Here is a 283,361-nt window from a genome sequence, read left to right on the forward strand (position 1 = left end):
CGTAGCTGTATTTGGAGAGATAGAAAGCTCTCAGATTTTATCAAAAATATCTTCATTTGTATTCCGAAGATGAACAAAAGTCTTACGGGGTTCGAACAACATGAGGGTGAATAATGACCGAATTTTTGGGTGAACTATCCCTTTAAGACGTGTGCCTTGGATTTTTAAGCACAAATAAATATGTTTGTGAATCTTAATAGTTCATTAAATCAGCTTGGATTTTTTATTTTATAATGTTCTCTGAGGTCCACTTATAATGTATTTTAAATACGAATTTAGAAGTAATAAGCCATTTTCTATCCTGTTTTTGACACTCTCTTTCAAACATTCCATTTTGATAGGCGTGCTGCGTTCAAAACTTGGAAGTAAATTTTCAACGTCCCCGCCATTAAACGTGTGGAATTAATTTGAAAACTTCTGATGTAAAAAAAATATCTTGTTACAGTGTTGAAACATTTGCCAACAATGTGAAACATTTATGCGTATCACATATGCTTTATAAGTACTTGGAGTTCCCACAGTTACCGTTAACAGGATAACTTGTGGTGTTTTGTTTAAACAGAATTATAATTGAATGTACCATTGTTTGTTGCAATGACTTTCTTATAGGCTATTCATTGTTTATCTTTTCGTTTTTAAAGTGAAAAACGTACAGTATAGGCCTACATTGTTATTTGCAGTGCTGTGTTTTAAATCAAATGAAACGTAATTTTGTTGTCGTACTGATAACAAAAATGTCGCTCACTGAATCTTTTGTTCAGGATTACAGTGATGGCTTCCATCAAAACAATAACAAAAGCAGCATTCTCCACGTGCTTTTCCTCCATATCCGGGAACCCTCTGCATTAACCATAAATTCCAAAGCAAAGGAAAGAACAGTAAATCACAACTATTCACAGTTGTGACAGTTTTCTACAGCAGGCTATAAATACTCAAAAGATCAGCAGGCTATAAATACTCAAAAGACCTGTAACACAAAAAGCTAAAGTGACACATGGTAAAAACATTGTTACTCACACTTGTGTGCTGCAACATTACTGTCTGATCCAATATAGTCATCACTGCAATATAGTCGTCCTCTTTTACTTTCAGTCTCTCTAAAAAGCCTGCAAACTGTGTATGGTTTTGAAATGAATCCACAGTAAAATCGTTCGTTCGTCGTGTCTAACTGACACAATCCGACTGGAAAATGAAGTCCATTCACACTTTCTTAATGTTAGGATCACAAGGATTGCAATGCAAAGACTGTGTTTTTCCACAAGTTGGCACTTAACAGAGGGATCTATCGTTTTGTTGCTGGTGTGTTTGCGTCTGCCTCAAACCGTATTTACTACTACATGACATGAGCAAATCGGTGGGCGGGGCTAAAGAGGCAACTGTAAAAGTAGGTGCTGATCTGCAGAGTGAGTCACACTATTACGTCATAATGAGACAAAATCCAAAACAAGTCATTTTGGCAGATTTGTTTCAATAAAAAACAGTTTTTGGACTAACGAGAACATTTTGAGTTCTGAAACTTACAGGACATATTTATAGTTCAATTACCTCTTATATGTCAAAAGATCAAGGAAAATGTATTGTATTTGTATTTCTTAATTCATGACCCCTTTAATCAAGATAAACACTAAAAAAATATTACAGTTATATTAATAGTCCTCTGAATTACAATCGATTACTGAGACGCAAGATGACGACCATTGCATTTGCATGAAACAGACAAAATCCAAGTGATTGCTTGAAGGAAGTGTTTAAAGCGGTCTACCTCATTGCCAGCAAAACATCTGACTGGATGGCTCTATCAACCAATAAGAACCAGGCATTCAAGAATGCACTGTATAGCTGGCATTTAGATATTTTTACTGGAAAACAAAAGCATTGAATGATTAGGTAAAAGATGTTTCGCAATGCAATCTGGTGAAAAGCTTATTGGTGATGGACACTTGACATTGTTCATAGTACCCAACAGGGTATTAAGCTGATGTGTATATTTGTGTTCTTTCATTTCATCTAGCAGTCTGGTAATGCTCTGTTCATGTACATGTACCCATGTATATTCATAAAGTCTGATATGCACCATAAGGTTATTATCCATAAATGTCAGCAGATAATTAATTAGTTCTGTCTTCTGGCTGCTCCCAGTGTCTCATTAGCAAAGCACGGACGACTAACTCCATTCATATTCATACCAAAAATATACAGACCTACTCTTTCTCTGTCAGAGTACAACCAGATTTCTGTGTTGACATTGATGCAAGGTCTAACCTTTCTAGCGCTTTTTTTCCCCTTCTTTTTTTTTTTTTTTTTAATTTCTACTTTAGTAACCTCCAAAGTGTAACTATTTGTGGGTCAAATGGTCTCAAAAATTCAACATTTACTCAGCGTTTCAGTAATCTATAGTTCTAAAAAGAATCATTGGCGAATTCTCAGTGTTCAAGTGTACAACTAAAATACTCATTGCAGATGCTTTTCAAGCACAAACGCACAAACCTGCTGAAATCTCACAGACCAATTAAATGTAAATATCTTTTCCCCATTTTGTGCAAATCAGGGCAAAAACAAACCTCTGTATAGTGGTTTGGTAAAATGTTGTAAAACATAATCTCTCCCCAACCATCGCTTTAAGCAAGTTTCCGAATGTATTCCAGGATTTTTCGCTGGAGGACGAGAAATATCTTGTAATTGACACAGTTTGTGATTACTTCTGCAATACGCATCAACACGACAGAAAACAAGAAACTGTGAGTCTTTAAATGCATGCAGGGCATCAACCTTCAGTCGAGAATACTGTGAGCTTGGCTTCAATTGATTGATCCATTAGCCTATATTAGGCCCTCTCTTCTGTCTTCATTTCCTTAAACGTCATTAATAAAAATCCATTCATTATTTGCATTGACCTTCTGATTCGCATTCACCCAAAGCAGTCTTGGCGCAAGTAAATTTAGCTGCGAAATAGATACATGTAATTACATAAATAAACAGGTAGACATGTGTTGACATAAATCTGATTGCTTGCTCTGATTAAGAGACAGAGGCTTCATTATTGCTTCATTATTTTCTGCCCTTCATGTTGATGACATCACACTGAGCTTCTGAATGCATTAGCTCCTGACGGACAGCTTACACTCCATTACTGAGAACCCCAGGGCTTTTGATTAACAGACACTTACTGACATTTAGAGGGCACCTACCAGGTCTCAATAAAAAGATAACAGTGATTTCGATTATTTTACATGAAACACATTCTCTTTGATGTTTAACCTTTAGCATAAAGAGAATGTAACTGTGCTGCAAATTGGGTGACCAGATGAGATTGGCTGAAATTCGGGACGGGACGGTACGGGGAGGATCGGGAGGGGGGGTTGCTTTGGTGGGGTAGGCCTACTATGATATTAGACTACATAGCCTATAAAGATAATGAATTTCAAACCTGAACCAAACATATTTTTATTCAAAGATCAACAGTCTGTCATTAGTCTTTAGTCTGCCACAAAAAAACAACATTAAAATCATGAACTCAAATGTCATTATTGTGAAAAACAAAACAAAAAACAATGACTGTTGTAACAGTGCGTAAATCAGACCTTTCAGGCTAGCCTAACGCTAATAAGCCTTATGCCAAAATTATTATTACGACTAAATTGTCGGTCATTAAATAAGAAAACTAAATAATTGTGTAGATGATTTGCTTTGTGTAACCCGATATCAGACATTAGGCCGAAGTATTTTTTTGCACACAGTGCCCAGTCACTATTTTATGACTGGCTGCCTGCACATTCCCTGTCCTCATGACTGCGGCAACTTGCGCTCGCTTATCAATGCATATAAATTCGCGCCTACGGTATCTTTGTAGAACTTCAAAAAAAGAAAAGAAAAAAAAGATGCTGCAGCCAATGAGCAGCCGGTGGGGGCTGGCTGCAGGACGACTCAATATCCACAGACAGTTTTTAATGTTTTATCAAACAATAACTACTCAATATTTTGCTTTAGTACAATTCTCGGGACAATTAGGCCCGGATTCGGGATTCAGTACAACAGCTTAAACCCTATTCGCACGGGATTAGTATTATCTGGGGACCTCGATAACATAAACAGAAGAATGTTCCTCACCGCTCATTCATATCATTCATCTCCATCTAATCATGGTTCTCAGCTTTCTCTTTCTGCAAATTGTATAGTTGTATGGTGTATAGCGATATGACCCAGCACCCAAAATACTATCAAAACACTCAAACGCAGCCTCCATTCTACGCAAAAGATGGATAAAATAGCGCACAGGAAACAAAAACCTTGAAAAAATTATAAACGACCCCGCCACATCACAGAGATGCCGATTCGCACGGGACTAATATTATCACAGGACCTCAGTGTTCGGCGAAATATGGTAGGTTATTTGCGGGGGAATATTTACTTTACAAATTACAGACATGGCCGATTCGCACGGGATTAAGATCACAGACAACCTCCGCAATGATTACAAATGACTAGAGGTCACCAGGTAATACTTATCCTGTGCAAATAGGGCTTTAGATTTCGGGACTGTCCCGAATTTTCCAGGACGTCTGGTCGCCCTACTTTTTATAGTCAGTAGAATGTCTGTTGAAGGACCATCACAATAAAGAGTTAGCTGATATTAAGCAGTCTACTAATACTCTAATGAGAGTTAGTTGATATGTAGTTGCAAAGTTAACCTACTTATTAGTCAACAAAATGTTCAAAATGGAATGAAAAATAAAATGTCAAAATAATAAGTATTAGTCAAAATAAAATGTTCCCTACATAATTTTACAAAAATTTCAATTTCACCTTTTATTGAATTTTCTGTTCATCAAAAGATAGGCTACTGAAAAAAACACAACTGGTTTCAACATTGATGATAATCATACAGTTTAGAGTTCAGAGCACCAAATCAGCAGAATGATTTCTGAAGGATCATGTGACACTGAAGACTGTAATGAGTAATGATGAAAATTCACCACAGGAATACATTTAATCTTAAAATATATTAAAATAGAAAACAGTTATTTTAAATAGTAATACTATTTCACAACAATACTGTTTTACTGCATTTTTGATCAAATAAATGCAGCTTTGGTCAGCATAAGAGACTTCTTTACATGAAACATTCTTACTGACCCCAAACCCTAAATGGTAGTGTATGTTCAATGTGTTTTGAGCACTTTTAATTTGTTAATACAATAAATCAGATTTGTTTTAATGATGGTCAGATGGTGAGAGTGAGAGCTACAAAGACAGAGAGATGGATGAAGAGAATGAGAGGAGCCTGTCCCATCTGTTTGAGAGAGCCGTGTTCTGGCTGTGGCTATAAGACTCTCATCCTCACAGCCTGTAAGGCATTAACCGCACAGAGCCCTTGACACGCCTCTCCATCTCTTTAATTATTAAGCATTTATCTCAGCATGTCCCTCAGGCGCGCCTTATCGCAGGTGAGGAGGTGCACCAAGCAACCCATGGCATCATGGGAGATTCTGAGAGCAGGCAGATTAGGAAGGAGGAGCACCTGCCAAAAGGATTAGTGCAGAATTTGCTCACTGAAGTTTGCAGAGATTCCGGCAACGCTTCACATATTCGCTGCTTTAAGAATAAATTCAGGTGTGTGAGAGCTTGTAAGTTTTCTAGATTGCAGACACACATGCATGCATTTATAGGAAAGTGTTGCTATAAAGACTGCCTCGCGATCTTTCAGGAACTTACACGCCTGCTTTTTAATCATAAGTGGGATGCCCCAAAATGGTGGCTGACTTCACTGGATGATTCTGGTTGTGTGCAGATTACAGAAGACTTTCTGCACCCCTCTGGCTTAGCCAGGGATTTGTTCGCCGAGCATGGCGCTTCAGTCTAGCATTCTACGTCAAAAGTTTCTATTAATATGATCATGGCAGCTTGTGTTTGTGCGTGTTTCTCAAAAAAGACTGCTAGAAAATAAATCATGGAAAATAAATCGTGTACTTTTTTTTGTTTTGTTTGTTTTTTAGATAAGTTACTCTTTCAATTCCGAGTGACAAATTAAGTTGAATATCCCCATAAATCTTTTCAAGCGGATCAATTTCAAACCGAACAAACACTGCAACCATAAACGGATAAAAGCTGGCCGTATAAACATGATTTATGTAGTCAGTAGGCAAGGAATGCATTAAGTAAATGCTGGGTCAAGAAAGGTTATTGTTAAATCATATCATTCATATATTTGAATCACTTCTAATACATAATAAAAATACCAATATAGGTGATGTAGTAGCTTCCCCCCAGTAAGCCCTCTGAGGTTTTATCATTATTGCTATCATCTGTCATTATGTTTAGTCATTCACACTGGGTCGCACTGATAGTACTAAGTCCTTTTGTCATACTGCTGTGAAAACAGGACAAAAAAACTGGCTTGTTTCTTACATTGTGCTTTCATTTTATGGCCTGCTTTGTCATTTAAATGCTAAAATGTTGCTTAAAATAACCGTTTTTTTTTTTTGTTAAATGACAATTTTCTTAAATGGCTGTAAAATCAATTATAAATGCAATTAGGCACAGGTATCCGTTTGTTTCTTTAAGCTAATTACATCAGGCAAGAATGTAATTAGGGCAAAAGCAAAGCCATTTAAAACAGCAGTAAAAGCAGAGCGAATGCTTGTAGCCGTATGGTATTTACTCAGCGCTATGTCCAGGCTGTTATCGAGAACTCCCTTAAGGCATGTCTTTGGTTGAAATACATTAACAACAGAAGCAATAACAGTTTCAGGTAAAGAGAAACACAATACAAATAAACATTGTAATCTAGCTCTAATTCCCTCGCTGCCAGAGAGATATCTTGACAGCTGTCTTGAAATGAACCCAAACAATTGTAGCGAATAGTTCCTAATTCACTCTTTAAAAGATACAGGATCATTTTGTAACCACATAGGCTTTTTAGAAGTGCTCCAAATTATGCCATTTTGAGTCTGTTGACCGCTGTATGAAACTTTGAAGGATATTATATTGGGAAAAAAGCAAAGACCAGACTATTCACAATAAATGATTGTCTGTTTTCTATAAGAAAGCTTAAATGGATAGGCTTGAGAAAAAAGTGAGAGAGAACACACACAATCTGTTATCCTTTTAATAATCTTAAATCCTTATAAGCTTTTTAACACTAATATATACAGTGTTGTGAAAAGAAAACTGCCCTTGAATTTCTGATTTCATGTGATCAGTTTTGGGTTGTGTTAATTTATAACTACATAGTCTGGATGTAAAATGGGCACAAATGTTTGGTGCATCTTTCATTTCTTTGGTATTCAAGGAAAAGTATGGAATCTATATCTTAGCAGATTATTATTATTTTTTTAAATGCAGAATAAACAAATACTTTTTCACAGCACTGGACATACTATATGGAAACTGCAACAGTTCTCTCTCATTGAACATTTGCCCAAAAACAGCCTTTCAAACTCCACACGGCATCCACAAGGGCCTCCTTCATAGGCTTTGACTCCTGTATTACATGGGTAGCAGATTTCTTAAAGGTACACTGTGTAGTTTTTTAAGTATTTTATTAGCTAAAATCAATGTCTTTATTCATATGTCCTCTTTGGTGTAAAATTACCTCTGCCAATTATCTGACTTATCCTCGTAAGCGAAGAATTTCTTATCTTTATTTTGGACGGGTAAGTCCAAAGAGGGTTCCATGTCATTCCGCCATTTTGAAAAACTATAATAGCAGAGAGGGACAAAAAGCACTAGACTACCTCAAAGAATTCCACAACGCTTTTCCGTTTAGAGCTAGCGTCACGTGACTAAACCCAGCTGTAACGGACAAGGAGATCAGTGAGAGGCGCTTGTCACTGCCCCGGCAAATTTGAAAGGCTGAACTGCACGGTACTTCATAATGCAGGATCATACTTATGCCGAGCCACAAGAGAAAGAATCCTCGTCGCCAAAAAAGCAAAAAATCAAATTTAAAAGGAAACGTGACCGGCGAATTCAAAAAACGAGGGTAAATATCGGGATAGCTTTTCCCAGGTGGAAAGAGCTAATGAAGAAGAAAGACTTTGAAATGGACGCTGAAGTTGCCTGCTTTCTTCCCGACAGGTAAGTCAATGTTACGGTCTAAATTTCAAGCTTTTTTTTCATTGCTTGTTTGTGTAATTCATTATATAGGCAGCATAACAGTAGAACATGTATAGTTAAACTCGTGAAGTGCTATTGGAAGACATGTTGTCATAGCTTCTTGGTACATAACAGCTACCGTAGCTGCAACACACATTTGAAAAAGCGAGGCGCTAGAGAGCACTCGTTTGAATGCAAAATACAATTTCACCGCAAGATGGGAGAAATTCCTACACAGTGTACCTTTAAGGGGTGGTCACATTAGCAAATTTTCATTGTCGATTTTAAATGGTGTAGCGATACACAAAGCACACGTCACACACATAATTCACTATCAAACCAAACAGCTTTCCTTTGGTCAGTGTGGCAAATCTGTGAGACCAACTTGAACCTGTTGCGAAATCTGAATGGGAAAATCTTTCGCCTTTACACAAAATTCCCGATCACAGGGATTCCTATTGAAATTACTTTATTTTGCCCATGAAAATCGACTGAACAACAGAAAATGTGCATCACACCTTAAAACATGATTTGTATATTAGTATAAAATGCAAGCCCTCATCAGCACAGATAAATGCATGTTCATAGCATCTTTCCAATGGCCACACACAGTTCATGCCTGCAGGGAACATGTAACCCACCAGGTCTCCCAGTTAGGCGTTAGTTAGTAAAAAGAGAGGAAAAAAGGTAAGCAACTGTCCCATGTTAACCATAAAATGTCCCATGTGCTTGCATACGGTAGGTTTGGCTGGATTTAACACCATTTAATTTGCTCATTCATAATATCAGACCCATTTAGAAAAGCCTGAGAGGGTTGAGTGAATTATTATGGAAAGATCAGTTTGCATCCTCAAAACTGTTCTCGGTTGGGCAGTCATTATCTACTGTGTTCACCCTGATTATAGACCATGTGTGTTTAGTGGATAGCCAAGGCAGAGGACACCAATGCCCGGGTGAGTCTGCATTAGCTCTCCAGTACTTACACTTCAAAGTGCAGCAGACAACGGGACCCCCGAAGGAAACGTAGAGGGTTTCTTTCAAACGTGGTCAGGCATGGATGTTCCAGTCTCGTTCTTCATTTCCACAGGTCACCGACTCCAGGACAAGGACAGGAACCTTTAAGGACCATTGAATCTCAACTACATTCATTTCCCACACCACATATTCAATGGCTGTGCTTCAAAAAGCAGTGAGCTTTCTCTTTTTAGGTAGCTCACTAGGTTTTGGTACACAACCATGTCTTGTATAATTATCAAAGACTATGAAAGTGTTCTTTAACACAAATGCGTGCTATATGCTTTAAAAAGCAGAGTCCAAATGGTTTAAACTTTAATATTGGGACACTTTTATTTACAGAAGAAAAATTACACTGGATTACAAGAATTCCACAAGTACAGTTGGGCGTATGGAGTGCTCCCTTTAGACTGCTGAAAAGAAATAGGCAACATTCCACAATGTTCTATTGCGCTGAATGTGAAGAGCCTGGTGTTTATGAAAAATATATGCAAAAGTTTTAGTTTTTTGGAGAAATTAGCTGGCCCAAACCAAAGTGAATATGCTGAACATTCAGATGGATATCAAGACTTCTTTCTCAAACTCTGATTGGTAAAATGAGCATGCGTCTAGCAGAATGCCATTTCCATCCTTATTACTGCAACACTAAGATCCTGATCACCTGCAGACCCCTGATCTCTCATAAAACCAAAGCTTCCTTGCTCAAATTATCCAAAAATGGCATGGATTTGATTACCAAAACAAATTGTATAGCTAAAACCTCTGTGATTCATCTGAACCCACCTTCTTGGCCACCTGCCCTTCTTTAGCTCTCGATAACATCACTTACAAAGAAAACCTTTAAACTGATTGCCAATTTTGATGCACATAATTTGTCATCATGTATGTGTGACGCTAAGACAGAACCTGGAATGAATCATATTTTTTTTCTGTTGTGAAATATTCCAAAGAAATAACAAGTATTTACATCAGCACACTTGAATAGATATTTTTCATATTTTCCTAATCCTTTAAGACTTGGCAACCTCTACTTTCTTTACGTCATTCTTCATCTTTCTACACTCCATGCTCGCTATCACACACATCCAAACACATCCCCACAACAACACGGCCATGCTCAGATGCACACACGTACACACTTTCACACGGTTCTAAAGGAAATGCACTGTCTTTTTTGTTTCCAAGATATCTCCACAAGAAAGTATGACATACAATGCTTCTCTGATTCTGATGAAACAACAGTGTTGGAAACAAGGACATATTTTCATCCACAAATACACTTGTAATCTATGAGTAATTCATCGTCCAGGCCAAGTTGGGCCTGTGTCAGCGCCACCCATGTACCCATGTACCATGTACTCAGTCAAGTGTGGTTGATCCTTGCTTTGCTACTGAGCATTCTGTAATTTATTTGCATTTGGATGAGACATTTAGTGGCAAAAAGGGTAGAAAGTAAACATTACCCAAACAGTTACTCAAAACTACAACACAGACCGCAAAAAAGTGGGGGATTTCCACACGCTTAATTTTGAGTGACGCATTAAGACGCGATTTTTTTTTGAGTAACCACACTGAAAAAGTGCAACGGCCGGATTCCAAAGAAAGATGGAATGAGAGCAAGAGAAAACATGAAGCTTACGGCGTAGACCCAACCTCCAAGTAACAAAGAATCAGACTCAAAGCAACAGCAAAGCCTTGAAAAAAAAAGAAGCCCAAAAATAAGCGAGAACAAGCACAAATAAACGGGAGCCTGTCTGTTGAGCGGCAACCTCCGAAAAATGTTTCACAAAGCAGTTATCGCGTGGCCTCTTCTGATACCCCGGACGAGGAGTCTCTAACAAACGATCTTACAATTGGTTGGCGTGTTCTTGCTTGTATTCTCATTAGTTTGCTTGCTATTGGTCTCTGGGTGGCTCACTTTGCATGTTTTTTTAGAGGATAGCAGGGCCTCCATTACGCTTTACTGTCCTCCTGTGTCATGTGTCGGCTGTTGTCACCGTGAACTTTGATCTCGATCGTGTCCGGTTTCAGAGTCTCCTTGCCGTTTTCCTCTTTCAGTGGCAATTTCCTGTCGGAAGAGAAGAAAGGTGCACAGTGGTCAGTTTGAAAGAGTGGTCAAAAACACATTTTCAATTGACAACTAGCCATTGTGGTTCCCCAGAGGCTGAAATTCAGACTTAGGGGGCTTTTTGCAGACCACAGTTTGGTTTGTTTTAGGAACTTATGAGACCGATGAGATGCTTGAAAAGGTGGCTTCGGATCAGGTTTGAGCCATGCACCCAAATTACGGCTACTGTTCAAAAGCTTGAGGTCGGCAGGATTTCTAAAAGGCTGCATTTCTTTGATTAGAAATACAGAAATATTGTCAAATATTACAATACATTTATTTTCTATTTTAATATATTTAATATATTTATTTGATATATTTTTCCCAGGATTTTCGGAATATAAAGTTCAGAAGAACAGCATTTATGTGAAATAGATTTTTTTTGTAACAATGTTTAAGTCTTTACTGTCACTATTAATTAATTTAATGCATATTTGCTTTAATTTCTTTCAAAGAATAAAAAAATCTAACAGACCCTAACATTTTTAATGGTACTGTCAGTGTGAAAACAGTCTTACAGTATGTCATCATTTACTCACCCTCATGTTCATCCAAACCTCAATGAACGTTTTTTAACTGTTTTTGTCCATACAATTGAAGTCAGTGGGGTCAAAAACGATATTGGAACTCCATAAACTTTCATAGTTTTTTTCTTCTTCAAGAAATCTTATTTTGTGATCCACAGAAAAAAAAAAAAAAAAAAAAAATTCATACAGGTTTGGAATGCCATGAAGGTTAGCAAATGTTAAAATCTTTTTTTTAGGGTGAACTAACACTTTAACTAGGAACAAATTATCATAATGAAATATTATTTTCAAAGACAAATAATGTCTGTCTTTGCAATCTTTAATTAAAAAGTAACACATTTTCCGCTTTCCTGCTCAGCTCATTAACTTTTTCAACCCTTACCTATCAAAGACTGGTAAAAAATTCCCAACAATATCCCAATGGATGAAATCAAGCTATCTGGCTTCACTCAAGAATACTTGACATCACATTACTGTTGACTTTAATGTCAACCTATAGGTTTATAAATGTATGTTTTCTGGGGGTTATTTGTGTAACACTCTTGGGCCACAAAGTAAGCATCAGGCCCTGTGATGGATTGGTCGCATATGTGCATTATTTCTAAGGCCCCATGTGTGACTCTTCATCACATGGGATAACATTGGAAAGGAACCTTCCTCTGTAATAATGTTACTTAAGTCCAGGCCAGGGCCTTTGGGATGGTATGGGGCTCATATCTGCTTGTTATCGAAGCTGAAGACAATCACGGTCCTTAATCTCTCTGAACTTTTAGCCAAGTAAACCTGGCAGGACTTGAGTTTTTACAGCAGGCAATGCACAGCTACAGATCAGTTACCCTGCAAACCAAAGGACAAAGTCTACACAGGATGTCAGGAACCATAAAGGCACCAATCGGAAGCAAAACATTCAATTCAACTAACAATAAAACGCAGATCGCATTATTCAAATGAGTGATTCACAGTAAACAAACTGATAAGCCTGTAGACTAAGTATTTATTTGACGTACATGCTCCATATAAATCAAAACTCTTTGTCTGTCACACCTTTCTTTTTCTGGATAACTTGAGGACTTTGTATTGCAGCATGTTTTACTGTCAACTGAAGACAAATTGTTTGTTGTAGTTATAAGGTAACATTACTTTTAAAGTAACTCATTACAATGTAGTGTAACTCATTATAAAAACAAACTAATGATGTTACATTATTACTTTTTATGCAAAGTAAGCTGCAAGTTATTTTTTCTAACCGATATCTGACTGAGACTCTCTCTTGAGTGGAAGTGATAGGCATTGCGCTTGCAACCTTTTTTGAACTTTAAAATATTTATTATATGCAATGGCATATGACATTTTCAGACTTTAATTAAAGTTAAGGAATTAAATTAAGGAATTAAAGTTACAGGAAACAATGCATCTTGTACTCGGGACTTAAAAAAATAAATAAAATTGGTTCACTTCGAGTAGAATCAGTATTTTAACATTTCTGTTCATGAGTTCCTTCTGTAATATTACCGTTCCAAACATTTTACTAAGAGCTTGTGACTAAACCTCGTATGTACATTGGATTCACAATGGTCCTACACTATAGGCTATTACCTGCCATTCATTTTCACTTAAATGTAATGCTTGTAATGAGAAAAACTCCTGAGATCCAAAAGCTAATACCAGCGGATTGCCATTGCAAATTACCCATGTCTTGACAACTGAGCACGGGCACTTCACTCACGTTGAATAGGCCGTACTATTTGAATTCATGACTGGGAAATTAAAATCTTACACAGAACGGTGAAATAACGTTATTAACTGGTTAATGTTAATTTCAAATAAGCGTTTCTGTTCAGAACGATTACACTTGATTTCCTTTTTCGCTTTTATGTTCCTGTTAAAATTTTGTTCCTCGAACCAATTCAGAGCCCTCCATGTACCAGAACATTACATTAAAAAAAGGATTCTGCTTTAAATTTGAAATCTCTTGGGATAAAAGCATTTGCTAAATGAATAAATGTCAATACAAATGCAAATAACTGATGCAAAAGGGATACTCACAGGTAGGCAGCTTTGCCCTCCTCTAGCTCTTTGCTCTTGCCGCTTGTGGCTGTCTTTTTGCTGCAGAGCTTGCGGGTGATGCACATGAGCAGGCCACACTGACGCAGGAAGAAGCAGCTGACGTCCACTAGCACGAGCAGCAGCAGCAGGCCAGATAACCCCAGCCCAACCACTGCGCCCAGGCCTAGGCCGCTGAACAGCGAATCTGCTGAGACAGGATACACACACAACCATCAATGATGGGCCTCGACAACACATACACTCCTTTACGAGAACCTTTGTTCATGACAAGTAAATACGGAATATGCTGCTCTTAGAATGTGCTGAAAATGGGGTTACCAGCATTATTGTTTGCTTTACATTTGATTAAAAGGGCATGAAAAGGCACAATGATTCATAAAGGATCATATGAAAATTCTTCTATGGTTATTTTTGACCAAACAACAGGAAGAAAAGATCTAATGCTGCGTTTATGCCATGTCATAATTAATCTATTCGGAGCTGTTCACGTCCTCAGACTGGGAATTATGCATTTCTATGGCAATACTAACGGCCAAAAGAATCTGTAGGAGTAGGAGCTTTCAGGAAAAAAAGCTGTAATTACGAGCTCTACGAGGACGTGAACGCTTTTTACAAGTTGAAAACTCCAAGTTCAGAGATAAATAGAATAAAAATTTGATTAAATAAAAAATTGTCAGTGCTGAAAGTAAGATAAAAAATAAAGAAAAGTCAATTAAAGCATTCACTAAACAGTGCAATAAAACAACAATCTTCTAGCAAAAACACAATAAATATAGCTATCTCATGTTTTTGCTTTAAGAACTTCAAGGTGATGCAACTCAATTGGTGAAAGCCTTTGCGTGAGGAAATGAGGCTGTCTGAGCTGTTCGGATGGAAACATCCATGGCAATGTTTTTGCTCTAAACACATCAATCTTGCATGCTATTGAACGTAACATTGCCATTATAGCAAAAGCATCCCAGAAGTCTGTTGTGTGATCTGGACACAGTGACAGGGCATCAGAGTGAGAAAAGCGACACATGATAGATGAGGGAAGGACAGGCATACTAAAAAGACCTTTGAACAATTTAGTAGCTGTCTGATTTTTTTATTCACATCCACCTCAACCGAGTGTTCTACCATTTGGTGCGACATTTAAATTTAACCTTAAAAAACAATGATAAAACTTTACAAGGTTCCATTTGTTAACATAAGCTAACATGAACTAACAATGAACAATACATTTACAGCATTTATTAATTTCAATATTTAGTAATACAAAAAATATATGTCTCATTTGTGTCTATGTTAACTAAAGTATTAGCTAATGTTAACAAATGAGACCTTACTGTAAAGTGGTTCCAAAAAACAAAAACATTACAGAAGGAACATCCGGCAATGTTTATAACCATCCTTAATTAAATCTACGATCGTGACCTCAAAACTTCAGATTAGGAAGATCATTTGACCATCATGATCTATTGACCATTTTCAGATGTCACCATGCGACTGCATATCAGCTTATCCATGAACGAGTAGCACTCAAAGACCTCAGATTCATTGATTCTGGTATGGTTTTACTTTTGATGCATGAACCACATGACTCCACTGTGAATTATCGGCCAACACATCTGTTTTTCACCATCTTGTGCCGTGCTCTCCCTGAGAAATGTGTCCGCGCTCCTATAGCTGATTTGTTGTTGATTTATAACATCATTAGAAGCTCAATTTAGCATCTCGTTAATATCACTTATCCTGAAGTTCCACAAATGGGCGTGATCCATCCGCATCTGAGTTCAACGCACTCAATTAATTAAATATGAACGGTGATTGAGACTCAGCAATGAGAAGCAATAACTCAAGCTCGATTGATTGTGTCTGGACGGCGCCCTCACTCTGAAGGGAGGTCTGTGGGTGGGCTCTCAGCAGATGATTGACAGGCTAATGAAGCTTGTAATCATGTGTGGGGCTTAATGGCTGTGTCACGCTGATACATGACTAAGTAGGGCTTAAACAGATCCACGGTTTTCTAGTTTGGGAACACTTTTACATGGGAAAACTTGCAGCGTGAGGTACAGGCAATAGGAGCATTTGAGACCCTGCTAATGCACTCTCTTCAAGGTTGAAGTACTGTGTATCCCTCAGCCTTTGAGCTGCACCGCTTAATCATTCAAACACTTACCTCTGCACTTACAACACCAGTAAATGCAGAAAGCTGGAGACTGGATGGGGTCTAAAAATAGACTTCAGTCAAACCAGTGTAAATCTGTTATGAGGGGGCTTCAGATTAGATGAAAATGACACCCTTACTCCATGCATAGTTCAGCAAATGTTTACATAATGCATTTAATATTATATGACAGTCATTAACCTAATAGTATGTATACCTTGGGCCACAAAAATAAACTAAAAATTTACAATAAAGCCATGTCAGCTGCCATTACCCAAGTCTTCGTCACATGGTCGTTCAGAAATCATTCTAATAAGCTGATTAGCTGCCTAAGAAACATTTCTTAGAATATTAATATTTTTGTGGAAAGTATTACTTTTAAATAAAGTTTTAATGACCCTATATAATAAAAAATAACTACATTCCCCTTCATGATCAAAATATTGCATGATATGATTGATATAACACATGCATACAATCTGTTGAATATCAAAAAAGTGTTTTAGGGTTTCACGTCCCTTTATGTTCAAATTAAATCAAAACTTTAAAATTATTGATCAGTATGTGTTATTCCAATGAAAAATTGCTTGTTTTTATAATCTTTTAATCATAATGTACCGTAAGATCTTGATGATCATCAATCCTAACTTTTCCAACTCTTCTGATATAATTTTTTTTTTCACAACCCAATCAGTTTCTGATTAAATATTCGGTTTGACTCAATAATGCAATGGTTTACAAAAATAATTGGGTTGTGAATGTATTTCATATTAAATGTCACATGGAGTCAGGAAGAAGTGTAAAGAAGAAATTCTGTCGAATTAGAGATATCACTTCCAAAAATTATGGCGAAATTGAATCATGAACAGCCAAGCAAATGTTGCCAAACTCATGAACAGTCTAGCAAGCGTTTGCCAAATGCATTTGATGTGCTATGAAAGAACATCAGGTTTTTTGATACCAAGCTACTAAATGGCCAAAGTACACCTCCTAGCTCACATGAAATGCCACTTTTATAGCTTTTTGGGTTGTATTAAGTGGATACATTGAGCTGACCAGTGGCAGTTTGGTCCTTTTTACTAATCATCTCATAAAACCCAAAGAGCACTCCATAAAATGAGACAGTTTTCTTATCTCCAGGCTGAATGGCTTCCTTCTGGAGTCCTGAGGTAATTTAAAGCTTTGGCCATTATGGAAAAGGTCCCAAGTTTTAAGACTCCTCCTCCTCCTCCTCCCCTCACCCTATGCTGGCCCAGCAACCTCTGCACTACCTACACAGAGGACACAAGCCAAGCATGACTCCATAATGATGGTTTAAAGACTCTAACGCTCATTAAGACGCTATGCTTGACGAGCAGAAGGGACCCTCTAGCCGTTAAACGATTAATAGACCGACTGCCGTCAGGATAGCCATTATCAGTGGCAAAGATGTCTTTGCGCAGCATGAGGTTGGACTGATGGGTCAGAACGAATGAAATGGGTGTCAAGTGGCACCAATTAAACATCGCTTTTCCATACTTTTAATAGAATTCTTTATGACACTTGTAGCGTATCTGGGGAAATTATCATTATCGTAACCATTTCATTGGTTGGTCATGTATAAACAGAACATAATTCCAAATAAATGTCATTATAAATTTCACATTCATCTAGAGGATCTTAAATAATTGTTGGTCTATTTGTTTCAATAAACTTTTTTTCTTTCAACACAACAATTTTGGAAGTCAAGTTTGCAATATGCTCAGTTCTTAGACACCACAATCACATTTACTTAATGGATTTATCATAAATTGCTGCAATTTTCACCCACAAAGTTCACCCAAAAATGAAAATTCTGTCATAATTTATCCACCCACATGTTGTTTTTACCTGGTATTAATTTCTTTCTTCTGTCAAACACAAAATAAGATATTTTGAATAACTTTTCAAATGTTTTATCAGTAAAATGCAAGTAAATGGTCTAAATAACATTGAATATTGCTATAGCATATATATATATAGCCATTGAGACATTATTAAAAGTCTTTCATTTTTGTGTGTATAGACCCCCATCTCTGCAATGTCTTTTCTTTCCCTGTACTAGAGACATATTGTTGCTTGTGTTGTTTAAGGAAATGTCTGATACCTTCTGATTTATGACTTCATACACCTGGCTTTAGAACAAATGGCTGTACTCTGGCTAGCTGGATGGACTTTGCTTATTTCTCTTCCAGAAAAAAAAAAAAAAAACTTATTTATGGGTGGTGTGATCAGCAGTAATGGACAGCAGTAAAACAACAGGTCCATTTTCATTTGCCCGAATCTTTTCCAGCTGGAACAGTCAACAAAGAGCCATTCTAATCTTATAAGAAGTCAAGCCACATTAGGAAATAAAGGCCTTAATGGACTGGGCTTCAGACCCTTGCTTTTAACGAGAAAAATATTGAGGTTTTTGACATACCCATAAATGAAATGCAATGTTCTATTGCCGTGTAATGAGAGAATGGAGAGGGCAACGCGTAGAGATGATCGAGATTAATGGTCTCCAGTGACTTGACTTCCATTGATTTGAGAGGTATGCCTCGAGGGGATTAAAACCTCTCAACTTTTGTAAAATTTACAATGATACAAATTTAAACTGCAAAACATTATGAGATCCTAATTGTGATAATGTGCTATGAACACATAACAACAAGGAATGTTTCTTACCATTTTCTCAAAAAAATAAAAAAATAAAAATGATTGTGGATGATGCTTTGTGGACAAGAGAGGATCAGAGACAGACCATTTACCTTCTATAAACTCAAGATGCAAAATTAATTGTTTGCATATAAATGTGTCTCTAAAGCGTGTGGACACAACCACCATACAATGAAAAAAATCCATTCACTCCTTTTTTTTTTATCCTCAAAAAGTCTAAACACTCTCAATAATTAAGCCGTTTGGATTTTCTAAGCAATATGATGTCATATTGCTCATGCTCCGCCCACGACCACTGACGGATTGTCCTGTATTAGCATATTTACGACACCCACCCATGGAAGTGAGGGGTGGGGTGAGCAGTTGCTCATTATCATTTAAGAGACATGCACCGAAACGGGTCGCTGAAACAGAGCTGTTTTTGAGGAGGTAAAAGGGTATTGTTTTACACAACCATTGAGTATGTTACAAACTTTACATGAAGACCCTAAAGAATCATACCAACTTGTGGAAAATGCGGTCCAAATGCAATGTCCTACCTGCCTTTCAACATAGGTATTTTCATAACCAAATTGCCTACCCTTCCTTGATATCGGTTTTCATTGCTTCAGTGAAAAATAAGGAACCTTGTCATTTGTAATTCAGCAAAATAGCCCTTCAGAATTGACAAAGACTTTTTCAATGTTTATCTTTGCTTGATTGTTTTACTGGCTAATATTAAATTTGAGCTATTCGCTGTGCAGTACAATGATTCAGATAATACAATGCTTTTGTATTTTCTTATAATAATAAACCAAATTATGCACACAAACTGCTTTATATGTCAGTGCTCTACATTAACTGGTTCACTGGTACACTGACAAGTCATGATTAGTCTTCGGATTCTGAGCTCAGAGGCTGTAGTTATTGCATCAGAGTGAACTAGTTTATTTGAGAAATTCTGACAAAGACTTCTACACTGATTCTGACATGAATTCAAATATATTCTTCATACATGCAGCATCAGTATAGCACAGAATTTCTATAGTTATGGTCTTTACATTTCATGGTTCTCAAAATGCACTCTTCAGATAACAGAAAATAAATAAGCTTCTGACTACAGCACACACTTCATCAAATCAAGATTGCAATACTGCATCCACACAGTAAAGAAAGTGAAGCATATCCATTCTTACTATTTTAAAACATACACCGTTCAAAAGTTTGAGGTCAGAAAGATTTTTTTAATGATTTTTTTTACTTTCTATTTATCAAAGAATCCTAAAAAAAAGTATCATGGTTTCTAGAAAAATTTTAAGGAGCACAACTGTTTTCTCCCTTTGATAATAACAAGAAATTATGCTTGGGCACCAAATCAGCATTTCAGAATGATTTCTGAAGGATCATGTGACCCTGAAGAATGGATTAATGGCTGCTGAAAATTCAGCTTTGCCATCACAGGAATAAATAACATTTTAAAATATATGAAATTAGAAAACAGTTATTTATATATATATTGAAACAATATTTTACTTTATTTAATCAAATATCTGCAGCCTTGGAAACCATAAGACTTTCAAAAACAATTTAAAAATCCAACCGACCTAAACTCTTGAACGCTCAGCTGATTTTAGTCCTTTACAATGACATGGAACAATGAGTGTTAGCTTAATTCACTGTATTCAAATACTACAACTCCTGCATGGCAGCAACATACTACACAAATATTCATATTCACAGACTGCACATGATTCCAGTTACTAATGTTCTTTCTCATCAATACCGAGAATATACAATAAAATGTCTCTGCCAGAGGTGTACCCAGAAAATGAAAATTAATGTGCATTATATTTTGACTCACTGCAAGGGAGAAGTCTTGTTTTATGTTTCTCATTCTCACATTACGGGTAACAGAAAATCGTCCTGTTTGATTTATGATACCAGTGTTTAAAAGTCATATCAATTTGAAATCCTACTTGACTCCATTTAATGAGTGCTGCGTTCTATATCTTTGTGTGTGTGTATCAGCAACATCATTAAATGCATTCTCTCAAGCGATGCAGCTGCTGACATTTCCCATAGACATAATAAACCAAAACAAAAGAGCCTGCGGATGCACAGAAGATGGAAAAGCCCTAATGCCGGTGGCTTACTGTGTCTTTTGTAAACACCAGCAAAAAGGAGCTCATTATACAAAACTAAGGGTCTGATCACTACAGGTGGAGAATAAATTAATCACTCAGTTTTTCCTCTTCCTTTGTTGTCAGTAATATGCAAGACCTTTATGGATCAAAAAAGCAAAACTGGATTTGGAATGGAGGGAGGCCAGGATAGTGGCGGGATCAGCTCACAAGCATATAGGCTCGGAAAATAACAAGAACGCCACCAGAATCTGATAAGCACCATTGAAACGGCACGGCTAAGGGTCAGCGAGCCATTGGTGGGGGTGAAAAAAAAAGTCCCTGGCTCAGTCTTTTGGGCTCATTCCAGGCAAAGTAAAGATGGAGCAATGTCAACACAGACATGAGAACAGCAACAATGACAGAGAAGCTCCGAAGACGGTCACCGTATGGACAGGCTGCGCATGGGGACGTCCACGTCCGGTTGGAGGGGGCTTGCAACACTGATCTGCAATGAGATGGAGGGGAGAGGGAGTGGGAAGGAAGAGGGAAAGACATACAGTAGGTGTGTGGAGCCAGCAAAGGACGCAGGATGGTTACACACACGAGAGAATGAAAAGCAGTTTATTCACAACATCAGAGCGTTGGGTAAATAGAAAAGATGATTATAAGAGTGGAAATGAGATTATTTTGGTGCAGGTCAGGACATAAACATGGGTGAATGTGACAAAAATGTTGACATATGAGCGAGCAGTCCAAACCAGTGTCCGTTGTAAAGGTTTGTTTGAAGGATCGCGGGGTGTTTATAGGCACACAGAAAAGCAAGTTTAGTGGCAGTTCATAGCAAAACAAAAAGCCCAGCGATTTGCGGTGTGGCCCAGAATGCGTTGCATAATTCATTAGGTGGGAATTGGAGAACAGGATTGTTTAGAGTGAAACAACGAGACAAAGCACAATAGAATTATAAATAAGAGCATGGGCCAGCGGGGATGAAGGGGTGAGGGTGGAGAAGGAGAGAAAAAGGAAAGGATGAGAAAGAGTTGGGGGAGAATATACAAATGACATCAAATTAACAAGGTAAATCCAAGCTGCTGAGGAGCAGTGCTGTCAACACACACACACACTCACATTGAAATATTTTTCATTCAGACACACATATGCATGCACTGACACGGCATCTTTGAATATTTAACATATAATTGGACAAATTTAAATATCATCTGTCAGTATCATAGAATTCTATCTATCTATCTATCTATCTATCTATCTATCTATCTATCTATCTATCTATCTATCTATCTATCTATCTATCTATCTATCTATCATGCTATGGTGGTAATGTGAGGACATGTCCCCACAACTTTATGAAACAGCTTGCAGCTGCAATTTTGTGTTTGTCAGTTGCGTCCCCTAATATAATCCACTCACGTATACAGCTGCAATTTTGCTTGGTTCATTAAAACAAACATTGTTATTAGAGCAGGTATGAGCCTGAGACCTGACGCATTCAAAGCAAAACACTTACACGACACCATTATGTACTGCATTTATCCTCTATTCCAAACATCTATCAAACTAAAAGACACATTTCCAGGATTGACAGTGGGAGGAAGTTAAATATAAAACAATCCACAACACACGGTATAAAGAGAACTTGGAATTGAATCATTTAAATAGTTGTTTAAATGATTTTGTGCAGTTTATTTCATGATCATATTGTGATTCATAAATCAGTTTTTATCAAAAAATAGAAAAGCATCTGCAAATTTCCAAGATAAATCTAGAATGTCTATTTAGCGAAAAAGCGAAACAGCTATAGCATATCAGCGCAGTAAGTGAATTGTATGTGCCTTTGTTAGGTGAATATTAATATGTAACTCTTGAAAGCCATGTTTATATCATATGTGATATGCTGATGGTATGATATATATATATATATATATATATATATATATATATATATATATATATATATATAAATGAAAATGTTAAAACCACCGTTATCATTAAACCATACAATATAATCACAATATAAATCCTTGGCCTGAGAGAAAGCCCTATTGAAATGGTCTTTTCAATGTATTTCCCAAACAATTATACTATTGTGTGTAAAAAAACATGCTTCTCTTTTGGCTATAATTTGAGTGTTATTTTAAACCAGAGGAAAGTTCTAGTATGTTTTTTGAAAAAAGACAAACACAGAGGTAGGCCTTTTGAAAGTAGACAGGCAATCAAAGCCTCTTTAAAATGTGTTTACCCTTACATTGCTTTCCATTTAAAAAAAACATTAAAAAGGTATTATTGTATTACTGATGGGGAACACATCCACTTCTGTGGATTTGGCTGGTTGAACTATCAGTTTTACTATACGCGCATCCAGCAAGTTACCCTTTATGCTTACACCATTCAGACACCCATAGGCTACCAAAGAGCTTTTGATTGATTCTTGAATTTTTCTGATTTCATTGTAACCCCAGATTTGTTGGGACCCAGTAAATATTAAAAGCCTTCTTATAAAAGCATGACTTCAAAAAAAGAACATCACTGCAAACTGTACGTGGTCAGTCAGCCAAACAGTGATATGGGAGCACTAACAGATGGACAGTTAGGGCCCGTTCACACCAAGGATGATAACTATTAACAATAATGATAACAATGTAGTTCTAAAAATCCTTCTTAATGACACAGCACAACTATATAACGATAACTGCACAGAGGAAGAATATTGTTATAATCCCTTTCGCAACAATTTTTTTTCCAGCTGATGAACGATAAAAACATTGACAGCAATCAGGATCCATTCTGCCTTAAAGAGCTTGAGAATTTAAGGTGGCAGATGACAAATCTGCAGCGCTCGCATAGAATAAACAGTGTGGATGGTTGGTGTGGATGGTAGTTATTGCTATAGTTATAGTGATCATTCTTGGTGTGAATGGGCATTTAGACATATTTGATCATATTCGTTTTATTTTTGTCGGATAATATCTTTCACATATTTTTTTTCCTAAGGAGAAAGTGTTTTCTCTGACAATTTGCTCCTGATTAGGACACAGAATCAGCTCCACGTTTGATTGTGATTCTGAGATACATGAGCTCCATCAAGCGTGGGTGCTGGCAAGTGTGCTGAACTGTAGCGAAGCATATAATTATAATAGGAGACATATCATTTCAGCTATAGATATTGTGAGTGGGTGATGAAGTGCCGTAGATAATCAAACTCAATTTGTCGTATGAAAAAGAGTAATACTTTGCATGTGTTGTGGAAGTACTTGTACCTGTGATATCAGGTTTCTGAGGCATGGAGAACTTCACAAAGGTGGGTTCAGACAGGCCTTTGACGTTGCGGGCGGTGATTTCCACCTCATACTGCGTATTCCACTGGAGCGGTTGCAGCAGCACAAAATCATTCACACCTGGAACCAGTTTTGTCATCCACTGTTCTTCCTTGTCCTACACAAAACCACAAGTGTTTCATAAAACATGCACAAGCATAAACATACAGTATGAGCATATGACTAAACAATTGGCTTTAGGGCACATAAGACTTGTACGAACAATTAGTTCTCACTGTCAGAGGTGTAAAGGCCAGGTTCAGAAAGTAAAAGTCCTCCTCAGTATTTTGTTCAAATCACCTGGATTTGCTAATTAGCAGTTTTTCAGGAGATAGAACTAATTAGTGAAATCAGCTGGCTGAGTTCATGGGTGGAATAGACATATGGCAGGACTTTTACTTTCTGACCCCTGGACTTTACACCTCTGCTCACTGTATTTTGACACATACTGTACATATGACAACTTATCGGCATAAACAAATCTTGTTAGTGCATGTGAGCGGCGTGCGCTCACAGGTGTGTGAATATTGGCTATTTTTACAATGGTTTTGAACATCTGCGTAAAAAACGTTGCACACATGTGTGTGTGTACGCACGATTAGTGAATGAGACCCGTTGTTTTATTTGCAACAATGGCAAAATGAAAAATTATATTGTGCTCCTCACATTTGTTTAGCTATGCAAATTCACTTATATTCAAATAGCTTCAACAACATATTTTTAATTATCTATTAATTAGATCATTTTTCATTTAATTGGTCGCATTTGTCATTTTTTACTCATATTTGTCAATTGATTGGCTGCAAATATAAATACAATTTGGTAATTTATTTTTACAAAGTGAATTTATTTTTTCAAACATAAATAGTACTTCATCGATATTCTCTGATGGATGGAAATCAAAACATAAGATTATATATTAAGAGGCCACATCTGATCCTTCATCCTCCGAGCAACAGATAAGAAAGAGATGCTTTTCTCTAATCCTCAAACTATTTCACACACTTACAGCAGCAACACTCCAACGCATCCATTATTCTCTTTGTGTCCCTGCCTGCAGAGAATCTGAGCACGAGTGTGAGCATAATATAGTGTGTGTGTGTGTGCCGGCTGTTCCGCCAGCTAAAATTTTAAAACTAGGCCCACACATACTGCCTTCAAAAACTCATTGCTTTCATATTTTGACATTTTCAAAACGCCTCAGCTCTTTAAAGGCTAAATGGTTGAATGTGCCTTTCACATGTCGACAGTCCTTAGGCATACTGTGACATCTCCATTTCCCCAGTTCTCACCTCCACATGCACAGACCGAGCAAATGAGAGAGAGGGAGAGAAATAAAAAAAATAAAAAAGGGAAGAGTACAAATAAAAGAGAGGGAAAAGATGCCAGCGGACCGGACCCTATTACGGTAGAGGAGGAAGTGAGGCATCACCAAACAGACTGAGACCGACAGAGATGAAGCAAATGAGGAAATGTTGAGGCCCATGAGGGGGAAAAACAAACAGAGGGATTGTAGGAGAGAGAGCAAGCAAGCTTTGGTGAATGTGTGTATACTAGTGTGGTAACTAACACTCAATAACCTTTCAGAACCTATAGACAAACTGTATTGACTGTGAAACAGTGGTGACATTGTAACTCCATGACGCAAAGTTACACAAGGCCTTTTAGAATGCTGACATCCTCACGGGCACAGCTCTTGCTCCATGTGAGATCTACTCGGAAGTCTTGTTGTTGAAGGGTCTAATTTTAGGCTACTAACAAATATTGACTGCAATAGTCATGTGACTGCATTTTTGTCGGCCAACCCGGAAGTTAGCGTCACTCTGGTTCCCTCGACAAAAACCCTACATTTTTCCATTGGCTTTTGGATTATTGCAGAAAATAAGGTCTGTGACTAACAAAAGCTTGTGATTCTTACTAGTTTTGTTCATCGTGATAATCTTCACAAATTAACATAATGTTTATGGATTTTGAAGCGTAAATACAATCAGCAGAAGTCAAAAGCTAAACGTAGGCTATGAACAAAATACACCACAGTCCCATGACTTCAACCTCACCATCACTAAGCTTCTGACAACTCTCTTTTTTTTAGTCTTTGTTTTAAAACATTTTCCCTGAAAGTTAGAGTATTAATAGTTCGCAAAAGCATGATTATAAACACAGCGAGGCTGTGAATGCGGACTAGTGAGTAGATGAGTTTACCTGTTCAGCATGATGACGTTTAATGACAACCTCTGCTGTCCCATTTAGCCACTTGTAAGCAACCACATTTTACAAGACAAGTAAAAAAAAAAAAAAAAAAAAAAAAAAAAAAAAATCACAAGAGGGTATTACTGATGTATTTTATATATCTTGAGCTCGTGTTCAACACAGACCTTATTTCCAGACCATATGACCAGATACTATGTATTCTAAACAAAACAATAAGCGTCAGGCGAGAACACTATTTCTGTAAAATGAGTGGGCACAGATAATTATACTTTGTGAGTACAGATATAATTTTTTTATGTGTATATATATTCACATATTCATTCATTTTCCCCCTGCTGAATAAGCGGAGGTTAATAGCTGCTTCACCACCAAATTAAAAGATCCATGCGACTGCCAATAGAGGGCGAACTTCAGAATTGTTGTGAATGTCAGAGGAGAAAAGACGGCTTAAAGGAGTGTCAAAATGTTAAAACACTGGGCTGCATCCAATAATTGTGCAAAATAAGCGTAATTAAAGTGTTCTTACGTGCACCGAGAAATTTTCATACTTTTGAAAGAAACATAGCTTATAGATTTTAACCTTTTTTTTCTTCTTCTCAGGAATATTTAGATATTTAAATTGAATAAAACTCCAACAAAAGAACTAGCTTGGTTAGCTGATTTCCTTAAAAGTCCATAGATATTGATAAAGTCCATAAAATATCGTGTAACCAAATAAATGTAAAAAAGAGGACATTTTCCTCTTTAAAGGCACAATATGTAACTTTTTTGCTTTAAAAATAGCAAAAATCACTATATCTATGTTATATATTTTTTTTAGTTGTGTACTTACATTATCCCGACTGTTTCCAACAACTTTCAAACCAGGAGAAATTTGTAATTTAATTCGAAGACACGTCCCGTTTCTTTATTTACATTTTGTCACCGTCAATGGCGTTATATCCGCGTTGTCCCTGATTTCCGCTCGTGCTGCCATAGCAACCAGAGCTATGAACCAGAGCCCTCTGATAGTAACCAAGACGACAGACGTGGACCACTGTAGTTCGCAATGTCTATCTGCACGCTGTTGTTGTTGCGTTCAAACATTATGGACCATGGCAAGCAGACTTTGGATAAAAAAGAGAACTAAAACGAGAATCAATATCAGCGCGGTGTTTTTGAGATGCTCCCATAGACAGTATGTAAACGAGAGCTTCACGTCCGAGACTTCGACCGCTCCTACATGTACATTATTAAACAGGTGAGCACATTTACATAAAACTAATCAATGTTATATAGTTCAACAATGATAAAATGTTAGAATATGATCTGTATGTTATTCTAATGTTGATCTAGCTTACTACTGTACTAGTCTCATACAGACAAACTAACACATATTTCAACACATTCAAATGCAGTTTAGTGTGATAGTGTAATGTTAGACCAAGTGAAACAGCGCTGCGTTACCTCACAAGTTTAATTTGTCTAATAAACTGACCTGTGAGTTGTAATGCTGCACTTGTGTGTATACACGTTCGGTAGAATGAAATGTCCTTATTCCTTTTATATCCGCGGGACTCGCGTCGCGTGTGGAGCTGATAGCTGTCTCTTAGCAATCCCGAACTGCTTCATATCACAGTCATGATAAAAACATTGATGTATTCAGTCATCCATAAACATTGTTAGATCGGTAGGCTTAACGTTGACGACAAGATCCATAATTCTTAGCAAATGTTGCGTCATCAATCTACGCCTTTGTTATTGTAAAGAGGTTAGCGACCCCTAGTGGCGAAAAATTCCATACTGTCCGTTTAAGGAGTCCAAAGGAACAGATTGCATTATTTTAGCTATGTAAATGAGAATATACCTTAGATTTCTATTGATTTCACATAAAGCTAATAATAATAACAATAGACTACCCTCAACCCAAATCATAAACAACCCTAAAAGAAAACATTTTATATTTTTGGAATAATAATAAAAAAACATTGTGGGCTTTATTTCCCCATTGAGAATATCTCTGAATGTCCCCTCTACATTGTTTTTCTATCATGCTGGGGACTTTCCCTTGACTTATATTGTTTTTATATTCATAAGCTGTATATTCTCATGGGAAGTATTGGCTTTCCCCCACAGTGTATGTGATTTCAGTTTCATCAACAATATATGCAAAACCTGATCCACCCAAACCCCTCTATCGCACGCACACCAGTTTTAAGGAAAACATCAATGCAGTTACACCTGACGCACAATAGTTATTGGGAAGAAAAGCCCTAAAAACAGCAGAATATCTTGTGCAAGAATTAGTTAAGAATGTTTTTATGCACGCTGTAGATCGTGCTGGTGCATAAACAAGGGGCATGGGCTCAAACAAAGAAATGCATTTTCACTGCTCATTACCAAAAGCATCGCCCACTCGTCTCCATGTGTTTACTGGAATAACACCCTCTGCATTTCAACTCAATCTCAGACGCTACACTTACAAAAAAACCAAACCATAGGATTCCTTTTAGTGCTGTTTTTTACAGCTAGTTAATGATGAAGTTCATTGCCATTTGTAAAATGCTGTTCTGCTGGGCACAAACTAACAATTCCCCAATTAAGTCATAATAAAAAAATTATGGTAACACTTAAGTTTAGGGTCCAATTCTCACTATTAACTAGTTGCTTATTAGCATGCATATTACTAGGATATTAATCCACCCACCCACCATCCATCCATCCATCCATCCATCCAAATATCCTACAACAAATAACAGTAAAATCCTCCTACAAAAACCTTTCACAGTATAATTAATAAATGATTATAATAAATAAATTAGTAAAAAATTAAATAACATATGTATTTAATTAATAAAAAAAATAAAATAATAATAATAATTATCTAAAAAAACCTCCATAGAAAGTGGTTGTACCTCTGTATTCTACATCATTTAAGCATGAACATTACCAGGCTTAACAAATCCATTTAACGAATCAAGGTAAAATCATCACCACTGCAAAGTTTCATAAACTGAGTAAACATTGATAAAGCGCTACAACAAGTTTCTCTTGCGAGACTGGTTCATTGCGACTTTAAGAACAGCTCACTTACTGTTTTGTATTTGACAATGTATTCCAGGATGGGCATTCCTCCATCGTCCTGCTTGACCAGACCCAGTCGGTACGCCTTCCCCACCCCTCGTTGACCCTGAACCGAAGGGGGACTTGGCTCTCCTGAATAACGAAAAAAACAAAACAATGTATGAATGACCCACATTCATATTCATAACTGGTTGTCTATTAACTCAATGGTTGGCAGCAAAATACAACTACAATAGAGTAACGGCTGAAGGTTGTTTTTCTAAACCTACACAGTTTAAGGGTCAAAGCAGACGGCACTCACGTATGGGCAGAGTTTGAAAGCTCTCTGTGCGGCTGAACTCCCCCTGACCTTTTCCATTCACTGCCGCTACTCTCACCTCATAGGTGGTGTTGGGCTCAAGGTTAGTGAGCAACACGATTGCTGTGGGAGAGAAAAACAGAGTACATGGTTTTAAATGATTGCTTTCTCTAGTCATACTCTTGCAAACAGGCCTTTTCAGGATTATTTATATTAGCTCAGAGTCCTTGAAGTAAGCCTAACTTGCTTATCTGATTGTCTAATGTGCTCTTAAAGTTCAGCAGACCCATTTGAGTGTTGTGGGTAGAGAAAAAATAAATTTAAGCAATGTAAGTTCAGATTGGACTGGAGTTGTATCTCCCACACCTATTTAGACCCTAGTTTGGGCGATTCTGTGTGCCAATCTGATAAAATTCAACATTAATCTATAATAAAAGCCAATTTGAGTGTTATATTCCTGTCGAAGCTCTGAAATGAACTAAAATTTGGATTAAAAAATAAATAAATTCTTTATGGTGCTTTTTTTGGCTTTGAGTTTGATGGCCCAACTGCACTTTCACTTTTATTAAATTTAAGATAGTTGACAGGATACTCTTCAATAATTAATCTTTGTGTACAGTGTTTCCCATACATTGATTTATTTGTGGTGGCCTGCCACAATATCAGCATTGACCGCCCCGATGATCTTGTCTTTAATGCCGTGTTTTGCGCCATTGCTGTCAAACAAACTAAAATTGAAAGCGCGATAAGGCTTTGTGTCCTTATCAAATTGCAAAAGACTGTTTGCTTGCGCTATGCAAAGAGAAGTACGCATATGATCAGCTCCATGTCTCAATTCACAGTGAATAAATGCAGTGAACTCCATCTGCGCATGCTGAGTTTAGCGTGCATTAAGGAACGTAGTGGGCACCAACAATTACGCATTATTTTCACATTTGCATAGTTGATGATTACAGCATTTCATTAGATTTGTAATGAGACGCATTTGTAAACTTGTTTTCCACCTAAATAAAAGCTAGACTGAAGTTTCCGTCAAAATAAAAGTTCATGGGTTTACCTCTTTCATGTATAGAAATGAGGACAAAACTAATTATGAAAGTTAAATAAATTTTTTAGTGCATTTGTTTTACAATATATAGCTATTACTGTCATAGGAATAATATTATAACATTATTATTATTATTATTATTATTATGTAGTGTAATATAGACTGAGACACTATATCACAACTAAAAAGAGGGCTGAATCCCCTTTAAAGTACAGGTAAAAGTCAATGCACTGACTTTTTCTTTGTTCAATTTGCACACTAAATATAGGTGGGAGATCTTAATTTTGAATTCTCAAATGCACCAGACTGATGAATTTAACTTTAAAATGTGTAAAATTTTCTTACGGGGGCATGCCCCTGGACCCCCCTAGAGGGACCGATGTCCAGCCACCACATTTTCACAAAACCCTGTGGGAAACACTGGTGTACTATGGAAGAAACAAAGTCATACAGTATATTTCATTTTTGGGTGAAATATTTCTTTAATGTTTTAATAAAAATAAGAAATCAATATTTAGTAATCAATTGCTTTAAATATGTGAACAACATTGTGATTTTGAGTGATAGATTAATTTACTCCTGGAAATACAATAGCCTACTGTTCAAAAGCTTAGGGTCAGTAAGATATTTTAAATTGTTTCATCGATAATTTTACGGTTTAACACCGGAATTGATAAAACACAGCAGCAAACAACCATTGCACTTACTCTGTGTCCCCTGTGATTTCACATCCTTCCAGTCCTGTGAGCTGATGTCTTTGTATTTGACCAGGTAGTAACTGATGGGTACACCGCCATGGGAGTCAGGCTTCGTGAAGGTAACTGTGGCCACGCGCTGTGCCACCGAGCTCAGCCGAACAGAGTAGGGGTTTGAGGGAACATCTGTGACAGAGAAATTATGGGTCAGGGAAAGAGTGACTAACAAACGACTCCATTTAAGTGCCGAGGCCACAGTTTCTGAGAGTATCAAAGGAACTGGTTGTGTGTCTTTCTGTGGGGTATAGAAAACACAGTTATAGAGCTGCTTTCAGGGTCTTACAATCCAAGGTCCCTCAGCGAAAGACTTTTAAGACCACAAACACACTCAGCAAGAAAGGACTGCACTGTACTCCCATCTTATGAAAAATACATGATGTCAAATGAAGGTTGAAAGTTAAGTATATATGTTGAAAATGAAATCATATAAATAGAAGAAAGCAAGAAGATCAAAAGGTATTCTTACTGCCTAAAATCGATGGTAAAATCATGGTAACAGCGCCTCTCATGGCTTACTGCTTTTATAATTTTGTCAGGACCACTATCGTCACGATTGACAATTAGCATACAGTTAGGATTGGCGGTATGGTTCTGTTCTGGGCAAGGACTCCCTGTGCATCCATGCAGCCTAGCATGGATAAGAACAGGGAGAGCAGCAATAACCCCCCCCCCCCCTTTCAGAACTGACTGAAAGTATTATTCATTGTGATGAGTGTTAACTAATGTAGCTAACTAATCTTAAGAAATGAAACCTTATTGTAAAATGTTACCGTTAAAAGACACCAATGTTTAATGTGTGATTAAATGTAATAATGATAAAAAAGTGATAGATAAATAGGAAAAAACAAACAAATATATACATATTTCTGTCTCAGGATGTTACAGTTATCTGTAAAAAAATTTAATAAAAAAATAAATCCAGCTGATTGTGCATAGGGGACAACCTTAAATCCAGCCACACAGTGGATTTAAATGTGATAAAATGTGTAAAATGCAGAGTTATAAACTCTTATTGGTAGCTGAAAAATATAGTCAAAATAACTGATAAACAAAAGCACTAGTGTGTGGGATACAACATATTTTATGAATGATTCCATGCAGGCTTTTTCATAACAGAGGCACCAATATTAGCTGACAGTCCTCAGGTAACACAAACCATGATGCTGCCAATCTGATACAAAGACATGTTGTACCTTGCCTAAACCTCTCATGCATGTACTGTAAGTAGTACGGCATAGTTTCAGATATTTTTAGTTTTTTGCCCTGCTAAGCCAGAAAACACAGACTGCTCTGAATAACAAGCATCTGAGAATTGGAGAGCCAGACCGCGGATGGAAAGAGAAATAGCAAGTGAAACAGGGAGAGGCAACAGGATGACAGAGAGAAACAATGTAGGTCTGCATTATAGAGGATGAGGGAGAGGAAGAGCCAGTGGGACAGACTGAGACATTTGGGTGGAACAGCAGAGACGGACAGAAAAGGGAAGTCGTGCCACAGAATCCACCTTTGTCTGTCTGCTAGAACGAGGTATGAAAGAGTTTACAACACAGACAAGCACATGTACTCATATAGATGTGTTTTCATTGTGGTAAACACTTCAAGATGCAAACAATATAACAACAGTAGACAACAATCCATCAGAGTGATCTGCCTTATATTCGAAAAGGCTTCTGCCATAAGCTCTTCAAAGCTTGAGTAACTCGCAACATGTTTTTGCTGGCTGTTTGAAAGCTAAAGCGTGTTTACTTCCAGCGAGGCCACGGCGTTCAGCCTGATACAAAAGGAGATTACATGTACATGGACAGGCAACAATGAGACTGTTTGGGACTTTTAATGTGCCTAAAATCCATTCAAGCCTTAAAGGTGAAGTATGTAATTTCTGCGGCACCAAGCAGAACTGAAATAATCACAGTTTCCTGAACACTCCTCACACTCCATTTGCCATTATTCCACCAAACAGATAATCCCGTTCCAAATGTTGGTTGAGACGAAAATTTACATTTTAGACCCAAGGGGGTCATGGTTTGACTGGTTCACATGTAAACTATTCAATATGGACCCAAAAAGCCAGTTTTCCCATTGACGGCCATTCAAAAGTAGTCATGTATTCAAAACATTTTTATTTTATTTTTTCCAAACAACATTTAAAACCCTCATCCTTCCCTTGGGTCATTTTGACCCGGAAAATATTTTTGAAAAAATTGAGTGTTCATCAGAGAGGTCCAAGACCCCAGGACTTTTGTAGCACTTCAACCATGAATACACAAAACATTTTTTAATGGATTCGAGGATTTTTGTGGTTGAAATTTAAAAAAAGTAACAAATCCTTCCCTCGCGGGTCAATTTGACCCCCACAGGAGCGAATTGAATGCGAGGAATGCTTCAGAACACATATAAAAACCTAAAAATGCTCAAAATATCATGAAATATCATGCTATATTACTTTTTTCCACAAGAGGTCGGCAAAGACACCCAATGTAAGATATTTTGAGCTGAAATAAAAGGTTTATGCATGAAATGAGTAATTTTGAATTTAAGATGAAAGAATGTGAGGAATGTGCTTAAATTACTGAATTACTATTTATTTATTATTTATTGATCAAATTTAAAGGTAAATAAAATCAAAAATAACCCCCCCCAAAAAAAAATCTCCATAGATTTTTTTTAATTGCATTAAAAAAATAGATAAAATATTATCAAAATTAAATAAAATAAGTTTTCTGGATGAAAAAAAAAAGTATAATTTTAGGGCTTCGGATCATTTTGATGGATTTGTTACAGAATGCGAGGGAAGGATAAGTATTAAATTAAATAAGATGTTTTGCCAGTGACCAATTGAAGGGCTCAAAATATTTGCTGTTTTATCACTTCAGAAGGTCCAGCAACTGCCATTGAAATGAACGGGAAAGATAACAGATAGCTTTTCCCAAGTATTATAGACCTCTACGCTCCACTAAAGAAGTGAGTTTGGGGTGGGATTCCCGCATTCCCTCTTAGAAGCATTTGGAGTATTTAGGTAAGCTGTTTGGAAACAATAATTATTATTTTCAATTCCACTTGAAGTTACAGTAACTACAGCACACTAGAAATCGTAACTAGTTTCTCTCGTCACAACATTCACAATTCATGGTGGTTACGGTCCTCTGAAATTTAATCCTATATGAGTGACATTTATGTTGTTGTCTCTACACGTTAAACTGGGATTAAAATAAAGTATTTCATCATTGAAAATAACAAATTTGATTACTATATTCATGCAGCTAATATACTGACAGACACAGTAATCAGGTGGATTATTTGAACCACACTCACCTGCCTGAGCTAGGATGAACTCCTGGAAGCGCATCCCGATGTTGTTCCTGGCTGTGCAGTTGTAACGGCCAAAATCTCTGTCTGACATCGGGGTAACCTGAGGACAATGCCTTAGTGAGATCATACATTTATCTTGTTTCACATGCCTGTCAATGTAAACTTCTAATGACAAGATGTTGTTTTGTTATTATTGTGTTCATTTGACACTAATATTGCTCAGTAAACATAACTGCTGAGGACACATCTGTTTCCAGTGAATGAAGATGAGTTGTCTAGTTCAGATGAGGTCACAAAAGAAAGACAAATCTGCTTGTATCACTACAAATAAAATTCACTGAGATAATTTCAGAATTTTGTGACACTTCCAATGATGGTCGTTGTGACCCTATGTCTACCGTCATGATTGTGAGGAGAACAATCCTCACAATCTCATCTCACGTTACGTCTTCTCGGCCAATTACCGTGGAGGATAACTCTCACAAGCACAAGTTAATGTTCCTGCGCTTAAGTCAGTTGTTTCCAAGCAAAAGCAAAAAAGTCATTTGCAGGCCATGTCACAAAAAGTTGTTGGTCTAGATAAATAGCTGCATTCGTTTACAATCATTTTCTTCCAAATACGATAATTTTGAGCTTCTGGTACGGTACTTGGACATTTCCAATCTGGCAACACTGATCTAGAGGCAATCCAACACAGCACCAAAATTGTTTATCATGCAAAAAACTTCAATTAGAATGTATTAATATTATAAACTGCATGATCAGTAGCAAATAATACACTGTATAAAAATGGTTTTGTAGCACAACAGATATTTTTATTCATTTATATATTTTTTGATAAAATTGTATATTATTTAATTGTATCTTTTCTCAGTATTTCTGATTATTAATTTTTAGCTTTCTAAACAAACCTGATGGCAGCATTAAAAGCAAAAAATAAGTTAAGTAAATGCAACTTACAAAAAAAAAATACTAACATTTTAATTGAAAATTTTAGGAATTAAAATGTAATAAATATTAATTAAAATGTTAAATATTAATTCATGTTTAACTCCTATGGTCTTCCTATCTTAGCAAACACAAAGATCCAATAGGAGTGAAATTAACCGACAGCAGTGGGTGGGTTACCTCTAGGAGCGATTTGCCGGGGACACTGTGCACTCGCATATTTCCAGCACCCTCACTGGGGATGGTCAACTTTTCCCGTCTCCACAGCATTGTGGCCGGAGGGTTAGACATAACATCACAGCTGATGTTGACCGGGTTCCCTTCCCACGAGAAAAATATAGTATGGTTGGTCTGGAACTTTGGTGCATCTGTGTAAGGACGGCAAAAGAGTACTCAGTAATGGCACGCCAAGCTCTTCTAACAGTCATCCATCAAAAACTCATTCAAGATTAGCTGCCCGAGGTCTAAATTAAATCCGAGCATGTACCAAGCAGGTAGGAGCTTCCACATTTGAGTAAACCGAACACTTTATCATGGAGTTCTTTTTCACCTGGGTAAAATGGGCTCCTAATCATACTGAATCTAAAGCATGGCCACTTCTTGCAGGTTGCCTTTAATTTTTCAAAACAACCCACATACACTCAAACCCCATCTTCTCCCACAATGCAGTGGGTGGTGGAAGATTTCATTTGGCAGTATGAAAGAGAGACGCAATGAGGCAGAGGGTGTGAGATAGAGAGTATCGTGATATTGGGAAATGCTGCCTTATATGTGATTTCTCAGTCTTACACCCACATACACCAGCAGACACACACATAGACAGGCACAGCGGAACAGCACACACACAATCACACCCATTTTTTCCATTAAAGAGATTGATGCAGCCCACAGTGTCACATCGGTGACAGATTGAGACTGAATGAATGAGTATATTAGCAACCCTGCTAGATGGTCCATTCCAGTGCACCCCATAATGAGATACATATCTACCCTGCTGCTGCCACTGGTTCTAAGGATACAGAAGGATACATAATACAGAATTGTAATTTGAATTTTAGGAAGCGAAATTAAATGTTGATGTAAATTAAGCTTTTTCGTTATACATTTAATTTTTCAGTACAAATGGTATCATACACACAACATAATGGGTATTTCCAGAATAAATACATACAATTATTATTATTATTATTATTATTAAATGAAAAATAGAGAATAGGCATAATTAGTTTAATTTAATGATGCAATTATTTATTTAAATCCTCTTCCTAATTCAAATACCAATTCAGTTTACTGAAAGCTGTGACCAATTCAATTCAAATTCCAGCTCATAAATGATTAAATTCAGAATTTTTCTCCACCCCGCATTGAACATTTAGACCACTCACACTCAATATCCAGGAACATGCTCTTCTGATGTCCACCGATTCTGCTGAGAGCCTCACAGTCAAAGCGTCCCCAGTCAGATAGCCTGACTCCAACAATAGTCAGCATGGATTCGCCATAACGGCCTCGCGCCTCCACACGCCCGTCTGTACTCTGAAACAACATCACATTCTTCAGTTATTTGAAAAGTAGATAAACGCGATAATCAGATAGTCAAGGTTGTAGGATTAAGTATAAAATCATGTAATAGCAAGAAGTGGGGATTTAACAAATTAAGACATGACTCACTCACAAGTACAGATCCAAAGTAACCAGGGAGTTTTAGGGGATTTTTAAGGGTGAAAAGATTGCTGCAGCTTTTAACATAACTCAAGCGTATCATCTGCTTTTCCCTTACATGATCAGACAGACATTTATCATGTTAAATATGTACATAACTATTTCTAACTTCCCACACACTCTTGTCTGACTTGTGAACACATATTCAAGTTAGGACTGTGTCAGGTCCTGATCCCATTACTCCCTCTAAATAAAGAACATAAAGCTATTGTATCTTTTAGAAATATCGACAATAGTGTTATGATACAAGGCACCAATGTTCAACAAATAGAAGTTGTAATATAGTTAATTAGCATAACTGTAGGTGATATTATGCATACAGGCCCTGTGCCAAAGCGAGCTGGCAGGCTTTTAAGGCATGATAAGCATGCTACAAAAAAAAAAAAAAAAAGGCTGTTCCAGGAAGTGTAATTATGCCGCCTTCAAAATCCCCTTCTTGTAGACAATTTCTAAAGCAGCATGAAATTAGCAGAAAATATGACCCCAAGCTAAGTGTGAAGAAAACCAATCCAAGATTTAGAGATGCACTGATCGACCAGCCAGGGACCGGTATTGGCCGATTTTCCGCATGATCGGCCCGGACCGTTGACCGTTGAACAGTTTCATGTCTTTCTGATTCAGAGCCGGTCCGACAATAACGTCAGTGCGAGTTCTCGCTCTCTTCTCTTAGGCGGCGAAGTGACACACACCGGCCTCTTTTCACTCACTCGTCTCTATATGCTGTCAATTATAGTTCTTTGAAAGAAAATCGGAATAGGCAAAAATCGTTATCGGCAGGTCACACTTTCAAAAAAATCGGAATTGGCCAAAAAAATAAGTTTTTTTTTTAATTTTTTTTTTTTATTACTTTTATTCAGCAAGGACACATTCATTTGATCAAAAGTGACAGTAAATGTTAAAAAAAAAATTATATTTGAAATAAATGCTATTCTTTCTATTCTTTAATCTATCCTGAAAAGAAAGAAACATTAATTATGATAGTATTTTATGCTTAGAGCAGTGCGTTGTTAGCTAAGCAACATGATAATGCCAACTTCTATTAAAATGAATAGAAATGCCCCTTTGTGTCGACACACAATCTGTATGATGCATGTTGCTGATATGTAAAACTTTCCAAAACGCTCACTAAACGTGTTACATTTCACTTTGACGACTTTAGAAAACCGAATCCTTTTCGAATTTCGAACTTCTATTTTACTACAGCTTCAAATACAACACATCCACAAGGCTTTTTTGAACCACTGGCAAAAGAAATTTAAATCCGTGAGAGGATATGAATGCCATAGGATGGCAGACCCTTCCAAACATGGATCTCAGACAGTTTAACCATCTTAAAAGCAAACAAGTTGAGCAGACATTAAACAGACCTCTGTTTCTCAGACCACAACACCGCTCTGATGTAAATCACCTCTTCAGTTTTTCCCACTGCCCTCTGAAGCGTTCACTGCATAATAAGCAGCAGTGGGATGTGTGGCGGTGTCAGTTTTGATTAGTGAGAGTGAGCAGTAGTGTGGTTAACAAGAGGCAGTGCATGATGACAGTTTTGAGGCCTGTCTTCCTGTCTCAACACCCCGCTCATCATCCGAGCTGACCAAAATTGCCCTCAGTCAGTCACTAATCTCCATACTCATGCTAACACATGCATCATAGCAAGCAGGTCCATTCCCCAGACGCTCTCTGCTGAAAGAAACAGGTCACACCAGCTTAAAGGGATAATTCACCCAAAACTTAAAAATTTGTCATCGTTCAATACCCCTCATGTCGTTCTTCCAACACCGTCTGGCTTTCTTTCTTCAGTGGAACACAAAGCAATTCTGAAAACTGACTTTCTATGCAATTACAATGAAAGGCTTTCAAGTTTTAAAAAAAGATGGAAAAGCATCATAAAAGCGGCCCACATGGTTTGTGCACTGTATTTCAAGTCTTTTGAAGCTATACAATAGTTTTGTATCAGTGTTCCCTGACACCAGATCAATGAGGCAGTGGGTTGAACTCAAGGACTGAATGACCAAATCATTCAGATTTTTGTGAACAACCAATTCATTGAAAGGATCTGATTCAAAAGAATGATTCATTTATGAACTGGATACTACTTTTCTCATAAACTCACCATTATACATCATGAACACACAATGGAGAAATAGGCTGGATGTCAAGATTTTCAGTGAATAAATTTAAACTAAGTCTATTCGTCACACTAATCTATCAAATGGCTTCAGAAGACTTTAAGTATGGTGTACCAGTCATTTGGACTACTTTATGGTGCTTTTATTGTCATTTGACAAACTTATATGAAAAGTGTGAGTGTTCTTAAGAAATGTACTTTTTGTGCTCCACATAAGAAAGTAAGTCTTTTTTAAGTTGACCATTTCTTTTCTTTTTTGGAACATGGAACCAGTGACAACAGCTGATTAAGGATGAATTTGCCTTAAGCACCACCAGGACATATGGTGTATGGTGACACACACACATACATATATATATACATATACACACACACACACACATACAGTATATATATATGTCCCCTACACAATAACTCCCCAACCCTACCTTCACAGAATTCTAATGATCTTTGACAGTTTCTGTTCCCATCATCTTTCCTGGCAGGTCACTGCAATCGCATTTGCCATTCTGCAGGACACATTCATATTCAATGCAGACATGGAGCTAACTAACGTAAACCAGCTCAGACCATCTTGGACCAGACCATAAATTACCTTGGACCAGCAAGAAGCCATATAAAACCATGTTAAACTGGATTTAGCTGTATTTTTTTCAAATGTACACAGTGTTTCATTTGTTTTTTCCGCATTCAGATACTTCTAAAGTGAGACATATCATTCTAAGCTGTTAATTGGCCCCCATGGGCTGTGCTAAAGCGGAAAATGTCAAATCTCTCACCACATAGTTTCACCATTCAACTCGTTCCTAGCAGTGAATTGGTGTCCATTTTGAACGCTTACTTTAACAATTGAGAGTAAAACGGAGGGGAGGGAAGAGGCTCCCAGATCAATTGTTTGCAACTTCTGAATTCAGAGCACAGGTTCTGTCCCGGCCCCTGTGTAATTGTACCAGACTAACTCCCCTACCTAACCTCAACATCCCTCCACCTCTAAAAGAGCAGCTTAAATCAAACTCATTTTGTTCATATTGAGTGGCGGCAAGCATCGCTGCTCTCCTACACCTCTTTGTATGAATCCTCTTTCATTTCCCAGCCACGCAGGCTATTCTAATCGCTACCTGAGCAGCTCTCGCTAGATTAACTGTGATGGGGAGTCTTTTCACAGTTCCTCCCTGGAGTCAGGCTCCGTTTGCCTCTATTGTTGACACCAACAGCCCACCTTTCACAGAATTCTAATGATCTTTGACAGTTTCTGTTCCCATCATCTTTCCCGGCTGGCCACTGCAATCGCATTTGCCATTCTGCAGGGCGCATTCGTATTCAACGCAGACACGGAGCGTGCCGGTAGGAACTGCAGAGCATTATTGGAGCACAGAAAGCCTTCTTCAGCCTTCAACCGGTACACAGACTGAGCGTGCCTCAGGGCGGTGTCTCTCCGTGCCAGTCTATTATATCCTCTAATGCTCATGACTATTACAGTGGGCGTGAGCAAAGACTGAATGTCTCACATATCTGGCAGTTAATGTGCTGGCAAAATGCTACTGTTTAGTATCAGAGAGGAAATGGTGGTTGAAAACCTGCAAATATAGTACACATACACATGTTCTTGTTAATAGTTTGGTTATATTACAGTAGATGTTCACATCACTCAAAAAATCGCAACATTTTGCAGGTTTTTTTTTTTTGGATTCTTCTAATTAATTATTAAAAAAAATTATTCACTGAACTTAAAATGCTAAGTTGCTATGACTTAAAATCTGCCATTATTGCAACAATTAATAATTTAGATTAAGTCTAACAAGAACAAGAAGTATGAATTCTATGCAAAGTTTAAAATTCTATGGTTGATTATTATGTTTTCTATAAGAAATGTACTTGAGAGCAAAATGCTTGTTGTCCCAATCTAATGACTAAATGTCAGTACTATTTTTTTTAAATTATCAAAAGTGACAAACGACAAATAACATAATTATTACAAAAGATTTTTTTTACAGCTCTTTATGAAAAGAGCATGTAAACAGCAGTATAATAGCTTAAATGTACATTATTAATAATACAAAATGTTTCTTGAGCACTAAATCAACATTTCTAAATGGTCATGTGACACTGAAGACTGGAGTAATGCTGACAATTCAGCTTTGCCATCACAGGAACAAATTCGATTTTTAAAACATATTAAAATAGGAAACAGTTATTTTAAATTGTTAATAATATCTCACAACATTTTCAAATAAATGTAGCCTTAGTGAAGAGACTTCTTTCAAAAACATGAAAACATCTTATCTTTAACAATCATATTGTACCTTATCTCCATCTGAAAAGCTATGTCCATCACTTGCTCTCCTCCAGGAGATTTCAGGCAGAGGTTCACCCTCAGCCTTGCAGGAGATCATAGCAGCACTGCCTTCAACAGCCGTCACATTCCTCAGCTTAGTAATGTGGGGCTGGACTGCAAGAGAGGGTCAAAAGAACAATGTGACAAAGACAAAAGAGGAACATACAGAACCAAAGAGTGGGGATATTTAGAGAAACATGGAACAAACACTCAAGCTTAGCTTACAATAGTCATATAATATACATCACTGACTGCCTTTACATGCACAAAAATACTATATGCATAGAATTCCAACAGCCGTGAAGCATTTAAACAAATATAATCTATTGCTCAATAAAGATTTCTTGTTCAGAGTACATATTGCTCTTGGGTAACGATTCAGTAAAATATCAGACTGAACTTTGCGTCAACATCATCATTCTGGTCTGACTATCAAAAATCCTTCATGGGCACCCAGATGGAAGAGAAAACAACTGAATATTGCAGAAAGGTCAGCGTTTTGCTGTGTCTAGAGTTCAGAAAAAGAAACAGCACATTGACAAGCACAACACATCTGTTGAATCTGAATCTAACAGGCTCCCACTGGTAAATAAACATTAGTAAACTGCAGGGGTTGTGTGGCATAGGAATACTTTAGATTCTCATCATAAATCTAAGATGAGGCTTGTCTTGTGTAGCTGCTCATTAGTAGGGTAACTGATGTACAACAGCGGCAGCCTTCAAGCAAAGAGGTGACAACATCGCAGCATTTAACCTGATAAATATACATCAGAAAATGCTTTCCCGCAGGGTGCACAATAATAACGGATAAATAAAAGAGAACAGTAAGAAAAAATGGCAACACTTTACAATAAAGTCCCATTAGTGAATGTTAGTTAATTATCTGACATGAACAATGAGCAATACATTTGTTGCACACTGATTAATCTTTGTTAATGTTTAGTTTGCAAAAAAAAAAACTTTGTTGTTACTTCATGCCAGCTCAGGTTCATTAGATAATATTAACAGATGCAACTTTTAATTTTAGCAATGCATTAGTAAATTAACATGAAAGTTTAATACATGCATTAGAAGCGTTTTTCATTGTTAGTCCAATGTAGTTAACTAATGTTAACAAAAGAAACCTTATTGTAAAGTGTTATCAAAAACAATCTTATCAGCATAATCTCTTTCTCTTACTATGTTGACATTAGAGATTTACTAAGGGGACATGGTGGTTGGAAAAAATAAGTCAATTATAAATAATAAGTCAATGCTTTTGCATTCTCTCGCAAATGTTGTGCGTTCCCCCGAGAAACCTGGCGTTCACTCGCCAAACTTTATGTTCTTTGTGAGTGAACGCAAAGTTTTTTTGGGGAAAGCAAAACATTTGCGAGAGAAGGCAAAAGCATTGCCAAAAATGTTTTCCTCCCATCTCTTTTTTTTTTTTTTTACCATGGATCCATAGAGATTGATTCAGCTAACAATTAACCCTTAAACAGGCAAGAGTGGAAAATTATCAGCAAAAAAAGAACTGATCAAGTTACTTTTTATATTATCTGGAAACATATCCAAAGGATTTTTTTATATATATTTTGAATTTATGAGGTGTATCTCCCAGGATACGTTGCCCTATTAAGATATAAAAAAGCCAAAGTCATCAATATTTCTGTGATGTATTTGATGCAAAAAACATGTAATATGCAAAACATGTCTAAGCATCTAAATGTCTTGTTTTACACTGCTGAAATGTCTCATCTTCAACCTCAGGGGTGGGCAACTTTTGGCTCCATTCCTAATGAAACATAGAATGTATTACACAACATATCATTTTCACGTAATCCTAAAGACTTTGGTTAGATTTTTCATTTTTCAACTGTGTGAAACCCTACAAGAAAATATCTATAGTTAAAAATGCAAAGTTGTTGTCAACTGACAATGATAATATCGGTTTAACGTGTGAATATTAACATTTGTGCAATTTTTTTTGTCTTAATTTTCATTTACAGCATCTTAAGACAGTGTTCACAATTAATAATTGCAATAGCAGTTTTATTGCTTTTTTAAATGAAGAAACTACTTTCCACAAAATCAGAAAGTCCAGCACCATTGGCGGACATGTTGGTTTTAGGTCACACTGACAAAACCACAAACTCAAACAGACTCAACTATGATAACAATAACAGTAAAATATTTCTCATGCCTCATACAAGAGACTATATATCTTGTGGTGCACATTGAAATCTAAAAAAATAGGATAAACCTAATGACAGCTACTTACTTTTTTTCTTTTTTTTGACATCTTTGTTAATAGATAGCAAATGCAGCCCATGATTTGTACACAATGTCAGTTTCATTGCACACTTTGAACAATATTCATTATTTAAGAAGGATTACCAAAACACCGCCGGGAAAAAAAAAACAGCGCTGAGATAAAGCGTGACGAGATAATCCAGCTCTTAAACCTTGGGATGCCATTCATTCAAAACAAAAACAAGTTTTATGAGCACGCAGGAAATGCGAAAGATACGTGCCTAGCTGAGTGGAAACCCTAGCAGCTCCGTCTCTGTCAGCTGCCAGGGGTCATAAAGGAAAGTTACAACTCAGGATCCCACCTCGCTTTGCAAAACAGAACTCCCATCCAATAACGGGGGCTCATTTAAATGAGTTGCTTTGAAGAATACCTTTTGCTTGCACATGGAAAGGATTCTGATGACTACAGAATAAATCTCCATACATTTACATGAGCAGACAAGGCGCTATCTGAATAATCTGTGAAAATGTTGCCAGCTTCATGAAAATCAAAATTCCTTGCCATAAAGGATGTGTCACCCATTCTTATGTAATTTAGGCTGTCTGTTTATGGAAGAAAAGCATGTTGTATGGCCAGACTGGAAATCACAGGGATTTACCTGTCAATCACCTTGCTCTCAAAACATAAGGGTTTACTCAGTTGCACTATCCATTAGGAAGATCTAAAGTTTTTACTTTAATACTTTAATAATAAACTTGATTTTGCACTTAGGATTATTATTAATTACTGGCATGCCAGCGATAAGAGCAAGATATATTAATATAAAATGTTTAAATAAATGTATATATACACTTATTTATTAAATGTAAATTCTGTTAATAATATATATTTAAATTATTTTTAATGGACATTACCATTCAAAAGTGAGCACTTAATTTCTAACGAAATAAATACTTTTATTAAGTGAGGATGCATTAAATTGATCAAATGTGACTGTAAAGGCATTTAGAATGTTACAAACAATGTAAATATAATTATAATAATTATTAATGTATTATAGAATTTAATAAATGCTCTTTTGAACTTTCTATTCATCGAAGAATACTGAGAAATAATGTATCATGGTTTCCACAAAAAAGCGCAACAATTTTTAACATTGATACTGTAATAAAAAGTAAAAAAATGGAATATCTAAATCATCAAATTAGATTTATTTCTGAAAGATCCTGGATATCGAAGACTGGAGTAATGTCTGCTGAAAATTCAGCTTTGCCATCACCAGAATAAATTGCATTGGAAAATACAGTGAGGAAAATAAGTATTTGAACACCCTGCTATTTTGCAAGTTCTCCCACTTAGAAATCATGGAGGGGTCTGAAATTGTCATTGTAGGTGCATGTCCACTGTGAGAGACATAATCTAAAAAATAAAAAGTCCAGAAATCACAATGTATGATTTTTTTTACTATTTATTTGTATGATACAGCTGCAAATAAGTATTTGAACACCTGAGAAAATCAATGTTAATATTTGGTACAGTAGCCTTTGTTTGCAATTACAGAGGTCAAACGTTTCCTGTAGTTTTTCACCAGGTTTGCACACACTGCAGGAGGGATTTTGGCCCACTCCTCCACACAGATCTTCTCTAGATCAGTCAGGTTTCTGGGCTGTCGCTGAGAAACACGGAGTTTGAGCTCCCTCCAAAGATTCTCTATTGGGTTTAGGTCTGGAGACTGGCTAGGCCACGCCAGAACCTTGATATGCTTCTTACAGAGCCACTCCTTGGTTATCCTGGCTGTGTGCTTCGGGTCATTGTCATGTTGGAAGACCCAGCCTCGACCCATCTTCAATGCTCTAACTGAGGGAAGGAGGTTGTTCCCCAAAATCTCGCAATACATGGCCCCGGTCATCCTCTCCTTAATACAGTGCAGTCGCCCTGTCCTATGTGCAGAAAAACACCCCCAAAGCATGATGCTACCACCCCCATGCTTCACAGTAGGGATGGTGTTCTTGGGATGGTACTCATCATTCTTCTTCCTCCAAACACGTTTAGTGGAATTATGACCAAAAAGTTCTATTTTGGTCTCATCTGACCACATGACTTTCTCCCATGACTCCTCTGGATCATCCAAATGGTCATTGGCAAACTTAAGGCGGGCCTTGACATGTGCTGGTTTAAGCAGGGGAACCTTCCGTGCCATGCATGATTTCAAACCATGACGTCTTAGTGTATTACCAACAGTAACCTTGGAAACGGTGGTCCCAGCTCTTTTCAGGTCATTGACCAGCTCCTCCCGTGTAGTTCTGGGCTGATTTCTCACCTTTCTTAGGATCATTGAGACCCCACGAGGTGAGATCTTGCATGGAGCCCCAGTCCGAGGGAGATTGACAGTCATGTTTAGCTTCTTCCATTTTCTAATGATTGCTCCAACAGTGGACCTTTTTTCACAAAGCTGCTTGGCAATTTCCCTGTAGCCCTTTCCAGCCTTGTGGAGGTGTACAATTTTGTCTCTAGTGTCTTTGGACAGCTCTTTGGTCTTGGCCATGTTAGTAGTTGGATTCTTACTGATTGTATGGGGTAGACAGGTGTCTTTATGCAGCTAACGACCTCAAACAGGTGCATCTAATTTAGGATAATAAATGGAGTGGAGGTGGACATTTTTAAGGCAGACTAACAGGTCTTTGAGGGTCAGAATTCTAGCTGATAGACAGGTGTTCAAATACTTATTTGCAGCTGTATCATACAAATAAATAGTTAAAAAATCATATATTGTGATTTCTGGATTTTTTTTTTAGATTATGTCTCTCACAGTGGACATGCACCTACGATGACAATTTCAGACCCCTCCATGATTTCCAAGTGGGAGAACTTGCAAAATAGCAGGGTGTTCAAATACTTATTTTCCTCACTGTATATTAAAATAGAAAACTTTTTTAGCAATAAAAATGTATTACAATATGTACAATATTATGATTAAATAAATGCAGTCTTGGTGAGCATAAGAGACTTCTTTAAAAAAATATATATGTTATATATTAATATAATTGTATTGGTCAATTTTTGGAAATTGAAATTTATACACCATCTGAAAGCTGAATAAATAAGCTTTCCATTGATGTATGGTTTGATAGGACAATATTTGGCCGAGATAAAACTATTTGAAAATCTGGAATCTGAGGGTGCAAAAAAATCGAAACATTGAGAAAATCGCCTTTAAAGTTGTCGATTTATGTTCGCGATTGTGCTGCATTTACTCACAAAAATAAATGTTTTATATATTTACAGTAGGAAATTTACAAAATATCTTCATGGAACATGATCTTTACTTAATATCCTAATGATTTTTGGCAGAAAAGAGAAATGGATAATTTTGACCCATACAATGTATTGTTGGCTATTGCCACAAATATACCCGTGCGACTTGTGACTGGTTTTGTGATCCAGGGTCACACACATATATATATATATACATATATATATATATATACATATATATATATATATATTTAAAAATCTTACAAACCCCAAACTTTTGAAACAATTACCCCATGTTCACTCATCATGTAAATGTTTCATTTCACAGCTCTCAATATTCATACATTTTAACTGCAGAAAAACCTGGAAAAAACTATTTTAAAATGTAAACACTGGTTTTTATAATGAGCTTGTTTTTATAATGAGCTGATTTTTCATACTAAGATGTTTTGTTGCACATGCAAACATACTCAATGACCCACAACTACAATTATCACACATGACACAATACTCAAAGAACAACAAACACCAGCGCAAAATATGCAGTAAGACACTAAACAATGAGGCTGAACAATTAGTATGATTTATTCATGCTGTTGTGCATGCTGGTCACACGTGACATCACAACAACTTCTGGGTGATGAGGCACAGTGATGTGGGAAAAAAGCACTGTTGCCTGGCCTTGACCTAAAATCAACACTTGCACAGTAATCATCCAGACCTTTTCCTCATTAAACACTAGTCTGTGGCTTCATTTTCAAATGATTTATATGACTATGTTTAGGTAGCAACAACTGTCTCCTCTCATTTCAAAATTTGAACACTAATTTGACAGAACAGCAAACACACTTATAGACTACCTTCACACTACCAACACACTCAATTATTAATTTTTGTACAGCTATTCACATTTTTGTTTTAAAGTCCCCCTGTGGTGCAAATCAAGTCTTTAATGTTGTTTATATGTCTATGTGGTGTTTTTAATGTGCTTTAAGACAAACCATGTGCAAATTCATAAGTCAACACCATTGCTTTCTGAGTATTTTCTCATTTGCCGCAGAAGCCAGCGAATTGTAGCTGTCACTGTAATACTTATGAGCTCTCACACATCACTGTCCTTCCACTGACTACCTTTCGCAACTGTCTTGATAACTTCGGGTATGTAACATTTTTGAATGACTCCCATGAGTGCAGAATTGTGACGAATGTTGCTCTAGTCCAGAGTGACATAAAAGTCGCATGAATTCAAATATGACTGTTCAGACTGAGGTCGCATTGCAAAACATCTGACCTGTATCGGATTTAGTATCACATACGGAAGTGGCCCATATCAGAATTGAAAAGATCAGATTCCTTGTGGTTTGTGCTGTTCACACTGCCATGACAAAAAAACAGATCTGAGTCACATGTGAGCCAAAAAAAAAAAAAAAAATCAGATTTGGGTTACATTTGCCTGCAGTCTGAATGTAGCCATATTTTGACAGGTAACATCCTATTTAACGGATGCAGAGTTATATAACTCAATAAAAAGGAGTTCTCACCGAAAACCTTGAGAAACAGTTCATGCTCAACTTCTCCCGCCTTGTTAGAGGCCTTGCAGGTGTAGGAGCCCCCGTCGTCCTGCTGAATGTTTCGAACTGTGAGCGTTGTACCTCGAGCTCTCATTACATACCGCTCTGATTCCTGGAGCTGCACTCCCTTCCTGACAAACCACACATACACAACACATGTCAGTCGAACAAACCCTAAATTCTCAACACTGTGGTTTTATTCATATTGCAGGATGAAAATGTCTCCGACAAGACAATCAAAGAATATTGCATAATGCAGATGTAGGAAGCAAAGAAACGCCAGGTGATGGGTTATTCATCATAGATGGAGATGCAACATTTCAGAATATTCTGTTATGTTACATTCAATATACTTACTGTATAGGTATGCCGCCGAGGTGGAGACAGGATAATGAAATATTTTTTTGGAGAAGATTATCTATCTATCTATCTATCTATCTGTCTGTCTGTCTGTCTGTCTGTCTGTCTGTCTGCCTGTCTGTCTGCAATATATTTACAAATTTTAAATGGATAGTTGATAAATACCCCTCTTAACATAAAAAGGGTTCAAATGTATGTGTGACTGGTTCATTTAAGCCTTTTCTCTGGTTCATAATTTATATAACAAACAATGTAAATAGTATCTATCTAAAATGTATTTACAAACTGTAAATGGATAGTTGAGAAAAACTTCTTTTAAACATAAAAATCTGTTTTTGTTTATGCAACATATATATATATATTTTTTAGGGCTGTCAGTCAATATTTTTTTATTTTAATATCATTTAATAATAAAATGCATGCATGTGTGTCACGTTCAGGAGTGCGTTTCCCAGAAGCATCGTTAGACAACTATGTTCGCAAGTTCTGTCCTTATCAGCATAGTTCAACCAGTCGGGTGTTTCCCGAAACCATCGTTCCAACGAACATTCGCAAACACCATCGCAAACTTGTGTGGTTGGAACCACAACTCTCAACCTGTGGTTAGAAGCATAGTTTCTAGTTTAAATGACATGTGGACTAAATAAATCCTTATCTTGAGCAAAATAAGCAAGCTGACATTCAGTACAACCTGTGTTATTTATTTAGAATACATACAAATGTAATTTACGTCTTTTAGTTTGTCGAGAGATTTAAAGCACTTTTTTTGAAGAGAGCGCATGTGTGAACGTGCTCTACTGTGTAAGAACGAGCCAAAGATTGAGTCTGGAAATAAAGCAAAATAACTGAGAATAATGAGAAATGTCTGTAATTTATATAAAAATATCTAGCGTTAATTCGATCTCAAACAGTTTCATTAAAATAAGGTATTACTCCACCATGTGCGTGACGTCATAAACCAAGGTGGTTGAACGACCACTTTGCGACAGTATAGTTTCGGGAAACAGTCGTAACTAGCTAGTTGATTTCTCCAACGATGCATCGTACTATGGTAGTGAAGCAGCGAGTTACGTAGTTGTACGGGAAACGCACCCCAGTTTAATTTTGTTCATGGACTTTGAGTGTGTTTTCATCTGTCACATGTTTCTTTGTTCAGTTTCCCGCTACTCATCCGTCTCCTTGGTTACCGTCATTGTTAGTTTCCCTGCCTGTTACCTGATTCTTGAGTGTTACTACTAAAGTGTTGTTTGGATTTCATCTTCTGAGTCTTCAGCCTGTTCCTGAGTAGGCTACACCACACCGTTACAATGTGTCTCTGGTTCATTTTACCCTTTTAAGCACTTTTTTCCATTAATTTAGAAGTAATTTAAAGAGTCGTGGTGTAACAAAAATTCTATATAGTGAGGTAACCAAAACAGCATGTAAAATAAAACAGATAATTTTTAAAGACAAAATCTGTTATTTGTTTTCCAGGTAAATGATTAAAATGTAAGAGTATAATTCGTTTACAGGAAAACCTTTCATGTTAACTGGCCAAAGAAATTTTTTGATAAGTGAATATCTGCAGCATTCCTCACTTGGTTAGGGGCTGTTTACATGACACCGTTTTCAACTAAAAACGTAAAACTTTTTATGCGTTTTGGCCGGTCAAAGATTGAGTCTGGAAATAAAGCAAAATAACTGAGAATAATGAGAAATGTCTGTAATTTATATAAAAATATCTAGCGTTAATTCGATCTCAAACAGTTTCATTAAAATAAGTTATTACTCCACCATGTGCGTGACGTCATAAACCAAGGTGGTTGAACGACCACTTTGCGACAGTATAGTTTCGGGAAACAGTCGTAACTAGCTAGTTGATTTCTCCAACGATGCATCGTACTATGGTAGTGAAGCAGCGAGTTACGTAGTTGTACGGGAAACGCACCCCAGTTTAATTTTGTTCATGGACTTTGAGTGTGTTTTCATCTGTCACATGTTTCTTTGTTCAGTTTCCCGCTACTCCCGCTAAGCTTTTTATGCGTTTTGGCCGGTCATTTAAACAAAGTTTTGGGTGCCTGAAAATGCAAACTTTTGAAAGCGGGTTTCAAAGTGCAAGTTTTTGAAAACGGTCTCTGTGTAAACAACAAAAACGCAAATCTCTGAAGATGATGACGTCATGCACATGCGTATTACGTGTTCAGTCTATAGTGTTTCATCGCCATCTAATGGCCTGGCAGCAGAATACAGCGTTTTTAGCAGTTTTCGCGGATCCGTGTGAATGGGGATCGTTTTGACAATCGTGTCGTCTGTACGCGGAAAACTCAAAGGGAAAACTTTTCCGTTTTAAGCATATCATTGTCGTGTAAACGTACCCTTAGGCAGTATTAAGTATCATATTTTAATTTACATAAAAAATATTTAAAATTACACAAAACTATTTAGACCTTTAACTCTACTGGAATCCATTTATTTATAGCTTTTTCCCAGAATATACTTTACTATGTCCACAATCCTTTTTTTTTTGGCACCATCACACATACACACACAAAATTAAATGAAACTATCAGGTTTTAGCAAGCATAATGTAATTGGTGGTGGTTTTGTAATGTCCCAATGTATCAGTGAGTGGTTTGGTTAGGCTCATTCATTTAGGGTCAACGTGTGAGAATGCTCGGCAGGGATTGGTTTCATCACGTTCATTCTCATCTGAGCCGGAGGTAATTACAGTGATTGAGAGCCTGTAATCAACACATTGTGCTGCTGTCACTCAAAGCCCGCACATTAAGGATGGAATAAATGTGTCCGTTCTCTGTTATCATAGCTTTTTCTTGGCTGCGCTACCCCCGTTCCTGTTCCCCAATTTCTGCTTCCTCGGTGTGACACCTTAATTCATGAAAACTTTTGTTTTCTGAGAAGAAAAAAAAAGTTTTTTGTTTGTGCAACATTTTAGTAATTTTTAATGAAAAACAGAAGGCGAGGTTAAAGAGATAGTAAAAAAATTAAATGTCATCAATTACTCACCCTCATGTCGTTCCAAACCTGTACGACTTTCGTACATCTTCGAAACACAAATGAAGATCTTTAAATAAAATCTGAAAAATTTCTGTCCCTCCATTGACAGTCCACAACTACCCCTGTGTAGCTTCAAAAAGTTAATGAAGAGATTGTAAAACTAATCCATATGAATCAAACAGTTATTCCAAATTTTCTTAAGAGACACGATCGCTTCATACGTATGATGAACAGATTGAATTTAGGGTTTTATTCACATATAAACATTGATCAGCAAACATAAACAGAAGCTCAACCGTACTTTCTTGACGTGCAAGAACAAACTTCATTGGTTCTTGCGGAAGCTCAAACGTGCTGTGCATCACATGAGAATGAACTTCATTTGGTTCTCACACATCAAGCAAGCATGCTTAAGCTTCTGTTTACTGATGTGTGGGTTTGATGAATGTTTATATGTGAATAAAAGCATAAATTCAATCAGTTCATCATATCAAGTGATCGCGTCTTCAGAAAATTTGGACTAAACCGCTGAATTCATATGGATTAGTTTTACGATCTCTTTATGAACTGTTTGAAGCGTCAAAGTGGTATTTGTGTAGCTGTCAAAAGAGGGACAGATAGCTCTCAGATTTAATTTAAATATCTTCATTTGTGTTTTGAAGATGAACTAAAGTCTTATGGGTTTGGAAAGTCATGAGGGTGAGTAAATTAATACATAATTTTCATTTTTGGGAGAACTAACCCTTTAAACAATTATATAAAGTAATCGAAATGTTGTAGGGCTGTCAATCAATTATTTTAATATTATTTCAAAATAAAATACATTATATAGACTTAAATAATAATGTAAATAATAATTGAATAATATTCTAATAATTCTATATTACAATCATATTTAACTGCAAAAAGCCCCCCTATACAGATAATTCAAAAACACACCATTATTGTAGCAAACAAAAGCAAAAGTGACAAAAAGTGGCTTTAGATGTCTATATATTTTAGTTTATGGCGGCGATGCTGATAAGTCATACCTGTGCCAGGTAACATCCGGTTCAGGTGAGCCATAGGCCCGGCAGGTGAAGGTCACAGACTCTCCATAGTCCGCAGTGGCGTTGAAGGACTGCTGAGGTACAGAGACAACCGGTGGAACTGTTTGACAGAGAAAAATATGATATGGTGTTTCTGTCTGTCACCAATGAATTATACAAATACACAAACTTAACTTGTCATTTCAATTTTTTAAGTGTGAAATCTCTTGGTGGATTTAAGTGTCAAATGTTTAAGTGTCAACAAATACTTATTCAAATGACATATTCATACACAAGCCATTAACATGTTCCCATGTTCACTTCCTGGGAAATAGTGGTTGACAGCATGTGGCAGTCATTGAGCTAAATTAATGCTTGAATGCTGTTTTCTTAAGAAGCAAGATGTAAATCGCTCCATACAATGTCCAGTCATGCTGAAAACAGCTGTTTTAGAGTGTATGACAACACTAATGCTGTTTTATCCTGTAATGTAGTGAGTTTTCATTTATATTCCAACACACACACAGGCACAGCAGTTGATAGAACTAACTCTATTCACTCACCTTCATCTCCAGCGCATACAGATCATCAACAACGTGATCACACTCAAAATGCCCCGTCACAAGCCAGAAACAGAATGAATAAATACATCAGCCACCCTCTTTCTCTGAATCAATATGTCCTGAGCAGTCTACTTAATTATATTGTAAAAGGTCAACCGAGAAAAACCTCGGGTCAAACAAGAGGTCAACCTGGATGACCTCAAACAAACTTCCACTAACAATCTCAGTTTTTCAGACTTTATATTCATGAGAAAAATCGACTTATCTTCGTAAAGTGACTGTTTACAGCTGAAAGTATGTGTGTGTGTGTATGTGTGTGTGTGTCTATTAAAGCTCTATATGTGCACTCCAAGATCAGGCAGATATAGCCTGATATATATATTTTCATTGGCGGAGTCTATTATTGGTATGTGCAATGATTTGAGTGAGAATTTTTATATTTCCATCTCTGCAGAGAACTGGAAGGTGATAAAGTAATTTCAGACTGAACCTAACCCAATTTCGACTCATTCAGAAATTACTCTGCCTTGCCCTTCAGAATGAGGTAATTCACCTGAGAAGGAATGGCGTTCAAATAGTTTCAATAATAGGCAGCAATGTTCTTCTGCAAACTTCCAACACCGTTTTTTAAATACAGCATTTTTGTTCCCTTTTCCAATTTTCTGGTTTAGGGAATGGATGGACCCATCGTGTCTGGAAAAAGGCATAATTTTGAGTTGTGACTGGTTTCAAGACATAACACAATTTAATGGAGTGTGCGCCGGGGTAAAAAGATTAGATTAAATGGATGTTTTATTCATGGTCACTTTCAGCCTGACTTGGCAGTATATTAACACATCGCTCTCATCCTCTATTAGAAATCATATACGCACACACTATTTGCTTTTCCCCTGGCACATTATGGGTCATTCATTAGGTAAACCCAAACTGCTGACAGCCAAGTTCAAATTAATGCCACAATTGTTTTGCCATTTGCCATTTGTCTTCAGTCCATCCATGGCACGCATTACTCCCACAAGGGCACTTTGAAGAAGAATGAGCGTGTTTTTGTTGATGAGATGACAGCCGTGGAGGTCCTGATGGGAATCATCATCATTACGGATAGGGTTCAGTCTCAAACCTCTATTCAAACCATTCAAAACCAACTATTCAAACTCAGCATGCTTTGACCACTCTCCAGGGTTAAATAGACAGTCCTACAACTGAGCTGGTGGTAATGAGGGTGTCTGTGTGAGTGGGTAGCTCAAAGATCACACAGGGCACTGCAGACTTGTCGGTTTCTATCTTTTCTCTGACTTTGATTGTGCTTTTTCCCCCATTATCACAGCGATAGTTAACTTATCATACTGTTTCACACTTGACATTCTGTCTTCGGCAAAACACTAGAACCAGAATAAAAGTAGCATAAAATTTATCCATTTTACTTATTAAAATATATATATTATAACTATATTACACTATATTATAAGTCTAAAATCACACAATAGCTTTATTCGAGAAAAAAACAAAATAGAACATTGCTATTTTTCTCTTATTAATTTATGAATGTGTCAAAGAGAGCAAGGGTGGAAGTCAAGATTGATTCATTCACGAATCAAAAATGATTTGTGGAAGTTCAACTCACTGTCACAGAAGACCACTGGAGATGAAGCTTATCAATGACTAACAACTTTAAAGGTGCAGTAAGAGATTTCTGAGAAATGCTATTGAAAGTGGATCAGACTGAGCATAACAACACACTTGTAGCCAATCAGCAGTAGGGGGCGTGTCCACTCATGATGGGGGAGGAGAGAGAGCAAGAAGAGGGAGATTTGAAGAAAGACTGTGAGAAGAGAGATGGCTGAGAGACAAAAGAGAAAAGGTCTGATGAATATCAATGGAAAAAAGAAGGGTTATGACCAGGCAAGAGCTTAAGGACCTGCATTAACATTAGAAAAGCTATCCAGCCCAGGAGAGACCTAAGCAGGAAGGCCTGAAAATGGATGCCGAGGTTGTGTTGTTTCTGCTCCATACGTGAGTAACATTGGTTTTGCTATGTTTTCACAGAAGATAGGCTGTTGATGTAATGTTAGCTATAGTAACAGGACAGTTTTGAGTGTCATTGTTTGTCTGGAGCTGGTGAATAACAATGAACTCTTGCTCTTTTGTGTACTGTTTGATCATCCTTGTTGTTCGTTCGTCATCATCTCATTATTTTCTGCAAAGCATTATTTTGCTTTGCTTCAGCTATAAAGTGACATCCCCACATTGCGTGTTCATGCATTTTGGGGGCAGAGCAATGAAGGGAGGTTTGAGTTGATTTAAAATATCAAAAGTGTTTCTCAGAAATCTTGAAGTTGGATCTTGAATTTGGTCAGTTGCTCACACAAAGTATGACTTCAGAACACTTTCACAAGTTGTATGGACTATTTTTTAAGTTTTCTTGCCTTTTGTAAGGTTAAAACATTCAGTCCCCATTCATTGTAACTGTTTGAAAAAAGTGACACGCAGTCTTCAGAATTTATAATTTGTGTGTGTGTGTGTGTGTGTGTTACATGGAAGAAAGTCATGGGTTTGAAATGCCTTAAGGGTGAGTAAATGAGTGAAGAATTTTAATTTCTCAGTGAAATACCCTTTTAAATTTGCACACACACTGTGGAACTCTGGTAAGAGTCAGAGGAAACAGAGGCACACACACACACACACACACACACACACACGCACACACACACACACACACACACACACACACACACACACACACACACACACACACACACACAGCACTGGGCTATCATGCACTGAAATGGTTTCAACAAGATTATCATTGAATCTCTTGCCAATCGATGCCTATTTTCCAAAGGCAGTAATCTAATTTAACCTATTCCCAGATACGCATGCCCAACTGAAACAGCTCTGCTAATGTGAGACACAATTGGGCATTAAGACATCAAATCAAGCCAGCAAACCATCTGATACAGACTAAATTGACCTTTAGTCAACAACTACATGGTTTCAAAGGCTAATAAATCCAGTTATAAATAAAATTACTATAAAGCAGTTCTTTTGAAGGACAGTAAGAACACTTATGAGTCAGAAATGACAAAAAATCTTATAGGAAAGAAAACCACTGTGATCTCTTTAATATCTTAATTGTTCCTCTGAGACGATAGAGAGCAACTGCTGCTTAAGCTTCCTGCTTCTTAATTTTTCTCATCGGAATAGAAAACAATAATCTCACCAATGGATCATAGTTGTAGATGAGATCTCAACAATGTTTCAGATTGTGTATAGATTGACCAAGAAACATCTAATTAAAGCTCTCTAACAATTGTCAAATTATTTGTGCTACACTACAGTTAAAAAGTTTAGCATCAGTAAGATTTATTTTAAAATAAATTAATAATTTTATTCAGTAAGGACACATTCAATTGACCAGTGAGACAATTTTGTTTTGTTGTAACATTATTTATGTCTTTACTATTTGAAATTAAGAAAAATCCTGAAAAAACATGCATCACAGTTTCCACAAAAATATTAAGCAATACACCATTGAAAATAAGATAAAGCAACTATTCTGAGCTATGAAAAGCCATGAAAGAGCAAAAATTTCTATAATGTCCCTGATATATCTACAGTGGGGGAAATAATTATTTGATCCCCTGCTGATTTTGTAAATTTACAAACTCACAAAGAAATGAAGGGTCTATAATTTTTATGGTAGGTTTATTTTAACTGATAGAGACAGAATATCAACCAAAAAATCCTGAAAAAACCCCCCACATTATATAAAGGTTATAAATTGATTAGCATTTGATCGCGTGAAATAAGTATTTGATCCCCTTCCAACCAGCAAGAATTCTGACTCCCACAGATTGGTTATGTGCCCATGTGTAACACAGATTAGCCCTGTCACTTTAAGAAAGTACTCCTAATATCAGCTAGTTATGTGTATAAAATAAACCTGTCCACAGAATCTGTATCTTCCATTCCAACCTCTCTACCACCATGGGCAATACCAAACGTCAGAGACCAGATTGTAGACCTGCACAAGGCTGGAATAGACGACAGTACAAGACCATCAGCAAGAAGCTTGGTGAGAAGGAGACAACTGTTGGTGCCATTATTCGGAAATGTAAGAAATACAAAATAACCACCAATCACCCTCGGTCTGGAGCTCCATGCAAGATCTCGCCTCATGGGGTAAGGATGATCATGAGAAAGGTGAGGGATCAGCCTAGAACTACACGGGAGGAGCTTGTGAATGATCTCAAGGCAGTTGGGACCACAGCCAAGCAAACCATTGGTAACACGCTACGCCGCAATTGATTGAAATCCTGCAGTGCCCGCAAGGTCCCCCTGCTCAAGAAGGCACATGTACAGGCCCGCCTGAAGTTTGCCAATGAACATCTAATGATTCAGAGAAGGCTTGGGAGAAAGTGCTACGATCAGGTGAGACCAAAATTGAGCTCTTTGACATCAACTCAACTCGCCGTGTTTGGAGGGAGAGAAATGCTGACTATGACCCCAAGAGCACTATCCCTGCAGTCAAGCACACAGGTGGAAACATTATGCTTTTGGGCTGTTTCTCTGCTAAGGGTACAGGGCGACTTCACCGTATTGAGGGGAATGCTGTCAAATCTTGGATGAGAACCTCCTTCCTTCAGCCAGAACTCTGAAGATGGGTCGTGGATGGGTCTTCCAGCATGACAATGACCCAAAACATACCGCCAGGGCAACAAAGTAGTAGCTCAAGAAGAAGCACATTAAGGTAATGGAGTGGCCTAGCCAGTCTCCAGACCTTAATCCTACTGAAAATCTGTGGAGGGAGCCAAACTTTGAGTTGCCAAGCGACAGCCAAGAAACCTTAAGGATTTAGAGAGTATCTGTAAAGAGGAGTGGAACAAAACCCCTTTCTGAGATGTGTGCAAACCTGGTGACTAACTACAAGAAACGTCTTACCTCTGTGCTTGCCTACTAAGGCATGTTTGCTTGGGGATCAAATACTTATTTCACGCACTGAAATGCAAATCAATTTACAATCTTTATATAATGTGTTTTTTTTCTGGATTTTTTGGTTGATATTCTGTCTCTATCCGTTAAAATAAACCTACCATAAAAATTAGACTCTTCATTTCTTTGTAAGTGGGCGAACTTACAAAATCAGCAGGGGATCAAATAATTATTTCCCCCATTGTATGTACACCAATTATAGTGAAAATTATCCATGTGAGAACTTCAAATAAAAGTGTGATTTCCAACACCAATAACGGCAAACACGATATTAAAAATAAATTCCAGTGTCACTTGTTTAAGCAAACTAATTGAATGAAAACTCCTGCTTAGGAAATCCTCTCTATTTCTTGAACAGTCATTTTCATTCCATTTTTATTCATATCTATATTAACAAACATACATCATGAAGGGTCCAAATGAAAGCTAAGCTCTCTGCAGCTTTACTCACACATTAAAGCCACAGGATATTACAGAGATGCTGTTTAGTATGGCCTGGGCATTTCAAAGTCATTTCAAAGTGTCCAACAACACGCGTCCAGCAAATGCGTCTAACTTCGAAAAGATCAAAACGTCTCCTAGAGGACAAAGACATATTAATTTTGTATTCCCTATCTAACACTTATCTGACCAGGGGCTTCTGAACAGCCCCCGCAGAGTGGCATTTATTTTATGTCGGCCTCTGATATGTGTTGTCATGTTGGCAGGATTATCGGTCATGCCTCATTGAGCACCATGATTGGATCAGCAAGGAAAATTTCAGAAGTAAACTAAACAGACACCCGTTCATGTTCGCTATCATTGGATTATACAAGGACATGCAGACAGGGTGATGTCACTGTGCCGTTTCCTTCCCATCAGAGCGAACAGGGCTAATGCCATTGAGATAACAGGAAACGCACGGCTTTCGTCTGAAAGATAGGGCTGGAATGACTTTATGTTTAAAGGAATAGCTCACCTAAAAATTGTGATTATTAATATAATGTAATAATTAAACTGACAGATCTAAAAAAAAAAAAGACTACTGGATCCTACGGCTTCTTACATCCCTGTGTGCTGAACATATCTTCCCAAACTCACCGTTAACCACCAGGATGATGTCCCGGAAGTCAATCTCTCCCCTGGCCTCGACTCTGGCCTCGCAGCGATACACTCCTTCATCTGCTTTAGTTACTCTCTGGACTTGCAGATTGTTGTTTTGTAAGAGTTGAAATTCTGGAGAACAAAAATTTGATGGTGTTAATGACAGGCTAATTTTGCCTTCAAAGGAGCTATTGCTGGCAGAAATGACATTTACATAAAACGCAAAAAACATTTAAAAACTAATATGCTTGTTAACACTTGTCAACACTGAGTCGTGAAAGGGAATAACATTTTAAAAGTCTTACAGTGAAAGTAGGCCTTAAATTCTTAACAATGACAATACTTTTGGCATTTATTTATTCCTTTTTTCTTTCTTTTTCTCTTTCTGAAATTATATCCAGAGCAGCATGAACTCTCCCGTTAACTTTCAACAATTCAAGTGTTCACAGACAATTATATCTATATTCTAGCAATTATCTTACAACAATATAGTTGTTAGCCGGTATGGCAGATTACTTACTCTCAGTATCTTCAATGATCTCCACGTTGTTGTAAAACCAGGAGACCACAGGAACGGGGGAGCTGGTGACATCACAGACCACTTCAGCCACATCGCCCTGTCGAAACTCCTGAGGAGACCTCACGTCTCTGAATGTCAGCTTCTCTGTGGAGCAGGAAGGAGAAAGGTTACGTAAAATGCTACTTGTATAGGGTACAACGGGGCTAAAGGCGTACCAGGGTAAAAGGCTCCTTTGGTTTTATTTTCCTCTAAATTTTCCTTGCCAAGATGCATGGGCAGCAGCGCAAAGTTGATTCTGTGCTAATTCTATTATTTCTGAAAGATCATGTGACACTAAAGACTGAAGTAATGGCTGCTAAAAATTCAGCTTTGCCATCACAGGAATACATTCGATTTTAAAATATATTACAAGAGAAACTAGTTAATTTAAAATTGCAATAATATTTCACAGTATTACTGTTTTTACTGTATTTTTTATCAGCCTTGGAGAGATTAAAGGTGCTGTAGGACATCTGGGAAAATAGCACTGATAGCACTAAAAGCGTACGTGCCATCCTCCCTGCAAATCGCCGTCCAAAGCCACGCATGCTGAAAGCATGAACGCACACAGCCAAGAAGACCAGAGACAACGTTACTGCAATACCAATATCATGTGTCATTCACTGGTGAGAAAACTTTTTAGTACAGTTAGTAACACTACAATACCAAGCGTAAATAAATTATTAAAAAAATAACGTAAAAAAAAACAAAAAACAGAATTAGACGCAGCAAGTTTTCGGTTTGTTTAGCTAGCATAACTTAGCAGTGTGTAATCGTATTTCTTGCATGACGGGGTTTCCACAATGAGAGTCTGCTTGGCTCCAATGAAGATATATAGATCGTAGATCCTTTGCCAGTGCCACTTGTTGTCGGTAACATTTCAATGCTACATGAAGGCCAGCTAGTAGCCTCCTTGTTAGAGTGCCTGACTCTCACGCTGGAGACACGGGTTCGAGGCCTGCACAGAGCGGGGTGAGTAGGACCCGGGTGGAGGGGTTACATTGCTGCCATGACCTGGAGGGGGCTGAGTGTAACAGAGGCCAGCTAGTAGTCGCTGTGTGAGTAAACCTCACTCCTCTGATCTCTGAGAGGCTGCAGTCTTTAGCCTCCTTGTTAGAGCGCCTGACCCGGGTTCGAGGGTCGAGTAGGACCCAGGTGGAGGGGTTACACATGCGTCACTGTTGTTTCCTGAAAGAACTGTGCTTGGTTTTATCCATTGCCATGTGATGTGCTAAAAATGACAATAAAGTTGACTTTGATAATTTGATAAGACAGCATTTTCAGGTTTAGAACACATCTTTATCTGTCTGTTGTTAACTGTAAGTTGTTAGTGCACATGCTCTGATAAGGTGTCATAGTGCTTATGTAGAAGATGCAAATTCTATTCTACCTTGTGTACCATTTCCTCCTCTCTATACTGCACAACTCTTTAATTAAATATAAAACACACAAACAAACCTGTCCAATTAAGCTGGATACTGCTAACTGTTAAGGATGGGGTTGTATGTTGGCTGGAAGTTGTACAGATTTGTACACTTGAATACTTAGTACACTTTGATAACAGTTGAAACCCAAGCTGTATGTAGATGAAAGAAACAACATGAGGGCTTTGGAATCCTAGTTCAGACCCCCAGTGAGAAAACCAAAGAAAAATCAACGAAAAACAAGGGACGTGTCAACATCTATGTCTGCTTGTCATAAATCAGGTATGCTTCTACAGTATAGTCTCTGATTATTCACAATTCACAGCCACATTCTGACACATTCTGTTTGTGTGGGAAGCTGGTGTAAACAGCTGCTCCAGCTCAGTATAAGGAAATGTGTCTTCAGAGGGCTGAGAGATGCTGCACACCCTCATCAGCACAGCAGCTCTGCGTAACGATCTGTGAGTCATGTCTGTTTACACACGGCTCCCACTGCTCCAAATACAACTTCTAATGGAACAGGCAAATGCCAAGCCTGGTACAAAGTCAGCCACAGAGAAGCACGCTTGTGAAATATCTCCTGAAAGTTTTGCAACATCCATTAATTATACACACTGAGGATTAAAATATCATTCCTGTACATTAAAAAAAAAGAAAGAGAATTTCATGTAGACTTGTTTTACCCCTGTGTTTCAAGCCTTTGAAATCGGTCCCTTTAAAGAGAAAGATTTCCTCACCCTTGCACATTTTTCTTTTTTTTCGCACTTTGTCTGTGCTTGGGATCTCTCGCTTTCATACTCGTTCTTTATTACCTCTTCCCCATTAATTTCGAGAGTTTAACAAAGGAATTACGATGTATTTCCAAAAGGAGAGTTCTCTCAAAAATGTCAAATTCTGTCATTATTTTCTCACACTCACATTGTTTTAAACCTGACTTTTTTTGTTCTGTGCAACATGTACTATGAGCAGGTTGCTCTTTTCTATCCAATTACAATGAATGGGAAATAATGAAAATCTATTAAAATATTCCTTATGATTCTTGCATTATATTATCGAGTCTTTAGAAGTGTATGAGAGCTTTGTGTGATGAACAAAATTAAATTGTAAATTGTTTTTCAAACATTATTTTACTGTCTTATTGGACATTGATTTCATTAGTATAAAGTTGAATTTAAGTTTCACAATTTGAGCCTGATGAATCTTGACATTGTCATCCTGGAAAACGGCCTAAATGAAATACACACTCCATCAAGAAGAACTGTTGCCTAACATATAACATGCTAGAAACATATTAATCACTGCAATAATGATCCAATCATAGACTCATAAGCATTTGCATATTTAAATCCAAACAGCAACTTTTCATTTTTGGGCCGGGCACTGTACATGACCTCGTCCCCAAAGCTAAACATAATCATTTTAAATATATGTATATAATAAAAAATAACAATGCTGTCAATATGTCAAGACTGTATGTTTTTGTGTCTATCCGAATGTAAGTAAATGTACGTGTGGTAGAAAAAATACATAATACTCACGAGATCAAGTTGTTAAAATACATCAGGTTATGGTTAGGGGAAAGAATATACAGTTTGTACAGTATAAAAATCATTATGTCTATGGAAAATCCTCATAAAACATGGAAACCCAACGTGTGTGTGTGTGTGTTTGTGTACATATGTGCTTAATGTATTTGTAAACATTTAAGGAACACTTTATATGAAAGCAATTAATTTCCAATATGGTTTAAAGCACCTAACTACTGACATTTTCTGATTTTATGTGACTTAATCTAAAGTGAGAACTATTTACTCCCAATAACCATTAACTACTACTTTACTACTGGTTGAAAATACTGTATATCACTTACATGGTTAATAAGTTGTTAACAAAGCATAAAACATTATTTAACTCTTTTTATGAGCTAATTAAACAATAATAATTTTGTTAATTAGTGACAGTGAATGAATAACTCACTATTTATAAAACCTATTAATATACTAATGTAGAGGCTACACGCTACAGTATATAAATATGAATTAACTATAAAATAGTAGTTTGCAAATTATTTATAAGTACTTCATTACTGTATTCTTATTATAAAGTGCTACTGATATTTGTCCTGGAAAACAAGACATACTAGGAAATCACTTTTTGTAGTAAACTCACTGGCTCTCAGGTTAAAGAAATAGTTCACTTCAAAATGAAAATTCTGTCACCATTTAATTACCCTCAAGTTGTTTCAAACCTGTATGAATTTTTTTTTTTTTTTTTTTTTTTCTGGTTACCGACATTCTTCGAAATATCTTCCCTTGTGTTTAGCAGAAGAAAGAAATTCATACAGGTTTGAAACAACTTGAGGTTGAGTAAATGATGACAGAATTTTACAAATTTTGAAGTGAACTATTTCTTTAAGAGCTCGGCTCACTGGAGGAGAAAATTACCAGTTTTTCACATAAAGCTATTACTTCACAAGTCTTGAAATATAGTACACAATTCATAGCTATGATACTTTTTTTGGCACTTTTGCATCTTTGTTATTAACTTGAAAGCTATTCATCATTTATTATAACTGAATAAAAAATACAGCAACTAGAACATTCTATAATATTTCTCCTGTTTGTTTCACAGTAGAAAGTAAGTCGTGAACTACTGCTTTAAATGCACCACTGTAAGGAGCATTCAATTTGGTTGTGACCACAACACATCTATTCTCTCTTTCTTATAGTGAAGTCCTCCCCCTATCCCTGTCGCTTTTCCCTTATTACTGATGCTGGTTTTCTCCCTGTCGTGTGGCGGCAGCTGTCTTGTTGTTGGGGGAATTACATTTAGCTTTACATCAACAGATTTGTCAAACATCTTCGGATGGAACACGTCCATTTTCCCTGCATTGTGAGGCTCTCTCTTTGAAAGCTTTTGGATGTCCTATTCAGAGGGAAATCAAAACAGCTATTTCAATGGCAGCTTTTCCAATGGTGGAAGGTTTTTTTGTGCTAACACACATAATGTCCTTTGCTATGTAATGGATTCCTAAATAGTTGTGCCAAGATGTTGTTCCATTGTAATCTGCATCAATATACAATACTCTTGAATTGCTTTTATAGTCGGCACATGTAACAGCATGCTTCCTTTTAATACGCTGAATAAATCTCAATGTAAATGTATGATCATTCGAGGTACAAGTTTGCATCAAATCTAATCTCCAAAGAGAACAAATGAGGACAGATGGAGGGTAACTGAATCTTTTTTCTTCTTGAGATGCATACATTTTTTTTTATTGAAATTGGAATGATGTGTCATTGGAGACAAAACAAACTTTTTAGGAAACACACATTTCAACACATAGGCCTACATCCAAAGAAAATAAGTGATCTGAAATGCAAACCTCATGGTCACAACTTTACTTGCCCACATGGAAACCCTTTGCTGATTTATTTTCTCTGCTGATTTGTAAAATAGAGCCAAAAAAAAAAAGAGAATTATCTGGGCATCTGGTTTCTCAGCACAGATGTGAGTCTATGGTCTCTGACACTGATGGGACGTTGAAAGGGACAGCATCCCCACTGCTGAGAGACCACAGGCGTGCCATGAAGCCTCGTATCCCCTGGGTGGATTCTGTGTGCTGAGTGCCATGAGCAGGTGGGAGAAAAAGCTGCTTGCTTTTCATGCTGAAGAGCCCCACAGTGTTGAATCACAGGCGATTTAGAATCTAAATTCTCAAAATTCTCTAATTGGTTCTGTCTCCAAACACCAGCAATATACAGTAAACACTTTAGAATTAATATTAAACGATTTGTTGTTCTATGGCTAACTGAGCTGCGGTGCAGTTCAGTTCTGGCTCATGACATTTCCTGATCCTCATTCCTCAGTATAGTACCAAAGATACAGTTCAAAAGTTTGGGGTCAGTAAGATTTTTTTTGTTATGTTTTTTGAAATAAGACTCTTATGTGCAACAAGGCTGCATTTATTTGATAAAAAATACAGTAACTGCTTAATATTTTGAAATATTGTTACAATTCAAATATAACTGTTTGCTACTTAAATATATTTTCAAATGTAATTTATTCCTGTGGTGGCAAAGCTGAATTTTCTGCAGAAAAACTGAAAACAGTTAAATATTAACAGCTTAATTTTTTTGTGGAAACAGTGATAGCCTATATTTAGGATTCTTTGACGAGAGTTCAAAGGAACAGCATTTATTTGATATCAAAATCCGTTTGTAACATTATAAATGAATTTACTGTCACGTCACATCAATTTAATGCATATTTGCGAAATAAAAATATTTAAAAAAAAATATATATATATATATTTTTTTCCTATTATTATTAAAATATATTTTAATTAATGGTTGTAGTTTTTTTTTAAATCAAATATTCCATATTAATGCAGAACTAATCTGACATATTACTGAAGTATGTGCAGACACAATAAATAATTTGATGTATATCTAGACAAAAATTGTAATATACAAATACACTCATAAAATGGATTTCTGCTGATTGTTCAACATTTTTAATTAAGATAATGCAATATAATTCTCCATCTTAATTTTTTTGCATGCAATTTATTAAATTATTTTTTAGAGTAACATTCTAGTTATTCAAGTTTTTTTAACAAAGAAAAGTTGTGGTTAAAACACTTAATATAACTGTATAATCTTGCAATCTTTTTAGTGTATATACAATACTTTACACCTAAAAACAGAGGAATTCATTATTCAAAGGGCATTTTGTGTTGATACATTATGGGATATGTTTGCTATTTTACCCCAAGTCCCCGTTAATATCTGATCCTATTTCAAACGCATCTACATACAGTATGCAAAGTTATAAAACCATGATGGCAATACAAAGTGTGTATGAGCAGATTTATTTGTGTGTTTGCTACTTACGGTAGATCTCCAGCACCACAGTGGCCTCCTCTGTATGTCCCTGTACATCGCTGGCCTGGCACCGATAGATTCCAGCGTCTTCTATTTTGGCATTGTAGAGGGTGAGTCTGGAACGGATACCTTCATTGTGCAGTGCCACCCGCTGAGACGGGACCATCCGCTCCCCCTGTGGGTTATACCAGTCCAGATTCACAGGCTCCCCGATCACTACAAACACACACACGGTTACGGTCATAGTGCGGTACAGAATATAGTGTAAATGACTACTTGACAATATTGCACAGCATTTGATAAAGCATAGGGCTGCGCAATATTGGAAAAAACTGACATTACAATATTTAGTTTTTTTTTATTATTATTATTGCAATATTTATTGCTATATGAAAAGATACAACAATTTTCAATTATTCATTCTAGAGTGAGTAGGCTGATTATGGGAGTGCATCTGCATAAAAAAATAGCAGTGTGACTTATATGTGTTATATGTGACTTATATGATATGTGACTTACTCATATTTCAAAATCCTTGTAGGGCTGAGTGATTTTTGAAAAAAATACTAATTGAGAGTTCAAACAGGGTTTGCTTTTTCCAAGAACCAACTCTTTCAGTAACCATTTCAGTAACCAAAACAAAAATTTCATTCCACGTAAGTTTTGATAGGACAAATTGCCACTTGTTTGTGACCAATTCAATATGACTGTAAAATAATAATAATAATAACAACTATTATTAAATAAAAAAAACAAAATAAGAAACATTTTAAGTAATTTAAAAATAACTTTATTTTACCGTAAATACTAATAATTATGTCTTAATCTCATTTTCAAACAGTAAACCATCAAGCTTTCATTCTGACGGGTATAAAATGAATACAAATATGCACTGCCATTTTCAGAATGAAGTGTGGCACTGTTTGTTCATTCACACCCATGCAGAAACCGCTTCACTCTGAAAACAATAGCGCATATATTTGACAATCACACAAAGCCATATCGCGATATAGATTTTATTTTTGATATACCATGCAGCCCAAATACAGTATGTTCATACCCAAAGGGAAACAACTGGACACGTTTCACTGCCATTCCATTTGGTGCTGCTAGTGGTGCAGAACTTCCCCTTTAAGGATATCTCTTAAGCCTCTGGTAGTGGCATACACTCTCTCTTTGTCTCTCAAACACACACACACACACACACACACACACACACACACTGCGATAAACAAAACTCGTCATGCGCTTTGCCCTGCAGAGACTGGCTGGCCGGACCCACATTTGGTACCAAGGTGCTTGGCGCTGTAAATCCTGCTTTGCTGGAAGGTCATAAACAGCATCAGCATGGTGCAGCACTTCTCCGTTCAAAGCATCAATCAACTGCACAACAGGGGCCTTCGGCTGCACAACGGGGGAGCGTGAGACTGCGGCTCCAGGCAGACGGGCAGGCCGAGGATGCAACCGGCCCTGTGATGCAGCTCTGCCAGGGGAGAGATGCTGAGAGCGGGCAGGGGGTTATCAGCGAAGGAGCAGAGGATGATCTGCGGGACGTGAGGGGTTCAAGGAGAGGACATGGCAGTATAATCTCAGTCCACTCAGCAGACGCTGGACCATGGAGGAGTTGCTGAAGGGGTAAGGATGAGATGTTTGGGATTGAAGGGCTAAGGGACAAAGCTTAGTGCACTTCGCTGGTCACATTCAATTTTCTTCGCTTGTGAATGAAGTTTAGTTTTAATAATTAGGTATAGTGGTTAAAGATGTAAGCTGGCAGCCAAAAGGTTGAAGGTTCAAGCTTTGCAAGGGGGGATTCATGAGATATTAACACTGTGCCCTTGAGCAAGACACTTAACCTTCTTGTCCCAGTGAAAGAGTACTGTTAGTCATTGTTAGGACCGCACGGTTTTGCATAAAACATAAAAATAATTTAACTTTTTTGTTAACGGAAAAGTGTGGGTGTTCATAGGGTATTCTCTTAACAAGACTCTTTGTCAAAAAAATTATGCCACTTGTGTTTTCATAGGTCACATTGCCACTGACTCTTTTTCTTGCAATCACAAGTTTACATCTCACAATTCTGACTTTTTTTCCTTCAAAATTCCAAGATATAAACTTGCAACTGCAAGTCATAAAGTTAAAATGCGTGATATAAACGCACACTTCTGACATTTTTTCTTGCAGTTGCGAGTTTATATCTTGTAATTCTGATTTAGTACACACAGTGTGAGTTTATATCACGCAATTCTGAGGAAAAAAACGTCAGAATTGTGATATGCTTCCATACTATCATGAGCTGTGCTTTTATAAACGAACACAGTGCTGAGCTTCACTCAAAAATGGTAGGGCATATATTTCATTAAATCGCAGCCTTTGTGATATGACTATTGCATTAAGCCATTTAACAATATCAGTTTTATTTCATTATGTCGTGGAGCTCTGTCACTGTACATAAAATAATCCACTAAATGAGCATATACTGAGCCTATGATCCATTTTAGACATCAAAGACACTGTATACTGTGACCTGTTTATGTTTTCTATTTCAGTATGCACTGAACATGTCTAGCTCTTTGCTAAAAATAGTCTTTTAATCATTCCTCAACAGTTATCCTCCACCATCATGTGTAACATTCGCTTTTCTGGAGCAAATTATTTCCATAACATGCAGCACAGAAATTAAAGCCAAAAAAAGAACTTTATAAATACATCAAAGCAATATCCCTGCATATCCCAAAGCTATTTTGGAAGGCAAGCATGCTGGTTTGTCTCAGCTAGTTGACCTGAAGGTCTGCAGGGCATGTGTGCACCCTCCATAATATCTCCAGACACATACCAGGTGTGCTAATCACTCGCAATCTGGACGGAGTCCAGCAGGGGTCAGCATGCATCACCCTGTCAGTGCCTGAAGCTCACGCAGCAAAGCCCTGCAACCTGACTACAGTAGCTCAGCCATGTGGAAAAGAAAAACAACACCCAGCTTCACCACAAAACATAATCTACCCCTGTGCACATGGATATCCATACTCATGTCCAAGCACAACCTTGCCTGCAAGAAGAGACAGGCTTAGGATCTGTGGTTTACAGGCAGAAAGCGACTGGTCTTGAATGATAAGTAACTTCGAGCAAGGGAATTGTGCTGATTTTTAGTGTTTAGACTACAAACTTTTTTAAAGGCAAGGGCCCCCAAACATGACATTGCTTTTTGGAGCTTCAAAAACTCGGGCACTAAGAGCCAGGATGTTATTTTATATAACTCTGATTGTGTTTGGCTGAAAGAAGAAAGTCATATACTAGGATGGCTTGAAGAAGGGTGAGTAAATTATGGAATAATTACATTTTTGGGTGAACTATTCCATTAAAATAAATGTTTTAAATTACTTCTGTGATGGCAATGCTGAATTTTCAGCAGTCTTCAATGTCAATCATTTCTTATTATGTTGAAAACCGTTGTGCTGTTTAATTTTTTTTAGAAATGGAAACAGAATTTGATGTATAGAAAGTTCCAAAGAACACTTAATTTATTTTAAACAGAAATCTTTTGTTAAAATATAAATCTTTTTAAAATCAATTTAATAGGAACTTGCTTAATAAAAGTATTAATAATTTTTTTTTATTTAATAATAAAAAAAAAACTTACTGACCTTGAAGTTTTAAACAGCAGTGTGTGAGTGTGTGTGTGTAATATATTTAGCTTTTTACTATAACAAACTATGCCTGTCAATATAATGAAAAAATGTGATTACTGATTTTGACTGCAATAATATCAAATTCAATAACTGTATAAAACATTACAAAATAAACATAATTGATCACATCAAATTTTAGGTTAGCCTGGTAATGTTAACAGCCCTTAAAAATATATTTGGTAAAATTTCCTCAAAGCAACCTATTATAGATCCCTGAAGGTCCCCAGCCAGTTTACAAAAATTAAATAAAATATTGTAAAACAATCAATATAAAAACAGCTGTCAGTCCAAGAAAAAAAATCAAACATACTGTACACACACAATCAGACAATTTGCCTTGGTCATGAAGAAAGCTTTAGTCTTAGTATTCCATACTGCTTACGACAGGAGACGTTATTAAGCCGTTCAACCTAAATAAATGACTACTTGAGTTAGCACTACGTAAATTGTGTGCAGTCGTGCATCTATCTCATATACATCAACGTCAGACACATGATCAGGTGATGCTGTGAGAGTTCTGACCTGTGCATGTGAAAAACTTGGACTCTCCGACGCTCAGCTCCACCTTTTTTAGCGAGATTGACACCTGGAGGACACCTGGAAAACAAAGAAAAAGACAGAGAGAGATAAGAGAGAGGTAGCAATCAAAAATTCAGTGCACGAACTGCAGGTACAACAAGAATGCTTCACATGTTCCTGCCACAGAAATCACACCAAACCACAGGCGGCACAAAAAAGTGTCTTTGCAAGCGGGAGAGATGAGAAGGTACAGCGAGACTTCTATAAGCCCCCTCCTAATCACTTCAATCAGGCTAGCCAGCCTGGAACATCTAGCACCTGGTACAAAAATAGTGAGGAAAAGAAAAGGACACAAGACAGACAAAGCTTTGATCTGCCTTTTTCTTTTTTATATACGTGGTATGTTCTTGCATTGCATTTCGCTCTCAGGGAGGAATCCAGTAAGAATGAACTGCAGCTGCCGGTAGTGTCATTTATTTGAATGCGTTGTCTGTGTTGTTTTAGCATGTGATTCACCCATTTAAATAGTTTAAAATGGAACTCTTGCAGAATGTCCAAGCTGCTCTTTTCTACACAATTAAAGAGAATAATGACAACTAAAGCTGTCATTAACTGTATATTTATATGTATCTGTTGCAATGACAAAATGATGTCTTTGCATAGCCAGATGTGGGTCAGAACTATATAAAAATTATTATTTATATATATATATATATATATATATATATATATATATATATATATATAGATAGATAGATAGATAGATAGATAGATAGATAGATGTATAGATATAGATATATGGTAATATTATATGTATATGGTAGTGTTTAAAACCTTCGTTGTCTTTTTGCTCATTGCACCTGCTGTCTAAGATCCAAGTTTACAAGGCAGTTGTCCTCAGCACTCTGCTGTTGTATGGTTCCAAGTCATGGGTCCACAGAAAGCATATCCGACTACTTGAGTGCTTCCATCAACTATGTCTCCATTCCATTATACTCAGTAGCAGGACTTCAAGACAAACACAGAAGTTCTGGAAGAAGTGGGCTTGCCAAGCATCGAGACCATGCTACTACTGCGTCAGCTTCACTGGGCAGGACATGTGTTACGCATGGATGACGGGAGGCTGCCTAAGGATCAGCTGAAGCAACAGTTGATGCAAGTTTATATTAACCCCCAAGACTGGGAGATACTGGCAGCTGATAGATCCAAATGGAGGAACATTACATTGAAGGCTGCCAGGGAATTTGAGGAACGCATAGTGAAAATTGCCCAAGCGAAGCATATACGAAAGAAAGAATTGGCTGCCAAAGTACCCAAAGACAGCTATGCTAAATAACTCTTTTGTGTTACATGCAATAAATAAATATGGTCATTTGAGTTTGGGACGACATGAGGGTTTATGAGTTTTCAGGTATTTTTTTCCCCTTGAGAACTGCTCAGTACCAGATGAAATCACCATGTTCTTCTTACCCGCAGAGCCAATCATACGGAGATGACAGTGAGAGGTCCGAGGTTCCTCGTTAAAAGTGCTCTGTGAATTTGTGGCTCAGGTAGAGGTGAGGGCAGCGGACAGCATATGAATGAGAACACGAATGCATGCTGGAGCATGAATGTGCGAGAAAGTAGACAAACTCCTTGAGCTGGAGGTCTCTCCGTTCATCCGAGAATGACCAACTTGTGTTCTTTTTATGATTTTCGCACATCGGCATGCAAGAGTCAAGAGCAAACTGGACACACGTACACACTTGCGAACACACAATTAAACACACACTGACGGAGCTCATGGGGGAAGCACTGGCATCTGGCGTAATGATTAATTACAGCACAGTGGGGCTGGAGCTAGTCATCTGGATGGAGACAAGTCTGAGGGTATGTGAGCTGCTGCCCGTAGCAACCAGAATATAATTACTCCCCAAGACTACATTGGGAGAAAAAAAAAAAAACAAGCCTTCTCATTAAGTTTTTTTCTTTTTTTTCCACTTATTGTACTGTTCAAACAATATTACATATTTGGTGTTTGGTTACATAAGTTAATGAACAAAATGACACTTAATATAGTGTAAAAAATGATTTGAAGTCATTATTACATTGTAAATTTTGAGTCAAGCACATTAACACCTGTAATCAAAGTGTATCTCACATTTGACAAAACATTGATGAGAGAGGATGTCAGGCAAACTGCCTGTGCTATACTTTCAGAATCGCTCTCCTGGAACACATTTCCATGTGTTTGATTTGTCCTAAAGCAAAATCCACCTCAAGAAATGTCAGTGTGTCAAAGAAAATGCATAATTCATGGATATAAATATTGATCTTGATCTAAATTTTGCACACACGTCAGATAGACAAGATAACGAGCCCCTAAAAAGACAAGTAGCAGAGGTGGCAGTGATGTAATCCAAGACCATTTACTGTTCTTTTGATTAAAGGTGCATTGTGTAATATTTAGGAGGATCTGTTGACAGAAATGCAATATCATATACATAACTATGTTTTCAGTGGTGTATAAAGACCTTACTTAATGAACCATTATGTTTTTATTACCTTAGAATGAGCCATTTCTATTTACACACTCCGTGGGTCCCCATACATTGAATTACACCGACATGTTTCTACAGTAGCCCTAAACCAGTGGTTCTCAATCTTTTTTGGGCCAGCGCCCCCTATCCATTATCCATGGTATTTTTTGCATAAATATTATGCAAATGGTATTTTATCCATACACCATTGAATGGTATAGTGCACACAAACAAACAAACAAATAAAATACATATCAGTGAGGCTTATTCTTTCTCTGGTCATTCTGACATACTCTCACCTGCCTTTTTTATCGCAGAGTTTGAGCTCTGATAGCATGTGGGTTATCTTTGACAACTTCCCTCAGAGCCAAGACTGGAACTAAATGTAATTAAAGCAATTAATTACTTCACACTCACACGAGAGTCGGTTCTCTGATTAAACCTAACTGTCTGTCAGCCAAATAATCTAATTAAACTGATATGAATCAACAGCCATTGGAGCAAAAATAGAGAACACCACTTTTTTCACCAATTTACGAGCTGAGAGAATGAAAAGAAAAAGAAAATACACTATTGACATATCAGACCTCCAATAGGGAAAATCCTCTTTTTTTGCCATTAAACATGTCTATTTCAAGCAGTGTGTTTCGCTGGTAGTGCGTATAGCTCCCTGAAAACAGAAAACAGAAGAGCACGGGAGAGTGCGGGAGTTGTAGAGATGAGTTGCCAAAGCAATTAGATGTGCAAATGAAGAGAGCCAGCCACAAATGTGCAGGCTGTGCCAGAATAAATAAGTAATGCCCCAAAATATCAATACCTGCCAAAAAACAAAAATAAAAAATTACTGAGCTATAGCAGCAAGAAACTTCTGTAATGATAACTAAAAGCCGTAAAACAAAGTGCATGGGTCCTCATAATATTTGCTCACGCGGGACCCCAGACCAATAAAAACAGTCTGAAATCAATGGAGGCCTGAGGTGCAGACATAACTCTCTGCTTTACTGTAATTCTGTGGTGTGTTTGCCATTCCGAACAAAATGCCTGTGTGGAAGAAGTGAGTTAGCGGTAATTAAGCAGGCAGCAGTGCAAGGCCCCCAGGCTGAAAGGCTACACACCAGTCACAACAGTGTGCTATGCTTTCTCACTGCCACTGAGATCATTCTCATCTTTAGAATGAGTTCCTCTTAATGAATCAGTCAAACTGAATCACAAATAGGTCTGTCTTAACCTGATGCTGATTGGCTACACTCTTAAAAATAAAGGTCCCAAATATGACGAAATGTATATGATGTATAAAACCGTTTTTTGGTTCCATGAAAGAACCTTTCAGTGAATAGTTCTTTAAATAACCAATTTTTTTTTTTGTTAGTGTGAAGAACATTTAAAAATCCACTATGAAGAACCTTTTGTGGAATGGAAAGATTGGATGTTAAAGGTTCTTCATGGAACCATCAATGGCAATAAAGAACCTTTATTTTTCAGAGTGTACTGTACCACAAGACAAGCCCAAACCCTTCTTAGCGGTCATCATGAGCTGTGATATCAAAAGTTGCAGAGAAATAAATGAATGAATGAATGAATGAATGAATGAATGAATGAAAATAATACAGCGAAAGTAAACTGGCAAAACAGCTATACTTTTGAACAGCTGTAAAGGGCGAAAGATGCTTTTGCCACTAAAATTCTTGCAACTACAAGCAGGGGGGTAACATGAGAAATACCCAAATAAAAAAACACAAACAAGCATGCACTAAATAGTACTACATATTTCACTAGAATTCCCTTTTAGCAAATCACTGAATCAATTCTTTGACTGGATTCATTTAAACAAATTCAAAAGATCCAATTTTCTAAAAGTTGTTGGACTTTTCAAGTTAACTCGCACCAAATTGACTCATACAAATCATACCTTTACTTGTAAACTGCCCACAGTATTCACTCACTTGTGCAATCTTATTTTCACATAGCGTCAAAAGAATTATATGTGGTTTGTCTTTCCTCATTGCAGGCTTTCCTATTGAAGTGGTTCCTCTTTAACCTCTCCCTCCACAGTCTGGACCTGTCCACCTTGTCTGAAGGAACTACTGGATGGTATTGGGCATTTGGACAACTCTCTTTCCCCTGAGATAAGACTGGATTCTACCACAGATGTAATTTAAGTGGTAGAGAGAGGATGGCTACATTGCTCCCTCTCTCCCCCCTGTCTCTTTCTGTGCATTCCCTTGCACCCGAAATGTCAGAGTAAATGACTACAGAGAGATCTCTCTCTGTCCCCTCTGCCTGCTTACATCTCTCTCAGAGGAAATAGAAATGACCAAGGTGTAGGTTACTGATAACCGAGACACTATGTGCTATATGGAACTGACCAAAGTTAGTGGTTTAACAGAGACTAGATGTAGTTAGAACCTTTGGGATCTGTTCAAATCAAATCTTTCAGAACCCCGAAAATTGTCTGGGGATGAGCGTTTTCCCAAAAGTGCAATCTAATTATGTTTCAAACCAGCTCTGTAAGTCGCCGAAATAGATTCGAGCGGCAACGGAAAGGGTCAAGCTCTTGTGAAACTCTCATAAACAGAGCCAAAGGAGAATTGAGCACGAACTTCTTCTTTTCGAGGAACCTGCTGGGGTTTGTAGGTTAAGATTTCATTGTGTAGAAATTGAATCAGACACTCCGTCTACCGTGAGAATTTATTATCATGGCGGAATTGACACCGGCTGACCTGCTTAAATAAGGGAGTTGAATTCGACTCTTCAGGCTGACAATGCTGCCAGTGCGCTTGCTGTACGAAGAGAAGAGGGACAAGTCTTATCTGCTTTAACTCAGTGGCTATATGACTGAATGCAAGGCGGACGCTCGTACTGAAGCCAATCAAGTTCTGAATGCATGAAAAATCCTTCTCTTATGCGAAATGACCGGAACCCACAGAGGATGCTAACTCTCCACAATGCAGATAGCTGACCAAATGTGCTTATTCAGCCCAGATGACCTACCATTAACTTTTAGTCCATTATTTATTTTCATTTGTCGCACGTATTGAGAGTTTTGCCAGGCGCAAATTTATGTTCTGCATTTAATGTGTTTACGATATAAAAAATTCCAGAGAGATTTCTGACAACAGGCTTTATGCTTTCCTTCTGGTTTGAATTCAGATTTAAATTAGATTATATGTGCAATACAGTGAGAGACATGCTGGAAATGTTAATTGTTTTCTTTCTCCCTGCTGTCTGCTTCCTGCTGTGTTAATTAAATGCAAAGACAACACTTTTTTATGTGTGATGAGAGCTGCTTTTCTTCTCCGTGTGGTATTAATCTGACAGAAGGGCAAACATGAGCAGAGAAAAGGGAGGAAAAAAAAAAAACTAAATTTAAAGAGGCCATTCATAGCCTTCCCAAAGGATCCCTTCTGACTGGACTGAAGTCTTTTACCAAGGCCCCTGTTAACTGGAGCCTGACCTTACAGTTTGTGTGGCACATGCAGTGTGAACTGATTTGTGAACTTGTCACAATGTGATGCTGGCTTTGCAAAAAGGCTGTTTTTGGAAAATGTGGAAGAGAACTATATTGCATCACGTAAGCAAGAATTGTTAGTCATTTCACTTGCAAAGATGTTTATCAATTGTAAAAGGTCATTTTGGTTAATTTTGATTCACATAGAGAATTCTTAAAGTAGCAAAATCAAAGAGAGAGTGGAAAATGGATCATGTAAGATGTAAACCTCAGGGGGAAAAGTGCAATAAACCCTCCCCTTTAAACCAAAAAGTAAAAATTTGGCCATTTACTTCATATGACTCATGAGACTTTCTTCTTTTCAACACAAAAAGGAACTATTTATCAACAATGTCCAAGCTATGCTATTTTCCAACAAGAAATCAAATCTGTTACTGTCTCCCAAGAAGCAAAAAAGAAAGACACATGGGGTGCTATAACTATTTAAAAAGTTTGAAAAAAACTAAGTTAAAAAGTAAAAAAAAGAAGAAAAAAAAAGTTGAATTAAAATGAGATATTATGAAAATGCATTTGCAACTAACAGAAAATAAGTTGAAGTACTAGTAAAACTAAACCTGAAATAAAAAATGAATGAAAGCTAAATATTATAAAAGTGCATACAAATTATTTTTTAAAAACAATTTACAATAAATTTCCTACATTAGTTCACATTAACTACTAATGAAAAATAATTATTCATTTTAATGTTAATTTCAACAATAAAAAGTTGTACCTAACGTACTTTTTGTACCTACCTAACATACACACAACATAATTCCGCACCCCGTTTCCTTATTCTAGAGTTGAAGACAGATTGGCTTAAGCTGTCTCCTCTGTAGACACACTGTTGATGTCTAACACAGTCTTCAATACTGTCAATCAGTCTGTGCCAGGAGGACTGTGCCATTTGTCAGCCCCAAACAAACAGTGAGGAATACTCACCACGCTTGTGTAGCACTGACACAAATAAATACATTTCTCTCTTCACTCTTCAATCTTCTTTCTCACACCCCACTGGCGGTCTATCGCTTCAGCCCTCTACAAAAATGAAACCTGTCACGCCGATACATCCATTCCTTTATCCCCTTCAACTCTCTTCCCTGTCCGTACAGCAAAGTCCAACTACTCCGATCTGCCTAGTGGCTAAATGATAAATATACAAATGCGCGAGTGTTTTCGTCTTTGTAACGTTAATTGAACAGTTTGTAGAACATCAGAAAGGAAGGGATGTAAACACAGTGCGGCAGTGTGTCAGCACTCCCAGCAGATCCAGTGCTATGTCACACACGCCCCCATGCTGGGACGCTGTCAGTAAATATTAATAAGCCACTACATCAACCGAGGGTGGTCCCCTGTCACCAGATTAGCATAATCAGTGCAGTTAAAATGGCCGCCCTCCTCTGAGCAGGGGAGGATAATGATGCTGGTTGAGCGCGCCCTCGCACGGGTGATATACAGCAAAGTCACCGGATCCTCTGCCGTCACTGTGTGATTTGTGGAGCGGGGACTCTTGGTGGATGAAGGAGGCCTCTCTGGGATTGAGAGCCGTGCCAATCACTCTGGACACTGATTGGATTGAACACAGACTGGCCCTGTGGCGCAGGCTCAGGTTACGTGAAATGTTTGTTTTTGTCTAAGCTGATTGCTAGTTTGATTTCAGTACAAGTGGCCAGCCAATCAGAGAGGTGTATACCTTAGAACCCTGGGAAAGGCTAAGGAAGGGTCATCAACATAGATGAGATCATCATCACGGAGAGAAATGACACAGATTAGGTATGGAAAACATGATTAGTGTGTTATTCCTGTTTCAATTAAGACTTTAATGAAATTTGAAAATTCAACAGCTGATTTGTCCACTTACCAAATGCAAATCCATAGACTTCAAGCATGCAAAATCAAGTCAGACACCACATATATGGCCAACAGGATATGATGGCATGCTCTATGGCTTCGGTTTGCAATAACTTAAATAGTATAACTAAATATAAATGATAATAACTAAATATAATAAATATATTATAAATAATATATACACTACAAGTTTAGGGTCAGTAAGATTTATTTTTGTGAGAATTTTTAAAGAAATCAATAATTGTATTCAGCAAGAATGCATTAAATCCATTAAAATCGGAAAAACCTGCAATGAAAAACAATAGGAGAGAATAAGAACTTTTCATTTAAATAAACAAAAATTTGTAATATTTCAGTGATGCTGATTTGTATGAACAATATGTTTTACGTTTGGGGTTTAGAAATTACATAGTTCACTTTTAAAGGGGCAATCAGAAAGAAAGCCATCCACAACAACAAAGCAACCGGAAATTTCATATGACCCCAACAGAGAAAGTTGAGCAGAGCTGAACATTATGCAAAAATGAAGCGAAACTATACAGCGACTGCATGCCAACGGGAGGGCAGATAGTGATCCACCACCTGATACAGTTAGTGTGACCTTAAAGAGGAATAAAAAAAGATGTTATATTTGAATATAAGCCGTACTAGCAGGAGTTCCACTAGCACACAGCGCTTCTCAGGCCTATTTAGACGCGGCGTATAACAGAAGAAACCCTTGTATTACTAGTCTGAAGCACCGGAGTGGGGGTGTTAAGATCTGATTACAGCATTCACATGCAGGGCTCTCTTACTGGAAAAGAGGTCAAATGGTGAGAGAAGGATTTTTTGTTTGCTCTTCTGGTATTTTCAGCAAGATTAGGCAGCATAATATGACTAGTCTCAAAACAGATGATAATTAGTCAGAATGACTCTGTAGAACTATCCACGCAGACAAACAGACCAACACAAATGGATCACTAAGGTATTGGTGCGTAAAAAATAATATTTTTAAAATTATACATTAAGTGTTTAAATTTTAAATTAATAACCATTACATTTCAATGAGCTATTTAGAATTAAAAAAACACCCTAAATATTATCATTGACCCAAAGCACCACCAAACGAATGTGGTGTAGTGCAATTATGTTTGCTAGCTAAAGCTGTTATTAGATATTTTGACTCAAAATAATTTGGATGCAACAACACTGGCACAAAACATGTTTTGAAAGAAAAATGTCATGGGTTATTAATATTTTTTTCCAGTAGAATAATGTGTGATTGTCAGTAAATGAGTCTTTCTAAAATAATTTACTCATCTAATTTATGGATGGATGGATGGATGGATGGATGGATGGATGGATGGATGACAGACAGACAGGTAGGTAGAACGATATTACAGAAGAAGGACAGACAGACAGACAAACAGATAGATACTTGTGATTTTTAGAGGACATCCCAGACCCCATTTCAGGCGGGCTTTATCAACATGTGAGCGTGATATGAAATATAATATACACCGTTATCTTAGAGGCATAATTACCCTCTCTGAGCAGTTCGCAATATGAGTGACCCTGGCCATATGGAAAAGACAAACTCATATTCAACACTTTATTGACACAGTGATGCGGGGTGTTTGCTCAAGCGCAATATCTCCAGCTGAAAACACCTGCCCAGCAACAGCAGCAGAGACCATGGAAACACTCGGCAGTCTGGGATGTGTCCTCAGCTTATTATAGAGCCGTGAGATATTGTGGTATTTATAGTTGATGGAGCTTCTTCTTTAGTCCTTTCTTTTTTTTAACGGGACCCACCAGTGAGACTGTTGAAGAAGATGTTGCTCACTCTTTCCTCATAATCTTGAGGATTTATTATAATCCTCAACTCATCACGAGTGGCTGTGTGCATAAAATACTGTCTCTGTCCTGATTCTGCTCTTACTGGTGCTGTTTTTCGAGCTGTGAGTTAACTAAGTAGAAAATGGGAGAGACCAAACAAACAAAGCATGGTGTGCCGCCAATCAAACCGCATGATCAAACAGGATCTGTGTAAGGCTGCATCTTTGCAAGAAATGCAGGGATTTGGTGTCCCAGAAAATCGCAATGAAGTCCCGAGGTTGTCAAGAGAATACAGTTAACAGCTGCCGCTTTTGTTATGATCCACCAAATCTGAGAAGCATATGAATATTCAGTTATGTCAAGACTTATATAAGACACAATTAAGTGGTGTTAAATTGCCATTATGTGCTAAAATTCCTGAGAAAACAAACAGTTAGAACCCAAGTATAAAACCCAAATTAAAGCACATACAGGTATTTCAAGAACAACATTACTATATAAAAAGATGAAACCTCACAAGAGATGGCACAGTTTCAGTGAATCAGGACGAGCAAAAGTTAAAGAGATGTGATCCATTTCAACTTACATTAGATGCACTGTATATTACATGTATAGTAACAGAGGTACATTTTAGTTTAGTTTATGACCAAGTGTAACTAATTTTGTAGACTGAATGAATTGTGACATGAAATACAGCATTTCACGAAAAAAAGTTACATTTTATAATATTTCTTACACAAAGAATGAACAAAACATCAATATAGGTTACAATAGATTTACTTTTTATTTATTTATATTATACTATATTTAATATTCATCTAGAACAAAGTTGAAAGAGAAACGATGAGCCATAAAAAATGAGATCAAATATAAGAGAACAGAAGCAAATGATATGGATAGTAACAATGAAGAGCAAAAATAAAGGAACTAATCAAAGCACACACATTAAGCAAAAACGCATAGCGATAAATGAAATGAGATCGGAGGACTATGGTAAAAAAAATAAAAAATAAATTAAATTATAATATTTTAATATTGGAGGGATCAGAAAATGCCTCTAACAAGATTTAAACAATGTAAATTCATCAGACTACTGTACATCAGGTTCTAAATCTGCCATACATACTGTTGAAATGGGTAAGAGGCCTAAAATCTGTTTACCATGTAAACTGTGTATTGGGACTTGGTTAAACCACATAGGAAAACACACTAAGAGGTCAAAAGTACAATAATGGGGAAGACAAATGTCCTCATGTTATTGCATCACTACACCTGTCACCTCCATGGCAATAAAATATTCTCTCAGATGACACTCTGTTGAAGACTAGCTATTCGCTATTATTGTCACACCTGCGTAAGTGTCTCTTATCGTGTTAAAGAACTACTTGACAAAGTAATACACCATACTGTTCCTGCCCTCCATGTGGGACTCGTGACGTTAAGCCATCAGTGTAACAGATTGTCTATTTAACCCCATATGTAACCCAGTGTTGCGCTGAATAACTGAAGAGACTCGGAACCTTAAATAGACTTTGAAGCTGTAAATGGATGCTTGGCTTGCAAGTTGCGTGTACGATTTTGGGCCAGCGTTCAGGACAAATGGTCAATCCATCAGGCTAATAGAGAGAGAGGAGAGTGAAGGAGAGACGGGTTGCGGGTCTCTGACGGCGATCCGGAACGCTGATGCACAGCAGCGTTTGACGCGAAAGGCCACATTCATCCATCTTTCCTCCACATAGGGTGAGGAAAAAAGAAGCTTTCTACATAATTTTCTGTCATGAGGATTCAGAGTACCAGTACGCAGGCACTAAATTAAACTGATGTTTGCAAAAACTGTAACCCACATCACATAATCAGATTGCATTATAGTTTTATTTAAAGATTAGTTATTTAGTTAAAGCCGTAGGACAGCTTTCTTTTCTACATCATTAACATGATCAATCAATTTTCCTGAAACACCTTCTTGTCTTCTGCCCCCTGGTGGATTATACATGCCCTGTCCGCCACCATGTATTTGTGCTTGGAAATCTTTGCCAATTACAATAAATCAATGACAAACACAACTTTAATTTATTAGAATACCTATATGAATACTTAGTGGATTCAGGCACCTTAGGCTTAGTTAAAGTCCCCCTTAGTCAATCATTTTATCTTCTAAAACTCACCTTTGATCACCAAAATTACATATTTAAAAGTTTTTTCCTTAAAATAGCTTGAATGTAACTCTACACCCTTGCCTCCTTTAGTATACGCGGTTCTATGAATATGCAAATTAGCCCCATCTCCACTCACTCACACCAGCTCAGAGATCCACTCGTTGGAGATCACACGTTGATGTGATTGGTTACAAGGTAGTTTGTGACGTCAGAAACACCAGCGTTTTCGAATCGCGTTTTTGAGACTGTCTTCAGTTCACTGCAGTTTTAAGGAGAAACTACTATGAATTTGCACATGGTTTATTAAAGCATATTAAAAACACCACATATACATATAAACAACATTAAAAGCTTGCTTTTCACCACAGGGAGACTTTAATATTTCATAAATAATTTATATATTATATATTAAGTAGTGCTGAAAATGTGTGTATCAAATAGAAATTAATATTCTGTTGTTTATTTCAGTCATGACTGTAATTCATTTTATGATGTTTAAATTAAAGGTGAACTAAGTAACTTTTTTATCTTAACCGAACAGCTTCGGAGTCATTGGAATGGTTATATGACTGTTTTCGGGTTGAATGGTGGTCTTCTCGCACCCCTCGAGCGCCTGTGAGACGAAAAACCACCCTTGCAACTTTGGGCCGGCGGGCCGCCGGCCGCAGCATCAGGAAGTATCGCGTGATATCAGGTCTCGCGATGTAACAAACTGCTTTACGGCACTGCACACATATACTATCTAAACATTTATATGCTAGCCTTCTGTGTATTATACATACCTCAGTGGACATGGCTCCGTGCATTCGCAGGGTTCTTTGAAAACAAATGCACATGACCAGCGGGAGAAGATGGGACGAGCCAACGAGTTTTAACGACAGTGTTGTCAAATATCTATTCTGAAGCTGTAGGGGTAGCTCTACAGAGAAACCCGCGAGCAAAAAGCGAGAAAACAGCGAAGAAGTTGGCAAAGCTGCATAATGCAGCTTTAAATTAATTAAAAACTAAATTATAACTTGATGTCACATACCAAAACAACTATTATCATTATAACTATTATTACATATTATTATTATATAATTTCTGATGACAAAAACAGCAACAACAACAACAACAATTAATAATATTATTATTCATTATTATTATTTATTATTATTATCATTATTATATTAATATATTGATTATACAGTAATACTAAATAATAATATGATGAATAATTAGTATTAATATATACTATTTATATAAATGAAATAATGGCAATAACAACAACAATACTACTACTTGTTGTCATCATAAGTTGGGAAAACCCTACATTGTGGGGATGAAATGTCCCTACAATGATAGTAAAACTTTTTTTTTAGTAGTAGGGTTCGGTTTGGGAAGAGACTATACAATTTGTTTGGTATAAAACTCCTTATGTCTGTGGACAAACATACTTATGTTTTATGTCCCCATAAAACATGAAAATGCAGTGTGTGTGTGTTTCTAAAGGTTCAAGAGGCTTTACAGGATTAAGGATTAAACCATATTGGAGATATGTGAATATATATGTGCATCACATGTTCATAGTCTTTAACGCATCTGACTGAAGCTACTGCACACAGAAGAAAATGTCCTTTGGCTGCTCTGCAGATTACGAAAAACAAATGAGTATCAAAACTGGAAGAGAGACAGCATCAGACCCAGCAACCGCACTGAGATACCGTGACAGTTTCATTCCTCTGTTTTATTAACCATTCCAGCCGCCCTCCCTGAGACGGATATTAGCAGTAAAACCTACGTTATCTCCGGTACGACACCTCCTCTTTTATTTACCATCTCTCAGCCCGCAGTGTCTCAGGGGACGAGGCTGAGCGGAGGGCCAAGTCTGCACTGAATCATGAGGCAGACAGGCAGATCTCACTTCTGACAACTGTATCAACCCTTCAGTCGCCCCGAAGCTCCCGAAACAAAGCAGGAGTGAGTCACTGAGAGCTTCTTTACCTCCTCACACCATCAGGTGCAGCTTTCTGAAAGAAAAGCTACAGTGAGGAAAATAAGTATTTGAACACCCTGCTATTTTGGAAGTTCTCCCACTTGGAAATCATGGAGGGGTCTGAAATTGTCATCGTAGATGCATGTCCACTGTGAGAGACATAATCCAAAAAAAAAAATCCAGAAATCACAATATATGATTTTTTAACTATTTATTTGTATGATACAGCTGCAAATAAGTATTTGAACACCTGTCTATCAGCTAGAATTCTGACCCTCAAAGACCTGTTAGTCTGCCTTTAAAATGTCCACCTCCACTCCATTTATTATCCTAAATTAGATGCACCTGTTTGAGGTTATTAGCTGCATAAAGACACCTGTCCACCCCATACAATCAGTAAGAATCCAACTACTAACATGGCCAAAACCAAAGAGCTGTCCAAAGACACTAGAGACAAAATTGTACACCTCCACAAGGCTGGAAAGGGCTACGGGGAAATTGCCAAGCAGCTTGGTGAAAAAAGGTCCACTGTTGGAGCAATCATTAGAAAATGGAAGAAGCTAAACATGACTGTCAATCTCCCTCGGACTGGGGCTCCATGCAAGATCTCACCTCGTGGGGTCTCAATGATCCTAAGAAAGGTGAGAAATCAGCCCAGAACTACACGGGAGGAGCTGGTCAATGACCTGAAAAGAGCTGGGACCACCGTTTCCAGGGTTACTGTTGGTAATACACTAAGACGTCATGGTTTGAAATCATGCATGGCACGGAAGGTTCCCCTGCTTAAACCAGCACATGTCAAGGCCCGTCTTAAGTTTGCCAATGATCATTTGGATGATCCAGAGGAGTCATGGGAGAAAGTCATGTGGTCAGATGAGACCAAAATAGAACTTTTTGGTCATAATTCCACTAAACGTGTTTGGAGGAAGAAGAATGATGAGTACCGTCCCAAGAACACCATCCCTACTGTGAAGCATGGGGGTGGTAGCATCATGCTTTGGGGGTGTTTTTCTGCACATGGGACAGGGCGACTGCACTGTATTAAGGAGAGGATGACCGGGGCCATGTATTGCGAGATTTTGGGGAACAACCTCCTTCCCTCAGTTAGAGCATTGAAGATGGGTCGAGGCTGGGTCTTCCAACATGACAATGACCCGAAGCACACAGCCAGGATAACCAAGGAGTGGCTCTGTAAGAAGCATATCAAGGTTCTGGCGTGGCCTAGCCAGTCTCCAGACCTAAACCCAATAGAGAATCTTTGGAGGGAGCTCAAACTCCGTGTTTCTCAGCGACAGCCCAGAAACCTGACTGATCTAGAGAAGATCTGTGTGGAGGAGTGGGACAAAATCCCTCCTGCAGTGTGTGCAAACCTGGTGAAAAACTACAGGAAACGTTTGACCTCTGTAATTGCAAACAAAGGCTACTGTACCAAATATTAACATTGATTTTCTCAGGTGTTCAAATACTTATTTGCAGCTGTATCATACAAATAAATAGTTAAAAAATCATACATTGTGATTTCTTGATTTTTTTTTTTTAGATTATGTCTCTCACAGTGGACATGCACCTATGATGACAATTTCAGACCCCTCCATGATTTCTAAGTGGGAGAACTTGCAAAATAGCAGGGTGTTCAAATACTTATTTTCCTCACTGTATTTATAAAACAGCCCATGAGAAATCAAATTGCACTCCGAACCTCTCCGGAACAGGTGTGGTGGTTTAATAAAGGGGGCGGGAGCAGGAGAAGTCGGAAGTCATGGATCAAATGGATCCAGTATTCCAGATGCAGGAAAGACTAGCATAATGCAGCATTGGCAACAAACCATGTGTCAGTGAAAGTGAGGAGTGCGAAAGAAGCCTGTTCAAAATGCCCCCCAAAAAATGCACACTCGATAGACGCCGACCAATATGTTGGTAGTAATCGCTGCCAATAGCTTCTAGAGAAAAGAAAGGGACACGCTATCATTACATAGAGTCATGGTACAATAAATAAATTACTTTATGCAAACTTTTTTTATTGGACTGCTAAACTTTCACCCGTTTCATCTACACTTCGGATCATAAAAAAAAAATCAGAAATGTTTTTGAAAGTCTCTCACCAAGGCCGCATTTATTTGATAAAAAAAACCCAGTAATATTGTGCTCAAACAGTAGAGTGTTGGTGCTTGCAACGCCAAGGTCATGGTTCGATTCCCAGGGAAAGCAAGAACTGATATGAATGTAAATGTGTACCTTGAAATGCAATGTAAGTCGCTTTGGAAAGCGTCTGCCAAATGCATAAATGTAAATGTAGTTAACTATACTCAAAATCTATTGCTCATTGTTAGTTCATGTTAGTTAATACATTAACTAATGCTAACTAATGAACCTAATTGTAAAGTGTTATCATGTCATTTACTGTATTCCTGTGATGGCAAAGCCATGATTAGTAAATAAATTACTATATAAAAGTTTTCCCTCAAAAAGTTCTCACCATTTGCTTTGCTCAATTCCGTGCTAGCCTAGTGCTAAAGAACGAATTGAAAACGTACGGTCCGAGTATGGCATTGTATTGCAATGATGTTTGCCTCCTTTAAATATGACAGGTACGTAGACACAGTCACACTAACGCAAACATGCACACACACCCTCTTTGGTTCTGCCACAACATTCTCCAAGCGTTGCACAAACATGTAGGTAAGCTACACAAATAAGCCAGCTGTGACAGAACATTAATACATGGCCTGGCAGGGGAATATAAAGCACCACGAGAGAGTAATGTTGATAAGACCTCATGTTTATGGCATAATTACACCCCATAGTGTCCCTGGTTAATAATTATGAGCTGCAAAACCAACTATTCTCACCAATGTGTAATTAATAATGACAACAGACTCATTCCCCGTGGCAACCCATGTCCCTCTTCATCACTCTGAATTATGTGTCACGGCCTGTGGGAGATTGTTTATGGAAAGCAAAAATCTAAAACATACATGAATCAAATAGGAGGAACAGCGAGGGAAAATGAGCAAACTGTGAACGAACAAGAAGCGAGACCAAAAGAAAGAGGTATTGTTTTTAAAAAGCCCAGAAATCACGGAGATGGAAATCAAGCCTTCTCTGTGACAGGCAAGCCATGGTTTCTCTAAAATGCAGAGCATGTGCTCAATAATTGATAAAGTTTCAGATGTTCACCTTATCTAAAGATTGTACCCACTTTGCACAAACATATGTATTTTTAATGCAACCCAAATACAAACCTCTTGTGATAGCCCACAACACATCATGTTTAATATACGGCACTTCCCAAGACATTTAACAGCACAGGCGTCAATTATTCATGCTAACTCCCTACTTCGAGATCTCCATGTGCACTTCTGAGCATCTCTGAATCAGTGACATTCATACTTCTGAACAGAAGCATCACCTTATTACAATCCAGACACTTACATAATAAGCAACTGGCAACTCAAACTACAGTCTATTTAAATGCCAGCAGTTACTTGCTGAAATCCGAACCGTTAACCTGTGCTGGCCTTCCAAGTCTATATAATCTACCCAAAATGCATTGATCTCTGCTGGGATGGGATGTGCACTGCCAGTATTGAGAAATGGGATAGAATAAATGAAAAGAGGTTTAATAATAACTGAATCGATTCTGAATTTAATGAAAATGTGCCTTATCAGCAGTGCCATGCTAAGTCTGGGCTGCTACAATAAGCCCAGGGTTCCCTGTGGCTGTAAAGTACAGCATGCTAACGAATAGCTGCACCAGGGCTGGTCCTCTTAAAGGTGCACTCATTCATTATTTTTGCTAATTAAAAAAGTTTCATACTGAAAGAAATTAATAGAACTATTCAGGTGCTGAATAGCAATCAGAAATATGAATAAAATGAAATCCCATGAGATGAAGACTCGAGTTGTATCAGACTTCTAGAAATAGCTGTTTTCTTCTCGTGGGTGCTGTCGTGTTGTAATCGCATTCCCAGCCATTTCATGCAATCGACAGAGTTACTACTACTACTATTACAACTACTGATAACAACAAATTAACCAAACTTACAATTTATAATCGTATTTTTAACTACTACTAAAAAAAAAAACATTAATTATGTAAAGTTATAAAAGAACTGTTGTCTGGCAAAATGGATGTATTAATAGAACTACTTGTTCTTAGTGCACTAAATGAATAAAAAAACAAACCAAAGAAAATCTTAAAAAAGTGTGACTGGCTGCTGTATCGCATTGTGAATATTGCAATGTAATAGCTGTGACTGTTATTATTGTAGTTTAAATGTAATGTATAATGTAATGTAATTTAATTAATAATAATAATAATTAATAATAATAATTTTTCTTTAAATAAATAATTACTACAATAATAATAGAGCAAAAACACACAAAAGTCACAGCTATACTGCAAAATTCTTCCAGGAAAAGAGTTTGTGTTACTGTGGACCGGTCATAACGCAATGCAGTAGCCAGTCATGCTAGCACCAACAACACAAATATTTGTTAAGACTAAATGTCCATTGTATGAATATGTGTAGTATGATTTAAAAAAAAAAAAAAAAATAAAAATAAAAAAAAATAAAATAATAATAATAATAATAATAATAATAATAATAATTATATATATATATATATATATATATATATATATATATATATATATATATATATATATATATATATATATATATATATATAAACAAGCAGCTTTGGTGTGAAGCAGCAGGAAATAGGACATCTTACATCCAGGCCAACCGGTGTCAGTATAAAAACAAAATACTATTGGGTCACTTACTAAGACTGCAGAAATGCATCAACAACAAAGTTAGATAAGCTAAAGTGTAACTGTACTGATTTTGTATGTGAGCCGTGAGGACGTGATTTATGGGTTCGAGCTAAGCAACATGGTTATAGATTTGGTATGAGTCACAGTAGTTGCCGTGAGGCATAGCAGTCACACTGCCTGTGAAACGCACTGCGGTTGAACAGCTGCTGCTACAGGGTACAAAACGAGAGTGAGAGTAAACAGTGGGGGAAAAAGAATGGAAGTGTAAAACTTCCTCCGAAGACACTTGTCAAACGGGCTGTCAGCTTTACAAACAGTGAGGACTTGTAGTGTTGTATTTTTAGTCCTTTGTGCACGTGCCAGCTAAATGTAATTCTGCTGAGAAAAATCTTTAGAAAGAATGATAAACATCTAAACCACAATGTAAATTTTCTCCTTGCCATCACCTACAGCTAAGGACTCACCTGATCCATCAGGATTCGAGTTCAAATAAGTTTTTTTTTTTTTTTTTTTTTTTTCAGGAGCAGTTTCCGGTTCACACCAAAAACGATAACTATAAAAATAACTGTAGTGAAAATTATAATGGCGTCCACAGCAACAGATGATAACTTTCTGTTTATTATAAGCTCAATGCAGTTATGTCAGCTGTTGTTTTAAGGGATAGCTCACCCAAAAATGGACATTATGTCATACAGGATTGGAAGTAAGTTGAATAAATAAATAGTAATTAGTATGAGTTTCTTTCTTCTGTGGAACACAAAATAAAATATTTTGAAGAATGTTGGTAATCAAACATTTTTTCAATCAAACATAATTTTTTCGTATGGAAGTCAACTGTTTGATTACCAACATTCTTCAAAATATCTTGTTTTGTGTTCCACAGAAGAAAGAAACTCATACAGGTTTGGAACAACTTGAGGATGAGTAAGTGATGACAAAAATGTTCATTTTAGGGTGAACTATCCATTTAACACTTGCATAAATAACTAGAGACTGAATGTTTGTTTTTTCTATTGGTCCTGTTTTATCTCTCCTAGGGCACCAAATAAGCCTTGGTCAGCACTAATGCCCCCTCAATCATTCATTCATACATTTAGGTAGCTGGGTGTATGATGCATTGTGTCAATAGCCTCACTTTTCCAGAAATGTAGTTGGCTTACCATTGATAACTTAAACTAAAACTGAAGAACAGGCACTGGTGATTCAGAGGATAGGAAGTCATTAAAAAGGAACGCTGACAGTTGTCCCTGTCCCTCTAAATATTACATTAAAATGTGTTTAATTTACAGATGCTCACATTACTGACTGGAATGATGTTTCTTTTTATCTACAAAGCACTGTCTGTCTAAGCATTACCTCACAATCTCTTGGAGATCTTTACACCCCACAGGGGTTTATGCAAATGAATGGTGCTGATTACAATACACGAAAGCATTGCAAATTAACCTCCTGCGCTTTCTATGGATTAAAGGAATAATTTCACCAAAGCAATGTTAAATTTCAGGAGGAAAAAAAAAATATTTCTTTCCCTCTATGGAAATTCTAGCCACAGAGATCACTTCAAATGAAAATATCAGTGTCAGATCCACAGCAGTAATTCCTCTGCTGTTCTAACATACCTTTGAATCCTTATTTTTGGTATAATGTTCTAGCTTCTTGCCTTCTCTTGCTCTCTCTTTCCATTAGGGCTTGGATTATTGGCTGAATAATAGATCCCACTGCATATAAGGCAAATAAAAAAAGGGTAAGAAGGTGAACGCAACCCTTGCACTGCCCCAGCCACATCTTAATCTGGCCAGTTGAACTCTATAACCTCATCACACTGCTCAGCCTTCCCACACTTTCAGAATTGCAGGTTTACTTGCACTGTTATCGAGTAGTAATTGAAGGGTTTGACCCTGTGGTGAAGGAGACTGTGTAACTTTGTAGTGACAGTTTCTGGGCACTCGTTTATTATGGCTCCATTCAAACAGGAGTTTCCAGGCACTGAACTCTGAATGGCCAAGAAATGAACATTTACGGCATTAATAAAAAACTGTATCAGTTGTAGGGTGCGTTTACTTAATGGAATGTGCCGGGTCCAATATAAGGTAAACTTTATGGACAACATTTGTGGCACAATGTCGATAACCACAGAAAATCATTTACGGATAGAATGGGACTGTGCAGTAATTACATCGGAAACAGATAACCAGAGGTTCAGTCACCTAAGAAAGGTAGTCCCACTTAATTACTAAACATTACTTAGACCACTTGAAATATCTAAACTATTTTATTTATTTATTTTTACTGAATAATTCATGCAAGTGCTTTAAAACCTCTGGAACAAGACACAAGTCAAAATTATTTTCTGTGGTAGAGACATTATGCCACAAATGCTGTCAGTAGAGTCGGAATATTAACCTCTACTACTGAAAAAACATCTTTTTAAAATTAAAATATGTTTTAATACATTTAAAAATAAACTAATAATAAATTAATATACAATTTTTTCTCCATTTTATTTATCCAAAGCCAGCAATTCTAAAATGCCATTTCAATTATCCTAAATCAAATAAAAATGACAGTAATGGAACACACTCCTCACTGGTTCTGCTCAAACCGTGTTTCATAATGTCAGAGATTTTATGAGGCCTCTCTGAGAGCAGCCATGGGAAGTATTTGTCATAACATGTGCCTATCTATCTGAAAATTCTGTGCCAGTGATTGGCTGCACGACCACATGCTCGACTGCATCAGCAGTGCCAGTGTCAGGCTCGGTTGGTTGAGAGGACACTAAGAGGTTTAGTTGTCTGTGTGCTTGACTGGACCCTCTGTGAAGTCTGACTATAAAGAAGGATAAACTTGTTATCTGTCCAGCAGTGTGGCAGTGCACTGAGGAGGCACACAAGGATGAGTCTCAGAAAAAAATATATAACTGGTTATGGCAGCACATCCGAAGAAATTCCCGATGAGAATTTCAAAACAGTGATGGCAGACTTGGTGTGACATGTCTTGAATTTTTTTTTAAAATGTAAAGCCTGGCTTATCCTGTTGGCTGCTAACTTCTTTACACATTGTGTTCAAGTCAAGACACAAAAACACTTGTGACCTTTTTCTTTAAGTCATCTGAGGTTTCCATAAATAATGTGCTTCCAAAATCCAAATACTTTTCCATAAGAAAGAATGATCTCACAAATGAGTGCTCTTTAATATCGCAGTTGTTTCTCCTAAACAGCTAAGACATTTAATTGATAAAATAAAGTTATCTTGAGTTTGTCTAATGAAATAAAAGTGTTTACACTTCAGTTTGTCTAATAAAAGAAAAGAAAAAAAGAAATTATAACATAAAAAATATTTTTGTCTCCTGTGAAACAGAAGTAGAAAGTAAATTCACGTCTCTAGTTTCAGAGGAGATCTCAAACAATGTCTCACATGGACAAATCCATATGAACTCAAACATTTCTGTTTGAGAAACAGAAACAAACATGAAAAAACTGTGCTCTAAGGCCACTGCTTAAAGGGGTGGTTCAGGATTTTCGACATCGGACCTCATATTCAAGTGAGCCTGGTTGTTATTCATCAGTGGAGACAGTTTTCAAAAAAATTCATCCAGTCCTTACTTTTGGATAGTTCGCCGGTGCTAGGCTAGCGCGAGTCAACGGTGCACGTTAGCCTGCCATTAAAAACAGTTTTACCCACTCCACAGTACACCAAAAGCAAATAAATTATAACCCCAGACTATCGATGTAAATGTCTGTTGAGAGAATAATGTTAGAAATAAAACTACCCTTTCATCACATTGCATTAGTTATAATTTGTTCCCTGTATTTATAAGCAGTCTACAGCAGCGGCAGAGTTATATCTGGTTACCTAGGAAACCGAGAGAGCCGGTCCACATAACAATCACGCAGTGTATTTACCTGCCGCTGACAAGAGTACTTTGATTTCTAACATTATTCTCTCAATAGACATTTACATCGATAGTCTGGCGTTATAATTTATTTGCTTTTGGTGTACTGTGGAGTGGGTAAAACTGTTTTTAATGGCAGGCTAACGTGCACCGTTGACTCGCGCTAGCCTAGCACCGGCGAACTATCCAAAAGTAAGGACTGGATGAATTTTTTTGAAAACTGTCTCCACTGATGAATAACAACCAGGCTCATTTGAATATGAGGTCCGATGTCGAAAATCCTGAACCACCCCTTTAACCTTCCTAGACACACACAGACATTTATACTGAAGTAAAAGGAAATACCTTGAGTGTACTGTATAAGGAAAGAGAAGCATGGTTAAAGTTAATCAATTATTTGGGCTGGGCTATCCTCAATAACTTAATAGCAATATATTCATATTGAATGTCAACAAATAAATATGAAGAGAAACAGAGAGATGAACGTAAACAAGAGCACTTAAGTCTCCTGAGCTACAAAAGCAATACAACATTTTTTTTTTTTTTTTGCAGAAAATGTCAGTAAAATCAATGCAAAAGTTTTCCACAGTTAATATCAATTCAACTTGGGCACATGCTTCAAAAACTGTGTAGCAACCCATTCAACTTCTGATAGATGTGACTGTGGAGGACAGATGGACTTCCAATGAGCTTTACTAATCAGAGGCTGAGAGAAAGTGAGGCAGAGAGAGAGAGAGAGAGAGAGAGAGAGAGAGAGAGAGAGAGAGAGAGAGAGAGAGAGGCCCAGTAACAGATGGGTAATCTGCATACTCATCATCACGGCAGCCAGAGCTGAAGACACTGCTACCTTTCCTAAAGACAGCTTAATAAGTGTGTGCTTACTTGAGTTTGTCAATGAGTGTGAGAAATAGACAGACGTGAAAGAGGTATTGAAAAAGATATACATTGAGAGAAGGAGAAGAATACATTTTGCTCACAAAGAGGCTAAGAACCTGACACGAATCTATGACAGCACTTGTGTGTGGTATGCGTCACTGTAATGAATGTGTAGTTGTATTGCGCTCAACTGCTTGCATTTGTTATTCAGACAGCTCTGTAGTTATAGAACAATAAGCTGGATAAACAGAGGCATGCATTACTTTCTCATTCTATTAAAGGTAATTTCAAGGCATGAACAAACTGCGCTCAAGGGCCACTGCTTAACCTTCCTAGACACACACAAACATTTATACTGAAGTAAAAGGAAAGACCTTGAGTGTACTGTATAAGGAAAGAAAAGCATGGTTAAAGGCCTCAATACAATTCAGTCGAAATTGAAGAATGAAATGGTGCGACATAATTTTGAACAAAATCAGGCCAAAATGAAGTTCGTTTAAAGTTTGTTTTGGGGAACAAACTTTACGTAAAAGTTCGCTCTGGCTGGTAAACACCTTCTTACAACCATTGGTCTGTGGTGATTGCGTAATAAGTAGGTGTACTCTGAGGATCCGACTTCTTTGACATGGAAATCTTCTCCGGTTCGAGTCCGTCGAGGTCAGACATCTGCGAGTAAAAACATGAACACAGTACGGAACCGCTTTATAGAAGAAAAAGAAGTTGGAATTTTAATTTAAAGAGACTGATATTGTATAAATTGTTACATAAATAAACGTGACGTGACTTTGCTGGATTGAATGGCAGAGCTTTTGCAAACATATCCACGTCTCAGATGCTTTCTTAACTGCCGTTTACTCACCACAAGTTTTTTTTTGTGTGAGGGTTTTTATTTTGTTATTGAATGGAATGCGTGCATCACATATTTACTAGAGATGCACCGATATGAAATTTCTCAGCTGATACCGATAGCCGATTATTCAGAATGTAATTTCTCAGCCGATACCGATAGTTTGTTTTTTCTTATGGATAAAAAATCTCTCCCAAATAATGCTGCAAACTATACAGAGAACCCTCTCATTTGGTACACTATAATATTAGAGGTTAAAATTAACAACAGAGCTATATTCAACTGCTATTTATTGACACTTTGTTTCTTTTTAGAAGTAACAAAGCACAGAGCTATTTGCGATAATGTTTAGTGTAGGGAAAAACTGCAGATCTGGCAACCCTGGCTTGAACTACGGGTGATTCATAGGGTCAAATAGAGGCTGCTTTTATGTAGCTGTTTTTAGATGTTAATGCGTTATTGTTCAACAGGACTCAACACAAGAGATTTTCTTCACACACAGTGTGATTTACAGTCGGTCATGTTTTACCGCACCCTTTTGATTGACAGGATATAATCGGCACTGATCATCGGCTGTTTTTAAACAATCGGCCAATGGCCGATAGTGAAAATAATTGCTTATACGGCAGATACCGATTGTTGGCCGATACATTGGTGCATCTCTAATATTTACATATTTATCTAAACACAGTGTGGGTGGCGTCGGATGTTCGCTAACAGTATACCGCTGGTCACATATTTTGAAATTTTTCCCGTTAAGCGAACAATAAAAAAATAACTTTGCAGTGAGTATATCAGTCCCTTAAGTCCTAAGTTATCCTGTACAGTGTCACCTGACACCCATGATGAATAAAAGATTAGATGTTAACATGTCATGCGTTCAATGTGGGTTTGAATCCAGCCTGTGTCATGCCCTGATCTCTGTAATCCCTTTTTTTCCTCATCATGTATTGACATCTCTCTAATTTTTCCATCAATAAAAGGCAAAAATCAAATGATGCTATATGAGCCAGGGGCGTTTCCTCTGAGGAGGCAAGGGAGGCAGTGCCTCCTCAAAAAATGTAATGTGAAACTAGTCCATATTTCAAAAATAAAAAAGCCAAATATTACAAAATGTGACTTTTAAAAGTGTATAAATCACTAGTTTTTCTAAAGTAACACTGTCCAACAGCGACAGCAGGTAAAGTTACAGCGAGAGTCTAGGTCTCTCTTGCCTCCCCTGAGCCCATTGAGTTTTAACAGACCCCCTAAAGCAGGGTTCACCAATCTCGGGCCTGGAGGGCCGCTGTCCTGCAGAGTTTAGCTCCAACCCCAATTAAACACACCTGAACCAGCTAATCAAGGTCTCACTAGGCATACTAGAAACTTTCAAACAGGTGTGTTGGAGCTGGTTGGAGCTAAACTCTGCAGGACAGCGGCCCTCCAGGACCGAGATTGGTGATCCCTGCCCTAAAGCGTACACTGGGTTTGATGGGGGTAATTGAGAATGAATGGAGGAAAGTCACGTAAGAGGAGGCAATGCCTCCATCGCACTATGATTGGATATGATTGGTTATGATTGGATACGATTGGTTCGTGCGCTATCCGTTGTTTCGGAAATAAGTTGACTATTAAAAAGAACAGCTGAACATCAGTTCACAAATAAAATATATTGTTTGTTACTGCCTTTAGTTATTATTTTGGAATAAATGTAAAAATGCTTAAAACACTAACTTGATGAGATTTATATTTGGTTTTAATAAATTGAACATTAATTACATTGTTACTGTAAATATACAAAATAAAATTGTATTTGGTTTCTTTTTTTCTTTTCTTTTCTTTTCGATGTAATGTAATGTTTATTTAACAAGGAAAATGTGACAACATTAAGTATAGGTAAAACTGGTACATGACTTTACATTTATTTGATTAAAAAAATGAGTCTCCTCATTTCAGAACACCAATGCATGTCACTGGTAGGAGCTACATTAGCCACATCAGATGCCTTGCTGAAATGCAAAGGAAAGAAATTTGAACAGAGCTCCATGTTAGGGAAATAAATTTCATTGCTATCTCACAGATTTCCCGTAGCTCACCTAATTTACACGTTTGAATTGAAAGAAATCTGGAAAAATGTATAGAAAATGTTACAGTAGGGACAGAAATGCTACAATACTATTACCAATGTTCATGGTTTCAACAAATTCACTGAAGGAACAAAACAAAACAAAAAACACAAAAAGGTATTTCCTTGGTACCATGTGCAAAAAGCATAAAAATAAATTTACCATGGCACTTTTTTGTATAAAATGAAACACAATAATGTGTATCTAAAAAAAAAAGCCATTCTAGTTCTTTTTTTTTCCTTTTTTTTTTTTTTTTGCTAAGCTGTCTGTAATGTGTGATTCTAATTGGTCAATAACAGCATTCAAAAATATTTCTAAACAATCACCAATCATCCAGGTAATTCTGTATAACTGACCAGGAAACCGTCTATCTCCCACATATCTCCTTTCATGTTTCTCAGTTTTGACATACAAATGCAAGCTGAAATAGCTAATTGGCACCATTTTGCATCTATAAATGATCAGAGTCACTAAGTCTTTCTTTTGAAAGATGACTAGAGGCGAGGAGTCTGGATTCTCTACTCTGGCTGCCAGTTCGACAGAGAATAGATTTCAAAATTCTACTCTTTGTTTTTAAATCTCTTTATAACTTCATAAGATAACTTTTTTTATCATTCTATATTTGAGAGACTCTTTAAGAGACACAAAGAGCTGTATGAGAGAGAACTTAAAATATACAGGGTGGGCCATTTATATGGATACACCGTAATAACATGGGAATGGTTGGTGACATTAAAGTCCTGTTTGTGGCACATTAGTATATATTAGTACAAACCACCCATCTTGAGGAGTTTGCCCCCTCACATATACTAATGTGCCACAAACAGGACTTTAATATCACCAACCATTCCCATGTTATTACGGTGTATCCATATAAATGGCCCACCCTGTATATTTTTTTCCAATAATGACTGGTTAACTCACTGTCTATTATCCTTTACATACTTTCCCCAGGCTCATTTTTAACAGTTTTGTCAAGCCAATCCTTCACGTCATGAAAGATTAATTCAGCCACCAATCCACCCCAATGACATAAAAAAAAAAGCTATCTAATGGGTTAACGCTAGGTCTCACAGAAAAGGCGGGAATGCTATCATTTCAATAGCTTGTTCAATTGTTTTCCTCACACTGAGATTGGGCTATTATGGCTTCCTTTTAACATTCTGGCTATTCAACGTCAAGAACAGATTCAGATGCAAATATCAATATGGGATATTCTACCTCTGCCTCTCCTCCATTATCTCTCTCGGCATTCATTTCTGTCCAAAAAGATGGATTATTAATATACAGCTAATCGGAGTCTCCCAGTGTGAAATAAGCCTGGTTGTGCCTTTGCCAAGTTTACATGCCGAGTGCTCCCCCGCCCCCGTGTCAAGATGCATTTGTATAAAATCCCATTTTTTCTGATGCGGCCTAAACGCGCCAAATCCATTGACTGCTGCTATTGCGATATCACAGCCCGTCGAAAGGACGTGAAATGAGGGAGGGGAAAGGAGCGAATGGAACCAGCTCGTCTTTTCCACCCATTTCACACCTCTACCTCACTGGCCTTTTTTGTAAACACAAACAATACTCTGGGGGAAAAATGTGTTGCATGCAACTTAGCATAAGGTGTCTGGGACAAGACTGGGCTCGTTTCTGTCATTTAAACACTATACCAAATACGTCTCTGAAAAAAGAGAGATTTTTGCACCACTAGCAACACTAAATGGAATTAAAAAAAAATTACAAACAATTTACAAAAAAATAAATACATTATAAAATTTTGTTTGTGTTTTATGAACATTCTGCATTATCTGCCCTACTTCCAATCAGCTATTTTTTGGAAAAGTAGATAGTCCCACCCATAACTTATGCCATTGGATGAGCCAGAATTTCAACTCATCCTCATTGAAGAAAAAAAAATACAAAATTCTATGGGATGCACTATCCTGAATAAAAATAAATAAATAAAAAAACCCAACTACATTAAACCCTATACCCTAAACCTAATCGACAGTGAAGGGGGTGGATTGAAATCCACTACTGCTTCAATGTATATGTAATGAGTGATTATAATCAAGGTATTAATCAGTATTTTTCCTTCTAAATATAAAATGAGTTGAATGACTTCTCTGGAGATTTTACTTTGTTATAGAAGTTACCAGTGTGATTACTGAAATGTTCTTTTCATGTATTCTTTAATGTCTGTATTTGATATCTGAATCTAAATTTAAACCTCCAAAATAGTCCACTATCTAGATTTATATTATTATATTACAAGCTGACTGAAGACATAAAATAGATTTTTTGTGCAAGGAACAAAGCATAACTCTCAAATTGGTCACTGGCTCATGGTCACAATCACTGTATGAAGTCCGCACACTGAAAATTGCTGCTCCAAAAGAGTTTATTTAAGCTAAGCAACGTTTCGACCCTCAGGTCTTCATCAGGCTCAATGTTAATATAATAGTGAAGTCAACTTTAAATAGACACAGGTGATCATCTTAATTAGGCACACCCAAGAAATCATGTGACAAATACAAGTCCATGGGACAGATACAAGTCATGTGACAAATACAGGTTACAAAAAAATAAAAATAATAATAATAATAAAAAAAAAAAATAATAATAATAAAAAAATAAAAATAAAAATAATAAAAAAATTAATAAATAAATAAAAATAAAATAAAAAATAAATAAAAATATACATACACATAAAAAAATAAATAAAAAAAACCCCAACAATTATTCATTCATATTATACAATTGATTCACTATAAAAATGGCTCAATATCAAAATCCTCATTCAACCCTAAAGGTGACAAAGTATTTAAGGTATAAATCCAAAAACATTCCCTCTGTAATAATTTCTTCTCATAGTCTCCTCCTCTTGAGGGTTTTGTTACCTTTTCTATACCAATGTACTGCAAAACGCTGACGTTATGGCCTACTTGTCTAAAATGAGACGCTATAGGACTGCGCATATCTCCAGTTCGAATGTTACTGCGGTGCTCACTAATACGAGTGCGTAATTGTCTAAATGTTTTACCCACGTATGCAAGGCCACAAGGACAACAAATTAAATAAATAACATGAGTGGAAGCACAGGTAATGGTACCCCGTATCGGAATATCACGACCAGTGCGTGGATGACTAAATGATTTACATTTGTGTGTAAAAGCACACTGAGCACACTTACCACACCTATAATTACCTGGAGAAAGAGTTGGAATACCTTGTTTTTTGCATGACGGATATTCAGATTTAACAAGCAAGTCACGAAGATTGTTTTGACGTTTAAAGACTAATTTCGGACCATTTTTAAAAACACCTGATAATTTAGGATCACTTGAAATAATATGCCAATGTTTATTTAGGATTCTACGAAAATCCACACCCAATGCGGAGTACTTCATCGTGCAAATGGGAGCATTAAGAACTTGCGTTTTATTATGTTTTGTTCGCAAACACTGCATTTGAGATGTCTCGTTGAATTTCTTTTTGGCACCCTCGATCCATTCTATACGGTAACCACGATTCAAGAATCTTTTAGTTAAATCATTAGATTGTTAAGTGTAAGATTCATCTGTGCTACAAACTCTACGCACGCGCTTAAATTGACTGATAGGTAGACTCTTAACTAAATGTCTAGGATGGAAACTATCGCCTCTTAAAATAGTATTGCGATCCGTTGATTTTCGGTACAGATCGGTATGGAGTTTCCCGTCACATAAGTATACTCGAACATCAAGAAAACTAATGCTTACTGGATCACATTCCATAGTGAAATTCATATGCTCTGTCCTTGAGTTAAGATAATTCAAAAACGTCAACATCTCTGCAGGTGTAGCCTTAGTAATCATAAAAATATCATCAATATACCGTTTGTAAAGCAAGATCTTAGGAAAAAAAGAATTTGACTCATTTAAAATAAAGTCATTTTCAAAAACTCCCATATACAATCAAGCATAATTAGGGGCCATTTTACTACCCATTGCAGTACCTTTAACTTGTAAATAAAAATCATCCTGAAAACGAAAAAAGTTGTTAGTTAAGACAATACTTGCTAAATCCATTAAGCATGCTGTACTCGGTTTTACATCCACAGATCTTTGTGTTAAAAATTGTTCTAAAGCAAGTAAACCTTCAGTATGAGGGATGTTGGTATATAAACTCTGAACGTCAAAGGTAGTAAGAAGCACATCATCAACAGCCAAGTCAACACTATATAATGATTCAATAAAATCCATAGAATCTCTTACATAAGATGACAACATGGGTACAAATGGTTTGATATAAAAATCCACATAAGAAGAAATGTTCTCAGTAAGACTACCAATGCCGCTCACAATAGGACGACCTTTCAAAGGAGTATCTAGTCCTTTGTGAACCTTAGGCAAAGTGTATATGATAGGTGTGATTGGAAAATCTACTTTAAGAAATTCATATTCATTTTTACTAAACTCACCGTTTTCAAAATGTGACAGTAACTTAGAATCAATACATGCTTTTAATTTGTTAGTAGGATCAACAGGTAAGGATTTATAAAAAGCATGATCATTCAACTGTCTGCGAATTTCTTTTTCATAATCTGAAGCTCGTTGAAGTACAATCGCTCCACCCTTATCTGCAGGACGCACTATCACCGTATTATCTTTGCTAAGATCAAGTAAAGCATCCCTCTCCATTTTTGACATGTTATTGTAGACTTTATATTGCCTTTTATTCTTAAGTACATTTTTTACATCATATTCCACAAGTCTACAGTATGTATCTAAAGATGAATTTCTATTTATTTTTTTATTATTATTATTATTATTTTTTTTTATTTTTTTTTTTTTTTTTTTTGTAACCTGTATTTGTCACATGACTTGTATCTGTCCCATGGACTTGTATTTGTCACATGATTTCTTGGGTGTGCCTAATTAAGATGATCACCTGTGTCTATTTAAAGTTGACTTCACTATTATATTAACATTGAGCCTGATGAAGACCTGAGGGTCGAAACGTTGCTTAGCTTAAATAAACTCTTTTGGAGCAGCAATTTTCAGTGTGCGGACTTCATACTTCTTTATTTTGTCTATATTAATTAGTTGTCCTGCACCTGCACCCAATCTGGTTGTTTGGGATGTGCACACCATTTTTGTATTTTTTGATTCCACAATCACTGTACGCCACAGATCTATGTGAAGATTCTTCAAAATTCTCCTTTTGTGCTCCATTGAAAAATAACAGCATATTGAACTGGAACAAAATAAGATTGAGTAATGACAAAATTCTCATTTCTGAGTGAACTATTCCTGTGCAACTATTGTGTGTGCAATCTTTGAGTCTCGAATTCCTCTGTGTGTAAGGTTTGGATCCTTCGATCATGGACTCTGGCATATCTCTGATCACCAATCAGAAATCTCTGCTGCCAGTCTCACTAAGAAAAAGCCTGTGAAGAATACACAATCATTCTCCTCACACCATTTGATATTCCACTCCATGCAAGAGTGTCTTGTATCTCCTGGTCTCTTGTCGTCTTTCTCACCATGTCTATCTCTATCCTTCTGTCTTGCTCTCATTCTCTACTTCATAACACAACTACACTGATTGTGTGTAAATCTGTCATTACACCAAATGGATACCAGCCATTTCTGATTCTTGTGTGACCTGTATTTGTACATAAGAGTCAAACAACCTAGTGATTGTCACTTACTTGCAAGTAACTTCTTAATGTATGCTAATTGGATTCTTCTGCAGCAAAGCGCCTTGCACAAGGGACCAGTTATGACAAAAGATGAATGCCGTCACCCATTTCTTTGGTTTCATGTCTGATATTCGGGGTTCAATGGCACATCTAAAATCATCATATTTGTATATCATATATTAGATAAAATATACAATTTTAAAATATATAAATTTCTTCATTTTTAGCACAATATCACAAAATAAGGCAACAATGGATGAATTTTATTTTTCACTAAAATCTAAAATGAAAAATGTATTCCAGGTGTTTGCCCTTTCATCCCCTTTCTAATGTTTCAAACTAAATATTTTATTAGTAATGTCATGAAAATAATTTTCAATCTTGTTTGTTTCTTTAAAAATCCAGTTCCTTCATCCACCAGGAAGAGACCATTTCTAGTGTTAAAACAAGTCCCACCTAGCCTGACTACGTCAGACTTCGTACTTCCGCTCAATTTCATTTCGCTTCTGTACTCAGTCTGAGACAGCGTAATAGCTTTCCGTTTTCCTCCGGCCTGAAAACAGCCGGCCAATCAACGAACAGAGGGCGGGCTGAGAGCCGTGACGACGTAGACACTGATTGTACCGTGGATGCGTAGATTTACTTCACATAATCTGCAAAAGTCGTTCACAGCCATGTTCACTCCGGTATTTCGCTCGACTTCAGACAACTTCAGACAAGCGCCCCCCTGCGAGAAAGAAAACGCTTTTCAATTATGCCATGCCAGACTCTTTCTACGAAGCAAAGCGAAGTAGCAGAGTTTGGTATTACCAGGCTAAGTCCCACCCTGCTTGGAAAAAAAGTTATGATTTTATTAAAATTTCAAAAGATGATTAAAATAAACATCAAATTTAATTTAGATGACATTTCAATCCCACAAGGAATTATGTTATTTTTTTCCTTTGTGTAAATAATCAAGTTAAAATGATTAATGTGCCATTGATGATAGTATCCTTTTGAAAGTCTGTTAAACCTTCTTACTGAAATAATTACTTAAATTACAACAGAGTGTGTTGGCAGGGCCAGGTACACCATAAATATTGCCTTATGCTGCATGACAAAGTGTTTGAAATAAACACTGTGATAAACAGACTTACCTCAAAGTGACAAAAATGAGATCAATGTTTCCATATTTTGTCATGTGTGGCTAGTTTCTACTTTTTATAACTGCCCTATTTCTCAGCTGATGGAGATTTGTTGAGTGTGCATGCAGATTAATCACATTGAAGGAAAGCTCTCATTTGTCCTTCTGGCAGTGGCCTCATTGCATTTCTCTCTCTGGAGCACTTCTGTACGCCTATTCGTCAGATAAATCACTGTAAATGTAGAGATGTGCCGTTACAGCTGTTTCGTTATCTCTCTAAGCAACAATTATTGCTTAAATCCCTGAACAAAAACTATATCCAGAGGAAACAGCTTAATAAAGTTTGTTCCGTTCTTTAGGAAATCATTGTCTGTTCCTGTTGTAAATCCACTTGATATATTGAATACAATATCAGGTAATCAGCAAGAGATGTGTGTCAGCATTCTTCTTCAGTCTCCATAATGACACTATTGCTTTGATAACAGTGTTTACTGTCCTAGGGGAAGCCTTTATGTGTTATGCTATGTGCCTCAGCTGCTCTCAGTTAAAGATATATAGATACATATTTACAATAAAAAAATACATTATTTTTTGCCTCATTACTGTACAGTTGGGGGTCTTAGAAATTTGTTTTATTTTCTTTCAATTAAATCTGTGCTTGTGTTAAAACTTTTATAATGTCATAAACATTACTTTTTTTGTAAACTTTAATCCCTATTCCAATATATTTTGACATTGCACGAGTACTTAAATATTGCACCAGATAGGACCGATATAACAAAATAATGAGACAGACAGACAGACAGATCCCATTTCTTAGTGGCAGGGAGCAGATAAGATACAAGGTCACAGCAAACTCTCTCCTCAGCTTTATCAGTGCTCTGCTCTGCTACTAATACAGTGCCTAACAAGAACATGTATCAAGGTTCACAAATAATAAATGATGGTTGCCACACTTTATGCATTATATATAACTGAAACCAATCACTATGTGTTTTCATTAAAAGCTGTGAAGTGTATGATGTGCTTTGAATGCAGTTCCCCAGAATGGGATGCTGGCATGCCCCTTTCAAGGCAGGGCAGACGATTTGTTCCAGAAACATTTTTCATCATGCTGGTTGAAAGTCTCTTCACATCCTGATAGCAATCACTAAGTGGTCTAAATATATCGTCTGTGGAAGGTGTAGGACCATAAAATGTTTCCCAATCATTGCATTCGGTCCGAATGTAATGGTACGATGTCCATACCTGCCTGTCAACGTATGCATTTTCATATCTCCGCGCACCTGCTCGCACAGACATCACGTCATCAGTGTGTTTCATGCTATACAGAATTAGACAGACGTCAGTCCGCAACCGCAACCGAAACAGCAGCCAGCTTTACAGTTCCTACTGAACCAAAACAACGAGCTTATGCTGAGTTCATGCCATAACTACTGTATTTTTAAGAGATTGAAACCTGTGATGCTGGTTCACCAACTAGATCGGCACCAAACCAGTATTAAAAATGAACCAATAAACACTAAATAATGAAATCAGTTATTTAGGCATCTCAACATTATAATATACAGTAAAAAAAAAAAAAAAAAAAAAGGATATTAATTTAGAAATTTGCTAAGTAATGCATTAAACAGTGTAATTAAATTAGTGTTTTGTTTATTAAAGATCAACTTTAAGTGAGAGTTAGATGATGGCAAAGATAATCTAAACGTAAAAGAGTGGAAATGAGAATGCACAACAGACCACACTTTATCATCCAATACTGTATATCTAAAAAACTAGCAATGAATACAAATAAAATGTCTGATACCAGTAAATGATATGATGCTAATAAAACTGTTTGGCTGTGCAAAAAGAAACCTCGCACAAGTAGGTATCTGAGGTACGGTTTATGTGGAATCTAGTATATGGTTTGCAATTTGTGTGAATGTAATTTGGTGTCATTTTTTGAAAGTGAACTATCTTGTTAATCTCATTGTTGCATGTCTCTGCTGAAATTACTTTCTGCAGGCAGCACAGCTCGCATTATTTGTGCATTAGTGACGTAAATGTCATGGTGTTAACTTTTGGTAATAAAACCAAAGGGACAAAAACAGCTGAAGAATCTGAATAAAATAATGCTTTCTGTTTTTGCTTCAGTCTTCTCCTTGTTAAGACACAGTTGTAAAAAGCTTGATGTTGCAAACATGCTACACCAAATAATAAAGTGAAATGAGACCTGCTTGGGCAGAGGAAGAGTGTTGGCACCAAACTCAGGTTTCAACCAAGCAATCGAGCCATGAGAGAAAACAACAGAGATTTCACATTTTCAGAAGATCCCACAGCACGGCTTGATCGCATTCAACCAAGGTTCCATATCACCTACAAAGCACTCTGGCTCATTATGGATAGGGTTAACGGTTCAACACTCAGAGGATTTCGAGAAAGTGGAGGTCACTGGGAGTTTTGACCACAGAATCCACTCCAAAAATCTCCCTGATTAGACAGTAGATCAGTGACCGTGCTGCTCCACTCAGAAATATGATTATAAGCGCACACTGCTCTTGCTCTTGCTCACTGCTCATGACCTCTTCACAATCCCTTTCAATCCTGAGGTCGTGGAGACACTGAGCACCACCCTGATGGGAAACATGACCTCTGTGATGCAGCAGTCTGGTTGAATCGACTCAACATGTGTATGATGAGAGCTCCCATTGTTCATGAAGTGTTCAACTGGTCCAGGCCCTCTCAGGGCTCGGGGAAATGGTACTCAACCTGGCATTTAGATAGAACTGTTCAAATGGTAAATGGGACAAGGCAGTTACTTTTAGAAAATGAAATGTAGTATTTATATGAAGTGAAGTGATTTAGTGGATTTTAAAGCCTAACTTTTTTGTTGTCCGTCAGAATAACACTAACCAGGGTTGTGCCAATTTAGGATCTGGCACCACACAGGAAGCTTAACTGGAATTTGAATCGGAATGTCAGGAAGAGGAATTTACTGAATTGTAAAAATCCACTACTGTTCAAAATGTTTGGGGGAGGTAAGAATTTTAAATGTTTTTTTTTTTTTTTGAAGAAGTAGTATCTTATTTGATACATTCAATTCAGTAATATTGCGAAATATGATTGTTTAAACTAATCGGTTTAAGTTAATATATTTTACTTACAAATGTTATTCCTGTTATGGCAATGTTGAATTATTAGCAGCCATTACTCCAGTATTCAGTGTCAAATATATGCTGATTTCAGTGTCATAATATGCTGATTTGGTGCTCAAGAGACATTTCTTATTATCTGATTTTAAAACCGTTGTGTATATATAATGTAACCATTTAATGTAAAAGTCTTTACTATCACTTTTGATCAGACAAATTGGGCTGTCCAAAAATATATGTGGAAGATCCAAAAATGATTTAATCCGCTTCCATATTTTAAAGAAATTATTTATTATTAAATTCTCATTTTAAGACCTTGATTCAATTTTTAATAGACTATTTAACAAAACTTCTACAGATGTCTTCCTAAAGACCAGACCCATTCCGGTATCTCCCCATTGTTCTTTGGAGTGTGCCTCCACCGGGAAAGGAACTGTAACATCTGAAGTGGGGAAGACTAAATCCTCCTTTTGCTTTTGGCTTATACAGATGTTTATTGGATATTCTGACAGCTTTATAATTCCATATAAATTAAATAATAATAGACTCTAATTAACTAATAGATCATTTTGCAAATAGCTTGACAGGTATCAGAACTGGAATTGAAAAAAATAAATATAAAAATCGAGGGAGTCACCATTTTGATTGCGTTGATCTTTCCTGCCATAGACATACAGGTAAAGTATAGGTAAAGTCCTCCTCAAAAATGTAATATTATCTTTTAGCTGATTCATTTTTATATGCCAATTCGCATTGACTAATGCATCTACCCTCCTTGTGATTGTGATTCCCAAATGTTTAAATGAATTGTGAGCAATTTTAAATGGGATAGAATTTTAAAAAAATGTGTCGATATCCAAAGTTAAAGGCATTCTTTTGTCCCAATTTATTGTGAAACCTGATAATTTGTTAAACGATTCTAAAAGGTTCAAAAGAGGTGGAATGGACAATTCTGGCTTTGATATATACAAAAGCACATCATCTGCATTTAAAGATATATAGGGGTCTATCATTAATTAAAATAGGGGCGATTTCAACATTCCGCCTAACACTTTCTGCCGAAGGTTCCATCGCTAGTGTAAATAGATACGGGGAAAGGGGACAGCCTTGACGTGTTCCTCTGTATAGCGAAAACGAAAATGACAGTGTCAAGTTTGTATGGACCTGAAGTTTCTGGTTTAGCATATAAAACACCGATCCATTGAATGAATTTGGCCCCATTTTAAAGTAGTTAACATATAAGGCCATTCAATTTGGTCAAATGCTCACTTTGCATCTAAAGAGATCAAACATGCTTTTGTCACATGCTTTGTATATAGATTTGACTGTATGTGCCGATTTTGCATAAATCCAGTCTGATCCTGATTTATCACTGAACATATATTTTGTTTCAATCTATTAGCCAATATCTTACTAATAATTTTTGCCTCTATTGGAATAAGAGAGACTGGGCGATATGAGGACATCTTCATTAATGGGGCATGATCTGATATTAACCTGTTACGGTATTTCTAACCATTTTTAACAGATTGGAATCTATAATAAAGAAATCAATTCTGGAATAGGATTTATGCACTAATGAATAAAAAGATGATAAAAAGCTGATGGGTTTAAACATCGCCATGTCTACCATGTTGAGATTTTTCAAATAACTATGTAAAGTAGCTGCAGATTTACAGTGAGGAAAATAAGTATTTGAACACCCTGCTATTTTGCAAGTTCTCCCACTTGGAAATCATGGAGGGGTCTGAAATTGTTATCGTAGGTGCATGTCCACTGTGAGAGACATAATCAAAAAAAAAAAATCCAGAAATCACAATGTAATGTTTTTTAACTATTTATTTGTATGATACAGCTGCAAATAAGTATTTGAACACCTGTCTATCAGCTAGAATTCTGACCCTCAAAGACCTGTTAGTCTGCCTTTAAAATGTCCACCTCCACTCCATTTATTATCCTAAATTAGATGCACCTGTTTGAGGTCGTTAGCTGCATAAAGACACCTGTCCACCCCATACAATCAGTAAGAATCCAACTACTAACATGGCCAAGACCAAAGAGCTGTCCAAAGACACTAGAGACAAAATTGTACACCTCCACAAGGCTGGAAAGGGCTACGGGGAAATTGCCAAGCAGCTTGGTGAAAAAAGGTCCACTGTTGGAGCAATCATTAGAAAATGGAAGAAGCTAAACATGACTGTCAATCTCCCTCGGACTGGGGCTCCATGCAAGATCTCACCTCGTGGGGTCTCAATGATCCTAAGAAAGGTGAGAAATCAGCCCAGAACTACACGGGAGGAGCTGGTCAATGACCTGAAAAGAGCTGGGACCACCGTTTCCAAAGTAACTGTTGGTAATACACTAAGACGTCATGGTTTGAAATCATGCATGGCACGGAAGGTTCCCCTGCTTAAACCAGCACATGTCAAGTTTGCCAATGACCATTTGGATGATCCAGAGGAGTCATGGGAGAAAGTCATGTGGTCAGATGAGACCAAAATAGAACTTTTTGGTCATAATTCCACTAAACGTGTTTGGAGGAAGAAGAATGATGAGTACCATCCCAAGAACACCATCCCTACTGTGAAGCATGGGGGTGGTAGCATCATGCTTTGGGGGTGTTTTTCTGCACATGGGACAGGGCGACTGCACTGTATTAAGGAGAGGATGACCGGGGCCATGTATTGCGAGATTTTGGGGAACAACCTCCTTCCCTCAGTTAGAGCATTGAAGATGGGTCGAGGCTGGGTCTTCCAACATGACAATGACCCGAAGCACACAGCCAGGATAACCAAGGAGTGGCTCTGTAAGAAGCATATCAAGGTTCTGGCGTGGCCTAACCAGTCTCCAGACCTAAACCAAATAGAGAATCTTTGGAGAGAGCTCAAACTCCGTGTTTCTCAGCGACAGCCCAGAAACCTGACTGATCTAGAGAAGATCTGTGTGGAGGAGTGGGCCAAAATCCCTCCTGCAGTGTGTGCAAACCTGGTGAAAAACTACAGGAAACGTTTGACCTCTGTAATTGCAAACAAAGGCTACTGTACCAAATATTAACATTGATTTTCTCAGGTGTTCAAATACTTATTTGCAGCTGTATCATACAAATAAATAGTTAAAAAAATCATACATTGTGATTTCTGGATTTTTGTTTTTAGATTATGTCTCTCACAGTGGGCATGCACCTACGATGACAATTTCAGACCCCTCCATGATTTCTAAGTGGGAGAACTTGCAAAATAGCAGGGTGTTCAAATACTTATTTTCCTCACTGTACTTTTTGTGGTGCGACTAGGCTGTGCATCTTTAACTGGGTCAATAACACAATTAAAATCTCCCCCTATAATCACATTAGACAAAGTATCGTCAGGTATTATTTTGTCTAAAACCCTTTCAAAAAAGGACAGGTCATCATAATTAGGACCATACAAGTTAACCAATGTAATTTATTTCTCCACAAACAATTAGATATCTACCATTATTGTCGGCAATCGTCTGTTTATGTATGAATGGTACCCGTTTCCTCACAATAACCGTGACTCCCCTTGATTTAGTGGAAAAATTCGACTGGTATATTTGAGCTGCCCACCCTGGATTAAGAACCTTTGCTGTTTGTTTTATGTGAGTTTCTTGTAGAAATATAATTTCAGCTTTCAATTTATTAAGATGCATATACACTTTACGTCTTTTCACTGGATGATTCATGCCTCTCGCATTCCAACTCAGAAGCCTTGTGCCTACCAGCCGGATATTATTGTGTCTGGAGCGAGACTCAAGATCATTACATTTATCTCTGAGTTTCTTACATTCTTCCATTAGTTCCACACACTGCTTTTCCACGCTAGTCAGACGAGTTTCCTGATTCGTAGTAGCCTCTTCAAATGTCGTGACTCTATCTGCGATGTCTGTCAGTGTAACTCGTAGCTCAGTAACTGTTTGCGTGGTGAACGTGTCGAATTTTGGCTAATGGAAGCATTTAAAGCTGTTATCGCATCCATGATGTCTTGGTTACTAGGAGGGGTTCCACTACCAGTAGCGCCAACTAGCCTTGGCTCCCCTGTAGCATTTCCCACGGCCTTACCCTGGTCGTCGGTCTCTTCATTTTGTTTGTCGTTTTTTTCCGGATGTTTTGGCATTGCTGTGGGTTTTAGTTGATTCCTGACTCAAGATTATACAAATTTAAGGGTTAAATGTCTATTTACAGATTCATTTATCGTGAAGTTATTGGAGGATTTGCGGAGCTTAGACAAGAGCAGCTCTTTCCATGCAAACTGGAACCGGAAGTCCATAACATTGGCATTTACACCCAATTCTGAATTCTGAATGGCACACAGTGAAGAGTAATTTGTCTGTCCACACTTAAAGCGAGAATGATTCAAAACTCATATGCACATTAACCTCAGAGAGCAAAAACTCAATATTTTGATGATCTCTGACCGAAGACAATGCAATACAAAGAGCAATACAACAAACTTGCTGCATTCAAACAACCTGGATGGCTTGTAGTGTTCTATGAATGTGGAGTGGACAAAAAATGTGTATGCACTAGACTCTGACATCATATCCTGTTGCATAGTAAGTAATTTTGTGACTGCAGCTTAACTCTATGGCAAGTGAAGTGTAGCCGCCTGGCAATACAATGAATATTAACCAATAAATGTCTGACCATGCAGTATAGTGTTTGGCTAAGACTGTGAAGGGCCATTAAACACATGATTGGTTATAGCTGAAGTTTATTTAATTTGCTGGCTTTAGTGAGATTAATTTAAATATCAGGCTGGAATCAGTGAAGCAATAGGCAAGATAAATCTTAACACCTTTGAATTAAGAAAGGAAACAGAGACAGGGATAATTCAATTAGCTTATTTTTAGTTAGCCAATTTAACTATAATGTAGCAATGTACAAGATGTAATCTCTACACAATCCACCATATCTGGAACACTTGTTCCATTAAAATCTCCTGAATTTCTTAAAAAAAACACAAAAAAACTGCATTTTGCATGAATCTCTTCAGAGCTGTGAGATGATTAGCGTTTAGGATACGCTTAAGTAAAAAGATGTTAACATACACCGCAGGACACAGAATTATGCCAAGATTGTCATGTTGGCTTGCTATTCTTGCCCTCCAGTTGGTTATTTATTGTTCCAGAATGCAGTCTATTTATCACTGTGGAAAATATTATGCATGTACACTAATGGATGGCTAGATGCGACTGTAAAAGGAGAGTTTGTCTGTAATTTTGCAGGTGGTTATCAAAGTCAAAGTATCTTTATTTGTCTCCCCAAAGAGAAATTCGTTTTGGATATAAAGAGATTGCTACAAAAAGATTACAAACAGTTAAAAGACAAAAAGTACATAGAACATTAAGGCTACTCAAAGAGCTGTGCAAATTGCAAATCATCATTTTCTAAAATCTGCTTGTGCAAAAGTAATATCATATCATGTCCATACATAACATTCAATCACAGATATACAGTACATTAATAAATTCATGGTCACACGTTCATCGCTGATCATTTATGAGCTTAATTGAGAGAGGAACAAATGAGCGCTTATACCTGTTGTATTTGCAGAGGAACCCTGTACCTCATTCCTGAGTTCAAAAAGCTCAAACTCTGAAAACCCCAGCAGCTCGGTCCGGCTATACATTAGGAGGGCGCTGCCGCTGGTTAACCCGTCAGCGGAGCTCTGAACAACTTGGCCAAACAGGATTAGCCATGCCAGTGCTAGTGGTGCCATTCTCCTCCAATTCACTTTGCACACACGCAGCATACAGTTCACAACACAAGTGGTATCCAGCAAATTTGCACACTGAGTCCGCAAGTACAAAATATAAGAGAGGGACATAACAGACGCCATAACAAACGAACAAACAAAATGCAGCAAGAGCCCTCCTCCACGTCGCCAGCAGAGCTGTGCCATGCAAGTTCACATACACACACACACACACCCGACACAGTTTATGCCGACATAAACTCTTTGGCCAACTTGAAAGCCACAATTTGAACCTTAAAAAACATCAGCAATTTTGAACTACCTCTTTGTCGCCAGGGGACAAATGAAATGTTTTGGAAAAGTCAACGCTTTTCACACATCCACTAGAAGCTTGAGAAAAAGACGGGGGAAAAATGGTTTAATATGCTTTCTAAAAAATATGAATACTAGAGTTATCACATCTATAAGAGCGAGGACTGAAATGCAAAACAACAATTTTCTCATTAAACGGTGGCCCGACTTTGGCTAGCTTTTTGGCTAGATTTTATGTACTTAGACAAATTAGAGCCCCTAGATATGAATTAAGGTTTCATTTCCCCCTCGTTGAAGCCACTGCCTTAATGGAGAAAATAAATTGAAAAAGCGATAAATTGAAACTTATCCTAAATGCCATATAAGTAGCCCATCATGCAGTGTGCAAATGCATTTTGCATAAACAGAGGTCTTTATCATTACAATGAGAATCATTGATCAAGTTTTGGATCTTTCCTCTTAGACTAATTCATATTCAACACAATTCATGTACATCTGGCAGTAAGGCACAGTACAGTATAAAACCCAAACTGTTTGTACCATGCAAATCAATATTTAATTTCAGTGAAGTTCAGTGGTAGACTGAACGCTTCGTCTTTATAGGGGAATCGGGACCCAACGTATCCCAAGTGATAGTTGTTCATTTGGGCTCAACATGAGAGTGAAAGAAAGTGTACATCTGCAGTTTTTCTAAAACTCAAACTTATTATTAGGAAGGCACTAAGGAAGTACACAAAAAAAGGCCATAAAAACGAAAGGTGTGATGCAGTGTGGATTGTGCACAAAAGGTAGAGCAGCAGTAAGAAAGGTGGGAAAGAAGAATGTGAGAGAAAAATAAAAGGGAGAGAGCTCCAGTGGAGGTGTGACAGCAGACAGACAGGTTGATGGAGATTAGGCTGTCAGAGAGGCAGTCCGTCAGTGTAGCGTCACACACACCTCACTGGTTCCTGACAGCTACACGTCTGTCCATATGGGCTGCAATAACGGAACACTGTAATTTCTCTCTGCTTTCCCTTTTCCTCCAGGCAATTTAGCACAGAGGGCTTCCCATTTAAACTTGGTGTAACGACTGAGACAATCAGACACATAACTATTTGTTACATTTAACAAATAATCTTCAAAGCCCACTCTTAGTAATGAAACATCCCCCCAAAAGAGACAAGAGAGCAGGAAAGATTTCAGTTGCCAGGGCGACGTTCAGATAAGATGTCTTTATTGCTGTGAAAAATGTGGTCATGTGGTCAGGACCTAGGCCATAGGAAAGACCTACAGACCTTGAATTTTATTATAGAACCAACAGTCAATGTAACCTCAACTATACCATGTTTGGTCTCTATAAACTCCAATCTTTGTCCCCCATTTGTTAATTTACATTACATTTTGCTAACTCTGTGACACATTAGTATTATACGAATCTTGAAGATTCTTTTTCTTGAACACCCAATGAAATTACATATTCAAATGCCCTGCTAGAGCACAAAGGGTCGTAAAATATCCCTCCAAAGGGAAAACTTCTTATTGGTTCACACACCTCCAGAGGGTGTGACATCTTCACGCTTTAAAAATCACTCATCACAAGATCAGCTCTCTTAGCCTCTTGCTCTCTAGTCCTTTTCTGGAATCCTGATCTGAAGATGATGCTGAACTAGAAGTTTCTAAGGACCCCCAAGCTTGTGCCAGGCTGCGGCCTTGTCTTTCCATTCACCAAAAATCCTCTGACTCCCACTGGTTCTATCTCATCAAGCCCACATCAGCATAGATCAACTAGAGCCTCAAGAAATTGCATCAGGACAGTTTAATTCAAATGGGCGAGACATGCAAATATCAAACTTAGTCTCATTATTTGATACATTAAGTATCCTTACCCCTTTTTAATGAAGGGCGTGTTAGAACTAAACTGATGATTTGCTCAAGGCTGTTGATCTGGTGAATTTCAAACAATGCTATAACTTCTTGCTTTCCTGTATTCTGCTTCAGCTCTCTTTCCCTTGGTAAACTGTATGCATGTATGTATGTATATGTTAGAGTAGTTTAAGTATTTAGTCTAGTTAATAAAGTCTTGTTCATGTCACACGTAAAGTTGTCTGTCTCAAGCTCATATCTGGAGTCTCTAATCATAGATCTTGACTACTTGCTCTTAGTAGTACTGTAAAGTAAGAGAGACATTTCTCATGCCCCAGAAATGTACATTTCTTACAATTAATAAACAGTTAACACTGAGTGTTCACAGGACAAACAGGTTAATTGATTGTAATATTAATTTACAACATTAAGTTAATTCTATTAACTGACCCAAATATTCACAATCAATTATAACAAGTTGTTATTGATTATTAATAATTCATAGAACTAATTTGCTACATTGGTTTCCTATTCCTTGCTCTCTGTGCTTGCATCCACACCATTTCCATTCAGACTAGGCTGCTTTGATGACTTAAGCATTAGCATAGCAAATTCAATATGTACCTGTAGGGGTAAACTCCTATTTGTTTACCACCACTTTGAGATGGAAGTATTTGAATAATGTCATTCTAGAACCGTGGTATTATAAATTGTAGATATACCCACCATGGTGACACACTAATTCTTCCAATTTGCCACAATAGACTAGTCTGGCTAACACCAGACCAAGCTCAATCTTTTAAGATTGAACATTAGTCTGGGGAGTCTGCTCTGTATTTTCTACTGCACAAGAGGCGTGATCAACGGGCATTGTTCAAATGACTCTGTACGCAATTGGATAGTCCTTCAACCAATCAGACCAACGATCCGGGTGACGTACTTTACGCGAAAACTTCAGGCAGGAAACGTGTCAACAAACATGTTGGTCTGTAGCATTGATCAGCTGTTTGCAGAAGCAGGAATGGCATCGAGCAATTTTTGCAGGTTGTGCAAAAAAAAAAAAAAAAAAGTGGTATTTACACTCACTCGAGCACTTTGTCTGGTAAACTAAAGAAGCCATTGAGCTATCCAGCTAACTGGATAAGCCAGTTTGTGATTGGTCCCCGCAGATTTGTAACGGAAGCAGGATAGAAAAATGTACAGGTTTCCAGCCTGAGCTGCAGGGCGAAATCAAATCGCCGGCAGATCGGGCTGGGTTTACTCAGTCTAACAATAGACTGCAAGCACATTTATTTTAAGAATTTTATTACTAATCCAAATAACTATTACCATTATACATAACCAAAAAACGATCTTGCCCAAGCTGCTCTAAGGTTGCATCTCCAATATAAAAGTCCAATAAAGATTGCTTCACTGACAAAGTTATCTGAACTTATATGTAACATCACTACAAATATTCAGACATTGTAAAACATGTACACTCTTAAAAAGAAAGGTTCTTTATTGGCATCTATGGTTCCATGGAAAGAGAAAAATTCACAGCAAACATTCACGGAACTTTTTAGTGAAAAAAAAAAAGGTTAATTTGATTATTCAAATGTTCTTCACACTAAAAAAAAGGAAGACCTGGAGTCAGTTGCATAAACATAGCCATTATGTTAAGACAGTGTCTTAACTAGAATGACCAACGTGCAGTTAGTTAAGGGTAATCAATCAGTCTTACTGTTCAGTATCAAATTACACCAGTCTACATTTTTATGTAACTGACTTAAAAAAGTTACAGTATTAGTTACTGTAAGTAGCAGTTAACAGTATTAAAGAAAAAGATTGGATTACTAACTTAGAAAGGTTCTTTGTGGAACCCAAAATGGTTCTTATATGGCACTGCTGTGAAAACGCAGTAGATAAACACAATGTATACATCTTTGCTTCACCACTGCGATCTAGGTACACCTTTCACTAACAATTGCTTGTTTTACCTCCCATTTCTTTTAATGATTATGAAAATCATGTAATGTCAGAAACAGATCGAAAAATTTGTGCTGAAGGCAAACTTACATGGCTATTTATGAGTTCTATGTGGAAGATTCAGTAGATTAGCACAATTTATACATCATTAATGTATAAGCACCTTGATCGACTCATTAAAATATTAAAAAGTGCAATTAACTGCATGGCCGTCCGATATGCCCATTCATAATGTTTTTCTCCATCGTGTAATGAATCACTACAGCCATGATTACTATAAAATGTTCTCAAACATCATTTTTAAATAAACTTCTGCTTTTTCGTGGGCAGTAATAGTGTAACTATAATTGCATCAGGAAAATAATAAATAAAGCACTATATTGTCTAATTAGGCGTTCTTGGCCAGCATAATCTGGAATTTGAACCAGAAGAGTCTAAAGTTTGCCTGTGCAAGACCAGATACTCCTAAACAATCTAACTTGTTCTAGACAAAATGAGGATGGGTTCGCCCTTGAGACTTAATTCTTCAAATGTTTCTTCTTTGCCCTAAACAGTGTTTTTCTTCCATTCCATTACCATCTTATGCTTGTTCACTGCGGTGGTTTAGGCCTAACATTATGTAAAATCCTGATTTTCTTCTTTAAATAAAAGTGAAATAATTATAATGTTTACAATAGCCTTCATTAAAAGACATTATGTATGTTTGAAAAATGGCTATTTTGATTCAAAATGCAGTGTAGATTGTTTTAAGGTTTTGGTTTATATTGATCCCTCATGTCATGGATAGACCTATGAGATTGATCACTCGACAGCGTCTGTGCTGTTCAATGTTTTATGGTGTGTATGTGGCCGCGCCGGGTGTTTGTATGTGCAGTAGTGCTGTAGTATTGATCCAGTAGTGGTTGATATACGGTAGTTATCACATCCTATCAGAACAGAAGCTCTCCTCGCATCCCTCAGGCCCATAGAAACCTGCCTGTAGGACGGTTTATATCCCTCACCACACACAGAGTTATGCCCAACCTGTCCTCAGACAGTCTTCCTCCACTCATTCTCCCTCACCACAGATGTTTCTTTCTGTCATTCTGTTTTCTAATCTTCTTATTTCTACTCTCCTTCTGGCCCGTCAGACTCTGGGCACTAGATCTTCTAATGTCCAGGAGCCCAATTATGAAGAAAGCCATTTCACACATGGCCGGTGTGATGGAGGAGATTCACACCCTCCAGTCATCATATGAATACAATTTTGCATACTTTTACTATGCACCTAAAGTAAGTACTTTGTTAGCAAATGGAAAGTATATTTTTTAGTGTGTAGTAATACGAAAATATACCACATACTCATTTAATCGCATATAATTTGCATGTGTAATTGCTAGCATCTTGCTAAATAGCAACCATGTATGTTTTGAGCCAATTTTAATGTTTCTAAGAACCCTCCAAAAAGGTAGGTACTGGTGAACCAGTTGAGATGTACTAATCCGACTCTCTTATACTATATAGGAAGGATTATATGCAAATTTTGATTCAGCCACCACGGCCCTTCTACCACTGGCCCACAACAGCAATGTGTGCCTGAGAGGATGGAAGCAGAAATGCAATAAAACTGGCACTACTGGTGATGAGCTGCACCTGCTTACTATGCCACCGTTGCCATGAATCCATTACCGTGTCACTCGTTCAGGCCACCTGGTCCTGCAACCTTGGACCTTCTCCACCTATGAGAACCAGAGTCAGGTGCATACTTGATAATACAGTACACCTGAAAAATTCTTCTCTCCTTCATTGAATATTATTTTCTAGAATGACATTTACATGTGTAAGGCAGAAAACGAACAATAATGAACAAAAAACTATGATTTTATAGTAGGTTGTCACCATATGAAAAATGTGTCGAACTGAACACTGTACACTTTAGTAGCTAAAAGGCAGCTTTGGGGAATGTAAAAAAAAAAGAAAAAAAAAAAAGATTTTATACATTTTAAAAGTGACTACATTTTTTCCATTTTTTTATTTAATTATTTATTTAAAAATCTGCCATAAACATATTAACAGCATTTTACTTAGTTTTTGCAGTGAATTTTCACTGAAAAGTAAAGACAAATAAGCTTCTTCAAAAGGCTTGCTGCGATAGTCTGTGTTACTGGTGTTACAGTGTTACACTGTGATCAGCCACAACACCAGTTACATCACGCACCCACCGTTGTTTAGATTTTTTATAGTAATAAAAATAATTTCGTTCAGTTAGAGAACAGACACTACAATTGGAAACTGAACGTGTCTGCTAGAGTCACAGCACAGGACTGTTTTCGCAGAACGTTTCCAACGATTGTGATTACGCAATGCAACAGAAGTGGTGACAGATCTTTTCTTCCAAATCTTGAATTACATCCAAGTGAAACGGATGACCAGAAAAGTAAAAATGTAGGACATGTGGTTCTATCCAAAGACGAGTCATGTCAACTCATTTCTCAACTTTCACAGCTAAGTTAACTAGCAACATCGCTAGCTATTTTAGTCTGACTGACTCTGGTGGCCAACTAAAGTTACTATTAATGAAAGCTTTAGCGTAAGTTCTGCCAGGAAGACTCAATCAGCGGGTCATGTATTACCTCACTTCTAACCAATCATGTGCTAACACTCGCAGTATGAAAGATTGGTACTTACATTTGTCTGAGTTTGCAGATGCTGACGCTGCCAATTACCTCCATCTTCCCCAACCACCACCAAGATGGTACCTTCCCCTTCATCCTCCCCACCACCACCAGGATGGTCCCTTCCTTTACCTCCAGGGGGTCGGCTGCGCCCCTGCCTTCGTCTTCAGGCAGGATATGCAGCTTCCGCTACCCTCGCATTGCGCGCTAAGGACGGGGCCTACGCCAAAGAACTTTATAAATTTATGCTTGCTGGGTTGTTATTAAATATCAAGCGTATATTTATTAACAACCCAGCAAGCATAAATTTATAAAGTTCTTTGTTCTTTTATATCAATTTATCTCCCGAGTCTTTCTGGTAGAACTATTATATAATGACCAAATACAACCAGAAATAAATGTTCAGTCTTGCTTGTGAAAGGTAATTCCCCGAGACCTGTTTTTTAATTGTGCGGTGATTTGTACAGCCCCAAGCAGCACACGAAGCAGGCATTTTTCTCAATTCCTGTTATGAGAGTTATGGGAAAGTTGCCCTCCGCAATATGGCGGCGCCGTTGACGTACGATCCAGCGGCCAATAGGGCGTCTATGTATTTATTATGTCTATGGTTCTATCTATCAGTTGTTGATTGGATGTTTGCAGTCGATTGTAAGAAAGGGGAGGGGTTCATGCAGACTAAGGGCCCTATTTTAACGATCTGAAACGCAAGTGTCAAAGCGCAAAGCGCAAGTAACTTTGTGGGCGGGTCTCGGCGCTGTTGCTATTTTCCCAGCGGGATAAATGGCTCTTGCGCCCGGCGCAAATCTAAAAGGGGTTGGTCTGAAGTAGCTTCATTATTCATAGGTGTGGTTTGGGCGTAACGTGAAATAAACCAATCAGAGCGTCATCTCACATTCCCTTTAAGAGCAGACGCGCTTTTTCCTTGGCGTATTGCTATTATAACGGCGGATTTGCCAGGAGCGGTTCACAGCCGAGGAGAGCAACGCTCTCGTCACGGCCGTAAAAGAGAGAGAGGTGACATTGGGGATGGAGAAACACACCCAAATTAAACAGGCATATAATAATGTGGGTAAATGTGTAAGCTAGATGTATGCTTTTATAATAAATTGTCTATCTATCTATCTATCTATCTATCTATCTATCTATCTATCTATCTATCTATCTATCTATCTATCTATCTATCTATCTATCTATCTATCGTAATAATATGATTTGCAAAGATGAAAACTGCTGCTTCTGTGTGCAGGGTTCGTACGGGTGCTTGAAATCCTTGAAAGTGCTTGAATTTTGATGTGTTTTCAAGGTTTGAAAAGTGCTTGAATTTTGGATAAAATGCTTGAAAATGCTTGAATTTGTAACTGTATTTCTTTCACAAGAAATATCTTTCTGACGAAATAGTTCTTTATTAAATGGAGAAAAAAATGTAGCCCTTCAGAATCAGATACAGATTTATTTGCGTTACGCTGGCCAGAGCAAAAGTAGGCGGAGTTTTCATTTTGATTTCCGCGGTTGTTTGGATGCACCGTTTTTATTGGCCACGCACAAGCGTGCCGCACAAGCCCTGAAAAGTGAAGCCAAAACGTCTCGATCGCCCCCCGGTGACTGGTCCTAGTATAGGTCATAAGCCCCGCCTCCCCGTGTTATTCAACGGGATGTGAGACCAACTAAACAAATAAAATACACTTCAAATATCTTTTTTCCAAACGTGGTTTCTTTCATTTGCTGTCGTTTTTTTCACGCTGATGTGAGTTCAAGTGTCTGTTTCAAAAATAAGTTGTTTTTTAGTTAGTTACGTGATGCGGTGGTGTAACGTCATGATTGACAGCTGTGATTGACAGGTTCTCTGAGCGAAGTAGTCACTGAAGCACCAACGGACATTTTTTCGGGATCTTCGGAGGACTGAGGAGATTGTATTTACTTTATTTTAACAAGCCTTCATACTGCAATCAATTTTTTAAAAAGTGTGCAGAATCCACTCTCCCTGAGTGAGGGCGGAGCGTTGATTTCGCGGCTTTACTTCCTGCTCACTACTGCGCAGGTCTGGTCCCGAGATCGCTACTGCGCAGACTCAAGATCCAATATGTCAGCGCCATATCGGGACACTGGCGGCTTCAGTTCTCATCAATGGAAGAGAGTGAAGGGGCGTCGTCCATCTTTTTTTACAGTCTATGGCCACGCAGCGGCAACAGTTGAACTATTTTAAACTTTGACCGCGGCGTGCGCGCGAGCGCACTGCTCTATTCCAGTAAATGTATTAGCTAACGTTATGTCTTGGCCCAAGACATCTTGGCAATGAAATACATTTATCAGGCAGGTGCCTGTGCACTCAGATATTGTTCAAACCTTGTCTATATCAAGAATGTGTCCCAAAACGGGAAGGCCTGTCAAATATTTCTAAGTCTTCATATCTGAAATTAATTCAGTTTTACAGCCTATAAATCACATTATCTGGTAAGCAATATTTGGACATTAATATAATGAAAAGTATATTATTCATATACTTAGTGATACATTTTGAAGAATAAAACTTGTGATTGGCTTAAATATTAGGGCTGCACAATATATCGAAATATTGCAAATGTATATATTATCGCAACGGCTTGCAATAACTGGGGTCATGAACAAAAGACAAAGAAAATCACTCACTGCTTTTGGCTGAATAACTTTTGTAGCTTTAATAAGAATCAGTATATTTAATTCATGCAGTGAAAACTAAGCAGTGTTTATTTTTACATTTGATTAATCAGTTTCTGTTGTTAAATAAACCTAATGTAGGATAACCTAAACCCCTAAACCCCAGTGATGTTAAAATAACACTTCTTATGCTACAGAACACTGATGTTCAATGTCTTGAAGTTGTAGGGATATTTTCTTATCACAAAAAGAATGTGAAACACGTATGTGTAGGTTATATCATTTTAAAGATATTTTAAAGATAATTTAAGTTAATTTGACACACTTTAAGCATTATCGTATCGCATATTGAATATCGCATTATTTAATGAGTTATCGCATATCTCATTTTTCTTCTATATCGTGCAGCCCTCTGCTATTATGAAACATTTGGCTGTTTATCTCTTTTGAATTTTAAGTATGTATTGGTATGTAATTTACGTTAGTGTAAGGTGCTGGAAAAAGCTTTAAAATGGACCTGGAAAGTGCTTGAAAAGTGCTTGAATTTGACCTTGGAAAAAGTGTACGAACCCTGTGTGTAGATTAGAGAATCAAAGTGTATGCGCGTTGTGCACGCTATACATTATGGTCAAGCATGCGCCCTTAAAATAGCATAATGAACAACACGCGACGCGCCACTGACTTTAGACTAGTTTTTTTCTGGCCAGTGGCACAATTGTTTTATGGAACAGTAAAATAGCACCAGGGATTGTTTGCGCCGGAACACGCCTCCTTTTTTGCGCTGAACCGCCCAGGGAGCGCAAGTTCATTCCCTAGTTTAGCGACGTGCTTTTGTGGAGGGAAAAGCGCGCTTTGCGCGGGTGCAAAATAGGAATGAAACATGCGTCGGTGTACAAAGTCATTGCGCTGGGTGCAAGATAGGGCCCTAAATGTTTAGAGAAGTCCGGCAAGCATCACCATAGAAAAGTTTGTTGTTTCACTGGAAAATCTAATTATGACTTTTTGATTAACAATTATGAGCTCAAAAATAAATAAATAAATAAATAAAGCATGCACATATGAATAATTCACAATAAGATCAATAAGATGCATTTAGAGAATAGACAACATGAGTCTGCATGTAATGGAAATTCACTCTGAGCTAGCTTTGCCTCCCTTGGCCTTCTTATAATACCTCTACCTCTCACTTTGTGAACCACAGCTGTAGGCAAATTAAAAAGCGATCTGAATTCTACAAAAAAAATCACTTTTTGCAGAATCCTTAATAATTTTTACAGCTTCATCTCAGTTGCAAATGATTTTCATGAGAATCATTAACGGGCCGCGAGTATGTTCAGCAGGGTGTAATCCTATTGTCTTGCACGGTTGATAAATTAGAAGAATGGAGTTGGTGTGATGCGTGTGGAGATCAGGCTTGGTTTAAAAGGGCAGAGCCACAGGTGTAATTATATTTCTGAGAACAGGAAATGAGCGTGATTATGGACCCCCAATTAAGCGATTGGGTCAGCGAGAGAGGGAATACATGCCTATGTGAAGGTTTAATTGTCTTCTGAGCTGATTTGGCTGTGCAGCCATTTAGCGGTAAATACTACAGGAGGTAAATCAGCTATTAGACACTTTCATGTGGGAAGGTCAAAAAGCGTAATACCGCAGAGCACCTGACTGCAAAACGAATCTCCGGGCTCACACACCCACCGGTTTATAACCACAGCCCACCCGACCACCCTCACCTGATCCATTATTTACTTTCTTTTCCGCAGGAGCCGACAAAAGCTGTAAATCCCGCTTGTGTCCTGTAACGCAACTAATGAGCTTGAACGAAAAGACCCTGTTGTCCTTTAAATGGAACTCGAACAGCTCAGAGTGTTTAATCATTCATTTGCACTGTAGCAGGATTTTAATCTGCATCACTTTGACTAATGATACACAAAACTAAATGAGATTGGCTATGTGGTACAAAGATACATCTCTATAATATGCAGATACATCTCTATAATGTGCATTCATCTAAACGTGGAGATGGCGAAGCCACTGGCCCACCTGCTATAATCAGTCAGCTTGAAAACACAACAGGGAGAATTGTGGGAATTCTGCATATAGTCAGTAACAAGCTGAGGAGAGATTTGCCAGCTCAGCAACTGCACAGAGAGATGAAGAAATGGATTGGGAAAAAAAAAAAATGAAAGACAGATTCATGCAAGAGATGAAGAGTGTTCCAGAGAAAAAACATTGGAGACTTTGGAACCGAAATTTTAAGTCAGCATGAAACAACATTCATAACCATTTTACATTGGAAATATCATATTTCTTGAATAAATTCAATAAATAAAATACAATATTTATGTACAGAATAAGGTCATCAAAGGGCATGAAACAACCGTACAGCTAAAACATACTGAACAAAGAATGATTCACAATTCATTAAGGCAGAGCCCTGCACACTATACCACAAGTTTGAATTCACCGTCTGTGGCTAATGGAAGATAAAAGCTTTTTCTAATATATTTCAACTCAGCAAGCCAACTAGAGACAGAATATTCCCCTCGGTTCAAACACACATGCATGTCTTACTCAACATGTTCTAACAGCTTTTATACTAAAGGAAAAATGTGCAAATAACCCCACAATCACTGCAATCAAGGTCTTTCTTTAATAACTTAGCACTTAAATCCAAAGTCCATTTGAAAGTTTATTCATTCTGCATCTAGAGAACTTTCACTTCTTTCAGAGCAGTAGAATCAACATGAAAACAATGTTGAGCTGAGATATCGACCATACGCACTCTTACGTAAGCCACAAGTTCAAGGTTGTTATAGAATGTTATTTATTTACCACAAGACAAAATCTATACATTGGTAAATTCACAATTTAAAATATCCACAAATAAGAACAGAGTTTTGACAATATTTTATGCTCATACAGTACATGTACAGTATGTGATGTTAAATATCCTGTTGGAGAATTTGTTTTTTCCACACACACACACACACACACACATACATATATATATTATACATACATACATATATATATATATATATATATATATATATATATATATATATATATATATATATATATATATATATATATTATACATATATATATATATATATATATATATATATATATATATACATATATACAGGGTTCGAAATGAGGGGGGTCTGATCCCGGACCCTCCATAAGTCATTAGGGACCCCCCATATGAATTTATTTTTGGATTTTGGGGGGTCCCCGACAAATATATTTTAACATTAAAAATGATTGTGAAAATTATAGGTCTTTAGTGACGTTTTATAGTTATAACAGTAATTAATTTATTTCCTAGCGCGAGGCAGCAATCAGGGCAGCTGTTAGCCGAGTGAGTTCCTATACTATGGAAGCTTGTTTCCGCCACAGAGTGAAAAATAAAAAAGGTAATTGCGACTTTTTAATCTCACAATTCTGACTTTTTTTCTCACAATTGCGAGTTTACATCTCACAATTCTGACTTTTTATCTCAGAATTACGTGATATAAAGTCGCAATTGCAGGTTATAAAGTCGAAATTGTGTGTTATTAAGTCAAAATTGCGTGATATAAAGTCGCAATTGCGTGTTATAAAGTCAGAATTATGATATATAAACTCGCAATTGCGAGAAATATACTTGAAATTCTGACTTTTTTTCCTCAGAATTGCATGTTTATATCTCGCAATTCTGACTTTATAATACGCAATTGGGAGATATAAAGTCAGAATTGCACGATATAAAGTCGCAATTGCGTGTTATAAAGTCAGAATTGTGAGATATAAACTATTCTGAGGTAAAAAAAAAAGTTATTCTGAGTTTATATCTCACAATTCTGAGAAAAGATGTCAGAATTGCGAGATATAAACTTGCAATGTGTTATTAAGTCAGAATTGCGTGATATAAAGTCGCAATTGCGAGAAAAAAAGTCAGAATTCTGACTTTATAAGACGCAATTATTGCAACTTTATTTCACGCAATTCTGACTTTATATATGTAAATATATACTCCCGCAATTATCTTTTAAAATGTTTTATTCTGTGGCGGAAACAAGCTTTAGACCTAGCAGCTAGACTAGTTATTCTTTTTTTTTTTTTTTTTAGACTAGTTATTCAAAGCTAGCTTAACAACCTACTTGTCCAGTCAGTGATTACGAAAGATAACCAGGACTTAATTCAAGTCTGTGAGTTGATTAAAGTGAATGTGATTTGAGCATGAATGATACATGAGAGCTTGGTAAGCTATCTAGGAAGCTAATATTATTTTTCTTAATTTAGATCCTGCATCATGGAGAGAAAAAGAGGAAAAATAACTTGTAACTTTGTTGCTCCAGAGTTAGAGGTTTACCTGTTAGATTATAGCCACTTCTCCAGACAATGTCCACTACAATACTGGGCCTAGCCCAAACCATGAAAAACATCCCAAGACCATTATCCCACCTTCAACATTGGTCCATATAATTTTGCCTACAGTATATAGTGTAGCAAGGTAGTCTTCAGAATTTGTAATAATTTAATGATTAAATTTTAGGGGACCTCCCAAGAGTCCTAAGACATTTCGAACCCTGTATATACTATATATATATATATATATATATATATATATATATATATATATATATATATATATATATATATATATATATATATATATATATATATATATATATATATATATATATATATATACACACACACACACAATACCATGTATACACACAATACCATGCATAATAAAAAAAAAAAAAGGTAATTAATTTGCCATGCAAGTAAAAACTTTGAGTTGCACAACACAAACTCGAGTTTCCATTCTCTCCCCTGTACATACAACACGGTTTGGTGTCACGTCCTAGTAGTACCAGTGCGGGTGTTTTGTATCTTTAGAGAGCTACAACAAATACTTTACAAAACCACAAGCTAAATAGATCAATATTGTTGCTTTCAGCTTCTGCTCAGATCAGTTCCCTTCATTGAGCCAGAACGAGTGAACATCGTCATCCGCAACAGAACGTCAGTCTCTCTCTCTGTCGGACTTCAGAGAATAGAATGCAACACTGCACCAAACAGATTAAATGAGAAAAGAAGAAAAGAGAAATGCACTATAAAAAAGACCAACCAACAAGAGCGACTACAGAGAGATGGGCAAGACTAAAATGGGGGGAAAATGAAATGGTAGTAGGCCTACACATAAGCTGGGTTTTCTTTCTTTGTAAGCTAACAATAAAGATAAAAACATATTGACGTCCTGTTTTAAGTGCTAATTATGGTTAAGTTTATACTTAAAAGTTAGGGTTAGACTGGCAAACACATTCTATAACAAAAATGTACTACTTGAAATAGAGTAGCAGAGAGCAGATTAGGTGTTGTATGTTCAAAAACTGCAGTGGACAACTAGCATGTCACGAACCGTCACGTCACTGAAATACGTACGACACAAGTGTGCACTTCAGTGGGTTTTCTGCGTTCAAACGCTAATGTTAGGACTGTTAGTCTCTCACAGGCTACGAAGAATGAAAACAGGAGTATTGTGTGAGAGAGAGAGAGAGAGAGAGAGAGAGAGAGAGAGAGAGAGAGAGAGAGAGAGAGAGAGACAAAACTCCTGTCAAAATGTTGGTCTTTGTAATCATTTATCAAAATATAATAACTTTCTCACCAGAACCCTCTTTTTCAAGACCACCCCGCCTGTCATAGAACCTGTTCCAATCAAAAGTGACTGTCGTCAAGAGCACATGAAGGGCACTCTGAAGGGTCTTAAAGTCTCGTGCAAGTTTTGTGCACCCTTTATGAAGACATATGACACTGACACATTTATTTTGAATCAAATTATTACCTAGATAATGTTGCAGCAGCATTTTTATTTATAGCTGTTACAATTGCTCTAAAATACAGTTAAAAATAAAAATAGATTTTATATATGCTGGATAGTAGTACGCACGCACGCACGCACACACAAACACACAAACAGTATATGCAAGCACATACAATATATAATGTAGCCTAATATTTGAAAAAAAAAAAAAAATCTATATGCATTTATATTTATACAAATGTGTAAATACACAAATGTGCTGTTGATTATTGCTGCTGCTGTATGGCAAGTATGGACTTGCTACTGTCAATAGATATACACACACACCGCTGTGAGCATGTAAGATCTGTTGCTGCTGCATAAATAGACATATAGAAATCCCATAGCAGATCTAGGCAGGTGGAGCTGGGGGAGGTGGAGGGTTTCAGAGGAACTCTGATAGCACGCAGCAGGACTACCATACAACAGACACTGAACCAGACTATTTAAATGCTGAGCAAGCAATCTCATTGGCTGCTGGATAAGCAGAGGCCAATCAGCCTGTGCCATGGGGTGATGATGTGATTGCTTGTAGATTACATGTAAAGGACCTATTCAGCTTGCCCTGTAGAGTATTTTAATATGTTTTTAAAAATGAAATCAAATACATTAATTTAATACAAAGTTTGCAAAATTAACTCTTTGAATTTACCATCCCATCAGATGAACATCACATATACACTTCACTAAGCATAAATATACACAATGCAATGCTTTTCAGCTTTGCCTGTAAATATTAAATAAATATATTGTAAATAGATCAATGTGCTGTGACATTTGCCCATTTAAAATATTCTGTGCTTTTTACATCTTGATGAAGCAAAATTTTGACCAGGAGGTCAACAAACAGGTGTAATGTCTTTGAAAATGTCCACAGAAGAGAACACTGCGCCTTAATTTATACTAACCTTCACTTTGTTGCAGAATAAGCTGCAAAATGCCAATACTGTAATAATGATATTGTAATTTATGCCAATAGTCAAAAAGTCTTGCCTGTTTTAATTATAGAACATAATTGTGGCTCTAAATCGATTTAATAGTGACACTAAATTACCAGGCTTGATGACCAGCTGATGGCTTTATGGAAGACCACCCTAGCACTGCCTGCTTAAAAATTAAGTGCACTTAGAGATTTTTTAAACTGTTATAATGCCCACTACGCCCCTAGCATTGACTGCAGTTACCATACAGAGAATATTCAATCTACACCTCTGTCTGCAAGTCAATTTGAGAGTCACATCTGTCTAATGCTCTGAATAAATATGATGACCTACACTGTGTTAAAGCTCTATGGTGTATTCATTAAGAGGAATAAAGCCCTTAGACAGTCTTGTAAGAAAAATGTGTAGGAACAAGATGCTGTCTGAGTGTGTGTGTGTGTGTATGGGTTTGTACTTAAGCAATTAAATCTCTTTGTCTCAGTTCAGGGTCATTCGAAGGCCACAAACCCTCCTCTTGATTCAGTCTCACTGATAATGAGGCAACTTTCTTCAATCTGAGTCTATTTAAAGGACTTTAAATAGGCTCAGATTGAAGAAAGTTGCCTCATGTTCAGTGTGGTGAAAATCAAGTTTTTACCGTTGTTTATATGTGTTTTTAATATTCTTTATTTACACATACCATGTGCAAATTCATTAGTCAACGCCATTGCTGAGTATTTTCTCCTTAAAACTGCAGTGAAAAAAGACAGTCTCAAAAACGCGATTTGAAATCGCTAGTGTTTTTACGTTAAAAACTACCTTTTAACCAAACACGTCAACGTGCCGGCAGGCTTTAGCATTTCATCATTACTATGCTGCGAAGGAAGGAAGTCTCAAAAGAAAATTGTGTATATTTAACAATGTAGCGGGTGAATTATGTATATGATATATTTTACGATGTTATGATGAACTATTTGCCTTTCTCCACTGACGTTCTAAGCTGTCCAAAGTGTTTCTAAGGATACTGATTTTTAGAAGGCAGCTGTCTGACTCTGAGATTATGAACTGGAACATGGTTTGTGTAACATAGCAACACATTATTAGCTGTTTGATAACGTAGTCAAGTCAAAGGCTAATAATTGCTGTTATGTGTCCGACGTTGTAAAGAGCGATACTATTGTGCAGCGTTTACTTCAGTTGAGCAAGTGGATCTCTGAGCTGGAGCTGATGTGAGTGACTGGAGGCGGGGCTAATTTGCATATTCATGGATCCACGTATACTACATGAAGCAAAGGTCTAGAGTTACATTCAAGCTATTTCAAGGCATGAAGACATTTTTTTTTCACAGGATTTTTTTTTTATTTTAAAAATGAGTTTTTTAAGGGATCAAATTATTGATTTCAGGGGGACTTTAAGTGATGAATAACACTTTAAAAACACTAAAGTCTATGTATTACTATATTCAAATACAGATGAAAATGTATGACCGGTTACTTTTGTAAAAACAAACAGAAAATGTGTTTACAGTACACATAAAAACTTAAAAATAAAGGTTCCTAAATGGGATTTTCACAGTGACGCTATTAAAGAACCATTTTTTGAATACCCATAGAACGTTCATGGAACAGTTCTTAAAATAACCATTTTTTAATCATCTGAAGAACCTTTTAAACAATAAGGAACCTTCTATGCAATTGGAAGATTCTGTGGATGTTTAAGTTTAGAACTATAGATGCCAATAAGCACCTTTATTTTTAAGAGTGTATGTGCAATGGTAAAGAATAAATATAATAATCACTGGCACAGTGATTAAACTAAATTAAAAAGAAGCAAATATCACACCATTTTAAAAACCATAATATCTAGGTGTGCTAGCTCGATGAATCGAATGAAAACCCCACAATATGCCTTTAAGAACAAGCTAATATCCGCTTTTAGCTAACACATGGACTGAATATACATTACTGCTGCTCTAAGGATCCTCTGTGGTTTCTTCATCCAGTGGTACCATACAGTAGCTGTGTGGTTTCACACCTCAGTAATGCTATGCTAATCCTCCAACTGGCCTTCTAAAGCACTGCAGTGTTTGGGTTCATGGGAAATGGAACAGAAGAAATGGAGAGGAATAAAACTTGTAATCCAGTAACAGGATTAGGGACTGCGGAGAATCCAAACACACAGGAAGATGGAAGGGTGGGAGGCCTGACATTTGGCGCTATTAATGTTTAAAGAGCATTGCAGAAAATCCAGCGAGAAGCGTGAAGCAGGCATAACCGATAGCATTTTTAGTGTGTTCCCAGCAAATATCCAAGGTCTATTTAAACTGTTCGGGCCAACGATGCATTCGGGAAAGTTTAAAATATCCTTTGTGGTGTACTTAGCTGGGTTATCATCTGCTTCAAAAAAAAGAGTTGTTTGAAGTTTGGACCTCTAGACACTGGAGAATGACAACTAATCAATAAAGGGATATATGCTTTGTGAAGGGGTTTGCCTTGCTGTCCTCTTTTTTTCTCCGTTCTATTCAGGGTCAAAAATGAACACCTGCCAGCGCCAACTGAGATTTAAAATATTGGTTGGTCAGTAAGAAACACTTTTATTGAGCAAGGATTAAATTAGTCAAAAGTGACAGTAAAAAAATATATAGCTTTTTTTTTATAAATATTGTTCTTTTGAATGTTCTATTCATCAGAAAATCCTAATAAATGTATGGTTTCCACAAAATAAGCAGCACACGTTTTCAAATGTTTCACGAGCACCAAAAATCTGCATATTAGATTGATTTCTGAAGGAATATGTGACTGAAGACTGGAATACTGATGCCAAAAATTCAGCTTTGCCATCCAAAAAAATAAAAAAAATAATAATAATATATATATATATATATATATATATATATATATATATATATATATATATATATATATATATATATAAAAAAAACTTTCTATTTAATTATTTCTTTTACCACATTACCTTTTTTTTTTTTTACTGTATTTCTGATCTAATAAATATATCCTTGGTAAATTAAGACTTATTTCAGACCCCAAACTTTTGAATGGTAAGTGACGTGAATGATTCATCAAAAGATGTCACAGTATGAATCAGTGAATGAGTCATTATGGTAAAAAGAATCATATGATTCAATTAAACTACAGCTCGTTTTAAATTTAAAGAGATTGTTCACCTTTAAGTCTGGCATTATGTCCTCACCCTCATGTCGTTCAGACCTGTATGATTTTTTTCCCCTTTATGGAACGCAGAAGAAAATATTTTGAAGAACTGTTTTTTTCCATTCAATAAAAGCCATTGGAGACCAAAACAACACTGAAACACAATGACTTTCATTGTATGGGGGGAAAAAACACAACTTTTTTATCTCATTTATCTTCTTTATATCTTTCTCTTAACAATATTCTTTTCTTGGTGAACCATCCATTTTAGTGAGTCACTCTGATTATAGAATTAAGTTGTCACTCTTGTTCATTTTTCGTTTGCATTGCCATCATGATTTGTGAAAGATTTCACAAATCACGTTTCAGAAACAAAGACTGGATCTTGTTCATGATGCAGCGAGCAATTCAATGGCCTGCACGGTTTGACACAAATATGCAACATGGAAATAAAATAAAACCCTAATGTAAATTGTCAATTGTGCATCCTCCTTGTACTCCTCTCATTTCTGACAGAAAATACCAAACAAAAACAAATTTAGGTCAGAATCAATATGTGAATTCAATCATCACAATTCTCACTCTGGCTTTCAGAGGGATCCAAACACTCTCTCAGTACACAAACCAAACAGAAGATCACTGAATAACTATGATAAATATTCAATACAATGCCAAACTAGATCAAAATTAGATTTCGTAAATCTACATCCAACAACAACAGCATATTTTTGATCATCTGAAGACAGGGAGCCAATTGAATCAAGTGTCACAAAAGACAAAAGCATGTTATTATAAAGATATCACAACTGCCCAGCAGAAGGACACATCTGCGGACAGTAACTCTGATATTATAGCTGTCACACAAGGTACAGTTTAACAGATCAATTTGTCAAACAGCATGTCAATAAAAGTCAGAGGTGGACAAAGTACACAACTTCCTTACTTGAGTGAAAGTACAGATACTACTGGTCAAATATTACTCCGTTACAAGTAAAAGTAAAGACCGATTCTCACTTAAGTAAAAGTACAGAAGTACTCGTTTTTAAAAGTACTTAAGTATCAAAAGTAAAAATTAAATGTCAATGCATTGTTTTATTATTGTTGCATTGTTGAATGTAATACTTACAGTACCTTAAGCCTCTGAATCTATGCCTGCCCTCATATCAATATCACATTTATTTCTAGAACACAGTTCCAGTAGTGTGATTGAATATGAGATTGAATAAGTGCACTCAATAACGTCTACAATGGTTTCGGACACCCAAATGGCTGTTCCCTCAAATAGTGCCCTTGGCTTAGTTTTTTGGCTTTGACGTCAACCCGACTTTCATTTCCAACCAAAATCCAACGTCTGTCTGATGTCGGGTTCTGACGTAAATCTGACGTCGGGTTTTGACGTCAACCCGACTTTCATTTCCAAACCAAAATCATCCCCTGACTGACGTTACTACTTTCTACTCAAGGACCTTGACAGAAACGTAGTGGAGTAAAAAGTACGATATTTGTCTTTCAAATGTAGTGAAGTTAAAGTAAAAAGTTTCCAGAAAAGATAATACTCAAGTAAAGTACATATACTCAAAAAGTGTACTTAAGTACAGTACTCAAGTAAATGTACTTTGTTACTGTCCACCTCTGCTAAAAGTTGTCTGGAGAATTGCACATCAGTACGACATCAAGATCACAGCTCAAAGCAGGTGAAGACGACCTTCCAAATAATGTGAAATACCAAATACTAAATATTGCAAATATATATTTGAATTAGACATTGATTGCTTGACACATTAAATACTTTTAAATGCTTCAATGTTGTGCTTTATTTGACATCTGCAGCTTCTCATAAACCCGTGTGATTTGCAGCCTTGAACAGTGAGGAAATTCAATGACTGTTGCCTTGTCTTAGTGCTTACGTGTTCACAATGCATTCTGTGCGGTAGATTGGCAAATGATGAAGTGGATGGATATATGAACACACCCACACACACACACACTCCTAACAACACAGTGTTGGCATTTCAGTTGCACAGAGCCTTGAGGATCTATTGATTTATATGAGTATATCTGCTTCCTTTGCTCTTTAGGATTAAACTGTGCTCACAACATCAGCTTTCGTGAGCCAAGTCTAACCAGCAATTGTGCATTGAAGTGTTAGACCGAACAAGACAACCATCGCACACACACACGCAGCCTGCACATGGCATTTGACGCACGTGTGCCCGCTTAGTTGAGGGAAGGGAGGATAACAGAACCAGAGATGGATCTGGTGACAAGGACAAAAAAGTATATCCATTTACCACTTCTATTTATCACCCAGTGAGCCATGGAAACCCGCTGAGATTACAGACAGAGACACCGGCGCAAAGCGCAGAACAACGCACATACACGTACAGCACAGCAGGAGCGCCGTGGGGCATTCTGGTGAGGTGGAGCGAGCAACAGGCAGAATAAAACAAGATGCAGAGGTGCGTCAATGCTGGCCACGTTCGCATCCGTGTGCGGGCGGATGGATGGGTGGGTGTATGCACTTGTTAACAAATGAAGAGGTTCTCGGTAGAAACAGTGTGGGTTAATTAGCCGTCTCAGCCGATTGCTGATAAATTGATTTAGGGCATGAGTGAGTTTTAATCTGTTTCTCATGAAAAGCTTGAAATGCTTTATGGAGTGTTTAAAGGGTCATTTAGATAAAGGGTACCACTCAGTCAGGCATTGCTTGGCTGAGAATACATTCTCAAAGAATAAATAACACAAGTAATATTCTGACATGTGCAGGGGCAGGCAGGGAATGCAGAGAGACGCATGCATTCATTCATTCACACTGGCACACCTTAAGAGTAAAGGTTGAGACTGTTTCTATTCAATACAAGCATAGGATAAACCACATATATCACACTAATATATCCGAAGAAAGCTGTCCATTAGTATTTCATTATTCCCACCACAGCCCCGGAGGTATGTGACCTGGATGCTGTGTTCTTATTAAATGGACACTTGTGTAATACAATTATCTTGCTTGGAAAAATAAATAAAAATAAATTGTGACAATACATGTTTTTGTAGTGACATCAGCTGTTAAAATTTGCCTACTTTTCAAAGTAAGACCAATGTTGAACTTGTGCTGTACAACATTAGAAACATTTGACGCCAATGGCATCACATAACCAAAATTAGTTATTATATTACAACAAAGGCGTGTTTTATGTACTATACTTACAGTAGCCAAAACTACTATAAGTTACAACGTACAGTAAAATACAAACAGCACATATCACCATCAAACAGCACATCATTTATGCTAATGGTGGCAGCTCATAAAACAAGTCTTACCCTTGATTGATTTTAATACAATTGTGTTCTTGGCTTGGGAGTTTTGTATTAATATTAATATTAATAAGCAGCAAAAATACAAAACTGCTAAATCTGCACAAAAACAAATATGTCTACTTGTAGTTTAATATGTTGATATACTTAATATCACCTTTATATAAACATTATTACAATTTTAAATAACTGTTTTCTGTGATACATTTTTTCCAAGATTCTATGATGAATAGGAAGTTCAAAAGAACAGCATTTATTTGACATCTTTTGTAACATGATAAATGTCTTTACTTTCACTTTTGATCAATTTAATGCATCCGTGCTGTTTGCTAAATATACAAATAGGGTTTTTCCTGCATTGAAAATATTTTGGTGCCCACGAAAATGAATCTTTGTCCTGCCAAAGATTTATTTGATCATTTAATTATGACAATAGCTGCCATCCTGCAGTAGCAGGCTGCTTTACAATGCTTCTGTGAGTGTTTGTGTGAGTGTTTGTGTAAGTGCTCTGTGAAGGTTTCTATTTACAACGTGTCTTGCAGCGTTGAGCTTTGAAGTCAATCACAGACATTTCGGTTGAGCATGTGGACGCAATGGCCAATCAGATGCGTTTAAGTTAGTCAGAATCTGCTCAAAACAGCTGAGTTTTTGTTCAGAGCGAGTTCTGAACACTGGCAAATCCTTTCATTATAATCAACACAGTGTAAACTGGATGTCAATAAGAGATTGAATGCACAGCATAGACAGCATCATTGATTATAATGGGAGTCTTTGCAAGAGTGCAGCTTTGTGTACCTTGCGTTGTAATTGACAGCTTCACTGATTAATAATGGCAGCGATCTTTGTTCACTTTCTGTATATACTGTTAATATATATTTTCATGCCACTGCAAAGTTTCTGGATTGACAACCATATTTAAATGAATGATTGAATCCGATTGACAGATAACCATAGCAATGGACGGAACAAAACAATCTGCTAAATTGGACTGTAAATGCAAAATAATAGACCCGCCACTTTTTCTATGTAATGTGTTACTTTGTGGTTTCTTTAATTGTCACAAACTGTTTATCTGCATTTTGTTTGGATTTACTGTCAGTAGGGGCTTGCAGTTCACATGAGTAACTTTGCCACCACTGAAGACCATTTCAGACCCAGGAAAAACCCTCTATATATTGTTGAAGGATTTGCAGCTGTGCTTCACTATACCCCCATAATTCTTATGCATTATTTAAAATTAAATTTCGCTACAGCACCTCTACTTCCAACAGCTTCATATACTTAACAAGCGCCCTAGTATAATTCCAGCTGTTGATTTTACTGTATAATTACTGTTCACGCTCTGCTTCGTAACGCTCCGAGTCACTCCCCCACTGTCAATCTTTCAGCCGCTTCCTGGCCCCCCTCCAGTCCCCTAAGCCAGACACCTTTTTATTAAATCCCGCTCTCATCCCCTGCTCTGTCCTGCATGCCTGTTTATTCTGATATTCCAAAGAGAGTCACAAATGAGCTCCTGGATCGACAGGCCACACCGGTCTTCAAAAGGTGCAGATAGAGATGAAGTCAATGATGCATTCCCCTTCACAAGCAGCATGCAGTGCCAGCAGTTCTTCCCTTCCGGAATATCTGCGGATTGAGAGACTTGCACACAGAGCTCATGCCTCCCTCCAGCTTAAAGCATCTTAACAGCACAAGAGCGTAGAGGATTAGATGTACAGAGCCTGATGGATGAACGGCTTTGCACTGGGCTGTGTGCGACGGTCTGTGGCCCACGGTGGTCCATCTGCTCGGAGAGGACAGGAATACACACACCAACACGCACACCTGTCAAGTACTCTGCAGAGTCCTAGGGAGTTATCATTGGTGGCGGTGTAGCGGCGAACATGACCTTGACGTAATGGCTTCGGGGAATTGATACATTAGAGCAGAGGAAAGTGATGTGCGTTCTTCTATTTTCTAATCTGCAGTAATGCAGTCTTGCGGGGGGAAAAGAAGAGTATACTGAAAAACTGAATGCATAAAGTCATAAATCAAAGAGATCAGGTCTCAAATACAAATGAGGGAGCGCATTGAGGCCATGTGTAAAAAAGAGGAGGTAGACGGCTAGTGATAAATGAGAAAAGGGTGGAGGGGAGATACAATGAGCTCGCTATAAAATGTATGAATGATGGAGTTAACAGAGTGAAACAGTTCAATGGGTTGTGAAAAAGAGCAGGTATCCAAGAAGAACAGAAACAGAGGTCAGAGATTCAGGGATAAAAAGCTGGAGAAAGTCAGTGACAATTCCAATTCAAACAGGTTGAGTTTCAGTGTATAACTAAAACATGCCAAAAAGCCCTTTTCGTGAGCAAGTCATTCGGACAGGTTTTGTGAACTGGATCAAATGATTCATTGAAAACATCTTACTCAAAAGAACAATTTAGTTACAAATTGGACATTGCTTATTCTCTCATATGTCAGAAGAAATGTGAGTGTTTCTTCAACTCTGGGCCCTTTTATGTCCCAAACTTTTTAGTATTATTAAAACTAATAGATTTCAACTTGTTTGTGATATGGTGATTACATTAAGGGCCAGATTTACTAAACGCGGCAAATTAGAGTGAGAGCCAAATTCCAAAAAAGCGCAGATAGAAGTGGAAAGTTCAGCGTGTGATCTTCTGACGATGCACAAATTAAAGAGCACAGATACAACCGGATAATTTCCATAATGACCAACGCAATCTACGAAGAGCAGCACAAATTAGAATAGAATAGAATAGAATAGAATAGAATTCAACTTTATTGTCATTGCACGTCACAAGTACAAGCAACGAAATGCAGTTTGCATCCATCCAGAAGTGCTTTAGCAAGAATATAGATATATTACAAAATATAGATATATTTTAGATATGTTACAATGTACACGGTATGAAGGAATGTTATGAGTGCTATAACTATAAGTATATACAGGCTATAACTGTAGTAAGTGTACAAGCTATGTACAGGCTATAAACAGGTTATACGTATGGATATAAATAAAAGACTATAACAGACTATAAATATACAATATGCAAGTATTAATAACAGCTGTAGAACTATAATTATTGTATTGTATTGTACAGCATGGTTGTCTATACAGTATTTACAGTAAGATATATATGAATAATTTATACAGTAGTAATATTAAAGTGCATGTGGCTGTAAGTGGTGGTCCAGCCACTGTGTATGAGTGTGTATGAGGATACTGGGGTTTTTTTTGTCCATTGTGTGTATGTTCAGTTATGGGTTGTTGTCAGTGGTTGTGAGAGTGCGTGTATGTTCAGTCTATGAGTTTTAATGTGGGTGAGATGTCAGGAGGCAGAATTCCAGAGTCTGACAGCTGTAGGATAGAAGCTGTTCCGGTACCTGGTGGTCTTAGTCCGGAGGCTCCTGTAGCGCCTCCCAGAGGGCAGGAGGGTGAAGAGTCTGTGTGCTGGGTGACTGGGGTCTTTGATGATTTTCCCGGCCCTTCTCAGACACCGCTTCCTATAGATGTCCTCTATGGAAGGAAGTGGTGCTCCAGCGATGCGCTGGGCGGCTTTCACCACCCTCTGCAACGCCTTCCGGTCCGAGGCAGAGCAGCTCCCATACCAGACTGTTATACAGTTGGTCAGGATGCTCTCGATGGTGCAGCGATGGAAGTTCACCAGGATGTCTGAGGACAGGTTGTTCTTCCTCAGAGTCCTCAAGAAGAAGAGGCGCTGGTGAGCCTTCTTGACCAGCTTGGAGCAGCTGGTCGTCCAGGTGAGATCCTCTGAGATGTGGACTCCCAGGAACTTGAAGCTGTTCACACGCTCCACAGCCGTCCCCTTGATGTGGATGGGTGGATGTGGGTCAGCATTCCTCCTGAAGTCCACGATGAGCTCTTTGGTCTTCTCGGTGTTGAGCAGCAGGTTGTTGGTGTCGCACCACTCAGCCAGACGATCCACCTCCTCCCTGTAGGCGGCCTCATTGCTGTCTTTAATGAGGCCGATCACCGTGGTGTCATCTGCAAACTTAATGATGGTGTTGGAACCATCGACAGGTCTGCAGTCATGGGTGAGGAGGGAGTAGAGGAAGGGACTCATCACACAGCCTTGTGGTACACCGGTGTTCATTGTGATGATGGATGAACAGTGGTTATCCAGCCGGACATGTTGGGGCCGGCAGGTCAGGAAGTCCAGTAACCAGTTGCACATGAGGGAACTGATGCCTAGGTCTGTGAGTTTCCTGATGAGTTGTGAGGGGATGATTGTGTTGAACGCTGAACTGAAGTCTATAAACAGCATTCTGGCGTAGGTGTTTTTATTGTCCAGGTGTGAGAGGACAGTGTGCAGCGCTATGGAGACTGCATCCTCTGTGCTCCTGTTCTGACGGAATGCAAATTGGTGGGGGTCCAGGGTGGGGGGGAGACAGGATTTGAGGTGTGCTAGGACCAGCCGCTCTAAGCACTTTGTGATGATTGGGGTGAGGGCTACCGGGCGGTAGTCGTTGAGGCTTGATGGGTTGGAGTTTTTGGGTATCGGAACGATGGAGGTGGATTTGAAGCAGGCCGGTACCACAGCATGGGCCAAGGACAGATTGAATATCTCCGTCAGCACTCCTGCCAGCTCCACTGAACACGCTCTGAGAACACGGCCAGGGATGCCATCAGGACCTGCAGCCTTGTGGACATTAATCCTGCTCAGCACCGCTCCTACATCAGTGGGGGAGAGAGTCAGTGGTTGGTGGTCTGGAGTCACCTCTGCCTTAGTTGCAGTTGTTGTATTCCCCCGCTCAAAACGAGCATAGAAGTTGTTGAGCTCGTTGAGGAAGGGGACATCAGAGGATGCGGGGGAGGGTTTGATGGTCCTGTAGTCTGTGATGATCTGGAGACCTTGCCACATACGTCGGGGATTGGAGTTGGAGAAGTGTTCTTCTACCTTCCCTTTGTAGTGGTGTTTAGCATTTTTGATGCCCCTCTTCAGTTTGGCCCTGGCTGCACTGTAAGCCTGTGCATCCCCTGACCTGAAGGCGGTATTGCGGGCCTTCAGTAGGAGACGAACATCTCGGTTCATCCAAGGCTTCTTGGATGAATGTCTCGTTTAAGATATGCTTTTTGTGGGTGGTAAATAATGGTGCAAATACCAGTAAATTGACTAGTGCAAACCTTAGTAATTCACCTTTCATGATTCATTTAAATACACTCCTGCCTCAAATTGTGTGTCTGAAAGGGAAACTCCTACAAATGCATATGCAATAAGTTCAGCCGGAAAAATAACTGTGTCCACGCCTTTTCAGTGCTAGTTTTTCACTGCATGACAGTAGTTTTTTTAACGCCAAAACAGGGTTTGCACTTGTGCAAGCTGTTTGTAAATCTGCCCCTAGATCCAGACTTCCAATCTTTAACTATAAAAATTAATAAAAATATGAATTATTAAAACATTACAAAAAAAGTGAAATAAACAAAAAACATTTTAATCTGCAAAATGTGTGAAAATGTATTTAGTTTTTTTTTTTTTAATATATAATTAGTGAATATTTTTATTGAACAATTTCCAATCAAGATTTGACCAAATTATGCATAAAAACTAGAAAATATTATTTAATTGTGTGCATTTAGGATACATAAAATGCTAATTGCAATATTAGCTAAAGCTGTCAGCCATTTTATTTTCACACTGTCATTGCCATCCCAAAATGTAAACAGAATAAATATTTTGTGGTTGAAATTAAATTACGTTGGGAATTTTCATGTGTGTAATGACATGACAGTAAGTAAATAAATAATGACAGAATGTTCAGTTTTGAGTGAGTTAATCCTTTAAATGTTTACCAAAAAAGTTATCAAAAATACAAAATAGACTGAAATGATGTACAAAACAATGTTTGAATGTCGGTGCAGTACATTTAGTAGTTCGGTATGAATTAATTCAGAAAGTTTTAATAATATCAATCCACTTCTGCCTGTAAGCACCAAACAACTCACAATTACAGCAATAATCATTAAACGTGCTGTGGATTCATTAATTTGCTTTCAAGACTTCTAAATGTTCAGTATACCAAATATATTTCACCATCGCACTTTGTTTCTCATTTCATCATGCTTCCCTCTAACCGTAGAGGGCACACTTAGCAGCTGGGGCTTGGCAGCCCTTCACTCACCCACACATGGACCCCACATCACCATTACCCACGCCAAGCTCACCCCCACCTGAGAGAGTCAAAAAGCCAGCGCTCATCTCTCTCAACCTCTCTCCTACAGGTCAGCAGTGCCACAGATGCACTTAAAAATCATCATCTGCTCTCTAACACAGTTAGATGCTCTCGGGACCACTCTCGACACCAGCTGCACCAACACGTCGCTCGGCTATAAACAGTTCAGATCTGCAAATATATTGTCTGTTTTCCAAAATAAGCCTGTCTCTTTGTATTGGCTCAACCACCCACTTTGGGGGCAGCGGGTTGACTGAACGATTTTTGGATGACTTTGGCCTTTCATAACAACTTAACCACCTACACTAAGCTATAGACTAAACACCTGCACAGGCAGGACGGTAAAAGCAAGGTTATTCCTAAGCATTTTTGCTCCCCTTAGAGCACCACTTGAAAGGCAGCACTTTACAATACAAAAACCGCTGATTTTGATTTTTAAAAAAAACCTGCTCTGCCGATATGTCCTCGAAACAATGGCTGAAGGCCTACCTCTCCTAGGCAGGCACTACAAACTTGAACAAGATCCAAAAGCAGTCGGCCCACTTCACACCAACATGCTGACCCTATTACCAGCCCTCAAGCAGGCATTCAGAAGCTGGCAGAGTCGGAGTGGAACAGGCCTGCCCCCATCACTCACCTACACAGTAACCTCTCATAGGGGTCGTTCCTCACAGCCAGACACCTGGCTTAATCGTTTCCAATCTTCGCGTGAAGTCTTCCATTCTACTTGGCCTCCCCAGAGGATCAAGTTCTCCCCCAGGGCAATTATGCTAAAGTTGAACCGGTCTGGCGTGAAAGTCCTTAGCGGAAAAGAAATTGAGATAAAGCAGGCCAAAGGATGGCGAAGAGCAGGGCAACTCAACTTCTCAAAGCTCTGGAGCCACAAAGGAGGACCACTATAGCCTCAAGGGCTGCACTGCCAATTTACACAGTAATTCTTTTATATTCAAGGAAAGTTCATGTAAAAATAAAAAAATTATCATTCATTGTATAACTTTATTTAATCTGTGGAACAGAGCAGAAGGTCATAAGGGTGAGTAAATGATGACAGAAAGGTTATTTTTGGGTGAGCTATCCCTTTAAAACTTTGTAGTATAGGGTATGACCAAAATCTAATATAAACGAGTAATTTTATATTCTGGAAATAGTACATCTCATGTAAATTTCAATCAGATTTGAGGGACAATATTTCTGTCTTTATATATCTTTAGTCTTAAAACCAGGGTAAGGTGCTTCTAAACATCAGTGTTATTCACTTATTATTTTATTTTAGGGATAAATTATTGTTAGGGTTTGGTTTAGGGTTTAACCAAAACCCCCAAAATAGTAATTCTAAATATGACTGGATAAAACACATTTAAAGTTGTTTTAAGCACACATGTGACTGCACATCAGTTGAATACTACATTACTGTGACCTTGCTTTGCAATATAAAATACCTAGATACACGACCGGAGAATCACAAGTTAAACCTAAATCTGGTTTCTGGTTAAACTGACATCCATATCAGCTGCATTCAAACCTGCCAGCGAAATCCAATGAACTGTACAAAGATCTTCAACCTGGTAAAAGAAAAGCAGGACCAGAAATATTATACTAAGCTAATGGCAGTAAAAAGAATATAATATAATATAATATAATATAATATAATATAATCTAATATAATATAATATAATATGTGATTTGTTGAAATATAATATAATAGTGATTTGTGACGTGTTGCTTGCAGAAAAAATGCATTTTGTCAGCATATGCAACCACTTTTGTATTGCCGTCATTGGAATTTCTTCTTTTTTTTCTTTTTTTTGCAACCAGATGGTGTAGTTACAACATCAACCAGAAGGGGGGAACTGGACCATGCTAATCATGCTAATCAACCTCTTGGGCTGAACATGGTAATATGCAGCATTTCTTTATGCATTCTCAATTTAAACAGCATCCACTGCTCATTCAGTCTGTGATGTAATTTAATGAATTTATAGTGTAACATCTTTCATAGTGTTTCACCAACCCCATAATAACCACCATTCACCAGTGTTTTAGTCTGCCATTACACGGACCCACATGGAGATTTGTATACCGAAATACGCAAATGGATTTCTAATGTAGTCAGAGCTTTGCTCAAGTCACCCAAGTAATTCATCCAACACTCCAGTTTTTCCCTCCGGAGTCTGTAATATGACTTTAATCACTTTAACTGCCATTTTATCGTAGGAAATCAAATTCGCTCGCGTTGTAGAAGAATCCCTCCTCTGTCTCTGTGAAATTAGGGAACAATCAAATCAAGCTCAAATGAATACTCAAGTAAGCCTTTTCCTCCTCCTCAAATGTCTTCATTAATTTACCATGAATGGCTCACTCATTTCTAAAAGACAATGAAGACAAACTAGGGAAAGACTTCAGTGAAGTGGGGATTGAAACAAGGGCATAATGAGAGACAGAGCGATATGTATCAAATAAGTGAAACATCTTCTTTCAAAGCCTCTGTAATGCAGACAAAAATACATTCAATGTTGCAATGTCTTATGCATAATTTCAGGCTGTTTCACACTTGGTTAGAATGCTTAGTCTGAATCTAAATTTGATTCTGTGTCTGAACCGCAGTAATTCGCGTCATAAAAGTGAGTACCATACTAGCACCAACTGCTTGCCACTGTAGCTAGCTATTCGACTCAGGAGGAGAAGATGCAAGTTTCACTGTTATATAAGTATTTATAACCCTCTGTCTGTACCCCGAGATGCTCTCCGAAGCCAATTTATTCAGAGACAAGCAGCTTTGAGAAAATTATACTGGAAAGCAAATTATATGTCATCAATTGTGGTTTACTTCCAAAAGCTAGGACAAATTGCTTTCATACCAACTCTACCAGTTTTAACATGAACCGTATCCCAGACCACTTCAGAAAACTGCTCTCACACCAACCAAACGAAAGTCTTTCATCTAAAGGACAAAAAGGATTATTATAACAAGAGAAACTACAAATGATATCTTTTCAATATCTCACTTGTTACTACTAGATAGCGATGAGATCAAATTGAAATCAAATGAAGACTTTCATTTAAAGTCCCCCTGCAGACAATAACTGTATCCCTTAAATCTCACCTTTGATTATCAAAAATGTATATTTAAAGTTTTTGTTACACTTTAGATTAGGGTCCAGTTCTCACCATTAACTAACTATTAACTACAACTTTTGCCTAAATAAACTTCTAATTACTGCTTACTAATTGTTATTAAGGTAGTTGTTAAGTTTAGATATTGGGTAGGAATTGGGTAGGATTAGGGATGTAGAATATGGTCATGCAGAATAAGGCATTAATGTGCTTTATAACTACTAATAAACAGCCAATATCCTAGTAATATGCATGCTAATAAACTAGTCAATAGTGAGATTTTGACCCTAAACTAAAGTGTTACCATTTTTGTTTGTTTTTTTAGTGAAAATGTCTTCATGGCTTAAAATAGCTTGAATGTAACCACACCCTTGTTTTATTTTGTATACGCGGAATGAATATGCAAATTAGTCCCCGCCTCCACTCAATCACACCAGCTCGGACTACCTGATCCACTCTGTAAACTGTGGTAAGTGCTACACAAATGGAAATAATGGTTTAAATTCAGCCATATATGTATGAACCAGAAACTGCTTCAGAAGAAGAAAAGGAAGATTAAATTATAAAGAGTCGTCTACAAGTGGATGCATCAGAATGGTAATGCATTTTATATATCGCTCTCTACAACGTCGGACACATAACGGTAATTGATATGATTGGCCTTTGGCTTGACTACGTTATCAAAAGTCCTTAGAAAAATCAGCATCCTTAGAAATGCACTGATCCTCATAGAAAGTCAGTGGAGAAAAGCGATGAGATTGGTTATATGTCTGTGACGGTGGGAAACAGACAGCTTCAAATCATGTTTTTGAGACTGTCTTTGGTACACTGCATTGGTGTTAACTGATGAATTTGCACATGGTTTGTCTTAAACAACCATAAAAACTAGATTTTCACCAGAGGGGGTCTTTAAGTCTCCTGCTTCTCAGATGTTTCTCCTAAGAAAAAGACCAATACAAGGCTGTACAGTGCGACATATGCTACGGAAAAATCGGTCTGTGCGATGAATAAAGTTAGTAGCACGCATTTTGTGTTTGTGTGAAGTGAGCGTTTGTTGTGTGCTTATTTGTGTGTGCGGTTAATCTAGGGCTGCACAATTAAATGAGATAAACCGCAATCGCGATTTGACGTTAAACGAAGTTTTAATTAAATAAACATATGCGTATTGCGTCTCACGGTTCGCAGTAAATGCTGCTCTATCTCTGGAAGCGCTGTGAGATTGAGTCACTTATAACATGCATTTGAAAAGCAATACGCGCCAAACATCTTTCCAAACTAAGTGTTTACAAACCTGTAGTCCAACAAAAGAGATTATTTACTGACTCCAAACTCACACCATAACATCAAATTCACGTTTTTGTTGTTTACACAGAGACGATAATGATATCGCTTTCAAAAACTTGTATTTTGAAACCCGTTTTAAAAAGCTTCGTTTTCAGGCCCCCAAAATGCAGTTTTCTTGTAAATGAACAGCCAAAACACATAAAAAGTTGTCGTTTTATACTTGTGCTACGTTCTGAGCAATAAAGTTTCCCACTGGGCTGAGAGCAGCTTTAGGTTAGACACGAGATGATTTTAAGGGAAGATAAGATGTTCTGTTCTTGTTATCAGAACAGAAAGTGCCGTAATGAAAGCAAAATGCTCACATTTGTCATGGAGTTTCATTACAATTTTTCATCCGGAAAGCGAGTGTGCTTGTCCTGTATTGACACGACATCCATCAGCATGTTTAAAAAGTGAAAAGAATCACCATATAATGCCTATCACTGGATTGCAGTCCTCTGATTTTCCATCTGACTGATTCTGCCTTTCTGTTGCCAGGTGACATGTTTCATTTGACCATAAACTGTGAAATAACTGGAAAGGATGAGCCTGGGATCTTTAGGCAAAATAAATATTATACGCACAAACGGCTAGTAGTAGGGCTTGATTCTTAATACTAACAAAGTAATATGCTAATGTGCACTCTCTTTTATTTAAAAACTTTAATATAATATATTAATAAAATACAGTAGCATAAAAATGACCTAATTCAATTAAAAGAATATGTAGCTTTCATCTTTTTTTTTTCATTTAAGTAAATGTTCTTTTTTTTTAAAAAAACTTTTGTTCTTTTGAACTTTCTATTTATTAAAGAATACTGACAAAACACATTTCCACAAAATATTAAGCTGTACAACTGTTATCAACAAACAATAAGAAGGAGGAGGATTGGAAAGATCATAATGACTTTATACATAATATTATAAAAGTTAATTAAAATTGTGATAATTTATCTCAATATTACTTGTTTTACTGTATTTTTGATCCAATAAAATCAGCCTGGGTGAGCATAATAAGATAAATAAAATAGTCAAACTTTTCTGCCTTTTTTCTGGGGTGAACTATTCCTTTAAGAGCATATGTGTTAATGTGAGTCAACTTGAATTAGTTTTTTTATTTTTTACTTTTTTTCAGTTGCTTTATTTCAGCCTGGTGCCAGAGTCCCAACACTTTTGATATCCCTACCTTGTATTAATCAGAATTAATTCACAAACGCAGAAAGCAGGGAGATATTTCCATCTCTGTTAGATCAGCTAACAGGCCAGACAGCCAGATCATGTCGATGCTCAGCCAAGGGCCTCCACGACTTCCACAGAAAAAAACGTTCCAACAAAATAGGCCACATTTCCACAAAACAACTGCAGAATGAATTCTAAAATCTGCCATTTATTTCAGTCTTCTCCTCCTACCCTCTCTAATCAAATGCAAAGAATGCTTCACACGCTACAAAAGCTCCATGTACTTGTTCCACTGCATCTCTATTTTCTGCTCCCTCTCTTCAGTGAATTTACAGGCTACCCTCTGAAACTGTTCATTGGCGGCCGAGGTCCTTGGACGTGCGGCGTCTAGTGCGGTTGGTGCTCTTTGTGCCTGATACGGGAGCACATAAGGGTGTGTGACTGTGGCAGGTCAGGCAGGAATGGTAATGACTGCATTATTCTCAGAGCTCTTCACACATGGAGGCTGCGTTTCCCATTTCAGCAGCCTGATGGGTAGTCAAAGGAGATAGCCACTTGGGCAGGGAGCATCTGCTCTGTGCCTGATCATCAACTCAACCACTGATGGAGAGGGGAGAGAGAGAGAATCCACTAAAATACAACATATTCTATCCATGCAATGCAACAAACCAAATCTCAAAATCATAAAAAAAAGACCATCAGACATCATTAATTAAACACTATAGTCCCATATATTGACAATGAAAAAACATTCACACACCATTTAAACTCAAATTCAAGTAAATTCTTTTTGATTTGATCAAATTTGTGTTCCACTCTGATTCTCGATTCAACCAAAGCAGCAAAAATTTGCAGTGCACTTATGTTTTTCCATAAGATTAACTATGTCACAGCTTAGTGTGTATATATATATATTTGGATTTCATACATTCATTTCTTATTCAAACAAAATCCTGTCATCCAGCCATCTCCTCCCTTCCTCTTTCATCCTCATCCTTTACAACAACAATTTATTTTAGGTGGACAGATCAATACAGTACAAAGAACATCAACCAAATGCTTTTTAATCTTCACTATTGCTTCAATGCAAATGAACAAGTGCACCGTTATTTGTTGCGTAGTCACGTGCCTGTTCAAGTAAGCCATATGCACAGATTCTGCACAATACGCTGTATTTAATATATCATGACGACTCACAAGTTGAGCATTTGGCTAAATCTGCGCAGATTTGGCTTACACAAGCTTCCCCAGCAAAGTGAGTAAACATAATAAGACGCCAAATTGGCTAGTGATTTGACAGCGTTCCCCGCCACAGTTGATTTTTACCCGCATTGGCCAAAATTTACCTTTATACAAGAGCCTCCAACAAGGAGCAAGATCATCAGAAACCATAATATATTATTTCCATTTTGTATAACATCTGTGATTAATATCATCAAAATAATCAGAGAGAGAGAGAGAGAGAGAGAGAGGGAGAGGCTGAGGGACGCTAGACACCCGTTGCATTCATATATCTGGCAAAAGTTCAACGTTTAGGCAGGTAGAGCAGAGGATGAACAATGGTGCAAGATTGCTATCATGCTGAGAGACAGTTTAAGATAAATGGTCTGTCAGATTAAGGCAAATCTCAATTGTGTCCCTGGCAAAATTGTACATCCCTAATCAGGTCTCAATGAAGAACGTGCATATACATGACAATCCTACCCATGAGCTTCATTTGAATTACTTTCAAATTTACTTACTGTTGTTGTATGACCTCTTCTTGCAAAGTCAAGTAGCCTATCACTGTTTTACTGTTTTACTGTTGTAGGAATATACAGTAAAGTTCCGCTCAATAGTTTGGGTCCTTAATGTTTTTGAAAGAAGTATATGCTCATCATGGCTGCATTTATTTAAATAAAAATAAAGTAAAATACTCTAATATTGTTAATTATTATTATTATTTAAAATAACCGCTTTGTATTTAAATAATTTTAAAATTAAATTTTTATTCCTGTGATGGCAGAGCTGAATATTCAGCAGCCATTACTCCAAACTTTAGATTTGGTGCTAAAGAAACATTTCTTGTACATGTTGAAAACAGTTGTGCTAGGATTCTTTGATGTATAAAAAGTTCAAAAGTAATAATCTCAACAGTAAATTTTTAGCCAGCTAGATGACGTTATCTTGAAAAATTAGCAGAAGTGACAAGAAAAACAGACAACATCACAGAAAGCCAAACGTTTAAAGGGTTAGTTCACCCAAAAATGAAAATTCTGTCAATAATCACTCACCCTCATGTTGTTCCAACCCCGTAAGACTTTCGTTCATCTTCGTAACACAAATTACGAGTTGGCTCACTCCTTCAGGTTGCTAGGTAATTGCATCTGCCAGCCCAGAAAAGTTAGTAAAGACATCGATAAAATAGTCCTAGTGACTACAGTGGCTCAACCTTAAAGAGGCTACATGCGATTTTCTGAAATTTAAACTCGCGACTGACACCTGTGGCCAAAAAACGGAACTGCTCTTCCTTTCTGCTCGCTCTCGTACGTGCACACTTCACAAGTCATCCGCTGCAAAGAAGTCAACAGCAGTAGCAGACTGGCATGGAGGAGAATAGATTGTTGAATTAAGTCGTTATTTTTGTTCGTTTTTGCGCACAAAAAGTATTCTCATTGCTTCATGACATTAAGGTTGAACCACTGGAGTCACATGGACTATTTTAACGATGTCTTTACTGCCTTTCTGGGGCTTGACTGTGGTAATTACGTTGCAGTCTGTGGATGGTTCAGACAGCTCTCGGATTTCATCAAAAATATCTTAATTCATGTTCCGAAGATGAACAAAGCTCTTACGGGTTTGGAACAACATGAGGGTGACACTATGGCCCTGTCCCAAATGGCACACTTCATGTGCACTTTCGGTCTTGTGAACTTACAATGGCTGCCACTGGGCGTGTTTGTGAGACTGTAGGGTGTCCCATTTATCATTTGAGGTTTTAGAAGGGTGCTTGCAAGCACCCCCTTTGCAGACTTCTTCCCGACAGTCAAAGCAGCGTTACGTCACAAAAGTGCGGACTCATAGGAAGACCGCGAGTGTTTAGGGTGCCATTTGGGACAGGGCATATATCACAGCCGGAAACATTTTATTTAGCATTCAGCTATTCTATGAACTCTTTTTTCTTTCTGCTGCTACACAAAATGTACCTAATCTCTGATTTCTACCAGTATCTGTTCCTCACACCTGCTTTCTCTCTCCTTGTTATCAGTCTTTTTTAATTTGATTTCATTTGACTTTCGATACATCAAGTTTAATAAGCAACAGATTCAGACCAGCCCAGCAGGGGGTTTCCTTCGCCAGCTTTGCGAACAGCAGCCATCACAAGTCAAGGGAGAATTTTAAAGTATGGATTAAGAAAGTGCAAGTAAAGTATGGAAATACAAATATCTTCTTTCACTCAAAGGCATCCCAATCTTAAGGCTAACGGTCAGGGGGCGTGCGGAAAATGTCAACATTGATTTGTTTTGAGAAGAGAAATGTCAGGAAGCTGTGCTGTCAGTGAAATAGAAATTTCCAAATGAGTTTGTCTAGTGGGGAAAGACCGTACACATCACTCTCACTCCATAGTTCAATTTCAGTCGGGCAGCATGGGGAAAGATACATTTTTATTACTTTCAACTGAGTGATTTCTTTGTACGATAGAGGATTTTTAGCAATAAAAAGCAAAGGAATTTTTTTTTTTTTTTTTTTAACAAAAGTACTCAAATCCACAACAATATATTGATTCTCAAAACTTCAGAGTGAAGATCTTAACCTGATTAATAGTCATATCTGCTTGCAATTTTGATTAGGACAGTTCATCCGCACAGAGGAGATTGCTTGTATCAATAGTGCCAACGCATCTGGCCCTCTACAGCATGAATTTGCTTTGGAATTAAAAAAATTCCAAGAACAGACTTGTTTTTATTCAGATTCAACTTTAGTCCAGGGAGATGATCAAGCTGTGATTATATTCCAGAAACTCCATGGAACAATAGATTGTGTCACTGAGGGGAAAAAAAACTCATCCTCTACAATTCTCTTTTTCAGAATTCACTGACCTGCAAAGAAACCAAAACCTAAGAGCATCAAAGACCAGCATCAAGCACATCATCAACATTACAAGTGTCAGTAAGACATCACCTATATATATATACTTTTTTTTTAAAATATTATTTCATTTAATTTTATTATTTCATCCAAAGAGATCAGGGATGATTTCATTGAGGTCATTGATGGGCATTTCTTTCTTCGAACAGCATTTACTGGATACATTATACCAGTTTTAATCAGAGTGGCAGTTTGTTAATGAAGAGGAGAGTGAGTGTGACCAGGTGCTGCTGATGTTGGCTACACTAAGCACAGGTTTAATTGGATCAGATCAAATGACGGGCTAAAATAAAAGCCTGGTTTAATTAGCCGCCTGAGCCAGAGCAGTGCAGACTCTCATGTTTCATTAAAGTGAACTGAGCACAGTAAACGACACATCAGTGCCAGCCTGACCATTAGATTACACCTGGAAGAAAGCACACTCAAGGGTAACATCGCACTATTACAATGCTTTCACACATATAACATGCAGTAGCTGTTGCCTATAATGATTAGACTTTAGCGTGAAGCATTGGGTTCTTTTGAAGCTCTGACATATCTAAAATATCTATAGGCTATATTTCTAACACAATATTAGAATCCAAATAGTATGCCAGGGGAAAATGTTATTGCTCAGAAGTAGAGCTTTCATATATCAGGAGGAATGAAAAGCTAATCAAAATGTAAATGTATATGTGGTCCGTGTCTGATAGCTCTGATGTCATCTACATGCTATAGTGAACTTCTGAAAGCTTACAAAAGTTCACCTTCTGTGATAAACTCATTTAAAATGTTCTCAGGGGAAACAAAACAAATATATTGATGACTACTGCAGATTCTTGTCCAATCAATTGCTCTCTAAAATGACTCCCTCCCTGAAATACCATCTGCCACCAACTAGCAAATAACAAATCATGGTTCATAGTGTTAACAAAAAGTGATAGAGAGAGAGAGAGAGAGAGAGAGAGATAGAGAGAGAGAGAGAGAGAGAGAGAGAGAGAGATAGAGATACTCTCTGACTCATACCTCCGACTTGGGCATTCGTTATCATGTCATGCATTTAAGTTGGATACATAGCACGAAAATAGCCTAAACAAAATTAAAGAGTTATGTTGTGAACAATACATCTAAAACAACTACACCTGAATTGAAAATGTTGACAATTATTAATTTCTATCACTTATGTATTATGTATCAAAATGAAAATGTGTTACATAAAGCAAAGCATGAAAGTTGAGTGATTAACTTTACACTTGTTATCATCAGTTGTTCTCTGTTCATCAGACCTAATCAGGGCCGGAGTAGGGACACTTTTCAGCCCAGGAGTTTCAGGCCCAAGACCAGCCCACTTTTTCCATGGTGGAATTCCAAATTAGCACTTTTTCCAAATTGGATAAATGAAGCAATAGTTCAGCTCTTACTATTGTGTAGTTTGTATTAATACCATGGTTCAACAAATAATGTAAAGGTTAAATAATAATTCACTTAGACTTTATAAGAAGCAATTGCGACTTTATTTCACGCAATTCTGACTTTATATCTTGCAATTCTGACTTTATAACACACAATTGCGACTTTATTTCATGCAATTCTGACTTTATATCTCGCAATTCTGACTTTATAACACGCAATTGCGACTTTATTTCACGCAATTCTGACTTTATATCTCGCAATTCTGACTTTATTTCTCAGAATTGCGAGATATAAAGTCAGAATTGCGTGAAATAAAGTCGCAATTGCGTGTTATAAAGTCAGAATTGCAAGATATAAAGATGTAAACTCGCAATTGTGAGATAAAAAGTCGCAATTATCTTTTAAAATGTTTTATTCTGTGGCGGAAACAAGCTTCCATACCTCCTGGCCTCTTCCTCCCATCCATCCTCCCTGACGCATACCGTTATGGTAGGGCCAGCCCAGCTATTTGTAGACGGTGCCACGGTAGCCTAACTGAGAAAACGTTTTGGAAAAGACGGCTATGGACCCAACCAACTCTATAGGAGGGGAGGGGAGAACTCCCTCACATGGTACAACCCATGCAGAGGCTGCGCGCTGCAGTGTCAGAATGCGGAACGTGTGTAGCCTAATGTAACTAACATGACAAATGTGGGAAAAAAAAGGAAAAAAAATCCTCGACCGGCCCAAAAGTGAAGCGGCCCACCGGGACTTCTCCCGATTACCCACCCCGGGCCTGGACCTAATGTAAATAAAATACAGCATAAACTAAAATAACTTGCATAATCATTCATTATAATTCACTACAGACTTGCTTTCCGCACACTGATCTCTAAATACAGTATATCCTATAGATTATAAATATTATTGTTTATTATAAATCAGTGGCATTACTTTTATTTAAAAAGTGGGTGGGACAGGAGTGTGGGGTAGTCACACACACTCTCACACACACACACACACTCCTGTACACTACACTCCTGTGGGGGGTAATCTAACGCAATAGATTAAAATCTACTATAATACAATCTATTTTTAGCCCCGAGATTCTTCACATCAGTGAATAAATATATGGTCTAAATATATGGTCCTTATGGTCTGGTGGTAGAGCTTTTGTTAAGCGTGTCAGAAGTTCTGGGTTCTAATCCGCCCTCGTATAGTTTTTCTTTTTCCCTCATTATAACTAAAGATGTTCATCAGTGATTGTAGGGTATATCAAGAGCAGACACATGTTTGTTTGCACTATGTTTTGTGATTTGCCCGGAACGAACAGAACAGTTTTCGCAACGGCGTTAAGCAATAGATCAAATAGCTGGTCTTTGTGAAGACTGTGCACGAGCCTGATAACAGCAGCAACGAACACAGCATGAGTTCAAAAACAAGACATTCCACCGCCAGATAGCCTCATATCTAACAAATGAACTAAACCAATATTCTTCTATAGTCAACTGGAGATGTTTCAACTATGGCAAAAATTGGTAGGGACATGTCCAACCTGTCTCATCCGTAAATTGCACCTTTGTTACAAATCAGTGTTTACACAATGTTTCAAATCAACATGCGCCTTCCAATGTCAAAACTCTGAAACCCGTGTATCATCTAGAACTCTGAGTCTCCCCACTTGTAAACAACTTCGATCTATCATTCATGTGCTTGAAACTCATTAAACCACATTGGTGTGAAAACTTTGAGATCTCTTCTGAAACTCAAGAGGAGAAACATGAGATTACCTGAGAGAAATGGAGACATTGTTAAGCAAACATTAAACCAATTGCTGCCTATGAGAATCACCTGAGATATTAAAGAATTCTCATTTGTCATTCCTCTTTCCTATGGGGACATTTATCAAACTTAATTTCCTGGATTAGCCAAAACAGCTTGATTAGCAGGTATAATGGTTCTGAAGTCCTCGCAGTAAGAGAGATAATGAGAAAGATGATGTTCTGGTTACCGGCCATAGCAGGTGGTGATGATGCCTGACTTCTCAACTGAGTTAGATGAACAAACTCACACCAGGGAAAACGGCTTGAGGACCCTTATCAAACCCAGCAAAGCTTCCTCATAAACCTGGCCGAGAGTCACGCAGATAACGGCACTGCAAATTTTCTCTGGATTGTGAAAATGTAGCGGATGATTAAAAAAAAAAACTAGGAAAAGTTATCTCTCGCCTCGGTACAATATACTCTTAAAAGCATTCTTTGAACTTTTTTTTTTTAGAGGAAAACACATTCAGTATGGGTGTACCACACACCGAGACGAGACGATTAACTGTTTTTTTATCATTTTCAAAACACCTGTGAGTATTTCTGAGACAACATAAACTGAGAAATATCAAGTCACACAACACTGCAAAGCACACATACACATTGCATATAGGATTAACAGCCTGGAATTCGTGACAGGAATCAATGTAAATACATAATTTACATTGCATTAAATGTCATCGTGAAATATGCTGATGACACAATCGGACTACCATCTGTTCTTTAAATGCATGTTGAATTAGTAAAGATGTAAAGAAAACCCACAGAACATTGACTTTTGAATTTTCTGCTATTGAATTTTTTCCTCCTTTAAAAACACTTGGCAAAATTTTCTTTTTGAAAGAGGAGAAAGAGAAACAGAAAGAGGTTTCTGTAAATGGCAGTTATTTGAAGGTCTTTTAAGTGGCGTCTACCGAGCCCATCAAAGACAATTACTCTATGGGCTTTTGTCATTCGTTCAGCTTTCACACACATCAGGATATAGTTAAAATGAGACGAAAAAGCAGCAGGGATCCGTTTATAGAAGCAATTCTCATTGCGTTACACCATAAGTGGGAAATGATTGTTCAACAATGGTGTTGAAAGAACGGTCTTCTATATAGGCCTTGAGTGCTCTTTATCAGGGCAGCTTTTTTATTTTAATAATGCTCCATTCACACAACAACCCTTAAATGTCTGATCGTATGGGGGTTTTATTTACTGTTTTTGAGTCAAATTGGTAGCTATATGCCATATTTACTGTGATGCAAATGGAAAACAATTGCAGGCATAGAAATACAGATTTACTGTCTAAATGTCCTCTGTAAAATGTAATTTTAACACATTTTCTTAACATATTTTTTTATCCACTGAACCAGGCAGGAAAGTTGTATGTCATACTCTACTGTTACTGTTACTCTATACTAAAGTTTTGTTTTCAAAAAGATAAATAAGATGAATAAGAAAGAAACTAATACTTTTACTCAGCGAGGATGCATTAAATTGATCAAAAGTGACAGTGAGGACATTTATAATGTTACGATAAATTTTTTTTTCAAATAAATGCTGTTATTTTGAACTCTCTATTCATCAAAGAATCCTGGAAGAAAAATGTATCATGGTTTCCACAAATATATTAAGCAGCACAACTGTTTTCAATGTAAGAAATGTTTCTTGGGCGTTAAATTAGCATATCAGAATGACTTCACGTGACACTGAACACTGAAATAATGATGCTGAAAATTCAGCTGTGCCATCAGTGGAAGATTATATTAAAATAGAAAAGTTATTTTAAATTGTAATAATATTTCCCAATATTAACGTTTTACTGTATTTTTAATCAGATAAAACTTTTGAACAGTGTTTTAACGCCTTTGTTTCTGCCACACAACCTTTATTTAAAAAATTACAAAGCAAATTACCAATAGTTTTTCGACTACCTCATCCTTTGAGAAATCGAATCCCGTCCGGATAGGAATATGCGTAATTATGGTATAAATTTTTCACAACACTTCATTGATTTTGATCTTTGTTAAATACCAAAAAGCTAAATTTGCAGAGTGCACCTTGATTATGGATTTAGACCTTTTTGTTTCAATTTTCTGGGTAAAATAACAGCTGGTAAACCATCTGATGGAAAATGCTGCTCAGAATACTTTGGTGGCTTTAAATACGATCTTAATCAGGATTTATGAAATATTTATTGGAGGAATTAATTATTTCCATTTATTTCGAGCTAAACAAATCCAGAGCACGTAATCCTAAATAACGCCCACATTAAGACAACAAAAGCTACTGTTTTCATAAAAACTACTGACAACATAATCCCATTCAAATCAGTACATGAAATCACAGACTAATCATCTTGTCTGAATAGTGCCAATGATAAATTTTCAACGATTCATTGACTGAAATAAATTACATTTTGTCAATATGAAAGTCAGTGGGGTTCAAAATAACATTTAAACACTTATCTTCTTTTGAAAGCAAGTCATACAGGTTTGCAAATACATTTTTGAAAGTAAATTTTCATTTTTGGGTGAACTATCCTTTTAACAATCGCCATAAACGTACATCGACTGACCGTACTTCCATCTATCACAGGCTCATTTTCATTCTAAAGATATCACTGTTTTGAACACATAAATGTGATCCTGAAGCTAAAGCTTAAAAGGTGAATTTTAAAAGACAGCTAAGGTCCTGAAACATCCCTTTATGTACTTCCACCTCTCCTTCCCTTCATTCCTTTCTGTTCGATTCTCCCTCTCACTTTCATTACAGCTCCAGAGCTGTCTTTCTGTCGGCATGGCTGTCATCCAGCCAAACTTATCTGTGCCCTCCTGTCTTGCCTGTCTCAGTGTATTCCCATTAGAGAGCCGCTTGAAGGGAGCATGGCAGGTATGAGTGCATCCAGCCTGCATGTCTCCTTTCTTTCTGTCTGTCCGTCTGTCTGTCTGCATGTCTGTCAGTATGTCCGGGGACAACTCTAACCCCTCTTCCCTGCAACACATCAATGCAGACCTGCTTATGCGAAGGAGATTAATGTCACAATGGAGGCAGAGGGAAAATAGCAGCCTAACAGTGAGTGAACCAATTATTTTCTGACATGGGGTGAAACTTTATTAAAGAAAAACCAATTGGGAATGGAAGTGCTAATTATCTGCTGCTCCTTCAGACCACACTGTTCCCCTGTTTGTGTGTTTGTTTACTAAAACCTTCCAACTGAGAAAATCACACAGCTTTGTGCCTTCCGTGTGGGACAGGGCAATGGGACAGTAATTACATTTTTAGACTTTCTGTGTCATTCAAAGATACTAAGAAAGAAGTTAGTATTTTTTTTTTCTCACACCAGGAAAACCTGAAGTAAATTCATAACTAATTACTAATAATGAGTAGCAACTTTTTAGTGAACCAAACATAGCCCATTTTTAACTTGAAGTCCATTTGCTCATGACAATAAAGCACACTAAAGTTGGAAACTGAAATCAAGAGACTTAAAGGGATAGTTCACCCAAAAATGAAAATTAGCCCATGATTTACTCACCCTCAAGTCATCCTAGGTGTATATAACATTCTTCTTTCAGACAAATACGATCAGAGTTATGTTAAAAACTGTCCTGGCTCTTCCAAGCTTTATAATGGCAGTGAATGGCTGTATATATATTTTTTTATTTAAGTCCATCAAAGTGCATCCATCCATGATAAAAGTGCTCCACACGGCACTGGCGGGTTAATAAAGGCCTTCTGAAGCGAATCGATGCGTTTGTGTAAGAAACATATCCATATTTAAAACTTTACCGGTATGCTGAGACCCTGAATTGTAAATTTGTTTCTTGATTATTGGCCTTATTATTCTAGAACTGCTCTGCACAAGCAGTGCTACATTTGTGCTGTCATACTGGGTATCTGGTATTCAGTACAACAAGCAAGACCAGACTAGCTACAGGAAGTGCCCTTCAGAACACAGTCATGTTTGTCTACATAAAACCTGAATCTACCAAAGCTCCTTGTCTCCTTATGATCTGTGTTGCAGGAACCTAGAAGTGCATGAAAAGTGACTTCGACATCACATCCTGTTACAGTAAACAGCCGCGCACAGGTGCCGTGCTGTGATATTCATTCCCTTCTGATCAGAGATGGATTTTGTTTTGAATGCTGCACACTTCCCTGCCTGTGTTGTGGGAAGGGTACAGATATTGTGAGCATATTTCTCAGAGATGGCGAAGGGCAAAGCTAACAGCCTGTTTTGCTAGATTCGCTGCAATAAACAGAGCTCCAACAACAAGTTCACTGCAGGACCTGACACCCCCTGTGACCCGAGCCTGCACCACGCTGTCACGCTGCGCCACGCTGTCACGCCACACCACCAACAACAACCATATGTGTGAAGATGTGCTAACCGCGATAGCCGCTATATTTACTGTTTAGCTTTAGCTTTCATGAAAGCTACATGCAGTTACACATGCATGCACTCGCACAGAAAGACAAACAAACAAGCATTCAGGTAACACTTTATATTAAGTGCCTTCAACTACTATGTACTTGCATAAAAATAAAATGTTAGGTAAAATTATGTGTTTGTGTTATATTGCAAAATACTTATTCTGCTATTAGGGTGGGATACAGGTAAGGATAGGGACAGGTTTAGTGGTATGGTTTAGCCTGGCTAACGTCAGACCTCTTCTCATTGAGACGTGGTCTGGGAACCACATGTTAATTTTTTCGTATTTGAGGCGTGGTTTACGAATGCCCAGAGCCGTTTATTGGGCGCTACGAATGTCTATCAAATGCGCCTGCACGTAACTCATAGCCAGTCATTTCAATTATACCAGATGACGTATGTAGAGTGACAGAAATTTGACGAGGAAGAAGACGAAATAAACTTGCGTTCTAAACTACTTAGAACACTATCTAAGGCTGCATCGAAAGGTAACTTCGCGTCTGATGCCATGTTGGATCCATAGATATAAACAAACTGCTTCGGTGTGTCGCATAGACGTCGTCATCGTCTTGCTGTTCCCTCCCCGTTCTGTGATTGGTTCCCTTTTTGAGGGGAAAATCTGGTCCATGGTATCCAGGCTGCCTAGCAGCGTGAATAAAATCGTGCTGCGCTCAAGGCAGCATGGGGAAACCCAGGCTAGGTATGGTTAGGTTTAATTAAGTTAATTGATAGATTAATTTAAATGTTACATAGTAGTTAAAGACACTTAATAAAGTGGGACCAGCATTCACATACAGTGGTGTCAAAAAGTCTGAGATCTAACATTTTTTCTTTCTTCATTTAAACATGGGAATACAAAAGTTTGAGAAATTTGAAACATAAAAAAAAATGTCCATGATAAAGGAAGGGAAATCGGGTTTAAACATGTCAATTTCTTAAAAATGCATACTTTAAAATAGTGTGAAGATGTTTTTAAATACTCATGTGGTAAAAAGACTCATCAGGTAAAAAGTATATTTTTCTAACACCCTGACAAACATGTGAGTGTCCAAATCTTAATCATTATTTCCTAAAAATCTTTAAAAAAAGATTTCAAATACATTTTTCAAGCTTAAAATAGAATTGTTTTAGATTTGTCATGCCAAATGACATTTTACAACCAAAACATATCCAAATGTATTTTAATTCATAAATTAAATAATATATTTATTAAATCAATTAATATTGAATGTTTTTTTTTTTAAATAAGTGAATAAATTAAACAAAAAAGTGGCTGTTACGTCATTGACCCACTCGAATATGCAAATTTGTAGCACTGATCATGTGACTATGTAAAACCTGATGTTCTTGTGTTCAATGAAAGCGAGAACATTTGACCATATTTCCAGACTTGTGGAGTTCAAGAAAAAAAAAAAAAAAAAAAAATAGTGAAAGATGTTATTTCAATTACTATGTATGTGCAGATAGAGATAGATGCTATTTACACTAAATGACAATAGATTATAAAAATTAATAGTTAAGTGTAAATAGTTGGTAGATGCTATTTATAGTAAGTGCAAATAGTGGTGGATACTGTATTGTTGTACATTATAAAACAGCAATAACAACATATTCAGTGTATATTATTATATTTATTAAAATTATAAATGGATGCCACCTTATAGGGACTATAGATGAATGGTTTTTTTTTACATTCATCTGTACATTCATCTAATGCCACATTAAGGTGGGCATTTTCACAACTGACCTCAGACTTTTGGACTCCACAGCTTTAGTATGGTTAGTAAACATCCAGTTAGTATTAACGTGCTGCAATGTTCATTGGCATGCTAACAGAGCCGCGGTCATCATTTGTACAGAGCTGTTTTCAACACATAGAACTGATTAATGATTAATTGTGTGTGTGTGCGTTCCTGTGATCACGTTCTGTAATGCACACATAATGCTTTGCTCTGAATTCTTATTAAATGTGCACAATTACAAAGGCATTAAATGGAATGAAATAAAGCAAGGAAGAGCTCATTAGTTTAAGAGCGTGTGATTGAAGAGAGCATAAAATAGAAATTATTCCTGAGTTTAAATCAGAAAGCTAATTAAAAACTCTAATGAGTGTTTTTGTAATTATGGTAGAATCTCTTATTCTCACTCTCGCTCATTTTCTACCACTCAGACCCCACACCTCTCTTTCTTTCCCTCTGTCATTAGACAGAAGTAGTTAAAACTACAAGGTCGATAATTCATCCTCGTCTTTATCACAATCATATTGCTTAATATGAAAACGAACTCTCATTATACTATAGATATATTATAAGAAACAGTTCCCTTTCGAGGGAACTCGCGCTGCGTCGAGAATCGACACATTGGGGAACGCCTTCAGCGTGACGCGTCTGAAGCCTGTATGGAACTAGTCCAATCTTGATTGGTGTAACGTGATGACGTCACTCGTGACGTTGCATGTGACGGTGAAGCGGAAGCTATAAAAAGGAGACCGGAACATAACAGCGCTAGCTTTCTGTTCTTCAGCAAGCGTTATATGTGAAACTGTGTGTCTTATTTGGTGTTGTTTGTCGGTAAAAAGGTATTGATGGAGAAAGAGAAGCAGTTCAGACCGTGTGTGCCTCCTTGCCCACGTTATTTAAGCGAGGGTGACACACATGTGCTCTGTGTTGTTTGTCTGGGAGTGGAGCATGCACGGGCAGCGCTCGAGGGCGCTGTCTGTGCAAACTGTGATCAAATGCCCCTGAGAACGCTCCGCTCCCGGCTTGGTCTGTTCGATGAATCAGGCCAAGCCCGCGCTCCCCATGGATCAGGTCCCGCGGCTGTCGAGGCAGCGCGGCGCTTGCATTCATGGGGTTCGCAAAAGGATCTGTCTGAGAATGTTGAGACGGCCGCGGCCCTTTCTCAACATTCATCGGCCAGTTCCCACGGTCCTGCTCGCGAGGTGGAAGCCCGCCCAGCGGCTTCTTCCGCCCGCGTGGAGGACCCGATGTTTGAATTATCTGGTTCTGAGGGATCAGATAGTTTGAACATCGAGGCAGGAGAAAGTGAAACTCCATCACCACTTTCTCCTGCCTTTGAGGAGTTGCTGGAGGTTGTGACACGGGCTGTGGGTAAATTAAATCTAGAATGGCCCCCAGATAAGCAGGAAGCGACAAAAAAGAGTATGTTGGATGAGCGCTTCCTGCAAGCCCGGCCACAACCTTCACGCCGGTCTCTCCCATTTTTTCCCGATCTCCACACCGAGGTGTCGAGATCGTGGAATAAGCCCTTCTCTTCTCGTATATCGAGCCCCAATGTACATATATATTCTAGCATTGTGGGGGCGAAAGAGAAGGGCTATGGGACGATGCCACGGGTAGAAGAGAATTTTGCATCACATCTCTCGCCCGATGCTGCATCGTCCCTGAGAGCTCCGGCGCTTCCCTCCAAGCCCTGCCGTACCACCTCGGCGCTTGTTGGGAAGGCATATATGGCGGCAGGTCGGGCTGGTGCATGCCTGCACACGATGGGGCTTTTGCAGGCGTACCAGGCCGACCTCCTAAAGGAAGTGGACGAGAGCGGGGAGGTCTCCTTCGATGATATTCGGGAGATGCGTAGAGCGGTCGATTTGTCTCTCCGTGCTACCAAAGAGACGGCCCGTGCCATTGGCCGCTCTATGGCAGCTATGGTAGCCACGGAGAGGCATCTATGGCTAAATCTGTCGGGTATCGGGGAGAAGGACAGGGCTTTCCTCCTCGATGCCCCAATTTCGTCTTCTGGCCTTTTCGGCGACGCAGTCAACACTGTCGTCGAGAGGTTTCAGGAGACGAAACGACAATCGGCCGCTCTGAAACATCTCATCCCCCGCCGTCGTTCCAAGTCTCAGGGGTCTGCTGCCAGGGGGCAGTCCCTTGAGGCAGCCGCCAGCTCCTCACACCTGCAGCAGCAGAAGGAGAGTGTTGCTTCTCGTGCCCCCCCGAAGAAGGTCTGGGTCCGAGGGCAACACTCTCAGCCGAAGTCTTCCGGGCCTAGGGCAGATCTGAGGACTGTCATTCAGGCTAGGAAGGCTTCGGCGAAGAGGCCCTGACGCGTTGCGCAGGCCTCTGAGGGTGGTCTCCCCCGTGATAGAGCTACAACATCAAGCTCCTTCACGGAGCCCTCAGGAAATCGATTTGTGCTTCCCGCCGCTACGTGCGCTTCGGGACACATCGGTTTTCAGCGAACGCAAATCGCAGTGTCCGCCCGAAAACGATGCGGCTCTGTCGGTTGCGTTCCCTCTCACGAGGCCTGCAATAAAATTATGTCGGTTAGTTCCTGCCAAACCAATGCTTCAGGTCACCGATATTTCAATTACAACACCCGAGGTCAGTCCCGAGAGACTGATCCCCCTAGTAGATTATTTAGACACCTGGAAGGGTCTTCAAAATATATCTCAGTGGGTCCTGCGTACAGTGGAAAAGGGGTACAGAATTCAGTTCGAGTATCGTCCACCAAGATTCAGTGGGGTGGTTCACACACTGGTCAGCCCAGAGCAGGGTCAGGTTATGGAGCAAGAGGTTCAGTCCCTCTTAGCAAAGGAGGCCATAGAGGAGGTTCCTCTTCAGGAAAGGGAAGCCGGGTTCTACAGTCGGTACTTTATAGTTCCCAAAAAGGATGGGGGGTTACGGCCCATAATAGATCTAAGGGTATTGAACCGGTCTCTGAGGAGATACAGGTTCAAGATGTTGACTATACCTCTTATCGTGAGTCAGATCAGGTCCGAGGACTGGTTTGTCACAATAGATCTGAAAGATGCTTACTTCCATATTTCCATCCTTCCTCAACACAGGAAGTTCCTAAGATTCGCTTTCGGGGGAAAGGCGTATCAATACAGAGTTCTTCCTTTCGGCCTAGCACTGTCTCCTCGCACCTTCACGAAATGCATGGATGCGGCCCTTGCTCCTCTGAGACTTCAAGGCATTCGCATCCTCAATTATATCGACGACTGGCTCATTTTGGCACAGTCAGTAGAAATGGCGGTTCAACATCGAGATGTTGTTCTGAACCATTTAAGGTGCTTAGGGTTAAGACTCAATGCCAAGAAGAGTTCTTTAATTCCTCTACAAAGAACCACTTTCCTGGGGGTAGTGTGGGATTCTATCACGATGCGGGCACAGTTGTCTCCTGCTCGGATAGATACTATCTTGAACACAGTAACGAGTCTCAAGCTAGGCCAGGCCATCACTGTCAAACACTTTCAGAGGGTGTTGGGCCTTATGGCAGCAGCGTCCAACGTGATCCCTTTTGGCCTGCTGTACATGAGGGCCCTGCAGTGGTGGCTCAGGACCAGAGGGTTTTCCCCGAGGGGCAACCCTTTTCGCACGATCAAGGTAACGCGCAGATGCCTTCGTTCTTTGGTCATGTGGAAGAAACCAGGGTTCCTGTCCCTAGGTCCTGTGTTGGGGGCACCGTGTCAGAGAAAGATTCTAACCACGGATGCCTCCCTCACAGGCTGGGGTGCGGTAATGGAAGGCCGCTACACCAGAGGTATTTGGAAGGAACATCATCTTTCTTGGCACATCAATTGCTTGGAGATGATGGCAGTGTGTCTGGCCCTCAGACATTTCCTTCCGGATCTCAGAGGCCATCATGTTCTAGTACGAACAGACAATATGTCGGTGGTGTCATATATAAATCGTCAGGGGGGCCTGAGATCGCGCCCTCTGTGCAGACTGGCGCATCAGGTTCTTCTATGGGCCCAGGGGAAACTTCTTTCACTCAGGGCGATGTTTATCCCTGGGGACAGCAATGTGGGAGCAGACATCCTGTCGAGGCAGGGGCTGAGGCCCGGGGAATGGAGACTCCACCCCGAGGTGGTGGAGTTGATATGGAGGGAATTTGGTCAGGCGGAAGTGGACCTGTTCGCCTCTCAAGAGAACACCCACTGTCCACTCTGGTACTCCCTCACGCTTCCAGCTCCTCTCGGACTGGATGCCATGGTACAGACGTGGCCGAGGCTTCGTCTGTACGCATTTCCCCCGGTTGCTCTGCTCCCAGGGGTTCTAGAGAGGGTCCGGCGGTACGGGATCAGTTTGCTCCTAGTAGCCCCGTACTGGCCGGCCCGAGTGTGGTTCTCGGACATTATGGTTCTCCTAGCAGGTCGTCCGTGGCAAATTCCGATCAGGAAAGACCTTCTGTCTCAGGCCGAGGGCACGATTTTCCACCCTCAACCAGAGCTATGGAAGCTGTGGGTTTGGCCCCTGAGGGGGACCAACTCTTAAATGCCGGTCTCTCAACCGAGGTTGTCGAGACCATTTTAAACTCTAGAGCCCCCTCCACGAGGAAACTGTATATGTTGAAATGGAATGTTTTCACTTTATGGTGCAGAGAACATCAAGTGGACCCAGTTAACTGCCCGGTGGCTTCAGTGCTGGAGTTCCCTCAGAGTCGTTTCTCGGACGGACTCTCCCCGTCCACGCTTAAGGTCTATGTGGCGGCCTTAGCTGCCTTCCACACGCCTTTAGGGGTGGGCACTTTGGGGAGACACCCACTTATAGTACGTTTCCTTCGTGGAGTTAGGAGGATGAGGCCTGTCATTCAGTCTAGGGTCCCCACGTGGGACCTGACAGTGGTTCTTGAGGGATTATCTGTGGCACCCTTTGAACCTTTGGATGAGGTGTCGGAGAAATTTATGTCTGCTAAAGTAGCGTTCCTGCTCGCCATCACGTCCCTAAAAAGAGTAGGGGACCTGCAGGCTCTATCTGTCGCTCCTTCCTGCCTGGAGTTCGCTCCTGGCAGAGTAAAAGCTATTCTCCACCCTAGATCTGGTTATGTGCCTAAGGTACCGTCTAATGTGGCACGCTCCATTATTCTCCAGGCCTTTCATCCTCCACCGCATGTGTCGGATGAGCAAGCTAAATTACATCTATTATGCCCGATCCGGGCCCTGGAAATCTATGTACAAAGAACTTCGGGTTGGAGGAAGTCGGACCAACTACTTGTGTGCTTTGGGTCCCCAAGGAAGGGATCACCTGCTTCAAAACAAACTATTAGCAGATGGATAGTGGAAACAATTTCTTCAGCTTACGAGGTGCGTGGTTTGCCTTCACCTCTAGCGATAAAAGCCCACTCCACTAGAGGGGTGGCTTCCTCTAAGGCTCTGCTAGCGGGAGTTTCCCTCCAAGAGGTCTGTGATGCTGCAGGCTGGGCTTCCCCTCACACCTTTTTAAAACACTACAGTTTGGATCTGCCCTCTACACCGGGTTCACGGGTTCTCTCGTCTTGAGTATGCCAGATTAATTCATACTAGGGCGTACTCTCTCAGTGTGGCGCAGTGGGCATTTCGTTCCCCAATGTGTCGATTCTCGACGCAGCGCGAGTTCCCTCGAAAGGGAACGTCTCGGGTTACGACTGTAACCCTCGTTCCCTGAGAAGGGAACGAGACGCTGCGTCCCTCGGCCACACTTTCGCGCTCCTGAGAACGACTTGCTTCGACCAATTGAAAGCTAGCGCTGTTATGTTCCGGTCTCCTTTTTATAGCTTCCGCTTCACCGTCACATGCAACGTCACGAGTGACGTCATCACGTTACACCAATCAAGATTGGACTAGTTCCATACAGGCTTCAGACGCGTCACGCTGAAGGCGTTCCCCAATGTGTCGATTCTCGACGCAGCGTCTCGTTCCCTTCTCAGGGAACGAGGGTTACAGTCGTAACCCGAGACGTTTCATATAGTAAGCCTATGTGATTCTGCATGTGTAAAGACAATTTTGATTTTCTTTCAAACATAGAAGGGTGTTTCTTCAACTATGGGCACTTTTGGCCTTGATATTTTAACAATAATAACGTATTATGTACTATACACTGTACTATATTTCCTGAATATTTATCTGAACATTAATTTTTATGAAGAAATGTCATTTTACACCATATTTAAAATTTTGTAATGAGTTCAACAGCACTATGCGATGGAAAAAAAACATTTTAATAATTATTAATATAAATATTACATAGGTTTATATAATAAAAAAATAATTAATTTCACACAATACAATAATTAATTTTTCTGGATTATTATAGCCAAAAATAAAATAAAATAAAACATATATTTCTATTATATGTTTTTCATTTTTTCAGATTGAAAGTCTGAGTCTGGGACAATAAAAAATCAAATCAAATCTATATGTAAAAAGATATCTGTAAATGTTGCAGATATATCAAATCTGTTCTGTCAGTAAAAATCAATGAGACATGAAAGTGTCTGCTGTTGAAAAACACCCATAAACAGATTGATGGATGAAAAACTCATCTAATGAGACCTCATTCTTCTAATGTAAGTGAACCAACTAAAATGCAATACATTTTTGGCCACAGAAAGAGAAAGAGAAAAGAGAGCACGGTGGTGGAGAGAGGGATTTCTATGAGACTCCATCTCCAGATAAATGAAACATGGCATAATGTAATAATATTTTCATTTAAATAAGAAACAGAGCAGCCAGATCATTCTCTCTTGTTCTGTGGGCAGGGGGAGAACGAGGGAAAGCGAGAGGGGATTGGAGCTGTCAGGGTCGAACGGCATGATTTGGAAGAACTATCAGCCTGGTTGTGGCTGTCATATTTCTGCCTGACTGGTGAAGGACACGTGCACACACAGAGAGACACACACACAGCACTGAAAAAGGGATAGATTGTCTATCTAGACATCGCAAGTGGTACAGTGTTACTGTTATAGAAAGAGTATTAAAAAGAATAAACAGAAAAAGTTAATAGTTAAAGGTCAAGTGAGTAATTATTTCAGTGTTAAAATACTCATTTTTCCCCAAACATTTATACCCCATCACTACCAGGATAATCTTAAACTATAATAGTAATTAATATAATAATGCTATATACTACTAATACTAAAAGTCAAATGGTCTTGTGGGAAAATGTTGGCATGCATTTAATAATCATTTAGCAGATACTTTTTTTCGAAAGAGAATAAAAAATAAGCAAAATGCACACTACAAATGCAGCATAATATTGTCACAACATAAGCAGTGAAGTTATATTAAAAATTGAAAAACTGCTTTCCTTTTAAGCTTAAATGACACTTCTAAACATTTTAATTATAGAAAATGGCCCCAAAAAGTGGCAGCTGGAAAACATTAGCTCAACCAATGGGTTTGTGAGAGGACTAAATGTTCATCCCAATAGTGGCAAAGTTTGGGAAACTTTCCATTAATTTTGCAATTGCATTGCTAGAGGGGCAAAAATTACACATTTCACCTTTAAGCCCCAAAAGAGACAACCCGAGTGAAAGCGCTATTTGACACTGAAAAGACTTGACAGGTCCCTTAAGCAGTGGACCTTAAGCATCCAGACAACGACCTCCCGTTCACCTCCGACAACAGCAGGCACTGCATACAGACCCACCACTGAACCGCACACACATTACAGTCTCTTTGTATAAGCCAGTTAGAGCAGATGACAGAGCACGTTCATCTCAATGCCAGGCATGGCTGAACAATAAAAAAGACTGATGTGTGCGGCTGATGGAAGATAATGTGCCGTAATGACAAGCGCACGGACAACACCTGCCACCACAGTTATGCAAGGAATCTTCTAGAAATATGAAGGACATTGTGCTGCTCTGAACTGACTGTAGAAAAATGATGAAGCTTAGCTGTTATGGATTGGCACTGACATGGGCCACCATAGCAGTACGAGAAAAAAAAAGAAGATAATTTTGAGATTAAAAAAAGTTTAAAATAAGATATTAGGCCCCAATTGTGGTGATACAAAGATACAGTTGTGAGACTGCAATTGTAAGTTAAAGTTAGAGTTATGAGAATTAAAGTAGATGATTAAAGATATACATTTGCAGTTAATTCAAATAAAGAAGCAATTGTGAGATATACAGTAAAGCCACAATTCTGAAAACGTAAATTGCAATTGTGATCTATAAAGTTGCACTCGCGGGCTATGAAGTTACAATCGTGAGAAATAAAGCCGCAAATACAAGACGAAGTCGCAATTGTGGTGTATAAAATGGCAAATAAGTCAAATGAAGTATTTGTGAGAAATAAAGTCACAATTATGAGAAACAATATTGCAATTGTTAGCTATAAAGTTGCAATTGTGGGATATAAAGTTGCAATTTTGAGAAATAGTCACAATTATTTATACTCTGCACATGCATAATACTATATAAATATAATATAATAATAATATAATAATAATTTGCCATTTGAATGTGGATCAGACAGAATGGTTTAAATCACAATGCATTTAATCTATTTTAAATGTGCATCTAAAAATGGTCTACATTCTGTAAATTTGACTGTATATTAACAATATTTGGCATGCATTCTCACTGTTTGTGTGTGAAGGAAGCTGAAATTCAAGCACCAAAACAATAAAGATAAAGTCCTCAATTAGGGAATGTAGGAGTTTATTTGAAGCATAAATCTGTCTAAATATCCAAGCCAATTTCATCAAGGATATAAAAGGCAAACTGCATTCCTGACAGAAGTGTCACATTCATATAGCATTTCTGATGACTTGACAGACGCTCGCTTTCTCATCTAGGGGCGAAGTGTGTTTATCAAAAATTGTGTGATGATAAAGCCAGGTGTGTAACTGGCTCTGGGGAGGCCTCACACCACAGGAAACAAATAGATGTTAGAATTCATCAGCACACACTTGAAATGCGGACTGGTTCTCCAGCGAATATGGATTGACAGCAGACTAACACAAGAGATAAGTACAGCTCACCGCCTGCTACAATGCATGCAAAACACCAAGACACAACAAACGCATATATGGAAGTGAATTCTGTTACCGTGCAGGGGATTTCAGATTGATTAATTGATATGAGGATTATCTTGTATTTGCCTCACTATAATCAGACAGAACTGGAGAGCAAAACACGGAGGCCATTAATTCATGATCTTTGTTAACACATGGGAAGGACTTACAACCAGGCTAATGAATTTAATTTGGTCTTTGCAAAAAAAGGATAACAGATTAAATTATGCTTTTTTTTTTTTTTTTTGCTTAGCTGCCATTGCTAAGCATATACGTTTTTTTTATTTTTTATATATACTGTATATACAAAAATAAAAATGTAAAACAATTTCAATTATACATGTGATACATTCATTAAGTCTCCCAAACCTGGGATATTAAGGAAAGTTTAATCACGGTTCCTCACTGTAGATATGAAGCAGGCTCTCTGAAGCAGTTAGTGAACATACTTAAAGGTCCCGTATTATGCCCCTTTTCACGTAAAATAAGTCTCTGATGTCCCCAGAGTGTGTATGTGAAGTTTCAGCTCAAAATACCCAACAGATCATGCTTTACAGCATGTTTAAATTGTCATTTTTTGGCGCTCAGAAAAACGCGCTGTTTTAGTGTGTGCCCTTTAAATGCAAATAAGCTGCTGCTGAACGACCCAGGGGGCGGAGCTTCATGAGCTCACGCTCAGTCTCTCAGGACAATTTCATCTCACGGAATGATGATAATATCAGAAACTCTCAGTAACGGTATTCATTTCGAGTCGGACAATAATGCCTACAGAGTCAGAGTGCTGTATAGAGATGGAACAGGTATAGTTTAGTAGTTTAATTACGGTTATTATAATGTATTTGTCATCTGCTTGTATGTATCCATTATTTATTAATAGCCTACAAGTCTGCTGTTTCGGACCAGGTCCGAATGATGATCAAACATATACTGATGAGTTTAATAAAGTTTATTGTACATCACACAAAAGATGAAGCATCAGTTTTACTTCAGAAAATCACCGTAAGAGCTGAGTAAACACAGTAAGTTATAAGAAGTGCGCAAGTACATACACGAATTTCGGTAGAGTTGAGGGAGCATTCCTGTGGGCGGAGGTTAGTCAAAAAACTGTTCTAGTGACGTCATTAAAGAAGGAAGTAGAGGGATGTAGTCCAAACGGGCCGTTCGCTGTAGGCGACTTCTGTTAAATAAAATATCTCGCTTGGCATTGAACTTTGAGCTTTATAATTTTACAGATATTATTTATACTCTAACAACAACATTACACACTAACTAAAGTTTGAAACATGGGATCACGAAGAACGGGACCTTTAAATGCTTGGTTTCAAGGTCAAGCACAATTATAAATGGAACAGACTGTACTTTGGAATTCTAAAAGAAGGTTTTGATGTGTCACTAACATAATTGCTCTTGCATAATGCATATTATCGGAAATTATGCACAACAGCAAATTTTTTGACCCCTTTCTCATTTCTAACCCTTTCTGGGCAAGACACACTTATCCAAGTACACAATGAGAAGTCGGTAAAGAGAACTAACTAAAACAAAGGAATTGTGTGGTCTTAGTTTTAGGTGGAACACCCATGGACTGAGGTGAACCATCTGATGATGCTTACTATTGTACATAAAACGTCAGCTTTCTTACAATGGCAAACTCTAATCTGATTGGCTAGCTTTACAGAATTTCTGAGTGTACAGGTAATAAATGTGCATAATTCAGCAAAATTTTACACATGCCGTTCATTTACATTTCCAAAATTATTTTCGTTTTATTTTTTAAATAAATCATTTTGCAGGTGTTTTTTTTTTTTTTTGCATTTCTATTTGTATTGACTTATTTTATTTGCATTTCTATTTGCATTGACATTGTATTATATTCAATAAAGGAAACATGCAAAAACTAACAAGATAAACTATTTAGTGGATCAGAAAGACAGGATTATAATCATAGACTGGGATCCTAAGCTAGCTAAAGCATTTGTTATGCATACTATTCACACGTGTTTATATGCATAAACCTTTAGTAGCAAGAGAACAGGAAATCCTTTATACTTTGCTTTGCACTGTATTCACACGATTTCTGATTTACCTGTCTCTAAACATCAAGCAAAATGTGACCTTCATTTTACATGTCACTCAGACAACCCCTTCCTGTCTAAAGTCTCATTGTGAGATGTAAAGTTACAATTACAAGAGGAAAAAAGTGGTAATTGCAAGATATTCAGTCCTAATTAAGAGAAATAAAGTGGGATAGTGTGAGATACAAAGTCAAATAGCAAGCTATAAAGTTACAATCACACACACAAAAAAAAGAACTCTCAGTTGTGAGATAAAATTGGAATTATGTTTTTACTTTTTTTGTTCCAAGGTGAAAACAGGCTTCCATTGATTTAGTAACACAAGAAATCAGACTGATACTAGAGGACATTGCGCTTTGTTAACAGTGATGAACGAGACAGCCGTGGCCAACCTCACTATACAGACCGAGACACTGCTACTACCCAGTCAGAGCTCCATCTGGGTCCACAAGTTTATTCCCCACATCATCCGCCCATCAACACACAGCTTATTGTAAATGAAGTCACACTGTTGCCTGCCTCAGTTCCTCATAACAACAGATCTTGATTTATGCTGCCGCCCTAGTTTCCTTATGAAGAAATATGAGAGGCGTTTAAAGACTCTCATGTCATTATCATATCAGTCTGTTGTCGGAAAATAATTTGTTACCTCACGTACATTACGTGACTGGGAAAACACAGACTCCCGCTGCAACACACCTCGGGCTGAGCTATGTACTTTGTCTTTATTGGCTAAGAGCGGGATACTTGTCCGGGCAATTTAAAAAAGCAATTTGTTCTTTTTCTCCCTGCTTGCATTTACACGGTTCTGGAGTGTGCTCAGGCACAAGACTAACCATACATAAATTGCAGGCAACACAGATGAAAATGTCAACAAGGCCCTGGTGCGCGGAGTAAGGCAGGTGGGAGGGCGACCCAGAAGAGGATGGATGTCGACATGACGCATGCTATTTCAGCACGTCGAAGAGCATTTCCCCACACACATACCCTTGTACCTCGTCTCTAAGGGTGGACTTGGCCTAGTTCAAGAGCCATTTTCATGACGCGCTGAGGAACAGATGGTGTATAGCAGGGTTGTGCAAAATTCATAATTGAAGAACTGGATTCCTGCCAATTCATGAGTGTGAATTTGAATTGAAATGTCCACACCTATAGGCAGGTGGAATCTGAATTGGAATGACAGGAAGAGGAAATTACTCAATTGCAATTCAAATTCTGGAAAGGAAGTGATCTTTCACCATGATCCACAAATGTTAATGTATGATGAAATGTTTAAACAAAGGATACATTTTTTTGTCTTGACAAATATTGCTTTTCTAGTTAAATGCATTTCTTTGAATTTCAGTTCATTTTAATTATCCTTACTTGTATTCAAATTCAAATAGCAGTTCACCCTTCGCCAAGAGTTTGACTGACAGGCGACCTGAACAGTCATTATGCTGAAACTGGCATTTTGTTCGACAAACAAACCAGACATAAGAAATTGTAGATTAACGTCTGTGGACTTGAACTTGAAAAATTGAAAAATTCCGCAGTTGAAAAACACATACCTTCTGATGATCATTTGTTTATTTCGTGCTATAGCCTAACTAGTAGGAAGAGATGATCGTTTCACGTGCCGCTACAGCAATCTGTCACGACACATTAAAGAGCCATGAAACGGTATTTATTATTTGAATTTCAAAAATGGACCCGTTAGGTGTCTTGCTCATGGACACCTCGACACTTGGTCAGGTGGAACCGGGGATGGAACCACCAACTTTCCAGTTTGTAGACAACCTACATGAACCACTGAGCCACTGCCGTATTGGTAATAGTATTTAATATTGCAATAGTATGGTATTTAATAATATTTGTTAATATTAGTTAATAAAAATACAACTGTCCACTGTGGTGATTTAAATAATATTAACAGATACACCTTTTTTTTTCACATCAAATTTGAAAATTTGAAAAGTGTTTTAGAAATATTTGTATTGTTATTTCATGTTAACTAATGTAGTTACGTAATGTAAACAAATAGAACCATGTTGTAAAGTGTTACCAAATTCAATTCCTGAATTTAAAAGGCATACTTAATTAAATTCTGAATGGTGCACAACACTGGTGTTGCATGACTGATAATGCTGGAATCTTCTGCCCTGACAGATGCTTTATAGGCCCATGCTGCCATCGAGGGCCTTATTCAGGGAGTTTAGCCTATGAGGATACGTTTCCTTGTCAAAAAGGTTGGCGTTAGTGAGGTGGCCACGCACATTTAAAACCATCTGCTCAGTTGGCTTCAACACTGACTATCATCACAAAGTCTTTTCTGCTCCCCCAGCACATCTTTTTATTAATAGTGACCCTACTCACAGAAGTGTGTGGCTGGCTACGGAGAGTTAAGCACTCCCTTAGGAGACCTAAGAAGGCCATTAGCAGACAGGCAGAAGAGAGCAACCTAATATGAGACTATAGCGAGACCAGAAAAGGGAATCTGGGGGAGGTGATCAACTACTAAACTTGTGACAGGCAGCCAACAAAGAGAAGGAAATGACAAGCTTGTCTTTCCTGCCCTTGAGCTAACTGGAAATAGCAATTACCCACACTGTGATATGATTACCATCCAACAAAGAGTAGAGACACAAACTTTGTTCTCAAGCGGTGAGAGAGATTGCCTGGATTGCTTCCTGTCTGCAGTGCGCAGTCAGACCAGACTAAGAGGATTCAGGGAGGTATGAATGGCAGCTGGTGGAAATGGATCACCAAAACTGTCAATGAGAAAAAGGGTGCATACTTTGCCAAAGAAATATATAAGATCTTTTTTTTTTACATTAATTACAGCCGTGAGTATTTAGGCTATGCCTTTATGAGCTGGGAGCAATTAACATTTCAATTTTGGCTTATATTTTTATGCAAAATGTTTAAATTCTGTGGAAAGCATCAAAGTTCAGCATTTTTTAACTGTATTTGTGACGCTGGACCACAAAACCAGTCACAAGGGTAATTTTTTTTTTAAATTGAGATTTATACATCATCTGAAAGCTGAATAAATAAGTGTTTTATTGATGTATGGTTTGTTAGGATAAGACAATATTTGGCCGAGATATGGAAATCTGGAAAATCTGGAATCTGAGGGTGCAAAAAAATCGGAACATTGAGAAAATCGCCTTTAAAGTTGTCCATTTATGTTTGCGATTGTGCTGCATTCACTCACACAAATAAATGTTTTATATATTTACGGTAGGAAATTTACTAAATATCTTCATGGAACATGATCTTTACTTAATATCCTAATGATACTTTTTATTCAGCACGGTAACATTAAATTGATCAAAAAGACATTTATATTGTTACTTTCTATTTCGATTTCTATTTCAAAAATATGTTATTTTGAACTTTCTATTCATCAAACAATCTTGAACATACAATTCACAACAAAACATTAAGTAGCACAAATGTCTTCAACATTGATAATAAGAATAAATGTTTCTTGAGGACCAAATCAGCATATTAGAAAGATTTCTGAAGGATTGTGACACTGAAGACAGGAGTAATGGGTGCTTTATATAAAATATGTTCAAATAGAAAACGGTTATTTTAAACTGTAATATTTCACAATATTAATGTTTTAGTTGATTTTTTATAAAATAAATACCTTAATTGGTGAGTATAAGAAATTTCTTTTTAAAAACATTTTAAAAAATCGTATCGACCTCAAACGTTTGAATGATAGTGCATTTATTCATAAATATCTAAATACCTTATTTCTAAATAACCAACATGAGCCAGAAGACTAGTATTGTAAAGATTAAACCTTTCAAACATGTGTAAAATATGCTTTGAGGCAAATAAACAGGCCTGATATTCCCAATGAAGTCACCAGCCAAACATACACTGAGAACCACTCATGCCCTGCTATAATAATTACCCATACTTTCACAAGCATAAAATACACACACGAAAACATACCCCGTATGTTAACTCACGTTTTGGAATAACTGTAAAAATTTCTCCCAAATGCACTTGGTTGAGATTAATTAATGTTTAGACTGTAATCCAATCACAACAAACTCATGTAGATGGATGCACACTTGAGTCCACACAGACACACACCAAGATGTTGAGTCGTGTTAAGGTAAAACAGATGGAAAGGAGAGATTATGCATACACACACAAAAGCTGGTCTGTGACTGTGCATACCTCTGCAGCATTAACATACTGGCAGCAGGCGTTTACACATCGCCTGTTAATTCACAACCAGATTGTAGCTGGTTTTAGGAGTTAGGGAGGTATTAGGTCTCTGTCTTGATGTAAAGTCAGAGATTCCATAGCAGCTTAGCTAAAAAGCACTGAAAAACACATGGCTCTTCTCAAAAAGACAAGTCACAGCTCATAAAATTTTAAATGATACACTTTAATCTATAATTTACATATACGTTCATCAACAACTAACAAACAACTACAACAAAAGCTGATGTGGACAAATATGGACAAAAACGTACCAATAAGGTAATAAACTGATATGCAATATTGATTTGAATTGAAATTATTTTAATATGTAAGAAAAAAGAACAGATAGACATGCTCAGTGTAGTAAAATAACAAGCAAAATCAAGTATTCCGGAATGCTTAATTAATAGACATTTCTTTTTAAACAAAGGTGCAAAGACAGCTTAAAAAATTATCCACAAACTATACTATATAAACTACTGTAATGTGTCAGTGTTGTTTCTCATTTCACATGCGAAGAGGACTATTTACATAGGAATCTTAAAGGGGTGGTTCACCCAAAAATGAAAATTCTGTCATCATTTACTCGCCCTCAAGTTGTTCCAAACCTGTATGAATGTCTTTCTTCTGCTGAACACAAAGTAAGATATTCTGAAGAATGCCGGTAACCAAAACAGTTGATGGGCCCCATTGACTTCCATAGTATTTATTTTCCATCAACTGTTTGGTTACCCATATTCTTTTAAATATCTTCTTTTGTGTTCAGCACAAGAAAGTAAGTCATATAGGTTGGGAACAACTTGAGGTGAGTAAATGATGACAGCATTTTATTTTTTGGGTGAACTATCCCTTTGAAGTACAATTGAAAAACAGGAAACTTTGACACATTTAGTTCCGAAAACATTTTGGTACAAAATTTTGACAAATATTATAAGTGGACCATATATAATTATTTAAAAACATTTACATAACATTTGAATTTGTATCTATAAAAAAAATGCTATGATCCCTTATAAAATAATATAGCTTATCCTTAAATTATACATTATGACATAAGGACATTAGGTCAAATGTTATTCTCTCTCAGGCTAATATCAGACAGGACCAATCAGTTTTTTAACTGAGTGTGTAGTCTTCCAGAAGGCACATGTTTATGAGGAGATCATCCTGCAGAGGCTAATTTAGCAGAGGCTAGAAGAAAAAGCTATTTGTCTTGCCAATGTAAGACTCACAGCCGACTGGCAGAGGTTCTCTATGAAATTCAGTTGAGTGCCTGGCTGAAATGTCTGCCAACAAAGACATTTTTACAGTAACTTGTCTGTTCGTCTGGCTGCTGCAGTGGCTGGCAATGGCATTATGCTTCACCATGAGAAGCATAAGAAAGCTCTTACTGGCAGCAAGAGAGGACTGGTATGAAAATATTGCTGGCAGTCAGGAGTAGCTGAGAAAAACCAAGCAAGTCTTTACCTTCTAAACTTTGGGTTTCTCAAAATACGTTGCTTTTTTGGGATTGAACTAAGGGAGACTAAGGGCAATTGTAACATTTCTTAAATTGTCCTTAATTAATCACACATTACTACCTGCCATCTTTTAGTGTAAGAAAAAAATAAATGCACCAAATGTAACTTTATCATTAATAGATTTATAATGAGAAAGATTAGATCCTAATAAGAATTTAAGACACAAAGTTTTGGAGACCATGTGGGAGCCTGGGGGCGATTGTAAAACTTAAATTATATTGCTGTATCTCAAAAAAGAGCACTATCATTGAGCACTAAAAAAAAAGCTATCATTGCTTTGATACGTGTTAATAAATCCAAATAGCCTTCACCTTTATATTATACTAATATCTGTCAAGAATAATGTCTAAAAGAATGTCTAAAAGAAAAAGTCTAGGTGAGCACAATATGTGAATTATCATAAACAAGATCTTCACTATTGCTCAAGATATTTTAATCAGCTAATTAATCAAACCTTTAACTAGATACTTCAATGAAATAATGTGAAAAAAGATTAAATCTCTCAATTCAGTTTAACAATACTTAATTTATTAGTTTCACAACTGCCACTCACAGCCAAGATAAAATCTTGAATAGTATGTATTAAAGGACCAATGCTTTTTGTGTTCCTGTTTCTGTGGTGCTGAAAAAATAATAATAAAAAATATCAGTCAATCAATCAATCAATCAATCAATCAATCAATACTGCCGGAGGAAATGTCCAAAGCATTGCCATTCTGAAAACAAATAAAGAACAAATAAAGTTATTGTCTCCTAAAAGAAAGAATTGATTCTTAACTGCCGAAACAAGTCTTTAGCAATTCCAGGCTCACTTCTTTTTCCATATCTACATAACAATGTAACTGTGGCGAGCAGGACGAGGCCGAAGGCCGTGAGAGAGTGGCGCGAGGCCGGTGGCGTGATTACTGATGAGCGACACCTGCGCGAAGCACCAATTTCGTATCTCTCACGGAGGAGCGGAAGCATAAAAGAAGGAGCGACAACAGTGAAGATCGAGAGAGGAACAGGCCTGCACTGTTGTGTTTTGTTTTATTATGTGACAGCAGTCGTCTGTAAGGGGCTGCTGTCTTTACTTTCATTTTTTGTTTGGTTATTTTACGTCATTAAAGACTGTTCTCAGACTCTTTGAGAAATGAGGTGATGTGCAATGTATGTTATGAGAAAATTAAAGTGTGTTTTAGACATTGGATGCATGGTGATCTACAAAATAAAATTCGGAACCTTTAAAATAGCATAATAGGGACACTTTAACTCGTATGGACGTTCTTTATTCAGAAAAGTAATTAATAAAGGTTATAGCTGACTCCATATCATCCAAACAACCTGAGGATAAAAACGTAAAAAATTGAGTCCATCCCATCTCTGCTCTGACAAAGAGTGCAAGCTTGCCAGGAAGACTTTAATGTCTTCGTTCACCCCTTAATGTGGACATCATAGATCCAATCGAGCCTCCTCTTACGGTAGCACAGGTGTTTTATCTCTGCACAAAGCCAGGATAAAGAGACGCTAAAAGGTGAGCGACTCATCAGATATGGGGGACTGATATCATTGACGGAGTGCAGCAAGAGAGCCATCATTCCCCTGATCCTCTTTAAACAACACCCCCAGACCATAAGAAGTCCTTTAAGTCCTCCATTCAGTTCAGACGTGGGCAACAGTGAAGAGGGGGCCATAAAAAAGCCACTTAGCCTCTGTAATGGGCAATCTTTGGGGATAAAAGGTAACCTCTCTGACTCCCATCATGCAGACTACTGCTCAGAGCCAGTAAATTCTGCCCCACCAATACACCACGGCCAATTCAATTATGGGTGCCAGCCGTTCAAATAAAGTATTAAAGTGTCGAGTTGAATGAGGATGTTTTGTTTTATAGGGTGATTAGTCGTTGTCCTTTATGTCTGAAGATGTCCCTGTTTTCCGCTAATCTATGTTGGCTGAGTTAGGTGTCCACAATCCCAACATAAGGTCATCGCAGTGGCTTCTAGATCTCAGGATGCATCAGGACGGAGGCTATAGGCCGTCAAATGAAAATCAGTTGCATTTGTTGGTTATTCGGAACGTCACATCCAAGCCAAAACCATGTGACTGTAAATGAAAAGAACATGAATTATAAAGGATGTGAATTAAGCCTTGAAGGCTCAAGAAACACTAAACTACATTTTCTGGTTTTAACCGAGGTTTCTGTGTTGCACATCATAGAAGACAATGTAGCATCCCTTAATTTTAATTGTAGAAAAAGTTTTGATCAATCTAGCCTTTTTTGCACTATTTTCGTCTTCAACCTCCACAGAACAATAGTCTCAAATGTTATAAAAATGCAACATTGTGTTCATACACACATACATATAAATAAATACTGTATATACACACACATAAACAGTATTCAATGCAGAGTGCAAATGGCTGCAAATTTATTTTTGCATTAAATTATAGCTATCACAGGATATGTGTGTATTTGTGTAATGTGTTGATGAGCTTCCAAAACCATGTATAATATATTTGTTTAATTTGATGCCTGCAATGGTGAATTGCACCATGCATTTGGGGGAACATTTGATGCTTTCCAATGACAGTGAAATAAAAAATGACTGGATCACAAGCCATTGTTGTGTTGTGCATGTAAGCAGCATTTTTCAAAACCGCCGTGAGAATGAACCAGTGTTAAAATAAAGTGTTTAAATTGTATGCAACTGACGAATTGCTGCTAGAATGATAGCAATCAAAAAAATAAATAAATAAATAAATAGAAAGAAAAATAATAATAATCACCCTGTGAAAAGCTGTGAGTTGCTAAAATGAAAACTACAATGTGCATTCTGCATGATTTTCTATAGATTCTGATGACAGGCCCACATTAAAAGTACAATGTCTCATTATTAATATTAAAGGGGTCAAGTTTTGGCAAGTTAGGATGACTTATGTAGTATAATGGATGTTTTGCCAGTGACAGATTATTTTTTGAGTGCCTTTAAAAACATTAAATGTACTTTGATTTTCCTTGTCTGCTGCTTTTCACATCACATCTCAGGATAGTCACTAGTGAAGGTGCCTTCAGCCTGTTAGCATTGTCCCCATGTCATTTTATTGCGGCTTCAGAGTGATTAGTAACATGGCATTTACGGTTCAGGTGATTCGAAAAAAAACAAAAAAACCTGGGGGCAGAACTGAGCAAAGATGTTAGCATGCAGGTCACATACTACCATGGGGTCCTGCACCAACAGAGCACTGCAATTGAGATGAACGGGAATGCGAATGGATAGCTTTCTCCAGGTAATCTTGATTAATCTTCTTGATTAATATCTTCTACTATTATTGCTACTGCTAATTAGATGTCAAAACTCCCCCAGGAGGTCTGGAGAAAAACCGCAATTGATAATCACTGAACACCAACAGTGGCTCGAGGGGCTGGTAACAGCTTGCAGTCCATTCAAGCTTATCTCATTGAATAAGAATAAACATACACCAGAAAAAAAAAAAAAAAAAAAAAAAACTCATAGGAATAATTAAGGAAGCACAGAAGGAAGACTTTTATCTCAGATTGTGCAAAATTAGACCAGTTTATCAACCTGGACTAGTATAATTAACAACATCCATAACACTAGTGAGCTCTTCTCCTGTGAAAATGATTACTGCTGGCAACTATGATACCTTAGACCTTGCTTTCTGTGATCATATTTAAAAAAAGTTTTAATTTGCCTTTTCTTTAAGAAAGGGAAAGGGAACCTAAATGCAAAATTGCCTTTTACATTGTGCTTGAACACTGATGTGTGTCCACAGTGTGTGTAAAAAACAGCCTATAATGGTAAAAATACACACACTCATTTTTTTTAATAATCCCGATAAATCAGAAGCAGTGTCTGAAAATACGCTGTTCCAGATTTAAGAAATAGTAAGCTACACATATTTTAAATGAATAGTGTTTGTATGTACTTAGTATTATCAGCTGATAGAGACCCGATTTTGAGGGAGGTCCCGATTTGTCATGACACCGGAGTATCCGAAGCGCTAACTGTAAAGGCTCCGCCCTCTTCTGGAAAGGGGGTGGGGAACAGCAGCTCATTTGCATTTAAAGGCATATGCACGAAAACAATGTGTTTTTGCTCACACCCAAATAGGGGGAAATTGGACTTGCTATAATAGATGATCTGTGGGGTATTTTGAGCTGAAACAAAAATAGTTCTTCAAAATATCTGCTTTAGAATAAAAGGAGGTCATACAGGTTGGGAACTGCATGATGTTGAGTAAATGATGACAGAATTTTCTGATTTAAATTAACTACCCCTTTAATACTTTGATGTGTCAAATAATCTTAAAAGGTTATACTGCAAACACTTGCCTGACAATCAGACTGTTAAAACTCTGAGAATAACATTTTCCAAATGACATTTCAATACCTATGTGTAGAAAGAAACTGTGGACGACTTCTGGAGTGCTGAAGAATAAAGCATGAATTCTTCCTTAGATACATTTTTATCCCACTAAATATTCTCATCATATACCTTAATTCACTATGGCTTCATATAATGATATTCCACTCTATATTTTAATAAAGACACATTTAGGCACATTTACAGCTGCATAGAACTGAACAAAGAATATGTTCCCTAAAAATAAAGCTCCCCTAAAATTTTCTGCTCTGCTTGCTAATGCAAGTTTGATAACATTTTCTCTTTAAGTTTCCTGGTTAAGCACTCCAGCCAAGCTCTTTAGTCTTGCATTGTGAGTTAGCTCATGAATTAGCAGCATGCGGTTGCACACTTGATTAGTTCTGAGCTAATCAAGAGAGAACCTCTGCGAAGAAGTCCTAAAATAAAAATGGGAAAATGAAAATTGAGTTTTCTTTGCCCACTTGGGCCAGAGTCCAAGAAGCATTTAGGGGCCATTATCAGTGTTTCACCTGAGTGGGAGGCTTTCTGAGTGGCACTTATTCAACTAAAACGGTCTTTCAATTACTGAATTAAAGGGGCCATAAAACAGCTATGACGATTTCCTCTGTGATCAATGAGAGTTTGTGTTATTTAAATCAGGATACATGCACAGGATTTCTTTGCTTTGGAAGTCACAGATGAGGAGAACATACACACTTTGTACAAAATATCTTAGTTGGTTTGTGGACAGACAAGAAACTTTTAATCAAATTTGCTTCACTGGAAAGATGATGTGAGACAAAAGGGACTATAATGATTCTACTCATGCTTGTTCATGTTAAATCACAAGTTCAATTAACAATTAACGTCCACAACCCTTTAGAGGTACATTTATTAGACTTATTAGGCATCAACACTACCATTCCACGAATATTAGCAACATCTGCAGGGCTCAGTCCCACCGTACCGCTACAGTCGTGATAGTCATCCCATGGCTCTAAAGTGTCAAACAAATATCACTTTTCATTGTTCATTAAAATCTTGACTGATACTTGACAGTTAAAAGAACAGCTTTTAGTATCGCTCCAATATGCAATATACTAGGACGAATTGGCAAAGGATTTCCCATCAAACAAGCCCTAAACCGAAGTCTTCAATCTGACTAATTGTAGCCAAATTATATTTTGTTCAAAAGTTTGGGGTCAGTAAGAAAGGTTTATAAGCAAAAATGGTAACACTTTACAATAAGGTTCATTAGTTAACTACATTAGTTAACATTAACTAATAATGAACTGCACTTATACAGCATTTGTTCATCTTTGTTAATGTTAATTTCAACATTTACTAATACTTTATTAAAATCTTGTCAACATTAGGTAATGCACTGTGAACTAACATGAACAAACAATGAACAGCTTTATTTTCATTAACTAACATTAACAAAGATGAACAAAAACAGTAAATGTATTGCTCATTGTTAGTTCATGTTAGTTAATACATTTACTAATGTTTAATAAAGGAACCTTATTGTAAAGTGTTACCGCAAAAATATAGTAAAAACAGTAATATTATATATTATTATTACGATCTGAAATACCAGTTTTCTATTTTAATATATTTTAAAATGTAATTTATTCCGGTGATGGCAACGCTGAATTGTCAGCCCTTCAGTGTCATGTGATAGGAAAATCATTCTAGTTTGCTGATTTGGTGCTCATGAAAAATTTCTTATTATCAATGTTGGAAACAGTAGAGCTGCTTAATATTTTTGTGGAAACCGTGATGTACAGTATCTCACAAAAATGAGTACACCCCTCACATTTCAGCAAACATTTTAGTATATATTCTCAAGGGACAATACTATAGAAATGAAACTTGGATATACTTTAGAGTAATACAATGTGCTGCTTGTATAGCAGTATATATTTACTGTCCTCTGAAAATAACTCAACATACAGCCATTATTGTCAAAATAGCTGGCAACAAAAGTGAGTACACCCTAAGTGAACATGTCAAAACGGTGTCCAAAGTGTCAATATTTTGTGTGAACACCATTGCTATCTAGCACTGCCTTAATCTATACTATATTTTTAAAGTCACTTTTGATCAATTTAATGCATCCTTGCAGAATAAATCTATAAGCTTCTTTCTAAAAAAGAAAATTCCTATTGACCCCAAACTTTTGAATGGAATATACACACAGTATATGAAGTGCATTTAGAAATAATAATAAATATCAATATTAATAACAACAATAAATAAAATCCAGGATAAATGAACACATTAATATTGAACACTGAAAAAGAAATATATCAAAGAAGAATCTACTGCTACAGTCCCTTAACTAAATTCTCAAAGTGATTCATTAAAAATATATTTTTAAACCTAAACACTAGGGACATGCAACATCCATACTCCTTAAGGCTCAAACAAACCTGCTCTGAACAGCTGCAGTATGTGAAGCAACACACTGATTCTTTCAGCTACAAACGTATGGTCACATGGCAGAGAGCAGAACCATGCCGGTAAAACAGCTAATTACAGTAATGAGCTCTTTGAACGCCAAGGAAAGAGCAACAATTTAAACTCTGGCGCATCTCTAATTACATAGCTGTAATGCAGATTCCCTGTGCTCTCCAATGACCTTGAACAAGCTTTATCCACTAAATATGGATAACTCTCTCACTAGCATTTTAAATAAAGCACGTTCATTTAAATATTCGTTTGAGCATTGTCAATCCTGATGGGTGCTTTACCCACTCAAATGTGTTCACTTCTCTTTGGCTGAACGGTGAAAGAAACACTTCTTCGAATGTCCTGCTTTGTACCTGCACCGCATTATTGATTTATTATATTGAATGATTCATCTTTATTACTGCTCATGCTCCTCTGATCCAGTCTCTTGTGCCAGGATTAAAGGGAGGATGATAAGTGTCCCGCTAAGCTCAGCTAGATCCTCAACGGCATCCTTAGGAGCCCAGATAAGTTCCAGCCAGATTGGATTCCATATCTTGAGCTTTGTGATCAAATATGAGTCCTGTCGGTATTCGGTTTTTGTTTGCTTACTTCACAAAAAGCCGGTGCGGTTCAGAGGAAGTTCATCCCCACAGGTGAAGCAACTAAACTTCACACCGCACTTGACCTGTCAAACCTCGCCTCTCCAAATAACGTGGATGGGATCCCATAAAGCAGATATTATTTAGCAACAGTATCTTAAAAGCCCTCACACCTGTCATGTAACATCAGCACAGCAGAATGGGAAACCATCACAGAAAGGGCAAACAGTCAACGTTGAGATTTCACAAATCTTAAAAACCTCTAGATGAAAATATGGCGTGAAAGTGATTGGCAGGAACTGAGCGGTATACTTTGGGATTTGCAGTGGTGGGAAATCATGTATTTGATATAAGTACATACACTCTTATACAATATTACTGCAGTAAAATTATACAGACTCAATTTAAACGATACTTGAGTAAAATTACATACTTTTGAAAGGGATAGTTCGCCCAACAAATGAAAATTATGTCATCATTTTCTCACCCTCATGTCATTCCAAACTTGACTTTCATTATGTGAACAAAAACAGCTGAAACATTCAACAAAATATTTTTTTTTTGTGTTCCACAAAAAGGTCATACAGGTTTGGATTGACTTGAGGGTTAGTAAATGATGACCGAATTTTAATTTTTGGGTGAAATGTTTCCGTTTCCATTTCAAAAGTAAAAGTACTGATCAGAGTGAAGTAAAAAGTTCTATATGTTACTCTTTGGAATGTAGTGAAATTTCCTGAAACAAAAATACTCTGATAAAGTTCAGATACTTGAAAAATGCACTTCAGCACCCCACTAGGGATTTGGTGTACAAGCTTCATGTTAACTGCAATTTTATGCTTGTGCCCTTTTTAATAAGCTTAATTTCACTAAGATACAAGGTTGCGATTTTTGTTCCAGCCACAGTTCCACACAAGGCCTTGAACCATTGCGCCTGGTCATTGAAGTGCCATTTCACAAGCCTGTCAAGTTCACTGACACCTTCTCGACGGCACAAGCGCTGATGATTCACAGCCTTGTCTTTTTTACCTATAACTCGTCCTGGCCTCTTATCCTCTTCTGCTGGCGATTATGACAAAGGGTTTCAGCGGGAATTGTCTATTTGGTCTTTCATCAGGGTCAGCCTGACCATCCGTCACACCCTCAATTCTCCACACATAGAGGGTCTGGCAGCGGTCAGGTACAGCGCAGAATGGCTGGAGTGCTGTAAATCTGCTGCAGATGGGAATGGGGGCTTGAACAGAGTTCATATGCCCATAATGCTCCTCAAGGGCTCAAGGGAGCATGGACAATTATATGAGCGACAATACTTCTTCACACCAGTGCTAGAAAATAACTAACTAAAAGTAATCACACTATAAAGTTAAAGGGGTAGTTCACCCAAAAACTCGACTTTTGTTGTTCCAAACCTGTTTCTTTCTTCTGTTGAACACAAAATAAGATATTTTGAAGGATGTTGGTAACCAGACAGTTGACGTTAGCCATTGACTTCCAGGAAAAAAAAATACTAAGGAAGTCTATGGCTACCATTAACTGTCTGGTTACCAGCATTCTTCTAAATATCTTCTTTTATGTTCAACAGAAGAAAGAAACTCATACAGATTTGGAACGACATAAGGGTGAATAAATGACAGAATTTTCATTTTTGAGTGAACTATCCCTTTACGTGAATTCTTTACTAGAGTAAGACTACTTTTTGTTTTTAAAAATAATCATAACATATATACTATATACACATACACCACCAAACGTTGGTAAGATTTTTTATGTTTCTGATTAAAAATACAGTAAAACCAGTAATATTGTGAAATAATATACAATTTAAAATAACTGTTTTCTATTTTAATTTATTAATATATATATATATATATATATATATATATATATCTCTGTGTGATGACAAAATTTTCGCAAGATTCTTCAGAAATCATTCTAATATGCTGATTTTATGCTCAAGAAAAAAATAGTTATTATAATCAATATTGAAAACAGCTGTTCTGCTTAATATTTTTGTGGAACCAAGACACTTTTTTTCAGAATTTATTTGAAATATTAGTGACAGTAAAGACTGAAAAAATATTTGTAGTAATAAATGTACTCGTTGATCGGTAAATATTTCACCGATTCATTTTAACTCAGTGTTTCTTTTCTGAAGTGAAATATTTAGTCAGTTATATGCAGCTGTTCATCATTATGTTTTCAACTCAATTATACAAGTTAGTGTTTTAATTATTATGAATCTAAGTTAAATGTATTGCTTTCACTCTAATTTAGGGTTTTTTGTGCCAGGCAAAAGCTTTAATTGTAGAACTAAACAGTGTGATTATTGATCAGATAATTATACACTTAAACCCCTAAATAATGTCAATTAGAAGCTTTTTGTTAGCAGCTTGTAGCAAAGCTAACTCCTTTTAAAAACTGAATTAAGAGTAATCAAATTAAGAGTAGCCTGGCAAGTTTAAAATCACTTCCTACTTCCTATTTCACCTCCTCAGTTAATCCATCAGAGGATAGATCTGTGGGTTTCACGCTCGCCCTATGTAGGACATGATACCTGCTCTGTTTGTTGCAGTAAATTCCAGCCTCTCAATGGCTGTGGACAACAGTGCAGTGCTGTAAATAAAGGGACAATGTGAGGAACAGTCTCACAGTGTTGGCTGCATTTTACAAGAGGCTAAGTTCTCTGGATTCAGATGCAGAATCGATCTGATGATTGAGTTGAATGTCTCGAACATTTGAAATGGCATTAAAACGTGTCGCAAAGAATTGTGGGGGAACATTGTGTAATGTGACATATTTTGCAGGCATAGGTATGTGAGAGGTAAGGGCAGCCTATGTTGTCAATAATCAAGATAATCGCAGGTATTTTCTGTAATCCACATCTGTATTCTTCCAAATGCTAAAGTCTAACACAAAGCCTGCACTAGAAGCACATCACTTCCGAGGCCAACATATAGCACGCACAAAGGTGTCTGCAACCCTCCTGGGGCATTTTTTTCCCCCCATTTTCCGACACCATGTAATAGAGAGCAAAGGAGGGAAAAAAACAACAACACTAGTTACTATGTTAGCTTTCACATTTTTCAAGTGTAACGCATTTATATTCCCCACAGGGCACGTGGGTTTTATTTTTTTTATTTCTTTCAGCCTGACTTCCACTCTTCAGCTCGCCCAGATACATACAAACCAGTGAATTCAAACAAATAAATATATTAGCCACTGATACAAAGACTAAGAAATGGTGGACAGACAGTCAGACAGGCTAAAAAGTGCTATTAAAATAACACACCGGATGAACACTGTGTCAAGTGATATAATCGGATGAACACTGTGTAACACTGTGTAACACCGGTAACACCGACTATCACAGCAAGCCTACTTCTTTCAAAAACATGAAAAAAATAAAATAAATCCCCGCTTTATATAAATACAAATAAGGATATTCTATCTTATGCCTGCACTTTTGCCTCCATCTCTATTGTATCACACTAGGTCCCCTTTAAGAAAATCTATGCTATAGAAAATGTTTGAACTGTTTTTTGTCCTTCATGTACATCATAAATCAATGCCATCAATTTCAGTGTCAATGTCACACAGCTCCTTTTGAACAGGGCCTAGTCAGCCATGAGGTTCGTTTAGGAAGCCTCCATCAGTATACGAGTAAAACCTCAAGGGCAAAGCCGTTATTAAAGTGTGCCGGCCTCAAAGCTGTGTGAGTCAACTGCCCCCTGGCCCACGTCATCGGTTAAACTTAGAAGTATCTTTCAAGCCCTACGGACATATGTAACACACTTTTCTTTATGTCAGGTTACAAGCGATCAAGACAGGGTCATAATCCCATTGCTCCAACACAAAAGGAACATAAAGAGAGGAATGAAAAAATGAAACTGCAAAGACAGATGAATTTGGAGGCAGAGGCACAGAACAAAAGCGAGAAGGCACTTCAAATGCCAAGGAGGAAGTTATCGAGACAAAGCAGACAGAGAGAAAAAAGTGGCTTTTGACATTGCTCATCACTCTACCAGTGATTGGGCATAATTATGGCTGGCAGACTGAGCTTCCACTGTAAAGGCTGTCAACCGCCAGACAAATGATGGCAGAAGTTAAAAAACAATGAAAGCCATTCACAGCCATTACCAGCCAAGAGATGGCTCCTCAATAGCCCCATGTACTGCTCTATCAAAGGCAGCACTGGACTTCAGTCGAAAACACATCAGTCAGTGCAGGAAAAATAAGGCAATTGGAAGGAGAAATATATTAATTTGAAGCCTCACAATAAAGACTTTGCTGTTGTATTTTAATGAGCCCGACGTTTTGAGATCTGTGGGCGAGTTCTGGGATTGTCTGATTTTGTCTGAACACTCTGAGGGAGTGAGCTGAATACAGATAGATCCCTTTGCATCTTTGGCCACCATTATTCCTCAGAGTATGCGAGCGGTGCAAAGTGAAGAGGAGTTGTGTGATTTGGCCTGGTTTCGTGGAAGTTGGATTGTTGTGTTTATTCTCTAGGGCTGAAAAAAAATAAAATAATCGGTCGATTCAAAATCGATTCTCCAAGGGCATGAATCGATTTTTTTATTTTTTTATTTTTATTTATCTATCACCGTTTTCCTACACTGTTCATAGGCTTGCAGCCTGTGAGATTTAATGTTTATTTTATCTTAAACATAAAATCACCTGATCCTGTTTGATCAAGGCATGCGACTGTTCTGACTTGTTCTGTCCAATTTTCACCATCAATTTTTCATCTTGCATCAAAATCCTGTCTATTCATTGTATTTGAAGTATAGAGTTGGGTTCTGTTTTAAAAAGAGTTTAATATACAGGTTTGTGGCTCTTAGTTTATTTTTATTCATTAACCACTTGTAAACTTACGTTCACTGTTCTTTTTTATAAATATAGGATTTGTATTAAATCTATATTCATTTAGTCGAATCGGGAATCGAAATCCAAATTTAGAATCGAAATCGTAAATCGAATCGAGAATCGAAAATCGAATCGAGAATCAAATTGAGAGCTTGCGAATCGAAATCAAATCAAAATAGAACATCTGAATCGATACCCAGCCCTATTATTCTCACTTTAAGATCGCTCCGATATTGCTTCGCCATGAGCATGACACGTTAACATCCCAGAATTCAGCAGGAATTTAGTTCACTTCAAAATGAAAATTCTGTCATCATTTACTTAGCCTCAAGTTGTTTCTAAACTGTATGAATTTCTTTTTTCTGCTGAACACAAAAGAAGATATTTTGAAGAATGTCGGTAACCAAACACTTCATGGACCCCACTGACTTATTTTTTTCCTACTATGGAAGTCAATGGGGTACATCAACTGTCTGGTTACCGACATTCTTCAAAATATATTCCTTTGTGTTCAGCAGAAGAAAGAAATTCATACAGGTTTGAAACAACTTGAGGGTGAGTAAATTTTGACAGAATTTCCATTTTGAAGTGAACTATTCATTTAAATTCTCAGCAAATAGACTTTTTTGCAGACAGAATTAAATAAATTCTTTGGGATGGCCAAAGATTCATCATGGCATTTAAAAAGATAAGAAAACAAGACACAACTGTGACATATGGTGATAATACTCTATCGTTCAAAAGTTTGGGGCCAGTAAGATTTTTTCTTTTAAATTGTTACACATGATTTCAAATAAATGCTGTTCTTTTGAATAAAGAATCCTAAATGTTTCCACAAAAACCATTAATTAGAACAATGTTTTCAACATTGATAATAATAAGAAATGTTTCTTGAGCACCAAATCAGCATATTAGAATGATTTCTGAAGGATCATTTGACACTGAACACTGGAGAATGACTGCTGAAAATGCAGGAATAAATTACATTTTAAAATATATTAAATTGAAAACGGTTATTTAAAACTGTAATTATATTTGACAATATTACGGTATTTTTGTAAAAAAAAAAAAAAAGAGTAGCTCCAGTAATAGTGCAAAGTTTAGTAAACTAAACATCGAATTGAGGCAAGCGCGAGGAGACGGCGATGAGCAGAAAAGGAAAAAACAATGAGTGAAGCTACAATATATGTATATATGTAGCAGCATTCCTTTGTTTTACATCAAATGATTCAACCCAACACATTCTTGTTATAAAATGAGTATTTTATCCAGCTCTAGCCCTGAACTAACAAGAAACTCTTGTAACTTAACATTTATTGTAAAAAAACCACAAACAAACAAAAACAATATGATTCACCACCCTCGTCTCATGTCCAACCGCATTTTTGGATTTATAAACATTAAATGAGTATACATTGTAATGTGCCCATTTAGTCATTTAATTCCTGTAGACAGAGTATAAAAACAAACAATAAACGAATTCAGAAAAAACTCAAAAAAACTAAAAATCCCTACATAAAGCACTTTGTAATCGGACATTGTTGTGCAATGGCAAGAGCCTGAGAGAAATCCACTGCTGATGACTCCTAAGACACAGCATGCTGAACCACACACAGCCACTGGTTAACCACAGGCTGCCCTTGAGACTCCCAGCACCACATGATGAACTGACCCAGACAGTAAACACTGTACACTGTACATCTCTGTACAACTATTAAGATCCATCTCAGGTGATCCGATTGCAAGTGGTGAGCCGAGACACAATGCTGTTTACACCTGGTAGTAACAAGCATTTCTAATCAGTCTCCCCTAACCACTTAAGACCGGATGCCAAATGAAAAGACTCTAAATTTGTAACTAGATACATTACAAAACAGCACTGCAGTTGGAATTATATGTTTTCCTTCACTCTCCATCTGCTATCCTCAGTTTGACCCTTCTACTGTGCTAAAACACACAAACAATGTCCAATCATCCCTGCCATGTTTGTTTCCATTCTTTTAAGAGTTTTGATTACTCATCTGTTTAGATAGGCTTTTTGTGTGTGTGTTGAGCACTTAATTTCCCACATCCATAGTTTTATAACAGCATGTAATCTCACTCTAACCAGATAAACAGGTAAAGAGCAGGAAACAATTAACTCTTCAATGCAGGACTTCACCGAACTGGGGGGTTATAAGAATTGCGTTTCCAATACTCATCACGAACGGAACAACACAAGAGCTCACATCTGGCTCTGATTCTCATTAGTGCTAAATGAAGTCCAACTAATCTGCTGCTCATCCCTCTAATGGTAATCTCACAGCCCCAACAAAACAGGAATTTCTTTATTTACTAGTTTGCTTATTATTTAAAAGGGTCATATCATAAATTAATCATTTTATTTTTTCCCTGATAATGTTACTCATGTTTTTTTCCCCTCCAAAAACTGCCTAACCCTTAGAATGATGGGCTTTTCAGCCTCTTTGCACATGAAATGAGTGACAATAATTATTTGTGGGTTATATGAATGCTATATAATATAATGTCAGCTTAAAGGCACTGCCCCATTCTTAACAGCCTTTCTGCAAAGCCTGCATTACATTGAGGCAGGTTTACAAAACAATCAACACTGAAATATGTGAAGGTCACACTGAAATGAACAGGGACTTGATAAAAAAAAAAAATAGGCCTGCAAAAAACCTGAAATAACTCAATAAATAAAATCCATCCATCCATTTGGAAGGTTAACTATGTTAATATATAAATACAACTTAAAATAATAGCAAACATTGTGTTGTTTCTCAAATAAGCAAAAATGAATAAAAGGAATCGAAAACGTCTATTTGGAAACTTTATTTTTAAGAGATTATGTTTTCACAGTACAAACAATTATTTTGTTTTAAAATAAAGGAAAATGTAAATTTTCATGATATGAAAACATTTATTCAACAGATCTTGATCACAACGCAGCCATCCCTAAAAAGCAGTTTTGGTAAGGGACAAATTATCGGTTAATGCAGGATAAGCAATGACATTTTTGTATAGTGCACTGCTTTAATGCTGGCTAAGTGCAACATTACAAATTCAGGCTATACCTTCCTCAGGAGTGACATCCAAGCATATGCTTCCAGACAACATTCACAGAAACATTCTTTCATGCTGGGAGGTATGATCATAGCCTTTCATCCTTCATTTTCACCAGTCCCGGAAAACACAGCGGCATTTAATTCCTCCGCAGTGAAACAGGAACCTGGCTCCTATTAACTGAGTCAAAGAAGCATTATGGTTTTACTGCATGCTGCCTTAGAGATGAAAAAAAAAAGAGGTTGGGTCTGTTGGGTTTAAAATACGAACTGGAGTGCTGGGTGGCATTTATTGCGCTTTATAATTCTCCGATGGCAGTAAAACTCATCTTTTGCTGGATGCAGTGTGGTTTGGAGGCGCAGGGCTTTAAATTAGCACAGGCTGGTTCTAAGAATCACTGAGCCCAGCAATTAAACAGACCGCTGCATCCCTCTGTCTTAATGAGAATGGCAGGATTGGAGATGCTTTGGAGGCCTTGACATCACGGCAATCTCAAACCCAATACTATACACATTATTGTGCTGGGAACTGCTTCATATCAATAAACAATTCTCAAGACTATGAATTTGTGTTCAGCAATAACTGTAATTTTGGCCGAATCTCAGCGCAGTGAATCTCTCCAGACTCCTGTCATGTTTTGTACAAAGTATACAAAGTATTAGCAAGGCTAATACAGCCGAAACCAACACTAAAACTAATGACTAAACAGCTTTAATATCATATTTTATCCTCAGAAATATCAGCAATTTTCAAACATCACGAAATGCACTTTGTACGTATTCCAGACGGGAATATATGTGTCCTGATTCCCTGTAGAAGTATACTTGCATGATAGAGAGACAAGACACATCACATTCAGTACCATTACATCACAGTTTCCATTTTAAAAGGGAAAGTTCGTTCAAAAACGTGAATTGTCTTCATTTACTCCCCTCACAACCATCATGTACTAACCTCATGGCCTCGAATTATTTTCTATCCTCCGTAAAACACACAGGGATAAATTATTAATTATTTGTTGTCTTTAGTTGTAATTTGGTCTATTAAAAAAACGAAACTTCAAAGGGTTTGGGGTCAGAAAGTTGCTTTTAAAAGAAGTCTCTTATGCTACCAAAGCTGCATTTATTTGATCAAAAACACAGTAAAAACAGTAATTTTGTGAAATATTACAACTTAAAATAACTGTTTTCTATTTAAATATATTTTAAAATGTAATTTATTCCTGTGAAAAAGCTGAATTTTTAGCATCATTACTCCAATCTTCAGTCACACGATCTTTCCGAAATCATTTTAATATGCTGATTTGCTGCTCAAGAAACATTTCATATTATTGTTGAAATCAGTTGTGCTGCTTAAAGCTTTTGTGAAAACTGTGATTCTTTTTTTTTTAGGATTCATTCTTTCATTTATTAATTTGTTCTTTGATGAAAGTTCAAAAAAACAGCATTTATTTCAAATAAAAATGATAAATTATAAATGTCTTCACTGTCACTTGCTGAATAAAAATAAAAGATCTTTTTAAAAAAAAAAACTTAACATTTTTGTTATAAACAAAACAGTCACTATATCTTAAACAACTAAAACAAAATAGAATAAAAACTGCCAAAAAAAAGGGTGCATGGCCTTGGTTCTAAGACTGTACTTCATGACCAATACAACAAGCTTGAAAAAAAAAAAAAATAGTTTAAGGAGATTAGTGGAATAAATCACCATCTTTTTTCCTTGCATTGCCTAAAAGTTATAATAAAATAATACAACACTGGAGTGACATGAGGCAGAGTAAATGATAACAAAATGCTCATTTCAAGGTGAAGTATTAAATGACTCCATGAATCTGTGAATCATTCTGTGAATCATTTTCTCCACTCTTCTGCAATGGTTTAAGCTGCCATCTTAAAGAAGTGGTCTCTCCCTCTAAATCAGATTTGTAAAGGGTGTTAGCAGGCCTGCTGTGGCAGACAGACAGCGGGAAAGAACCCATGCTACCCTACATTACTAATCCTGTTTGCTCATGTACCTTTTCCTCTTACTAAGTAGCTATCTGAAATGAATGAACCAGGCGAGGGGAAAGCCTCCAGCCGCTGTGTTTTCCTTTCTTCATCCTTCCATCTTGTCCCCTGTCTAATTAGGCAGCATTGCGGACAGCACCTGTCTGAGCAGTGCAAATGAGGGCATGGTTTTATGAGTGCAGGTTATGGACATATGGAGGGTGGGAGAGCGGATAAGGTGAACAGGGAAAACATCTGTGCACGCAGGACCAGTCAGTAAATGTATGATAAGTGTATGTGAGTGCGTGAGTACTTTAAATTACAATTGATGAAATCATTAGCTGAACTGACAAATTAATTACTGACAAATTACAAAGTAAACATTATGGGCCCTATCTTGCACCCAGCGCAATTGACTTTGTACACCGACGCATGTTTCATTCCTATTTTGCACCCGCGCAAAGCGCGCTTTTCCCTCTACAAAAGCACGTCGCTAAACTAGGGAATGAACTTGCGCTCCCTGGTCGGTTCAGCGCAAAAAAGGAGGCGTGTCCCGGCGCAAACAATCCCTGGTGCTATTTTACATAAAACAATTGCGCCACTGGCCAGAAAAAACCTAGTCTAAAGTCAGTGGCGCGTCGCGCGTTGTTCATTATGCTATTTTAAGGGCGCATGCTTGACCATAATGTATTGCGTGCACAACGCGCATACACTTTGATTCTCTAATCTACACAGAAGCAGCAGTTTTCATTTTTGCAAATCATATTATTACAAACGATAGAACGATAGAACGATAGATAGATAGATAGATAGATAGATAGATAGATAGATAGATAGATAGATAGATGATAGATAATTTATTATAAAAGCATACATCTAGCTTACACATTTACCCACATTATTATATGCCTGTTTAATTTGGGTGTGTTTCTCCATCCCCAATGTCACTTCTCTCTCTTTTACGGCCGTGACGAGAGCGTTGCTCTCCTCGGCTGTGAACCGCTCCTGGCGGCCTGGCAAATCCGCCGTTATAATAGCAATACGCCAAGGAAAAAGCGCGTCTGCTCTTAAAGGGAATGTGAGATGACGCTCTGATTGGTTTATTTCACGTTACGCCCAAACCACACCTATGAATAATGAAGCTACTTCAGACCAACCCCTTTTAGATTTGCGCCGGGCGCAAGAGCCATTTATCCCGCCGGGAAAATAGCAACAGCGCCGAGACCCGCCCACAAAGTTACTTGCGCTTTGACACTTGCGTTTCAGATCGTTAAAATAGGGCCCTATGGCTAAGTTGTTTTGGGTATGCTACATTTGGGTAGCAACCACTGCTAAAACGGTGGAATGGTTGCATTATTTGATCTGGACTAGTACGAGTACTCATAAATCACAGCAATGATCGATGAAAGTATCTCGGCCTGTCATGCAGGGGACCGCGGTTCGTTCCTGGTACCCTAAATTATCGCTCAGTGTACACTAAAAGTTTGGGGTCAGTAAGATTTTCTTTTTCTTAAAGAAGTTAATACTTCTATTCAACAAGGGTGAATTAAATTGATAATTTATTGTTGATTGATTGTCACAAAAAATATATATAATTCAAATAAATGCTATTCTTTTGACCTTTCTATTTATCATAAAACACTGAAATAAATGTTAATATTTCCAGCACTGTTTTCAACAATGATAATAATACATACTTCTTAAGAACCAAATCAGCAAATTAGAATGATTTCTGAAGGATCGTGTGACACCGAAGACTGGAGTAACAAGTATCTAAAGCCTCTAAAGGGACATGGTGATGTGATGGTGAAATATGAGAAGGGAGGAAAAAAAAAATATTTCAATGCTTTTGCATTCTCTCGCAAAACCTTTGCATTCCCAGGCAAAAACACTTGTGTTCACTTGCAAAGAACTTAAAAGGTTCGCAAGCGAACTCGGGGGAATGCAAATATTTTTCGCATTGACTTATTTTTCTCCCCATCTAATTTTTTTTCCCACCACCATGTCCCTTAGAGGCTCCGTATAAAACAGAAAAGACTCTAAAAACTCTAATATCAGGTTTTTATTGCCTGATAGTTCTTTGCCCACACAAATAATTCTGGGAGATAAATAATTATATGACGTAGGTATCTGACAAGCTCTGGATTCAACTGATGTGATTATTTAGGGTGCATTTGCACAACAAAAAGATAAAAAAAATGTTTTTATATTAGTTACATAACTGTGCTGCATTCAGGAATGAGTTCAACTAAACAAAGACATTTTTGGGTGCAGAACATAAAACATTTCTGACACTGCATTATAACTTCCCACAAGTATTCTCTCCGTTACCTTTGGAATCCTCTGTGACCCAGAGATTTGTCTTAGTCTAATAGAGGGAGCCTTTGAAGCTGATTTAATCATTTGATCAGATTGTCATGGTAACATGGTGAGATGGCATGTTGACGGAAATCGCACTGGCATGTGTGCTGATCATGGGTGTTAACAACAGAACAGAACAATTTCACACTCATCAGCCACATCAATCAAACACTACTTTTCTGACTTTGATGTCCCACAAGAGAACTTTTTACATGGGACTTTTATGGAGCGAAACAAAGATCAAGGTGCAAACCTCTATTGCTTTTCCTTAAAGAGATTTCAAAATATCACAAACAGTCAAGGACCAAACTGTCACAAGGCCTTACTGTCATCCGAGCCAATAAACTCAAAGACTCGTTGCTAAAGGGCACTCTGATTCACCACGCTCAGCTTAGTGTCAGTTTTAGAAGTTCATATTCATATTCACAGTGCACCTTTCTCTTCACCGTCCTTATATCTTCATAGCCACTTTTCCAGGAGTCTCTTCTGGGCATTCTCTTGCTCGGATAATCATTTAAAAGGGGAATTTGTGCCTTCTGTTGTACACCACAGGCATTATGGTTCAAAAGGACAAGTAAATTCTAGTTGTTAATGGTATATCTAATGATTATAAATAATACAAATAAATTTTAAAATGTCAAAATTCTATATAATTCTATACATAAATTCTATGTCAAAATTATATATATAAAATTGGTTACACTTCATTTTAAGGTGATGTAGTTTCATTGTACTTAAATAAGTACAAATAATAAACTGTAATATTAATTAACTACATGTTCTTACTATAGATTTACGGTTAGGGTTAATGGTTTAAAGTTAGTTACTTGTAATTATGCATAATTTACTGTTATTAATATAGTAAGTAAAAGTGTAACTACAACACCTTAAAATAAAGTGTTACCTTAAAATGTATCTAATTCTATAAAATTCTATAAATAAAATACTAAACAATAACCCATTTAAATGCTACAAGTGAATTCAGTGAAATTACTTAATCCTTTTAAATTATCATAATATATTAACACAAAAACACTAATAATTTAGATACATTAAACTATTAGTGGTTTTAAACATTAATTTTAAGACTAACCAGAAGTAATTTAAATGCACTTATAGGTGCTAAGGAGTATGCACACTTAATTAAATTATTATAGAAATACATTTTGGCCAATAACCAGTATATGGTATCAATATACCATGAATAAAGATTAGATGCTACATGTTATTTAGGCAGTGCTCTTAGGGTGTTTTTACACTGGGCACGTTTGCCGAGCGCGATTGTTCCCGGTGCCCCCCGCAGCGTTGGTCTAGTTTCACATCGAACCCTGGTGCATTTACGTGCATCGTACGCCATCGCAAACGTGCAAAGCGCATGACACAAAACAGAAAGCGGTCAATATATTGTGTTTTTTTAATTAATTTGGTGCTATTATGCACAGCTGAGTAAACAACACTTTACTGCATGTGTCGCATGAAGGCGGCTTTCTGCTGCTTGCAAACAGACTCTTTTGAGGAAACAGTGGATTGCCATTCATTTGTTGCCCTGATTGCTCTCGCTTTGCGCGAAGAGAGCGTTTGCACCTACGTCACGGTTTGGTCGACCATATTGATGAGCGACCATATTGGAGATACTCAGATGTAAACAACAGCATGGATTGCATGGTTAATGTATTACTGAATGTGTTGTTCTACTAATTTATGATGTCTAAACCAAGTTAAAAAAAAACGTGTGCAAGCTGCTAAATCATATAGAGAAGGACTTAGTAAGCAGGAATGGGTGCGATATTTTAAACTAAAACTAAAGTTAATAGGTGGTAAAGATCCGTACGAGCTGGCTCCTTTGTCGGAACTGACGACCAGACAATTTTTCCTTCTATAACTTATCCCGACATAGTGAACTACTTCGTTTTTTTCGCCAGGCCCATACACAGCTGAAGACCTTAAATATTACAAAAGTTTGGAGGCCTATAACCAGATAGTGTGTGGATGGGTGAGAGGCACAGCATCAGCTCATCAACGACATGTGTATTGTGAGAATAACAAACTAGCCTCTCATTAATTTATTTCTTTAATAAACTAACTGAAGAGGTAGCTGGTACAACAGACTAGAGCAGTGGACCACCTATGTAGTTGATGAGCTGGTGCTGTGCCTCTCTCAACCACAGGTTTCTGTGCCTGCAACGCCTTCTTTCCTCAGTTTTTTGCACTATTCTCCTTGATTTGTTATAACTTTTGGCAGTCTATAGTACTCCAAATGTTTTCCCCGGTGCGACCGATTAGTACAGCCCAAAAAACGTCAATAATTGACCATTTTTCAGCAGCAGAAATCAGCTAAATTTGCGAGTTCAGTTCCGTTCAGTAGCATTGTTTACATTCAGTGCCGCCAATATGGCTGACTTCTGGACTGATGACGTGTCGTGAAAACACCATATACTGTAGGCTCACTCTTGCTCGTATCCAAGGTATCATCAACACTATCATCCCTTACATGTGTTTTATTGAACTATCTACATCATAATCGGCTAAAACGCATGCGCAGGTTACTTTACTCCCTAAACAAGTGCGCACTCAAGTCTGTGTTACTTTCACATTCACGCGAATTGCGGCACAGTTCGAGTGCAACCGAACTCAGACCACCTCCTTCAGGTAGTCTCCGGTTCGGGACCTCAGCGTGCTCCCAGGTCCGCATGACAGCTTTCACATTATAATAATAATAATAATAATTTGTTACATTTATATAGCGCTTTTCTGGGTACTCAAACCGCTTTACATAGAACAGGGAAATCTCCTCAACATTAGCAACTTTTCATGCTAAAAGTGACCCGTTCCGAACTAAACTTTAAATATGACCTTATGACTCAAATCTGTAAACTCTATCTGTAATGCATTGCCTCTCATTTGATTTTATAAAACTGCAGCAGCAGCAATATGATAAAAATACATTAATGTTGTCTTTTATATAAAGAATATGAAGACATTCATTAAGTGCATTAATAATAATCATTGAGAAACACAATTCTTCCAAAGCAATATCATTCCAACAGTTCATTAATCTAACTGACTGTTTGCAGCTGCCAAGCAACTTGGCACACTAGTCTTATATAGATAATTTATTAGAGTCTTTTTTTTATTTTTTATATATGACAGTTTTAATAAAAATGATGCCAAAAACTTTTATTTTACCCTCCCTCTCAATTTCTCAGCGAATTATCACTTCCCATAACACTCACACATCCAGGCCCACCTTTGCTTAAAACCATCCCACCCTGCATGCAACCGCTAAAAATCATTTAACAAATATGGAGTATATCTTTGACATTGCTAGGCAAGAGAGCAATATTTAGAATGACATTCATCTGAATGCATTTGAGCTCCAGTATTCACAGGAGAGAAAAAAACAGACAGAGAGGGAAAAGTTGTAAGATAAATTTTCCATGTAAGCAGCAGGCAAGAAAATATGAACGTACTGTAACAAAATCAGTTTGTGATAATGACCCACTGTGCATAGTGAACTTTAACAGAGAAAGTCAACTAGCGGAAAGAGACGAGATTGTGCACACAAACCGGGTAGATGGAGCACCTCATTTATAGTAGTGTCCCCTGCAGCGAAAGCTCAAGAAGACCCCCTAAAGCAAGAACACGACAATGAGAACTCAGAAGAATAGCTGTGTTTGAAAATGTGCTCTAATTTGTAGGCCTTTAGCATTAATACACACACCTGGGAGCTAAAGCCTGGTTGGGCACAGTGTGTATAATTCATTACAAATCGGAAGAATGCCTAATGACCCTTTTATATCAGCTACTGGAGTGCAAGCATGTCCTCCTGCCAGCCGACAGGCTCTTATCTCTGGTATCCCATGGTCATTCTGAAGACCAGCCAGTGAATCCAATACATTACAAATGCGGAACTCACCTGATCCGAGGATGTTTACACCTGGATTCACCGGAACAAGCATGAGCAGAGTTGTTTTTTGCTGAAATACACACTGTTTATAATATAATCTACATTTAATATTCTAAGATAGCGTCAAAGGAATTATTTTCCCACATCTGAAAAGCGTAAATAATGGGGGAAATAGAGTGCATGGCTTCCTGCTATCTTCTGGAATTCAGAACGGAATGTCATCATGCATGCATTATTCACTGAAAACCTTGTTTTCCACCACTCAAATGTGCATTTCAAGTCAGGCTGTATGTCAATGACATCCTGATGTTAAAATTTAGGATCAGCATTTTTCAATATTATTTTCGAATATTAGACCTATTCACTTTTATAATATAGAAAAGAATAGACAGGATAATCATTTTCCTCTTTTGTGTTCCACAGAAGAGAGAAAGATGTACAGGTTTGAAACAATATTAGGGGGAGTAACCTAATTGACATTTTCATTCAACTATTCATTTAAAGTTTGTCACTAATAGATTTAGATTGCAAGATGCTTTCAAGCTATGAACATAAAAGTACAAAGTAATGGATTAATGGACTGTTAGGGACTGCTTTTATTGTTTCTTTCTGCCATGCTAATTTATATTTTCATTTAACTATTCATTTAAAGTTTATCAAGAATTTAACTAATAGGCTAGATTTATATTGCAACATGCTTTCAAGATTTTATTTCAATGAACATAAAATGTATGGATTAATGGACTTTCAGGTACTGCTTTTATTGTTTCTTTATCTCCTAAGCCCCAAGAGGGTTAACTTGAGAAATTTTGAATGTCGGTAATCAAACAGTTGATGGGCCCCATAGATTTTTGTTCCCCCTTATTGGTTACTCATATTCTTCAAAATATCTTCTGTTGTGTTCAGCAGAAGAAAGAAATTCATACAGGTTTAGAACAATTAAGGGTGAGTAAATGATGACAGAATTTTCATTTTTGAGTGAACTATCCATTTAAATATACTGTATATTAAACAATTCTACCAACAAATAAAAATCTGCAACATTGAATTCATTATTATTTATAAAATATTACTGACAAAATGCATATCTTTAACTTCATGTTGTAAAATGCACAAGTCAGAAACTACACTGATTAACTCTCACAGTCAAAATTTCAGGCAAAATTTGCAGGCAAAAAAAGGTCCATTGTCAATGGTGTAGCTATGCTTGAACCACAGTTCACACAGAAGTCACTTTCAAAACAAGCAGCGCAGCAAGTCTGTGTGACCACCTTGACCCTGTTGCAAAATGTATGTGGGGAAATGTTTTGGAATTCCCAGTCGTGTGGATTCCTATTGCATTTACTGGATTTCCCCCAAGAAAATTCAACGAACAATGGTAAATGTGATCGCATCTTAATTAGGGATGCACCGCTATGAAAATTTTGTCCGATACCGATTATTATTTATATTTGAAAGCTGATAACCAATATATTGGCTGTTAAATCTAAATCCAAATTTTTTTATAATTTCGGAGAGTCTGATTACAAAAACAAAAGTCTCACCATTAAAATCCATGTCCCAAGCAAAGAAATTATAATGTTCTCATTATAATTTTATGTAGCTTATATGACAGACTTGCTATGCATGTTGAACTTTTACCGACGTGATTTTAATCATATTTCAAGCAATTCAAAACCATTATGGCGAACAGTGTGCATCTGAAGTGTCTCAGCTGAAGGAAATAATCAATTATTTAACGGCTTTAATATATCGGCCATATGTTATCGGGCCGATAACGATATCATTAAAAATTAATATATATATCGGCCAATACTTATATGGTGGCCGATATATCATGCATCCCTAATCTTAAGTTTTATGTGTTTGAGTCACTTAAAAGAACCAACTGGCATAGTTGTTCGGGAATCACACTACACTGGGTATGCTGTATGTGTTTGATTCACTGACAATTTAACTGAGTGTTTATTTACTAATGAACATTTAGGAATACACAAGCATTTGGGTGACCTAAAAATGATGATGTATCTGTTACCACATTGGGACTAAATGAAATGAGGAATGAATATGGATTGGATACCTTTGCACATATGTGTCAGCGAGATGTTTATTGACCGGTGTGAACATCTCTGATGTTCTGATGCAATTCCACCTGTCTTGCTGTTTCACACTGTTGCAGCACAAACCTATTTACATGAGCAGTGTCGAATAACCACCCAATAGAGCAGCGATGGCAGCTGGTGACACGATCACGAAGACCAAATGAAAAGTACTCTGATGAAATCACAGCAGCATCACATTTGTTTCCATGCTGGCAATAATGAAAGAAACCTCACCAACCCCTCCTCTCACACACATTCCCATCTAATCCAACCACGCAAAACCTGAACTTGTCAGATCTGCTTCTGTGTCTTATGCTCTGTGGGACTTTTATGTTGTAGTTTCTCTGTGTCTAGTTTCTGTGTTCTTCCCTGTGTCCTGTTTCCTGTAGCCAGGTTGTAGTTTTGTAGTTTTTTTCCATTGTCATTAGTCTGTTACAGGTGTGTCATTTCCCCTTGTTAAGCTCGTTTACCTCTCTGTTTAAATAGGCCTGGTTTTCTCTGGTTCTCTGTTGGTCGTTGTTTGATGTCATGCAGGTATCTCCAGTTCCCCGTGTTTTCTTTGTTTTTCTCAGTGTTATTTTGTTCCTGACTTATGTTACGATTGTTTATTTTCATTAAAATCTCCCTGCATTTGGATCCCTCATCTCTGCCTGCCGTTTTTGATCCCTTCGTTCCGTGACAGAATGACCGACCTGAAAATGGATCCAGCAGGGAGAATTACGCGTCTCCATCAAGGAGATCGTTGTATTGAGGAATATGGTCTGGATTTTATTGAGTTGGCTAATTTGAGCAACATGAGCAAGGAATGCCTGATGATATTCTTTCGGGGAGGGCTGTCTGAATCGCTCCGCTCACTTATGCCATTTTGGGACCTTAACTGGACACTTGAGTATTACATCTATCTTGCACTGCAGATAAAGACATTGGGGCAGTCCATAGATATTTGAGACTGGGGTCGAGTCTGGAAGACACGCCGCTTTGTTCGGTGCGAGCAGCTGGCTTCTCTGCGGTGGGGTCAAGTCTGGGGTTTTCAGCCAGGATGGCCGCAACACCTGAGTCCTCGATCAAAATGGCTGCCGCCACTTATGATTCCGCTGCTGGCCCGGAGGCCTTCCCTGAGTCCCATGCTGGCCAGGAGGCCTTCCCAGAGCCTGTTTCAGCCCACAAGCAAGCTCCAGGTTTTCGTTCCATCAGGACCACCCTTCCAGGGTCTCGTCATGTCGAGACTGTCCAACTAGAGACTATTCACGTCACGCCTGCCGATCCAGAGACTGTTCAGGTCACGCCTGCCGATCCAGAGACTGTTCACGTCACGCCTGCCAATCCAGAAACGCTTCGTGTCACGTCTGCCGATCCAGAGACTGTTCACGTCACGTCTGCCGATCCAGAGACTGTTCACGTCACGTCTGCCGATCCAGAGTCTGTTCACGTCACGTCTGCCGATCCAGAGACTGTTCACGTCATGTCTGCCGATCCAGTGTCTCCAGACAAGATGGCCGCCGCCGAGCCTGTGTCTCCGGACAAGATGGACGCCGCCGAGCCTGTGCCTCCGGACAAGATGGCCGCCGCCAAGCCTGTGTCGCTGGACAAGATGGCCGCTGCCGAGCCTGTGCTTGTTCCTGAGCCGGTGTCTGTTCCTTTTCCTGAGCCGGTGTCTGTTCCTTTTCCTGAGCCAGTGTATGTTCCTTTTCCTGAGCCGGTGTCTGTTCCTGTTCCTGAGCCGGTGTCTGTTCCTGTTCCTGAGCCGGTGTCGGTTACTGTGCCGTGGCCGCCCGAGGGGTCGTCTCCGCCGTGGCCGCCCTATGGACCACCTGATCCGCCCTGGCCGCCCGAGGGAAAGTCTCCGCCCTGGCCGCCAGATGGACTGTCATCTCCAATCTGGCCGCCCGATGGACTGACATTTCCGCCCTGGCCGCCTACACAGTCTGCTCCGCCCTGGTTCCCCGAGCTGCCATCTCCACCTTGGTCCCTCAACCCGCCCCAGTCCCCATCCTGCTTCCACTCTGCGTTCCTGACCCGCCATCCCTCCCCCTGTTCCTCCGTCACTTCACCTCCCTCCGAGACTGGTTGTGGAGCGTCTGGAAGCCGCTCCTTTGAGGGGGGGTAATGTCAGATCTGCTTCTGTGTCTTATGCTCTGTGGGACTTTTATGTTGTAGTTTCTCTGTGTCTAGTTTCTGTGTTCTTCCCTGTGTCCTGTTTCCTGTAGCCAGGTTGTAGTTTTGTAGTTTTTTTCCATTGTCATTAGTCTGTTACAGGTGTGTCATTTCCCCTTGTTAAGCTCGTTTACCTCTCTGTTTAAATAGGCCTGGTTTTCTCTGGTTCTCTGTCGGTCGTTGTTTGTCATGCAGGTATCTCCAGTTCCCCGTGTTTTCTTTGTTTTTCTCAGTGTTATTTTGTTCCTGACTTATGTTACGATTGTTTATTTTCATTAAAATCTCCCTGCATTTGGATCCCTCATCTCTGCCTGCCGTTTTTGATTCCTTCGTTCCGTGACAAAACTAACTTAACAACAAAACAGTCTGAGATGTCTGAACCCATGGCACTGACCAGGTTTTATTGTTTAAACCTCTTGCGATCACCATCAAATGTTCCAACATTGGTGATAACAGTATTACACGAAAAATAAGATGGATAATTCACAGCTTGGCAACAAATAAAAAGCTAGAGTTACATAGTCATATGATGAATATATACTATTCAACAGTATTCCAATCGGACCAAGCATCAGGGAATGCTGGTTTGTTGTGTGCACTCTAAAGAAAATTGGATTTTGAACAGCCTCTTCATTGGCTTCCAACTGAAGAGCTTTTAAACAACCAGAAATCTTTCCGCATTTCGGTTTTAACAAACAAGCCCTGAATTCTCATTTGGGTGGTAATTAATTACATTACAGCTTTAATTAATGAACAGAAATCTCAGTTGGAGGCCAGAGCCCTGAGATTTTGAGTGAATGCTTTAATCAGAGGCAAAGTGGATCATAGGGAGAGAGAGCAGTGTTTACTAATGGGGACTGGAAAACAGCTCTCACTTCACAAGCATTCTGTACCAACTCCATCCCAAACATTTTCATATAAACATCAATGAGTAGAACAATACTGCCTTGACTATGCTTCCAAAATGACTACAAAACAAGTATCACTAACTAGGGGATAACCCCTGTGCAATGACATGCAAGCAATGCGTAACTTAAAATAAAGATAAAATAAAGATAAATTTGACTGATAGTATTATTATTATTATTATTTCAAGATTTCTAAAGATATCATGCTCTATCGTGATTTTTTTTTGGCCACAAAAATCGTGTAGTGAAAAATATGATATTGTGACAGCCATATCTGCTACATTCACCATTCACTTTCATTGTACGAAAAAAAAACAAAAAAAAAACAAGTAACATTCTGTGAAATGTCTTCATTTCTGTTTCATGGAAGAGGTTGTATATAGAATGGTATGAGGGAGGAAAAATTACAAAATAACTTTCCATTTGGATGAATAATTGCATAAATAATAAATAAGTACATTATATATGCAATACGGGCATAACCTGACGAGCACAAACCCACACACAAATCCAACTCCACACAGTCGGATTCTAATGACTGTATGACTGTGAGAAGTGATGTCATTACAGTCTCATCACGTTTTATACAAATGAGCAAGCCATGAAGAATGTGCAGAAAAATAAATTAGCAGGAGTGGTACTTGAGATTCAATGGTGTGTTCAGCATTGTTTCTAACACAAAAGCATGAATTAGGAACACACTTCTGAAAAGAAATAACTACAGCTAAGCTAGCCCTAAAACTTGCTTCACACTACTGTAAGAAACTACTCGCTCATCTGTTTCAGGAGTGGAGACTGCGCCTCTGAAAACAAGCAAACAAGGGAAAGAAGAGGAAGGCAAGAAGAATCCATCAGCTATTTCAACAGCAGGGGAGATTCATCTCTGTTGTGCAGTAAAGAAACACACACGCGTACGCAAACACACACTCACAAAGGAATAGCATATGGGAGCAGGCTCAGAGAGTGCGACCGAGCAGATGTGGATTTGATGGCGTTCAGTTGCTCAGTCTGGTGAAACCTAGAGGCTGTGTGGTGGTGTTGTGTCGGTGTCAGCAAGATGAGCTACTGCAATATGCCCCAAGTCAAATTCAAGCTCTGGACATATTGAGTGAAAATACGCTCACGTCTTCAGGGCCCTGCTCGATTTGATTACAACGATGCGTATGCCCAGCTCTTGATTTTGAACTGCAATCTATCTAAACTGCAAAAAGTGAAAACCTGCAATTATTATTTAAACAGCTATATTGTTTTTTTGATGGCCGATGCCGATATCTTAGAGAGCAGGGTGTCCGATGGCCGATATAAAGCCGATATTTTTATATATATTTATTTTAATCAATATTTAATAAATTATAAAACTAATTTTTAAAATTAACATGCTTTTATACTTTAGTAATTTTAAGTAATTGTTTAGAAATACATGAATATGTGAATAAAAAGAATGTAAACACAGGGCACTCAGTAATCTGGTAATCATATTTTTTCAAATAAAGTCAAGGTAACGCTAATTTTACATACAGCACAGTGAAAATGATATGAATATGACACAGTTGGCAACTGGATATATCACAGATATGAATATGACACAGTTGGCAACTGGTTATATATCAGCATATTTTAAAATGAAGGATTTAAAGTTTTTCGATCGCGTCTCCAGTGAAGCTGATCTTCTGTTCGCATTCATGTCACTTGCAGACAGTAATGCACACTTCACAAGATATCACAGCTGGATTCGATTAAATTTGCAAGGTTTGTGAAATTAAATGTTTATTAGATATTCAGAGATTTGTTTAAATGACATAGATGCGCATTTGCTGAATGTTGACGGCAAATGAGAAAGTATTTTAGCCTGATTGTTTGCCTTTTCTGTTACAAATAATATGAAAGCAAACGCTTTACTTACTTCGCATACCATTTACTTTCTTTGTTTACCAGGTCTGTCTAACAAAGTATTAGTTATGACTGACAGAGATCGTAAATTAATGAAGACGGAGAATGTGAGTGAGCGCTGTTTGATCTGAGGAGCTGCCGTTCTCTTCTGGCGCTGGTGTTCTCAGCGCCGCCCGTCAAAATAAAAGTCCGGAGCGCCATCAAAATGAAATTTTGAATATTTAATTGTGCATACTCATTTCCCATGTTTTACATGTACATACTTTGCTGTCATTTAACAATAACAAAAAAAGTGCTGCAAATTAAAAAGATTTTAATCTATTTATAATGTACATTATAATGTAAAATTTACTTGTAGCATTTGAAACAATTTATTTAAGTTTTTAATGTTTTATTTTTAACTTATTTAGACCAAATAATACACAATTTTAACCAATGGACAAAACATGAAACTAATTATCATGTTAAATTTTTAATAGTGAAAGTAAATAGTGGCTCTAGAGCAAAACCAGTTGACACACTACCTTACTTTACTTTTACTTTACATTTCATGGCATAGTCAGGTACAGTACCATTCCCATCTCATTCACACTTCCTCCTCCTGACTCTTATTCACCTCACCATCGTCAACTTTCCAATTTTCACCAGACCTTCTCTCGCACATTTGACACCTGCTAATCTCACTATATCACCGCTCCCCCCCCCCCCCTTTCTGTGCTGTTTTGATCCGTTCTAACAGCAAACCCTCCTGTGGATCACTAACAAGCACCCTCCTGCTCTTAAAGATCACGAGTGCTCCAATTTATTTCTGCCATAACACATCTTGCAGCACTGATATCTCCTACCGGTGGCCTTTCTCTCCACATCGACCACTTTATTCCAGAGCCGTCGACTTTCTCTTCCTCTTTGGTCCAGCCAAGTTCACTAACACGTTCCTTTTCCTTGCCACACTCTCACTTCCCAATTCCCTCATTCCCTGTGGCCACATGACCCTTCACTTTTTCTCTGTGCTGGCCAGCACAGCGCGCTAACAGGTGCCCTACCCGGCTAATTAACAGTGTGTCCCCGAGTGGCTTTGGGACGGCTCATTTGCACACGGTGGGAACCCTTTCTAATTGCATTTTCAGCAGGCTGATTAAAACCAAGCCATAAATCACTTACTGCAGCTGACTTTGAATTGAGCCATCAGGCTTGGCAATGTGAAAACAACACTAGTTTTCCACCCAGTATGGCATGTCACAGCCACACAGTTGCGTAGGGCTGGATCTTTGAGATACAGCTACATTATAGAAAGCAAATATCATTTTATTGCCCACTTTGTAGATTTAATTAAAGAGGGATCTACAGGCATTGATTCAGTTGAGGCATTTGCACTCGAGGAGATAAAGAGAAGGGAAAAGCAAGAGAGAATGGACAGAGGGGGAAAAAACTGCCATCAGATACCTCTTACTCTTTACACAGCCTGTAATAAACCAGGTCTGTCCAGATCCATTGTTAATGAGGAGACTTTCCCTGGTGCCAAACTTTCAGTTCGTATAGACACACACACAAAATAAAGGCCCTTATTCATTTAAAACCATGGGTGTCACAACCTATAAGACGTATCTCACCAACTTGTCATTAAAATATCAGAAAGATCAGCGTTGCATTTGCTCAATTCTTCTAACATGAGTATTTAAACATGGCAAAACTGCTAAAACTGGAAAGTTAACAAGGAATTAATAAAAATGTACCAAGTCATTTTTCTATTTAAAAATAAGTTATCTTTATACAAATGATTGTGGCCACAACCTGGTCTGTGTAAAAAATTATCTATTTTCCGATTAATCGGCATTAGAAACTATCAGGATATCGATTCCTAAAATCCAAACAACATGTAGCAATTAACAACGTGACCAGTGTAGCCCGATTCAAGAACAAATGATTATTATAAGCTGAATTAGCCTAAATACCCCCAGCATGACCAGAGTAGCCTGATTCTCATAACAAATTACTCTAATTAGTCTTATTATCATTTTGAATATATTTGAAAAAAACTGCCATGTATAATTTACAGCATTGGCAGAGAGATAATTACTTTCATAAGAAAAATAGAAATATAAAACTGAAATATATTCAAATCAAATCAGAATCGAATCAAGATCTTGTGAATCAGAAACAAAGTGAATCAGGAAATTTCAGTAAGTACAATAACCAGTCCCAATTCAGGCACAATCTTCTCAATAAAAAACTAAATAAATCAATCAATCAGTGGTTGAAACTCTTATGGTTTGTTGGTCATGCTGTAAGCTTTTGTTTTAAATGTGAAGGCTCCATTTCAAATACATACATATACATACTAGAGTCCGACCGATATATCGGCGGGCCGATATTAGGCATTTTCCAAACTATCGGTATCGGCATTATAATGCCGATAAATTAATATTTAAAAAATAAAATAAAAACGGACGAAACACCCTTCAACCATGTTATGAGTGTTGGCGTTGCATAGTTTGTCCACCTGAGAGCACTCTACAACGTCCCTGTTGGCAACACCAGCTGATCCAGCGTGAACATCCACAACTGAGATCATCTGTGAAGTGTGTTCATGGTAAGTTGGCAACTGTCATGAGACATACATTGATATTGAATAACAATTAAAAGAACATCCCCATCAGTTCTCTTAACTCAAATAAGCATGACAAAATTCGTGACTGCCATGTCCAGTTTTGCTGCTGTTACATGTAAGCCGAGGTTTAACTCGGACAATGTGAATATGTATTTCTTTAATAGCATGACAGTTATAGCAATGAGACGTATCATCTCTCCCCGGCCCGTTATTTTGAAAAAGTATGTTTTACAATAATTTGCAGTATTATGTTATCTAGCATATCTGTAGTTCCAGTCCCTTCATTGTAAAACGTAAGTTAGGCACGCGAGGAGTGAACATTTAGACATAGAGAAGAAGTATCAAACATAGCCTGTGCATAAAAGTTAGCTTTTATTGTTTAATAATAATACAATATTATTATTTAATAATAATTTTTGTTGTTGTTGTTGTTATTGTGTTTTTGTTCAAAGGACTTTAAGTTTCATACCATAAGTTTGTATTTTTATACATTTTATTTAGCAGAACTTTAATATATTTGATGTTCCTCTGTTCTGTTGTGACAATAAAACAAACAAGTTTATTTTTAAACTGCATTATCATATTATTTTAGCGAGGTTGAGTATTCATAAATAACTACAAATAACTAATGTCAGGGAAATCTGTTTATGTTTTGTTACGCGTTTCTGGATTTTTTAAAAAAAAATATATATATCGGCCGATATATTGGAATATTGGATTTTTAAATCACCAAATATTTGTATCGGTATCGGCCTTAAAAATACATACATACAGTCACACATTTTAGCAAACCAAAAACAAAGCTGTGAAAAGCTGGGAGGGCTTGGGAGCACATTTTATTGCATTTCCTTTCTGAGAGTGCTGTGAGTGAGAAAATGCCACTGACAACCTAAAGCAAAATACGGCAAACTTAAAATTGCAGCATGAACAATGCCACTTTTTAAACACACACACAAAATGACTGCTGATTAAAGACATTGACAACCAGTTACATAATACCTTTTGAAAACCTAACCTAATATTAAAATAATTTTTAATTAATCTAATACTATTCATCTTCATTACATTCAAACGTTCAGGCATGTACCTGCGGCGCTGATAGGCCTATATCTGCTGCACAAAATAATAAATACAATACAGCTAGATCTAAATCCGGAGGATATACTATTATTAAACTATTATACACAGTATATATACCATTGCAATTATACCATTTAGAGCCACTTTGCCCAGCACTAAAACTTGCTCAATGTTAAAGAATTAGGCATTAGACATAACAGTATGACTTTCTGTAAAGCTACTTTGAAATGATGTGTATTGAAAAAAGCACTACACAAATAAATTTGACTTGACTTGACAGGAATAAAATCGACTGTAGCAAATGACACCTATGCTTACAGCCAATCGCGCTGCTGTGTAGCAAACGTACCAAAGCGTGTTTATCTTGAACAAAGACGCTGCAGGCAAATATTTATAATCAATACGATGATTCCATATAACAAGTTTAAGACTTACGCACATCACATTGCAAAACAAAATGTGTGAAAACGATTACGAAAAGCTATTAAAGTAGCACCATAGTACAAAAGTGAGAAGACAGTGAGAATCAAAGCTACTGCCAAAAATAAATAAAAAAACACACCAATCAGATAAACATCGACAAGCTCTCCGTAACGCATTCAGAAACACATCCAACATTACGAAAAGCAGCGCTATTCTCACAGACACACCGACCCTAGGTACATTAATCATTAAAGCAACAACTGTCACATGATATGACTTATCTGTGCTTTAAATAATGATCCTCCGTGTGCGGCACTGCACAGACAGTGGCTGGCCATGAAAGCTTTCATCACAGTGATGAAATGTTCTTCGGTTGTACTGTGGCAGCAGGGCCAAACAGAGCTTTAATCATTCATTTACTTCTCTCAGGAAATACATATCATATTTACTCCTTAAAAGCAGCTATCGATGTTCGTCTCGCATGTCACTGCAGTTCTGAAATTCGGGGCCATGCAAATATGTTTAGAGGTCACTTTCCAATGTCAAACTGCATTATCACTAAATGCGCTCACAGACCTGACTGGTTATAATTACATAGAGAGTTTGAGAGCGCATAGGGATAAAATAGCATTGATAATGTCCTCTGCATATCTCTATTTGAAGCTAAACATATTCCATATCACAATGACTTCGGGGAAAAATATATTTTTTTATATGAAGTATCCTATAGTGTGATTGAGTCAAGCTTCTCCAACAATACATTTGCATAATTCGCAACAACCCAGGCAATATTAGGTTTAGCATTAATGGTCGCTTTTCAGGTTGATATGGGAACGGATAAAAATCCTCCCAACGGACCATAAACCACAGCAGCCCAGAACAGTGTCCCAAGCTAGCTGAAGTTCATTGTACAACATTTCAGGAGACATATTTTCATAACTCACACATTCTTTTCATTCAGTTCTGCTGGTCTTTCTCCCTCTATCACTCACTCGCTGTTTTAGGAGATAGACTGGCACCTCTTAAAAAGGTTAAGCAGTGCTTTTGCGTTTCAGGGGGATAATGCAAGCTGATTGCGGAATACACTTACCACAATGCCATTCTATTGCAGAAAATGAATCATCACACTACAGGTTCAAGGCAGACGTGGTTGGAGGCCAGGTTTGTTTAATACATATATTTTTAAATAGGTTTAAATGTCTGCACAAAATGCTAGAGAAGAATACAGCATAATGACTTGACATTTCTTTTGAGTTTTTCACTGGGTCCTGTGGTGAGAGAAATTATTATTTTTTTAAGTGCAAAATGTTCCATGTAGTCTCTTAAATAACATGAACTCATAAAAGCTTTGATTTAGCATTCAAATAATTCGAATAGCATTTTCACATGTCACACCTCTCAACTCCCCAAATGTATTTCAATGTCTATCAATTTCCATAATCAGTTTGTGAATTTCATTTGTCACAAAAAACATAAAACCTGTTCAAATTTTAAACCGTAAAACCAGTTTTACCCCAAAATGGTCTGATAAAAGTCTCAAAGTACAAATGTTATCTATTATCTCCTAAGGAAAATTAAGCAATTAATATTTGTTGTCTTAAAGTCACAATGCAACAGAAATGGTGCACAGATATTTCTCCTCCTGTTTTGTCAGATTATTGAAAAAGGATTCTGGATGGGAGTCAACTGTAAGGGGTGTTTCACCGGAAGGTCGAGTTATGAAATAGGTTAAAAGGTATGAGTTATACAAAAACTTTAAAATTGTTCACAATAAGATCAAGATACATAAAAAAATGTTCCATTTCGTGCCAACTCTAAAGAGCATTAAAGACAGATTATGTCAACGCCATATTTCAAAACAAATATGTTCTCCTCACACTTGTCTTTAGCCATAATCCTTCTAAATGTTTGATGCAGAGTGCCAGTTGTTTGAATTGGTATAACTGTCACATAGTGTAACACTCTCGTAGTGGTTATGGATATGGCTATATGAGACCTAAGCCTTACAGCCTTGCACGGCCTATGCTCATTTTTTTATTCTTTAACTTTTTATGGTCTCAATTCATCACTGTCGTCTAATCTAAATGTGGTGTACACTCGCGAAGAGGATGTTTGCTGCCAGCACTGTGCCCCAGGGAGAAAAAAATATGGTGGACTGCTCTCCAGAGTCTCCTTCCTCTCGTATCTGACCACTAGAACCAATTATCTCCAAAATGTCCCAGTCTGAGAACCAAGCCATTTTTTAAATGCATTGGTGGTCTCAGATTCAGACTCACTCAATGTTACAGTTGTAGAAACCACTGAGCAAAGCAAAATAGTGGACTATTTAACCACAAGTCCATAAAGTCCTTCAAACAAGCACTGTCCTACCAACCAGATCAATATGGTTAAAATATTTCAGAGACTATATCAAAGTCTCAAACCTGCAAAAACTTACTGGCATACAGTATCGTGGACGGTTGAGCAAAAGATCAACCATGATGTATGCTTAAACTGTCAGAAGCATGCTTGAAAGTTGCACGAGATAAAAGAACGGCAGGTTTTAATAGGATGGAGCACTGCTGGCTATCTAGAACAATCGAGAGAGAACACCCATTAAAATTAACATCATTTCCTTAACAGCAAAATTGCACTCTATTGTATGGAGTGGCATGCTGACTCTTAATACTTTTTAAATTGATTTTCATATAGAACTCCCGCGGGGGGCAATTCCATTTCCATACGAGCTTGTGTGGCACTCTACTCACTCAATTAATCGCATAATACGATCAATTTCTGCACCAAGAGAAGTCACACACCAGCGTTTTCTCATAAGAACAGCTTAGTGTTTTAGCCTTTTTATAGCATGCTCCAAGCTCTGTTATAAAAATCACAAAAAAACATGGCTAGAAAAATGTAAAGAGAAATGGCAGCATTTTTGATATCTCATTCCCTGAGCCACAGGAGGGTTGAGACTGAGAGTAACACTGGAATTGTACAAGTTTGCCCAGAGCTGGTGATATATGAAACCAGAGAACCCAGGTATTATCTTTGAGAGTGAATAAAAGAAGAGGATTCATATCATTGGAATTAACAACAGGCATATCTTAGGAATTCCCAACAGCCACAGCCACAGCCACTTTAATAGTGTTCAAATATCAAGATGTGTTAAATGTATATTTAGGCTTTCCTATTGGATCATCAGACGTCAAAATGTACTAAACATATACTGTACTGTATTCTAACTAGATAACTATAATTGTAAATAAATAAATAAAAATAGAAGGTAGGTTTTCAAAACAGGTTAAAGTTAAAAAACTGCTTTGCAATTATATGTATCGTGCTGTTACCAATGCCAAGGTCATGGGTTCAATTCCAAGGGAATGCAAGAAGTCACTTTGGATAAAAGTGTCTGTCAAATGCATACATGTGAATGGCTCTTTAAGCTTATACATCTAACATTACTCCAGTGAGTAGTAAAAAGATGTACCTAGTGCAAATTTATTTGATGATTTCCAGTAGGGATGCACGCTATATCGGCCACCATATGTTCATTTTTAATGTTATCGGTATTGGCCGATAAGAAAATGTGGTTGATATACTGAAGTCAATAAATAATGGATTATTTCCTTTAGCTGAGACACTTCACTTCACTTCATGATATGCGAATCCCATGATGGTTTTGAATTGTCTTGAAATATGATTGGAATCTGATAAACCTGATCATTTAGATTTATCTGCCAATATATCATTTATCGTTTTCAAAAGAATTATCCGTATCGGCCACAATTTTCACATTGGTGCATCCCTAATTTCAAGATGATGTTTTAAAAAAACAGTAAGAATGAATAGGTGTTGACTTTATACATCAAAATATAGTGCTAGAAGTTATACACATTTTTTATATATGAAAATGTACACTAGCGTTCAAAACTTTGGGGTTAGTAAGATTTTTAATGAATAATTTATGAAAGTAGTCTCTCTTATGCTCACAAAGGATGCATTTTTTAATAAAAATTAAAGCAAAAACACCAATATTGTGACATTTGTAAGTGACATCCCATTGAAAGGCTCCTTGCCTACTTACTTGGCTTTGATTGTGTTTGGACTTATCTAGTGATATTTTCTATCCCCTGACACAGAATCCTTTCTGCATTTTTAAACTTTCATTAAGACATTATTAGACTGAGGAAAACAGTCAAATGATGGCCATGGTGATTTCAGGTTTTACTATCCTTGCCTACATTGTAGGGCCCAAATGTACTCGCAAATCCTGACCCACACACACTTTCATTCCACTAATTTACAACCACATCCCACAGAAATGCCCTCAGAGAGAATGTTATGGCGTTCTAATCAAACCACTACACATTCACACACCAATACGGCACACAATTCCAGGGCATAAATCTATTAATGCTCCACTGTTAGCATTCATTGGGAGATTTGGAGGAATCCCTTCATTATAGCACTTAACACCTCGAAGGACTGTGCCCACTGAGACCAGCACGGCACGCAATTTATCATCGGGAGCTTCAATGAAGCTAGACACACACACACACACACACACAAACACTGCTATGAGCCAACCTACAATAGCAAAGACCTGAGAGCCAAGAGCTAGAGTCCTAATGGATATCAGCACAGCAAATTGCTCTCCCTCTCTGAAGACAATCCAACAATCCTGAAAAAAAAAAAGCGAGTTAAAAGACAGTAAAGCCTTTTTAAGACTACAAGAAGTGGAAGGCCATCCATTTAAAAAAAATAAATAAATAAAAAACGTCCCAGTGGATTTTTAGCAACAGCCCTGGAGGTGCAGCAGGTGTTGCGCAGGGATATAATTCATGAGAACATCAAGCTAAATTACAGTTGAACTGACATCACACACTCAATCTAACAAGCGCATATCATCAAGGGATTTCACTGATGATAAGCTGATGAACAAGCCAAGGTTCACTGCAACTGTCAGTCACAAAAATCTTCCTAAAACAACAAGAGAAGCACTAATTAACAAAGTGGGCTGATGGTTATTCTAGAAGAGTGACATCGTAATGTGTGAATTCTCGTGAAGTACTTGGCTCATATTAAAAGCAGCTAGCGTACAGATTCCCAATGTATTCTTAGTAAAATTCTTAATAAATAAAGTATATGTATATAAATATCCGACACAACCTTGCTCGAGGCAAAAAATTTTCATTACTTTAAATCTAACAGAGGGTATTTTAATTAACGTCTGTGAATTGAATTTTTGGAATTAGTTTCCCAAAAGATTCATTCAGTGTCCCTTTCTGCAGGTTGGTGGAGACAAGTTCAGTGTCTTTTTGCATCATGAATGAGTCACTGAATCAGTCAAGGGCTGTTCACACTGACAGCTATTTGCAGGGACATAGTAATCAAAGGTTATTAATTTTCAAAGAGAGTTACACGAGTGGCAAGACTCAATTTGCGAAAATGAGCAGCAACAGATCCGGCGACTACCAGTAGGAGCCCAGCAAGTGATCCAGCCCCTAATAGAGTTGGATACCACAGCAAAGTAAAGTAGGAAAGACTACTACCAACCACAGTACAGTGTGTGAATCTGCGACCTTAAGTGATTTAATCGCTGCTTTCAATTAAAGGCAGGGTAGGTAGGATTTTTCTAAAAAAAAAACATTCCAAATTTGTTTAAACTGTCTTTATATACCAATACATAATTAAAATGTAAGTACTCTGAAAAAGAAAATATAAAAATCGAGTGACTGTAGACCTTTTAATCTGCAATAAACACAGCTCATTTTTCCATTCACTCCCACCCCCTCCCTTCTGAGCTCCTTCCAAAGCGACGCCCCCAAAACACATGAACGCGCGACGCCAAACGCTCAGGCTCAGCTGGAAGACGCATTTATTACCTGAGACGAGTGGAGAGGAAGGAGCGCAGTACATACAGTGACATCATGTCAGAATCACATGTAATAAAATACCTAACTTTATCACTATGAATATAAACAAATAAGATTTCTTTTAGTACACACTATCAAGCTAGCATATCGATAATGGTAAAGTTTCATTCGGTAACGAGCTATATTTATAAGGCAAAACTAAAAACAGGTTGCATTGATACACGTTTTTCCATTACCATCAGTTACACTGTGATGAAGGTGAATTTCGTGTAAGATTCATAACATATACGGTGTTTTGCATGTAAGAGTTTCCATGATGAAAACATTGTTGACTCTAATGAAGACTAACGTACACTCCGAGTCCGGAGACAAGTACCGCATCGTCGGTTCGAGGACAGGTCCGGGGTTGAGGGCGAAGCAGAGGAGGTCGTTCAAGAGTGCGGGCAGGGTCCGAGGAAGTAGTTTTTGCCTTGTTTGCCTTCGCTGACTGCATATGCAGGTGCTTTGAACTGAATATTTCCGGGAACGGTGACATGTGATGAGTGCACGCAGGGCAGCGCACGCAGTGGTGCTCGGGCACGAGACATGAAGGCATCTGATTGGTTCTTTACATTCGCACCGAATGGCAGTGATTGGTCAGAGTTTTTACTGTCCTACAGCTGCTACAGAGGTCAGATTTTTTTCATTCCTTTTTCTGAACACATAATGTATTGACTACTCTCAGGATGGAAGGACCATTTCACCCAGTATAAAAAAAAATGTTTCTGAACAGGATTACCTACCCTACCTTTAACTGATCATTAAAAACTCTGAGTCGTTCATGCGAAACAAGTCTTATAATCATTGTATCAATATAGAACAAGCAAAATAGCATTTTAGTGCATCCCGTGAATGAGCATGGCATTGGTTGGAGTTGCTGAACGAACATCTCGTTCGTTGCTGAATTTGGAACTGCATACTACTCCAATTTTAATTATATCCTTCTATGGCAGGAATAGTATGCTAGTATGTGGCTCTGAATTCAGCAACTGTTCTTGAACAAAATGAATGAATGAACAAATCATTTTGTTTGAATATTTGCTGACAAACTCAAGTAGTCATGTCGTTCCTTCAGTTTGTATGAAGAATTAAGAATGTTGACTGCAAGAAGAACTGGAGCGTGTCACAAATGAACCGAAACTCTGTGTTTAGTCTACTTGCCTCACAGACATGAGAAATAGGCTTATAGAAAGCTTGAAATGTCTACTTTTAAACAAACCAATTAGAATCGAAAACAAATACTTTCTGATTATGTAATCCAAATGAAAGGTGCATTTAGGGTGACCAGATATCTAAGCTGTTGTCCCGAATATCGAATCCGGCCCTAATTGTCCCGAAAATTATACTAAAGCAAATTCTTGAGTAGTTATTGTCTGATAAAACATTAAAAACTGTCCGTGGAGGTTGAGTCGTCCTGCAGCCAGCCCCCACCGGCTGCTCATTGGCTGCAGCATTTTTTTTTTCTTTATTTGAAGTTCTACAAAGATACCGTAGGCGCGAATTTAAATGCATTGATAAGTGAGCGCAAGTTGCCGCAGCCGCGAGGACAGTGAATGTGCAGCCAGTCGTAAAGGAGTGATTGATTGGTCGCGGCACTGTGTGCAAAAAAATACTTCGGGTTGATGTCGGGTTACACAAAGCAAATCATCTACACAATTATTTAGTTTTCTTATTTAATGACCGTCAATTTAGTCGTAATAATAATTTTGGCATAAGGCTTATTAGTGTTAGGCTATAGCCTGAAATGTCTGATTTACGCACTGTTACAACAGTTCAAAATGACATTTGTGTTCATGATTTTAATGTTGTTGTTTTTTGTGGCAGACTAAAGACTAATGACAGACTGTTGATCTTTGAATAAAAATATGTTTGGTTCAGGTTTGAAATTCATTATCTTTTATTATAGGCTATGTAGTCTAATATCATAGTAGGACTACCCCAAACCACTAGTTTAAAAATAAACAATTAAAATGTTTCCTTGCTATTTTATCGACACATTCATAAAAGGCTACTTTTGGCAGGGCTTTGCGGCAAACTTACAGATCTGTCAACTACCACCACTTTTAGCAAAAGCAAAACAAATTTCTGTTTTCAACTTAATGTCGCGGAATTCAGTTTTCTTTCATTTTGGTTATATTTTATAATTAACTTTTTTTTTTTTTACTTCAATTACTTGCATATGCATAGTAGCCTACATAACAATTTGATTTTAAAAGTGGTTGATTAACTTTGTAGCCTATTTGTTGTCAACGCGAACCTTTGTACTTGGTGCCAATATCAAAACAATGTCAAATAATATAAAATTTTTGCAAATCATCATTCACAACAGACTTGTTTGACAACATGTGTCACATTGCCACGCCTTCCCAGCGACACAACTCGGCCACTCTGGATTCATCTGGAATAGAGTTCGAGTTGGTGTTCGAAACTCCACTTGAAGCAAAAAGCGTTCACTTGACTTTAGGTTAAGTTGGATCTGCATTTCAACACCCGTGCGCCAAGCTCGCCAAAACGTGGAATTAAAGTAATCTGTTGACTAGCATATCAACTAGCCTCGCTGTGTAAATCTGCACTGTGCAAACAAAATCTTGGTCTCTTAAGTTGGATAAAGACTAACCGTCATTCAGATCAGAGGAATGGTCTTCCATCCAACGTTTTCCCACTAAATGCATTCCATTTGTTTTCTGGAACACATCGACAGTGCTTGTTGCTGGTGGTCGCGCTTTTCTAAATGGGTTCATACTGTATGTAGCGCTCTACCCCCACCTGCCGTCCCGTGAGAAGAACCAGCCTCTAAAATACATACACACTTCACAAGACTTTAGCAGCTGATGGTCAAGTTCAAAGACGCGCTTGAGACACTGGAGCTGTGTTTTGAAATATATGGCGTGTGTTTGTTATTAACATAAGCTACTAACAACACATAAATGCAACCTTTATTCTGGTTATCTCAAGAAAATTACTCTGCTCAACGTGCACTTAAATTAATATTTTTTAATGAAATGATTAATATTAATAACATAAAACAAAAATACAAATAAAAAAGTAATATTACTATGTAGCCTATGTAAACTCACCCTTTCATGTACTTCTATATAGGTTATTTATATTATAGAAATGTAGTATTTTTTTACGTAAAAGAAGCAAACAAAGCATGTCGTGCGTAATTGTAAAAAGTAACTTTTTTGTCAGAGATTACGATTAAATGCAATCCATAGCCAATATCTAAATCTAGCAAACGCTAGATCTCCACCAGACCACCTCGAGAACCGTCTGCAAGAATTCTCAAGCCCCACATGAGTCTATGATAACAAGTGCAAACAGAGAGCCTTTGCATTGTTAATAAAAGGTAAGCTTAATCTGTCAAAAGAAATGTTTTCTCCAAAGGGACGTGCCCAAACTGCAAAGCAGCGCACAACAAATCCGCCCCACTCCTCGTAGCTACGTTCCCCTCATTCAGATAGACCCCCTTCAGCGAAATGCATGCCTGAGAGCAAGTCTATTTTCTCACACTTCTCATTTTCATCCTCACAATCATGCGTCCATACCTTGGCTGCCACCGACGAGCAATCCGAGGAAACAGAGGACGGTCCGAATCATTTTCAGCAGGTCCTGATGGACAGCGGCCAGTGCTCGAAGTGAGTTGAACGGACGCTGGACGCTGGTTCTCCCTCTCCGCGCGTGTCAGTCGCTGGCGCGCACGAGCTCGCTCACTACTCACTCGCTCACTGTCTGCCACAGACGGGATCTGTTGAGGAGCTCTAAGCAGCTGTGCCTCAATGCAGTACTTTTTTCAAATGCGCCGAACCAGCCCAACCTACCAGCAGCAGTGCATCGCGTCAGGTACAAACCAATGTCCATCATCAGATCAGTCATAGGTATTGATTATTCAGTAGCCTCTCATAAACAGTGGAGTCCTGAAGTCTAAAACCACATTAGAATATGAGCTGTGGTCCCATTTAAGCGCGAAATGAATAGTTTTATGATTAAAAAAAAAAAAAATGTAGGCTACAATAAAGAATGATGTAAAATATTTAAATTCAAATAGGCCTATTTTAGCTTTCAAGGTCAATTATCAAATAAGAACATTTGCGACACTGGTCATTGGTCAACTCCTTTGGACAAAAAGTCAGATGTTTTTGCTTCCAATAAAGCTCAAGGTGATCTTTAAGACATTCGCAAATCATTTTGCATTTTTATTCCAATTTTGTGAAGAAGAAGAAAAAAATGTCACGTGACATGAATGAAATAATAAGATCAAGTTCAGTGCATTGCATCATACAGTATCACATGCAGTATGAGGTTCCATATATCCATATACTATATATACGGCATATACAACTTTTATTCAGAGAACCATTTCCCAGGCTCTTTGGCTTGTTTATCTAATTCCAGGCAGGAAACTTAAAACCCTCAAAAGACCGCATTGGGCCATTACATCAAGCTACATAAACTTCCTTTAAGGTCCACTTGGGGGGGAATGTTAACTACAAACACTCCTTTTTTTTTTTTTGGTCCCTGTTAACAGGTGTGACTCATAACTTTGCATGGGTCAGAACATGATACTGGAGTTACTAAAGCTAAACCCCCAAAACTCACAGACCACCAATTGAACATACTGCACTCCATTACTCTGTTCCATAATTGCTTTTTTTAAATCAGTTTTTATTTACTCATAACATTCTCATAACATTAAGCACACATACACACACACAACTGATGGCAGGAAAAATATATGCGACTTTAAAAATACCTCCATTTCACCTTGACATAACACACACACTCCCTGCAGAGACGATGATATTCTGGAGGAGAGGCTTAGTGTATGTTTAGGTAAAGCATGGCTATGGTTCTGTTTACCTGCAGCTTAGTGCTGTTTATTTATCTAAGGAGATGATGCAGGCACTGTCATGGAAAAAGCTGTTGCATTAACGCAGAGAGGAGAAGAGCTGTGGCAATGAGCCATGCACTATACAAATCTAGAGAGAACAGAATTAATTTGAGGGCAAATTCTGTCAAATATCAATTTCAACACATGATGATTTTGTAGGCTCATCTATAATGTACAGTTAGTGGAGTCCAGCAAAATTGTTAACACTTAAGTACTTAATGTCTCAGCTACAAAAAGTAGATGGAATGCTTGCAATTTCTAAGAACAAATTCCTGATCGCACAGTTGTGCATGCTTTAAGTTGAAAGAAGAGAATTTAGCAAAAAGAAAAGTCAGTGAGTGCAAACAATCACCTTCCACTTTGATAACAAAGGCTTATTCATGGAGTTCCTACTAGGCTGCAAGGTTTGTAGCCGAGTCTGAAATGATAAGACTCAGCTTTTTGACTCTATTTTAATGTCAGAATAATGTCCTCAAGGCTGGCGTCCTGCTAGTTCAGTCAGCTGAATAGCCATTTAATATCTCAAGCAAATCTCTGTTCGGCTCCATGTCGTTCTGTTTCATGGATGTTTTCGGATCTAGAACATAAATAACAGGGGAAAACAGAATCTATAAAAGAGGAACTTCAAATTACGCAGCAATTTCAAATGGTCACTTATTCATGGCTGCATGGTTTGCTTCTATTGGGAAACACTAAGGTTGATCTTTGAAACATGCATCCCATTAATGCTTCTGAATGACAACAAATGACAACTATTCCAATTCTATGTTGGAATCTATTATCTATGAACATATTTTGAATGACTTCTTTCATTTCCTGAAAGACTGATGGAAATGGACAGAGCCAAATGCATATATTTGGGTGTAATAGTTTCAACAGTTGTTTTCCAAATGAAGTTATTATGCTTATTACGCTTAAAAGCTCCACGATGAAGAGGAAAACCTCTCAATTTCAAGCTCTTCTGCCCCTGACAGACACAACACTTTATAAATCTCCAGATAACATCATTAATGAATATAAGTGGAATGAATACTTTGTCACAGTCAAATGCTCAGCATACATGTCACATATAAAAGAAGCTTTAAACAGGAAGCTGAGACACACACAGACAGTGTAGATACGGGATTAATGAGTCAGAGAGAATGAGAGGCTGTGATTAAGAGGTTCCTGTGTATCACAGACCAGTTCAGAGCATTTTCTCTACCTGTGTGGCTGGAGCAAAGAACCATGAAACAGAATACTGGCCATAGAAACTTCCTGCAGTACATGCTGGACTAGAGATGAGCCAAAACTTAGAGGTGGAACAAAGTCAGAAATGCTGATTTAAGATAAAATATTCTGAAGGATCAATCTATAATATTATGTCACGTTTCTTTTGGTCAAGGCAGAGGGAAAGTTGAACTGAGAGTTGCAAAGTCATTATGTACTATAAATCATCAATTTATTTTTTAACAAGAAATGAATTAAAACAGTGGTTCTAACCTACCTGGTGGTTTTCCTAGGGTCACAGACAAAAGGTAAGGTAAATGCAATTTATTAAATACAGCACCACAATTATTTATTTATTTTATTTTATTCTTTCTGTGAATTACTGGCTGCTAAGAGGATTAAAACCATTTAAATTCAGGGCACAATTAGAAAACAACATGGTTAATTTTTTTTTAAAATAAAACTGAAGGGAAAAAAGAATTAAACAATATAAATAAATAAACTCTTTATAAGAATGGCATTTCACAAGACGTTAATACATTCTCACAACATAGAATAATTGCGGTTGGCGTGCTACACGGACCCCAAAAAGTATATTATTAATATTGCATAAACATTATATTATAACATGTAAAACTTTTTGGTGTATGTTCTTTGCTTACAAATGTTATGTTAAAAATACTAAATGCTAAATTCCATTTACTTTGATCAGTTTATTATAGTGCAGTGGCATTCATGCATTTTTATTACTTTTAAGTGAGGCCTATAAAAATATCAAGAATATTATGTAGCTTTATTTAATAAACAATGACTGTGCACACTTCAGCACATATGTAGCCTCTTAGATTCTAGTCAGAATGTGAGTCTGATACTGCTCCATTGGGCTGTGATTAAGAGGTGTGTTTCAACCATAGACTGTAAAAAAATATGGACGTAGTTTCCGTGACGTCACCCGTAGGTTTCCGAAGAGCATTTTTGAAGCCTAAAGTGGGCGGAGCCGGCCGTCGCCATCTTGGCCTCGCGTCACTCCCGGATAACAGAAAATGGGCAAAGAGGCTGAGGAGCCTGGCTATCTGAAATCACGCCCACCTAGCTCGACGTGATCGAGTTAGCTCAGGCTGTTAACGGCTCTGGGTAATGCTATAAGGTTATGCTACTGACGGTACCAAGTCTGCGACTGCACAGGGCCTCGCGCTAAAATGACAGTTGATGATGTAAAGCCAATTTAAAGTTCCTATTTTTGCCCTTCGAAATATTATAATAGTTAAAAGACATTGCTACAAGTGAGACTGTGTATCGTGATTCTGTACTATTCTGCTAGTTGAAAATGTATTATGCAGTAACTTAATATTACTCTGAGAGAGTGTGTGTGACAGTGATTTATGTGCACATGTCAGTCACTCTTTTTTATACTCCGTCAGCGCGGCATCGCTCGTCAAGTTCGTAGAGAGCTTATTCAGTCCATTTTAAATTCTGATTTTGGCCGCCTCTCAAATGGGTTAAACCATAGATATATTGCCTATGAATTTCAAGTAAATGCGCTAGAAAATCCGCGCTCATTCAAGGATGTCCATTTATTGCATGGGCGGAGAAAGCGCCGACACCAGCAGGATTTCACCTGATGGTACATAAGCATATTATAATCTATCTGTTCCGTGAGAGCAGAACGAACAAGCCTTTATTGATGTTTTTAAATCTGAAAACTCCAAAAAGCAACGAAATTGTCAGACATCCATTAGTGCATGTTCACAGAGGAAAACAACTGAAATACAGCGCTGGTTCTCTCGAACGATACTCGACGACAACGACGGAATCCTAAGACGTGGGCGAAGTAATGGGTGTATTAAATTGTATGAAATAATCCCGAAAAAAAGCACAAAACACTGCAGAGATGGCAAGTTCAGCAGTTAACATTTGCTGAGGTGAAGTGACGGCTAGTAACAGCAGACAAACGGCTAGCATTGACATCAGCGGCAATCCACATGTCACTCAAGTGGCCACTGGCCACACCCTTAATTATGCAGAACTTTAAATATTAATCAACTAAACGGATGAGTTATAAAAAAATTCACCCCCCTCACAGTTGTTATGAAGGGCAAAATTAGCTGTATAGACCAAAGCCACATAGAGATCCAGGCTGTAAAAATGTTTTTTTCTGCTGTAAAGTTGGTAATTTTAACATGGGGGAGATACAGATTTGACTCACTTCTGCAGCCAGCCTCAAGCGGCCAGTCAATGAATTGCAGTTTAACTCACTTCCGTGTTGGTTTCAAGAGAGAGACGGGGAGGTTGCCGCTTGGTTTCAACCGAACCAGGAAAGAAAATGCCTCTGCACTCAATTGGATAGACCTACAACCAATCAGAGCAACGGAGTAAGTGACGCATGTTGAGCGACGCATAGTTGTCAACAGAACTCAACTGCACGCACGCTGGAAGAAGTAGAAGATGAAGATGAGTGTAAACGATCTTTGCTGGTGTTGTAAAAATAATTTAAGGATACACGGAGTACCTACCAACACGATCATCATTTTTGAGAGAAATAGTAAAGGTGAATGCATACGAACAAGTTCTCCGTTTAGGATTAGAACTCGACAATACAGCAAAAAAATCGTATCGCAACCCAAGCGCTCTTTGGTGACATGGATGATTACGTTACTGTTGATCATCTGTCCATCATCGTATAAAGCCCACCCTGACAATTTGATTGGTCTGAACAGTAGTTCAGTCATTTTAAGCCAAAATGGGGGTCAACCTTGAACAAATTGCAACAGAAGCAAACTCAACTGATTTTGTATCCTCAATATGTCCTGAGTAAGGAAAAAAAAGCCCCTGAGAATCCCATAAGGGGTAAGTTTCGAAAAAGACCCAAATATAGCCTATTCATACGCCTATTCATTCTTTTTCTCACTTGAATAGGGTAAAAAAAATTAACCTTTAGATATCGCCATGAAAATTACTGAGTTGATTACTTACATCAAGAGAAACAAGAAATGTATTATAAGTTTTTTAAATTGTTTGTTAACATGGATAAACGGTGCATAATCTAATTACGTCTGTGCTAATTTGCATAAATACCACAACAGATCTAAACATTGGGTATAGCCAGGTGAAAATGTCTTGTTGAATCTTGTTGACATATAACAGTAAAATACTTAATGTTAAGGTCTGAATGGAACCCATTTAGGCTACCCATGAACATTAATACATAGAGGCAAGAAGAAGTACTTTAGAGTTTACCAGACTTTATTCATTTTTAAGAGATTGGGTTTGGGGCTGGGTCCGTGGGACTGTTTCTGGGGGATGAGTCTGAGGGAAGAACAGGAGACAATGGTAAGGAGAATGCAGAAGACAAAAGGTAGGTAAAATAAAAGGTGAACCCCCAGAAACAGTCCCACGGACCCAGCCCCAAATCCCATCTCTGCAATAATAATTAATAAAGGCTGGTTTCTAAAGTACTTCTTCCTGCCTCTATGTATTAATGCTCATGGGTAGCCTAAATGGGTTCCATTCAGACCTTAACATTAAGTATTTTACTGTTATATGTAAACAAGATTCAACAAGACATTTTCACCTGGCTATACCCAATGTTTAGATCTGTTGTGGTATTTATGCAAATTAGCACATATGTAATTAGATTATGCACCGTTTGTCCATGTTGACAAACAATTTAAAAAAAATGATGCAAGTAATCTTACTTGATGTAAGTAATCAACTCAGTAATTTTCATGGTGATATCTAAAGGTTAATTTTTTTACCCTATTCACGTAAGAAAAATAATGAATAGGCGTATGAATAGGCTATATTTGGGGGTTTTTTTATCGAAACTTTCCCCTAATGGGATTCTTCAGGGCTTTTTTTTTCCTTACTCAGGACATATTGAGGATACAAAATCAGTTGAGTTTGCTTCTGTTGCAATTTGTTCAACCTTTTTTCATAAAATGACTGGACTACAGCTCTGGTGCGAGCATAATTGCTTCACAACGGATCAAGTCCAGACCGAACTTCCCCACCTCAAATGTTGTGGGCGGGGCTAAGTTCGGCTGGCATCCAGGCTAGTCTTCTGCTAGTTAGCGAACCATTAAATAACTATCTCAACTGTTAAGTAACATATTGGAGATTCAAGTAATATCAGATTTGTCTAATTTTAAGTAAACACAAAAAATAGAGATGAAAAATGAACATAAGTAGGAAATTTACTTTTGCTGTGTTTAAATACGTTTTCAGTGATATCTTCCAAAGACTTCAGAATTTTGGTGCTTTTTTCCCCCTCTATATATATTGTTGATATGACAACTAATAAATACACCAATTTTCTTCATGCTAGCATGTGTGGAAGTATTTAAAACTAGTGTGTTGCAACTAACCCCTCGTTGTGCCCCGCTCTCCCCATTAAGGCAACCGGTTTTCTCAAATGGTTTGAGTTACCTTAACTCATTGGATATGTCTTTAATTTGTTTTTCACATATTTGAATGCCAAACAATGTATTTCTGTCCACAAATATATTAACATTACTGATTCTTCACATTTGAGTCTTACTACATCATGGTTTCTACTTCAGGGTTTGCGAGCTTCCCTCTTAACTCATGTTGCATTGTTTCACACCATTGCTTGTCAGACGCTGAACTCATTCCCGGCATGTCAGACGTCAGCGGCCCCGTGTCCTAACGGCCTATATGCTCAAAGACAGAGGCAGAGAGCTGAGACTGAAGAGGAGACACATTCATCAATAAGCCATTAGCAATCCTGCATTGAGCATCTGCAGCCGAAAGCTTCTTCTTACAGCCTCATTCACTGTCTATTCATTGATCCTAGCATGTGTTAACTGAGCAGAAACATGTGCGCGACATCACTGACACCGTCACTCTGCCACTGAGCTGGTGATTGGCCGTAAGTGAGGGCCAGAAAACTAGAAGTAATGATAATGAGCTAATGGTTTGTGAGACATTTAATACATCATTTGTGAATGAAAGTATTAGTTAAGTGATAAATATATATATATATATATATATATATATATGCAGATAAGAATGTTAATCCCACTGATCATAATGCATCGTTTTCCAAGACATGACTGTCTATTTATGTCAAATACACTCTTAAAAATAAAGATTCTTTATTGACATCTGCAGTTCTCTTCTGTATTAATCTTCTTACAAAAATATAAATAAATATATTAATAAAAATATTAACATTAGTGTAATTATTCTGCATATTTCATGCTTAAAAATTTAAATGAAAATTTTATATTGAATGACAAATCTAGTATGACCTGTCCTATACTTATCACGAGCGGCACAAGGATGGATATATATATATATATATATATATATATATATATATATATTAAAGAACATCATCACAGAGCTGATATATCTATGTGCAAGACATGCTAGACAGACATATGGATACACACACTGTACAAAAATAGGCTAACCAGCCTGAACACAAACCTTCTAAGAATTTCTTTTGACACTTTAGACATTTTATTCTGTGGAAGGATGATGTGTCAGACTTAAAAGTATAATTTAAAAGTTAAATTTTACCACATATAATTAGACCTAATTAACTATGATGGGCAAATAAAAAGATGTTGGCAGCCTAACACACCAATTATGATGACATTTTCTCTGTCAGAGATTGCATTTATTTTATCATGCTCTTTCCTTTACATCTCAGAAACTAAAGCACTGCAGCACAAGTTTTTTTTTATATTTTTTTTTTTTATCAGTCACATTTTTTCTATATATATATTCTATTGAAGTCTTATCATTCCGGTCACTCACCATGTCTTTCCTCAAATGACACTTGGGAGTTTCTGCAGCCAGAATACAAGCTCTTGAAGATCTGTCCATCTCTGTGGCAAAATCACTTTCGCACCTTCAGTTTTTGTCAGATGAATTAATTTAAACATCAATCCATAAATTGGTAATAAGTCCATCTCTGGATGAACCAGCCTGCACTTGATTCACATTAATTGTTCACATATTGTTCGTAGAGGGTGTTAAAGGGTTAGTTTACCATAAAAATCTAAATTCTGTCATTAATTACCCTAATGTCATTCCAAACCCGTAAGACTTTCGTTCATCTTTGGAACACAAACAAAGATCTTTTTGATGAAATCTGAGAGCTTTCTGTCTCTCCATAGACAGCTACGCAACTACCACTTTGATGCTTCAAAAACTTCATAAAGAGATCGCAAAACTAATCTATATGAATTGAGCGGTTTAGTCCAAAGTTTTATGAAGAGACACTATCGCTTTATATGATGAACAGATTGAATTTAGGCTTTTATTTACATAAACATTCATCAACTCACACGTAAGTTGTGGTAAACCAACAGAAGCTCAAGCATGTTCGCTTGACATGCGAGAACCAGTGAGGTTCATTCTCGTGTTACGCAGCACATTTGAGCTTCTGTAAGAGGTTTGTTTTTGCGGGTCAAGCAGGTTCGGTTGAGCTTATGTTTATGTTTGCTGATCAATGTTTATATGTGAATAAAAGCCTAAATTCAGTCTGTTCATTATGTAAAGCGATCAAGTCTATTCAGAAAATTTGGACTAATATAATTAAATTGGAAATTTCTCCACCCACACTTTGGGACACATATCTTGGGGTTCACAAGTGCCCTATCTGAGCATTTGACTCATCTCAGGTCTCATTCAATGACAGCCATAAACTGCAATAAAATGTGCATCTTTATCTGCACATTGCATGTACTCCTATTATATCATATTTAATTGAACAACAAATTAGTCAATATTAGCCACAGTGACATTTTGGGTAAGTAAAAAAGGTTGCTACAGCAATGTATTGCCTAATAATATACAGCCTTGAAATTTCAAACCCTGGCTACATTTGTGTGTGGCTGGAAATGATTTTTTTCCTGTTACCTTCTCAAAAAGAGATTTGGACACGTTTTAATGTTTATTTTAGCACAAAAACATACATGTTGCATTTCTTCAAAGGTTGATTTTGGATCCTTGTGAAGTCCAACTCTTTTTTCATGTTTCTTTTTTCATGTCTTTTTTTTAAACCAGAGCTCTTTGTTTTGATGTTGAGCTGTAGACTGACATTTAGAGAGAGAGAGAGAGAGAGAGAGAGAGAGAGAGAGAGAGAGAGAGAGAGAGAGAGAGAGAGAGAGAGATTGGATGATTTGATACTGGTAAATAAACAACACTGTGATTAAAAAAGACTTAGCAAATTCAGTGAGATTTTGCCTTCTCTCAAAGGCTAAATGAAGATTGATGAATGACCTGCAATTGAATGTGTACAGAATTAGACTTGAGATTCAGGCCTTTCTAAAGTCTTTGTCAATGAACCATTTATAATAGTGAAGGTGTTGTCAAGTGGACAGGTTAGATTTGCTGAGACTATATTTCCTCCTACTGCACAAAGCACAAACTCCAGCATTTATGGAAATGTAATTCTATAATAATCAACCCTTTTGTTGTCCCCTACAATGGAAGATGTTGTATGCTATCATGTTGGCAAAGCATTTCAAATCGATCATAATTAGAAATCATACACTTCACCATTCATCCCAAGGGACAAAGTGTCACATGCACGTTTCTGATATCATCTGAAAAATTCCAAAAAGTGTCTCTGAAATGCCACAGAATGAACCTACATGTGTTCAAATGACAGATAAATCCAGCATCGTCTGAAAATTAACACAGAAAACCAATGTTCACCCTGACTTAACATTGAACAAGCCGTTTATCTCTCTTAAGATCATAATCAATACATGCACAGCAATAATGCTATAAAATATTTTTTTCTGTGTGTGTTTTTGATCAAATAAATGCAGCCTTGGTGAGCATAAACTTTTAAAAGCTGGGCTACAACAGTGACCTTATCCTGATACTATTAGAAATAATCCTTTATTTTAGTAGAGCTAGTGCAGAGTCCTCCAACAACACAACTTAGAGTCTTAAGGTTACATGGAGGACAGATCCTCTTTACCATTTATTCCACTGTACAAACTATGATGGATATCCACAGATTTTCTTCTTTTGGTTAGTGTTCATTATAAAAAGAAGCAGCACTCAAAAGCAGTTACGACCACAGACAGCAAAAATAAGAGTCTAACCAGAGGAAAACTTCACAGCTAGACATTTTGTAAGCACATACTGGACACAGAGAACTTTTTTCTTATCTCCAGTCGCGATTACTTCATAATTAATGTCTATGGATTCGTATTTATCTTTTTTCATTTGTTTTTCAGTGAAGTTTGAGCCTCCAGCATGTGCTGTTTTGAAGATAACAGTGCACAGCTATAGACACAAGCATGGCAGCCCTTTATTCTGAAAATGGTTTTGTTCTTCTTTCATGCCTACATAATGATGATTTGCTTTAATAGGGCACATGAGCGGTTGTCCAGCGATCTCCTTTACATATCTCCACATGTTCCTGGATAACGTGATCGAGTTCTACTCAACTGCCATGTCCATCAGCCACAAGATCTTTTGATCCCTGTGATGTGTAATTAACACAGAACCAGATGTTGCCATCTTTAATACATAGCATTAATGTACTTAAGAAGGATTTACTAAATTGGGGGTGTCAGCAAGATGCTTCCAGAGACCCAAACTAATTTCTTTGCATAGACTGATGAAGCTAAAAATGTCTCCCTCTGTCCATCTGTTGTTGAGGGTCACGGCCTAGCTCTCTCTACCATTGCTAATGCTCTTAATTTTTGCCCAGCAATGTCTTTTCACTACATTCACAGAGAGTTTAAAGGGCCAGAGGTCCCATAAGCTCACAGCAGGAGGCAAATCAGCCTGAAACCTCATCAATTAGAGGAGAAATGGAAAACAGGCACGGGGAGGTGCGGCGAGAGGGTCGGCGGCGTAGCTGTAAGCATTGCTAACGAATAATGTCAGTCTTATTGATGGAAATTCAAAGAGAGTACCAAGGTTATGATCTGTGGTCAAACTGTTTTTTAGAGGATTTGGACAGTGGAAAAACTTTTGCATATTTTATACTCACTGTCAAGCAACTTCATCTGAGATTTAGATATCAGCCTCCAGCGGGTGGAATGTTTATGAAATAGTTCACCCAAAATATACAAAATTCTATAAGAATTTACTTACCCTCATGTCATTCCAAGCCTGTATGCTGTTTCGATTTCCATTTAACACAATTTTGAAGAATCTTCATGCAGCTCTTTTCCATACAACAGCCATGTAGGTTCAGCACCTAAAAAGACCAAAAAAATACCCCACATATGTTATATATCACGTGTTATGTCTTATATGTGTCATACAATAGCTTTGTGAAGAACAGACTGAGGTATGGTCTTAACGTTTATATGTAGGCTCCAAAATGTTTGAAATAAATTGGAAAGTGTATTAAAAAACAGTGAACTGTCAGACTAGCTATTTCAAACATTGATCTTGTTTTTTTGACACACAATATTATAACAAAACAAAGCTTTGTGAATTTTTGAATCAATTGAACAATCGACTTCATATAATGATTTATTATTTCAAAGTGTTTGAAACACAGCATACTGAGGACCTGTACTCGTGAAACATTTAAAGCAATGGGAAAATGCAAAGAAGAGTCAGCTACAATTTGCATTACGCTTGGTTTGTTTGAATCAGTCTGATTTTTGAATACCTAATTTCAACTCTGATTCAAGACTGATAGGCATATTCGGTGCAGAAACAATTCCCATTTAGTGTCAAACCATCAAAATTCGAAGTGTTTCAAAACAGTATGGCATAACACAGACTTGATTGCTGAAATGTGACTTGTCCTGTCTGATCCAGCTCCAAAACAACCACAAAAAAACGTTCAGAAAGTTTCAGCTTCACCAAACACTTTTCAGTTTCAGAAATCACTATTTTCAATTGTTTCTATGTTCTTCATTAAGATTTATTCGTGGTCGTGCCTGCTGTCCATCTAGATTTCTCAACAATGCAACAGGGTTGCTTAATAAGTCAATTCTAAAATCAACTCTAAACGTGAGCAACTTCCAGCAAGATTTCACAATAAACCAGCATTTACATTAAATTTGATTACAACTTGACAATTTAAAGTCCACACTACATCTTTTTTTTCCCAATCTGTTAAAGTTTCAGATCATATTTTCAGCTATTATTTTCTTTCTTTCGGCTGAAGGTCAAAAACAGCATTTTATGGCATTGTCATTGCGGATTGTGTCCGAAATCACATACTCTCTTGAGTATAGGTAATTCGGTAACACTTTAGAATACTGTATCTTACTTACTGCATAACTTATAAGGAATTATTGAAGTACTAATAGGTAATTCTTCATTAACTACTTCTTCACTACTGTTAACTACTAAGGAAGTTGTGTTAACTAATCAGTATGTAATATAATTTTATTGTTGTGTTAAGTAACAGTTAGTTAATCAATAACTAATGAATTCTGTCATACCTCCCTATGAGCTATTATTAATTATCTACTAATTAAGGTTCAAGAAAAATAACTAAGAAGTAACTAACATACAATGCTGATATGGTGCATTTCTTCAGCGAAATACAGGTTTGTGTACGTTTTATTGAATCTATAAAATCATTACTGTGCTATAAATCAATGTTATTTTATGCAAGGCAACATACAAGGACACAATGTCAGTTAGCTAGCTAACGAGTCTGTCTTTTTTGCGTGATGGAAACGCCTGATTCCTTGCATAAAACAAATGTTTTTATTTCTAAAGATCCTAAAACATCAGATGTTAAAATATGTTCTTAGAGCAGTGCACTGTTTGTTTATGGGCAGGTTATGGAGTCAGTAACAGCATATTTTGGCTATGAGTGAAACGCAGGGCGGCGGTCTGGTAATTCTTTATTAATTACTAATGAGTTCCCTATATTTTCACTTTAGAATACTGTATCAGGTTGTAAGTAATTCCTGAAGAATGATCTAATAATTCTTTATTAATTACTAATGAGTTCCCTATATTTTCACTTTAGAATACGGTTTCAGGTTAAAAGTAGCCTAATTCCTGGATAATTATTTGATAGTTCTTTATTAATTACTAATGGGTTCCCTATATTTTCACTTTAGAATACTGTATCAGGTTCTAAGTAATTCCTGAAGAATTATCTAATAATTCTTTATTAATTACTAATAAGTTCCCTATATTTTCACTTTAGAATACTGTTTCAGGTTAAAAGTACTATTACTAGCCCCCTCCTTGAACTGCCACCTTACCGTGGTGGAGGGGTTTGAGTACCCGAATGAACCTAGGAGCTATGTTGTCTGGGGCTATATGCCCCTGGTAGGGTCTCCCAAGGCTCCCCATGGGGTCCGGCCGGGCTCAGCCCGAAGGAGTGACGTGGGGCCACCCTCCCGTGGACCCACCACCTGCAGGAGGGACCGTAAGGGGCCGGTGCTAAGTGGATCGGGCGGCAGTCGAAGGCGGGGGCCTAGACAACCCGATCCCTGGACGCGGAATCTAGCTCTAGGGACATGGAATGTCACCTCTCTGGCGGGGAAGGAGCCTGAGGTTGTGCGTGAGGTTCAGAGATTCCGACTAGAGATAGTTGGGATCACCTCTACGCACGGCTTGGGCTCTGGAACCACACTCCTCGAGAGAGGATGGACTCTTCACCACTCTGGAGTTGCCCATGGTGAGAGGCGGCGGGCTGGTGTGGGTTTGCTTATAGCCCCCCAGCTCAGCCGCCATGTGTTGGAGTTCACCCCGGTGAACGAGAGGGTCGCTTCCCTACGCCTTCGGGTCGGTGATAGGTCTCTCACTGTCGTTTGTGCTTACGGGCCGAACGGCAGTGTAGAGTACCCGGCCTTCTTGGAGTCTCTGGGAGGGGTGCTGGAAAGTGCTCCGACTGGGGACTCCGTCGTTCTACTGGGGGACTTCAACGCCCACGTGGGCAGCGACAGTGACACCTGGAGGGGCGTGATTGGGAGGAACGGCCCCCCTGATCTGAACCCGAGTGGTGTTCTGTTATTGGACTTCTGTGCTAGTTACAGCTTGTCCATAACGAACACCATGTTCAAGCATAAGGGTGTCCATCAGTGCACATGGCACCAGGACACCCTAGGCCGGAGGTCGATGATCGACTTTGTGGTCGTTTCATCCGACCTCCGGCCGTATGTCTTGGACACTCGGGTGAAGAGAGGGGCGGAGCTGTCAACTGATCACCACCTGGTGGTGAGTTGGATCCGATGGCGGGGGAGGAAGCTGGACAGACTCGGCAGACCCAAACGTACTGTGAGGGTCTGTTGGGAACGTTTGGCCGAATCTCCTGTCAGAGAGATCTTCAACTCCCACCTCCGGCAGAGCTTCGACCAGATCCCGAGGGAGTCTGGAGATATTGAGTCCGAGTGGACCATGTTCTCCACCTCCATTGTCAACGCGGCCACTCGGAGCTGTGGCCGTAAGGTCTCCGGTGCCTGTCGAGGCGGCAATCCCCGAACCCGGTGGTGGACACCGGAAGTAAGGGATGCCGTCAAGCTGAAGAAGGAGTCCTATCGGGCCTGGCTGGCTTGTGGGACTCCTGAGGCAGCTGATGGGTACCGACGGGCCAAGCGGACTGCAGCCCGGGTGGTTGTGGAGGCAAAAACTCGGGCCTGGGAGGAGTTCGGTGAGGCCATGGAGAAGGACTATCGGTCGGCCTCGAAGAGATTCTGGCAAACCGTCCGGCGCCTCAGGAGGGGGAAGCAGTGCCCTACCAATGCTGTTTACAGTGGAGGTGGGCAGCTGTTGACCTCGACTGGGGATATCACCGGACGGTGGAAGGAATACTTCGAGGATCTCCTCAATCCCGCCGTCACGTCTTCCATTGAGGAAGCAGAGGCTGAGGGCTCGGAGGCGGACTCGTCCATCACCCAAGCTGAAGTCACCGAGGTAGTCAAGAAACTCCTCGGTGGCAAGGCACCGGGGGTGGATGAGATCCGCCCTGAGTACCTCAAGTCTCTGGATGTTGTGGGGCTGTCTTGGCTGACACGCCTCTGCAACATCGCGTGGCGGTCGGGGACAGTACCTTTGGACTGGCAGACCGGGGTGGTGGTCCCTCTTTTCAAGAAGGGGGATCGGAGGGTGTGCTCCAACTATAGGGGGATCACACTTCTCAGCCTCCCTGGGAAAGTCTATGCCAGGGTACTGGAGAGGAGAATCCGGCCGATAGTAGAACCTCGGATTCAGGAGGAACAGTGTGGTTTTCGTCCCGGTCGTGGAACACTGGACCAGCTCTATACCCTCTACAGGGTGCTGGAGGGTTCATGGGAGTTTGCCCAACCAATCTACATGTGCTTTGTGGATTTGGAGAAGGCATTCGACTGTGTCCCTCGCGGCGGCCTGTGGAGGGTGCTCCGGGAGTATGGGGTCCGGGGCCCTTTGCTAAGGGCTATCCGGTCCCTGTACGACCGGAGCAGGAGCTTGGTTCGTATTGCCAGCAGTAAGTCAGACTTGTTCCCGGTGCGTGTTGGACTCCGGCAGGGCTGCCCTTTGTCGCCGGTTCTGTTCATAATTTTTATGGACAGAATTTCTAGGCGCAGCCAGGGGCCGGAGGGGGTCAGGTTTGGGGACCACACGATTTCATCTCTGCTCTTTGCGGATGATGTTGTCATGTTGGCCTCATCAGACCAGGTCCTCCAGCATGCACTGGGACGGTTTGCAGCCGAGTGTGAAGCGGCTGGGATGAGAATCAGCACCTCCAAATCCGAGGCCATGGTTCTCAGTCGGAAAAGGGTGGTTTGCCCGCTTCAGGTTGGTGGAGAGCTCCTGCCTCAAGTGGAGGAGTTCAAGTATCTTGGGGTCTTGTTCACGAGTGAGGGAAGGATGGAACGGGAGATTGACAGGCGGATCGGTGCAGCTTCTGCAGTAATGCGGTCCCTGTACCGGTCTGTCGTGGTGAAGAAGGAGCTGAGCCGCAAGGCGAAGCTCTCGATTTACCAGTCAATCTACGTTCCTACTCTCACCTATGGTCATGAGCTGTGGGTCATGACCGAAAGGACAAGATCCCGGGTACAAGCGGCCGAAATGAGCTTTCTCCGCAGGGTGGCTGGGCGATCCCTTAGAGATAGGGTGAGAAGCTCGGTCACTCGGGAGGAGCTCAGAGTAGAGCCGCTGCTCCTCCACATCGAGAGGGGTCAGTTGAGGTGGCTCGGGCATCTTTTCCGGATGCCTCCTGGACGCCTTCCCGGGAAGGTGTTCCGGGCATGTCCCACCGGGAGGAGACCCCGGGGAAGACCTAGGACACGCTGGAGAGACTATGTCTCCCGGCTGGCCTGGGAACGCCTCGGTGTCCCCCCGGAAGAGCTGGAGGAAGTGTCTAGGGAGAGGGAAGTCTGGGCATCCCTGCTTAGACTGCTGCCCCCGCGACCCGGCCCCGGATAAGCGGTAGAAGATGGATGGATGGATGGTTAAAAGTAGCCTAATTCCTGGATAATTATTTGATAGTTCTATATTAATTACTAATCAGGTTATAAGTAATTCCTGCAGAATTATTTGACAATTATTTATGAATTACTAATAAGCTCCCTTTCAGTTTCCCTCAGTCTTTGCCTCAAATACATGAATTTACTCAATGGCATATGCTGAGGAAAACAGACACACACAGTACTTTACAGGTATATAAAATATAAAAAACTAATCTGAGGTAAGTTGAGTGGGGTTCCTTTCTGAAGTTGATTTCTTACAGAACACACTCAAAAAAACACACAGGTAAAAATCTCTAACTTGTATGCATTTGTTAAAATTGTATTTTCATAATACTACTTCTATTAATAACATTAGTAAATAAGGAAGGTCACAACTCAATGTAGTTTGTATGACTGTTCATTAGTTACTTCTTAATTATTCTTCTTGAACCTTAATTAGTAGATAATTAATAGTAGTTCTTCAGGCAGTATGACAGAGTTAATTAGTTATTGATTAACTAACTGTTACTTAACACAATCATAAAATTATTTTACATACTGATTAGTTAACACATCTTCCTTAGTAGTTAACAGTAGTGAATAACTAGTTAATGAAGAATTACCTATTAGTTCTTCAATAATTCCTTATTAGTTATGCAGTAAGTAAGATACAGTATTCTAAAGTGTTACCGGTAATTCTTTTGAATAAGTAATTACTTCAAGACAGCTAAAAAGTGCGTTCTATACAGTATGAACGTGTGTAGTATAAATGTAATCTGGATGTACTACATTCGCCATGTTGCCCTTATCACATGACTAATTGACCAGTTGCATCGCATCCCCAACATTCACAAATCCACTCCCGTGGCCTCAAGGAATAGTAGAGTGTCCATCGTATGCACACTTCAGAATCTCGCTGGAATAAGTACAGTATGTCATCCAAGTACTTTTTGCCTACTCTTTAGGACATTATTGATTACACTCATTCAATCCCACATTGCATCGCAATAATACAGCCGATGTACGCTCACTGACTTCGCTCACTCGTTTTTTTTCACTCCTTCAAGTGAATTGCATAGTGGACTAATGTAGGGAATAATGATTGAGGGTTTAGGGGGCGATTTCGGATTCAACCACAGATAGCTTGTATTATAGACCTCCTTGGTTTTCAAGTAGTTTGTCATGGACAAACACAATTGACATTTTATCCTGATGTCTTTATGGAAATATGGATTTGGAACAACATTAGTGAGCAACAGTGAGTAAATAATGACATAATGTTTTTGGTTTAATTTTTTATTTAAAAGTTTTTAGTTTTTAGATGATAACAGCTTTAAACAACTACACATTTGACAAAACACATTCAACCACAAAAGTGTTACTCTGAAAGAATCTTTTTTCAATACACCAGCTTCCAGAGTTACTGTATATAAGCAGAGGGCGATCTGTAGGTCAGACTATCTGGTTTATGGCCAGTTTGTGCTAAAGATTGCAGTGACATGCCAGGGGCAGTGCTGCAGGCCCAGCACCTTTCTTGTTCTCCTCTGAAACCCTGCTGTGTTCAACCTTTCACAGGTCATCGACTGCTGCTGTTAATTGTTTATTATCCTTGATGTTTTGGAGTAGTAGCTCAGCCCTGATTGATGGCTGTCTCGTCTACAGAGTCATATAAAGATGCAGAAAATGGGAGAGTGGTGGAGAGGTTGTGAAACTGTTGGGCAAAGACAGCTTGACTATATAGCAGAGTAAAAAGCAAAGTGACATTATTTGGATTTGAAGGCACTGGGTTTGATGTACTTTCTGAAAGGCCCTTTTAAAGGTCTGTAAATGTCAAAATAGCAGAGCTGTGTTCAAAATATTCTGTAAACACATCAGTGCTGATATCCAAAGGCACAGATTTATTTTGCCTGTAGGAGCCCCTCATTTAAGTTTTTTAAAACATCAAACGTTGTATTTTGTTCCTTTTTAGGGCCTTTTGAATTTGGTTCTACTCTTTGTTCAGTGATAACAAATGGATGCCGACTGAATTCGGCCAATTAAATGAGTTCAGATGTCAACTTGTGAAAAGAATCGTCATTTCGATCTGGGTGACCTTCATCTCTTTGGGCTTTGTTTTGGGGCTCTGGCAAGGGTGACCTTTTATCATCATGCCTGTATTCACATGCTGTAGTTATCTTATCTCATGCATACAGACCAATAGTGTAGGGCTGCTTCAATACCCTTAGTCAAGAAAGAGTGATAATTTACTCATTTTTTAAAGGAAAGAGCCATCAGACCGTGTGGAGTGATGAAAAAATACTGCAAACCCTCTGCCATCCCAATGAAATAAATATTGTTTCCCTGACTGAAATGGTTCTTTTTAGTGAATTAAAAACATACAGTGCACCAGTGATCTGTACAGTAAATTATAGCCTAGGGGTGCGTCTCAATCAGATCCCTAGCTACCTATGAATCAGTATATTGTGTACACTAATTTGGGTACTGGTAAGGACAGTAAGGAGGACCCTGGCTCACTATACATTGGGACCCTGATGGTGACATGTCAATGTCACTACTGTATTTATGAACAACAGCAGAACTGACATTTTTCTGACATTTATTTTTTAAAGATATTTAAACACATTGAGCATCGATGCTCCTTGTTTTTCACGGTACATTAGGGAGCAAACATTTCAGTGCACTGGAAGGATTTTGCTATTGAGACAGCCTTTAAAATGGCTGACTCCCTAATCGGTGCCCTAACTGCTGAACTAGGGAGCTGATTGAGACACATCCATACTGTAGCAAACCAGTACGTGTAGACTGACTGTCGAATGAAACACTCTTGTGAGCAAGTGAATCAAATTTGATAACATATAGTGAACCAGTGTCTGATTTCTGAACAAATTACACTTACAAGCTGTTTTAGTGAATCAAAAACATTCAGCACGACCAGTGCAGCCTGAGTCACAAACTAATGGCTTTTGCACTGGCATGCTCTATGGTCAAGCACAAAGGCATTATAGACATAACAGTATAACTTTTTTTTTCAAAGTTGCTTTGAAACAGTGAGTATTGTGAAAAGTGCTATAGGCAACAAACAAATTTGTATCATATGAGCTGATTATTTTTAGTGAATCCAGTACAAAAGCACATAGAGAACCAGTGTAGCTGATTCCTGAACGAATGATTCTTAGAAGACTTTTTTAGTGAATCAAATAGTTTTAGTGAATCAAAACGGCGCTACGGTGCGACCTGATTTCCGTACTCATTTTTTTAATGCGTCTATTTCTTAAATAGTTCAAAAAGATGGTTTGAATCAATCTAGACCAAAGTAAACTATTAAATCTATTAAAGCGTTTAATCAACATTTCACTCAGTTACTGAATTGCAAGTCATCATTCTTTTCAATGACATCCATACTGAAATGAAGGGAGGTTTGTGTTATAATTAATGTAAAAAAATTATCCATTTGAAAAGATATTTTTGGAAGAGAGTTTTTATTGTTGATGTTCTTTTTAAATAATAGTAGCAGCTGTAAACACAAACTTCTGTAGGAAAAACTGCTATGTATAAATATTTTTCTAATAAAAAGCATAGGGAGAACTTTAGAAACTGACATGTGGCAGTCTGAAATTGTCCGTATTAAAATGCCTTTTAAGAGTAGCAAGGAAGAACAGAATTTGATTAATGTAAACTGTTTGCCAAGAACTTCAGACTAGAGATTCTCAACAAAGATTGCATCTATAATTAGGGCATCAGTCAATCTAAAAGAGGCAGTGCAATGTGTGTATGTGTGTGTGTGAGTTAGTGTATGGTATTTATTCCCCCTACAGTCGGGCATGTACATTTCCAGACATTGATTTATGACAGTCATCAATCTCTTCCAGACACACTTTCATGTTTTGACATGACAGAAATAAGGTGTTATTATTGATGCTATATGCTGGCCGCAAAGGGCAAAACCGCGAGTGTGGCGAATCACGATTTCCCCATCTGGCTTTATAGTCCTCCTGCCCAAGCAGGCACAAGCACTAGTTACCCAAGGGTGAGATACCAATCTTTCGCTTCCTGCAATCAGCAGCCCAAATTAGTATGGGCAAACAAAGTATCTGGCAACTTTTCTCAATCCAACGGGAAATACTCCAGTCAGTGAGAGCAAAACCTGCTGTCAGCATTTTGAATTGTGTCTTACCCATCCCCAGAGTTATAAGCTTCTTCTAGCAGCAAGGACAAAGCCTAAAAGAAAATGTTATCATGGCATTTTTTAAATAATAATAATAAAAAAAAAATGAAAACTAGATTTCTTTCCTTATATGCATAGCAAGAGTGTCCAACGTGGTGTCATATGCTGCCTTCAAATCAGCTGCTGCCTGAACCCAAACAAACAGATGAACTAGAAGAACTAACTAGCACTATGAGCACCATTCTCTCTAGAACATTGGATGTTGTTGCACCCATTAAATTAAAAAAGGTCAGAGAGAAAATTAAAGCACCATGGTACAATAATACTACGCATGTTCTAAAGAGAGAAACCCGTAATTTAGAGCGTAAATGGAAACAAACTAATTTAGAGGTCTTTAGAATCGCGTGGAAAGACAGTATGTCACGTTATAAAAAGGCCCTAAAAGCGGCCAGGGCTGAGCACCTCCGCAAACTAATAGAAAATAACCAAAACAATCCAAGGTTTTTATTTAACACCGTGGCTAGACTAACAAATAAACAGACGTCACCCGAACAAAATATCCTGTTACAGTTTAGTAGTAATGATTTCATGAACTTCTTCACTGAAAAAATAGAAAACATCAGAACCACAATTGTAAACGTTCAATCCTCAATCGCGCCTTATAATTCAGCCTCAATTATCACCCCGCAAGAACAATTACAGTGCTTTACAACTATAGAACAAAAAGAGTTAAATAAACGTATCACTTCATCTAAAACAACAACATGTTTATTAGATCCTATACCAACTAAACTACTGAAAGAAGTGTTACCTGTAGTGGAAGAGCCTCTCCTCAATATTATTAACTCATCTTTATCTTTAGGTCATGTTCCAAGAACATTTAAACTGGCAGTTATAAAACCTCTCATTAAGAAACCACAATTAGATCATAATAATCTAGCAAATTATAGACCCATTTCAAATCTTCCAATTATGTCTAAAATACTAGAAAAAGTTGTGTCCGCTCAACTGGGCTCTTTCTTGCAAGAAAATTATATCTATGAAAAGTTTCAGTCAGGATTCAGGCCGCATCATAGCACTGAAACTGCGCTCGTTAAAATCACAAATGATTTACTTTTAGCTTCTGACCAAGGCTGTATCTCAATACTAGTTTTACTTGATCTAAGTGCTGCGTTCGATACTATAGATCACACAATACTCTTAGATCGACTACAAAATTATACTGGTGTTCAAGGACAAGCATTAAGCTGGTTTAGATCATACTTATCTGACCGCTACCATTTTGTCTATTTGAATGGATAAAAATTGATCATAACTTCAGTAAACTATGGAGTGCCGCAGGGATCTGTGTTAGACCCTCTGTTATTCTCAATATATATGATGCCACTTGGAAATATTATAAGGAAACATGGAATTAGTTTCCATTGTTATGCTGATGACACTCAAATATATATTTCATCACGGCCGGATGAAAACGCTAAATTATCCAAATTGACAGAGTGTGTTAAAGATATAAAAGATTGGATGACGTGTAATTTTCTTTTATTAAATCCAGACAAGACAGAGGTAATACTTATCGGTTCAAAAAACCGCCCACAGAACCTCTCACAATACAACTTTGACATCGTAGGATGTCCTGTTACTTTATCCTCTACAGTAAAAGACCTGGGTGTTATACTCGATTGTAACCTGTCTTTTGAAAATCATATTTCATATGTTACAAAAACAGCCTTTTTCCACCTTAGAAACATTGCTAAGCTACGTAATATGCTATCAGTTTCTGATGCAGAAAAGTTAGTTCATGCATTCATGACCTCGAGACTAATTACTGTAATGCTTTATTAGCTGGTTGTCCTGCATCCTCAATAAACAAGCTACAGTTAGTCCAAAATGCAGCCGCTAGAGTTCTTACTAGATCAAGAAAATATGATCATATAACACCGATTTTATCATCACTACATTGGCTACCTATAAAGTTCCGTATTAATTACAAGGTATTGCTACTGACTTATAAAGCCCTAAACGGCTTAGCTCCAGTCTATTTAACGGATCTTCTATCGCCCTATAATCCATCGCGCTCTTTAAGATCAATAAATTCGAGGCTTTTGGTCATACCTAGGATATCCAGATCAACCAAAGGAGGGAGAGCATTTTCACATTTGGCTCCGAAACTCTGGAATAGTCTTCCTGATACTGTTTGTTGCTCGGACTCGCTCTCCCAGTTTAAAACTAGATTAAAGGATGCATCTTTTCGGCCAGGCATTCATATAATATTTTTAATCTTACAGTTCAAACTACAATCCGGCCTCTAGTTCATAAATGCCAGAGGAGAACTGGCCCCGACTGAGCCTGGGTTCTCCCAAGGTTTTTTTTTTTTCTCCATTAGGTCACCTGATGGAGTTTTAGGACACCATTAGGTCACTTGATGGAGTTTTTTTGGTTCCTTGCCACTGTTGCCTTTGGCTTGCTCAGTTATATATTTTGGGGATATTTAATTTTATTTTATCAATCAATAAATTCCACTAGAAACAAACCTTTTTGTATTATTTTATTTTAATTTAATACTGTGAAGCTGCTTTGATACAATCTGTATTGTGAAAAGCGCTATACAAAAAAAAAAAAAAAAAAAAAAAAATCATGTCGGAATGATAATAAAGCTATGATTACCAGGGAGAAATGCACCTGCATCACATTTATGCAACCTGAATGATTTATGTATGCCTGGTATCTAACAAATAATTATTCCACAATATGACTTAGCTTGGTCATTCATGTGCATGCAATTTGTAGTTATGATATTTCAGACTACACTTGGAAGGCTTATTGAAACCTATAGACTTTCTGAGATGTGCAGCTATGTGAGGGGTGAAATGGTATTGATCATAAACGTTTTGTAAAACTGCACAATTTTTGTAAGCACTTTGCTTCCTGCCTTTGTCGGGAAGTTAGATAGAGAAAGAAATACACAGCAAACTCCATGTTTTCCAACCAAAGCTGACTTTCAAACAAAAGTAGGAACTTCCCAGGAGGATGTGAAGGGAGAAACACTACACTAGCCATAATTTATGTTGAAGGGGAAGTGTGTAATTTTTACGGAAAAAATCTTTATACCACTTTAATGTGCTGAGACAACTGTAAGAGAAATACAGGCTACATGTGTAACATGTTTACTTTGTCTGTGTTTCTCGTCATGTGACCCAGTTTCTAGTTTGTTCCATTGATTGCTGTATTCATTAGTCATTTAGTTCACCTGATGTTAATCAGTTATCTTATTTTTCCCCTTGTTTGGTCAATGCATATATACCCTGAGTTCTCTCGTCTCTGTCCAGGGTTGATAAAGGCCTTCTGAAGTGAAGCGATGCGTTTGTGTAAGAAAAATATTCATATTTAAAACTTTATCGACTAAAATAACTAGATGGTTAAAAAATATGGTTGTATTTATTGTTATTATTACTAAAAAATTGACTTAATTTTCTTTGCCCGCTGCTTCTTGTGAGATGTGCTTTTCTAAGTTACAGCATCTCATGAGATATGTACTCATACCCATTAATGTCCTGGCTCTGCTAAGAACAACAGTGTTCTTGTCAGCAGAGCTCATCCGTGCTGTGCGTTGTTCTCTGATTTATGTCAACCAGAAACACTCTTTATGCAAATGGATTGAGGAAGTGGTAAGACAGATCAATAAAACAGTACATGTGGTCATGGCTTAACAAAGTGCTGTTGGTTCTTGGCCATTTCCGGATAGAGGATGATTTACTGTGGCGTGGGGTCAAATTTAATTTACTTTTCTGCGGGGTAAAATGTTAGAACCATAAAATGGCTGAGCTAATCTATCTATCTATCTATCTATCTATCTATCTATCTATCTATCTATCTATCTATCTATCTATCTATCTATCTATCTATCTATCTATCTATCTATCTATCTATCTATCTATCTATCTATCTATCTATCTATCTATCTATCTATCTATCTATCTATCTATCTATCTATCTATCTATCTATCTATCTATCTATCTACATTGATAGAATATTATGATCTATCCATGTAGGCTTTAAGCTTTGCTTAGATGCAATTCATTGACAACTCAAAATACACTCATTGACATGAAAGCTATGACATCCTTACAATATTTGCATACTGAATTGTGATTGGTCTTTTCTTCTATTGTATTTGTTTGCAGAGAACTAAAGCATGCATATTGTACATATTTTAGGAGTTTGAGGGACATTATTTAAATTACAGTTTTTTCTCAATCACTTTGGCACATTTTTCGAAACAGTCAGAACATTCTCTAAACTGTAAGTGCAATTGTCACAACTGTTTGCTGGAACTCCATTACATGTCTGCAAAATGTAGTTACTCACCCAAAACATTTAATTCATGCTTCAAACCCAGTTATTGAGTCAGTTAGTATGGCACCAAAATAAAAAGTGTTTTTGTCATTGTGTGAGCCACACTGGTCAAAATGTTTAGATGTTTTTTCACCATGGAAATATTTGTTATACAAAAAAAAAAAAAAAAATTCCCCTACTTTTTTTGTTGACACTAAGTGTTTTCCAGAGGTGCAAAGTCCAGGTTCAGGAAGTAAAAGTCCTCCTCAGTATTTTGCTCCAATCACCATTGAGAAGTGTCAATACTGTAGTAAAACAATATGAACATTTGTATTTATACGGATCATTTATTTTTCCAGAAATGTGTTACACGTAAACTGAAAATTCTCAGTTGCTTGTTAATTTTTACATACTCTATTCTTTCTCTAACACATAAATATCTTCTTACTTATCTTCCTATTGCTCTTCCATTTGCCAATTTAGCAAATATTACAAACATTCCATGGAATATAACATGTCTGACAGATTTTGATAACTGAAGTGATCATTTAGCTGTTATGGCTCACACGATGAAAGAATATTTAGAGGTTGTGAAGAGTGTGACAGTTTCATTAAGAATCAACTCATCAATATTGATCAACAAGACATGATTTAGTCATTGTGCAAATTGAAGACAGTTGTACTTACTCCTTTGCACCCATGTGCCAAAACACATGTAATTTGCTTAAATCAATAATACATTCAAATGTGATGTGAACAAGAAATTATTAGTTCATAGATCTGAACTTATTGTTTTGAGAAAAAAAGTCTCATTTAAGAATTGAGCCAAAGCAATTGAGAAAAACAGTAAATACATACACCTCTTTAGCTATTGTCTCATGTCAGTGATTATCCCTCCGTGTATCCCTCCAATGTTGTCACTCGTGCCATAGGTTGCCGACCCCTGACATACGGTATATTATCAATCGTTTTTTTTTGTTTTTTTAAAGAATTTTATATTTTTATTCTGCAAGGATCATTAAATTGATCAACAGATTAGCCTGCTGGGCTTACTCTGGCTTATTTACAGTATCTGACTGTTGATTCATGAGCACTGTCCCTAGCAAATACATACTGTACATCATAATATTAAAGTGTTTATGTAGATTCTGGGGTATTTGAAGTGGTAGAAAGGCAACAACGTTTGCAATGCAAATGGCCAAAGATAATATATGGGTGTTAAAGCATTATGAATAGCAAATGTCTTTGGGCATATGTGATGAGCTTTGTACAATCCATTGACAGCTTTGAGATTTCCATGAATGCAGTTTTTGACACTAGACCATACAGTGACACTCTACACAATCACAATCAGGCTACAAATTGCGCAGAGGGAAAACATCGCTCCTTTTCTTATAATTAGTCACAGCATTTCGCAATTACAGCTTTTCATTGACTTCTTGCAATCATGTCCTCATCTCTGAATCCACCATCACGATGATGGCTCTTCACAACATCTTACCTCCGCCTAATGACTTTTCACTTATCAGGGAGACGTGTTCAAGTCGACAGAAAGAAGAAACAAATGTCTGTTCGTTCTTACCAAAAGGGCCTCATAAAATGATATGTGTGATTTAAATGGGGGAAAATATGACTTTTGGCAGAGTCGAGTCAAGTCAAGTCACCTTCATTTATATAGCGCTTTTAACAATATAGATTGTTTCAAAGCAGCTTTACAGTAATAATAGGAAATTAAAGTAACAGAGATTGTTTTGGCTTTACAGCAGCTCTAGAATAATGTTATTGTCCAGCTAAAGTTAGTTTTGATTGATTCACTTCCGTTGCAAAGATCATTAGTTATTAACTTAGGGTCCGCTTACACGACACCGTTCTAACAGAAAACTTGCACGACAACAGTGCCTGGTGGTTCGAGAACGCAAACCTTGAAATAGGTTCCAAGGTGAAAAAAGTTATCATCTCCGCACAAACTTCAAAAGCGTGAATCTGTGAGAACGCTGATGGTGTGCACATGCGTATTACGCGTTTAGTCTATAGATATGCGTACTTGAATATATATGTGCCCAGGCGTGTAGTCTTTCTCTATAAAATTGACCTCAACAAACTGCCTGGCCTTAAAAATTCATAATACAGAATTGTTTTTATCACTTCCACGTGTCCATGTGTACCGGAATTTTTTTGACAGCGTTTTATCTGTACTGAGGTAAAGGGAAGGGAAGGAGGCCTTCAAAGGGGAGAGACTAGTTGACACTTCAGGACTGCGTTGTCGTTGTGTCCAGACGCATGCCCTTCATCAGATCTGGATACGGCCTCATAAATTACCCCACTAATAATGCCGGAATGGTACCAAACTTCTATAGTAGTACAAATAGGTTCTGTACTCATAAAACGAGGCATTGGAAAGTTTGTAAGTACATCAGGATTTTATTTAAATAACACTTGCCTGATGGCTTATGCTACCGCTAACCCGGACGTCGAGGTCACTTCCGTGATTTGGGAAAAGCACGTAAAAGTCCTGGCAGAAAGCGATGCATAAGGATGTAGTGTAACCATGCCCAGTTCCAGGAATGTTTGGCTCGAGGTCATGGTGCAAAGGACCCAAGGTTGAAATTACTCCGAACCATCCCTTTAAGTTTGTGTATTTAAACCCATCTCTTATTATGTCTGGCCATCGTGAAAAAAGGAATATACTGTACTGTGGCAAATACTGAAAATAAAATAAAATCTTAAAATTTCAACATGCATTGTCTCATTATTTTTGAGCCATATACCATCAAAAGGCCTGTTATATATTCACTGAAAACTTTATTGACAGACAGGCCAGATGCATTGTGGGTGTTCAGTGCAACGGATGCTCAAAGAGATCGATCATCCTTTCAGTAGCGGCCGCCACTACGCTGGAGACGTTCTCTTAGCATGCAGCTCTCGCTGTGTCTGAAACAATGCTAATGGCACTAACAGCACGCTTCCATTGTACTGGTCTGAATGCTGTGGACATTTTTTACTCCCTTGCCTCAGAACCGCACCAGTCTGACTGTCACACGTCTAACTCATTAAGACGAAGGATTGGGGATTTGCAGGAAGGGAGCGGCAGGAGATGAGCGGCCAATTAATGGAAACAAATTGTGTTCAAAACAAAGCTGCCTTTACTCTCATTGTTTCTGAGGGGATTAGAGGAGATTTCGTGAGCTTGCTTGTGTGTATCTGTAACCATTCTGAAGTGGCCACTCGCCTCCAAGACTAAAGCTAAAATTAATCGCATAGATGAGGTTAAAATCCAAATTTTCATTTTATTTTTGGATTTCTGCCACGTCTTATTCAGGATAGTAAATGATGGGAAGAAAGAGAGGAACAGGATCAAGAAATAAGCTAGGAATTGAACTTGAGATGCCCTTATGAGCACCACTGCACAATGTGTGTCAACGCCAGAGTGCTAAATGCTAGAACTAGAAAAATCCACATTATTTCATGATAAATTCAAACCTTAATTACTAGGGAATAGGGAAAAGCTGACTCCAGATCAGCAGCTGCAAGCAATTTTATTTGCTGCCTTAATTTCTGAAATCACAATACTTTTTAGTGCATTACATATTCAATTCAATTCACATTTATTTGTATAGCGCTTCACAATTACACATTACAAATTAGAGTGATCTGTTATCAGAGGTAACTGTCTAAGTTATGTATTTCAGAAATGTACATATACAAAATCACAGTTAGTGAAAAAGGTATTAATTAAAACAATGTAAAAAATGTATGCAGAAACAATGACGTCATTGAAGTAATGAATACTTGTTTGTTAACAAATGGTTATGACGTTTAGAAAAATGTAGTATTGGTGCATGTTGATTCAGAGTTTGCGTCATCTGACGTCTTCGCAGGAGTTGGCACCATCTACTGTATATATTATCGATCAAAAGTTTGGGGTCACTATTTATTTTTTAAAGAAAAAAGGGTAACACTTTAGTTTAGAGTCCAATTCTCACTAGTTGCTTATTAGCATGCATTTACTAGGATATTGGCTGTTTATTAGTAGGCCTACTTATAAAGCACATTAATGCCTTATTCTGCATGACCATATTCTATATTCCTTAATCCTACCCAATATCTAAACTTAACTACTACGTTACAATTAATAAGCAGTAATTGGGAGTTTATTGAGGCAAAAGTTGCAGTTAATAGTGACAGAGAAGTGTACAGAGAAATTGAGAAGGGTGACCGACAAAAGAAGACTTTTATTCAGCAAGGAGGCATTAAATTAATTAAATGTAGCAGTATATAAACGGCTATTTTAAACTGTAATAATATTTCACAATATTACTGTTTTTACAGTATTTTTTTTTATTTTGAATGGTAGTTTTCATGTAAAAATACAGTTTTCATACTGAATAATAAAAAATGTGCTACAAATGTACAATACATCCAGTGGTTGTGGGGTTTTGATGGATCAATGCGTTATCCCTGTTGCCGCTGGTTGGTGTTTGTTTTCACCGAATTACCATTTGCAATCGGCATTTATCTTGTCTTGGAATGTTTGAGCAGTCTGGTATGATTTTTATCAAGCCCTGACCTAATCTCACTTCATCGCAAACTGTTGCCAAGACAATGAGGTACAAGCATCCCTGCCAAATCCATAGAAACCAGTGTGCCTGCCTTGATAGAGCAGGGGAAAATGGCTCGATTCATCTGAATTTTAAGCCTTTGATTATGAGCATTAATGACTGCATATAAAATTACACATATGGACATATAAAATTGTTTATTTTTCCAACGCATTTGTTAAATTTGATATTCCGATGATCATTATGATATCATATTGTGCCATTTTCAGTCATAATGATTTAACTGCCCTCTGACCTGGCCGTTGTATTACCACAAAGACTTTTCAACCGCTAATAGACAGATCAACCTGATTTCAACCATTTTATTGGAGAAACTCATCTCACCGCTATCTCCCCTGCTCTCGGACCTGTGGGATTCGGTTTTTCAGACACAATGAGAGACTGGTGACATCATACAGAATGGATCGCTTATATCTGTGTGAAACAGCTTGGTTCAAAGCATTGTTATGTTGCCTTTTTATAATACTTATTTCTGTAATCTCTGTGAAGAATGACTATTGAGCGAAGGAAGGAAGAAACAATAGGCTTAGGAGAGCTGGAGGCTGGGACTGAACTCCCTTAGTTGCAAAAAAAAAGTAAACAAGAGAAAGAAACAGCTAGTGCAGACTGGGAATTTGTGACCTACTCCAGGATTTATCAACTGAAAGAAATGTGATATAACTCTACTGAGCTGTGTGTTATCTGCGACATATCTCAAGTTGCCAGTGTTACCAACTACAAATTAACACCACAACAACTGGCAAACAGGGTGAATTATTCATTTGCAATCACTTTAAAATATTCCAGTAAGCTTGGTGGCAGTGTTAGGAAAGCTTAAAACTAAAGCTACAAGCTATTAATACCTTAAAGTATATACAGTCAAACTAAAGCAGTTAGAGTTACACTTTGTTTTAAGGTGTCTGTGTTACAGTGTAATTATATATTTAAGTACTGAGTAATAATAATTAACTACATGTAATTATAATTAACTATAGGGTTAGGGTTAAGATTAGGGCGTGGTTTAGGGTTAGTTGCATGTAATTATGCACAATTATGCACATGTTACAGTAAGTACACTGTAAAATAAAGTGTTACCACAGTTAGTTATGATACATACTACAAGTAGATACTGTAACTACATTGAAACTTGCTAAGGGGAAATATTTTTAAAAATTGACTATATAATTTATCATTTGATCAGAGTAGTACTGTGAATGACAAGCACATGATGCAGGCTTCTTATTAGGAGAGGGGTCAGAGTTCTCCTACAGGTGGATTTTGTCAAGATGCAGTATACATTTCTAAATCTTTACTGTGCTGTGATTTACAACAGTGGTGACAGAACCCATGACTGCCCATCACATTCAAAGAAGTAACAGAATTGGCTGGCTGACATTCAGCTGGCTCCCAGCACATTAAAAATGTATGACATATCTTTTGCCTCAGAGACTATAGCTGCTCAACTGTAATTTGGCCTGGGAGCATGAGATGTCTTTTGCTCATCTTTGCTATTTTCACCTCCAAATACTAATAAATAATAATATTAAAGAAAGAATAAATAGTATTTCATTTTGCCTGACTGGTTGCATAAACGAGATAGGAGAGGCGTGCAAGAACACAAATCATTCATTTTACTGTAATATGGTTGCCAACGCTTTTTGATGTTCTTGTCTTTTCAAACTGTATGTGTACACTAGACGTTCTTGCAATTTACAGTTTACAAAATAATTACTGGTATTTCTCATCTAGTTTGAGCTGCACAACGCTCAACAGCGGGGTTGGGGGTATTATTTTATAAAGGTTTCAAAATTATGCTCACCAAGGCTGCATTTATTTAATCAAAAATACAGTAAAAACAGTAATATCGTGAAAAATTATTACAATAAGAAAAAAACAGTTTTCTATTGGAATATATTCCTGAAATGACAAAGCAGAATTTTCCGCAGCCATTACTCCAGTCTTCAGTGTCACATGATCATTCAGAAATTATTCTAATATGATTTGGTGCTCAAGAAACATTTCTTCTTCTTCTTATTATTATTATTATTATTAATGCGAAAACAAACTTTTGAATGGTGTAGTTACTGGCTAACTGGACAGTAATTAATAGTAATTAATAGTAATTAATAGTAATAGTCAAATGTGTAAGATATTACATTTATGGAAAAAGCTGTTTTTAATAACTACAATTTATTTTAATTTTTTTTTAAGTAACATTGCAAGTTATTTCGCTATATTATAGCAGATGTTTTATTGTATTTCTTTTCAAATCTCATTCTTTGGGTCCTCAACTGCCATCGAGATGAATAGGAGTGCTATTATATATGAAGGGTATCCTGGTAATCCAGAGTTCTCGCGAGAGCACAAGTTGAATTTGCTCAGCGAGTTACTCTGGTGTCGAGTAATGATGCTCATTAAATATGCCCCTCTATCTGAGCTGCACCAATCACATCGGGTTATCTGATATAGGCGGGCCAGAGGCGAGATGACGACAGCGCTGCGAAGTCGAAGTCATTAGTAAACATTGCAAGATGGCTATGGATGAACACCATTTGTTTGAAATGGCTTTGGCCGCTACAATGAAATATTTAGACTTTTTCTCTAAACGAGGAACAGAAGACAGGCGCTCGAATATTTCCTTTGCAAGAAGGGCGTTTTGGCTGTTTTGCCGACCGGATATGGTAAGAGTGTAATCTACTAGTTCGCTCCGCTGGTAGCTAAGCGATAACTTGTTGTGATTGGTCGTAGTGTTATCCAATTGTGTGCAGTGAGATTTTCAAATGCATGCTTGGTGCCGCCCCTCGAGCTGGCCGATTTTCATTAGTTGACGCCAGACCATTAATCTTTTAGATTTAGTTCTGGATTTCCAGGCTATATGAAGGGTATTATAAACCTCATTGAGAAAGCTTTGTGGAGGCGGAGCTATGGTGGATGACTCAGCTTTAAGCGCTACACTTAATTGAACTTGAAAGATACAGTTATTTGTGGACTGAAGCAGATGCATTGCATGTGATTAGTATTGGTGGAGAGTAAAGTACTGTTGACTTATTGATTGGGGTATGATTCATCATACTGAGTGTACAGTCTGAACTTTATTGTGTATTTATAGTCTTTTTAGGGTTTTTACATTTATGAATGACTCTTTTGTTGAATTATTGCTATGAACAATAAACGCCCAGGAAACTTTTGTGATTTGAATTCATAGTACATTCAGAGTTTCCTCTCACTGCAAGAACCAGGCCGATTACGGTTGTGACACTTTCACTTTTTTGTCCACATGGCGTGTGTACTTTCCTCCTGAAAAGATTAGGTTAATTTTCAGTGGATGCCTGTATAGCATTAAGATCAGGGTCCATAGACTATCCCAGATTTCATAAAATCTCAAACCACAGCCATCATAGGTTTATGTTGTGCATACAATGAATGTTTTTCAGGCCAGCCATCTCAATATGATTTAAAAATAGTTTAGTAGCTTGATAATCATGTGTGATTCTTTTGATTCCACTGTCAACCACAACATTGTGCTTTTAGCATGCCCCTCTAACAGCAATGTGAATATCAATTGCCATACTAATCCAAAAAGGAAATGCGTTGTGGCTAATTATGAAACAAGATGGAACAGTCCTTTATTCCTAAGCCCCTTGAAAGCATCAGAACATAATTTTCCAAAGTGCCTGTTAACTTTTTAATTTCTCCCAGAGGGTTGACAATCTGCGCAAACCTGGATAAATAATTAAAGACTGGCTAATAGGATCAAGCTAGGTTTACCATTATCGTTCACTGGTTTGTTCATGTCCACTATTTTGGGGGAATTGCACTGTAGGGAATTGCTGTTTGAGGTAACAGCCAACATGGACAATGTGTATTACAAAGCAGGGCTCAATATTAATATAATAGAGACAATATTAATAGAGTTTTCACGTGTTATTTTTATGGCAAGCCGTTTTAGCTTAAATTGTACCCATCGTTACTCGTCGTAATTGCATTTTTACTAGTAAGAATTAAATTTGAGAGCTCTTCAATTCTTACTAGTAGCAATTACAATTAGAGAGCTCTCTAATTCAATTATTACTATAAATATTACAATTAGAGAGCTCTCTAATTCAATTATTACTAGTAAGAATTACATTTACAGAGCTCTCTAATTCAATTCTTACTAGTAACAATTCCAATTAGAGAGATCTACAAATGAATTTTTACTAGTCATATGTCTCCATTGACTTCCATTCATTTTTAATTACAGAGCTCTCTAATTGAATTTTTACTAGTAAAAAAACTAATTAAACATATGTATAATTGCAGAGCTCTGTAACTGAATTAAAGAGCTCTGCAATTGCATTCTTACTAGTAACAACTGAATTAGAGAGTTCTCTAATTGGAATTCTTACTAGTAAGAATTGAATTAAAGAGCTCTGCAATTGCATTCTTAGTAGTAACAATTGAAATAGAGAGCTCTCTAATTGGAATTCTTACTAGTAACAATTCAATTGTAGAGCTCCGTAATTAAAAATGAATGGAAGTCAATGGAGACATATGGCAAGCCGTTTTAGCTTAAATTGTACCCAGCGTTACTTGTCGTAATTGCATTTTTACAAGTAAGAATTCAATTAGAGAGCTCTACAACTCAATTCTTACTAGTAGCAATTACAATTAGAGAGCTCTCTAATTCAATTCTTACTAGTAAAAATTCCAATTAGAGAGTTCTCTAATCCAATTATTACTAGTAAAAATTAATTTGTAGAGCTCTCTAATTGGAATTGTTACTAGTAAGAATTGAATTAGAGAGCTCAGTAATTGTAATTCTTACTAGTAATAATTGAATTAGAGAGCTCTCTAACTGTAATTGCTACTAGTAAGAATTGAATTGTAGAGCTCTCTAATTGAATTCTTACTAGTAAAAATGCAATTACGACGAGTAACGCTGGGTACAATTTAAGCTAAAACAGCTTGCCATATATTTTTGTTGATATACTTTTAAACTATATTAAATTATAAGCATATGTACTTTTGCACTTTTCTCATTAACTAAAATTATTTTTTGTAATTTTTTGTCAACTAATTTAGATTTTAGTTTTAGTCAGTAAATGAATAAAGTAAAATTTACTTAAATTAATGAATATGACATGAAGAAATATTGACTTAAGGGGGCAATAAAGAATTAAAATTCTAAAAACTACGACTTAAAAACAAATGTAAATAAATAAATAACTTCAAACAGACAGAAACTTCAAATTAGCAGAACAGTGTTGTAAACCTTTTTTACGATTGCAATGCGTCTCATAACAAAAAAAAAAAGTGTGTCCTAATCCATTTCGCTGTTCTCCATCTCACTATTTCTTTAAATGTAAAAATGCATTCTATGAGTGACCCCTTAGAATGCAACAGGCCTGAGAGTATATGTGTATGTTTTTGTGTGTGTTTGTGTGTGTGTTTGTGTGTGTGTGTGTGTGTGTGTGTGTGTGTGTGTGTGTGTGTGTGTGTGTGTGTGTGTGTGTGTGTGTGACTGTGAACATAAGTGAGTGAGTGAATAAAGGCTGAGCAAACTCCAGCTGGCTCCTGAGGGACTACATATCGAGATGAGAGGACAGAGTGACTCTTAATCATCTCTTCTGCTCTCGCTCTCTCCTTCAGCCTCCTCTCTCTCTCCCTTTCTCTCCATTTCATGAATTTCAAAATGATGTTCTGACAACTAAATAATGGCTGTTTGTTCAACCCAGCTTAATTATATGCATTTTAGAAAGGACCCCCTGCCAAGCAGCAGAAAGGTAGTGATTTATCTCGTCTCTGGGTACTTCTCTCTGTGCCTGCCAGCACAGAGCAGTGAAAGAGAGGGGACTGGCCTGCCTGAGATGGAAATATCGACTCCTATGTGTTTGTGACTCATGTAAGTGAACGCTGCTCAGGCACCTTATCATGAGAAAAGTTCTTAGGTTTATTTTCAAAAATACTGCATCCATCAACAGGCAATTTAAGTGTTTTTTGTTTTGTTTTTTTTAATGGAAAATGTAGTTATTGACACTGACCATTAACATGAGTCATGTTTACTCCATCTGTAAAGCAAAGGGGGGGGGGGAAAAGTTTAAAATGCTTTATAATTTTATAGTTCATGCTTTTGGATTAGTCAACCTGAATAAATATCCTGAAGGAATTACAATTAGCCTTCCATTATTACACGGCTGTCTGGAATACTAAATGTTTATTGGTCAGTCATTGAACAGTCAAATATTTTGTATAATGGCAGTTTAACTGTTTATTTGACCGCTACAAGGCAACATACTACATATCTCTTGTATCCGTGATGTGACCTCAAAAGTCAAGCAAGAGTCTGGATCTTAATGCAGTAAAAAGCTTTTTAATGGTTTAAAACTTGATACACATCCATGACTTGACCGGGAAACACAATGACATGAAACTTAGCACTTGACATTGACTTGTACCACCATGAACCATGAAAGGCACGTACACAATAACAATAATCAACCACTGGCAAGACTAAACACGGTTAAATAACTGAGGAAACAATAGGATAACAAGAAACACCTGGAACTAATAAGCATAAACAAAAGAACTACAAAGACCATAAAAAGAACTACAAAAGAACACAAACTCATGAATGGCCAATTTAAAGCACAGGCACCTGACAGTATCATACCGTGGACTAGTTCTCTCATTTCATACAAACACAGCTGGTGCCATCTTGCCATCTCAATTATTGACTGAGGGGGAAATGATCTCATAGGACTTCAGTATTAATATTATTACAGTTTTTTTATTTGCGTTGGTACTATTTTCACAATTAAGTTGTACATTCTCAAAACTCACAACAGACAATCAAAAGTGCACTTTTTTCAAACATTTTAGCATATTTTCAATTGTGTTAGTACAATACACAAAATCACAAAGTATCCTTTTCACAACACAAAATAAGTGTTTCATTTATATATGATATATGTTTCAATCACAGTAACTGCCTTTCATTAAGCTCTTACTATCTATTAGCTCTTATAGTTTCCATAGAACTTGTTTGCAATTTCCGATATGGACAACAACCAAATGTAATGAATTCTTTTTACAGTGATTATAATAACCACTATGTTCAAAGTGTGTGTGTGTGTGCGTGCGTGCGTGCGTGCATGCGTGAGTGAGAGAGAGAGAGCGAGAGAGAGAGAGAGAGAGAGAGAGAGAGAGAGAGAGAGAGAGAGAGAGAGAGAGAGAGAGAGAGATTTTCTATTTGTGAACATAGAGCAGGATAGAGTACAAGGGAGAGGAAACTGTCAATGACTCTATAACATCAGACTGATCAGAGATGCATCAGTAAGGGAGGCAGATGGCATCAAATACAGCATTTTACATTACAGTATGGTACAGTATGTGATGCTGTAAACAGATTACCACGATAGAGACTGTCACATTACTGTAACTCACCCTTCATCTGTAAAGGTCAACTACAGTACAGATTCCGTCATATGGCACAGTGAGAACATTTACTGTAGCAAACTCTGTTCTAGCACAAAACCTCATGGCAGTTTCATAACTTCCTTAACCACATTTTGATAATAACACACAAGATAGATTCTATTACAAACATTATGGATTCAATTACATAAGTTAGGTAATGTAAGTGTATTTTCCAATGTGGCAACTGTATTACTGTTGCTGAAATAATTACAAGGCTGATTTGAAACATGTTTCTTGCATTGTTAGCTGTTGAATGAACTGATTGTTAAAAGTAATAAATTGAAAGAAGATTTTCGTGTTTCGGTGATTAAACCAAATGTTCACATTACATATTACAATAATCGTGTGTTTGAAACAAATATAATTTATTTATTTATTTATGTATTTGGTGTAATAAGTGGGATAATGTAGAGTCAACCAACCATTATTGTCAAATGATTGTTGAATGAATGAATGAATTAATTAATTAATCACTGAGTGATCAAAACTCCAATGTAGAGACTGTGTAAAGCTGCCTTATCGGCATGTTTAGAAACCACCCATCATGGCCTTTTTTCACATACTTTAAAATTAAATGACAAAACACCATTACAAAACTTACACAACTGTTGAACAACTAACTTTAGAGGTGAGTGTTTGTGGTTTCACAAGCTTTTCTAAGAATTAGAGTTTCAGAAAAGACCCAGCAGGCATCACTGTTATGCTGACCTTGCTGTAGTTGCCACTGACCTGAGGATATTAGTGGAATAAATCACACTTTAATGTCCAGACCTCTCCACACCAGCAGAGGAACGCAGTGCAGTGATAAGACTGAATTCCCTCAGAAGTGAGCTTACAGCTGCGGGGAGGTACAGGATGCGTGAGGACGCGGGAGCCAATGAAAGAAGGAGGTGACTGATATCTGACCTTCTCTTCCATTTGACAGCTTTTAATAAAGTCTGACCAGGTCTGTAAATACTTCCATGACATACTGCCTTTCCGAATACAAGTATCCAGAAAAAAAAAAAAATGGTGGCGGTGCACTATGCTGTAAATTTACACTGCAAACAGAACCACCTTCACTGTAAACAATTATTCCTGTTTTACAAGAAAATACTATTTTAATCTTTATACATCATAATTTCCCTTTTAATTCATTGTGTTCTTTGTAATGAAATTTGTGAAAAAGTTGTGAAATTTACTGGCGATTTCTGAAGCTATGTGTTGTGAATCATCTGAGTCAGAGAGATCCATTTGCAGCTTAATTTATTGAGCAGAGTAGTCAAACAGGCAAGGATCAAAACCAGCAGAAACAGCAGTGTAGACAGGGCTAAATCGTAATAACAGTACTAGGCAGAAGATCAGGGCAGGCAGCAAACAGTCAGAGTCAGAGAACAAAGCAGAGGTAACGTACAAGGAGATATCCAATACGGGTAGGGTCACAAACGATCAGGCAATCACAGGAATAAAACGCTTAGTAATGTTCACAGTAGCAAAACAAGACTTCGCACTGAGAGCTGCGTGCAGCGCAGCTAAAAAGCCTGGTAGATGAGCTACAGCTGGGCATAGTGATCAGAGTCAGAACTGGGGCTGTTGGGAAATGTAGTGTGCACAGAGAAGGGTCAATATTCGGGCGAGGGTGCCCTCTGATGGCCAGAGAGGGAGGTTACGGAGTCTGTGATCGTGACATAGCCCGCCTCCTGCGACTCCTGGCGTGAGGAGGCTGACGACGTGGGGGTCTCCCACGTGGTCGGGGAGCAGGTTTGTTGGGATGAGCGTGATGGAAGTCAGTGATTAGACTGGGGTCCAGAATGTCCATGGCATTAACCCATGAATGCTCCTCTGGGCCGTATCCCTCCCAATCGACCAGGTACTGAAGGGTGCTGCCCCTACGTCTGGAGTCTAAGAGTTCCTGGACTCGATAGGCCTCCTTGCCCTCCACCAGAATGGGTTGGGGGCTCTGCTCCTGGGACCTCTCCTCCTCCCTCTCGTTGGGACCATCAGCGGGTTTGAGCAGTGAGACATGGAAGGTGGGAGCAATACGGTAATGATTAGGCAGGGCAAGACGGAAAGAGACTGGTGTGATTTGTTGTGTAATTTTGAATGGACCCACATACCTGGGACTGAGCTTTTTACAGGGGAGCCGCAGGCGTAGGTCTTGGGTGGATAACCAGACCCATTGGCCCGGGTGGTACACCGGACCAGGACAACGTCGTCGATTAGCTTGTTCTCTCTGGCGACAAACGGCCTGTTGAAGGTGAGTATGGGCTTGATTCCATGTTTCTTCACTGCGTAGTAGCCAGTCATTCACGGCTGGGACGTTCGTGGGTTTTCCTGACCATGGAAAGAGGGGCGGTTGAAACCCCAGGATACACTGGAAGGGGGTCATGCCGGTGGAATGTTTCTGGATGAAGTTCTGGGCGTACTCGGCCCATACCAGATAGCGGCTCCAGTCCTCCTGATGTTGATGACAGTAGGAGCGTAGGAATCGGATGACCTCTTGGTTCATGCGTTCGGCCTGCCCGTTTGATTGAGGATGATACCCTGACGTGAGACTGACGTTGATCTGAAGGGTCTTGAAGAAGGCTGACCAGACTTGAGACGTGAACTGGGGTCCTCTATCGGAGACGATGTCCTCAGGTAGGCCGTAAAATCTGAATACCAGGTTGCAGAGGTGCTCTGCTGTTTGTAAAGCAGTAGGGAGCTTAGCCAGGGGTATTAGGCGGCTGGCCTTGGAGAACCTGTCTACAACGGTAAGGATGGTGGTGTTACCCTCGGAGACAGGCAGATCGGTAATGAAATCGATGGCTATATGTGACCAAGGGCGTTGTGGAATGGGAAGAGGATGTAACAGACCGGCAGGTAGTTGACGTGATGATTTCTGGGTATTGCAGATTTGGCAGTGTCGGACGAAAGTAGTGGTGTCTCGAGCTAAAGAGGGCCACCAGTAGCGATTTTGTAGCAGTTGGATGGTGGTCGTGATTCCTGGATGTCCAGAGCTGGGAAGAGCATGAACGTGCTCCAGGATCTGGTTCCGGAGCGTATCGGGGACATAAACCCGGTTGGGTGGACAGGCAGACGGGATCTCAGACTGGGAGTTGATGTGCTCAATCTCGGTGTCAACGTCCCACTGAATGGGAGCGACGATGAGGTCTGGAGCCAGAATTGTCTTGGGATCTTGTGATGTGAGCTCATGGTCACATTGACGTGATAGAGCATCTGCCTTGGTGTTCATGGAACCTGGACGATAGGTGACTGTGAAGTGGAATCGGGTAAAGAACAGTGACCAGCGAGCTTGTCTGGGGTTCAGTCTCTTGGCGGTGCGTAGGTACTCCAGGTTCTTGTGGTCGTTGAGAATGGTAAAGGAGTGAATAGCACCCTCTAACCAATGCCGCCACTCTTCGAAGGCGGCCTTCATGGCTAGAAGTTCTCCCACATCATAATTGCTTTCGGCAGCATTTAGTTTGCGGGAGTAAAACACACAGGGATGCAGTTTGGGTGGTGACCCCTGACGTTGAGAGAGAACGGCACCTAATCTGGTGTTGGAGGCGTCCACTTCGACCACGAATGGTAATTCAGGGTCAGGATGGGTGCTGTGGTTTAATGCTGCTTGGCTGATTAAAGGCTTGGGTGGCAGACTCATTCCATGGAAGACGATGTGTTCCTTTCTTCACCAGGGATGTGAGTGGGCTTGCCACTGAACTGAAGTTTCTTATGAAGCGGCGATAGAAGTTGGCAAACCCGAGGAAGTGCTGCAGTTCTTTCAGGGTGGTGGGTTGTGGCCAATCAAGGACTGCTCTGACCTTGCCCTCGTCCATGGCGACTCCGTCCGGGCTGATGACGTACACCAAGAATGTAGTGGAAGTCTGATGAAACTCACACTTCTCCAGTTTCGCGTACAGCTGGTGCTGGATGAGCCTCTGGAGGACGGCTCGAACGTGCTGCACATGGTCAGTCAGGGTGTCAGAATAAATCAAGATATCGTCGATGTATACTATAACTGTTCTTTGGAGCATGTCTCTGGAGAGGAACACTATGTTTCCATCCAAAGTTGTGAATTTAACTTATGCGCAAAATTGTAATATCGTATAACACATTAGCGAATAAAGCAACATTTCCATCCCATGTGTTCAAATGAACAAAATCGTCATTTTCTGGGAAATTTATGCAAAATATACCTATGTAGTAAAAATGGAAGTTGCTGCAATCAGGGAAGCCACTGCGGTTTATAGTTTACCCAAGAATGAAAATGCTGTCATCATTAACTCACCCTCATGTTGCTCCAAATCTGTATGAATTTATTTCTTCTGCTGAACACAAAAGAAGATATTTTGAAGAATGTGGGTAACCAAACTGTTTAACCACATTGACTTTTTCTCCATCCAGTATTTTTTTCCATATTATGGAAGTCAATGTGGCCCATCAACAGTTTGGCTAACTATATATTCTTCAAAATATCAAATTTTTCGTTCAGTAAAAGAAAGAAATCCATAAAGGTTTGGAACAACTTGAGGGTGAGCAAACATTAATTTTTGCATTCAACATTTTTGGTCGAACTATCCCTTTAACCCTCAGAGAGTCTTCGTTTAGCAGTCACACTCAGTGCCTTCCCGGTCAGAAGTGACCGGACACCTAAAAATGAAACTTCCTCCATCCCAGTAAAAACCAATGCAATTTAATTTTGTTCTATAATATTTATTCTTTTTAATTTAGTATTTTGAGACAATTTGATTGAACTTATTAATATTTATGCATTATTTATAGTCCATTTTTTGCCATTGAAAATAATGATTAATTTTTTTTTTTCAATTTAAAAAAAAATAAAAATAATTATACAGTATTTTCGGTTAAAATAGAGACTAGGCTTTCAGAAAAAAAATAAAATTAAAATAAATAAATAAATTTATTAAACATAAAATTAAATAAATCATGTTATTGCATGGGTTTACCACTAGATGCCTGTATAGCTCTAAATGGAGATGCTTGTGAATTCTAGTTGTTTTTGGACCAAATTACTTACTTTTAAGATGTGGATTGAATGTATTTTTTTAGAAATTCTCAAATAATACTTTTTGCCAAGGTTTATAACATTTTATTAATTATTATTTTAATAATTTTAATAATTATTATATTAATTATATATATATATATTAATTATAATTATTAATTATGTTATGTTTTTCACTCTTGATGTTTTAGAGTTTCACCCTTTCATTGCTGAGCACTTTTTTTCTGCATCGTGGCCGATTTGTAGAGAATTTTTGTGTTTTTGTCAATTTCCCATTCATTTCCTATGGGGGTCATTTTTGACCAAAGACCACGAGTGTGACTATTTTTTGTATGACCACTTAGCATGCTCGGATCATGAACTCAATTTTTTTTTGTGCTCACATACCTAATGCCAGAAAAGTCACCAAGTTTCGTAACATTCCGATGAAGCTGTGATTTTTAAAAATTGAAAACAGATTTTTTGTAATCTGAATTTATTGGTGTGTATGTGTATAAAAGTGTGTTTGTATGTGTGTGTGTGTGGGTGGGTGTGAATTTTTTGCACTCTTGATGTTGTAGAGTGTCACCCCTTTACTGCGGTGTACTTTTTTTTAGAATCGTGGCCGATTTGTAGATTGTACAGACAAAAATTCAGAGAATTTTTGTGTTTTTGTAAATTTCCCATTCATTTCCTATGGGTCGGTCATTTTTGACCGAAGACACTGAGTGTGACTATTTTTTTTACGACCACTTAGCATGCTCGGATCATGACCTCAATTTTTTTTTGTATTCACATACCTAATGCCATAAAAGTCACCAAGTATCATAACCTTCCGATGAAGCTGTGATTTTTAAAAATTCAAAACAGAAAATTTTTCGGTCAGAAGTGACCGAGGACTCTCTGAGGGTTAAAAAGCAATGTAGCAAAGCAAGAATATAACAATACTGTGCTTATATGTACTGTAGGTTATCAGCCCAGAGAATAATCAAGTCATGTTACATACAATACTATGCTGAGGGCATTCATTTAATTTTTTAGTTAATTTTAATTTACATTTTTAATTTTAGTTAAATATTTATTGTTTTATTAAATTTTCAAATGAATTTGACAAATAATCTTAAAATGATTGATCTTAAAATTATCAGATCTTAGTACTATGCTTTCCATTTTAGCATTGTCTCCTGTCATTTAAGCTGCAAATGTGTTTTTCAATTTAGGGCATTATGAATATGTTAATGGACAAGCTATTTCCAGCCTTACTTTTGCAAATACTTGATAATCTAAAGAACTAATCGTGATGTGAAAGAGAAAGAGCTGTTTTCTTTCTTGAAGGCTGGCCGTGCCTGACTAAAAGCCTTATTAAACATAGTGTGAAGTGGATTTTAATCGGCACCATATGCGTGCATTGTGTAGCATTACTTAAGTGAGAGAAAGAAGTCAGCTTGATGGAGGTGACATTCTGACGCACTAGCTTCACATCCCGACATGTCAGTCCTTTCAAACTAACACTGTCAGGCACCATAAGCATTTCATGGATATGACAATTTAATCAAATCTCACACAGAAGGAGAACAAAAATTAGCTCCACCTCTTAAGATCTTAGAATGTGCCCGAGGGAAGATGTGCAAAAAAAAAAAAAAAAAAAAAAATGGTTTGAACTATGTGAATGAAATGAAGAGTAAAAACTGGGAAAAAACGTGCATGGAACAAATTAAGTTTCTGTATTTAATGTTTATTTTTCCTCTGCATAGTGTAATAATCTTAAATTGTTTAAAATAATATTAATATATAATATTCATATTGTATGAATGGCATTTTAGAATAATGTTCGTATGCAAGGTATGCAAGTAATGATGATGAGTCGTACTACATTAACACTTCAGCTACAATTAGCTGCTAATATGGAAACAAGTTTAAAGGCACAATATGTAACTTTTTTGCTTTAAAAATAGCAAAAATCACTATATCTATGTTATATATTTTATCCCAACTGTTTCCAACAACTTTCAAACCAGGAGAAATTTGAATTTAATTCGAAGACACGGCATGTTTCTTTATTTCCGTTTTGTCGCAGTCAATGGCGTCATATCCGCGTTGTCCCTGGTTTCCGCTCGTGCTGCCATGGTAACCAGAGCTATGAACCAGAGCCCTCTGATAGTAACCAAGACGACAGACGTGGACTACTGTAGTTCGCAATGTCTATCTGCACGCTGTTGTTGTTTCGTTCAAACATTATGGACCACGGCAAGCAGACTTTGGATAAAAAAGGAGAACTAAAACGAGAATCAATATCAGCGCGGTGTTTTCGAGATGCCGAGAGCTCCCATAGACAGTATATAAACGAGAGGTCCACGTCCGAGACTTCGACCGCTCCTACATGTAACGTTACTTTATTAAACAGGTGAGCACATTTACATGAAACTAATCAATGTTATATAGTTCAACAATGATAAAATGTTAGAATATGATCTATGTTATTCTAATGTTGATCTAGTTTACTGCTAGTCTCATAAGTTACAGACAAACTAACACATACATTTCAACACATTCAAATGCAGTTTAGTGTGATAGTGTAATGTTAGACCAAGTGAAACAGCGCTGTGTTACCTCACAAGTTTAATTTGTCTAATAAACTGACCTGTGAGTTGTAATCCTGCACTTGTGTGTAGTTCGGTAGAATGAAATGTCCATATTCCTTTTATATCCGCGGGACTTGCGTCGCTTGTGGAGCTGATAGCTGTCTCTTAGCAATCCCGAACTGCTTCATATCACAGTCATGACAAAAACATCGATGTATTCAGTCATCCATAAACATTATTAGATCGGTCGGCTTGACGTTGACGACAAGATCCATAATTCTTAGCAAATGTTGCGTCATCAAACTACGCCTTTGTTATTGTAAATAGGTTAGCGACCCCTAGTGGAGAAAAAATCCCATACTGTACGTTTAACTAATTACTCAAGTGTTACCTGACTCTTCAAGAACAACAAGTGATCACTTTCCTGCAGAGTGACGTAACACTTGAGTAAGTGTAAAAAAGACAATCTTCAATTACTATGGGGCGCCGTTTGTAAAGCGGTTCACGCTGAAAATAACAGTAACATTTTGTCACATTTAGCTTCAAACAATGTTTAAAAAACTGGTATGAATTTTTGACGGTCACATTTACAACAATATTTGTCAACTTAGAGATATTTTAAATAGTTAAATCTAAATATTAAATGTTACACCTAAATGTTAAATCTAAATGCTAAATCTAAATGTTAAATCTAAATCTAAATGTTAAATCTAAATATTAAATCTAAATGTTAAATCTAAATGTTAAATCTAAATCTAAATCTAAATGTTGAATCTAAATGTTAAATCTAAATCTAAATGTTGAATCTAAATGTTTCGGGTGAAACTAAATATTTAACTAATATGCAAATTCAAAATTCCGATTTAATATTTAGATTTAACTATTTAAAATATCTCTAAGTTGACAAATATTGTTGTAAATGTGCTAAAAAGTGACCGTCAAAAATTCATACCAGTTTTTTAAACATTGTTTGAAGATTGTGACAAAATGTTGCTGTTATTTTCAGCGTGAGCCGCTTTACAAACGGCGCCCCATACAATTACTGCTTATTTTTATTTTATTCTTGAGCAGGTGCAAGGTAAGATTGAACATTATAATTCAGGTATAATTCAGATGTGTTATATCATAATCCTGGCACATCAAGACATTTTATTTTGGCTTTGAAAATGCTATAAACGTTATTCTATCCCTCATCAGTGTGTCTAAGTAGGTGAACCTTCTGTTGACCGTTTATCAAATGTACTAATAAAAATCGAATCATTTGGGAGTTTTTTATGTAAGGCTGAGTACAAAGTACAAGGTATAAGATTTTCTTTATAGAGTTAACACTTTTTTTCATTAACATAACACTTGTTTTCTTTTTTTGATTGGATAAAACCTTGGACCTGCTAAACAGTGGTCTATTACTGGCTGGTATTTGTTCCTTTGTGATTTTTCTAAATAAATCAATTTAACTCACATAAATACAAAATTACATATACATTTTTAGTTGCTTGGACAAAGTAAAAATTCCTTGATTTCACTTTTAAAAACATTTCAATACTTAAAAATAAGGAAAATGAAATTATAGAGTCAACTAAAAGATGTGATAATGTGAAGCTATTAACTGTCATAGATGTTGAAGCTAGTCAAACAAGCCCACACAATAATTGTGCTTCTTCCTGTTTAGAATATTACAGTGTCTTGAATGCTAACGAGTAGGTGGTGAAATAAGAGGTTTTCTGATACACTAAGAAACCCCATAACAAATAAAATTAATAGTAATTTGGAGTCCAGTTTCCACTTTGCTAAAATATTATGTGGTAATATCTCCCACAAGCACCCCTCAGCTCTATTAATTACTCAATTACAGGCATACAAGAAAGGAAGAGAAAAATGGTATGGGCCAGATGTTTCACTGCATCTAAAAATCTTACATTTATTAATAGGGCATATATTACTCCAAGTATTAAATGAGGATCAGATCTGATCCTTATTGTCATCTATGTAATAATTATACAGTATAGGTTCTTATTTGCATATGTTTTGGGAATGCCCTATGGTAGTACCTTTATGGACCTTTGTATGTACTGTCCTCTCTGATAATTTACATCTGGAAATTCCCCTTGCTCTTCTTGCTTTTAGATGACTACACTTCAGCTATAAATATTAATCAAAAGAGGATCTTATTGGCAGCAGGTATCTTAAAGCTATGGATTGAACCATCCACCCCTTCTGCTTCCATCTGGCTTTCTTACTTCAGAGACATTGCCTTGCTCGAGAACACCACTGCTAAACTCAATGGGGCCAAGGACAGAACTATTCAAAGCTGGTTAATAACCACCGAGATGTTGTTAGAAAAACTAAAATCCTGACTTCCTAATTGTCACAGTTTCATTCAGTTTGGACTTTGTTTTGATTTCTTTCATTTGCTTTGTTTGTTGTCATGGTCACTCATTTGGTTCGTTATTCAGTTCAGGTGTGTGTGATTAATTATCCTTGTTTACATGTGTATGCATTTAAGTTCCCTTGTTTCCATTTATTGTTGTTGGGTCTTGTCAATGTTTGGATGTGTTGTTGTGTGCTACTCTCATACTGTGGGTTTATTAAAGACTGCCTTGCTAACTTTGTCTTCGTGTGTGCTCAAGCAACACAATCTGTGACACTAGTTTATGTGTATTTGTATCTAATTATTTTATTTTAGTCTGGTCAATTTAAATGGCATTTAGTTCATTGAAGCATTGATATATGTTTCTGATACAGCTGACACTTATAATAAAATGTTGATAAAAAAAAAATTAAAGGTGCACTCAATAACTTATATATATTATTATATATTATTATTAGGTAGGTTTAGGGGCAGGGTTAAGGGTGATCCTTCCTAGTGATGCTTTTTGAAAAATCATACGAATTAGCCACCTTGTAAAATATGTACGAATTACCATGAGATTGGGTTGAAATGGAGTTAATGTTTCCCAAAGGAAAGATCCAATCCTGAACTGCCTGAAACAATTCATCAGTACACTTAAAATGACATCCCCAAGTCAAAAATTTCACCGATAAGTGACCGATAACATCTAAATTTTTCAGTTAGTCTGACGTATTATTTCTCATTGAGCCAATGTTAACAGACTATTGCAACAAGAATTTCACTTGGGCCAATTGAAAAATTGAGATGTTATCGGTCACTTGAAATTTTTGATTTGGGAGGGTTAGAAATTTTTTACAGTGTAACTCCAGCGTTACTTCCTGTTCAAACCTACATTGGTTTGTAACAAATTTGCATCATGCCAGCTTAAGATTTTCATTGGATTCCCACAAACAACGTCTAATTTGACCCACCCTCAAAACCTGTAGTTGTAGCTGAGGCCTGGAAGAGTTTGGTTGTGTAGGTCAGTGGTTCTCAATTCCAGTCCTCGGGACCCACTGCTCTGCACATTTTGTATGTCTCCCTTATTTAACACACCTGAACCAGATCATCAGCTCATTAGGAAAGACTCCATGAACTGAACTGAGTGTGTCAGATAAGAGAGACATACAAAATGTGCAGAGCAAGGGGTCCCGAGGACTGGAATTGAGAACCACTGGTGTAGGTGACAAGTCGAGAAATCATAAAGCAAATCCACTTTGCAAATTGATACAGTAAAACTGTCACCATTGTTACTGTTCATACCACTGGGTCTACAAGTGATGAGGAAACCTCCAGAGATAAAATTCAGATATGCTAATGAGTGTTTCGTTTCCGACACAGGTCTTAGCAGTAGACCATTCACAACAGACTGGGCCATCCTACCCTTGGATCACCTTGGATGCCCACCCCACACAACCACGAGAGTTTTTTAGTGTGTGTAACCCCTTTGCACTGCTGCTGAAAAGAAAATAACTTCCAATTTCCTGTGATGGTTTAGAGACTAAACACAGTTCCATATTTGTCAGAAGAAAAAGGTTTTTTGATCAAAGTTATCCCCCGAAGATACAATAGAAGAGGCAAAACAATAAAGAGTTTATCATGAGTGCTTTGTTGCTGTCGTGACTTCAAAGAGCGCTGAATTCATGTGCCTTTTAGTCCAACCTTCAGACCTGTTCTGATTTCTTCTTGTTACATGAGAATAGACAGAGAGATTAAAACAGTTTGCACAAAATGTAATATGTCACCATGACAACACCTGAGTAAAGTGCACAATTGAAATTGTAAAGGGAAAGCATAAGCTGCAGTATAAAGTCATAATATATCTTTATTGGTAGCAGTGCACTCGTGCATTAGTCCAAGCAGGCTGATTTGATGTTTATTTAATGCTGTATGTATTAGGGCAAGCTTTAAAAGGCTGGAATGGCTATTCTTTTGTATACAACCCTAAACAAGGCAAAACAAGGAATGAAATGCACTGTGGAATTTACATCTAAATGTTCTGAATTTTAAACAGCATTGAAGGGTGAATTCACTACAGTTTCAGCTCAAGAACCTGCATCATAGCAAGGTGCTAAATGTATTGAAATAGTACTGTAATTTGAGTTATTGTTAAATTGTGTCATTGTCATTATTTTCAGCACAAATGTCTATTTTTCGTGGACAATTTGAATCATTTTGCCTTATTCACGATGTTCTGCGCTATTATTAGTGCGGTAAACATTGCACTATATCACTGACACCAACTGACCCACAAAACAGAAAATAAGAAATAGAATTCATTAAAAGAATCATAAAAGTGTTCCTTGTGTGCTATATTAATATAAGGGATTAATAAGCATTAATACCATTTTAGATAAGTGAATGAATCATTCTTTTGAGTTGGATCGTTTCAATGAATAAATTGATCCAGTTCACAAATTGAACATCACAAATGTTCTCTTTAACATGAAAGCTTCAATGATCAGTGTATTAATTTTAATCTAATTTAATTTAATTTAATTTAATTTAACATAAAAAATCATTTGGATTGGAACAACTTGAGGATGAGTAAATAATGGCAGAATTTGCATTCTTTGTTTGAAATATTGCATTAAAAATTGCTGAACCCAATGTTTGAAGTTTGGAATTTTAAATATCCCGAATATGTGCAGATCAAAAGAATGATTTATAGGCCATATGTCCACCAAAATGTTTTTTTAGCCAGCTGAAAATGGCACTCTTCTTCTGCAGGCGCTTGAGAGAGCTTTAGTGGTTCAGTCTGTATTCTGAGACCAGCAATATTAATTTCTCCTCCGTTGTTGCGTCATCTGTTGTCATTAAACACATAGACATAATAAATACATAAGACGCCCCATTGGCCGCTTTGGAACGTTCCTGCAATATGTCAACGCGTACGCCATATTGCTGAGGGCAAGACTGCACTGTAAACAAATGCAAGTAAACGGCTGCGGTTTTTCTGGATAAAAACAAAAATAACGTTTACATTTATCAACCGATTTCAGTGGTTTGTACGTGGCGTGCAAAAAGTTCCATCTCTAGTTATTTAAAATCTCTAGTAATTTATAAAGTTAGACTTAGCCTATAAAATGTTATTTATTTATTTTATTTTATTTTTTATAAGGAATTGACAAAGATTTTAGCTTTTCTTGTGCTTAGAATTGACCGCCATTGAGAAAATGAAACAAATCGGAAAATTAATATCACACCGGCAGGCTGCTATGGCGTTATTTTTTAGTCAAAAGTTATGAGCGTGTAAGACATGCTCACGAGCACATTATGTTATTTCACACGCGCAAAAATTAACCTTCAGCTGGCATGATAAAAGTACTCGCGCACAAATTCAACAACCGAGAGGTGTACAAGTAGCTGCGAGCGAGCGCCTGGCATACTCTCATAGGTTAACTCTGCTTGTACAGTGGAATCCTGCTCGCGCGCAGCGGGCTTCTGCTCGCGGAGTGCTGTTTTGCTCGCGCAGTGGATTTCTGCTCGCTCAGCTGATTTCTGCTCGCTCGAGTCTACATGACTTTTGACAATTTGGGGGCGGAAACCAAGGAGGGCACTGACCCTCTTATGATTGGTCACTTTCATCATGGAAAATCTTGGGAAATCCTAACCCCGCCCACCTTCTGACGCAGCGCGCGTCACTCAGCTCGCTCTGCTACTCCGGCTATCTCTGTGTATATTTTAGACAACGAAATATGTGATAAAACACCATACTAACTATTTTCGTTTTCATTTAAAGAAATCTTAAACATGATAGCCACACAAATGTGGTTCAGGCAACGTGTGTTGATTATATTCACTGTTTGCCTAATTATAAAAAAATATATATATATAAAAAACCTGCCTCTTTTCGTTTTAAATATAATATAAAAACATTAAACATTTTAATATGGTCCAGGCAATATGTGCATTTGTACCAAACAACAGATTTTGCAGTAAACAACATTACAGTTTTAAAATGTTTTACATACAATTATTACAATTTAAAATGACAAAACTCAACCCAGTCTCTTTTTGTTAAATTTCAGTTTTTATCAATATTAGCCATTATAAAAGTATCCACCATTTTCTGCGCAGTCTAAACAATGCGCGCTGCCATGACGACGACTCCGGTTGCCTACTTCCGGTTCGTAGCTTGACCTGTACTAGCAGCGAGAGAATGAGTTCAAGCTGAAGCTCCTCATGTAGAAACTGAGTGTTTCGAGCATAAGATAAGAAGGAGATAAGAATTTATTTTCTAAAGAGCCGTGAGTCAAAAGAACCGGCTCTTTTCAGTGAGCTGAGTCAAACGAGCCAAAATGTTTTTCACATCTGTCATGTTAACATGGACAAAAGACAATCTCACAACAACATCACATCCTTTTAAAAATAAAAACAGTACAGTATACAGTAGTCATAACTTAGAATTTTATTATAATTGTATTTCATATAATATACAATAATGTAATTTTTACTTGTCCATAACAACCCGAAAACTTGCCTGCTTGCCTTGCACATCTAATTAATGGGCAAAGTTTTCCGACTTTTTTTCTTATGCTTCAGTTTTAACGCTAACCACTCTAAACGTTTACTTTATTGAATGTATCTGATACGGAACCGGACATGGGCATTATCTCCTTCTTATCTTATGCTCGAAACACTCAGTTTCTAAAAAGTTTGAAATCTTCTTTGAATTGTTAAAACAACCAACAACTGCACATGAGGAGCTTGAACTCATTCTCTCGCTGCTAGTACAGGTCAAGCGCTACGAACCGAAAGTAGGCAACCGGAGTCGTCGTTATGGCAGCGCGCATTGTTTAGAGCAGAATAAGGTGGATAAGTAAAAGGTATAAGAAGCTATACAAATAAAGCAAACAATTCAGTCAAACATACAAAGTCAGCGCTCTAGTCTAACCATACAACGGTAAAGTTAAATAGCTTATATGTATAGCTTTATTTGTATAGCTTCTTATACCTTTTACTTATACTTTTATAATGGCTAATATTGATAAAAACTGAAATTTAACAAAAAGAGACTGGGTTGAGTTTTGTCATTTTAAATTGTAATAATTGTATGTAAAAATTTTTAAAACTGTAATGTTGTTTACTGCAAAATCTGTTGTTTGGTACAAATGCACATATTGCCTGGACCATATTAAAATGTTCAATGTTTTTATATTATATTTAAAACGAAAAGAGGCAGGTTTGTGTTTTATATATATATATTTTTTTATAATTAGGCAAACAGTGAATATAATCAACACACGTTGCCTGAACCACATTTGTGTGGCTATCATGTTTAAGATTTCTTTAAATGAAAACGAAAATAGTTAGTATGGTGTTTTATCACATATTTCGTTGTCTAAAATATACACAGAGATAGCTGGAGTAGCAGAGCGAGCTGAGTGACACGCGCTGCGTCAGAAGGTGGGCGGGGTTAGGATTTCCCAAGATTTTCCATGATGAAAGTGACCAATCATAAGAGGGTCAGTGCCCTCCTTGGTTTCCGCCCCCAAATTGTCAAAAGTCATGTAGACTCGAGCGAGCAGAAATCAGCTGAGCGAGCAGAAATCCACTGCGCGAGCAAAACAGCTCTCCGCGAGCAGAAGCCCGCTGCGCGCGAGCAGGATTCCACTGTACAAGCAGAGTTAACCTATGAGAGTATGCCAGGCGCTCGCTCGCAGCTACTTGTACACCTCTCGGTTGTTGAATTTGTGCGCGAGTACTTTTATCATGCCAGCTGAAGGTTAATTTTTGCGCGTGTGAAATAACATAATGTGCTCGTGAGCATGTCTTACACGCTCATAACTTTTGACTAAAAAATAACGCCATAGGCTGCTTTCTGTATTTTTATAGCACTAAAATGATAGAGATAGATACTCCAAATATACAATAACAAAGATAACTGATGGATCCTTTATGGTAATACATATGGTACAACTAGTGCAATACAAATAGTAAATATAATATAAAGTGAGAAGTAATAGTAAATAGTTTAGTGTATAGTCAATAAAATAAACAAACAGTATACAGCAAATTAAATAGTAATGAATAGTATAATTATATAATATCAAAAGTACAATAATATATTAATAATAATAATAATATATTGATAATAGCATTTAGTTTATGTATTATAGCAGTAGAATATGAAATATCAATTACAGAATATAGACAATAAAAAATAAGTTAAATAGTGACTAGTGAATAGTACAATAATTGAACATCACTACTATAATAGATTGATAATTGCAAGCGGTATAATATAATAATAATAATAATAATAGCAAATACAATGTAATATCAATTGCAGAATAATATAGACAAAAATAAACATAGTAAATGAAATAGTGACTAGTACCTACCCGAAACAAGTACTATTTTAAGAAAACATAGATGAATATTTAGATTTCAGGAAATTTACTTTATAATATAAAATATAATATAAGCTAAAACTATAATATAAATCATGTCAACTCATGTCTCAACTTTCACAGCTAAGTTAACTAGCGACATCACTAGCTATTTTAGTCTGACTGACTCCGGTGGCCAACTAACATTACCATTACTAATTATATAATGACCAAAAACAACCAGTAATAAATGTTCAGTCTTGCTTGTGAAAGGTAATTCCCCGAGACCTGTTTTCAATTGTGCGGTGATTTGTACAGCCCCAAGCAGCACACGAAGCAGGCATTTTTCTCAATTCCCGTTGTGAGAGCTATGGGAAAGTTGCCCTCCGCAATATGGCGGTGCCGTTGACGTACGATCCAGCGGCGTCTATGTATTTATTATGTCCATGATTGAACAAGCAGGAGGATGTGACGGTATAGTATTTGTCCCGCCCCTCCTCTCCTGTGATTGGACGGATGGGTAAAAAGTGACAGTGAGTTCTGCAGTTTACCCATCATTTTTCAACTCTTGGCGACCCGGAAAGAACAAAATAGTCGCTCAGTACATTATCATGCTGCAGCCTTTTTTAATCATGTGGTGCTCTCCTATATTAAAATATATATACGCTTGCCTTAAGAAAAATCTTTGGTGGACACAAAGCCATTATTTTGATCTGTTCAATTTAAAATGAAAATGAAGCACCAGCTACTAAAAGAGAATGTGTTCTAGTATTATAAGTAGGTGCAGAAGTGCGCTCTGTGGTATGCATGTTGTCAGTATGCTTTCAGCTCTTGACAGCTGGTAGAGTAAATCTCAAGAGACAAAGCATGGAGCCGGGCAACAGATAGTGCTCAAGTTGATCCATACAAACCCTAGCTAAACTCTAGTGTAATAAGATGTGTGAAGCCTGAGGCAGAAGGGACTGATCCTGGCTTCCTCCTGATCCAGACTCCCCTGAGCTCATCAGCAGTAAACTGTGAGAGTGTCAAGGCTGGAGGTCATTCTAAGACAGTGTGAGTGTGGAGGACAGTCTTCTGCATAACACCCTGCTGCTTTCCCTGCTATTCTGTCAGTGACGTGATACTCATTTCGTTGTCCAGATCTAGTTTAAAGAATTAAATAATTATATTAAATGTTTTGTTTTTATGTTTGAGGGGCTTCAAATAAATAAATAAAACAGATAGTGTAAAAAATGTTGTATGTGTAATTAAATGACAAGCAGTAGTTTAACATTATTGTAAAAAAAAAAAAAAAGAATATATTTTGACCTTTTATGAAAAGGCACTTTAGTTAAGATCAAATTGACTAACTCAAAGAAAATTCACCCAAAATGTTTATTTTGTGTCAGCATGAATAGATGACACTTCTAAGAACTTCTACATGATTATTTGTCATTGACCTTTTTAAAGAGTGTAGCAGTGAACATTCTGAATGATGTAATTGAAACAAATTTGTGAGATTAACGCATCAGAAGTAAAGCGAGTTACATAATCAGACTACTTTTTTTACTACTTCACTCCATTACCACGGCTCTCTGCCCCGCACTGTTTGCCACAGTTAAATAACACAAATATACTGTATGTATTTTTACTCTCACTTTACTATTGTCTTTGCTGCTGACCTTTGATGATCCAATTCAACCATATTAAAAAGCAAAAATGTATTTAGATTAACATCACATCTGTGTTTAATTATTATTATTTTTTATTATTGTTGAAGAATGTTGAACTTTGTTCTCCTTCATCCAAATATGGCAGCACAGCTGAAAGGTTTGTTTGAGATGTGTCCTCTAATGTACAGGCGTGAATTTGCATTGGTGAAAGGGCCTTTACATTTGCCACTTATTGTTCTTCTTAAGTTTTCTTCTTCTTCTTCTTCTTCTTCTTCTTCTTCTTCTTCTTATTCTTCTTATTATTATTCCCGGGAGATACATTTTGGCCAGCTCCTGCGCCTAGGCCCTTTGAGACAGAGACACCGTTCCAACTTTAAAACGTACGGTCAGTACCGGTGTAAGTTGCTCGCGAAGATGACATCACAAGTCCATGTCGTTCGTCCGCAATATTGGATTGAACAGAAAGCGAAACTAAATTTTCACAGGTCACAAATTTGGTCCGACCTTCACGAAACTGGACGTACATGATCCTTGGACCAAGCCTCACAAAAGTTACTAGAAGGATTTTTGATTTTCGGAAGCGTTTGCCCGTCACAGCCAAACGAAATCGGCGGCATAGTCGCCAAACAGGAAGTCGTCCATATCTCAGGAACTCTGTCACGTATCGAAACCAAACTTTGTACATGAACTCGGGACTCCAATGTGAGGATGCACAAGATCTGATTTATTTTTTTTATTTTTTTTTCAGGCTAATTGACAACATTTACTTATGTCTATGCAAAAGAGTTTCACCTCACACTTTTAATGTTAATGCATTTAGACAGTAGGTGGCACTGTTGTATTACATTTCACAGAGCTGCCAAGTCAGTGTATAGACTGCATTTGTTTTTACTAGGTTTGTCTTAATAAATGCAGGGCCTGAATTTCGTTAATTATCGGTCTAATTTAATCATCTTCATTTATTAATATATACAGATTTGTATGCATGAATTGTGCATTTCCAGTTCTCAAAACAGTTAATAAAAAATAAAATAAAAACTTTATACAAAATACATCATGCTCTTCTTCGCTAACCGAACAAACAATTAATTGCCTGTGGCTGTGTTTGTGCGCACGGGAAATATGCTGCGCATAACAATAGAAAACAAGGAGAAACGCGCAGTCACATGCTCAAACAATCAACAACGTCGCTCTAGAGGTGCGTTGTGGACTGCGAAGTGGACTTCACAGGGTTTTCCGCCATCTTAAGTGAGATTTCAATCCAAAGGGAGCGAACATGTTCAGCTTGAAGGGCACTGCGCACGGCATAGGGAATAAGGGAACATCGATACATCACTTCACAGGAAGTGGAGAGCGATGATCACCCAACTGTCATTTCACGCACCACGTCATCACCAGTCAGAACGGTCATAACTAACGATGGAGGAGTTTACATATTTGTGTAAGTATTCATACATTTCGCCATTGTTATACAAATTACAGTATTTTAACGGTTATTGTTGTGAATATTACATATACTACTTTTGATGATTATAATTTACCTCAGTGAATGCAGCCAGCTTAGCTAGTTTGTGAAGTAAAGTGATTTTATTTTAGGTAGTTGTAAAATAGTGCAATATAATTGTAAATATATAATATAATAATAAAAATTTAAATATGAATGTAGTCCTATATATATTTATGTTATATCATAATCTGCGCGACCCCGTCGTTGACTTTCTTTGATGACGTTTGCACAGGGCGTTTCAAATGAGCGGTTATTGTCAGTGAAGTCCACTTCAACTGATATACCGTGCTCAGGGAGTAGGGGAGCAGTGAACACTGCGTATGGACCCTGTCGAATGGAACGCACCATAGATGTGTAAAAACAAGTGGAAAGCGTGAGCGCGCCACTCTCTCCTTTCCACAAGCGCTTGCTGTCCCGTGGCGTCTGTCGTTGCTATGCAACCATGAACTGTGCTCTCCATGATGACAAGGAAGTATCAGCAAAAGATTAATTGATTTCTAGCCCTTGCATTAGCTTTACTACTAGATATATTTATGGAGATGAAAAATAATAAGGCGCCCTGTACAGCTATGATCAGCTGTTCGGCCGAGCATTCAATGTTGTTATGCTGATCAGTTGGTTCGTTGCTGCCGCGCTCTATCACTCGCACACCATAAAGAGCAAATTGTTTTTTAATGTTTCAATTTCGTGATTAAAATGACATAATTTGGAAGCGGATAATTTCTTCACAAACAGCTCATTATGACTCAATGTTAGAATGCTGCACCTACACTCGATAGTGTGAATAAGATCAGCGCAACGCAGACCACTGCATTGACAGCGTGAAACATATGATCTGTCTACGGCCAGGGCTCAGCGGAAGACAGAAAATGCCGGTCCAGCGCTGATTGAGGAATTAAATTCGAAAATAAAAGACAGTTTGACATCTTTTTTCTCGCATCTGTGAATTTATTTTTTAATCATTTGATGAAGCGAATATATTTGTGCGGGAATTTCTCGCACTATAAAAGCTAACCTTGCGGGAATGGTTTAAATTATGCGCAATCCCCACATTTCCGCACCGAAATTCAAGCCCTGAAATGGCAGCGGGATGTGTAACTCTAGCATATGGCGCATATGTCATATAAAGTTAGGCAAGGCTAAACAGCGTTATCCATGTTGTTGCGATTGCATCGCTAGAGTAAGCAAATAGTGAAACTGATAGCGTTTTTCATTTAATTACAATATGAGGACTGACGGTAGGTTATAAAAATCAGCGTTTCTGTGTAGGTGATGACAACCATCTTGACAGCAGCAATCAAAGCATCGCTAATTACGGTAGACCTAATCAAACTATTGTTGAAATTCTCAGATCAAGCTAACTTCAACGCACCCTTATCCACTACCTGCTAACGTTAGTGCACTGCACCCGAGCAAGCACACTTTGCAGTTCCTCCGGAAATGCATTTTTCTAGTTACTATGGCAAGTACATGTAACAAGGACACTGTAAAATAGTGTTACCGAACTTTTTTGTTAAAAAAAATAAAAAAAATTCCAGCACAAGTGAGAAAATGTAAATCAAAATAATGTAAAGCATTACTTACAGTACCATAAAAAGTAACAATTCGTTTTTTAACGCAATATTGTAATGCATTACATTTAAAAGTAACTTTCCCCAACACTGGCCATAGATATAAACTATAAAAAAGCACATCTGACGTTTTTTTCATAATCTTCAAATACATACAAATATGTAAACAGTTTCAGATTGTTCGATCGTGCCATTTGCTTTGCTTTATGTGAGTTGTAGGTCACTGCTGAGCTCTTTTGGTGCAGTTGGCATTTCCATAGTAATGCTGACTTACAGTTGAAAAACTAGAAGGTTATCTTTTCACTTTTGAAACTGTACAGTTGAAATCTATTACATTTAGTGTATTCTCTACCTTATTCATTGTTAAAAAATATCAAAAGGGTTTAAGTGTTTAGGTCAATATATGCAATGCATTCTACTGAGAGTGCACTATACTATGAGAAATGGCAGTATCAGGAGAGGGCTGTTGTTTATTTTTGTAGTTATGGAGAATAAGCAATATCCTTATTGCCTCTTATACCCATGTAAAAAATCCTGAAAAAAAATAAATAAAAAATGTAGTAATGAACAAAAGACTGAATAAATCTATGTGCAAGTCCTCATTTTCTCCCTTATGTCTATGACAATAAAATGTAACAAAAAGTCCAGAAATAAATTGTGAAGATATTCTATAATTAGAAATAAATCGGACAAGCTGCAAGTTCTGTCTGCTGCCTCCAGGTCCCGTTACCACCTTCAGTTTGCAGAATTACAATGTGACCTCCAGGCTTCTGCCAGCCCTTAAGCTGCCACACAAAATGTGTTGGTAAAAAGTGAGATCTGAATCTGAGGTGACCTGTCCTCCATTAAGAACTTAGTCAGAGGCCTCTAAAACATTTTATGATGCATTTTTATTAATCGCAGAGAGAAAGCGAGATTAGGAACCTGAATTGACCACCTCACTGCCGAATAACAAATCTCTAAACCCGAATAAAGACTAATAGGGCTTTAGAAACAGAGCAAATCAATAAATTACCAATTTTTGAACACTGATGAATTCAATGAGGTATCAATGTAGTTTACCTCATCTATGTTTCCCAAAATTGCTTCTGGCAAGAACTGTATATTTGTATGATTGTATGCACTTTAAAATGTATTGCTTGATGAATAAGAGCAAACACTGCAAAATATTGTACATTAAACATGATAAATACTAAACATATAATAATGGTCAGTTGCGGTGAACTATTTTCCTATTCATACAATGCTATTTGTTACTTAACTCTGATTGGTTAAGCACGCCATCCAGCGGTCAGTTATTTCTTAAAGTTTGTCATATTTATTTATTTGGTGAGTAGCTCATTTTGTCTAGTATCACTGTTTGTGTGTACATATCCAAGTAATTGATTCACATTAATCTAAACAGACAAAAATAAACTGGTTTAGCAAGTAAGAATGCTTTAATTAATAGTTTCATACTCTTCATATGTCAAATATCCACAGACACAAAAGTGAGAACCTCATCGCTTTGAAAAGGCCACTTTGAAAGCTTTTTAAAGTCCTGCACGCAGTAATTTGTCTTCAAGAGTTTCAGAGCTGCCCACAGGAGCTTTTCTCTGTGCAATTATTGGACGCAATTATCAATATTTAGTTTGAAGCAAACAGCTGCATGTCACTGATATAATACAAACAGATCTGCCTGTGAAAAGACTTAAGAAACTGAAGAAAAGAAGCTGTTCTCCAACAACTGAATGAAAATGGTGTAATTTTAACCATGTGAAATGGCTTGTTGATTGGCTGGAGTGATGAGCAGGTGAAAAGCTAATTTGAATAGTACTTTAACTCACAGAGCGGGGAAGAAAGCTGAGCATTTTTGCTAATACAATGCTAAATCAGATATATGTACAATAACATTACGATGTCCAGCAATCGATTTAAAAAATAGGCTACATTTGTTGTTTAATGAGATGTAGCCTAATATAGGCTATGTTGTCAGTGCCGAGAATTTTCGTGTCAATACATACATAGATCCGCCTATTTGTCCAACGTGTATCTTAATGGTCCAGTGGTAGAAATTTCACTAAGCGTGTCAGAGGTTCTGAGTTCGAATCTGCACTCGTATAGTTTTTTTTTCTCGTATAGTTTTTTTTTCCTCATCAAAACCGATTATGTTCATCAGTGGTTGTATATCAAGCAGGGACACGTTTGTGTGCATTATGTTTTGTGATTTCACCAGAACGAATAGAGAGTATCCGCAACGGATTGAAGCGCGTGTCCGAGTGAAGACAGTGCAGCGTGTGCGCGAGCCACACGAGAAAACACTGTATCCGCGCCACTGATCGCAGCGGCAACGAGCACTTTGATCACTTGATTTAAAAAACACATTTCAGCGCTAGATCGTCTCTTATTTAAAAAACGAACGAAATGAATGCTCTGCCAGTTAACTGGAGATGTTTTATTTATTTGTTGAATTGGTACATTCGAGATGTTTTAAAAAGTGGTGGGGACAATATCGACCCTGGCAAAAAATGGTGGGGACATGTCCCACACGTCCCACCCACAAATTACGCCTATGCTAACCAGCATAAACCCGTCTGAAACACTGAACTTGTCTGCTGGCCTAACTTGGTCTTTTCAGCTGGCATGAGATGTAATTAAATGCCTGTATTCTCAGTACAAAGTGTATGACCAGGCCAGATGGCCATCATAGTAGTGGCCACAATCCTGCATCTGCTTTATTGCAAAGCCACTGCAGTGTCACATGTAGTTGGATGCACTGCAAATGTCTTCGGGGAACGCCAATGTATTCCATCACACTGACTACGGCCCACCCAGCACTTTCATAGATAGGATGGTTGATTATAATGAGGTCTGCTTCTCTACAAATTCCCATTTCCATGCCAGTGCTATAGTCGAGCCTTATAACTCCCTCAGTCTTTG

The 283,361-nt window shown here is 37.7% G+C and overlaps 1 protein-coding gene across 3 annotated transcripts; it reads right to left on the reverse strand.

Annotated features, from left to right (window-relative positions):
• Nucleotides 1-9,415: 9,415 nt before the first annotated feature.
• Nucleotides 9,416-222,230, reverse strand: LOC311088824 (neural cell adhesion molecule 2). 3 transcript variants are annotated; one of them, XM_084123160.1, is made up of 17 exons: nt 221,978-222,230; nt 71,039-71,113; nt 66,840-67,046; nt 60,482-60,625; nt 59,959-60,093; nt 53,327-53,444; nt 48,912-49,072; nt 41,851-41,996; nt 37,086-37,236; nt 35,881-36,068; nt 34,756-34,852; nt 31,396-31,569; nt 29,644-29,763; nt 29,353-29,474; nt 24,012-24,186; nt 13,789-13,993; nt 9,416-11,176 (listed from the first exon to the last, which is right to left on the reverse strand). In XM_084123160.1, the coding sequence occupies exons 1-17, from the start codon at nt 222,027-222,029 to the stop codon at nt 11,062-11,064; spliced, it is 2,385 nt and encodes a 794-aa protein (XP_083979286.1). In that variant the 5' UTR covers nt 222,030-222,230; the 3' UTR covers nt 9,416-11,061. The 3 variants fall into 3 exon arrangements, with proteins under 3 accessions (XP_083979286.1, XP_083979285.1, XP_083979287.1); XM_084123159.1 differs by having other exon boundaries at nt 13,789-13,996; nt 221,978-222,160; XM_084123161.1 differs by lacking the exons at nt 9,416-11,176; nt 13,789-13,993 and adding an exon at nt 19,546-21,244 and having other exon boundaries at nt 221,978-222,179.
• Between the last annotated feature and the right edge of the window lie 61,131 nt (nt 222,231-283,361).

This window comes from Abramis brama (assembly GCF_963993115.1).
Source record: "Abramis brama genome assembly, chromosome: 8".
Classification (NCBI taxonomy): Eukaryota; Metazoa; Chordata; class Actinopteri; order Cypriniformes; family Leuciscidae; genus Abramis; species Abramis brama.

What these genes read in the sequence shown, in the direction of transcription:
- LOC311088824 (XM_084123159.1), bottom strand. Translation starts at nt 222,029, where the DNA reads ATGATTCGGACCGTCCTCTGTTTCCTCGGATTGCTCGTCGGTGGCAGC. An exon ending in GAAATCACAGGGGACACAGA is followed by an intron (nt 29,764 to 31,395) that starts GTAAGTGCAATG and finishes TCTCTCCCACAG; the next exon opens with CAATCGTGTTGCTCACTAAC. An exon ending in TCAGAAACCTGATATCACAG is followed by an intron (nt 13,997 to 24,011) that starts GTACAAGTACTT and finishes ATCCTGTCTCAG; the next exon opens with CAGATTCGCTGTTCAGCGGC.